General features: G+C 35.4%; 7 protein-coding genes and 8 pseudogenes across 7 annotated transcripts; 8 read left to right on the forward strand and 7 right to left on the reverse strand.

Moving 5' to 3' along the window:
- Positions 1 to 37,457: 37,457 nt before the first annotated feature.
- Positions 37,458 to 38,372, reverse strand: LOC139040722 (olfactory receptor 4C46-like). The gene has a single exon (XM_070487484.1). The coding sequence runs from the start codon at positions 38,370 to 38,372 to the stop codon at positions 37,458 to 37,460; it is 915 nt and encodes a 304-aa protein (XP_070343585.1).
- A 21,523-nt stretch (positions 38,373 to 59,895) lies between these two features.
- Positions 59,896 to 68,899, forward strand: LOC139040597 (olfactory receptor 4P4-like). The gene is made up of 2 exons (XM_070487354.1): positions 59,896 to 60,678; positions 68,669 to 68,899. Exons 1-2 carry the CDS (start codon positions 59,896 to 59,898, stop codon positions 68,897 to 68,899), a joined length of 1,014 nt encoding a protein of 337 aa, XP_070343455.1.
- A 3,284-nt stretch (positions 68,900 to 72,183) lies between these two features.
- LOC139040598 (olfactory receptor 4P4-like) lies at positions 72,184 to 73,134 on the reverse strand. The gene has a single exon (XM_070487355.1). The coding sequence runs from the start codon at positions 73,132 to 73,134 to the stop codon at positions 72,184 to 72,186; it is 951 nt and encodes a 316-aa protein (XP_070343456.1).
- A 12,255-nt stretch (positions 73,135 to 85,389) lies between these two features.
- On the reverse strand, positions 85,390 to 86,149 carry LOC139040599 (olfactory receptor 4P4-like; annotated as a pseudogene).
- Positions 86,150 to 89,089: 2,940 nt separating this feature from the next.
- LOC139040600 (olfactory receptor 5D13-like) lies at positions 89,090 to 148,452 on the forward strand (annotated as a pseudogene).
- A 150-nt stretch (positions 148,453 to 148,602) lies between these two features.
- LOC139040601 (olfactory receptor 5D18-like) lies at positions 148,603 to 149,408 on the forward strand (annotated as a pseudogene).
- A 7,877-nt stretch (positions 149,409 to 157,285) lies between these two features.
- On the forward strand, positions 157,286 to 158,214 carry LOC139040461 (olfactory receptor 5L2-like; annotated as a pseudogene).
- Positions 158,215 to 158,248: 34 nt separating this feature from the next.
- Positions 158,249 to 159,793, forward strand: LOC139039743 (olfactory receptor 5L1-like; annotated as a pseudogene).
- A 7,621-nt stretch (positions 159,794 to 167,414) lies between these two features.
- Positions 167,415 to 168,347, forward strand: LOC106835415 (olfactory receptor 5I1-like). The gene has a single exon (XM_014847753.3). It carries the CDS (start codon positions 167,415 to 167,417, stop codon positions 168,345 to 168,347), a length of 933 nt encoding a protein of 310 aa, XP_014703239.2.
- Positions 168,348 to 169,699: 1,352 nt separating this feature from the next.
- Positions 169,700 to 174,087, reverse strand: LOC139040602 (olfactory receptor 5W2-like; annotated as a pseudogene).
- Positions 174,088 to 180,464: 6,377 nt separating this feature from the next.
- Positions 180,465 to 181,463, reverse strand: LOC139040603 (olfactory receptor-like protein OLF2). Its single transcript, XM_070487356.1, has one exon. It carries the CDS (start codon positions 181,461 to 181,463, stop codon positions 180,465 to 180,467), a length of 999 nt encoding a protein of 332 aa, XP_070343457.1.
- Positions 181,464 to 212,978: 31,515 nt separating this feature from the next.
- Positions 212,979 to 213,917, reverse strand: LOC139040604 (olfactory receptor-like protein OLF2). Its single transcript, XM_070487357.1, has one exon. The coding sequence runs from the start codon at positions 213,915 to 213,917 to the stop codon at positions 212,979 to 212,981; it is 939 nt and encodes a 312-aa protein (XP_070343458.1).
- Positions 213,918 to 224,243: 10,326 nt separating this feature from the next.
- Positions 224,244 to 225,184, reverse strand: LOC139040605 (olfactory receptor 10AG1-like; annotated as a pseudogene).
- A 37,262-nt stretch (positions 225,185 to 262,446) lies between these two features.
- On the forward strand, positions 262,447 to 263,369 carry LOC106835414 (olfactory receptor 8J2-like; annotated as a pseudogene).
- Positions 263,370 to 272,955: 9,586 nt separating this feature from the next.
- Positions 272,956 to 273,882, forward strand: LOC106835399 (olfactory receptor 8K3-like). The gene has a single exon (XM_014847749.3). The coding sequence runs from the start codon at positions 272,956 to 272,958 to the stop codon at positions 273,880 to 273,882; it is 927 nt and encodes a 308-aa protein (XP_014703235.3).
- The last annotated feature ends 14,476 nt before the right edge of the window (positions 273,883 to 288,358 follow it).

Here is a 288,358-nt window from a genome sequence, read left to right on the forward strand (position 1 = left end):
TTTGTTGAAAACATTTTTATCTTGACTTCTCCCTCAGATACAGTTCACCCTTTTCCAATCCCCCTGCAGACATGGGCGCTCAGACTCCTGCAAAATATTGAAAATGACTACCACAGTGGTTAAGTGTTTTGGTTTAAGAATCAGAAAGAACAGACCAGAATCCTAATTCTTCCACTTACAGCTTCTTTTATCTGGGGTACATTTTTTTGGCACCTTACCTTCATGTTTCCTAACCTATAAAGCAAGAATAACAATATCCACTTCTTGGATTTTTATGAGAATAAATAAGGAAACATACATGAACATATTCTCTTCACACAGCTGTAGACACACATAAGCCTTTCATCTATTTTTATGACTCTGTATGCACAGATAAGAAGAATTGACATTTTGAGCCATAATACAGAGAAATATTTAACCATAAGTAAGCTCGGCAAGAATCATCTCTAATTTTACTGTTAGAGAAGCCACAGAGACTCATATTGTCTATAGCAACTGATCCCAGGAAGGAGGCTCCATGTTCGTGCTTGGAGTAAACAGTTGATATTTTATGACATTCAAATTTGTTATTTATGTAACACCTTTGAGAATTGTATTTAAATTTCATTTCATTGTCCTACTTAGTGTTGATTGCTAAAGGAGATGTCTTATGGCAAAAGCATGGTGGCTGGTGTCAGAGAGCTGGTCCTACTATCTGCTTAATCTTTATGACCCTCAAATTTTGTACCTGTCCAATTAGTTTACCGATATTTACCAACTATCTTTTGAAGAGTGTGTCGAGGATGAAATGCTCTGTTACTATATTTAAAAAGTGTTGAAACATATGATTACTATATATGGAAAGTAACAATCTTTGATAAGTATCATCACTGTTTAAAAACTTACCTTATAGCGTTAGATGATCTTAATAATATTTAGGGGTGTTCAAAACATTCCCATATTCAAAGTGACTTCCTCTTGTAATAAGTCCTCTTTCAATATGAAACAGAGGACATACTAAGAACGAGACTTTTCAGAAAATACAATATCAAATAAACAGTTGTTATAAAAGTTTTTATAATTGCAAATTTTTCCATCTTGGTTAAACCCTCAAAGAATTTTCACATGAAATCTGGGACTGAATTTAGAATGGATTCATTTTAAAATTATGGGGAATTAGTCATCTATAGCTGGCTCTGGTCACGTAGGCAAGAGGCAGAAAGTGTGGAGGAAACATATTCAAACAGGTCAATCCACACATGATGAATCTTGCTGTGGAGATGTAAACAACAAGACACTTTCCCCTTACACTGCATGGATATTAAAAGAGGTTCCCATGAAGGTTCATTGACCTATTCTTGTATCTGCTATTTTCTCTCCTAGGAGTTAATTATCTCCTTTGATGGAAAGGTTTTGTCTTAGAAGCAGGTATTCTGGAGAGACATGTTTGAGAAACATCCACTCATGAATGGGGAATTTGATTCCCTGCCCTTGGGAACCAAACATGTGAAAGTCCTCTTTCTCTATCCAAATCTTGATTTCTAAGAAAGCTGAATGCCATGTGGAATAGCAAAGTGGCATAATTCCAGTGTGGGGATGTGTGATATAGTTTCCTTGTTGACTCTTGTAAGAGACAGGACTTTTGTCTTCTCATCAACATTAAACATTTTCTGGAAAACCACTCTTGATTGCTTGAGAATTAGAGCAGTGAAAGCATAAAATTAATGGCATCTAATTTAAAGTACTTGACTCTAAAAGCCATTTTTGACATTCCTCAGAGGGGTATGGAAGTAGACAGAGACTCTGAAAGATTCCTGATTAGTTATCTCTGGGACTTGTGATGGCCAGTATGGAATAACAGGCAGCATTAAAATGAGGAGAGATATCTAAACACAAGAAGAGTGTTCAGTTGTTCCACATCTTTGTTACTTTGTATAGTTACTTATTTTCTTTTTCGCCATTCTAAGATCTATGTAGTGATAAATTATTGTGGTTTTAATTTACTTGCCCTGATCACTAGTGATCTTGTTTTTTAAAATTTCCTTGTTAATATTGGCCTTTTATATATCTTCCTTTGTGAAATTCCGGTTCAGGTCCTTTGTACAATTTAAAAATAGTCTGGAGTTTCCTTTTTTTTTTTTAGGAAGATTAGCCCTGAGCTAACCTCTGTTGCCAATCCTCCTCTTTTTGCTGAGGAAGACTGGCCCTGAGCTAACATCCGTGCCCATCTTCCTCCACTTTATATGTGGGACACGTACCACAGCATGGTTTGGCAAGTGGTGCCATGTCCTCACCCGTGATCCCAACCGGCGAACCTGGGCCACCGAAGCGGAAGGTGCGAACTTAACCACTTCGCCACCGGGCTGGCCCCTGGAGTTTCTTATTACTAAGTTGTAAATGTTCTTAAAATATTATAGATATAAGTCTTTCATCATATCTATATAAATATCTATAATATATTTCATACATAATTTTTATATAATGTACATTTTATGTATACAAATATATAAATTTGCTATATACTTTAAAATTTTATATGTAAAATTTCTCGTAGTCCATGAAATATATTTTAACTTAAAAATTGTGACATCTGAGGAGTAGAAGTTTTAAAAATTCGAAAATGTACGATTTATTATTTTCATTGTTCATACTAAATATGTCATATCAAATGAATAGTGATCTATACCAAGGTCCAAAAAAGTTTCCTCTAGAATTTTTGTAGATTTAGCTTTAACATGTAGATTTTTAAGTCTCTTACTCATTTTGAGTTAATTTTTTTATATGATGTGATATAGTTAGTGGTTGAGGTTCACTTTTTTCTCACATGCATAGTCAATGGAGCCAGCATGATTTGTTGAAAAGTCTATTCTTTAGCCACTGAATTATCTTAACATCTTTGTATAAACTTCATATATTGAGATCTTTCTGGGTGTTCTATTATTTCTCAGCAATCTATATGTTTATCCTTATGTCAATGAGTAAAGCATTGATTACGGAAGCTTTATAGTAAATCTTAAATTTAGGTAGAATAAGTCCTCAAGCTGTGTTCTTTTTTTGAGAGTGATTTCCTTCTCCAGCTTCCTTTAAATCTGTATATTAATTTCAGAATATGATTGTCTATTTCTCCAAATATCCCATTGGGATTTTTGTTGGAATTGAATTGAAATTGTAAAATTGAAATGGTAAAATATTGTCATTTAATCCATCAACATGCATATCTCTCCATTTCTTTATATTTTTAATTTATCTCACCAATGCTTTTTGGCTTCATATATAGGCTGTTAACTGGTTTTTGAAATGTATCCTTCAAATTTCATTATTAGTATTTTAAATAGCATTATTTTCTATTTTCAATTTCCACTTGTTGCTCTTATAGGCATACATTTGACTTTTTTGTAGTGACAGTGTCTCCTGTAACCTTGCTAAATTCAATGATTAGTTCTATTAGATTTTTTGTAGAGCACTTAACATTTTCTACCAACACACTCATGCTATCTGCATACACATATATTTTTACAATTTTTCTTTTTCCTTTGTAGTCTGTATTTCTCTTATTTTTTTTTCTTAACTTATTGAAATGTCTACAAGCTAGGGTACAATGCAGAACATAAATGGTGAGTGGACAGCCCTGTCTCATTTCCAATCATTGAGAGAGATTATTTACTATTAAGCATGATGATACTTTTAGGTTTTATACAGATGTTCTTTATTGGGTTGAGAAAGTTCCTTTATTTTCACCATTTGCTGAAAGATTTTTCTAAAATATCATAGGTCTAAATTAAATCTTATAGATTTTTATGCATCTCTTGACATGATTGTGTGATTCTTCTCCTTTATTTTGTTAATTTATTGAATTACGTTGATTTTTGAATGGTAAACCAGCCTTTTTTTTTCCTGGAATAAACTGGAAATGGTCATGGTGAGTTATTTTTTAAAAATGAATGAGATTTCATTTACTTGTATCTTGTTTAATATCTTTATACCTATGTCCATAAGGGATATTTGTCATTTTCTTCCTTATAATGTGACTTAGCCTTTAGGCAATGCTGGCTTCAAATAATGAATGGGGTAGTGTCCTCTCCTCTCGTTTCTGAAAAAAGTTGTATAATTTATTTTTAAAGTATTTTGTGGAATTCAAAAGTAAATTAATTGGACCTGGAGTTATTTTGGGGAAGGATTTAACTACAAATTTAATTTCTTTAACTGATATAAAACTATTCTGGTTTTCTTTTCTCTTTCTGTCAGGTTTTAAATATTTTTACAAACAATTGGTTTGTAAGTTGCAAAATTTGTTGGCTTGAATTTGTTCATAATATTTCTTACTGTCCTGGTAATGTATAGAATCTGTAATGCTGTAGGCTCTTTCATTCTTTTTTTTTTTTTTTTGAGGAAGATTAGCCCTGAGCTAACTACTGCCAGTCCCCTTTTTGCTGAGGAAGCCTGGCTCTGAGCTAACATCTGTGCCCATCTTCCTCTACTTTATATGTGGGACGCCTACCACAGCATGGCATGCCAAGCGGTGCCATTTCCGCACCCAGGATCCGAACCGGCGAACCCCGGGCCGCTAAGAAGCGGAAAGTACGAACTTAACTGCTGCACCACCGGGCCGACCCCTTCACCAGTGATTTTATTACCTGGTTTTTAAATATTTTGTGTGATAATTTTCTTATCCCTGTTTGTGGACTCCTCTTTCCCACCTAAATAAATCCCTTCAGCATTTCTTGTAGAACTGGTTTTTTTGTGATAAATTTCTTTAATTTTTGCTTGTCTAGGAAGCTTGTTGTCTCTCCCTCTATTTTCAATGATAACCTTGCTGTATAGAGTATTCTTGACTGTAGGTTTTTTCCTTTCAGCACTTTAAATATGTCATACCACTCTCTTCCAGCCTATAGGGTTTCAGCTGAGAAGTCCACCAATAGGCTTATGGGTTTTCCTCTATATGTCACTTGTTGCAGTTCTCTTTCCACTTCTAGGATTTTCTCTTTATCTTCCACTGTGGACATTTTAACTTTAATGTGTCTTAGTGTGGGCCTCTTGGTGTTCACCTTGTTTCATGCTCTCTGTGCTTCTTGTACTTGGATGCCTGTTTCCTTCCTTAGTTAGGAAAGTTTTCAGCTATTATTTCTTTAAATAGATTCGCTGCTCCTCTGTCTTTCCCTTCTTCTTCTGGGACCCCTATGATATGAATTTTAGTGCACTTGATATTGACCCAGAGTTCCCTTAGACTGTTTCTCATTCTGTCTAATTCTTTTGTCTTTTATCTGTTCAGCTTGGGTGATTTCCTCTGGTCTTTCTTCCAGCTTGCTGATCCATTCTTCTATATCATCTAAACTGCTATTGAGTCCCTCTAGTGAATTTTTCATTTTCAGTATTGTATTCTTCATTTCTGATTGATACATTTTTATATTTTCAAATTCTTTGTTGATGTTCTCACTGCATTCATCATGTCTTCTCCCAATATTTGTGAGCATCCTTATGAGTTTTTTTACTCTTTGTCAGATAAATTGCTTATTTCTGTTTCATTTAGTTCTTTTTCTGGGTTTTTTTTTTTCCTGTTCCTTTGCTTGGGATGTATTTCTTTGACTGCTCATTATGCCTCTTTCTCTGTGCTTGTACCTATGTATTAAGTGAGTCAGCTATGTCTTCTGATCTTGGAGAAGTGACCTTATGTAAGAGATGCCTTTTGATGCTCAGCAGTTTGCTTCCCTCTCATCACCAGGCCAAATGATCCAGGAGTGACCCCTGTTTGGGCCACCTGTGTCCTTCTGCTGTGGCAGGGTTGCTCTTATCAGAGGTATTGAGGAAGTCTAGTCTTTCTTTCCCTGGACAGCTGTTTGTAGACTGGGTTTGGGGTGCCCAGCACCATTGGCTGCAAGGTCTAATAGCACACTCCTCTTACTGTTTTCCTGTTAATTTAGTATGTACCCAGTGTAGCTGGTTGCTAGGCTGAGGGGCTTACAGTTGCTGTAGGTCTCAGGCCTGCAAGGCTGTTGTCAGCTCTCTTAGGATTGCAGCTGAGTGGGGCTGGCCTTCTCACAGAAGCACCCAATTGTTTCAGGCTTTGGAAGGTGGGGCTGATCATTTTTGGGTTTGATTGTAAATCACAGGTTCTGCTGCTGATAAGCCCCAACTCTTACAGGTCCAGACACACAGTCAACACAATCCTGGTCCCTGCAAAATTACCGACCCCTTGGAGTATACCCAGTTGCCCCACTGCAGAGGTTCCCACCTCTCCAATAATGTCCCCCACTGGCCCTGCCCCACAGAGGTGGGCATACCCACCTGCCTGTAGAGGATCAAGGCATCTAGTGTATGCAGGCCAACAAGTAGCCTTAGGGCTTGATGTTGGATGTGGCCAGTCTCTAGGGTGGGCTTCCTGCCCTGACTGAACTGGATTAAATCTGTGCTCTAGAGGGTGTGGCAGACCCCTGGGCTATCAGGCCAAGGGAAGAACTTCAATGGTGTCTGCCAGCATCTGTGTCAGCATGCCTGTACTAGGTCACAACAATGGCCATCACCAAAGTTTCAGTCTCTGGAGTGGTCTCACTTCTCACTGAGATGCACCAAGAGCCTACCAGGTGAGTCTCTTTTCACCAAATGACAGTGCAGCTGTCTTTTTGGTGATTTTAGATTGCATTCTGAGACAGGTTAATTTGTGCATGGGCCCTTTAAAGGCCAAGCTTTTTCGACTTTCCTCTGATGGCTTTTCTGGGGCCATTCCATGTTGCATTTAATAGCCAGTGAAGCTAGACAGTAGGACACTCATCTCAGTTGTCCTGAGTCTGAAGGATGCTTATAGCAGTAATGTGCCCCCTGCTATGGTCCCTACTTCTCCAGGGAGGGCTGTGTATCTTAGAATGGCTCCCACCTAGCCAGCTGTGAAGTTCTGCTACTCATGATGTTGGCTTTTTTCACTCCAGAACTAATTTCTGCCTCTTCTGCCTCAGTCAGGACTGTCCCTTGTTGTGTGGGTTCTTTTTATCCAGTTTTCACTTTTCTCTCTAGGGTAATTTTTCCAAGAATAATTGTAACCTGTTTGTGTTTGTGGGTGAAGGTGAGTTCAGAATCTACCTAAGTCGCCATCTTGATGAGATCCACAGTTGATTTTTTTGTGTCAACATTGTATCCTGTGACCCTGCTAAATTAATGATTTTTTTCTATGAGATTTTATGTAGAGCACTTATATTTTCTACCTATATTATCACACCATATGCACATAAATATAGTTTTAGAATTTGGCTTCTTCTTTTCCAATGTTGTATGTCTTTTATTTCTTTTTCTTACCTTATTTCAATGGCTAGAACCTAGGGTACAGTACAGAACGGAAATGGGGAGTATGCATCCTTGTCTTGTTGGTCCAATCTTAGAAGGAAAATATTAACCTTTAAATAATATGGCAGTCGTAGGTTTTATATGGATCCAATTTATCTTTGAGCAAGTTCTTTTCTAGTCTTCATTTGTTAAAGAATTTTTGTAATGCAAATTGAAATAAATTCTACATCATCCTGGCAAATTATTATTAAAAGAACAATAATGGGGGCCAGCTCAGTGGTGCAGCATTTAAATTTGCACATTCCACTTTGGCAGCTGGTGGTTCACCAGTTCAGATCCCAAGTGCAGACCTAGGCACTGCTTATCAAGCCATGCTGTGACAGGCATCCCACATATAAAGCAGAGGAAGATGAGTATGGATGTTAGCTCAGGGCCAGTCTTCCTCAAAAAAAGAGGAGGATTGGCTGCAGATGTTAGCTCAGGGCTAATCTTCCTCAAAAAAGAAAAAGAGATGGATTTGCTTACCAGTATTTTATTTAGTATCTTTGTGCATATATTCATAAAGGATAGTTGTCATTTTCTTTATTGTAATGTGATTTGGCATTTAGGCAATGCTGGCTTCATAATTAAATGTATATATAGTGATCTTCTACTTTCTGAAAGAATTTGTGTAGAATTTGCATTATTTTTTAAATATTTTGTGAAATTCAAATTGAAATAATTGGCTACGCAGCAATTTTTGAGAATGGTACTAACTACAAATTTAATTTCTTTAACTGATATAGGGCAATTCTGGTTTTCTATTTCTTCTTGTATCAGATTTCATAATATTTTTTAGAAATCCTTTTTAAGTTGTCAAATTTATTTAATTTGTTCATAATATTTCCTGCTATTTGTTAATGTCTATAGAACTTGAAATGCTGTATGCTCTTTCATTCTTGGCATGAGTAATTACCTCTTTTCTTTCTCTCTTGTTCTTTCTCACCTTTCCTCCCTCCTTATCCCCCTTCTCAATATTCTAAAAAATCTGATAAGCTTTATCAGTTTTATTAATCTTTTCAAAGAATCAGTGTTTTGTTTCATTGTTTCTAGTTTTTAAATCACTGAATTTTTTATTATCCTTATTATTTCCTGTCTTCTATTTACTTTGTGTTTAATTTCTTTTCATTTTTCTAGCTGTATAAGTCAAATCTTTTATAATTGGTTTTAGATATTGCTTCTTTTTCTAATATGTATATTCAAGTTTTCCTCTAGGGTCTTTAATGACATCCCAGAAATTCAGATATGTCATGAATTAAATTTCATTCATTTAAAATGTTGTATTTCTTGTTGTTTTCTTTTTTTTAATTCAGGTAAATTCACATGACATTATATTCACCATTTTAACCAGTTAAAATATAAAATACATTGGCTTTTGGTGTATTCAACAATGTTGTGCAATCATTGCAACTATCTGACTTCAGTAAATTTTCATCACCCTTCTTCAATTAATCAGTCAATTACCATTTTCCCCTTCACTTAGCATCTGGAAACCACTAATCTATTTTCTATTTCTATGGATTTGCTTATTCTGAACAATTCACAAACATAGAACCATAAGTGTATGGCCTTACATGTCTTTTTTCACCTAACATGTTTTCAAGGTTCATCCATATTGTAGCATCTATCAGTACTTCATTCCTTTCTATGGCGGAATAATGTTCTATTGTATGAGTATACCACAATTGGTTATCCATTCATCAGTTGACAAAAATTTGGGTTGTTTTGGCTATTATGAATAGTACTGCTAGGACCATTTGTATACAAGCTCATCTGAACATCTAAAATCCTACATCAAGAAATTTCTTGAGTCACTTTTGGTAACAAATTTTTCTAGATGTATTTTTTTTGGTCTGTGTTTTCAAAATTGTTGGCATTTAGTTGCTGATAACATTTTATAGTTTTATTTTGATTTCGTCTTTTATAAATAGTTATGTCCTTCATTAATATGAGTAGTAGTTTTTCTTTTATGTTGATCCATTTTACTGAAAGTTTCTTTATGTTGATGGTGTTTTCCTAAGACATAACTTTTGAATTTGTGGCTCTTTCTTTTTTATTCTCTTTCATTAATTTTCACTATCATTTTTGTTGTATTTTTTCTTTTTATTTCTCTATAATCTGTCTTCTAAAGACAGAGTTCTTTTCAGCTTTTCTTTTCTTCTAATGTAAATATTAAGGTTATGTATATTTTTAAAGTGCCACAATTCCTGCATCTTATAAAGTTTGATAAGTATTATCTTCCTTAAAGTTCAATTATAGGTAGTTTAAAAATTTTCCAGTATGATTTTTTTTAACAACTTACTTATTTTGCCAGGTATAGTTTTGTTTTGTTTTTTGAGGAAGATTAGCCCTGAGCTAACTACTGCCAATCCTCCTCTTTTTGCTGAGGAAGACTGGCTCTGAGCTAACATACATACCCGTCTTCCTCTACTTTATGCATGGGATGCCTACCACAGCATGGCTTTTGCCAACCAGTGCCATGTTCACACCCGGGATCTGAACCGGCAAACTCCAGGCCACTGAGAAGCAGAACGTGTGCACTTAACCACTGTGCCACTGGGCCAGCCCCAAGCAAGGTATAGTTTTATGGGTATATTGTTATATATATATAGTTTTATATCTAGAGATAGATTTAGATAAATAATTTTTTGTTCTCAGATCTCTGAGTATAACCACTTCTTTAATATATCTTGAGCCTTCTTTTCAGATATAACGTTTAATTTTGCAAATATCCCATGTATGCATACAAAGAATATGTGTTCTTTGGTAAATAATTTTATACATGCCTCTACGTATATTTAAAATGTTTTGTCCAGATATTTTATATTCTTCCCGACTTATTGCCTGCCTTACTCATCAATAATGAAAAAGAGCATTAAAATCTTCCATTGTGAACGAAGATTGATAGTTTTCTTTGTGTGGATTTATTTACCTTTGTTTCAAGTCTTTTGAGGCAATATTTTTAAGTGCATGTATAAGCCAGGGTAATGGAGGAAGGAGAAGCTGAGTCAAATGCCATAACTTAATGGGAACATTGTAAAATATTATTTTCAATATCTGGACAGCTGTAGGAAAACCACTAGGTGTACAAAACTCTGGGGCTAGTAAGACTTGAATATATCAGAATACAGTGGATGTCTAGAGGAGTAAACAGAGTGGGAATAAGCAAATAAAAGAGCATAAAAATATTATAAAGTAAAAGAAACTTTGGAGATACATTGCATGGACCCATGAAGATCATTTGCTATGAACTAAGGACTATAATTTACACAAACTGTTACCTTTAGGTTCTCCTGGCACTCCTCTCCCTGTCTCATGCCAGTAGGGGAAAAAAACAAAACAAAGCTAGTCAAAGGCAAACTAAAATACAGGGGAAAATATGCATTGTGGCATTTCCTAATTCTAACCAATATCTTAATATTATATGATATCTAGTAACATAAAACAGTGTACATGGCTTCTATGTTTCCAATGGGTATAATTAAATATTAAGAAATTATTTCCAGGAGGAAGAGCCAAGATGGCACCATGAGTAGTCCTCTTTGTCTCTCGCCCTTCGAGTCTACAATTATTTGGACACTTATCGCTTGACAAAGGATATCCAGACAGCATCTCAGGACGTCTGAGACACCCACGCGACTATACATCGGAAGGCGGATGGACTTTCCTCCGGAAGGATGTGGAAATAGGTGAAAAATCTCCGACCCCGACGGGAAGCCTAGTACCCGCAAGCGGCTTTCTTCCAACGGACGCCCCCAGAGGATCCACACACATCTAGGGCAGGAGCGAGAACACAACAGAGGAGCGACGGTGGAAACAGGTGACCAGAACCCTACCTAAACCCCCTGCAATAACTCCTAAACGCAGAGGGAAACTTTGGAGTTGCACACCTGAGCCCGCGGGGAGAGTCTCTCCCCGCCATTGGCGGGGAGACCCAGCCTGGTGCTCGGGGCACCTGGAGGGTCCCAGAGAGAGACACAGAGGGCACAGAGATCTCCCAGCTGCCGTTGCCCGCCCCATGGGACTAGGGATTGCCGGAGATCTCGGAGAGGACCGGGGCCGGGGGAACTTTCAAAGGCCGGTTCTGCGACCCGGAGGGGAAGCGCCGGAGCTCTGCCCGGGCAGCAGACAAGGCTCTCTGTCTGCCGTTAGCAGAGGGGCCACGCTGAGCATTCACGGCTCCGGGAGAGGCCCGGAGAGAATCCCAGAGGGCGGGGCGACCCCCAGCTGCCGTTGCCCACCCCGTGGGGCTAGGGATTGCCAGAGATCTCGGAGAGGACCGGGGCGGGGGGAACTTTCAAAGGCCGGTCCTGCGACCTGGAGGGGAAGCGCCAGAGCTCTGCCAGGCAGCAGACAAAACTCTCTGTCTGCCATTAGCAGAGGGGCTATGCCCAGCATTCATGGCTGCGGGAGAGGCCCGGAGAGAATCCAAGAGGGCGGGGCGACCCCCAGCTGCCGTTGCCCACCCCGTGAGGCTAGGGATTGCCGGAGATCTCAGAGAGGACTGGGGCTGGAAAGAGTTCCAGAGACCCAGCTTAGTAGCCTAGGGGGAAACCCTACAGGCTCACAGCAGCCTTAGGGAAAGCCTCTGCACAGCACCAGTAGAAGGCACCCAGCCGCCAGCCACAAGGCTGGAAGACCCCAGGGCAAAAGCAGCATAGCTAGGTGTACTAACCACAGACTGTAGAAGATGCCAATAGCTCTCCTGCGACCCATAGAGGACAAGTGAGATTTGGTGGGTGCCGACAGCAACGGAGCGACAAATATAAGTGATCCCACCCCTGGCCGCTGGAAAAGCCCATAACACCGTTGCAGACCCCAAGGAGAGAGCACATCTAGGTGGGCTGCAACAGTAGGCACCTGCAGCCTGAAGCCCCCCTGTGATGGCCCCCACGGCAGAGGAGGGAATCCAAAGGGCCACTGTGGCTACGAAGAGGGGCCCAGGCCCAGTTAGCAACTACAGACAGGGTTCCTGGTTGGTGAAGTATAAACAGCTGCTCCCCCACCGCAGCAGCTGAAACAAGTGAAAGGAGCAACTAAACTCTATCTCCATGCGGAGGCACAAATCAACAACATCAAGCAATATGAAAAAATACATTAAATCTCCAGAACAGAAAGAAAGCAACAAATACACAGAAAACAATCCCAAAGAAAATGAGATATATAACCTAAATGATGATGACTTCAAAACAGCCATCATTAAGATTCTCAATGAGTTAAGAGAGAATTCTGACCGACAACTCAACGAGTTCAGGAGCTATGTCACAAAAGAGTTTGATACGATAAAGAAGAACCAAACAGAAATATTGGAAATGAAGAACACAATAGAGGAGATAAGAAAAATCTAGATGCTCTGAACAGTAGGGCCGATAATATGGAGGAAAAATTAGCAATTTGGAAGATGGCAATATAGAATTGTTGCAGGCAGAGGAGGAGAGAGAAGCAAGACTTAAAAGATATGAAGAAACTCTCCAAGAATTATCAGACACAATTAGGAGATGCAACGTAAGGATTATAGGTATACCAGAGGGAGAAGAGAAGGAGAAAGGGGCAGAAAACCTATTCAAAGAAATAATGGCTGAGAACTTCCCAAATCTGGTGAGGGAGATGGATCTTCAGGTGACAGAAGCCAATAGATCTCCAAACTTTATCAATGCAAGAAGACCAACTCCACGGCATATAGTAGTGAAGCTAGCAAAAGTCAACGACAAGGAGAAAATATTAAGGACAGCCAGGCAAAAGAAACTAACCTACAAAGGAACCCACATCAGGCTATCAGCAGATTTCTCAGCAGAAACTTTACAGGCTAGAAGAGAGTGGAATGATATATTCATAAATCTGAAGGACAAAAATCTACAGCCGAGAATTCTCTACCCAGCGAAAATATCCTTCAAATACAATGGAGAAATAAAAACTTTCCCAGATAAACAAAAATTAAGGGAGTTCATTGCCACAAAACCTCCTCTTCAGGAAATCCTCAGGAAAACCCTCATTCCTGAAAAATCCAAAAAAGGAAAGGGGCTACAAAACCAAGAGCAGAGGAGATAAGTAGAAGGACAACAACAGAGAGTAGCAGCTCTACATCAGAACAGATTAAACCATGGGACGAGAAACAAAGGAAACTGAAGAAAACCGGAAAACAAGACACAAAATGGGAGTGGTAGGCCCCCACGTCTCAACAATCACTCTAAATGTAAATGGACTGAACTCCCCAATCAAAAGACACAGAGTGGCAGGATGGATCAAAGAACAAGATCCAACAATATGCTGCCTCCAGGAAACACACCTCAGCCCCAAAGACAAACACAGACTCAGAGTGAAGGGATGGAGAACAATACTCCAAGCTAATAATGAACAAAAGAAAGCAGGTGTCGCTATACTAATATCAGACAAGGTAGATTTCAAAGCAAAACAGATAAAGAAAGATAAAGAGGGACAGTATATAATGATAAAAGGGACTCTCCACCAAGAAGACATAACACTTATAAATATATACGCACCCAACACAGGAGCACCAAAATTTGTAAAGCAACTCTTAATAGAACTAAAAGAAGACATCAACAACAATACAATAATACTAGGGGACCTCAACACACCATTAACACCAATGGACAGAACATCCAGACAGAAAATCAACAAGGAAATAATAGAATTAAATGAAAAATTAGACCAGATGGACTTAATAGATATATATAGAACACTTCATCCAAAAACAGCAGGTTACACATTCTTCTCAAGTGCACATGGAACATTCTCAAGGATTGACCATATTTTGGGAACCAAAGCAAACATCAATAAATACAAGAGAGTTGAAATAATATCAAGCATCTTTTCTGATCATAACGCTATTAAACTAGAAATCAACTACAAGAAAAAAGCAGAGAAAGGTGCAAAAATGTGGAGACTAAACAACACGCTTCTCAACAAACAATGGATCATTGAAGAAATTAAAGAAGAAATCAAATATTATCTGGAGACAAATGAAAATGAGAACACGACATACCAAATCATTTGGGATGCAGCAAAAGCAGTCCTAAGAGGGAAATTCATCGCAATACAGGCTCACCTCACTAAACAAGAAAAAGCTCATGTAAGCAACCTCAAACGACACCTAACGGAACTAGAAAAAGAAGAACAAACAAAGCCCAGAGTCAGTAGAAGGAGGGAAATAATAAAAATAAGAGCAGAAATAAACGATATTGAAACAAAAAAGACAATAGAAAGGATCAATGAAACAAAGAGTTGGTTCTTCGAAAGAATTAACAAAATTGACAAACCCCTAGCCAGACTCACCAAGAAAAGAAGAGAGAAAGCACAAATTAATAAAATCAGGAATGACAGAGGAGAAATCACAACAGATACCAATGAAATACAAGAGATCATAAGAGAATACTATGAAAAACTATATGCCAACAAATTGAACAACTTGGAAGAAATGGACAAATTCCTAGACTCCTACAATCTCCCCAAACTGAATCAGGAAGAAATGGAGAATCTGAATAGACCAATCACAAGTAAGGAAATAGAAACGGTAATCAAAAACCTCCCCAAAAACAAGAGTCCAGGACCAGACGGCTTCTCTGGAGAATTCTACCAAACATTCAAAGAAGACTTAATACCTATTCTCCTCAAACTGTTCCAGAAAATTGAGAAAGATGGAGAACTCCCTAACACATTCTATGAAGCCAACATCACTCTGATCCCCAAACCTGACAAGGACAACACAAAGAAGGAGAACTACAGGCCGATATCACTGATGAACATAGATGCAAAAATCCTCAACAAAATTCTGGCAAACCGATTACAGCAATACATCAAAAAGATTATACACCAGGATCAAGTGGGATTTATACCAGGGACACAGGGATGGTTCAACATCCGCAAGTCAATCAACGTGATACACTACATCAACAAAATGAAAAACAAAAACCACATGATCATCTCAATAGACGCAGAGAAAGCATTCGACAAGATCCAACACCCATTTATGATAAAAACCCTCAGTAAAATGGGTATAGAAGGAAAGTACCTCAACATAATAAAGGCCATATATGATAGACCCACAGCCAACATCATACTCAATGGACAAAAGCTGAAAACCATCCCTCTGAGGACAGGAACAAGACAAGGGTGCCCACTTTCACCACTCCTATTCAACATAGTACTGGAGGTGCTGGCCAGAGCAATTCGGCAGGAAAAAAAAATAAAAGGAATCCAAATAGGTAACGAAGAAATAAAACTCGCGTTGTTTGCAGACGACATGATCTTATACATAGAAAACCCCAAAGAATCCACAGAAAAACTATTAGAAATAATCAACAACTACAGCAAAGTAGCAGGGTATAAAATTAACGTGCATAAATCAGTAGCATTTCTATACACTAACAATAAACCAACAGAAAAAGAACTCAAGAACTCTATCCCATTCACAATCGCAACGAAAAGAATAAAATACCTTGGGATAAACTTAACCAAGGAAGTGAAGGATCTATACAATGAAAACTACAAGACTTTCTTGAAAGAAATAGGCGATGACATAAAGAGATGGAAAAACATTCCTTGCACATGGATTGGAAGAATAAACATAGTTAAAATGTCCATACTACCTAAAGCAATCTACAGATTCAATGCTATCCCAATCAGAATCCCAAGAACATTCTTCACAGAAATTGAACAAACAATCCTAAAATTCATATGGGGGAACAAAAGACCACGAATTGCTAAAGCAATCCTGAGCAAGAAAAACAAAGCCGGTGGAATCACAATCCCCGATTTCAAAACATACTACAAAGCTATAATGATCAAAACAGCATGGTACTGGTACAAAAACAGGTCCACAGATCAATGGAACAGAATTGAAAGCCCAGAGATAAAACCACACATCTATGGACAGCTAATCTTCGACAAAGGAGCAGAGGGCCTACAATGGAGAAAAGAAAGTCTCTTCAACAAATGGTGCTGGGAAAACTGGACAGCCACATGCAAAAGATTGAAAATTGACCATTCTTTTTCACCACACACCAAAATAAACTCAAAATGGATCAAAGACCTAAAGATTAGGCCTGAGACAATAAGTCTTTTGGAAGAGAATATAGGCAGTACACTCTTTGACATCAGTTTCAAAAGAATCTTTTCGGACACTGTAATTCCTCAGTTGAGGGAAACAATAGAAAGAATAAACAAATGGGACTTCATCAGACTAAAGAGCTTCTTCAAGGCAAGGGAAAACAGAATTGAAACAAAAAAACAGCTCACTAATTGGGAAAAAATATTTACAAGCCACTTATCCGACAAAGGGTTAATCTCCATAATATACAAAGAACTCACACTGCTTAACAACAAAAAAACAACCCGATCAAAAAATGGGCAGAGGACATGAACAGACATTTCTCAAAAGAAGATATGAATATGGCCAATAGACACATGAAAAGATGTTCATCATCGCTAATCATCAGGGAAATGCAAATCAAAACTACACTAAGATATCACCTTACCCCCGTTAGATTGGCAAAAACATCCAAAACCAAGAACGACAAATGTTGGAGAGGTTGTGGAGAAAGAGGAACCCTCATACACTGTTGGTGGGAATGCAAACTGGTACAGCCACTATGGAAAACAGTATGGAGATTTCTCAAAAAGTTAAAAATAGAAATACCCTATGACCCAGCCATCCCATTACTGGGTATCTATCCTAAGAACCTGATATCAGATATCTCAAGAGTCCGTTGCACCCCTATGTTCATCGCAGCATTATTTACAATAGCCAAGACGTGGAACCAGCCTACATGCCCAGAAACTGATGATTGGATAAAGAAGATGTGGTATATATACACAATGGAATACTACTCAGCCATAAAAAAAGACGAAATTGGCCCATTCACAACAATGTGGATGGACCTCGAGGGCATTATGTTAAGCGAAATAAGTCAGTCAGAGAAAGACGAACTCTATATGACTCCACTCATAGGTGGAAATTAGTATATTGAGAAGGAGATCTGATCGGTGGTTACCAGGGAAAAGGGTGGGTGGGGGGAGGGTACGGAGGGGGAAGTGGTGTACCCACAACATGACTAACAAAAATGTACAACTGAAATTTCACAAGCTTGTAATCCATCATAACATTAATAAAAAAAAAAAAAAAAAAGAAATTATTTCCAGGAGACTGCCCCATGGCTGAGTGGTCAAAGTTCCACGGGTTCTGCTTCAGTGGCTCCAGGTTAGTGGGTTCAGATCCCAGGTATAGACCTGCTCCACTCAGTCATGCTATGGAGGTATCTCACATACAAAGTAGAAGAAGATTGGCACAGATGTTAGCTCAGGGCTAATCTTCCTTAAGCAAGAAAAAAAGAGGAGCACTGGCAATGGATGTTTGATCAGGGCAAATTTTTCTCCAAAAAAAAATTTCCAAATCTCCATCCTAATGGTGATGTTCTATGTGGGTGAGAGAATTATTATTTCGGTTCTGATGTTCTCTTATATTTGCTTAATTGGATGGTAAAGAATTCAATATCATACATATAAATATACACACATGCACATATAAAACCATGGTAAACATCAGGAACTTCAGACTTTGAGAAATTATTATTATTCTGGGACAATAGAGACATAAAACAAATATTCAGAATATTTCATCAGTGTCTAACATTACAGAAGTATTGAATCATTCCTGTGGTAACCCTCCAAAGATAAATAGTAGAAGTAAGCCTCAAGACCCTGAATATGACCGTTATAATAGTATTAGCTTTATTTCCACAGTTATAACCACACTCATATTGGCTGTTGTAAAATTCTTGTGGGAGTTTTTCCCTCTGGTCCTTCTTATGCCTTTTAATTTAAGGTACTGCCAGCAATGCTTTCCTAAATGGTTCTTTTGAATGAAAGACTCATGAGAGAGTCAGAGATGTTCCACATCTATTTGTGGTTTCATAGCAGTCTCTGAAAAATAAAAAGAATGATCCTGAAGCATTTCCTTGACATTCCAAAGAAATGTAAAATCTTTCAGCAGTAAGCATTATGATTTGTATATATATGGAAAAAATAATCGGGATTTTGAAAATCTCTATTTTATATAACAATTTGATCTTATTAATTCTAATTTTTAAGTCTAAATTTTTGTGGAATAATGTTGTTGGTGCCTATTTCAGGGGAAGGCATTCAGGAAAATCTGGATGATAATTTGAGGGTAAATTGAGGGTTTTAAGCCTTTATTTATATATGTGACAAGTCATTTAAGCATAATGAAAAAAGTATGATCTTCCAACTCATACAGAATAGGTTTAGATATAGACTTTCCTCTAGTACTTGTGTAGCTTTGGCTTCTACTTTCCTTATTTGCAAAACAGGAAAATCATACAATAATTATATCCTATCAGGTCATACTGAAGATTAAATCATTGGTAAATGAAAAGTATTTGGTAGTGTGCCTGGAACATATTATACTTAGCATATGGTATCTAAGCATTTTATTCTAAATAAATACAATAATAAACTCATATCTTTCAGTTTCACAATTTTTCTTTATTATACATGTGATAAATAATTAAAGAAATGGAAAAATTACATCAAATTCCCTTCCTAATAACCATTTAATTTTGTTTCCCTTTCAAACTGTAGTTGTCATGTGTTTGCAAACAACTCTTCACAGAGAATTTACTTAAGGAATTTAAACCTTAAGAGACTGATTTTGATGAGACACTCTTTTACTGAAAGTTATGTGATAAGTTGGACTCAAATTCTTCACTCTAAAAACTCTGCATATCTAAACCTGTATATGGTGGGGTGTGAGAGTGTGTACGTGTGTATGAGAGAGAGACAGAGACAGAGAGAGAGAGAGAGAGAGAGAGAGAGGAAAAGGAAACAGTCACAGGGAGATTTTATGGTTTAAAAGAAGACTGGAAGGAAAATGATCTGAGGATGTGACTGGGGGCTATTTCTGCATGAGGTAGCTTACTAGTAGAGACTCTATGGGCACTGCTTTGAAAGATCTTTTTTCACATTGATCTATACGTTCCCAAGTGATGTTCAATCATCGTAAGCAGCACTAGCCCAAATGTTAATAGCTGCTGATGCTTGCATCAAAGTTCAGGAACATTCTAAACCAATAATTCCACATTCTATGGTTTTGATTCTCTAGTCTTTCTACAATTTTAATGAAAAGTTTTCATTAGATTCATATATGTGCTTTAAACTGATCAGATTCTTCCAAATAACAAAGACTAGGTATGGATAATCTCAATTTATACAAAGAAAAGTACTTTGCTAAGCTCTATTTAGAACCTGGAATAAACTTATACCAATATCTATGTTTCTTCTTTATACATAATGTATGTATAATATGAATTCTTCAACTCATTTCCCTGTGGCAGAACACAAAATCCACAGGTAAAACCAATTAACCAATGAAAATGTTGGTATCTATTTTCTTTTACAACAGTTTTTTCCTCTCCAAACATTTTGGGGAGTCCTGTTATACAATTTTGAGAAGTTAGAATAATAAGTTCTTTATACTGTATATTCTTTACAGGAATTTGATGTCTTTTGCTCTTGGTATAGGGCAAATAGATCCATACTATTAGTTTCACTCACCAGCTGAAGAAGAAAGATCAGAGAGAATGAATTTCTCAGTGCTAACAACAAAAAACTCACAGGACATATGAGACTGGATGCTCATCTTTAAGATCATTAGGGATCTGTCCATATATCATATTGTTCCCTCACTTATATCACTAAAAAAACAATTCATTGAAATTTACAGTCTTTTAGGAAGACCATAATTTTGCTGTGGAGGACATTTGGTTATGGGTAAAATATTCACTCTCTACCCCCAGGTATATTACATCAAAATGGCAGCACTGTTTTAAATGTGTCTAAATAAAGAGGTCATTCTTCAATCACGTCGGATTCATCAATGTTTCAACAGAAAACAACGAGCTCCTAAAAGTGTCTCTAACATTTCAACAGCCTCTAAAATTTATCCTTATAATTATTAAGAAAAATGTGAAGCTTTTATTTAATAACAACTTGTCTTTCTATATTCAGATGTCCAACCTTCTACTTCCAGTTGCCTTTTTCCGGCCTCTCCATGTTCTGAATCTTGACTAAATCTACCGAGGAGGAGAGTCACTGAAACTACTATTAACAAGTTAAGGTAATTTCTCCACTACAGTTTTGAGGCTTTGTTTTGTTTTTCAGGAATAAAAGTTTAGTTCCACTGGATATATAGAATATTGGTATGTGATTGGGATTTTATCATCAATTGTATGTAGCACAGAAAGGAGGGACTTGCTTAAAGTTATATAGTTAATGGCAGGAATGGAAAATGACCTCATATTTTAAGGAGGAGAAAACAGCTGGAATTTCATTTGTCAGTGAATTATGTGGCCTACTCTGAAACAATGGAATATAGAATCATATAAAAGTTCCTATCTGAGGTTATTACTAAATATCTTAATGATTTGGTATAATTAAGTAAATCCACATCATTTTCTGTTTCCCCATATGTAAAATGAGCACCAGAATAGTACCTATGGGTTCTTATGTGTTAAGTGCATGTTAATGTTTATGAAAGTTCCAGACATAAAATATGCTCCCATTAAATATCATTTGAAATATAATGATACACCAAATCATAAAAGGATTTAAAATGCTAAGTGTAATAAATCCTATATGACCTATGTCTTTTTAAATGTTTAAATCACTTCCCAACTTAGAAAGTGCTATCAAAGATATATTATGTTCTGTAATATTTCAGATGAATTAAGTTTCTGTTGTGTACTGAACTCGACTCAACATCGTGGAAAAACAGAACAAAGTCACAGAATTTATTTTTATGGGATTGCGGGGAAATAAGCAAATTGAACTACTGTTCTGTTTCTTGTTACTGCTCTGTTACCTGGCAGTCTTAATGGAAAACTTTATCTTACGCGTGATCACCTGTATCCAACAACCAATGTATACTTTCTCCACCGCCTTTTTTTCATGGACCTCTGCTAAACCTCCACTGTGATCCCATGGCTAATAAGAGACTTCTCTGCAGCAAAAAAAAAAAAAATATTTCCTGTAACAACCATATGGCTCAGCTCTTCACTGCACACAGGCTGGCTGCTGTGGAAATATTCATCTTAGTGTCCATGGCTTTTGATTTCTATGTTGCCATTGTAAAGCCCCTGTACTACACGGTCATCATGAATCGCCGGAGGTGTAACATGTTGATCATCATGGACTAGGGCATGGGTTTTTGGCACTCAATTTCTCCATTGCTCATGGTACTCAGTTTACCTTTCTGTGGTTCTAATCAGATAGATCTCTACATATGTGATGTGAAGACTTTTATGAAACTAATGTGCAAAGATATTCATGTTATTGATATCTGAATGATTGCACATTCAGGGATGGTGGTGGCTGTCATTATTTTTGTCTTAGTAGCTTCTTACATACTCATATAATCTTAGGACACTCCGCTGCAGGGTGGCACAAAGCTCTCTCAACATGTAGCTCTCACATAATGGTTGTAGTTTTATTCTTTGTGCCCTGTATCTATACTTATGTTATGTCTTCAGCAAATGAAAACAAAGATAAGGATATCTACGTGTTTTACACTGTGATTGCCATCATGCTGAATCCTCTCATCCATACTCTGAGAAATGCGAAGATGAAAATCACCATGGGGAAGGTATAGTCTCAAATGGCACATTCAGATTTCAAGTAAAGAAGGTAATATTCAGTGCATTTCTTTTTTTTAAGTAATTTTATTGGGATTATAATGGCATATAACATTGTGTAATTCCAGGTATACAGTATTGTTTATCAATTCCTGAATACATGTCATCGTGCTTATCCCCAGTAGTCTGATTTTTCTCTATCACCATACGTATGTACCTCTTTGTCACTTTTGCTCACCCCACAACTCTTTGTTCTGTTTATCCATATATTTGTCTTCTTCAACATATGAGTGAAATCATGCAGTGTTTATCTTTCTCTGTCTGGCATATTTTGCTTAACGTCAAAAATTAAAAATAGAGGGGCCAGCCCAGTGGCGGAGCAGCTAAATTCGCACTTTCTGCTTCAGCGGTCCAGGGTTCGCTGGTCCCGATCCCTGGAGTGGATCTATGCACCGTTTGTCAAGCCATGCTGTGGCAGACATCCCACATATAAAGCAGAGGAAGATGGGCATAGATGTTAGCTCAGGGCTAACTCTCCTCAGCAAAAAGAGGAAGATTGGCAGCAGTTAGCTCAGGGCTAATCTTCCTCAAAAAAAAAAAATTAAAAATAGAAATATCATGTGAGTCAGCTATCCCACTACTGGGTATTTATCGAAAGAACTTAAATTCAATGCACTTCTGATCCTGTGTCCCCAGGTCATTTTTTGTTTGAGATGTTATAGAAAGAATAGCTTTCTTTGGGGAGTTGGAATAAATGACCTGACACTATATGAACCAAAGACAAATGTTACTGTGATTTAGATTGCAATCTGCAGTTTAAAAAGTTCAGCTAGCTCCAGATGTGACCACATGGATTGGAGGAATGCAAGAAATGTCCTTCTAAAGCACGTCTCTCATTATATTACCATCTTCTCTGAAAATTGATATGGAACCCTATTTTCTTTGGAAGAAAATCCAACTCTCACTTGTTTATCAGAGTCTTCCTCTCTGACTCTCTGGTCTTAGAAGTCACTGCACTGGAAGAAAGTATAGTGTTTCAGTGATAGGCTTTGGGTCAGAGAGACCTAGGTGGCTACTGATTCTGTGAGTTTTTATCTCTGTGTCTTGGCAATTTGCTTTAATTCTATGAGTCTCTGTTTTTAAAATATCTAACAAAGGAGGTAATATTATACTTCATAAAGATGTAACATTACTTTGGCAAACACATGAAGTTTTAGCACAATGTATGGCATACAGGAAACTCACGTTAGGTCATTTTTCTCTAGCCCTACTTTTCTTCCTATGTTTCTCTTTGTTTGGATGCTTTCATCCATCTACACTGGGTCCTTTTACATTCTCCAAACATTCTCTTAAATCTCTCACCTCTATGGTTGTATTTCTGCTTTCTCCTCTGCTTACAACACCCCCATCCTTATGCTTTAGGATCCATGTCATACATTCAATTCACACTCGTGATGTTTTCTTATTAGGAAGATCTTACAGATCTCTCAGCTGACTCAAAATATTTCTGATTTTTGTCCTGCTCTTTTATTTCTATTCAGCTATACATTTACTCTATTTCAAATAGTCTTATGCCCTATAGCAGTGTTTTTTCTTATGAATTGTGTCTTTCCAGTTTGACTGAGCCAGAAGATTATGTGCTATCTTTACTTTTCTTTGTATCTCTCTTTTTTCTAGCAATAAAACTGGCACAAATTAATGTGTAAACAAAGTTATGAATTACATTCAAAGATATTACCTTTTCTTTTTATTTGACTGTATACATTGTTTTCATATATCTAGAATTCCCCCTTATATTATTAACCACCTGTGCTTTAATATAAAATATATACAATGCAAGAATGGTAAAAATTTAATGTAAGTCCTATGTGCCTATCTGGCGTAAAATGAAATTCGGAAGACTCTTAGCCTCCTGCAGTCGTCTTACGTATTTATTTTTTGCCTTAAGGAAGTATTATTATTTTAATTATTGTTTACTCCCATGTCCATTGAGTCACGTGACCTCTCAGCTCTGTGCTTTGATTCCCATGTGTCTAGGCATTTCTCTCTGACCAGGCTCTTGTTTCTCATCAGAATGATTGCAGTGTTCCACACAGAGTTTCCTTGATTGAGTTACTCCTTTCCCACAGGCAAATGCAAAATACAGGAAAAAACATAGACGCAGTAGTGTTTGTCTTTAGGACAAGACATCCTTCTTTTCATGTTTCAACTTTTAAAACCTTTCACACATCTAATAACTTTTTTTGCTCTCCTGGATCCATGCAAACCTCTGGTATATAATGGGGAAACATTCTGTCCATTCCATAGGAAATTAACTTTGACAAATTGTTAATAGTTCTGTTTGATCTGGTTTAATGTTGAATTTTTCTAAAGAGTATATGGATTTTTCTAAAGTATAGAAACATGGTGTGTATATGCATGTCTGTGTATGTATGATGATTGTGTCTGTGTATTTATGTCATGTGGGGTGTTGTAGATCTTATGGATGGGTCAGAGGAAATTCGCATGCCATCAGAAAAATACTATGCAACAAAACTAAAAAATATTTTATTATCATTTGTTTCTTTTCTCAAGTGTCTTCAAGATTTTTGTCACAAATTTAATGATATAATACAATAAGTTCACCAAAAAAATATATTTAACTAAGATTAGTTATCTACTTGCTAGATGCTATTTCTAAGATTCACTTTTCCAGCCTGTAGCACAGTATCTAATATCTTAAAACTTTTTTTCAAGTTGATGCAAATAAGAATTTGATAAAATATTTTTCTCAGCATGTGAGTGTAAGCAGAATGCTTAAGAAATATCTCTGGTAGTAAATGTGTAATAAATCCTATTTTTATGGGAATTTATGGCTAATTTAAAAATCCACCTTTACTAAATGTTATTAAAGGAATACCTTGGTCAGTTAACGCACACTCACATTACACAGGCCCATTATTTAAGCTCCATGATTGTCAGAAAACAGGCCAGAAAAAGCTTAGAAGTCTTTGATGAGTCTGATGGAAGGATTGGAGGCCTTAAGTAGCTGAGAGTGCTGTAGTCCTTTGTGACGTCCTGTATCACTCACACTCCCTGTCCTTCACTCTTTCCTCAGCCCTAGACCTACCTCTGAGCATCCATTGAGAAGGATTATTTAGACACTTCTAGGCTATTCTAGTATTCTCTTCAACACCAGAGAGAAACCTATGATTATGGTGTCACATATCCTAGCTATTTCAAAGCAATCTTAGTTTCAAATAGTTCTTCCCTTTCTCTGTACCTAAATCATAAACTTTCCCAGAGCATTTTGATTTTTCTAAATATCTCTTAGGCCAGCTACTTTATCTGAAACTGCACAAAATACTCTTATTTTAATTCAAGTTCTGATATTTGTACTGTACAATGAGCCATAATGTGAATTGGGTTCACCACAAAGAAAAGTGGTCCAGCAGCTAAATATATCAGAGAAGGACCGAGGGCCTTTCTTAAGCATTGGGCCTCCTCATTTCTGTCCAGTTTATATATTAGAGCCACAGTGATTCGAATGTGTTCTCACATGTGGGTGGTTCTGAGGGGATGTGATGTGCCAAGTGCATGACAGTGGCCAGGAATCTCAGCTCTCCTGTCAGTAAGGCCTGTTTATGATAGGCTAGCTGGGTGACTTTGAGCAGAGTTCACCCACAGTTCCTAGTTTAATCTTTGGTATATAGTAAGCATTCTATGTGTGCTTGTAGTAGTTGCTCTTGTTATCAAGATTTTAGAGAATTTAAGTCCCTTGTGTCTCTTAACCAGTGTGGCTAGTAAGAGGTTCTATCCAGGCTCTCTGAGTTTGAAATTTGAATTTTTCAAAAACTGTGCTGCCCACCTGTCCAGTAGCAGGAGCAAAGGTCTGTTCTTAATTGTGAGTTCATAAAAGAAGCACTGAAGTTTGGTTCTTCCCTCTGCTGAGGCCATCTATTGATGAGGAAAAGAAGGAGGGGTTGGTGATTTCCTCTCTGAAGGTAACTATGAGCTTGCATGGATCTTCTTTCCAGAGGAGCAAGGGTGTGTCCTAACTTCACTTTTTCCTTGGAAGAAAGAAAGAACCTTGGAAGCCCTTGATTACCCTGCCCACTGTCCTAACTTGATTCACTGAATATCCTCAAAGTCAGTCAGTGCCCGCTCACACACACCTTCATGTGTGTAAGTTCTTGCTGATTGAATTCTCAAGCACTGTTGGTATTTTATGCTCCCCAAATTCTTTAACTTCAATGTTTTGCTTTCAAAAATCTTATGTAGTTCTACCCCCAAAATATTGTAAATTATATAATAAATTTATGAGATGACATAGATATAATAATTTCACAATGCAACAATTAATCTAAAATATGAGGATGGGCAGGACATCATATATTTTCCTTAAATATATTTTTCTTCCCACTGCAAAAGCTTTGTTACTGTATCAAGACTTTCTTGAGGGCTCCTTATTGCTTACAGTTAGCGCTTTTTCAAGCTGCTTCTTATTTCCCATGCAAATATACTTTCCTCAGGCTGTCTGTTCAATTTATCCAAACTACCAAGCTGTAATTGAATGCACTTCTGAATCCAGCTTGAAGGGTTTTACTCACGAGTCTTTAGGCCCATTGCAAGTAGGCTTCTGACACATTATATTCTCCTAAATCCTGACCTGTCCAGTTTGTTGAAACTTTTGCCCCCTGTGCCTCCTCTAAGTGGGTACATGTTGCAAGAAGACTTGCTTTGGAGTTTTTGGATTCTGATGCAGAAATGGCTATTAAATCTCACTTTAAGTCCAAAGATAACATTTATTTCAAAGAGCTTAATTTGAGCATCTGTTCTTTGATATTTATTACAGAAAACATCTGGGTGCTCTAAGTGTGAGTCATATGCTCATTCAATGCATTATTTCTCTAAGACCAGGTTTAATTCCATGTCTAATGATATCATATCTACATCTAATTGATGAAATCTGACTGATAGTCATGCAATTTTATGGTATTGTAAATAAATACCTAGAAGTAGAATTGCTGGAAAATAGCATATGCTACCTTGAGTAGATATTGTTAACCTCTATTTCAAAGTTTTTGTACAAATTTACACTACTATCAGCAATAAATGAGTTCCTGTCCTCATTTTGGTAATTTGAGTTTTTCTTTCTTTCTCTTCTCTCTTGATTGTTCTTGATAGAGCTTTCTAAGTTTATGCATCTTTTCAGAGAGCCGTCCTTCAGCTTTTTTTCTATTCACTGTTTAGAACTGTTTCTTATGTCAGTGATTTCTTTCTTTAATTTGTTATATCATATCTCCATATTGTTTGGATTTATTTTTTTTTATTTTCCTAGAACTTGATTCCTGGGATGCTTATAGACAATTGATTACTAAACATAGTTGGTTTTAATGATAGAGGTGATATTGTTACACATTATACAGATTTTAAAAAATAATAAAGGTTATAATGGTTATATTAAGGTCAATAAATTCGATACCTTAGATAGAAGGGATAAATTCTTTGAATGACATAAACTACCAAAGCTCATTACAAAATAAATATAGATATTTTCAATAGTCCTTTATATCTTAAACAAATTTAATTTATTGTTTTGTCTCTTCACTCCCTGTCTAGATAGCTTAAGTGGTGAATTCCACCAAAAATTAAAGAAAAAAATAATACTTATTCTACATGAACTCTTATTAAAAGAGAAGAGAAATGAATACATATGAACTAAATCTAATAGTCTAGCCATTCTCTAATGCTGATAAATTATGCTGGCTTATTATACAGTCCTTAGAATTTTCTATATAACAATTTTTTAATTATGAAAACAGACAGTTTTAGTAACTATATTCGAGTTGAGTGACTTTCATTTTAATGTGAGTTTAGCATGGTTGTGGGACATAAGATGAATAAATAAAACTCTATTGCAAAGGCTGGCTCACTAGTGTAGTGATTAAGTTTGTGTGGCCTGTTTCAGCGGCCCAGGTTTCACCAGTTTGGATCCCGTGCATGGACCTATGCACTGCTCATTAAGCCATGCTGTGGTGGCATCCTACATACAAAATAGAGAAATATTGGCACAGATGTTAGCTCAAGGACAATCTTTCTCATACACACAAAAAGTCAGCTGCATAGTTTGTACTAGACACTCACAGATATTGGATTTTTAAAATTCCCTTTATAATAGCATCAAAAATATAAAATACTTGAGGATAAATGTGGCAAGATATGAGCAATATATGTGCTGAAAACTAAAAACCATGTTGAGAGAGTATAAATGCTTCAATTTATAGAAAAACAATATTGTGTTTATGGGCTAGATGACTCACCATTATTATGATGTGAATTCTCCACAAATTAATCTCTAGATTGAAGTAATCCCAAACAAAATGTGAACAAACATGTATTTAGAATTTGCAAACTGAACTTAAATTTATATGAAATGCAAAGGACTCAAATTAATTCCCAAAACACTAAAATATAACCAAGTTGGAGAACTTACACTATCTGATTTCAAGGTATATTATTTCAAATTTGCTGTGTACTAAACTGTGTGATGTTTCCATAAAGATATACAAGTATATCAATGGACCAGATTACAGAGTCCAGGAGAAGTAGATCTGCACATATTGGTCAACTAATTCTCAACAAAGGTCTGGCAATTTAGTGGACAAAATGGTTTTTGCAAGAAATGTCTAGTGGCAGTGTTGGACATCCATATGTACAAAGAGCAACACAAAACACCTTTCATCTGTACATCACACCACGTAAACATTTAATTCAGAGTGTATTTCAGACCTATATATAAAATACAAATGTGTAACACTTTTAGGATAAAACATAAGAAAAGATCTTTGTGACTTTGGATTAGACAAATATTTTTTAAATACAGTACAACAGTGTGGTTCTTAAAAATATAAAAATAAAAATAAAATGTGCTTCATCAAAATTAAAACATTTGCAGCATAATAATTATATGTCCCCGGGTGAATTCAAGATTTGAGGATGTAAATGCAATACTTATATATCTCTCTAAGGGGGCTCCTAGTGTGTGCTTATTGGAGAAGCATGTTAGAGATACGACCAACTGTCTTCTTCTGTGGATTGATACCGGCCAGCTTGAGTGTAGTTTGGTCAACACTGGGCATAATGCTGAAGAGGACAACCAGTAAAACACTGGGTTTTGACATCTTCTATGATGAAGTATTAGGGTCTTTATCTACTTGTGGTTATTAAGCTTTCAAAGTCTGGAAGCAATCACTAAACTTAGAATAACGTATTTGCTTGCTTCTGCTGCTTACTGGATATTTGAACTAGTTATTTAGCCTGTAGAACCTTCCGTGTTCTTCTATGCATAATAGAGGTAATATATTAGAGGTAATATAATAGAGGTGTGTATGTCAAAATATGCATTATGAGTATTAAATAACATAATAAACACCAATCAATAATCTCTCAATAAATTATTGTTATTCTTATCATTTTGCTAAGTAGTGTGAACCAAATTAGATTAGATACTGATGTGAATTAAGGTTGCCCCAGCTAGAGAAGCCCAAGGTGACCTGGCCTACCTGCCAAACTATACGACCCAGTGGACTTTTTTTATGGTATGAATTAGGACTGCCCCAGGGAGAGAAGCCCAGGGCATCCTCACCTACATGCCGATCTATATGGCCAGATTCGTATCTAAAGTTATATGACCGCACAATAACCAGACCCCATCTGCACTGAAATCATTTAATGACTTTTACATCATCTTTTCTTTTTTCCAGTAAAAATAAGTCACGTACCCATGCCTTATAAAATTAGCCCTAACCCTCAACTCAGGGCAGCAGCAGGAGCTCTGACTGCCCATGGGTCCTGTCCCCATGCAGCAGCAGCAGCAGGAGCTCTGACTGCCCGTGGGTCTTGTCCCCACGCACCAGCTCTGCCTGCCCATGGGTCCTGTCCCCATGCCAGCGGGGGCAGCAGCAGCTGCTCTGCCTGCCCATGGGCCCTGTCCCCATGCCAGCGGGGGCAGCAGAAGCGGTGGCAGCAGAAGCTCTGACTGCCCATGGGTCCTGTCCCCATGCTATTCCACACTATTCTCTAAATAAAAGAGCACTACTGCCAGATCTTGAGAGTCTAAGAAATCTTTCTTTCGAGTCCTCAGCTCACCGATCCCGCATCAATACCATAAAATTGGATTTAATAATGTTTTAAATGCAAGAGGAAATGTGATGTATGGATTTGTACTTGGTAGAGACTAGCCGAACTGCAGTGTGTGCCGATGAGGCTGAGCCTTAGCAACTTGTGACTATTCAGTGACAGGAGAGGGAACCAAACGGCAAACACAATAAAAGCTTTGTTGTACTTTGAGTGCTTTCTTCTCTGATTTTTCCATATATTTTTACTTTTCCTACTTGCCAAGCTTATGGGGAAAAGAATGTTTATTCTTTGATCTTTCTTTTTTTTTTTTCTCTCCCATCCTTCAGCCATCTATTCCATCAACATTAGTCCTTAACAGTGAGTAACTTTGTACAAATTATGATATCACAGGCCATTGATTTTGTTCATCTATCTGCTTTAAACATTTAAAGTCTTGATAATGGTCCTTTCTTGGACTGAAAATGCCCATATTTAGTCCTCTTTGTCCTATCTCATGTGAGATTGTGCTGAAACCTAAGCACATACTATTGTGGGCTACATCAGTTTTGTCCTGTTCTTCAGTAATCTGGAAGAACAGAGAGCAGTCAGAGTTTCCTGAGCTGCTCGGACTATAGACTTTTAGGCCTCTGGGGAAATAGTGCCAGTTTTTTCCAGATAGGAAAAAGTGGAAATTAGCTATCCAGGAGCATCAAGCACATTATTGTCAACCTGGGCTGAGCAACATTTGGATGGAGCTATTCGGAAATGCTTTTGGGAATATAATTACTTAGAGCTTTCAAAGACCTATGAATTCTTGCGTTGCCACAAGTTTAAATTCTGTTCTTCTGAACCAAATTTTCTTCAGGCATAGGCATAAAATAGAAATTCCTAGGACTTAAATACTTGTGTTAGCTTTTGCAGGAATTTAAAAATACTTTTGTTTATCTTTTAGTTTGAGCTTTTATTAAGAGTGTTAATTGGAGTTCAAAATTCCTAGCCTGCTTTCCTGAGGAATAAAGATTCACTTCTTGCATTGTTGATAATTTTATTGAATGTTTGAAGTCTACTTCTGGTGTAAATCTGTAGGAGTTTTAAAGCATGTTGAGATTTTTAAAATATTTACACAGAATTAATCTGGATGTGTTTGAATTACTGGTTTGTAATTCTCTGCATTTTATTCCAGATTTTGGTACTGGAGGTGTATTGGCAGAGTGAGTATCTGAGGGTGGAATGCTTCCTGATGTAGCCTAAAATTAACCTGAAAGATGCTCACATCTGGTAGTTAGTGCATTATCCATGTCACCTTCTTTTGGGAAGGGTCCCATCAATCATGCGCTTGGCTAACTATAGGATTTTAATATTTGTTCTATATATTTTCATTTAACAGGCTGTAACTTCTTTTGTAGCCTATGGTAATTTGATTATTATAAAAATGTTTTAGCATACCTTAGTTTCAATTATGCATTAATTATAAGCAAAATTCCTGTTAAGAAAAATAGAGTTAAAGTTAAAATATTTTCAAGTTAGCAGTGAATTTCATGTGTCCCATTCTTGTGCTTGTATGCAATCTTCCATATTGCTATTAAGAAATAGCCCAGTTAATGATGCTTCAATATCTAAAAATATGAGGAATTTCAAATATTTCAAAACACCTGCCATACTAAAATAGACTAATTTCATCTGAGTCAACTAAGGTAAGTTTATACCATGCTGCATGTTGACACATTAAGAGAAAGTTTGAATATGCAGTGGAAAGTTTAATTTAAATATAAGAGCTTCTATTGTTATGCTAATAGCTGAATCAAAAGAGCTTTCAGAACTTTCCTTCAGTACTATCAAAGAAGAAAAGTAATTGTTTACACCATTATAGTGCAAAAATTTTGGCTAGTTTTAGTGTTAAAAAATTTCCTCAGAGAACCAATCTATCGTCAAACTAACTTAAACATTTTCACTAATAGATGCTGATGTTAAAGTTTACCTGATCAGTTATTAAACTCATGTTGTAAATGTTTTTCTTTATTTTTCCATTTTACGTGATTGTATATTTGTCCATGACGATTTCTGTGATTCTAAACTACTCACTCAAAGAAGAAAGACTGTAAAAGGAAAATGACCACCTATTTTAACCGCGTATGTCACTGGGGTATTTCACATTACCTCATGTATTCTTCATTAAACTTCTGAATTATGTAATGACATCTTAATTGTATAGATTAGGAAAAAGAGGCTTAAAGAGATTAAACAATGAGCTAACAATTAGATTAAACAATTAGATTAAACAATAGCTAACACTGGTCAGTTTAACTAGCATTTCTCAATGTTTCTACCTCTTTCTGTGTCGCCAACTGTTCTAACTTTTCGGTTTGGTGGTTGCCTGATATTCTTTATTTCACCAGTTGAGACATCAGTTCTTATACAGGAGGTTTCGTTTATATCACTGTGTTGTTTTATGACAATAGTTTTCCTCAACTGACTTTTCTCTTTTCCCTTTTACATCTGCTAACAGCAGTGATGATACAGCAAATTCCCTCAGATTAAAAGATAGGATATTAAGAGCTATTGTAGATTAAATATCAATGATGATCTAGAAATCAAGCAAGAATACTGATTTAAGCAAGTTATATTTTGGTAAAACTGAAGGAAAATTATTTCAACATGATTTAGAATTGGAGACTTGCAGCATGCACATTTGTACTAAATATTCCACTACTCTTTATGTGTGTAAGTACTCAGAAGCGCAGACTGGGTGTCTGGTAACCCATCATCTTACGTATTCTTTTCTCCTCAGATGAGGATTCAAAATAGTCTTTTCATTAGTGTGTTTCATGACACCCTTCTGCCATCTACCTCAGCTTTCACACATTAAATGTAGCCCTAGATTGAGGGAGAATCAGGAATTTTGTCTTCTAACACTCACAGTATATTCTTTTCCAATCCACAGAAATGCTTAGATTCTCTTGATCTGAGTCCCTTCTATTTAAAATCAGAGATATGGATGAGTCTTGTGTTTTAATTGTTCAAAGTCTATATATGAAATATTTCTGTCTAAATCAATATGTTTTGGTTAAACCAACATATTTGAAAAATTAGCATAATTTCACCTCATAAACAAAGAATAGGTATTAGTTGCAATAAGTAGAAGATAGATCAATGATCCCCACTCCCCTAATTTTTTTCAATATGTTTTAGTTACTGTTAACTGGGGAACACTCTGTGAATGATAATTATTCTCAAAATTAAAAAAGAATACACTGAAAATTTATCCTTGTAAAGTTAGATAAACGAATAATAATTTAAAATACGATTGCTGTCCTATAGTAATTTTTTTTTTGAGGAAGATTAGCCCTGAGTTAACATCTGCGGCCAATCCTCTTCTTTTTGCTGAGGAAGACTGGCCGTGAGCTAACTTCCATGCCCATCTTCCTTTACTTTATATATGGGACACCTGCCACAGGATGGCTTGCCAAGAGGTGCCATGTCCACACCCAGGATCCGAACCAGCAAACCCCAGGCCGCCGAAGCAGAACATGCAAACTTAACCACTGTGCCACCAGGCTGGCCCCTACAGTACATTTTTAACTGCTAACTATCGGGCATCTATAATAGCCTCCAAGACTATAAACAACATAGTGATTTTAAGGATCATTGAGGTGGACGTTTTTAAATAACCTTGCTGTAAAACCATTCTTTATTTTTAAAATGGACATCTAGGGGCCCAGATATGACTGTCACATCAGATCCAGACAAAGGTAGAAGGTGTACTAACTTTTGCACAGCAAATGTCAGTTAATTCCTCATCAATAAGCTCAATAACTCCCAGAAGTGCATTCCCTCTACATATAAAACATGAAATTTCTAGCAAGAGGCATAATATATGCACAATTCAAATATTTTTGGGCTATCGAATGATTTTTATCTATCTTTTAAAGATGACTATTACAAACTTCCATGATGATATATATTGTTTTTAATTGTATTTAACACATGGAATGTAAATATGAGAAATGAATGAACTTGCTGATTTTCCACAGTTTCAGTCATTAGCTGACGTTCTTTTGCTACATAGTTTTCCACCATTCTTTGCTTTTGAATACAACAGCAATTACATTGGTTTAGCATGATCCATTGAAAATGCTTGATCACATGGCAAGGAATAATATGCTTTAGACAAATTAATATTCAGCATTTCAGCCTAGAATGTTTGCACTTTCTGAGGATTTATTTCCAGACAACTCAGGGTATTTGGACAGATAATGGCAGAAAAAGGAAAGTTGACCTATGAATAAGGCACGCACATTTAAAATATAAGCAAAAAAATCTCTTTTTACTTAGGTCAATTTTAAAAAAATCTTTGTTATATAAGTAACGCAATTAATGGTAATAAATAGCTTTTAATATTTAAAATATCGAATATTTAAAGCATTACCAATAAAATACATAATTATTCCCGTTATCCCCACTGTAAAATTATTCCATTATAGAGTTATCAAATAAGACAATAAAAATTAAATTACTAGTAAATTCCTATAAAAATTGTTAGGATTTATTAAATTACACATTTACTACCAGAAATATTTCTTAAGTGTTCTGTTTACACTCACAGGCCGAGAAAAATATTTTATCACATTCTTATTTGCATCAACTTGAAAAAAAATGTTTTAAGATATTAGATAGTGTGCTACAGGCTGGAAAAGTGAATCTTAGAAACAGCACCTAGCAAGTAGATAACTAATCTTAGTTCAATATTATTTTTGGTGACCTTATTGTATTATACCATTAAATTTTTGACAAAAGTTAGTTACTCTAACTGACTGTTCAAAAGGCCATTTCAACATTCGATCAGGCCAGCTGCTTCAGGCAGGTGGGGAATAGGGTAAGACTAGTGAAAACCATGAGCATGAGTCCATTGCTGCACCTTATTTGCTGTGAGGTGAGTTCCTTGTTGAGAAGTAATAGTGTATTCAATACCACGATGGTGGATAAGGTAGTCTGTTAGTCCGTTGATGGTAGTTTTGAAAGAAGTATTGTACGCACTTAAGGCAAATCTATGTCTATGCCGTTGAAGACAAAATGCTGCTCCTTCATAATGAAAGAAGTCCAATGTAATCCCCCTGCCACCAGGCTGATAACCCCAAGGAATGATACCATACTGGGACTCAGTATTTGATCCCCACGCAAATTTATTTCTCATCGTCCTGGTGAAAGGTATGTCTACTGGACCCTCCAAAGGAGGATGAAGAAGTACTAAACAACATATCCACTCTAACATTCCAATTTCCCTAAGTGCTTGAATCCCTTCCTCTACATTAAACCAGGGCAGGTCTGTCATTTCTAATTCACACACTCTGGGCCACCTTTTGGTTGTTCATGTTTCAGGCAAGCTGTTGGGCCTTTTCTAACATGATAAGCTCTGGAGTTAAATGTAGAATCTCTCCTTAGTGAAATTCAATATATTTAGACTGAAAAACTTTACGTACCTTCAACTACTATCCCATATCTTAATTTCTATTCTCACAAATATTCTCCAGATTCCTGTTTCTATAAATTAGAAAACTCAAATAGTTCTTTTGGAGTGCAGTGCACTTCCCCATGTGTTACACTTTGTACCTCACCTTTAGGGTTCTGTTGAAAATTGTGTTTAGTTTTAAGTCTAGAAGCAAAGAGAGTGGTGGGGGTGAGTCCTGAGAAGAATCAGTTTTGTCTTTCATAGCAATAACCTCAGGGGAGGCCATTGCATTGTCCTCAGTTTGAGTGGGGTTAATCCTCCACACTAGAAGGGAGAAGCTACTTCCACAATGATCCAGAGGTCTCTTGCACTAAACAAAGATGACTCATCTTCTCTTTGTTCCATCTTCTCAGTTTCCTCACCCATCCAGTGATCTAAGCCAGAATCTAGGTTTCATCCATAATTCTTCTGTTTCTAATCTTCATATATTATCAAGTTCTTTTTCATAACTTCTAAATATTTCTTGTACATTCCTCTATCTCTCCATGTTATTTTTGGTTCCATAGCTGCAGACCATGAGTTGAATATTTTTATTAAAGTGATTTATACTGAAAAGAGGATGAGAGAATCTAACTATGGTAGCGGAAAGAAGGATGTGGTACTGGTGAAAGTCTGGCTTCAGCCTGGAGCCAAGGGAGCTCTGGAGTATACACTGTACTACAGAACTGGTTCTACCTTGAGGTAAGGGGACCAGTATTTTTCCCCAATGCCAGTCAGTCATTGATCACTGCTGGGCCCTGGGATGATTGGCATAATACCCCAGGTGAGACAGCGTTCATTTTCTTAGGCATTATTGTCAAGAGCAGGGTGGAGCTGTGAGCTGTTAGCTGCCTAGACACACAGCAGCTGGAGCCTGGGTGTACTGGCCCAGGGAAGGGGATTTGAGCTGAATGCAACAATGTCCACCACATTCTGCATCCTTACTGGCACCACAATAGTTCAGTCCTCCATCTCTTCATGCCCAAATCATTACAATGACCTCCTAACTAATGTTAGCACACAGACAAGCACTTTATGGAGTATAACTGCTTATTTAATAAGTAGAAATTTCTGCCTAACATTAAATTGTTCTTTTATTTGAGTCATCACTCTTTCTGATGGGTTAGTAGCCTAGAATGGTGACATGAGCTATCCCAAAAGGTTATAAAGCCTACAAGGAAATTTGGAAACATAGTGCAATCTTTGTTACTTACCCCTCAGAGGTTCAATGGCCTATTACTTTTTATAGCCCTAAAGTAGTTAGATACCATATTGTTACAGAGACCATATTACCATCAACTATGATAAATAAAAATGAGCAGGATTATTAATGAAAAATTGTTCGAATTTAGTTACAGATAGTGAACTAATATACAGTGTACACAACACAGTCTGGGCCCAATAAGTACTAACTAGTTTAATTGTCTTACCTTTCAATCATCATTGCCGGACAGTGTATCATAGCACTTACAGAATGGTCTGAGAAATCAGTTAGATTCTAGCTCCTGGCTCTCCAATGTATCTGTTTTGCTGACTTCTTTCTGTCACTTTCCTGACATGTAAAACAGGGATAATAGCGGTGTCTACCTCTTTGGAATGTTGAGGAGATTACTGCTCAAAACCAATATGTCTTATTATTTCTTATATTTTTATTGGAAGGAAAGCCTATGAATCCATATACATGGATGAAACTAGTAAAGCTAAGCCCCAATATGGTAAATTTTTCCAAATGTGCAAAGAGTGGTTTTGGGTTAATTCTTCTCATTTTCTTGAACCCATTTCTGCTCCCCTCAATGCAGAATCTATGAGTCATAGCAGTTAATCTAGGTCTTTATTCCATAAGTATTCCTTGCTGAGGTCATCCAAAAAATCCATTTGACCCTTTCCTCGGTTGAATCAATCTTGGTCTCCAGGGACATTTATTTCTCACCTGGAATAGCTTTCTGACTACACAATTTCCTAATGGCATTTTTCATCTGGGCATTTCTCAAAGTGTAGATTAAGGGATTTAACATGGGAGTTATCATAGTATAGAATACAGCAATTGTTTTGTCAATCGATAAAGTAGCTGCAGATCTCATGTACACAAATATGCAGGGCATAAAGAATAAGATAACCACTGTGATGTGGGAGACACAGGTGGAGAGGGCTTTGCGCCTTGCCTCTAAGCTGTGAGTCCTTAGGGAATGCAGAATAACCACATAAGAGACCAACAAGAGGAGGAAGTTTAACATACAGATGAAACCACTGTTGGCTGAAACGAAGAGTCCTAGAGTGCGGGTATCAGAGCAGACAAGATTGAGCAAAGGATTCAGATCACACATAAAGTGATCTATGATGTTAGGGCTACAGAAGGCTAATTGGAAGATGAAGAGGATCTGTATGGTTGCATGAAGAAAGCCTCCCACCAGCAGGCCACACACCCTGCAGTTCATGATGGTTGTATAGTGCAAGGGCTTGCAGATGGCTACATAGCGGTCATAGGCCATCACTGTGAGAAGGATGATTTCAGCACCTCCAAAAAGATGTCTTCCGAATATTTGGGTCATACACTCATTGAACACAATGGTCTTCTTTTCACAGAGTGAATCTATGATCAGTTTGGGAGTACTGACAGAGGAATAGCAGGCATCAATAAAAGAAAGATACACCAGGAAAAAGTACATAGGGGACCCCAATAATGGGCTGGCAGTGATGGTGACCACGATGAGCACATTTCCTACAATAGAAACTATGTAAATGACAAAAAACACAGTGGATATGATTTTCTGCATTTTTGGATCCTCTGTGAGACCCAGTAGAACAAACTCTGTCACATTGCTCATATTCTCCATGTGTTTCTTATGATGGTTAATTGCATTACCTGAAAAGAAAACAATTTTTATTAATGTAAACTTGAATTCATTAAACTTATCTATTCTAATAAATATTAAATGTGTGTGAATTCTATTGAGTTGTGAATTCTTATGAGATTTCTCTTGAGATAGAAAAAGAGGTTTCAAGTTCTTGTAGGTAACTCAAATTGCCTTCCTGATAAAGATCCTACTAAAAGTATAGACAGGAGAAACTATTGTAAACAAACAGATAGGAGACCATGTGTGATGACTGAGAGCCTGATGTGAAGTAGTAGATCACAGACAGATTGGCAACTAAGCAAGAAAAGGGAGGTACAACATGGATGTAAATGATGCAAATGTAAAGCTAATGGATTTTCCCTTTATTCTTAGGAAATGAAGAACCATGGAAGGCGATTGAGAATGTGAGTGGAATGATGGAGAGGAATTTGAGCAAGGGGGAACCATTTATATTGCCCTAGTAAAGATCATTGTGGTCTTGGATAAAGTGGGCTGAGGTTCAGTAGGGGATGGAAGCCTGAGACAGGAATTCCAGTTTGGACATTATATATAATAGGTGACATAAGGACTAACAGGGCATTGGTGAAGGGAGTGTGAAGAAAGTATCCAAGAGGTACCATAAAAGAATTCATTTGCTTGTTGTCTAAATGCAACAACCATATAATAGGTAATAATACATACTTTTTAATGATTGATGGCTATATGTATGGCATAGAAGCAAGTGCATTGTACATATGATCTCATTTATTACTGATAAATGAGATCCGATAAATAACAACCTGTGTGGTTAGTATTACTTCATCCATTTTGCAGATCAGGAAACAATCTCAGAGACATATTGATAATAAAAACAATGATATTATTAAATAAAAGTGAACATTTAGTGTGCTCTAAGGGTTTTTGCAGACACTCAGTCATTTCATCCTTACTACAAACCTATGATACGATTACCACTTTGATTTTTAAACTTAGTTTGTATATTAGGGAAAAGAAGCACAGAGAAGCTAAGGATCGTGCCCAAGGTCAAGCAGCTAATAAAGGGCAGAGGCAAGATTAGGTCAAGTTATACTTGTTAACTCTTTTTATCATATAAACTCTCAAACTTTGCCTTATATTGTTATAATTAGCAATGCTAAACTAGCAATCTATCTTTACATCACCATAATAATTATGATTACTTTAATCCTTTTTCACATGCAAGTGTATATAAAGCAATTTCATCAGCAGACACACACACATGCATATACACACGCAATGCCATGACTGAACTCCCAAATATCAAGTAAAATGTGGTATTGAACTCATTGGAAGTATTTTTACTTTTACTTTTCCCTCAGACACAATTGTCCCTTCTCCCTACCCCACCAATTGCCCACAGCATGGGCCCTCAGAATCTTCTGCAAAATGTTGAAAATGACTACCATAGTGATAAAGTGTATTCATTTGAAAATCAGAAAGACCAGACTACAATGCCAATTTCTCCACTTACCATGTCTTTTATCAGAGGTACATTTCTTAGCACCTAACTTATTTATTTCCTCCCCTATAAAGAGGGAATAGTAATGTCCACCTCACAAGTTCTTATGGTAATTGATTAAGGGTACATATATGAACATATCCGACATAGTGCTATAGACATACATAGGATATCCATCTATTTTTGTGACTTTGTAAGCACTTAGGAGATAAGAAGAATTGGCATTATGAGCAATAAAATAAAGAAACATTTAAGCATACAATAAGCTCAAGAGGAATCATCTCCAATTTTGCTTTTAAAGAAGCCACAGAGACTCATTATCTATAGCAGTCAATCCCAGAAAGGGTCCTCCGTGTTTGTGCTTAGACTAACAGCTGATAATTTATGTCACTTAACATTCATATTTATGTCTTCTGTGTGTGAAGTATATTTAAAATTTGGTTTGCATTTTCATGATGAGTCAATTACTAAAGGAGATATCTCATTGCAAAAGCATGGTGTCTGGTGTCAGAGAGCTGGATCTTACTATCTGCTTAATCTCTATGCATTTCAAATTTTTCATCTGTCAAATTGGGTTAATGATATTTACCAACCATCTTTTGAAGAATTGGAGTGACTGTAAACTATTTGATTACTATATTTCAAAAGTGTTGAAACATAATGATAATTATATATGGAAAGTAACAACCTTTAATAAGCATCAGCGTTATTGAAAAACTTACCTTATAGTCTTATATGACATTAACGATATTTGAGGATGTGCAGAAACAATTCTGTCTTCCAATTGACCTCGTCTTGGGATCAGTAACTGTCAATATGAAATACATGACACATTCAGAAAGAGGTTATTCTGATAATTCAATATCAAATGAACTGTCGATAAGTGTTTTTGTTAGTCTAATTCTTTCCTTCTAGCCTAAATCCTCAAAACATTTTCACCCCAAACCTGGGATTTGAATTTAGAATGGATTCATTTGAAACACTTTGGAGAAATAATCTTCCATAGATGACTCTGGTCCAATGGCAAGATGTAGAAGTGTAGAGGAAACATATTCAAATGGGTCACTCCACCCGTGATGAATCTTGCTCTGGAGATGTAAACAGCAAAAGATATTTTCACCTTGCACTGCATGGATATTTAAAGAGCTTTCCATAAAGGTTCAGACACCTTGTCTTGTATCTGCTACTTTCTCTCCCAGGAGTTAATTATCTCCTTTGATGGAAAGGCTTTGTCTTAGAAGTAGGTATTCTGGAGAGACGTGTGAGAGGAACACCAATTCATGAATGGGGAATTGTATTCCCTGCACTTGGAACCTAAACATGTGCGTGTCCCCTTTCTCTGTCAGAACCTGGGTTTCTAAGAAAGCTGAATGCCATGTGAATAGCAAGTTGGCGTAAATCCAGTGTGGGGACCTGTGATATAGTTTCCCTATTGACTCATGTCAGAGACGGAACTTCTGTTTTCTTATTAATATTAAACCTTTTCTGGAACCCACTATTGTCTGCTTCAGAGCTAGAACAGTGAGGGTATAAAACTAATAGCATTGGTTTTAAAGTGCTTGACTCCAATAGCTGTTTTTCACATTCCTCAGAGGGCTATAGAAGTAGACAGAAACTCTAAAAGACTCCTGGTAAGTTATCTCTAGGTCTCGTGTGATGGCCAGTATGGAATTTCTGGCCACATTAAAATGTGGAGATGGGCCGGCCCAGTGGCGCAGCGGTTAAGTGCTCACCTTCCCATTCAGCGGCCCAGGGTTTGCCGGTTCTAAACACCATGTGGATATGGCACTGTTTGGCAAAAGCTATGCTGTGGTAGGCGTCCCACGTATAAAGGAGAGGAAGATGGGCATGGATGTCACCTCAGGGCCAGTCTTCCTCAGCAAAAAGAGGAAGATTGGCAGCTAGCTCAGGGCTAATCTTTCTTAAAAAAAAAAAAAACGTAAAATGTGGAGAGATGACAAAACACAAGAACAGAGTTCCAATTGTTCCAAATCCTTGTCACTTGATATTGTTCATTATTATTCTTTAGCCATACTTGGAAGTATGTAGTGGTAAGTTACTGTGGTTTTAATTTGCTTTGGTTGGTGACTAATGATGTTGAGCACTCTAAAAATTTTCATGTTATTATTGGCAATTTGCATATCTTACTTTTTGAAGTTTCTGTTCAAGTCCTTTGCACAATTTAACACTAAGGACTCTAGATTTATTATTACTAAGTTTCAAGTATTCTTTACATATTCTAGATACATATCTTTTGTCATATGTATGTGTTATGTATACAATTACAAAATACATGTTTACTTAAAAATTTTATGTATAAATTTGTACATATTTCTATTTAAAAAAGATTATACATGCAAAATATACACATGCATTACTTTGATCATTTTATTTATATATAAATATATGTTTATATATATAATTTACTATTTATAATATTATATTTATAATTTTTTATTAGCCTGTGGATTGCTTTTTCCATTCTTAAATGGTGACATCTGATGAGCAGAAAATTTAAAATTTTGACCAGATCGATTTGTTTATTTTTTCTTATAGTTCTTGCTTTTTGTGTCCTATCTATGAAATATTGATATACATCAGGGCAAAACTATTTCTTCTAGAATATTTATAGATTTAACTTTAATATGTAGGATTTTAGGTCTCTAACTCGTTTGGAGTTAATTTTTGTGTATGATGTGAGGTAATGGTTAATGTTCATTTGTTTCTCTTATGCATATCCAATTCATGCTGTATGATTTGTTGAAAAGTCTATTCTTTCCCCACTGAAATATCTAGAATCTTTGTAAAAATTCACATATCAAGTCCTTTTCTGGATGGTCTCATGTTTCAATGATCTATAGGCTTATCCTTATGTCAATAACACCAGCATTGACTATGGGAGCTTTCTAGTGAGTCTTGAATTCAGGTAAAATAAGTACTCAAATCATGTTCTTTTTATTTTTAAGAATAATTTGCTATTCCAGTTTCCTTTAAAGTTTGTACATTTCTATAAATATCAGTATTGTCAAATTCTCCAAAAATCCTGTTTTATTTTTATTGGATTCCATTGAAATTAAAAAAGTGGTATGCTGGCTGGCCCAGTGGCATTGTAGTTAAATTCTATGCACTCCACTTTGGTAGCCTGGGTTTGTGGGTTCGGATCCTGGGTGCAGACATACATGACTTGTCAAGCCATGCTGTGGCAGTGACACACATATAAAATAGAGGAAGGTTCTCACAGATGTTAGCTCAGGGCCAATTTTCCTCGAGCAAAAAAAAATAAGAATATGGTAAAAATATTGTCTTTTAATCCACAACATAATATACTCTCTAATTATTTATGTATTTAGTTTTTCTCAGCAAATTTTTCTGGTTTTTATCTATGGGTTAAGCACTGTACAAATATGTACTTTTAAAATATATTTAAAAAATTTTTCCCTCATATTTTGTTTTTAACTGGCATGTTGCATAAAATTTTGTTTCTAATTTCAATTTCTAATTGTTACTATTATAGAAATACATTTGATTTTTGTATTGATATTATATCCTGTGAACTTGCTAAATTTATGATAGGATTTTTTGTAGAAGCACTTAATATTTTCTACTTATACAGCTCTCAAATGATGCTATTTGCACATAAATATATTTTTATAATTTTGCTTCTTCCTTTCTAATCTATATGCGTTTCATTTCTTTTTCTTACCTTGTTGCAATGGTAGAATGTAGGCTACAATACAGAACAGAAGTGGTGAGTAATCAGCCTTGTACTGTTGCCAGTCTTAGAGAGTATTCACCATTATGTATGATGGTAGTTGTAAGTTTTATACAGATGCCTTTTATCAGGTTGAGCAATTTCTTTTATATTCTTAATTTTTTGTAGTTTTAAACAATATATCTCTAAATTGAAATTTATCAATTTTATTCATTTATTGAAATGATCCTGTGATTCTTCTGTTTGTTGTGTTAACTTACTGCATTACATTGATTGATTTTTGAATATTAAACATCTTTTGGACTATAATTAGATTTTGGGTGGGGAACATGATGTAATCTACATAGAATTTGAAATATATTACCATGTACATCTGAAAGCTATATATTGTTATAATCCAATGTTACTGCAATTAAAAAAATTAAAAATTAAAAATAATAACACTTTTATTCCTGGAATAAACTCCACATGGCATGGAGAATTATTATTTTTTTAAAAATTGACGGATTTTATTTACTAGTATTTCTAGTATTTTGTTTAATGTCTTGATGCATATATTCATGAGGAATATTTGTCATGTTCTTTCTTGTACTGTGACTTGGCATTTAAGCAATGCTGGCTTCATAGACTGAATTGCACAATGTTCTCTTTTTTCTGAAATAATTTGTGTAGAATTTGTATTATTATTATTTTTTAATGTTTTGTGGAACTTCCAAACTGAATTAATCAGCCCAAAAGTTATTTTTGAGAAAGATTTTAACTCAAAATTTAATTTCTTTAATTGATAAAAGATTACAGGTTTTCAATTTCTTTTTCATTTGATTTAGTAATGTGTTTAGAAAATGTTGGCTGCTTTTTTGGGAGTGCCACAGAGAAGATTGGCCCTTAGCTAACAGCACTTGCCAATCTTCATCTTTTTGCCTGAAGAAGATTGTCATTGAGCTAACATTTTGCCAATCTTCCTCTATTTTGTGTGTGGGATCCCAACACAGCATGGATTGATGAAAGGTTTGTAGTTCCACACCCAGGATCTGAACCTGCAAACCCCATGTTCCAGAAGCAGCGCATGCAAACTTCACCACCACACCACCAGGCCAGCCCCTGATTGTTTTTGTTTGTTTGTTTTCTTTTTATTTTATATTCGCTCCCATCCTATATTGCTTTATTTTTCCTTAACTTTTTTTTTAAGTTATTCTGTTGAGGTTATGTTGGCTTATAACATTCTGTACATTAAAGGTGTACATTATTATATTTCAGCATCATGTTCACAACTAGTGCACCAGTTTTATTCTGTCACAATACATGTGTACCCCTTCACCTCTTTCACCCTCCCCTCATCCCATCTCCTTTGATAACCACCAATCTGTTCTCCTTATCTAAGTGTTTGTTTGTTTATCCTCCACATATGAAAGAAATCATACAGTATTTGCCTTTCTCTGTCTGACATTTTGCTTAGCATAATACCTCAAGGTCCATCTATGTTGTTACAATGACAGAATTTTGACTTTTATTATGGCTGAGTAGTATTCCGTTGCATATATAGACTGCATCTTTATCCATTCAGCCACTGCTGGGTCCTTGAATTGCCTGCACATCTTGGCTATTATAAATAATGCAGCAATGAACATGGGGTACATATATCTTTTGGAATTATTGATTTCATGTCCTTTGGATAAATACTTAGTAGTGCAATAGCTGGATCTTACAGTATTTCTATTTTTAAATTGTGGGAAATCTCTATACTGTTTTCTACACCAGTTTGCAATATCACCAGCTGTGTATGAGGGTTCCATTTTCTCCACAATCTCTCCAACACTTGTCATTTCTTGTCTTGTTAATTATAGCCATTAGAACAAGTGTGAGGTCATATCTCATTGTAGTTTTGATTTTCATTTCCCTAATAACTAATGATGTTAAACATCTCTTCATGTGCCAGTTGGTCATATGTATACCTTCTTTGGAAAAATATCTGTTCATATCTTCTGCCCATTTTTTGATCAGGTTTATCATTTTTTTATTGTTGAGTTGTGTGAGTTCTTTATATATTTTGGAAATTAACCCTTTATCAGATATATCATTTGCAAATATTTTATCCCCGTTTGTGGGTTGTGTTTTCATTTTATTGTTTTCCTTTGCTATGCATAAGCTTTTTAATCTGATATAGTCCTGCTTGTTTATTTTTTCTTTTCTTTCCCTTGACTGAGATGTGGTATTAAAAAAGATACTGCTAAGACTGATATCAAGAAGTGTACTGCCCATATTTTATTCTAGAAGTTTTATAGTTTCAGGTCTTACATACAAGTGTTTAATACATTTTGAGTTAATTTTGTGTATAGTGTAAGATAATCATTTACTTTCATTCTTTTGCACATGGCTTTCGAAGTTTCCCCAACACCATTTATTGAAGAGATATTTCTTTCTCCTTTGTATGTTCTGGCTTTTTTGGCAAAGATTAGTTGTCCATAGATCTGTGGTTTTATTTCTGGGCTCTTGATTCTGTTCCATTGATCCGTGTGTCTGATTTTGTGCTGGCACCATGCTGTTTTGATTACTGTAGCTTTCTAGTATATTTTGAAGTCAGTGATTGTGATGCCTCCAGCTTGTTCTTTTTTCTCAAGGTGGCATTGGCTATTCAGGGGTCTTTTGAGTTTCATATAAATTTTAGGATTCTTTGTTCTGTTTCTGGAAAGAATGTCCTTGGGATTCTGGTTAGAATTGCATTGAATCTATAGATTGCTTTAGGTAATATGGACATTTTAACTCTGTTCATTCTTCCAATCCAAGAGCATAGAATATCTTTCTATTTCTATGTGTCTTCTTCAATTTCTTTCAATAACGTCTTATAGTTTACAGTATATAGGTCTTTCAACTTGGTTAAACTTACTTTTAGGTATTTTATTTATTTTGTTTCAGTCATGAGAAAGAGATTGGTTTCTATTTCCTAGTTCATTATTAGTGTACAGAAATGCAACTGATTTTTGTGTGTTGATTTTGTACAGTGCAACTTTACTGTTTTTGTTAATTATTTCTAAGAGTTTTTGGTGGATTCTTTAGGGCTTTCTACATATAGAATCATGTCATCTGCAAATAGTGATGGTTGTATTTTTCTGGTCCAATCTAGATCCATTTTATTTCTTTTCCTTGCCTAATTGCTCTAGCCAAAACTTCCACTACTATCTTGAATAAGAGTGGTGAGAATGGGCATCCTTGTATTGTTCCTGTTCTCAGAGGAAGAACTTTTAGTTTTTCACCATTGAGTAAGATGTTAACTGTGGATTTGTTATATATGGCCTGTATTATGTTATTATGTTGAAATGCTTTCCTTCTATACCCATTTTATTGAGAGTTTTTAGCGTAAATGGATGTTCAATGTTGTCAAATGCTTTCTCTGCACCTATTGAGAACATCAGGTGATTTTTATTCTTCATATTGTTAATGTGGTGTATCATATTGATTGATTTATGGATGTTGAACGATCTCAGCATCCCTGAAATAAATCCCACTTCACTGTGGTGTATGATCCTTTTAAAGTATTATAGTGTTTGGTTCGGTATTTTGTTTAAGATTTTTGCATCTATGTTCATTGGTGATATTGGCCTGTAATTTTCTTTTTTTATGTTGTCCTTCCCTGGTTTTGGTATCATGGTAATGTTTGCCTTGTAAAATGAATTAGGAAGCATCCCTTTTCTTCAATTTTTTGTAATAATTTGTGAAGGATAGGAAATAAATCTTCTTTTAATGTTTGATAGAATTCATAAGAGAAAGCATCTGGCCTTGGACTTTTGTTTTTTGGAAGTTTTTGATTATCGTTTCAATCTCTTGTTTTTGATTGATCTATTCAGATTCTCTATTTGTTCTTCCTTCTGTTTGGGGAGGTTGTATGATTCTAAGAATTTGCCCATTTCTTATACCTTACCAAGTTTTTTGGTGTATAGTTTTTCATAGTATTCTCTTATAATCCTTTGTATTTCTGTGGTGTCTGTTGTAATTTCTCCTCTTTCATTTCTGATTTTATTTGAGTCTTCTCTTTTTTTTTGAGTGAATGTGGTTAATGGTTTGTCAATTTTTTTTTAATCTCCTTAAAGAACCAGCTCTTAGGTCCACTGATCCTTTCTATTGTTTTCTTAGTTTCTGTTTCATTTATTTCTGCTCAAAGCAGAAGTATTTATTTCCTTGCTCAAAACTTTGTAAACCTTTGCCTTTTTGGTTCAGATGTGACGACTTCCTTTCAACATTTCTTATAAGGCAGGCCTAGTGTTAACTAACTTCCTTAGTTTTGTTCATCTGGGAAAGCTTTTATTTCTCTCTCATAACTGAAGGATAATTTTGCTGTATAGAGTATTCCTGGCTGATAGTTTTTGTCTTTCAGTATTTTTCATTTATCATTCCACTCTCCCATAGCCTGCAGTGGAATCTGCTGAGAAATCCACTGAAAGCTCGATGAGGGTTCCTTTGGAGGTTATCTTTTTCACTTTGCCTTCCCTTAATATTCTTTCTTTGTCATTGACTTTTGATAGTTTTAACATCAGGTGTCTTGGAGAAGGTCTTTTTGCACTGAGGTAATTAGGATTCCTATTAGCTTCATGTACTTGCATGTCTAGATTCTTCCTCAGGTTTGTGAAGTCCTTTGCTTTTATTTCTTTTTTTTAATAATCTCTCTGATCTTTTCTCCCTTTCTTCTCCTTCAGGGGTATCTATTATCCTTATGTTACGTCTCCTACTTGATTTACATATTTCTCATAGAATTTCTTCATTTTTTAAAAATCTTAGTTCTCTCTCCTCCATGTGAATCATTTCTTGATTTCTATCTTCATGCTCACTAATTCTCCCTTCTATATGGTCTGCTCTATTGTTAATATTTTATACTTTATTTTTCTTCTCATTGTTTTCTTCATCTTTAGTATTTCTTTTTGTTTTTTGTTCTTTAGTTTCAATGTCTGGTGAAGGACTCCTGTTTATTAATTTTATTTCTGAGCTCAGTGAACTGCCATTCTGAGTATCCCTATTATTCATGAGTTTCTTCATAATAGCTATTTTGAATTCTCTGTCAGATTGTTATCTTCTGTGACTTCAAGTTTGTTTCTGGAGAGTTGTCATTCTCCATCTGTTCTGCCATGTTACTACAGTTCTTCATGGTATTTGGTGAATTGATCCTCTGCTGGTGCATTTACAGTAGTAACCACCTTTCTTATTTGGTTATGGCTTTAGCTACTTTGGTTCTGCACTGCTTCAGGTTGTATTTGAGAGCCTGCACTTTCCACCACCCATTGCCTCTCCTACAGGTGTCATCAGTGCTCTCTTTGTGCTGCTTGTGCCTCTGAGGATGCTGGTGCTTTGCCTGCTTTTTATTTCACTGCAGTCTCAGCTGTTGCCACCAACTTCACCAGGCTGTGAGCACTTCTGCTGCTTCTTGGGTTGCCTGAGCCTCATGTTTCCCCATTTTCTCTCTTTCTGCTCTCCATGGGTTCACGTAATGTTGCTCTGCACCAATTGTGCTGCTCCTGGGTTATCTGGGTTCAGATGTCACTGTTGTATTCAAGGATCTAGGTTCTTGTAAATAGCCCATGGTGCTGGTAGAGCAAGTGTCATTCATGTCACTACGGGAAGCTAGGTCTCAGGCTCTGTGGTGGTTCCTGAAGCCTCCAGTTTCAGGGGCCACCTGCCATTTATTGGGGAGTAAATGGGCTAATCCATAAGTGTTGTTGATGCTCCTGTAGTCTATGGTGACTGGTGTGAGCCAGTGTGCTTTTTGAGACTTCAGGTAAGGGTACACTTCTACTGCTGGTGAAATCCACATTTTGTTTGCTGTCTGCACTGCTGGAGAGACCAGTGCAGCTACCAGGGAAGGAGGACGGGGCTAGTTCACTGCTATCGCTGTGTGTTCTGAAACTTCAGGATTTGTGTGTCACCCACCACCGCTGGGGAAGCAGGAGCCACAGACTCTGGTCACTGGTCCTGGCATGTGCTGGTGGTCTGCTCTGAAAACTCAGATCGGGGCACCCTGCCCCCACTAGGGAAATTCATATCTTGAATGTTGTTCCCGCTCCTGGAAAGACTGGTGTCACTGAGTCACTAATGGGGGCTGGGTCACTTACACCACTCTATGTCCTGAAGCCTTAGGATGTATGTGCCACTTGACGCTACTGGGAGTGAGGCAGGGGCCAATCCATGAGTGTAGTGGTTGACCTTGCAACCTGTGGTCAATGGTTGCAGTGTGCCAGTTTAAGGGTCTGCATTTTTGGATCATCACTACAGATCTCCCCCAGTTCCATTGCCTCCCAGAGGTCCAGTCCACCCCCTTCAGATGTATAGAAGCACGGAACACTCAGTTGTTCTGGTGTGCTGTGCAGGTAGTCCTTTCTGGTCACTGGATGTCTGGTTGCAGCCTAGAGGAGAGAGACAAATGGAATGACTCACTCTGCCATGATGCTGATGTCACTCCTGAAAATATTGGTTTTTAAGTTGTTAAATTTATCTGCTTTAATGTCTTCATAATATTTCCCACTGTCCTGTTAATGCCTGTAGAATCTGTAATGCTGTATGATATTTCATTCTTGGTATGAATAATTTGCCTATTTTTCTCCCTGGTTCCCTTCTCCTATATTTCCTCTCTCTCTCCCTCCTCATTATTTTAGCTAAGACTTTATCAGCTTTTTGATCTTTTCAAAGAATCAACTTCTTGTTTCATTGATTTCTCTATATTTTTGTTTTCTAATTCACTGATTTCTTTTCTTATCTTTGTTATTTCCTGTCTTTTATTTACTTTCTTCTTAATTTCCTTTTATTTTTCTATCTCTATAAGTAAAAACCTTTGGTAATTGATTTTAAATATTTTCTTTTTATATACATATATCCAAAATTCCATATGAGGACTTTTATTGCTTCCCAAAAATTCAGATATTTTGAATATTCAATTTCATTGATTTAAAAAAATTTTTAATTTTTTTTCTGAATTCTTTAATTGAGGTAACATACAAATACTGTAAAATTTATCTTTTTAACAATTTAAAATGTACAGTCTATTGGCTTTGAGAACTTTTACAATGTTGTGAAATCATTGTAACTATCTAACTACAGAACATTTTCATCACCCCACTCCAATGAAGCAGTCAATTATGATTTCCCCCTACCCCTAGCATCTGGAAACCACTAATCTGTTTTCAGTTTATATGGATTTGTTTATTCTGAACAATTTCATATACATATTACCATACAATTCCTTGTCTTCTGTGTCTTCTTTCACTAAGTGTCTTTTCAAGGTTCATCCATGTTGTAACATATGTAATCACTTCATTCTTTTTTATGATGGAATAATAGTCTACTGTATGGGTGTACAACAATTTAGCTATCCATTTGTCAGTGGACAGACATTTGTGTTATTTTGGCTATTGTGAATACTGCTGCCAGGAATATTTATATACAAGTTTCTTTGAACATTTATTTATATCTTTTAGATATATATCCTTGAGAAGAATTGCTGGGTCATGCGATGATACTATGCTTAACTTTTTGGGGAACTCCAACTGTTTACTCACAGATCTACACCATTTTACACACCCATCACCAATATACAAATTTTCAAATTACTCCTTATGGAGTAATTTGTCGGTTTCTTTCTTTTTTTCATTATGGCCATACAGTGGATGTGAAGTGGTTTCTCATTTTTATTTTGATTTTCATTTCTCTGGGGACTACTGACGTTAGATATATTTTCATATGCTTGTAAGTTATTTGTGCATTTTATTTGCAGCAATGTGTATTCAAATCCTTACACATTTTTTTAATTGAACTGTTTTTCTTTTTGTTGTTGAGTTGTGAGTGTTCTATATATGTTCTCAGTACAACCCTTATTGAATATATGATTTGCAAATATTTTACCCCATTCTGTGGGTTTTCTTTCAGTTTCTTGATGTTTTTCTTTGATGCACAAGAGTTTTTAATTCTGTTAGGGTCCAATTTATCTTTTTTCTTTCTTATGCTTTTGTTGACATGTTAAAGAAACCATAGCCTAATCCAAAGTCACGGATTTTCCTATATGTTTTCTTCTAAGAAACTCTGCCTTAGCCTTCACTTCCCACTTTCACAGAGCCTGAAGGTCAGTGGCTGTTGAAAATTTAGTGTCCTGAAATTTTTTTAAAACGTATCCAACCCTGATGATATGCAAAGTATTCTAGATTCCCTATTATACACAGGACTTTTTCAATGCCTTTTTTCTCACATTTATCACCTTTCTCACCTACATTCTTTCAAGGTTTTCAATCTTTCTACTGAATTTCTTGTTTTATCATTTGCATCAGGCACTTGTGGCCAGTATGTTTGCATTTTGATGATTTTGACAAAAACTTCCCTGGAGGTCATTCCAGCAGGGAAATTTCCAAGACACGTGAAGCAAAGTCAAACCAGTGAGGCAATTCTTCAGGGAGACACCACAAAATTCAAAACACACAATCATAATTCTTTGAGATGAAATTCTGTATTGTTCACTCTGCCAAGGGACATAAGGAATGTATGCCACCATCCCCATTGCTCCCACTGAGCTGGGAATTAGGAAATGGTAATTAAGTTAAAATGCCAAAATGTTCTCTTTCCAAAATTTATTAGCCTCTTTCTTCCCTGGCCACTTTAACTTCTTGATTGTGTTCCATAATCCTGAATCTTTGGAAAAAAGTTTAGCAGTAATTTAAATAGCTGAACATACACCTCTGATATGACCCAGATATTCCATTTTTAGGTATTTACCAAAAAATAATAAAAGCTTATGTATATACAAAGACTTGTACATGAATATTAAAAACGGCTTTATTTGTTACAGCCAAAATCTGTAAAAAATCCAAAAATCTACCAATGGGTAAATGAGTAAGCAAATTGTGGCATAGCCAAACAATGGAATACTATGCAGAAAATTGTAGAAATATTTTACTTGCATGATAGTCTATTATCTAACAATATTGTAACTTTTGTCTATTTTAATTGTATTACTTACAATACAATATGGACATGTAATTGAATTTTATATATTGGTCTTATAGCAGACATTATGCTGCTCTACTATTTCTAATAATATCTATAAAATCCTTAGATTTTCTGCATGAATGATCATTTCACCTGTGAATAATATGTATTTCCTCCTTTGCACTTCCTATATATTAGATGTTTGCCTTATTGTGCTGATTATGACCTGCATCATAATGTTGAATGAAAGTGGTGACAGGAATGAACATCTTTTTCTCATTTTTGATTTTAGACAGAATGTGTCTAACTTAATCTCTTTTAGCTAATGTTTTATGTAGGATTTTTAATAAATGCTATGTTTTAGTGTTATGCAGTTTCCTTTATAATGTTAATTTACTTTAGAGTTTAAATAAGATAAACATTTAATATGATTAATATTATCATTATCATATGATTAATATAATATTAATATTATTACATTAATAATAGAGCTTATTAAATACTTTATATTAAACTTATTACATACTTAAACTTATTACATACTTTATATTAAAATAATTACTTAATTTTCCTTTTAATTTCTAATTTGATAGATATATCTATCAAGATTGTAATAATGAACAATTCTAGAATATCTAGGATAAATCTGACTTGGTAATGGAACATTCATTTTTATATAAAATTAGAGTAGCTTTGTTAATATTTTGTTAAGGTTTTGTACAGTCTCAATTTTAGAGGAAAATGGGCCAACAATTAATTGTATTTCCTTGTAGGGATAGTCTTGCAACAGGAAGTAATGACAGTTTGCTTTTTACTCTTCAATGGAAGATTTTGTATAAGAGTAGGATTATTTATTTTGGAAAATATAATAAAATCTTGTAAATCCTTTTAGGTCTGGTATTTCTCTAATGGAATTATTTTTAATTAACTATATTTCTTACTAAAGTCTAGATAGGTTTTGTAATTCTTCTTGAGTCACTTTTCGTAATAATTTTTTCGAGAAACAACTCTGTTTCTACATTTTCAAAATTATTGGCATTCAATTGTTAATAGTTTATAGTTTTTAATACTCTTTTAAATAAGTAGTTATGTCCTTCCTCATAAGTATGATTTATTTGCATTTCCTCTCTCTTTTTGATGCATATTTCTTAAGGTCAACTATTTTGATAAGGTTTTTTCCAAAGATGAAAATTTTGTTGCTCTTTCTTTTGTACATTTTTTAATCCATTAAAGTCCATTATATTTTTCCTAATGGATTTTCTTCTTGGTTCTCTAAACTATTTTGTCTTCTAAACATAGAATCCTTTTAATTTTTCCTTTTTCCTAATGTAAAGTTTATATATATATATTTTACAGCACCACTATTGTTGCATTTTATAATATTTGATAAGTAGTATGTTCCTTTTAGTTCAATTACAGGTAGTGTTAAAAGTTTCCATAATGATTTATTTCTTAATAAATTAGATATTTACCAGGGTATAGTTTTTATTTCCAAATATTGTATATGTGTGTGCATCTACTTTATATCTATCTATATCTATTTGTAGATCTAGATCTATCATTTATTGCACTCAGAATTTTGTGTAATGTCACTTCTTTAAAATATGTTGACCTAAAGCAATCCTGAGAAAAAGGGACAAAACTGGAGGCATCACATTCCCTGATTTTAAAGTATACTACAAAGCTGTAGTAATCAAAACAGCATGTTGCTGGCAGAAGAGCAGACACATGGATCACTGGAACAGAATTGAGAAGCCAGAACTAAACCCAAACATTAAAACTCTTTTCAATAAATGGGATTGAGAAAATTGGAAAGCCAGATGCAAAAGAATGAAAGTAGACCATTATCTTACACCATACACAAAAATTAACCTAAAATGGATTAAAGACTTGCATGTAAGACCTGAAATCATAAAACTCCCAGAAGAAATCAGTCAGTATGCTCTTTGATATTGGTCTTAGACAGAAAACCATCAAAAAAATGAAAAGACAGCTTGCCAATTGGGAGAAGATATTTGTAAATCATGTATCTAATAGGAGATTAATATTCAAAATGTATAATGAACTCATATAATTCAACAATAATAAAACAAACAACTCAGTTAAAAGATGGGTAGAGAATCTGAACAGACATTTTTTCCAAGAAGATATACAGACAGCTAACAGGCACATAAAAAGACATTCTACATCACTAATTATTAGAGAAATGCAAATCAAAACCACAACGAACTATCACTTCATGCCTGTCAGAATGGCTAGTGTTAAAATGATGAGAAATGAAGTGTTGGAGAGGATGTGGAGAAAAGTGAACACTCATACACTGATGGTGGGAAAGTAAACTGGTGCAAATTATAAAAAATTATTGAGATTCCTAAAAAAATTAAAAATAAAACTACCATATGATCCAGCTATTTAACTTCTGGGTATTTATACAAAGAATGTGAGAATGCTAATTATATGCCATTATGTTCATTGCAGTACCATTCACAGTAGCCAAAACTTGGAAACAACCTAAGTGCTTATCAACAGATAAATAGATAAGATATGGTATATGTGTGTATGTGTGTGTATATATATATATATATACACACACACACACAAACTGGACTACTACTCAGCCATAAAAAATATGAAATCTTGCCATTTACAACAAGATTGATGGACTTTGAGGATATTATGCTAAGCAAAATAAGTCGATGGAGAAAACTAAATACCATATGATTTCACTCATTTGTGGAAGATAACACAACAACAATAACAAACAAATCATATAGGTACAGAGAATACATTGATGGCTACCAGAAGAGAAGAGGGGCTCAAGCTGGGTGAAAGGGATAAAATGGCATATATGCACAGCAATGGATGGCACCTAGACTTTTGGTGATGAACATAATGTGGTCTATACTGAATTTAAAATATAATGACGTACATTTTAAATTTATGTAATCTTATAAAACAATATTACCACAATTGAAAATAAGGTAAATAGTTAAAATAAAATATGTTGAGGCTTCTTATGATCTAATAATTAGTTTTGTAAATATTCTACTTATGCATCAAAAAACATATTCTTTGTTGGATGTATAACTTTATATACGAGTCTATAAACTTTTAAATTTTGTTATGCAGATATTTTATATCCTTTTTGACTGTTGTCTAATTTACTCATCAATATTTGAAAAAGAAACATAGTAATATTCAACTATGAAGAATTTTTATGATTCTTCATGTAGATTCATTTAATTTTGTTTCAAGCATTTTAAGTCTATATTATTAACTTCATGTTAGGATGAATGTTGAGTCAGGATCATGAAGCAAGGAGAAGACTGAGTCAAATTCCATATATAAAGAGGAGTACTGTAAGACAACAGTTTCAAGATGTGAAGATCTGTAGGAAAACCACAAGTGTGCAATACCCTGGGGCCAGTAAGTGTTGAATAAGTTAGAGTACAATGGATGTCCAGCAAGGCAAAGGGAATGAACGGAAATGAATAATTAAAAGAGGAAAAATATAAAATAAAGTAAACTTTGGAGAGTCCTTGTGTTGACCTTGAGGATCATCTGCTATGAACTAAGGATTAGGATTTACTCGACCTATTCCTTTTGGGTTCTGCCTCTCATCCAAGGAGAGAAAAAAAAGACAAAATAAAGCAAAACAAATACAAGCTAAAATAAGAAAGGAAGATGATTATCCATTGTGACATTTCCCAGTTCTAACCAATACTCAAATTCTAGATGATACTGAGTAACACAATAATGGTGTACACAGCTTCTAAGATTCCAGTGAGTGCAATTAAAAATTAAGAAATTACTTCCAGATCACCATCATAATGCCATTGATGTTAGGTTGATGTGGAAAATATTATTAGTCTTCTGATGCTTTCAGCATATTTGATAATGTGATAATAAAGATTTAAATATTTATCAAATATATATTATGTACTTCAGTCTTTGAGGAAATTATTCTAGGAGAGGAGAGAGACAGAAAAACAAATATCTATAATATTGCATCAGTGTTATAATATTACAGAATACTGAATCATTCTTGTGATAAACCTCAAGAGATTAAATGAAAGAAATGTCTCAAATCCATCTGTATGTGCACTATAATAGTATTGTCTTTATTTTTACATTACAACCACATACACTGGCTGATGTAAAATGCCTGTGGGACTTTTTCCCGCTGTTCCCCTTGTCCTTTTAATTCAAAGTATTCCCAGCAATATTTTCCTAAAGATTTCTTTTGGATGAAAGACTCATGGTGAAGTCAGAGGTGTTCCATATTTATATGCTGTTTCATAGCACAATCTCAGAAAAATAAAAAGAACCAGCCTGAAGGATCACCTGAAATTCCAAAGAAACATAAAATCTTGCGTGAGTAAGCATTATAATTACTTATAAGTATATATGTATAAAATAGTTGAAATTTTGAGCAACTATTTTATATAAATTTTTGTTTTGGTAACTCAAAGTTTTAGGTTTAGATTTTTCTAAGTTAGTTTTCTTGGTGGTTATTTTCAAGAGAGGGCATTCAGGAAAATCTAGATAATAATTTGATGGCAAATCGAGGGTTTTAAGGCTTTATTTGTATGTGTGAGGAGACATTTAAGCATAATGAAAAATGTATGAGCTTCCAAAACCTAGAGAAATGGCTTAGATAGACTTCCCCTTAGCACTTGTGTAACCTTGGGTTCTACTTTCCTTATTTGACAAACAGAGACAATAATACAATAATATATACTTCATCAGGTCATTGTGGAGATGAAATGGTTAGTAATTGAAAAAGTATTAATGTAATGCCTAGAACGTATAATTATTTGTATATGATATCTAAACATTTTACTCTAAATACATCAAGTAATGAAGCTCATGATTTTCAATTTCACAATTTTTCTTTAACATATATTTGATAGTTAAAAAATCAGAAAAACCATTTCAAATTGCCCTCAGTGGATATTTACACTATCCATATACCCTCATACACTTAGCCATAAATCCTACTTCCCAAGAATCTTATTTCAGTGATTTTTTTCCTTTCAAGCTATGGTTGACTTGCCTTTGCAAAAAATTCCTCACAGAGATTTTTCTCAAAGAATATAAAGTTTAAAGGAAAGATTTTTGTGAGGCAGTCTTCAACTGAAAGGTATGTGAATAGGTGGACTTCATATTCCTCACTCCAACAACCCTGTGTATCTAAACATATATGTGGGTATGGTTTGTGTGTATGCCTACGTGTGTGTGTGAAAGAGACAGGACAGGGAGCAAGAGAGAGAATGGGGGGAGAGAAAGAAAGGAAAGAGCCTCAGGGAGATTTTTGTAGATTAAAAGAAGACTAGAAGCAAAATAATCTGGTGGCTACGTCAGCATGAGGTAGTTTGTTCAGAGGGTTTCTAGTAAAGAGTCTATGGACATTGCTTTGAAGGATATTTTCCATTTTAGTCTGTATTTTCCAAACTTATGTTCAATCATTGTAATTTAGGCAGGACTGGCCCAAATGTCAAGAGATGCTGAGGCTCATACCAATGCTCAGGAAATATTCTAAACTAAAAGCTGCACTTTCTAAATTCAATTCTGTATACAATTTGATTCTCTAGTTTTTCTACAGTTTTGTACCATGATTTTAAAGTTATCTTTAGATTTCTTTACATCTTTGATCAGGTACTTCCACATAAATAAAAACCATGTTTGGATATTCTCAATATATACATAAAAAAGTGCTTTGCTATACTCTGCTTTGAACCCAGTGCAACCTTACACCAACACTCACATTGTTTCCTTAAACCTAATGTAGTCTAATGGGTCATTCAATTGATCTTCTTCAGCAAATTTCAAAAATACACAGGTAAAACCAATTAACTGATAAAAATGCCGATCTCTATTTTCTAGTACAACAGTGTCTTGCTCTGCAAACATTTGTGGGAGTACCATTCCATGGGGTTGACAAGTTAGATTCATAAGCTCTTTATATTGAATGTTCTTTGCGTGGGCTTCATTTATTCCACTCTTGGCGTAAGACAAATAGATCCAGTATTATTAATTCCACTTACGAGTTGAAGAAAAGGCTCAGAGAGGAGGAATGGCTCAGTGCTAACAAGAAAAAACTAACAGAACATCTGAGACTGGATGTTCATCTTCATGATCGTGAGATGAGGGATCTGTCCACTACATCATATTTTGCTCCATTGATACAATTGAAATTATCAGTCTTTCAGTCAAAAAAATGTGATTTTTCTGTGGAGAATATTCTGTCCTTGGTTATGGGTAAAAGGTGATAACTTCAAAATATTCACTCTCTATTCCTAGGTATACTTCATCAAAATGGCAGCACTGTTCTAAATATGAGTTAAAATAAGCAGGTAATTCTTCAATCACACTGAGTTCTTCAACATGTTAACAGAAAACAACTAACTCTCTAAAATGTTTCTGGCATTTCAATAGTGACCTCTAACATGTGTCTTTAGAATAATTAGCAAAAAAGTGATGCTTTTCTTTAACAACCTCTGTTCCTATATTCAGATGCCTAGCTTTGTGCCTCCAGTTCCCTATTTCCAGCCTCTCCATGTTCTGAATCTTGGACAAACATGTCAAGGAGGAGAGTCACTGAAACAATTTTCAATTAATTCAGCTATGTTTTTCTATGTTTGAGAACCTTTATTATTATTTCAAGGTAAATTATTTAGTTTAGGATATGGATTGTTTGCGTGTGATTAAAACTTTGTACATAAATTCCGTGTAGCATAGAGAAGAAGAGGAACTTGCTTATATTTATACAGGTAGTTAATAGCAAGGATAAATATATCTTTTATAGAGGTGGACAAGAGCTGGAATCTTATTTGGTCAGCAGATAATATTACATAGCTCCCAAGAGCGTAGAATCTGGCATCAGACAGTTTCCTCTTAGGTTGCTACTTGATATATTAATGAATTTGTGTAGTTAACTGAACCTTCCGATTTTTTGTTTCCCTATATCTGAAATGAGTATCAAATGTTATGAGTTAAATTCATTCAAAATGTTTACAAAAGTTCTACACATACTATGTATTTTCATTTAATATCATTTGATATATAATGATGCCCTTAATCTAAAAAATATTGAAAAGATTGTCTGTAGTAAATCCTGTATGACCTACATCTTTTTTAATGTATAAATCTCCCCCAAAACTTAAAAAGTCATACTAAAGATGTATTATATTCTGTCCATTTCAGGTGAATTTAGTTTGTTCTGTGTCCTGTGAATTCAACTCCACCTCATGGAAAATCAGAACAATGTCACAGAATTTGTTTTCATGGGGTTGTGGGGAAATAAGCAAATAGAGCTGCTGTTCTTTTTCTTGTTCCTGCTCTGTTACCTGACAGTCTTAATGGGGAACTTCATTATCTTACTCACAATCACCTGCAGCCATCTAATCCAACAACCAATGTACTACTTTCTCTGCCACCTTTCCCTCATGGACCTCTGCTACACCTCCACTGTGGTCCCCCGGCTAATCAGGGACTTAGCTGCAGCAAAAAAAAATATTTCCTATAACAACTGTATGACCCAGCTCTTCACTGCCCACTTACTGGCAGGTGTGGAAATATTTATCTTGGTATCCATGGCCTTTGACCGTTATGTTGCCATTGTCAAGCCTCTGCACTATATGGTCATAATGAACCGGCAGAGGTGTAACATGCTGATTGTTATGGCCTGGGTGGTGGGTTTTTGGCACTCTGTTGCTCTACTGCTCATGGTACTCAATTTACCTTTCTGTGGTCCTAATCAGATAGAGCACTACATATGTGATGTGAAGCCTCTTTTGAAACTTGTGTGCAAAGATATTCATGTTGTTAGTATCTTAGTGATTGCTAATTCAGGGATGGTGGTGGTTGCCATTTTTTTTGTCCTAGTAGCTTCTTATATACTCATATTATATAATCTTAGGACACACTCCTCTGCAGGACGACGCAAAGCTCTCTCAACCTGTAGCTCTCACATAACGGTTGTAGTTTTATTCTTTGTGCCCTGTATCTATACTTATGTTCTACCTGCAGGGAGTGAGAACAAGGATAAGGAAATCTCTGTGTTTTACACTGTGATTGCCCCCATGCTGAATCCTCTCATCTATACCCTGAGAAATGTGGAGATGAAAATCACCATGTGGAAGGTATGGTCTCAAATGGCACATTCAAATTTAAAGTTCCTAAGGTGATATTCATTGTAATTTCAGTCCTGTGTCCCAAGATAATTTATTCTTTGAGATGTTATAGAAAGCGTATAAACTTTCTTTGTGGAGTTGAACTAAATGACATCTGGCGTTATATGAACCAAATAAGCAAGCTACTGTGATTCAGAATGGAATCTGCACTTTAAAGGGTCTGACTAGTTCCAGGTGTGACTACTTCAATTTAAGGAATGCAAGACATGTCCTTCAAAAGCACATCTCTGGTAATATCACCAGCTTCTCCAAAAATTGATATTGAACCCTGGTTTCCTTGATATAAAATCCAACTTTCTCAGTTGTCTATCAGAATTTTTCAAAATTGGTCTGAGTATAACTAGTTAGTCTCAGAAATCACTAAACTGGAAGAAAGTATGGTGTTATGATGATAGGCTTTGGGGTCAGGGACAAATTGGTGAACTGACTCTGTAAGTTTGTATCTCTGTACCTTTGCAATTTGCTTTAATTATTTGAAATTTTTTTAACAATTTTTTAAATTTTTAAAAAATTTTTTAAAATTTTTAAATTTTTTAAAATATTTTTAAAATATCTATTATATAGGGTAAAAGTATACTTCATAAAGTTGTAATATTACTTCGGCTAATGCGTGTGAAGTTTTAGCATGGTACATGGCATACAGGAAACTCATCTTGGTCATTTTCCTCTTTCCTTACCCTTCATCCTATGTTTCCCTTTTCTTGGGTGCTTTCACTGGACCCCTCTACATTCTCCACACGTTCTCTAAAATATCTCACCGCTATGGTTTTATTTCTGCTATCCCTTCTGCTTACGACACCTCCACCTTTATGCTTTAGGGTCCATGTCTTACATACAATTTGTACTCCTGATGTTTTCTTCTTTGGGAAGATTTTACAGATCCATCAACAGACCCAAAATATTTCTGATACCTACCCTGTTTTTTCATTGGCATTCAACTGTACATTTACTTTATTTCAAATAATCCTTTGCTCTATAGTAGTGTTTATTCTTATGAACTGCGTTTTACCAGTTTGACTGAGCCAGGTGATTATGTGTTGCATCTTTACTTTTCTTTGTATCTTTTTTCCAGCAATAAAGCTGGTACAAATTAAGATGTAAATAAACAGTTACTGAATTACATTGAAAAATATTATCTTCTCTTATTTGACTGTATACATTGTTCTCACGCATCTAGAACTTTTCCTTTTGTCTTTGACAATCATGCACTAATAATAAAATATGAAATGTTAGATAGGCTAAAAATTTAACATAAAGCTCATCTGTCTATCAGGGAGAGAATGAAATTCAGCAGACTCCTACCACCTGTAATGTCTTTTAACTTATTTATTTTCTGAACTAAGGAGGTACTAGTCTTCTAATTTTTGTTTATTCCCTTGTCCATTGAGAGACATAACCCAATCTCAGCACTGTGCTTTGGTTCCCATTTGTCTCAGCATTTCTCTCTGCCCAGGCACTTGTCTTATCAGCAGAATGATTTCATTGCTTCTACATCACTTGTTAATAAAGACAGTTTATGTCTCCTTTTCCAATCTTGATGACTCTTTTTTTTGTTAACATGTGTTCAGCAAAATTTCAGTATAATATCAATGTATAAAAAATTGTTTCTATTAGAACCAATCAGAAGATACTGTTTATAATGTCATATGTAGTAGCATCAAAAATATGACACAAGAATAAATATCACAAAATATGTGTAAAAAATGTACATGAAAATTATCGAACTTAGTTGAGAGAAATTAAAGTAGACAATGATAGAGAATGATAGACAGCAATCCATGCTCATAGATCAGATGACATGACCACATTGAGGTCTATTCTATACCCCTTAAATTAATCTCAAATAAACCCACCACAAAAATTAAAGCAGGCATTGTTTTGCAATATAAACAATTACTTTAGTGTTGAAAATGAAAGGATATACATTAGCCCACACAACTTTGTAAAAGAAGAAAACTTGTAGAACTTACACTACCTGATTTAAAAGTATATTATAAAGTTATGGTAATCAAAGTAGTTTCTTATTTTCAAAAGGTAGACAAGTAGATCAGTGGAACAGCCTAGAGAGTCCAGATGTATACTTGCACATTTATGGTCAACTAATTGTCAACAGAGATCTGTAGGCAATTCAGTGAAGAAAAGAGTCTTTCCAACAAATACTGATGGAATAATTGGACATCTATAGGCAGAAAAAGTAAACCTCTACCTATATATCACAACTTGTATAAAATTTAGTTCAGAATAGATCCAGATCTAAATGTAAAATACAAGTGTATAAATTTGTTACAATGAAATATGGGAGGGAATCATCATGATTTTGAATTAGACAAAGAGTTCTTAGACAGGATGCTAAAAGTATGTCCTATGAAGGAAAAGAGTGATAAACTGGACTTCATCTAAATGAAAACTTTTGCCATAAGAATGAGACAGCTAATAGGGTGAGCAAGCAAGTTACATGCTGGAAAAAATATTTTAAAATTATATAATTACTAAAGAACTACTATTCAGAATATATAGAAGTCTTTCAAAACTCAGTAAGATGAAAATGAACAACCCAATAAAAGTATGGGTTAAAATGTTGAACAGATATTTCATCAAGGAAAACATACCCATTGCATAAGTACAAGAAAATACACTAAACATCATTAATCATTTGGTAAATGTAAATTAAAAAACTAAATGATATGGCTACATACCCATTTGAACGGCTAATTACTGAGTGTTTGCAAGTATGTAGAACAAGCAGGACTTACAACCCCCACAACTGGGCATATAAAATTGTACAACTACACTGGGAAACAGTTTGGAAATTTCTTTACAAATTACATACAAACTTCCTATATGACCAGACTTTCTAGTCCTTCACATTTTCCCATTTTGTACATAAAAAAAATTGTACATGAATTACTATAGCAGCTAATTAATGGTAGCCCAAATTTGGATGCAACTAAGATGCCTAAAATTGAGGAAAGAGATAAACAAATTGTGGAATTTTCATACAGTGGAATGACCTTAGAAGTAAAAAGGAATGCACATTGATATATAAAAAAACACAAGTGAATCTCAGAATATATAAGTTGAGTGAAATAAACCAGATACTCCCCTCCAAAAAGCAACCCATACAATATGCTTCCATTTTTATAAAATTCTAGAAAATGCAAATTAATCTACTGTTGCAGAAACAGATCAGTGTTTTGTTGGGCATGAGAATGGAGTGGGAGGATAGAATTACAAAGGGGCATGAGAAAACTTTGGGGAACTATTGATATGTTCATTATCTTGGTTTAAGCAATGGTTTTATAGGTATACACATAGGTCAACATTTTCATATCATATATGTTAATTCTGTATTGTATTTCAATTATACTTCAATATATACTTGAAAAATATATATTCTTGTAATTGATCCTGTTACTTTTCCTCTGGCCATTCTGGGACTTCTAGATTTAGAAGGGAATTCAATGACACTTCTCAAATTATCTGTTCAAAAATGCATGTAAACCTTGTAGATCCTTCATGTGCTTAATACTTAGGTGCAATTTTACCACTTTTCATTATTTGGAAAGTTATAAAGAAATATAAATTTTGGAAATAAGTCAATATAACCCTTGAAACCAAAGGTATTGACAGGGGATTCTAGAAAAGAAGGGTGAAAAGAACAAAATCAACTCTTAGCAGAGAAAGTTAAGATCATCTGAAATGAATTCAGGAATTGGGATCGTAAATGAGGTATTTCTACACATCTCTAAGGAGTATCGTGGTATGTTTGTGTGTGTTATTGGTAGAGATATGACCAGTTATCTTCTCCTTCATATTGACACAGGCCAAGTTGAAGAAATTTTGCCAACATCAGACATTCTGTTGAAAGAGAAAACCAGTAAAACACAAGATTCTGATATCTTTCATTCAGAAGTTCTAGAATCTCTCATTTCCTCAGGGTTGCTACACTTTCAAAGCCTAGAGGTAGGTCATAAACATAGAAAAACCTGTTTCTTTCACTCACAGAAAGAAGTGTCTTTTTTTTGTTTTCTTTAGTAGCTGTTTGAGCTAGTCATTTAACCTCTAGAGGCTTGTGTTGTTATCTGCACAGTAGAGGTAACACTACTTATGTCAAAATATGCATTATTGTGAAGAAGAAATGATATAATGAACTTAAAGCAAGAAATAACTTCTCAATACATTATTGTTATTATTAATGTTTTGTATCAGATAAGATACTATAAAAATTGATTTCCTGAAGTTTTAGTGTCTGAAGGAAACTTTTAATATATGGATTTGTGTCTGAGAGAGGGGAATTGGTTAACTGAACTTGAGTGTGTGCGACCTGCAGAAATGACATGGCATAGGAGAGAGGAGACAAATGGTAAATAGAATATATATTTTGTGTGTGTGTGTGTGAAGGGAGATCGGCCTTGACCTAACATCTGTTCCCAACTTCCTCTTTTTGCTTCAGGAAGATTGCCCCTAAGCTAACATCTGTGCAAGTCTTCCCCTATTTTGTATGTGGGATGCCGCCACAGCATGGCTTGATGAGGTGTGTAGGTTTGTACCCAGGATCCCAACCCATAAACCCTGGGCTGCTGAAACAAAGCACATGAACTTAACCAATACGTCACTCGGCTGGCCCCAGAATAAAAGTTTTGCTGTATATTGAGTGCTGACTTCCTCTGATATTTTCATTATATCCTCACTTAATGATACACCATTTGTATCCTGATATGTGTATGGGGAGTAGAATGTCTATTCTTTTATCTTTTCTTTCCTCCCGTCTTCCATTCTCTAGCCAACTATTCCATCCGTGTTAGGCCCTGGAAACAAATAACCTGGTTCCAGTCCTGATCTTTCAGGTCACTGATTTTATTGATCTATCTAATCTGTGCATGTAGGTTACTCTTGATAATGATCCACATTTGAATGACAGCTGTCTGTCTTTGGTTTTCTTTGTCCTTTCTTAATTCATACTTTCTGGAAGCTAACTTAATACTATTCTATGCTACATTATTTGTCCTCTTTTTCATCAGAAAGTGAGATCCGCAAAAGCCAGGCAGAGTTTCTCTGACTAGAATATTTTAGTGTCTCCAGAGAAACAGTGCCCGAGCCAGGCTAACACAAAGAATTAAAGTTATTCCAGAAAATGCCAGAGACACCAGGGTCATTATCATGGACAGTGGCTCAGAGGCATTTGGTGAAGATCTGTTTAGAAATGCCTCTGGGATTATAATTTCTTAGAGGTTTCAAAGGCCTATTAATTTTGTGTTGTCATATCACTTTATATTCTGCATTCTGAACCAAACTTATTTTAAGCATAAACATAAAATAAATTACTCCTAGGACGTAAAATAGATGTTTGGTTTTGTAAGAATTTTGAAATACTTGTTTTTAAGTCTGACGATCCATTCTTGCATTCCTGATGGTTAGTGTATATTTAACTTCCACTTCTCTTACAAATGTATACAATATTCCAAGACACGTTGAGATTTTAAAAATAATTTTACACAATTCACCTAAATCTGTTTAAATAATTGTTTGTAAATCTCTGCATTCAGATTTAGATACTGGAAAAAAAAACTAGAGTGAATATCTTAAGAGGAAGTTCTTTACTCAATCTAAAACTCATTTTACAGATCAGATAAGTCAATGAATTAATTATGCCACTCTTCTTGGAGAATGTTCCACTGTGCTTTAGGATGATTATACACTAGTTAAATGTATTCTATTTAATTTCATTCTTAAGACCATACTTTCTCTGTAGCATAAGATAATTTTCTTACTATAAAGATATTTTAAGTGTTCACCAACCTGCTTATCTAACAGTTAACTTTAAAAAAATTTGTTTTAGGTAAATAAATTTATCTGTGAAATAAAGAATAGTCCATCTCCTAAACAAAGAATCAGCATTAACTATAATAAAGATAAAATTGATCAAAGACCCCAAAATTTATTACACTCTATTTAAGTACTGTTAACTGTTGAAAACTATGAGTATTTTTGCTTTGTTAAAAAATATATATATAGTTAGGAACCCTTAAAGCAATATTAAATTCATAGTAGGGACAAATTGAGTTTTTCTCCTTGATAACATTAGAATTTAATAATAATTTAAAGTAGAATCGGTTTCTCATAGTATGGATCATTTTTTAATGCTATATCAGTTACCTATTCACCATTTAAAATGATCTTAAAGACACAGGTTTTATATTTGTGAATCACTGTGTTTGATGGCTTCTAAATTAGGTGTGAGTTAATTCATCAACACTGGATAAAACAGTTCCCATAGAGCATTCTTTGCATTCCACCCACTCTATTTCCATTTGTATAAATAATATCACATTATAAGTAACTGTACAAAATATGCAAATGTATTAATCTTTCATCCATTGATTAACGAAACAAGTAGTCACTGAGTGCTGACAACAAATCTCTCTTAGAGCTACATCCTGTATCATCTTCTTTTATTGACTCTAATTGCCTATATTACATGTAAAAACATGAAATTTCTAGTAAAAGTCATAAGAAATAAACAATTCAAAATGGGCAATTACATTTTTTGACTCTATGGACAAGGCAAGTATATTTTAAAATGTGCAAAAATTTTTATTTTGTTAATTATGTAAATTAAACTTTTATTGTTATCTAAATAATGTAATTAACAGTAATAACATGGTTTCTTTAAAATCAATCTAACATTTAAAATAATCTTTAATTACATTGATGGTAATGTTGAAAAATGATATCATTATACTCTTTTCACATTAGATTTCACAACTGATTTATAAAATAAGACACAGGGGCTGGCCCCAGGGCCTAGTGGTTAAGTTTGCGCACTCAGCTTCCATGGCCTAGGATTTTAGTAGTTGGGATCCGGGGTGTGGACATGGCACTGCTCATCAAGCCATGTTGAGGCTGCGTCCCACCATAGCACTCACAACTGGAATATACTACTATGTACTGGGGGGCTTTGAGGAGAAGAGAAAAAAAGAAAATATTGGCAACAGATTTTAGCCCAAGTGCCAATCTTAAAAAAAAAAAAAAGACAGAGCCGGCCCGGTGGCACAGCGGTTAAGTGCACACCTTCTGCTTCTCGGCAGCCCAGGATTCGCTGGTTCGGGTCCCGGGTGCGGACGTGGCACTGCTTGGCAAAAGCCATGCTGTGGTAGGCGTCCCATGTATAAAGTAGAGGAGATGGGCGTGGAATTAGCTCAGGGCCCGTCTTCCTCAGCAAAAAGAGGGTCGGCAGTAGTTAGCTCAGGACTAATCTTCCTAAAATAAACCCCCCAAAAGACAAAAAATATACTGAATTCTATACATCAGGAATAACTAATATTAACATTCGATGCATGTCAATCCATTTGTGGCAAATCCTATATTGTTATTATCATGCTACTAATTTTTATACAGATTAATGTTTTCTTTCTTTTCAGATATTCACAAACTAAAATATATAGAGAGACAGAGAAATGTTTCAGAATTCATCCTTTTGGGATTTTCTTAAAATAAGAACATACAAATATTTTTCTTTGTGCTCCTTTTTTTTTGTGTGAGGAAAATTAGCTCTGAGCCAACACCCATAACAATCTTCCTCTACTTTTTGTGTGGGACATCTCCACAGCATGGCTGATGGGCAGAGTGGAGCTGGCCACATCTGGGACCCAAACCATGAACCCTGGGCCACCAAAGCAGCATGCAGAACCTTACGCACTCGGCCACAGGACTGGCCCCTTGCTTTGTACTCTTCTTATTCTGTTATGTTGCCCTGTTTATAGGAAACCTCCTGATCGTTTTCTCCATTTGATGCAGCCCACTTTTTAATCAACCAGGTTATTTCCTCAACCAGGTATCCCTTATGAACATCTGCTATACCTCCTGTGTGACACCCAAACTCATTGGTGACCTACTACTGAGAAGAAATACCATTTCTTATAGTAATTTCATATTACAGGTCTTTACCATACACTTCTTTGGAAGTGTTAATGTCTTCATCATTATAGTCATGGCCTTTGATCGTTGCTTTGCCATCTGCAAACCTCTCCATTCCATGACTATCATGAACAAGACAAGATACAGTCTCCTAGTCTTGGCTGCTTGGGCTAGTGGGGCTGTCCATTCCTTTCCTCAATTTTCAATGGCAATCAAGTCGCCCTTCTGTGATCCTAATGAAATTGATCACTAATTTTGTGATATATTTTCCTTTGCTGAAAGTTGCCTGTACTGATAGCTACATCACTGGTACCCTTGTAGCTGCCAATTCAGGAATGGTCACCTCAGTGATGTGGGGGACTGGAATTGGCCTCTCCAAGATATGTCTCTTTGTTATGAGGAAGCCTTTTGCTCTAAGAAAAGGATTAATTGGAGAAAGGGTTTCCTACATCTGGGAATAGAATAGATGATTGGCTGGCAAGGGAATAAACTAGTTTTAAAGGAGAAAAAGAAGAAGAGAAGGTTATAAGAAGATAAAATTTTTGTGATAATGAAGCAAGCTATCCATTAAAGCCAGTACCAAGTATAGAGGGAAGATTTCCAAGAAGAGAAACTCCATGTTTCTCAGTGACCAATCCCTGAAAAAATGTATAGAGTTAAGCTGTTGTAAAATATATAGTGCAAAAAAGCAATTGCTTTGGCTGGCGAAAAGTGAATGAAAGTTATGATCATCAGTGTTGAGGAAAGTTGATAAATATGTCACTGTAAACATTCCCTTTGTAAAAGAATACTTTTATTTTTTGAGGAAGATTAGCCCTGAGCTAACATGCCTGCCACAGCTGGATTGATAAGCCTGCGGATCTGCTCCTGGGATCTGAACCTGTGAACCCTAGGCCACCAAAGAGGAGTGCGTGATCTTAACTGCTATGGCCCCAGGCCAGGCCCAAGAATACCTTTTTAATAATTAAGCCTCAATTTCCTCTCTGTTGAAGGATATTGGCAAATATTATTTTAAAACTTGAATTTAAAAAGTCAAAAAACCATTTATTTTGAGAGATTTATATTTTCTTCCTTTTTTTTAGCAAAACCAGTTGTGGTTTACTCCTTGATCATGTATAGGTAATGTCAAACCAGTTAAACTATAATGAATCCAGCCTCCATGACTTATCAAGCAGGATGATATAGTCATCTCAGAGGCATACTGAACTTTGAGGCATCAAATATATATCTTCTGAAAAATAGTGGATAAAGTAGATAAAGGGGAAAATAATTTAAAGAGTAAGGGAGGTTCTGCCCTGCCCAATATTGCAACCAACGTTAGAGTGTGCATAGGATGTGAGATGCTATTCTGATCCTTTTTTTGGTGGTTTTCAGCTGTTACGTACCTCTAATAGTAAATGTATCTTGCAGAGATGAATGATTGGATCCCACTTTTACCATTTACTAGCTGTGTGACATTGGATAATTGTAACCACACTCAATATACACCTCATATCTTGACTTTTCAACCCAATGTGTATAAGATGAGACGTTATACTTTTATTACTATTAATAATGGCAATATATGAAAGATGCACACACACATATAAAAATAAATATCTGAAAATTACTGGATTTTCTGTATACTAACTGTAACTAGTGAGAATGAGAAGATCTAATGGAAAAATATATTGCCTTCTCAATAACAACAAAAGAGATGAAATATCTAGGAATAACTTAATAAGAAATATGAGATTTATTTGAGTAAATGGCAAGATTTTATTGCAAGTTATAAAAGAAGATTTCAATAAATAGAGCTATAACATGCTTTTGGATGAGAGAACTGAATATTATAAAGATATCAATTCCTATCAAATTAATTTATAGTTATTACTCTAACCCAAATCCCAATAGTGTCATTTTTGGAATATGACAAACCATTCTAAAGTGCATTTGGAAGACAAACAAGCAATCATAACTAATATATCTTGAGGGGGATAAAAGGAGTGATTAGCTTTCCCAGAAAGTAAAACACAACAGAAAATAACAATAATATTATCAATTTGTTTCTACTGCTAGTGTAGTTTAGTAGAAAAAAATACATATGCCAGAAATAACCTAGGGAATATATAATATGATGCAGATAAAGATGGCATGACAAAGAAGGAAGGAAGGGGAGAATTTTTCCATAAATTGTGCTAGATATTAGTGTGGGGTAGGAGAGGGTTGAAAGAGAGAATGGAGAGAAATTGTTTTCCTGAGTGTTTTTTTCTATGTACAGGGGTTTCAGCTTCAGTCACACTACAGACTTCTCTCTCAAGCCCTCACTTTCTCCCTCCCAGAGTAGGAGGAAGGAAATATCTAATAAATGAGTTTAGAAGAAAGTGCATGTGGCTCAGGACCCGCCTCTCCCTTTTGGATGTGCCTGCCTGTGGAGAGGCTGGGTGCTGTTCTGCTCTATGCTCTGTGATCCTGTAAAGAGGCAGTTCTTGCCCCCACCCCTCCCCTTAGGGGATTCAGTGAGGATCTAGCATGCCTTGCAATTGGGGGTGTGAGACAGCTAAATCTAGGGGTGAAGTGTTACCAAAAAACTTAGCAAAAAACTTAGCTGTTTATCTAAAATTACGTGTTCTAATTGGCTTTAATTAGTAATAAAGAAGACACTGCTCTCCCCTCAGAATAGAGTGACTTTACTATATATATATATAAAACAATGTAGAGATTTATGTTATGGAATCATTATAAAATGGTTGACATAGGAGGTTTTAAAATAAAAATTTAAAAGTACAAAGGCATATGCACTGTCAGTGTCTTTTGCCTCCATACAACCTTTTTCAGCACTACCAAAAGACTAATGGAAAAAAGAGAATTTTGGTAAGAAGTGTTAATTTACAGTGCATGTTTGTGTGTGTGATTTGAGTATTTTTATACAAATCAGCTATTTTTGTTATAAGAACAGACTTTATGAGTAAGAAATTTATCACATACTCAAACTTTGTTGGAAAATTGGAAAATAGATATGAATAAGCCTAAAATAATTGACCCAATACTGTACTATGTTTCCTAATTTCTAGGTGTCTCAGCTGGCTAACTGGACCCAGAGTGGAATCTTTCCTTGTCTACAGATATAGCAATATGAAGACAAAATATATTAAAGTAGAGAAATAACTGAAGGGAGTATATATTAGCAAAACTGTGGCATTTAATGTTTAAATGGGTCACTCAACCAAGAAAATGCCTCCTATAAGGGATAAGAAGCAAAGCTGTATGCCAAGATATTCGTATATTCCTTCATTAAATATTTATTGGGCTCCTAATATGTGCTATACACTTTGCCTATTACTAGGAAATTTGCAGTGAAATAAATATGACAAAACACCTACTTTCATGGAACTTAGAGTTTACTGAAGAATGAAAACAAGGGAAGCACATCAGGGAAGGAATATGAAAGAGAACCACTGATGGAAGCTGTTAAGACTTGGCTTTTACACGTTCAGACTGATTTTCCCATCAACAGGAGGGAATTAAAGAAAGGGAGTGTAATGTAAAGATGTCAATTCACATCAAAAGATGAATAGCCTTCAACTCATTGGCTTTCCTTTCATTGCACCAAACTTTCCTTATGGCATTTTTCATCTCCACATTTCTAGGTGTGTAGATAAGAGGGTTGAGCATGGGGACAATAATTGTGTAGAAGAGTGTAAACACTTTATCTTCTGGTAAAGTTGTAGCAGGTCTAATATAAACAAAGATGACAGGTGCAAAAAACAGGATTACAACTGTGATGTGGGAACTGCAAGTAGAAAGTGCTTTGTGGCGGCTTTCTGCAGAATATGCTTTCACATTATATAAGATCATAAAGTAGGAGGCCATCAAAACCAAGAAGATCACCAGTCCCATCAGACCAGAATTGGCAATGACTAAGAAACCAATTTTGTGTGTATCAGTGCAGGCCAGTTTCAACAAAGGATATATGTCACAGAAATAGTGATCTATTTCATTGTGGCCACAGAAAGATAAAAAAATAGTAAGCAGAAACAGTCCAAGGAAATGCAGAAGCCCCCCAACACATGATGCTATGAGAATTGAGTTACACCTTTGCCTATTCATGATGATGGCATAGTGAAGGGGTTTGCAGATGGCCACAAAGCGGTCATAGGCCATTCCTGTGATGATGAAGACCTCAATCCCCCCAAAGAAGTGTGTGGTAAAAAGCTGAGTCATGCAATTTTTATAGGAAATGACATTCCTTTCTGTCAGTAAGTTAGTCATAAGTTTGGGTGTCACAGTGGAGGTGTAGAAGAGGTCTGAGACTGCAAGATAATTAAGAAAGAAGTACATGGGCTGGTTAATTAGCTGACTGCATGTGATAGAAATCATGATGATCAAATTCCCCAACCAAATTGCTAGATAACAGAGTAAGAAAAATAAAAAGCAGAGGATTTGTACTTTCTTGTTCTTAGAAAGTCCCAAGAGAATAAATTCAGTAAGATTATTGCTATTTTCCATGGTCTGATGCTCAAGAAAGTTATCTGAAATAACAAAAGTAAAAAAAAAAATCACTCATGAGAAAATGAAGATGTAATATGTAATTAAAGAGGCACTAATGCATTTTTCAAAACCTCAGCCATTTTGAGATCCATTGAATCACTGATTCATTTAAAAAAAGACTTTTGAATATCTAGAGCCAATATCCTTCTAAGAACTGAGGATACAATGGTGAATTAAAGTTCCAGCTTTTGTGTAATTTAAATTCTTTTGTGAGAAATCAAGAAGGTATACTCATCAAGAATAAAAAAAGAGGTAATCCGAAGAGTGTTAAGTAGGGTGAACACATTAATGTATCACTGTAGGATATAAAATGGAGGCTACCATAGAACTTACCTGATTAGACAGCTTCTAATGAGAGCACAAAAGTGGTGGAGGGTGTGTGGATGATTTATACAGTGCTTGGCATATAGTCAATGATAAATAAATATTAACTAAAGAAAAATTTGGGAAGTAAACAATGTTCTATAATCTTTAAGGAATAATATGTCATTAGAAATAAGCTGTCATCCATTAGTCAGGTAGTTCATGATGAAACTGAAGAACAAATTATTTTTCTGAATTGACTTGTAGTCCATTTTGGACTTATAAGAGGAAATAACGTAGAAATTACTGCATGAAACTTTTATATTTCTTAAAAGTTATTTGTAGCTTCTATGGGATAATGGAGCCACAACTCTGCTTTTCCTGTTTATTTCTCTTGCAGGATTATAGTAAAAACAAAATTAGTTTTAAAAAGTCATTCTTGGTTCAACCATTTTTAAACAAATTACAACACATGTTTGGGGGTTGGCTCAGTGGCAGAGTGGTTAAGTTTGTGTGCTCCACTTCAGTGGCCCGGGGTTCAAGGCTTTGGATCCTGGGTGCGGACCTACACACTACTCATCAATCCTTGCTGGAGTCACATCCTACATAAAAAATAGAGGAATATTGGCACAGATGTTAGCTTGGGCCAATATTCCTCATCAAAAACAAACAAAAACACATATGTTTACGCATCATTGATGCCTTCTGCTTTTTATATCAAATTGAATGCATTCTACTCTAAGCAAGTTAAACTTAATGCTAATGAAGAGATAAGTAGTTGAAAAATATTTTTTAACTTTAGAATTACTTAAGAATGAGTGATGATTCTTTATGAGAAATATATATCCAAATTTCAAAAATTTTTCTGTTTATGTTTAGTTACATTATATCCAAGAGAAATCAATTTAAGTAAATTGTTAACAGTGGCTATCTGATGATGGTTAGACTATAGAGATTTTAATTTCCCAATTTATCTTTTCTTTATTTTCCAAAATTTTTACCATAAATGTATTTACTTTTAGAAAAAAATGAATATTTTATAAACAAAAGTGTATTTTACATCACTAATGATTATGACTTCAGTTAATTTGAAAATATCTTTATAAATATGATTGTACATTTATGGTTCAAATGTAGTTTAAAATATTTAAGAAATGTGTTCACTGCAGTCTGGAAGTCCACTTAGATTTTTACATAAAACTAGGACCAGGAATTCACACTGATAACCATTTATCCCTAAGTGATAATTTCATGAGAAACAAAAATGCCTGGATTTTTGTCATGTTTCTTTTATTTGAATGATTGATGAGACATGCGACTTCTGTTCAAATTTGCCAAATAAATAGGAATATTTCAATTCTCTGTGTCAATAATACCAAAGGTTTTGAAATGTCAGACAAATGAATTAGGACTCACAAAATTCCAAATCATAAACTAATTTTGAATACTGTTGTCACAAGACTGTGACTCTGGGTGTGGAGTGAAGAAATTATTTGAAGATCAACATGCATTTATTTTTTAAACTTTTTTCCTTTTTAGCTCGTCATCTACTCTTTCGAAATAAGTAAATTTTCAGAACTTACTTGATGACATCATATAAGGTAACCAATTATGGTTGCCTAGGTTTGAAATATAATACAGAGAAGTAGATTTCTTTAATTTCAAAATAGTTCCCTCAAACACAATACAATAAAAATGATGCAGCCTGCTTTTCTCGATCATGTTCTCCCTTTGCTTCTTAGAGAATACACCCACACAAGCAGCACAATTCCATAAAATAATCTCTTCATAGTCTCTCAAATAGAAGCCGTTATATTTGCATTCCAAGTAATCATCTGGTAAATGTACTCTATCATTAGACAAAATTCCTAGTTTCTCTCCCATCCTTCTGTTTAATTGTTCGTTCCCTAGGATTTCAGGCTCTCATCCATACAATAAAGGAGTTGGATTAGATAATCTCTGAAGATCTCCCCAGATTCTGATAGTGTGTGACTGCTGATTCTCCATTAGTCTGGGGAAAACACCTGTCTGCTTCCTTCTTGCCTCCCTTACTCCCCTGGATGTATTGAGACTATGGAAAATATAATATCAATGAGTGACAATTTTATTACCATTTCCGTGCCTCAGTTTCCTTCTCTGTAAACTGAGATAATGATAATACCTCCACGCGGGGTGATTTTTTTTTTTTTAGTTAAAAAAGTTAAATGAGAAATTTCTTAGAACAGCGCTTGGAAATTATTACACATTCAATAATTATTAGCCACCTTCTACAATTACAAAATGTAAGATCAAGGCACTAGGGAAATTGTAAGCATACCAGGTTGAGTTATATCTTGTAGTATCCCTCTCTTCACAATATTGGAAATATCAGAAACTTTGGAGATAGACACTAGTTTGGAACACAGCTCTGAAATTTAAATGTAAGATTCTTCAACTCCTTGAGTATTTTTTCCCTTCATCCATAAAATGAGCATCACAGTGCCTAACTTACAGGATTGCTGTGGAAATCAAATTAAACTATACATATGAAGCTCAATGCTGCAAAACATACTAATGCCCCCTATTTCCTCTTTGGAACCCCCATACTGTCACAAATTTAGGAGGTACTCAAGATATTCAAGTAGCAGCAGATGCTAGCAATTATGAAGATACATTCTTGAGCTATATAAAATCAGGTGGGGTCCTGGCTTTAAAATTCACCTGGAGCATGATCTTAGGCAAAATACATAACCTCAACTTCCTCATTTATAAAATGAGTAGTCCTATAATTGACTTTGAGTCTGTTGTAAGGACTTGATGAATTAATTTATGTAAAAGCTTAGGACAGAATCTGGTATATATTAAGATTAAAGATTTAATAAATATTTTTATCATTGATATTACACACTTTTGTCATATTGGAGAGCATAAGCTTAAATTTAGAATAGTATGTCATCTTGTTATTATTCTTGCACATTTTGAAGAGCTTATTAAGAATATATTATATTTCAACATGGATAAATGAAGGTAGGTAGAGAAGACATAGCATAGTTCCCCTTCCATGAACAATCTATTATTTCTCATCTGAAGGCTGGGGTTCTCACACTGGTTGAATGTTCTCTCATTAAACCAAATTTTTACCTTCTGTTCACAGTTGAGCTAACCTTACCCCCACAAACCCGAAGTTAAACTTCTTGCTTGTTCTAACCATTTAATGCTTTCTTTCCCCTTTCCTTTGGATTCATTAACCTTACCCAAATTAGGTGGATGTTTATAAGCCTCTTTGACAATTTTTCTTCATCTCAAAAAAAAGTCTCTGTTAAACTTTGAAAAAAGAAACATACCCTATAGATATTATGCATTGAAGTAGGTGACTGAAAAATTTGCCATACATTTTTGCTTCTGCATAGTCTTAGAATTGTACCGGTATTTTGCCTTTTAATCATTTTTTATTGATTTCCTTCACTGACATTCTGTCCACTGACCAGCTGGGCTGGTACATCTTTCTTTATATTCAACTTTCTCCCATTATGGAATATGGAGGGCTAATGATGTGATTAAATTTTAAAATAAAACAAGTAAATCTAGTAATATTTTGACAGCTGCTGTGGGATGTGGCACCAATACCTCAAAGAGCTGACGCACTAATCTAAATTCATTACAGCTTGGTTTGTTACAGTTGGAAAGTAAAGCAGAACTTTTCCAAAAATAGTAAAAATAGCATTTTTTAACGATTATGGCTTTTTTCTATCCAAAGGTTTATTAGAGGGATTAAATACTAAATACAATCAGAATGATTCAAATATTCTTTTAAGGAAAATTACCAGTACATATATGCACTGAATTTAACTTACCAGCTGCTCAATTCACCAGACAGATTTCATGTAAGCTGAGGTTTCCACCTAAGCTAAATTCAGAATTAAAAAAAAAATTGCTGTACAATAAATAATAAATCTAAATTATATAAAGTCTTATTAGAGAACTCTTGTGAATTCCATCAAAAGAGACACATTTGGGAAATTGAACCAAATTTGAGATTTTTTTCAGCAAACTATTTTTCCATTTCTAAAAAAAGAAAGTAGTGTCTCTCTGATATTTACCTTTGCCTCTGTGGAAAATTTATATATATAAAATTCTTCCTATATATATAAAATTGAATATATATGTTCATTTTGATATCAAGTTGGCATCTAAATTGAATTCTGAGAAAACACACTATGTAAAACAGCTCTCAATATCTCTGAGGGTTTAGAAATTTCCTATTAGTATACTTTGCCAAAGTTTAAACTGTAGCTTAAATTTCTCCCTAGTAAGTAGTTATGCCAAAGTCAATAATTATATTTGCCTATTGCATCAGGATCCAAAGCACCAAGATTAGACATGAGACACGGGAATTATAAGAATATGTTACACAGTGCTCATATGTCAGGACAGGTGGACCACCAGGTGGCTAAAAGAGGCTGAGGGGAGCTGAAATGGGAAATACCAGAGAACTATATAGTCATGATTAAAAATACAAAGCAAACCAAGAATTTAAGATTTAACTTTTCCTAGAAAAGCAAGATTGCTGGAATGCTGGAATTTCTAATTGATGCCTGGAAAACACTCCTTTTCTTTACAACTGTTGTTTCCGGAAGCCCATCTGCTCCCATGGCTTCTCCTGCCAGCTCTTCAGATAGCTTACAAATTTCTCTCTCTCTGGCAAACTCCTTTCCAAAAATATATTATTTGTTCTGATTAAAATCACACAGGCGTATATTTTAGAAAATATAGAAAACTATAACAAAATAAAAGGGTCTCATTAATGTATTCATTGAAAAGTATTTACTGTTACCTAAATCTAAAAAAAGTCTGAGTTGGATAAAACTCAGTGTAGAGCATGCATATACTGGTGGATAAAACAGACATAGTCTTTGCCCTCAATGATGATAGACAATAAACAAGAAAACAAAGAAATGTACAACTACAAATAGTATATTCAAAAGAAAAGAGCACAGTGCTGTTAATCTTTTTCTTTTAAATTTATTGAAGTTTTATTAAATAGAAAATCTTTGACTCTTTTATGTCATACAAATATTTGTTACTTGATTGTCTCTTGAATTTGTCTTTAAGTAATCCTACAAGATAATTGTATTTTCTCATCCTTTTTTATACCTAAAAAAATATTGTCTTTATATTTGATCTAAAGTTGGATCATGTGATTGAATTAACATTTTAAAAATTTACTTTGTCTTTGTTGTCGGCCTGACAGTTTGTCTGATCTTTTCATTTATCATGGAAATTGTTTTAAACAGCTGTTGTCTATGAATAGATCTATTTTTATGTTTATTTTTAATTCAGCAATGTTTTAAGGCTAATTCTGCATGCTTAAATTTTTAATTTTTAAGTTTTAGTTCCTATTTCAAGAAAGTTATCTTTAATGGGAATTTCTTTTGATCAATCTGTTTTCAGAATGTAATGATAGGAAGACTTACAATTCTTATAGTATATCAATTTATTTCTCTGAAATATCAACTGTAATGTCCTTTACTGATTTTATCTATTTTTTTATGTTCTTCACCATATCAAGAAATCTTCTCAAGTCTTCACTATTTGATTGTAGCACTTTATATTTTGTTTCTTAATACCTTCAGATTTGATTTTAGCTTTTCTGTTTAGCTTTATTTTCCCCTGTAATTCTTCCTAGTCTAAATATTTCTCTTTTCACATCCATTTCCTTTTTAATATCAATTTTTTCTCCTTAAAACATTTTACTTTAGTTTTTTAGACATCCTCTTGCAACCTATTGAAGATAGCAAAATTTTTTTCTTTCTTGTTCTCACAGGAAATAATTTTAAGAGTTATGTTCTTTCTCTAAGCTTTCTGGTAATATTTCCCTTTTCGTTTTTTCTGCAATATTCTTTCACTATCTTTTATGGGGGTTTTTTTCTATTCTTGGTGAGATAAAATATCTTCAGAACAAGTGTTTGCCAACTGACATGTTATTTGCATTATCCTCCATTAATTCTGTATCCTCCTGGGTAAAGCTGAAGTCTATCCTTTGATCTACAGCAGTAACAAGTGGATATGCCTAACTCCTTGACCACGTTACTTTATCAACCTGGTTTTGATGATGAAATTTTGGTCCAGATGTTTGTCTGCCTCTGTACTCTTAAGTCCAAGCATGCTTGGTATAGTCTAATTGTTCACATCTTTTTATTCCATGTAATTTAGATTAAAAAAACTCACTCAGGTTCTTCGTTGCATCAAAAGAATCCACAAGATGTGTCTGGAAATGCATTAATAGCTAACATCCAACGTCAATCATAATTGAATGATTACTGTGCCAAGTAGTGTTCTAATTTGTTGCTCATTTCATACTTGCTAATCCTATGGTTAGCTACCATTATTATTCCCCCTTTACAGCTGAGAAGACTGAGATACAAAGTTGAGAAGCTCTCCCTAGGCAATAGATGTGTGTGTGATTGAGGGGGCTCTAAACCCAGACAGCTTGGTTTCAGAGTCCGCATGGTCTACTGGTTCCAGGAGACTCTACTATAGGCTTAAAGCAATAACAGGGTTTTACATCATAGTAAAATATTTTTAAACTCTATAGTATTTAGGTTTTTCTTACAAGTACCTAATCTTTACCATTTTGCTCTATTTTCCTCAGTATCTACTTCCTTCAATTAACATTTTGCCCTCTACTCTTCCCTGAGTCTACCTTTAATCACTAAATTAAGTTTCATCAATTCTAGCCTCTCTATTCTGAATATAAAGCAATTTGGAAAGCTTTGAATTTCAATCTCCTAACTCTTGGAAGAGAGAATTGAATATCATTTATTCATTTTAAATAACATTTTTTTTTCATTTTTTGTCTATGTTTTTGAAATAGTGGATATTTAGGAGACCTGATTCAGAGACTGCTAAACATAGACTATATTTATATTATCTCAGACCCTATTTTCTAAGTTTCTTGACTATAGCATTAAATTCTCAGTTTCTTCAAGTTTAGCTCAATACTCTAACACTACCACTTACTACATTGTTAAAACTCCTTCCCTATTTCCCAATTTAGCATGTGCTCTTTTCTTTTAAGCTAAAATTCCCCTTCCTATATTAGATGGATTATTTATTTATGAAGCGTGAAAGCATATGTAAAATGTTCTATGCTTCATAAATAAATAATGCAGGCAATATAATCAGAATATTATGCTTTTAGCCTAGAAACAGCTTGTCTCAGATGTCTCTCTCTTTAAATCAACCATTGGCTGCAATGGTTTAGTGGAGCATGCCCTGAGCTAGGAGTTAGAGACACATTTTTTGGTATCAATTACATGAGAAAGACACTAAAATTCTGTGATATTTTATTCATCTGTAAAATGGGCTAGATTCTAAACATATGAAAACAAAAAACAATAGGCAAAATATGTAGAATTAATAAGAAAGTTGGTAAGGTAGCTTGATCTAAGATATATATAAACAAAATTAATAGTTTGCATCTAATCTAGGAATAAAACTTAGAAAAGGAGAAAAGAAGTTCTACTTACAATAGTAAGAAACCAATCAGTTATTTGCAAATAAATTTTAATAACAGAAAATCTGGATCAATAGGAAGAAAACCATATGAGCTTATTTAAAGCCATAAAATCACTGACAGAATTATAAATTAAAGTTTAGGTGAGGAGATAATATCATAAAGACAATAATTTCCAGAATTAATATATAAATTAAATTTCTTTAAAAATCGGGATACTTTTTGTTTTTCTTTTTAATAAAATGATCCTAAAGTTTATGCAGAAGAATGTGCTCAAGAAGAAGCAAAAGAAAAAAATGTATCTCTTAGTTGGGATTGCTGTTAGTTACATTTATTTGAAAACAATTTAGGAACGTCAACAAGTAATTTTTTTAATATCACAATAAATCTGTAAGAACACAGTCGATATGCACATAGGGTTTATTTACAACCATGACATTGTTAACTGAATCACATAGTTGCTGATGTGGTTGCTTGAATAATTCATCCAGAACAAAATCCTTCTAGATTCTTGCTCCATCACATTTATCATGAAGTATTTTCCCTTATGGCTGCAAAATGCTACACTACCTAAAGTCTTATGTTCATGTCTCAGGAAGGAATAAAGAACAGCAAAAGGAAAGAAAAAACATTTATCAGGAAACAAAACTGTCCCAGAATTCCAGAGTAAACTCCCAGCTAAGTTTCATTGGTGTCAGCTGTGTAAATAACTAACCTAGTTACAAAAGAGGACTGAAGAATTGCTAGCAAAAGCCATCTCAGAGGTTTGATAGTAATAAAAAAGAAGGAGAAATTTGGGTAGGCTTCTGGCAACATCTGAAATAGTATGCAAATAAGATTTCTGAAGGAGGAATTGCCTTCTCAGATACCAGGTCAATAAGGAACTGATTTTGGAATGGACGCATATTTTTTTGGAAGAGAATTTGGACCCCAGAAAGATTTCTAAATATATGTAAAGAATGTAACATATGATAAATATATGGTTCTATCAATATGCCCCCCATGTTTAAGACTATATTCTCTGTCATTAGGAAATTTTCTCATATATTTATTTAGCAGGTATTCAATCAACAAATATTTATTCACTATTTATTAATGCCATCCATTATTCTAAGAACACAGTGAAATAACCACAGATACCCCTGCTTTAATTTTAATTGAGATATTCAGTAAATAGAGCAATTACATAATGCATAAATGCATACCTAGGACTTAGACTTAGAGTTTGAATGATATTGCTCAGTTGAGAATAAAAGTCGGGGTCAAGTGCAGCAGAAATGAGACAAGAATGGGGGCTGTTACAATTATTCAGCCAGGAATGATGGGTATGTGAGTTCAAGGGAAAGGTCTGAGTAGGAAGATAAAAAATTTGGACTCATCTGCACATAGAGAGTATTTAAAACCATTAAATTATATGAAATAACCAAGATTGGGGGAAAAAAAAAGATCAAGGCCTGAGCTCCATGACTGTCCAATATAGAGAGGTGAGCAAGAAAAGCAAGAGCCAGAAAAAAACCTGAGATATAATTTTTAGACATGAAAGGAAAACCAGCAGAGTATGGTGGCCCCAAATCCAAGTCAAAATGTCATGAAGTAAAAAGACCAATCAACTCTGTGAAATCCTGGAGATATTGATAGGGGAGTGATTGACAACCTTGATATAAGCAGCTTCAGTGAAGTAGTCGAGGTGAAAATATGATTTGAGAGCTTACAATAAACCTGGGGAGAGGGAATCAGATACAGAGAGCATAGGAAGAAGAGAAATCAGAACTGGGGAAATTGGGAAGGGAAAGCAGGGACAAAAGAGGTTTCTGTTTGGTTTTATTATAGATTAGAGAATTAACAGTTTAGTATGTTAAAGGATAAATTTTAAAAGAAGATATAATTGTGATTTTCATCCAGATAATGAATGAACATGTCAAAGATTTTATCTAACTTGGTATTTAATGCAGAAACAAATAAAGATATTACCGTTGGTTCAGTCAAGAACAAAGTGCACCACACGTTTATAGTCTGCTAAATCAATCTATAAGTGAATGCAAAAGTAGCAAAATATCCACAAGGCTACGATCAATTGTATTTCACTGTACACAATTTGTATTTCTATTGGCAGGCATTATTGGTGTTGCTATCATTTCCTATGAGTCGACTTCTCTAGCTATAGAGTTGTAAAATATCCTAGTCAAAGACAATAAAATGTGGATAACCTGAATGGCAGAACTAGTAAGGTCACTCACTGCATTGCAAAGAATCTCGTCATGTTTCCCTGCAGTGGTATGCTGATACTGCTGATCCAACTGGAGAGAGAAAAATTGCTGATGTGGAGAAAGACCTGAGAATTAGTCATTAATTACTTAAGTGATGATGAAATGATGCTCTTGAGAAGGTGAGAAGGGAGGAGATCCAGTGCAAGAGTGAAGGAGGCAAATGAGGAATTCCCTGCTTAGTGGTTGGTGTTACCGATGTCTTTTGCTCCATATTCTCCAATAATCCCTGTTCAAAACTTTTATTCCAAAAATAAAAATAAAAGAGAAACGTTTGTATTAATTTTTGAAGTTTTACTTTTCAATAATGCAAGTCTGGCTGGTTGGAAGATAGAGCTTATGAAACAGAGGCAGACTTTAAGGCCTTGCTGGTCTTCTTACCAGAAATCCTGCTAATTGTACACCAGAAAGTGATCTTTCACGTTTGTGCTGTGATGCTGTTCTCTGACACGTGCACTGTTCAAGCCCACTCAGGAGCTTCGGAATAACCGTCGAGAACTAGAGAAAGAACAACCAGGAAATTATATTAGGATATTTTTCAAGACTGTGTAGCAGGTGATATTTGAAGTTTTATTTCTGGTCATTTTAAACTGTGTCACAGCATTATGCTATTTTTCTCCTTATATTCTTCACCCATTTTGGGAACCCTCAGCAACAATAACTCATTTTAGTTAGTATGCCTTCTATACTAACCTGAAAACAGTTTCTTATGCAAGTGTGTCATGTCATTGCAGTTTCTAAATACCTTTGAGATCCTCCTCTGTCCTAATGAATTATCCAGTGGCTTGATTTTGCTCCTAGCCATTTCTGACATTGAGCAAATTTCCTCCAATTCCTACTGAAAAAACTGCCTTTAGCTTTTTTTTTAAAAAAAAGATTGGCACCTGAGCTAACAACTGTTGCCAATCTTCTCTTTTTTTTTTTCTGTTTTTTCTCCACAAATCCCCCCAGTCCATAGTTGCATATTTTAGTTGTGGGTCCTTCTAGTTGTGGCATGTGGACTGCAGCCTCAGCATAGCCTGAGGAGTAGTGCCATGTCCGTACCCAGGATTCGAACCGGGGAAACCCTGGGTCACCTAAGCGGAGCATGTTAACTTAACCACTTGGCCATGGGGCCGGCCCCCCTGCCTTTAAGTTTTAGAATGAAAAAAAAAACTTACCCATTGAGTTTAAACGATATTCTCCACTTACCCACTATGAGAATAATTTGATTTCACCAGTAAGAGGAGCATGACTGTAATGTAAGCATTCCTTAACCTTTTTCCATCCTCATACCCGCACTGCTCCAGAGGAAAGTCATCATCAGCATGAGTACTTTTCTGAGGCATAACAGGGGATTGGGCCATAAAAACAGCTCATGCTTATTGAGCACTTGCTGTGTGACAAGCAGTGTTTTAACCCTTCACACATAATCTTCACTAGACTCTGAGTGTGTATTACTATTGCTTCCATTTATAGATGCTTTCTTGGGCATACGTCCTCAGAGTAAGTAATTCTGGGTCTGGAACTCATGCACATAACTGATACACTGTAAGGTGCTAAAATTAGCCAGAGAGAAGGGGTTGATTTATATATGCAGAGAGTTGGGAAAGAAAGTAAGTTAGAACAAAAGAAAAACATGCTAATGTGGGTCTTGGGAAAGAGTACTGGTGTTGGGCACGTGAGAAACTCCAGAACGCCACTGGGTACAAAATTATCAGAGTAGAAGGTGAAATTTTTGAGAAATATTGTTGCGGAAAATAAATTAGATCTTTTAGAATATTCTCTAAGTGATGCAAGTGAAAAGTAGGAATCATTTTTTTATCACTGTTTGGTGGCTGGAATTGGTTCACTGAATAGACTCATACACGAGAATGAGCTGTATGGGCTCACAGTGTTGACTTGTACTGCACACTGCCTTTGATGGTCTGCTGCTAAATATCTAAATTAGTTACACAGCCAAAGGATCGATAGGGCAAGGAAATATAAATCAGAAAACTAGGAAAGAAAGCACAACAGAGAGGAGGCCTGGGTAAATCAAGGAAATCGTATACTTTTGCACATATTTGTGCCTATGCCTGTTGCTAGATACAAGAAACATAAGCATGCATCATATATTTTAAACATTTCAAGGTAGGAAAGTTATATATTCAACCAGCTCTGTAGCGAAAGTCAGGGAGCCTTTCCATTTATTTCCTTACTTCCTGTGATATGGCACCATAGTTTCTTTATAGGTTTTTCATCGTTTCTTAGTGTATATATCAGAGGGTTGAGCATGGAGGCAATGATAGTGTAAAAGAGAGCAAACACTTTGTCTTCTGGTAAAGTAGTTGCCAGTTGAATATAAATAAAGACTCGAAGGGCAAAAAAAATGACCACTGCAGTGATGAGAGAACTGCATATGGAAAGAGCTTTGTGACAAGTAGCACCTGACAGAATACAAGATCACAGTATAAGACATCAACAAGACCACAAAAGTCACCAGACCCAGCCGGCCCAAATTGGCAATACCCAGGAAACTGATTCTGCTTGTGTCAGTGCAGGCCAGTTTCAGTAAAGAATACACATTGTATTGTGTATTGTAGTGATCTATTTCATTGGGACCACAGTAGGATAGAAAGATGATAGGGAGAAACTGATCAACACAATGTAGAAATCCCCCAGCACAAGAAGCAATGGTCATGGCATCACACTTCTGCCTGCTCATGATGACAGTGCAGTACAGGGGCTTGCAAATGGCCATGTCGCGGTCATAGGCCATCCCTGTGAGGAGGATGACCCAAATTCCCCCAAAGAAGTGCATCATAAAAAGCTGTGTCATGCAGCCATTGTAGGAAATGGTCTTCCTCTTTTTTTTTTTTTTAAGGTATGCTGGTTTTTTGCTGAGGAAAATTGGCCCTGAGCTAACATCTGTTGCCAATCTTCCTTTCATGTTGGGTTTTTCCTCTCCAAAAATCCCAGTACATAGCTGTATATCCTAGTTGTAAGTCCTTGTAGTTCGTCCACGTGGGATGCCACCACAGCATGGCTTGATGAGCGGTGTGTAAGTCTGTGCCTAGCATCCGAACTGGCAAACCCCAGGCCATGGAGGCAGAGCAAGCGAATTTAACCACTATGCCACTGGGCCGGCCCCAGGAAATGGTCTTCTTTTCTGCCAGTAAGTCAGGGATTAAGTTGACTGGCATGGGGGTAGGTGAAGCAAAGATCGGAGAGGGAGAGGTGACTCAGGATGAAATACATAAGCTGGTTAATAAGTTGACTGCAGGTGATAGAAATCAAGGCAACCAAGTTTCCAATCAAAATTGCAATGTAACAAAGTAAGAACAGTAAAAAGCAGAGAACTTCTATTTCCTTTTTCTGAGAAAGTACTAAGAGAATAAATTCTGTGATGTTAATCTTATTTTCCGTGATCCCAAGCAGTTTGTAGTCGCCTGAAATAGATAGATTATGAATTCTTATGATATCTATTTAAATATAGTGATGCGTATTCTTTGGCATGGGACAAATTATAATGGAGAGAGTCCAAAGTTTGAAGAAAATAGAAATTTAATTTCTATTTAGAAAGGCTTTCCTGCAGGTCTTTTTTGTTCTTTCCTTGAAAATATTAATTACTGGTAAACGTCTTAGGTACCTGAGATAAGGACTAGCAGTGTAAAATGCAGTGTATTTACGTAACAATTCTATAAACATGTATTATCAAACATAACTGGATATTATGCCCAGATGGAACTACAGAAATGGTACTTTTGGAGAAACAAAGAAAAAATCAGCTATCTCTTCGCTGTTCTCAGTTTTTATTATTGAGAAAATACACAGATAAATGAAACATGGAGTGAAGATACAAAAATGCAAATACATGAAGTATAATATGTGGATAAGGTTATATGGGAGAAATGTCCTGCCATATGTCCTATGTAGAAAGGTGATAAATAGAAAAATAAACAAATGTATTTGGAATCATGAGGCATTCATCTACAGCCACAATTAGTTATATTTCTCTTGTGCTTAATTTACAAATATCCTTAAGTCACAAAATAAGAGTTACATTTCATTCAACCACATGGATAACAAGGGAAGTATGATTACTTCTATTTTTCAAAGTATTATCATCTCAAATGTATTTGACATTCATCAAGGCAGTTGAGGATAATAATAGTAGATGCAGCTTGGATTTTAGAGTCTCGTGCATTGCCTTATTCACTTGCATGTATTGGCCTCTTTTGAACTGATGTACACAAATTATTCAACACTTCCTAATCAGCCATTCTGAAAACGCAAACACGTCCTCCTTTCAGTTTCCATATTACAAGTCTTAGTACCTCAGGCTGACTTTCGTTTCTTTCAGTCTCATTATTTTTACTTCCTCCTCCTTGTGACTGTTGTAATGTAGAACCAACTGTAATACCGTCTTTATGAAAAACTGTTAAACCTTAGGAGAAATAAATAGCTTCCTACTGGTAGAATTTCAAGCATCATAGATGGACTAAGGAAGAACTTTTGAGAAACGTTCCACTAAATCTTTCAACCATTCCACTAAATCACACCGTCTCTTCTCTACTTCAGTTGTATAAAACTTTGAACCACAGTATTTAAAATATGTTACGTCAATTAATTGCAACTTTGGCACCAATATATTTAGAACTTATTGTCAAAACCATAATACTTTCCTCCTCCTTTTTCCTTTCATTGGAATTACCATTCAAATTTGTGTACATTAAGCAGAGTTTTGAGTAGAGTTAATTAACATCAATTGCCACAAAATGACATTTTGATGTCCTCTATACTGAATAATGAAGAGAAGATTTTCATAGTGGTCAAATAAGCCAACTTATTCAATTAACAATTGCACTTTAGCATTTTAAAATTACTCATGATAATTTAAAAGAATTTATTGCTCTACTCTAATGTGGAGCAAAAGTTACCTTCTTGTGATTTAATGAAAAGAGGTATGACAAATTTTAATTACAGTTGAGTCTTTACTTCACATTTAACTTGTTGCATGAGCTGATCAGTCAGGTTTTCTTGCCTTTTTTCCTCACAATTAGCCTGAAACTCCTACTTGATCTAACCCATAGTGCCTCTGTGAGATTCTTTATCAAATACCAGATCAAATCATGTTTGAAAAAAGACAATGTAAATGCCATTCTGTCGAGTGTGTTTTCAGACTGAAAGTCAAAAATAAATGGAATGATTAGAAATTATCAGGAAAATAGGAACATTTTTAATGCAGATTACTTTGTTTTACAAATACTTAGCTATTTTAGACAAAAATACAAAATTTTTAAAAGAATTGTAATCACATAAATTTACCCAATCTAGTTTATCAGAAAAGAGGAATGGAAGATGTGAAAAGACCTTTCATTTATAGTTTTGGGTTTTTTTTTAGGAAGATTGGCCCTGAGCTAACATCGATGCCCATATTCCTTTATTTTTTATGTGAGTCATCTGCTGCAGCATGACTTGACAAGCAGTGCATAGGTCCACACCCAGGATTCAAACCAGTGAGTCCTGGGCTGCCAAAGCAGAATGTGTGAACTTAACCACTGCACCACTGGACCAACCCCTAATTTACTTTTTAAAACACAAAATCTATATAGTACATGACTCGAAAACTATAATCTACATTCTTGAATCACTTGAAAGTATTATTTCCCCTACTTTCAAGTATTTCTTTAGAAAGCTAAGAAGATACAAGTATATGTGTACAAGAACCATTTCATACTTTATTTTTAAAACATAGATAACATCAACTTATCAATAGCTACCCTTTAAAATACTGCACTACTTATGATGCGGAGTCAAAAGAAAGATTTCTTGGACTCTCAAGGTCTGGCAGTGGTGCTCTTTTATTTAGAGAATACTGTGGAGTAGCATGGGGACAGGACCCATGGGCAGTAAAGAGCTGCTGCATGGGGATAAGACCCATGGTCAGTGAAGAGCTGTAGACATGGGGACAGGACCCAGGGGCAGTGAAGAGCTGTAGGCATGAGGACAGGACCCATGGGCAGTGAAGAGCTGCTGCTGCTGCTGCATGGGGACAGGACAGGGGCTTCTCTCCCTGGGGCAGCCCTAATTCATACCATAAAAAAAATCACCGGGTCATATAGTTTGGCATGTAGGCCAGGTCACCTTGGGCTTCTCTAGCTGGGGCAGCCTTAATTCACATCACTTGGAAAACAAGAAAAAACGTTATCGCCTGTATCTGGCTCTAGTACTTCTTAACTCAATTAGTTTTAGTATGCCGCATCTCTTTTATGTATTCCAGTTTAACCATAAGCAAACTGTGCGAGTTGAACTAGATCTTTAAGAACCTCTTCTGTGCCTGACCTATCCCTGATATTGGCATAACTTAAGAATAATCAGCAGCTGAGTATTAATAATTGTTTACCTTTTTTCCAAACACATCAGAATAAATCCACAACTACTGCTTCCGGTTGTTGTCTTTCTTCTCTCCTTTAAGGTCAACTGATCTAACCACACAGTCACAACAAAGTGGTCTTTTTCCCAGAAAGAAGCAGACCCTCCAGGCTCTCTCCATTTCTTTGGATCCTTCATAGCCTGCTAATTTAAACTCCTTAAACATTGTTTCCTTTATGCAATCCAGGCAGAAATCTCCAGTGTCCATAGTTAAATGTAAGTGTTCTTCTCCAGGATTCCTAATTACTCTTAGCAGCAGCGGAGCTGGACATTTTGCCATTCCCAATCAGGCCTGTTCACTCCTATTAGAGTCAGTTCAGTTCCAGATAGATTTCCCTGACCACTGCAGCCCACCGTGCAACCTTTACTCAAACATCTTTTCTTTTGGCACTTGGAACTACTTTGCTTCATGTTGTTTATTTACTGTTGCCAGGATGTTAAATATTTTAGCTTAAGTCTCTAAAGGAATCTTATCTTGGTGAGAGTTAAGGCCAGGCCCTCATCTTCTCCCTACCCTGAACAGAATGGAAATACAAAATTAAACAAAATTTTATGCCTTTCAGATCTGCGTTGAATGGTGGGCGTCTGATTTTTGGACAAGTTGTGTGAACTGGCTGAACTTCACTTTTTATCTGTCAAGTATGGAAAATAGAATTCATCTGTTGATTTAGGAAAAGTTGAGTTGTAATTAATGCCAACTCTGTACTAGGTGATGCGGGGTTGGTGAGCTGAGGAGTCAAAAGAAAGATTTCTTAGACTCTCAAGATCTGGCAGTAGTGCTCTTTAATTTAGAGAATAGTGTGGAATAGCATGGGGACAGGACCCATGGGCAGTCAGAGCTGGTGTGTGGGGACAAGACCCATGGGCAGTCAGAGCTCCTGCTGCTGCCCTGAGTTGAGGGTTAGGGCTAATTTTATGAGGCATGGGTACGTGACTTATTTTTACTGGAAAAAAAGAAAAGATGATGTAAAAAGTCATTAAATGATTTCAGTGCAGATGGGGTCTGGTTATTGTGCGGTCATATAACTTTAGATACGAATCTGGCCATATAGATCGGCATGCAGGTGAGGATGCCCCGGGCTTCTCTCCCTGGGGCAGTCCTAATTCATACCATAAAAAAAGTCCACTGGGTCATATAGTTTGGCATGTTGGCCAGGTCACCTTGGGCTTCTCTAGCTGGGGCAGCCTTAATCCACATCATAACCCCCCCCGAACCCATTTGGCCCCGAAATCTTTTGGGGATATGGACGACGGTCAGTCTTCTGTAACTACTTCTGGCTGTACAAGGTCGTAGAGCTGTCCCTAAATGGGGCCATAGGTATAGGTAGGAGGTTCAGTGGACCGGAAGACTGCACCCGTGGAGTCCAAGGCTGACAAGGCATCCAGAGCCTCTGGGGACGAGAGAATCATTTGACGAGAGGTGGTCCAGGAGGTGAAACTTTGTTGACATGCGGAAGACAAACAACGAAACAGACAACAAATTATGATAAGAAATACAATCAGTATGATTAACCCAATGAATAAGGTTTTGATAGCAGTCCAGAAACCTGGACCTGACCAAGAGTTCAACCAGTCATTTAGAGATAGGGGAGGGTCAGACATGGACTTAATTTGGTGGCTCATATCAGACAGGAAGCCGGAGATATTTTGATGGTAGTCAGGAATATAGACACAACATTCAGTTTTTATAATGGCACAGGTGCCCCCCTGTGCTGCTGTCAAGACATCCAGTGCCATTTGGTTTTGGAGGACTGCCTTACGCATTTGGGACACTTCTAAATCGAGCAGCGAAAGGCTATGTTGTGTATCATTTAATGCCTTCATAGTAAATTTGTTTAGGACTTCCATGTGCAAGATGACACTTTCAATTCCTAATTGGGGAAGGAAAATTGAGGAAAGATGGTCATACCAGTGGAAGACAGAGCGGGTCCAGCGCTGTTGCAGGTTGGGTAGGTTATCAGGGGGAGATATACTAAATGTAGTTCTACCTTGCATCCAGACGAAACTTAGGGTGCATCGTCCAATCCATCCAGGTGGCAGCCATGGACATAAGTTGGAGCCACATAACCACTGAGCGCCATTAGGGGCTAACCAACGTGTGCTTGGTCGTCTATCCCAGTCAGTCCCAAACCAATCAGTATTTTTTAAGCTTATGATATGAGAACACATATGACGGGGAATTTGTCCCATAGGTCGGGTGCTATTAGGCCACATATCACAAGGTGTGATTGGTTTGTTCCCAACATATAGTGGCCTTTTGACTGAGTTGACCACTAGTAGGAGTGAGCCAAATATATTCGTCCCAAATTTGATATAGTCCATCCTGTGTGTATCAATAAATTGGGGACTTTACCTTTGGAACTTGTCGTTTATGATCCACCTGTGACAAGGCAAATCTAGTTAGTGTTTGGGCAGTAGTATTGAAGGAAAAGGTTTGATTGTGGCCTGGGAACTCCCAGGGATCAGAGATAGATGGCCACAAGGAAACATTATGATTAGTAACAGATGAATCTTGCAGAAGAGAAGAGCTAGAATCTAATATCCATGAATGTGTACTATACCTTCTACTGAAACATAATTTTTTCTCTCTAAAATCACCCTCATTTTTATAAAAGATAGCCAAATTAAGATTAACTGGTCTGCCAATTATTTACATAAGTGCAGCAAGAATAGCAATTGATTATACAGGCTTTTTTAAATCTGCTTTGCTGGAATTTTTTTTTTTATGAGGAATCTCAGATTGAACTGTAAAGGCCTCTTGAGGCCAGAAAAGCCAAGCCAAGGACTTGCCATCAGATTTTGCCTGCAGTACCTCCAGATTTGGGTGGACTTCTCTCTTCTCGAGGTCCCCCAAAACATTTTGAGGTTCCTTGCACCTGCCAGACAAGCAAGCTTCCTTACTTACCGGGTAAGATTGCCAGAATCTCTGTAAACAAGGTACCAGGCCCATGTTTCCAAGTCGCTGTATTCCAGAAATCCAATCTTTATTCCTGAAAAGCTGTCTTGTCATATCTGAGCCTGTAGATTTCTCTGAAATATGACATTCCAGTCAAAGCCTTAGTAAGATAACCAATGTGTCCTGTTATAAGGAGACCAAATTCTTATTGAACTTATGCAAATAACTATATTGCCACGAAATAACCATACTCACAAAGAGTCTCCAAATTCTGGAGGGATCAGGTAGGGAGAAAAAGACAAATGTTTCAGTTTGCTCACAAAGGTATAATTTCACGAAATTGCTGTAAGTCATAGTTAGCATAACAGAAAAGAGAGAAAGATTTCCTTAAATATGAGAAAACAAAACAAACATCAAAACTCAGCAATATTTCAAACAGAAGTCATAAAAAATTATAATCATCCTCATCAATTCACACAGTCCTGTATAATTGATTATTGAGTTTAACCTTCTATTAGCAGATCTATGAGCTCAGTTTCTGTTAGAATTTTGTAATTTCTTACCCAGTTCAGTTTTACACTCTGAAAGTTTATCAGAAACCTGTAGTTTAGAATCTTGTGTCATAATCCTTTCCAGGAATTTCTCTGAAGATGAAACATATTTGCAAAAGCAAAAAGCATCAGTAAAACAGCAACTATCTGTGAATGGACAAAAGACTCAAAGGGGCAATTGGCAAAGAAACTTTACTTCTGTGACATACAACACTTCAAGATAACAATTGGAATTACAACCGATAACCAGGACAGATCAAAATTTTAGGAATGCTATATAATTTTAAGACGCCTATATTAATAGCATTTACCCACATAATAACACCTGAGAAAGTTTATCATCACTTATTTGACAGTGCTTCCCATGTAATTTAATATTTTCAAAAGAAACCCTTTTATTCAGGACTTGAATATTTTTGACGAGAAGCTTGTCAAAAATACCAAAAGACTTTGAAACACTTGTTCAAACAACGCTCACTGTGAAACAATGCTCAGGTATCTATTCAAAGTGATAGCAGAAAGAGTCAAAAATCTTAAGAGTGACCTCAGTCATTATTTTAACAAAACAGATTTGTCTTTAAGGTAGAGTTAGAGCAGGCCAAAAGTTCAAGAAAATTATCGTTTGAGAGAAAACCAAATTTTAATTTCTGTACCAGCTTATTTTTAACATTAAAACTCATTCACTTAATTGAATTTACTTTAATCTTAGTCTACTTGACCAGGGATAAAACTCCTTTCAAAATTTCTCCTTCACAAACCTTCTACAACTTTCTTTTTGCCTTCAGAATTTGTCCCAAAGTATTTCTTATTCCTTTCTAGTACTTTAGGACAAATTTATCTTTCTTAACCCATCAAACAAAATATTTCCATTCTTTGTACCTTCTTTATTGAAAACATACATTTTACTTTCCTTGAATACAGAACTGTTTTCCTTATTAATTTCCAGGAGCTTTAATTATATAGGTTAATAAGAACTTTTAACCCTTAACAGACCCTAGTAAACGCTAAAAGGTAAGCAATTACGAATTGTCTTTTATACCAGCATTCTAAACACTTCATAATTTCTAGAAACATGCCACTTCACAATAAAACAGCTGAAGACTTTTAGCCTCTCTGCAATAAGAAGCCAAAAGTAGATAGATACGTTTAGCAATAAGGTTTGTGTTCTATCCAATCCAAAAATGACCCAGATGCTCAGATTTTTATCATTTAACTTAACTTGGCAAAACTCAAGATTGTTATCAAAACAATTTGGAAGCTGTTTTTTTTTTTCAAGTATACAGACCATAAAACAGTTATTGTACCCACAAAAACTTCATGAGACATTAGACAAAAGTGGTCATCATTTAAAGTTATTATTTTGCTGATGAATTTAACAGACAACATGAACTTATTTGACTAGGAAACCCAGGCTGCAAGCCTGCATCGTATGAAAATACCGACAACTCTGGCAACAAGACTATTTTCAATCAAACCAACAAACTTAAACAAGCTTTCATTTACCAAAGGTTAATTCACATCACGTTAACTTGAAAGACATTGGATTAATTTCTACTACATTTAGAATTTATGTAAGCGCTTACTTTAAGCCAATTAAACCGAGCTCTTAATTTGGCCATACCATCAGGAGGTAAAAATGTCACACATATAACATACATAAGACATATGTACACAGAGACTGCACAGCTATTGTTTTTTTTACCAATATTTGTGGAGGAGACACTCAAGATGCTAGATTTTTGGCAAGGGCACGCTTATGGCTGTTTTTCCTCTCCCCTCCTCTTTCTTTCTTTCTTTCTTTTTTTTTTCCATCAGTCTTAGGAATTAGTGATGGGCTAGATAGTAGTTCCTGGAGAGGGGAGATGAAAATCCTTTCCGTGATAAAGGAAGTAGGTGGAATCTGAACTGCCTCTAGAGCTGTATTTCCAGTCTTGCAAGGATTTTCTAAGGACAGTTGCTCTTGATTTCCCAGAAACTGGATTGTAACTCAAATTACATTCCAGGTTGATCTACCTGTCCAACTGCATCACAAAGGCACAGAGAAACCCCTCAAATTTTCTCCCAGATGGAGTTAGAACGCATCCACAGGGTGGGTCTCTGGGGATGCTTAGGAGCCTTCCCCGTGGCGGTAAAGCCAGTGTCTGACTGACAGCAGCTGGAGAAAGGGTGCAGAGGCCGATTGCGGGTGTGCAGAGGCCGACTGCGGGTGTTGACATAGTTATAAGATTTAGTCAAGTCCCGCTCAGCCTGGGCACTTTGTCTCTGAGCCAGCAAAGTTGAGGTAGGGAAGCAGGAGGCAAAGGCCTGGAACTGGCTGGAGGCTGGGGCTCCCAGAACCAGGTTGGAGAGTTAAATCCCTGGCAAAAGGCTTATTTTTCCAATTTTACAGAAGGTCAAGGTTCTGCTCAGGTCTAGCCTGAACTTAACCTCGACTTGGTGACAACAGAAGAGATGATGAGCAAAACAGACAAAGAAAGGAAAAGAAGAGATCAGACCTCACCCTCATGACCTCTTCCAGAGGGTTATCAAGATAAGAGTCACACAACAGTTCCTGTGCTGGGGCACACTACGCTAGCACGACAGTTCACAGAATAAATCACAGGTCTCCTACCCTCATAACCGACTCAGTAGGTGACTAAAGTACTCAATGAGTCAACTGTCAAGAGAGGGCACGCCCACTTAGGGTTGCTGGGGTGATCAGGCCCAGAAACCCAAAGTTGGGGCTCCCAGGGGTGGAGCCTTTTACGCTTTAAAGATTTCTTTGTTTCCCAGTCGCAAAGCTCAAAAGGAGATGAAAATGGCCATTGCAACTCCAAGAGAGACAAAAGAAACGGGTCCATTACCTTGAAAAATCCCCCCTGAACCTAGGGCAGCGTCCTACCCATTGTTCGTACTGTGGGGTTCCTATAGCAAGGGGTGATGGGGGCGTCCCCCGGCATTGCATCCCTTGTATACCTTCCCTGTTATGCCTGGCAGTAACAGGTGCCTGGTGGACATCTTTCCTATTCTGCCTGGCAGCATAGGCCTGGTGAATGGTCCCCGAGAGAAAAGGAGAAAGAAAAGGAGCCATTACCTTGAAAATCCCCCCATTGGGGTTCCTGTAGCAAGGGATGATGGGGGCATCCCTTGCATATCTTCCCATTCTTCCTGGCAGGAATAGGTGCCTGGTGAATGGTCCCAGAGAAAGGGAGCCATTACCTCGAAAATCCCCCCAATGGAGTTCCTGTAGCAAGGGATAATGGGGGCATCCCTTGAACATCTTCCCTATTCTGCCTGGCAGTAATAGGTGCCTGGTGAATGGTCCCCAGGATAAAAGGACAAAGACAGTGAGAAAGAGAAAGACAGTGAGGAATTTTCCGCCAGTCTGGGGGACATTCTACCCAATTGCATCCTGGAGCCATTCTCCCAAGAAGGGGTTCCCATACTCCACCAAAGGTTAGACTTTGGTACTTTCCTTGAACTGGAGCCCCGAGTGGGAATTTCCTCGCAGTTCAGAGCGTGGTCAGGTGCCAGAGGGAGGGATCCCAATCCAGCCTTAGGAAAAGAAACCTTCCACGGGAGTCTTGGAGATTGGCGGCCGTCCTAATGACTTAAGTGGCCGACCCGCGCCCACGTAAAATTTGTCTATTAGAGATAGAGTCAGGAAGGAATGGATTAATTCATTCTCCATCACCCTGAGGCTTAAGGTACTGATTCTCTTCAAGCTGAATGCCACGATTTGCCCCATAGAGTAGCCATGGGCAGCAAACGTGGATTCATACAGCTGTCCGAGAAAGTTCCCGATGGAGCAGTGAATCTAGATCCATCCTTGAAAAAGAGCAGGAAGGAATGGATTAATTCATTTTCCATCACCCTCAGGCTTAAGGTACTGATTCTCTTCAGGCTGAATGCCACAATTTGCCCCATAGAGTAGCCATGGGCAGCAAACATGGATTCATACAGCCATCGAAGAAAGTTCCCGATGAGAAGTGAATTTAGATCCATCCTTGAAAAAGAGAAAGGCACAAGGAAGAAAAGGGCACTTACCAGAACTCGAGCTCACAAGACGATGAAGCAATTCCCCGTATGGGTCACCAGAAATGATGCAGGATCAGTGAGCCGAGGAGTCGAAAGAAAGATTTCTTAGACTCTCAAGATCTGGCAGTAGTGCTCTTTTATTTAGAGAATAGTGTGGAATAGCATGGGGACAGGACCCATGGGCAGTCAGAGCTTCTGCTGCCACCGCTTCTGCTGCCCCCGCTGGCATGGGGACAGGACCCATGGGCAGGCAGAGCTGGTGTGTGGGGACAAGACCCACGGGTAGTCAGAGCTCCTGCTGCTGCCCCCGCTGGCATGGGGACAGGACCCATGGGCAGGCAGAGCTGGTGTGTGGGGACAAGACCCACGGGCAGTCAGAGCTCCTGCTGCTGCCCTGAGTTGAGGGTTAGGGCTAATTTTATGAGACATGGGTACGTGACTTATTTTTACTGGAAAAAAAGAAAAGATGATGTAAAAAGTCATTAAATGATTTCAGTGCAGATGGGGTCTGGTTATTGTGCGGTCATATAACTTTAGATACGAATCTGGCCATATAGATCGGCATGCAGGTGAGGATGCCCCGGGCTTCTCTCCCTGGGGCAGTCCTAATTCATACCATAAAAAAAGTCCACTGGGTCATATAGTTTGGCATGTTGGCCAGGTCACCTTGGGCTTCTCTAGCTGGGGCAGCCTTAATCCACATCACTAGGTATTTTGCTAGATGGGCAAAAGCCTGAGATGACCAAAGCTTCACGGAAATTCTCATTTAGTTGGATAGTTACCTGGTTCTCCCACAGCAAGATTGTGACTAGATGATTAAATCTCAAACAGTGAATGATTAGATGAATCAGATAATACATTCATAATTTAATCAATCAGATGACATCTGATATCAAGCATTAAAACATTAATTCCATTTTCTTCTCTATAGGCCACACCAAATTTTGATCATTTTAAGTAATCAGTATGTATTTGCCAAATTAATCACTAAATTTACTTTCAATGTTTGAAAGAATGAAATGGAAGATCATTTTAATTAAATATCATTATCATTATAATTGCTTTTCCAGGTATTGAAAAGATATAAAAATTTTTATAGTCAGATTTACTTCAGAATTATAGAGATACAGAGAGAGTCATTTAGAATGGTCCTGATTTCTCCCAGTGCCCTGTTTGTTAGCAAAAATCATTCAGGGGTTGTCACATAAACCCCAACCCTTAACCTTCCCCCATTTCTTCATCCATTGGTTTAACTGTGGAGATGTAACCCAAAGTTCGGTCTCTGAACCCGATGCCAATCCAAACAACGAGAACAGAGTCTTGAGTGGAAGAGGAAAGATTTTCACTATGCCAGGCACAGGGAGGAAAGCAAGGGCTCATGCCTCAAAAATTGCTAGCTTCCTGATGAGGAATGGGTAGGGATTTTTATTTGGGGTTTTGGGTAGGGGAGAGGGAACATGTAGCTTGTGCAGCTGGGTGCTTTTCCATCAGCCTGCATTTGGCCTTGAGAGGCTGCTTGCAGCTGGGCAGGGGGGATGGTGAGATAGGAGGATGGCAGGTGGGAGCCCTTCACCTTTGTCTCCTCTTCCTCTTTGAGGCGGGTGCCAGCGCCAGGAGTGGAGGAGTTGAGGTCTGGGAAGCCCCAGCTCCTTGATATTCTTGAGACAGAGTCTTTCCTGGCAAACTTCAAGGACACATGGTTAGCTAAACTTTAGAGTGCCTCCAACTCCAGGCCACCTGGGCTTTTAACAATTTGTAACTCCCATTTAGTTGTAAAGCTCAAGGAGTCCAAATTTAAAGAAACAGGTATTCACATATGAGTGGAGCTAGAGAAGCAGAAAAGGGGGTTGAGGGTTTTAGTTTTAACCCCATATATGCTGGGTTCAATGTAGGGGAACTGATATCAGAGCTGATGTTAAGAGCCTGTAACAGAGACAACAATTTTGAGAATGATCTTGTTAAAATTCAGGTCACTTTCCTCAACACCCTGGTAGTCTCTTCCCTTGGTGGCCCCCAAAATGTGCAGAAATAAACCCGACTGTACTTTATTCTCTATCTTTTCACCCATCCTGGAAGGAAATTTAGATAATTGTCATTAATTTCCTATTTTAACAGAGAGCCAAGGTTTAAATGAACTGTAATAGAAAGGTAATGTTTAAATACAGAAATAAGAAACATAAATTATGACACATTCAGACAATTAACATGACGTAAGAACAGAGTCATTTGACACACTCTGTATTTCCTGTTTTCCTCATCAGATTTTCTCTAAATCTTTCAATGAAATAAAAATCATTAACTTTCTGCTTTATTTATTTCCCCTAAACCTTCCTCAAGTCATGAAAAAACAATTGTCAGTCTCATGCTTTGAATTCCTTTATGCAATTGACACACAAAGGGTAAATTATCGTATACGGATTTTACAGAAAATGTGTAACCACAAGAGATACTCTACATTACCAGGTAGATGGAACAATAGTTTCAACAGGTTACTGTATGCAACTTATGGCTAAAGTTTTCCAATAAGCAGGAGTCAAGGCAAGAATAATCATTAAATTGACATTTTAATCGTATATTCTAACATGATATTTTTGTTGACCTATAAACAGTGATTAATTGTGGGTTGCTTAAATAAAACAATATGTGTCCAACTCACCAGATAGTTGGCTTTTGCATCTAAGGTACATGCAGTGATGCATGACTGCCATACTCAGAATCAACCTAATATATTCAACAAATATATATTAGTAAATCACTGTGCAAATAGTTGTGAGAAATCCTGAAGATAGAAGTTACCTTCTCTGTAAGGTAAGGTGTCCAGCTATTTTTTACAGCAAGTTCATAACTCTTTTACCACTTTTATTGCAATATTCAAAAGAAGAAACTGGTATCTTCACCATTTCTGTTGGCAACTCTTATTCCTCTGTCCTCAAATGGCACATTTATCACATTCTCAGGGAAAAATGAAAACAGGGACAATATGTGGTTCCTGTCGATTTCCAAACAGCTTTACCTGGGAGATAGTTAACTTGCAGAAATTTATTGTAGTATCTCTGTGAGTTTGGGAATTCCCATTGGGATAATTTGACCAAGGTGAAGCTGACCTTTTTTTCCTTAAACTTTATTTAAAGACCTGAAAATGATTTTATAGATCAAGTCATATTTTTCTTGTGTGTATATGGAAAGTAAGATCAGATCAGCTTCCATTTTAATATGGAAATAGTTGTGGGGAAACTCTGGTGACCTAGAAAGAAAGGTCACAATACTCACACCTCAGAAAGAAGTAGAAAGAGAAGAAATTTTAGTTGCAGGTAAAAGAAAAGCATTCATGTTGTCTCAATTTACAGTTTGTGGAGGATGCTGAATATTCCATCTTGCATCTCCTATTATCTACTAAAAACTTTTTAAAAAGTGAACACAATCTGTCGTCCTTTCCTTCTCAGTGTCCTTTACTCTTGATTTTTCTATCAATAATTCATCTCATCATAAGCAATCTCCTGATACACTTTGTCCCTGTGATGGAAGATATTCCTACACCTTTTTTGTGATTACTTCTTTTTATATTGTAACCAATTTCTTAGTAACATAATCTTCTCTGATAGCATTTTCTTCAAGCTCCATAGACCACATTCTTCAAAATTGCTCATATACAAAACTTGGAATTTTATCAACTTTGAGTGCATAATTCAGTGGCATTAATTACCTGTACAATATTGTGCAACCATCACCACTATAAATTTCCGAAATCTTTTCATCACCCCAACCATAAATTCTGTACCTATTAAGGAATAACTTTCCATCCCCACTTCCCTCTGCCACCGATATCCTATAATCTACTCTGTCTCTATAATTTTGCCTATTCTAGATTTTGAATAGAAGTGGGATCACAATATTTATTCTTTTGTGTATGGCTAATTTCACTTAACATAATATTTTTAAGTTTGATCCATGTGTCAGAGTTTCACTTATTTTTATTGATGAAAAGTATTCCATTGTATGTATATATGACATTTTGTTTATCCATTGTCTTTTGATGGACACTAGGGTTGTTTGCATCTTTTGGCTATTGGGAATGAAGCTGCCAAGAACATTGGTGTTCAAATATCTATTTGAATCCATGATTTCAATCATCTTATGTCTATAACTAGTAGGGGTACATGATAATTGTATGCATATATTTTTGAGAAACTGCCAAATTCTATTCTATGGTGGCTGACCAGTTTACATTCCCACCAGCACTGTACACATTTCCAAACTCTAGACATCCCGGCTAATACTTGTTATTTTCCATTATTGATATTATTATTATTAGCATCCTAGTGAGTGTGAAGTGGTTTCTCATTGTGGTTTTCATCTGCATTTCCCTAATGAATAATGATGGTGATCATTGTTACACGTGCTTATTGACCATTTATATATCTTCTTTGGAGAAATGTTGAGTAAAATTTTTTACCCATTTTTCAATTGGGTTGTTTGTCTTTCTATTGTTGAGTTATAGGAGTTCTTTACATATTCTAGATATCAATCACCTATCAGACCTATCAGATACGCAATTACAAATATTTTTAACAATTCTGTAGATTGTCTTTTTACTGTCTCTTGACAGAGAGAAGTTTTTAATTTTTATGGAATCCAACTGGTTTTCTTTTTTTCTTTTGCTGCTCATGCTTTTTTTTATCCAAGAATCCATTGCCAAACACAAGACCATGAAGATTTACCCTTCTGTTTTCTTCTAAGATTTTTACAGTTTTAGCTTTTGTATTTAGGCCATTGATCCATGTCTTTTGCATTACTGTACATAGTGTGATATAAAGATACAACCTCATTCTTTTTCGTGTGGAAATACAGTTGTCCCAGTATTGGTTTTGAAGAGACTCGTCTTTCCTTATTGAATTCATCTGCTACCCTTGTTATTAATAGATCATAGATTTATGGAATTATTTCAGGTCTCAAATTTCTACTCCACTCGTCCATATATCTAACCTTATGTCATATCACACTGTTTTGATTACTATAGATTTATAGTAAGTTTTTAACTTAAGGAATGTGAGTCCTCAAGCTTTGATTCTTTTTCAAGATTGCTTTAGTTATTTGAGGCCCCTTGGAATTTACCACAAAATTGAAGATCAGTTTGACTATTTCTGAAAAAAAAAAAAGCTGTTGGAATTTTGATAGAGATTGCTTTATAATTGTAGATCCATGGGTAGCATTGCCATTCTATAACTATCAAGTCTTCCAATTCTTGAACAGTGGAATAAGTGGATACCTTTCCACTTATTTAAAGATTTCCTAATTTTTTTTCAGCAATGTTTTGTAGTTTTCAGTGTACAAGTCTTTCACCTCCTTGGTGAAATTTATCCCTAGGAATTTTATTTTTTTAGATACTATTGTATATCACTTTGTTACATTTTTTGGATTGCTTTCTCCTGGTGTAGACAAACACAAATGATTTTTGTGCTGATCTTGTACTTTGCAGAATGTGTTTATTAGCTCTGGTAACTTTCTTTCAGATACTTTGGGATTTTCTATGTATAGGAGCATGCTATCATTGAATGAAGAAGTTTTAATTCTTCATTTTTAATTTGAATGCTTTTTTTCTTCCTTTTTCTTATCTAATTGTTCTGGGGAGAACCTCCAGCACAATGTGGAATAGCAGTTGTGAATGTGGGCATCCTTATCTTCTTCCTGATTTTAGGTGGAACACTTTCAGTCATTCACCGTTTAGTATGATGTTAGCATTGGGCTTTCTATAAATGCCTTGTACCATGTTGCTTAACTTCCCTTCTGTATCCGGTTTTCTAATTTTTTTTTAATGATAAACGTTATGATTCTGGACTTTCCTTTGTTGAGAGGTTTTGATTACTAATTCAATCTTTTCACTTGTCATAGGTATACTTAAATTTTCTAAGTCGTCTTGAGTCAGTTGACTTCTTTCCTTCTAGTAGCTTTGAATTTAGCTTGCTGTATTTCTTTGTTTTTTTTAGTTCCTCAAGGCTTAAACTTAGATTATTGACTTGAGATCATTTTTTATTCTATTTATTTACTTATTTTTTTTGCTGAGGAAGATTCGTCCTGAACTATCATTGGCTGCCAATCTTCCACTTTTTTTTTGTATGTGAGCTACTGCCACAGCATGGTCATTGACAGATGATTGATGCAGGTTTGCATTCAGGAAACAAACCCAGGGTGCTGATGCAGAGCACACTAAGCTTAAACACTAGGCCACTGCGGCTGGACTGAGATTCTTTTTATTCTTCAACGTGAACTTTTACTGCTATGCATTTCCCTCTGAGCACTCCCTTTACTATGTCCTACAAGTTTTGATGTGTCATGTTGTTTTCATCTGTCTCTAAGAATTTTCTGATTTCTCTTGTGATTTCTTTTTGGCCCTTTGGTTGATTAAGAATGTACTGTTTAATTTCAACTTATGAGTAAATTTTCTAGTTTTCCTTCTGTTAGTGATTTCTAGCTTCATTTTGTTGTGGTTGGATAAGATATTTCATATGGTTTTAACCTTTTTAAGTATTTTGAGACTTGTTCTGTGGTCTAACACATGGTCTATCCTGGATAATGTTCCTTGTGTACTGGGTAAGAATGTGTATTCTGCTTCTGTTGGGTGGAATGTTGTGTATATATATATATATATATATATATATATATATATATATATTAGCTCTAATTATTTTAAGTATTGTTTAAGGCCTCTATTTCATTACTGATCTTCTCTCTAGATGTTTAACTCATTACTGAAAGTGGCATACTGAATTCTCCGGATATTATTGTATAACTATCTGTGTCTCTCTTCAATTCTGTCAAGTTTTCCTTCATATACTTTGAGGCTGTCAAAAACAAGAGAACATGCCAAAAATGGAGTCACTTGGGCTAAGCCCCATGTCAGCAAACCAAGACTTAACTTAATTATATTTTATGCTCACCCAAAAATGGAATCTTAAACCAGCTAATCAGGAATCATCTGATCAGCACTAGTTAGGTAGTTTGCATGATAGATCCCTGCCATTTTCTAAAGGAAAGTAACCTTGCAGGAACCAATCTGCTTTTATGTCTACTATAACTTCTTTGTTTCTGATCCCTTCTGTCAATAAAAGTCTTTCATTTTGTATAGCTCCTCAGAGCTCCTTTGTACTGCTAGATTGGATGCTGCCTGATTAATGAATCATTGAATAGAGTCACTAAGATCTTAAAAATTTGCACAGTTGAATTTTTTAATAGGGCTTTGTTATTTGATGTGTGTTTGTATATATTATATAATATAATATCAATATATTATATATTATATATATTATTGTTATAGCTTCTTGACAAACTGACCCTTTTATCAATGTGTAATTTCCTTCTTTGTCTCTTGTAGCCATTTTGGGCTTGAAGTCTGTCTGATGGTACTACTTCCACACTTGCTGTCTTTTGCTTACAATCTGCAGTGTATAACTTTTTCCATCATTTCACTTTCAACCTATTTGTTTCTGGGGATCTAAAGTGAGTCTCTTGTAGACAGTATAAACTTATCTTCCAGTCATTGCAGATTGGCTAAATGCTGGGACACTCTTTCAACAGTCAGCCAGGCTTATACTGAACCTAGGGATCTGCCCAAGATGAAAGCTTAGGATCTTCTCAAGTTCTTTCTGAGCACCTATCTTGCCCTGAACATAACTGTATCTTCCAAATTCCCTCATTTGCAGGGGTGCTTTTGAATGTCCTAATTGCCCAAATAAACTGTACTCTGCTTTCTGCTCTGGAGCTGAGACATCAGTGGATTGTTATTCATCCTGCAGTGTTTTCAAGCAGTGCCGATGTTCTTCCCACATGAGATTTCTATGTTAGATGAAACAGAGATGTGCACTTTGCATCAGTCTTTCATGTAGTTTCCAGATAGATTAGTATGCACATACAAAATAATTTGCGAATATGATTGTTTCTGCTCCCTCCAGAACTAGAGTTCAGAATCTCACATTGGGGATACAGGCTAAATTTCAATACTGCAACCACACCAGGGAAGGAGCAGCCAAGGGCAAGTAAAAATGCCACAAAACTTCCCTATTACTTTTAAGTTACTTTTTATTTTGTTTTAGCATCACCTTGGTTGCTGTATATCTTTGGTGTTTTCCAGTTTTCTGAGAAAGTTTGTTCTGATAGTATTTGCTTTTTTTGGTGATTCTATGGGTGGGAGACAGCTTGGGGTGCTGAATTTGCCATTTTAATATATCAAGATACTCACTATAAGAAATAGAAAACTTGATTTGAGGTATTTATTTATTCCATTTTCATGAACAGAATGATAATTAGCTTCTCTTCCTACTTTACCCTACAACAAGGATGGAGAGTGGGATTTTATTAAATATTGGGGCCTGAGTGATCTAAAATGAATTCTATAAAAGTGTTATTTTTCCAGAATATAGGAAAATATTGAAATATTCAGATCTCATTCTGAGTTTCAAATTTTAAAGAAAATGATTTAAAAATTTTGATTAATTTCTCTCATGAGCAGATATGCAAAAATATGAAATAAAATATTGTCAATTGAAATCACTAAGGCTTTAAAAGTAGTATATTTGAAAATAAATGTATGAGACAGTATCAGAAATGTTTTCATTTTATTTCACATATTTGTTACATTGGTCTGGCATAATAAGAAATGTCCCAGCAAATCTAAAGACTCAAAGATAAATTTGAGATATAGGACAAAATGACAAATTTATTTATAATATTTGTTTATTATCTTTCTAATATCTATAAGCTATCCTTTTAAAATGTTGGTATTGGTAGTGTTCGTGATTTTTCTTTTGATACATCAAGCTAGGCATTTACCAATTGTAGTGCTCTATCCAAAGAACCAAATTTAATTTCATTGATTTTATTCTATTATTTTTTCTTCAATTTCTTTATTGATATCAATCAACTTTTTTTGGTATAATCTTTTTTCCGTTTATGTTGTTTAAAAATTTTTATTCAAGACATATTTTTAATATTTGCAAATTATTGTTTAAAGATATTTAGTTCAATTAAAATGTTATGGTAGAGTTTCCTCCTGCTTATTTTGTGTCATACTATTTTGGGGACATTTTTATTATTTGGACTCATTTTATGTCTCACCCCGATACTTATAGTAGCATTCTGTGGATATAGACATTTTATTAACTTTGTGGACTAAGTTGAGGGTTTTTTTTTGGTTTACAAGATTTCTGGTTTAAGATTGCTTTATTGTTTTCTTTTGACAGTATAGTGAAATGAAGTGTGTGTGTGTGTGGTTTATAAACAACATATATACATAAATATATATATACTTCCTCTTTCTCATATCCATTGCAACTCTAAAGGATACTGTCCTCTTTATCCTTCCCTCTTTTCCATTAGAAATATTTTTCCCTGATTTTTTCACCTCAAATCCTATATGGTTACTAGCCTTTTTCCTATAGCCAATGCTGTTTTCTCTCAGGCTTTGTACATGTTTTCAATTATTGGTTACGTAAGAGGAATTTTGTCATTGATTTTATCTGTTTTATTTCACTAGTAGGATCTCCACCTCCCTTTGCTATTTTCTAAACTATTTCTTCAGATTTCCTCACTGGTCACACAGAGAATTATGGTAATTTGAGGGCCAGAGATAATTTTTTTCACCTTTGTTAAATATTTCTCTACTTACAGGCATCTTCCACTTGATAGGATTAACGTCCTCAGAGTGATGCAAAAAGTGTGTGAGATTTATTTGCCCTCTCTGGTCTGATTGGTTTTGGGGAGAATAAGTGAGAGGATTAAATTTTAGGTGGTGTTATTATCTTAAGGTCTTTTTCTAGGACTTTGGAATGTTTATTTATTTTCATTTTATGTTATCAGTACATATTTCCATAAAATTTCTTCTGATAATTACCTTAAATATATCTCATATAGTAATTTTGGAGTTCTGGTCTATATTATTCCTTTGTTATTTTATAATGTCATGCTTTTACATTTTCAAATGACATGCCTTGTTGCTTGATAAACATTGTCATTAATTTATACTTGTACTTATTAGTATTCAGGGCATACTATTTATATTTTTATCTTTTTTGTTGGATTTATTGTGGTTTTACTCATGGGTTAAAATATAGTCAGCTTTTATGACTGCTTATTTGTAGTTGAAAAAATATTGTATTTTCTATTACTGGAGTTCCATGATATATATGTGATTGTATTATTTGGGGTTATAGCCTTAGCACTAAATGTCTTTTTTATTTTTCTTTTGTCTTGAATTGAGTCTCTGTTATTTCTCCTCTCATTTCTTATAGTTTCTGGTTTATGGAATTATTGCTTTGTCATTGGGTATATAAATATTAATAATTGCTATCTCTTCATTATGGATTCTAGCTTTTGTAACATGGTGTTTGTTTCTTTAAATACATTTTAAGTTTTATGGTTTGCATTTTCCTTTGTCACATGTCATGATTTTGGAATCATTTTATTTGCTTTCATCTAATATCTTTACCAAATTTTTATTTTTTTCTTTGGTTTTAATGTGTATACAAAGATGTGCATGAACTGCACCATAAGTTTCTACAAAACAAGCCCATCTCTGTAACCAGCATGAAGATCAAGAAGCAGGACTTTAACCAAACTCAGAAGCACACTTGATCATGTTCATTTACCAACTTTGTCTCATTCAAATAAAACAAATATTTAAATTTATAACACAAATATTTTATCTATTTTTAACTTTACATAAATACAACTATCCAGAATATCACTTTTTTGTGTCTAGTTTCTTTTGATTGGCGCTATATTTATAATGTTTATTCACCTTGTTTACAAAGTTCTTTGAATATACCCCAAATTTTAAAAGCAAAAATGTTGATAGCTTTTTAAGTTTTTTACCCCTCAGGTATTACAAATTGTGGCATTATGAAGAATCTTGTTATATTGTTTGGTGAACATAAATATTTCTGTGAGGTATAGACCTGGGTATATTTCTGGGTAGTAAGTTGTGCATGTGTTTTCTTTAAATATTATAAAACTAGACACAAAGCTAAGTCTATTTGAGGAAAGCCCATGCAGCTATAATAATATAAGACACAGTACATTTTAAGTAAAATAAAATTACTAAACATAAAGAAGATCATTTCATAATGATATAGAGCTCTACCTACTAAGAAGAGCTTACACTTCAAATATCCATACACTTGATAATAGACCTTCAAAATAGGTAAAGAAAAAATCCAGAGCTATAAGATGAAATAGATAAGTCTTTCATCACCATGGGAGAATTCAGCATACTTTCTCCAATTGAGTAACAAACAAGCAATACAATGTCTAAGGATATAGAAGTTCTAAATGATCTAATTGGCATATTTGACCTAGTTAATTTTCATAGAATGACTACCAACAAAAACAGCATACACTCTTGTCAGTGCACATAGAAAATTTACCACAATTGATCATTTTCTGGATCATAAAGCAAGCCACAGCAAGGGTCTAAGGACTCAACCATTGAGAATATTTTCTGTGACAATGAAATTAATTCAGGAATCACTAGCATTCTTTAATTTTAATGTTACTGAATTTCCTCGTGTATTAATTTCTCATATAGTACAGTGTTGAATTTAAATTTGTCATTAAATCTATCAAGATAATCAATATGTTGTTTCAGTTCTGTACTATTTGGTTGTGCATATGGTATTTTACATCATACCGTGCATGCATATGTATATGGATATGTGACACTCATATGTGTATATATAACTAGATAAATGACTTTTTGACATTTAGTGTGTTTTGTTGCTCTTTGCTTTTAGGAAGGTTTGTATTTTTGTAAAGATGTTTATCTGTAAACTAATATCTGTATATATTATTGATCCCCTTTTTATTTGTATATTTACTTATTATAAATGAATTGAGTTGAAGTGTTAATGTTCTTTATTACTCAAACTGTGTGATCGTGTAAGTGACCAATAACCAACATAATACTCCACTTTTAAAATTAATAAATGGAAAGCAAGATAAAAATAAAAGCTGAATTGATGCTTGAACTGGGTCAAGTAATTTGTCACCTTTGCACATGTATTTCCTTATCCCTGAAGGGAAAAAGGAAGGAATAAATTATGTTTAACGTATAGTCATACTATGACCATACTGTTTTCTATTTCTTTAGCAATTACTCTCTTTATAGCAATTAATACACTGAGATTTTAGTGTCTTGATTTAAACTATGATGTCACTCTGCCATCTAGTGGTTTTTCTACTTGTGTCACTTGTAAGGGAAAGACATATTCATACCCTCTCCTGATATTTTGCAGAAGGATTCTGTACTACCAGACCTACCTTATGAAAAAAATTCTACCAGTTCTTATATAGTTTGGTTGAGAATGGAACCACAAATAGATGAGAACTGAACTTGCAGTGCTGGGGGCAAGGAAAACCAATATTTTTTTCTCATTGTGTCAAATTAGAATAAACTTAAGAAAAATATAGTCCCTTGTGTAATAAGAAATAATACTAAATTGAGATTTAAGAGATTTATTATCAGGTTTACCTTAACTCTTTTATATTTGCTGAAATATGTGCTCGATTGGAGGCTCAGCTTATATCAGAGAAAGATGAAAACAATTGCCAGCAATCACATTAATTGAGAGTTATCTTACACACAGAGCACTAGTCATGGGCATACACTTCATGCTTTCCATTCTCAAAGGTATATCTATCTATATATCTGTCTAAATCTATACTTATATCTGTATATCTTGTCGGGGACTGGAATTGGCCAGACCAAGATATGTCTCTTTGGCAGGAGGGTTATTTTGGGATGGTTACTTTTAATAACTGCAGACATGAGAGACATTCTGAAAAGTAGAAATTACCCTTTGTTAAGAGATATTTACATTTGTAAAGGAAATTTCCATCTGTAAAGGTGTTTCCCTCTCTATACCAGGAAGAGAGGGAGATGACCTTATCTCTAGAAACTCTTATCAATGCAGAAGGCAAGGACTTAAATCTGCTTAATAACCTTACTCTTCTTTACTGTGCTTTTCTGGTAATCTCTCATAACTGACTCCCCCCACCCCATACGTGAGGATGGTATTTAAGGTGAGAGCTTCCACCATTTTGGTGAGTTACTCAGTTTTTCTGGGTCTCTCCCATGTATACATGTTATAAAGTTTTGTTTAAATTTCTCCTGTTATTCTGTCTCATGTGAATTTAATTAGTTGTCTGGCCAGAAGGACCTAGAGTGGGTAGAGGAAATGTCTTCCTCCCCTACAATCTCTATCTCTAGCTATATATGTATATATCATACTGGATTTGGGAGGCTATTCTAAATTGAATTTCTTATTTCCTATTGTATGCTATATTTACATACTTATATATGCTTGCCTGAAAGGTCTCATTTGCAGGAAAGAATTAGTAAATCTTACATTGAACCAAATCCTTATTGGTTAGGAAGGTTAGAGTATGCCACTTAATTACTATAATAGTTACTTTTATTGGAAGGGTGGTTAAACCAATCCATTAGATATGTATAAGTTCTCAGATTTGAGAAAGATAAAAATAATTTAAAAACAATAGGATAGGGGCCAGCCCAATGACGCAGTGGTTAAGTTCATAATTCTGGTTCTCGGTGGCCCAGGGTTTGCCAGTTCAGATTCTGGATGTGGACATGGCACCGCTTGGCACGCCAGGCTGTGGTAGGCGTCCCACATATAAAGTAGAGGAAGATGGGCACGGATGTTAGCTTAGGGCCAGGCATCCTCAGCCAAAAGAGGAGGACTGGTAGTAGTTACCTCAGGACTAATCTTCCTCAAAAAAAAAAAAAAGGATATTTCGGGAACAACAAAGTGATCTTAGAGCTCTCTACCAATATGAGGATTAGTCACAGAATATGGCAAATGAATAGAGACATCATGAAGTTTTCTTGTTTTGTCTACATTCTTCCTCAGGAGTCACCCACTTCCTTTTACTTACATTAAAGTTTATCTTTATAGCCCCTTCTTATATCCTAATAGTGAAATTGAGCAACCCAGGGATGCTAAGAGTCCTTCATACTATTCTATTTTTGGACACTAGGGAGAGAAATTGATTTTACTGTGGTTATTAATTTAATGGCATTAATTCTCTCTCTTGAAAACACAGAAAACAAGGTCAGTTATTTTTTCACATTTTAGCTTTGAAACATTTGAAGACATTGGTCCGAATCTCCTTTTGTTTTTCTTCCATATTCCAGACATCTTCAGGACCTTGACTGAGTAATCAGATGCTCCAGTTACATATATACTTCTCACTGTTAGTTACTTGACATTGCAAGTTACCTGTACAACTATTAATAGTTATTGGAAACCATTGGCTTACACAATGAGATGCTATCCATAACATAATGCTCCCTTCCAAACTAAAATGAAAATGCTTCCAAAAGTTTGCCTCTTTCTGTCTACAGAACCTATTTGTGCAGTCAAATGGAATGCCTTGACGTAATATTAGAACTGAATCAATTTCATTCACAATACCTATGTCTTTTTACAACCACAACCTCTTCATTATTCCATCCTTGTCCTGTTGGCATAGAACCCTATTACAGTGTTCAACAGCACACACTGATGCCAATTGTATTTTGTACACAATTTGGCTCATCTGATCCTCCAACCTTATCTTGCACCACTACCTGCATAAACTCTACCTGTAATTGATAGGAATATGAACATCCTAATTTCTACATTGGCTCAGATTATCTTCTGCTTAAAAAGTCTTTTGTTTTCCTTTCTTGTCCTTACAATTCTATCTTAACATTATAGTTCAGCCCAAAGTTCAAAATCTTATTGTGATTCTCCCAATCAGGAAAAATATTGGATGTAATTCATTTATCTCAACTCCTGAAGAGTACCATTAATGTTCTTGGCAAAAGTTTAAAGCAAAAAAAAAAAAAATTAGTAAAACAAAAACTTTGTGCATAAGGACTGTGCAAAAATTGCAGTATCTTTTTAAAACAAATTATTGTTTTTCACGCTATATTATAAGTACCTTAAAATAATCACAGCAGTATGAATCACAAGTTGAAAGCTAGGCTAGGTCCATGTATCACTACTCAGGACATCTGCTTACTGATCTGGAAATAATTTTGGACCTTGCACAATCAATAAATAAATTTCTATTGCATGGGATGAGAAATTATGACCCACAAACCAAATCTGGTCCACTTCCTTTTCATAAATAAAATTTTATTGGGACAGAGCCAGGCCTATTGATTTGTGTATTGCCTATGGCTGCATCCATGCTACAACATGTAAGACTGAACAGCTGGGATTGAGACTATACAACCCACAAAGGCTGAAATACTATATGGTTCTTTACAGAAAAAGTTTTCTGACGTCTGTTCTAGTAAACAAGCCAGTGAGATTGAGATGTTTAAATATTAAGATATGGCAGCTTCTTAAATAATCAAGTTATTATCCTTCCTATAAACACAGATTATAACCTGAAAAATAAAGTATGATCTTTTTTCAATTTCAACAATAAATGTAAGAATTAAATGGCATTGTGCTCATATTTTGAAGAGTAACGCAAATTGTATTATCTTAAGAAAATTAATGGTTTTCTCAGAAAATGAAGCTTATAATACACTTTTAAATTAAAAAAGGATAATAATTTATCTATAATATTATACTTAGAATATAAGTTTGATATTCAGATACACACAGATAAATATCTATCCATATATAGAGAGAAAATCAGAAATAAGACAAAGATTAAGAATACTTGTCTCTGGATTATTGTCCAATAGCTGATTTTCTTTTGTACATTTCTGTACTTCATTGGTATTTAAAGACAAAATATAGTGTATGGTTCAACATTTTTAAAAGATCGATGGATTAAAGTTCATGATGAAATTATTCCCCAAGATTTAGAAGTAATTATTTACAAACAAAATATCACATGGATCATTATCTCATCTAATTGCTCTATCTCTGGTCTCCAAGGCAACACTTCAGTGATGTTCTCCAGGGTTAACATTCCTAAGGTCCTGGGGGCATATATGTGTGACACAATTTAGTTTGGTGTTAGGATTCAGATTTTAGCTCTCCTTTTCTCTCTGAGATCTCTGAGTTTATTTTTGATAGTTTAGAGGAAAAAGTCATTTCCCTGAACTATTCACTGTGATATAATGTAGACTTCCATTACTATTTTTTCAGGTTTGTTACTCTATCAAAGAAACTTGAATTCTCAGCCAGATCTTTCCAGAAGTCCACTAATCTTAGCAAAGAAGCTCCACTAACTGAATAAGTCAGATTCTTCAGCATTCAGGCGAGTTGATTCAATGCATATTTTATTTATGTTTAAAAGGAAAATAATGTGTCCTAATAATATTTGGAAGAGGCAAACACCTGTGTAAACTTAGTTGCCATGATACCCGCTTAGTCCAGCCAACTAGAAGTATCTGATTCCTTACCTTTTACTACGCTTATTATTATTTGCTGACTTACATTACAAGGAAATATTTTGTTTTTCTCAATCACAATATTCTTATCCTTCTGTTTATGCACACAAAATTTAATTTAATACCAAGGAAGAATTATATGTTGTAATGTATCATTTGTAATAATATGCATTATTCCTCAGGATAATTCTCATAAGAAAAGAATTTTGAGGATGAAGTTCATATTTAATAATTTTGTGTTTTCTAAAGTGCTGAGTACATAGTGGATATGCAATGGGAAAGTCATTCCAGGATGGATGTCACTGGAAAGGAAGGAAGGAGTGTACACAGCACAGGCACTCTCAGTCATCTGAGCAGGATTGAAATTTCTGAGGCTAACTGAGAGATAGTGAACTTTTCCCCAAATCTGTCGATATAGATACAGAGTGCAGGAGGTGGAGTGAAAAGCTACGTATGTCGAAAAGATGTGTGCGTAAGAATGAACTGAATATATATCAGGAATTATATTTCTCTTTGATAGTCATGCTTTCCCTTTCAATCCTGGGCTGTTCAGACTTTGTTACAACAGCCATAGAAAATGTATACAGATTTTGGAAAAAGTATGATCCGTTATGGAATTTGCACCCAATGAGTTTTATATTAATTTGAAAAGTACTTTCAGGAAATAATAATAAATGTAGTGGAAGATTAAAACACAAATATAAAATCAAAGAATCTAAACAAGAAATTGACAAAGAAAAAGATCAGGGATACGTGAATGCTATCTTTATATATATGCAGGAAACCTTTGAGTGCTGTATAAGACTACATCTTGAAGGATAAAGTCATAATCACAGAGGGAAAACTATAGCATATTTAATTTGAGCTCCTAATAAGACATCAAATTTGTACAGAATTCCATGTGAAATGGCCTTCCCTTTGTATCTCATTCCATTTTAGGTTTCATTAAGCAGTTAAATAGTGGCTTTGAGAATAATCGATTATAATGGCAGAAAAAGGCAGTTGAGGCATTTTGGAGGAACACAGGACATTTTTAAAAAAGAATTCAATGCATTCCCCCTGCCAGTATCCTTATTTTGTGCTAATTCAGGAAGCTTAGTTTCCATGGGATTTCACTACAGCTACTTGTTTTGCAGGGCTCAAGACGTGTCTCGATGCATTGTGAGTTTACAGTGTGCTGCTGATTTTATAGGAAAGTTTAACTTCCTTAGAATTATTGTAAACTTTTACCACTATGCATGTATATTGTATGCCTAGAGTTCAATCATTCATATATTCATTTATTTCATAAATGCTATTGAGTGCTTACTCTGTTCTAGTACCCATCTTTGCTTTGATGAATTTTATTTTACTGTAGAACATACAATGTTAAAATGGTAAATGATAAAAAATAAGTACAATACGTATGATGCTACAGATGTGGATGAAATTGGTATTTTTGAGGTTTTATAATTATTGATAAAGGCATAGTTAAGACTATGACCATGGTAAATGAGGAATTAGTCAACTAGAGGTAAAATGATTGGAAGATCAACAAACTAAGAAAACAGGGCATTGGAAGGATTATCTTTATGTCTACTGAAACCAACTCAATGAGAAAAAACCCCTAACCAAATAAAAAAAATGAAACATAACACCTCAGAAGCAGTGGCCATCTTTGGAGATGTTGAGGTACACTAAACTGACTTTCCAATGATGATATTATAGAATGATCTCCAAGATAATAAAAACAGTCTGGACATATTATGATTAAGTTTATTTCTACCACAAATCTCTCTAAATACCTGATATTACAATACAGCAAGAAAAGGTAACAGAGTTTTACAATTTTCAGTAATTACATAAATGTGGTTGATCAACTGCTTTAGTCTTCTGCAGGAAATATTTAAAATATCAGGGGAGAAATGTATGACTGAGTGTAGGAAGTTTACTGGAGAGGGAAACTCAGAAATACTTATAGCAACAATAGTAAACAAAATCTGTAACTTGACCATTTTGCTGGGTCATTATTTACTTATTTTTGAGTTCTAAAGTTCTCATAGTGAAACAAGTTAGGCAGGGAAGAAATTGTAGAAACTTATGCTATGTATTTCTCCCAAGACAAGTATTTTAACTAAACTCAGGTTCATGCAAAAACTAGACTGGTATTCTCATGAAGTCAACTGCCTGTGAACATACTGAGTCTGATCACTTGAAATATAAAAGTGCCAATTCTATTTTCACTCTTTCTCTGTCAATTGCATTCTTTTATTTTTGCATTTGCACAGATATGTGACATTAGTAAATTCTAGCCTTTCAAATAATGTAAAGGTTGAAACTAAGTATTTTCAACAACACTATTTATAGATAATCACTAAGTCTCTCAACATTTCCTCATTTTAACCTGTCATATCCAAATTTTGCACTTCATTTCTCTGAATCAACTCTCCTATTTTGCCCACGGGAACCAAGAAAATGAGAGTGCAGAAGTCACTTTCGTTCTCTTGGTCTCTTCAGAATATCCAGAACTCCAGTTGCCCCTGTTCCTGTTATTCTTAACCATCCACAGTCACTGTGCTGGGGAACCTGGGCATGATCATGGTTATCAAGATCAATCCCAAACTCCACAACCTCATGTCCTTCTTTCTAAGTCACTTATCCTTTGTTGATTTCTGTTATTCTACCATAGTTATACCCAAACTATTAGAAAACTTGGTTGTGGTAGACAGAACCATCTCCTTCACAGGATGTATCATGCAATTCTTTGCATGCATATTTGTGGTAACAGAAAAGTTCATGTTGGCAGTGATGGCATATGACTGATTTGTGGCAGTTTGTAACTCTCCACTTTACACAGTTGTAATATCCCAGAAGCTTCGTTCCTTGTTGGTGGCTGCATCATCCTCTTGTGGTGCAGTCTGTTCTCCGACCCTTACCTACTTTCTATGGGCATTATCCTTCACAGGAAATAATATCATAAATAACTTTGTGTGTGAGTGTGCTGCCATTGTCTCTATGTCTTGCTCTGACCCCTATGTTAGCCAGAAGATTATTTAGTCTCTGACACATTCAATGAAATAAGGAACCTGATGATCATTCTCACTTACTATGTTTTTATTTTTACCACTGTCACAAAAATGCCTTCAAGTGAGGGGCACCACAAAGCCTTCTCCACATGTGCCTCCCACCTGACTGCCATTACCTTTTTCCATGGGACCATCTTATTTCTCTACTTTGTTCCTAATTCCGAAAGTTCATGGCTCATGGTCAAGGTGGCCTGTGTCTTTTACACAGTGGTCATCCCCATGCTGAACCCACTGATCTACAGCCTCAGGAACAAATACACGAAGGAGATTGTTAGGAAGTTAATCAAGACCAAATTATAATGTCATGAATGTAAGATGGTAAGATTTACTTATTCATTTTCTACAGTATTCTTGAGAATCGTCCAAATGGTGTCACATTTTAATACTTCAAGTGCCTTTTTTCAAAAAGTAAAGCAGAACATATGTTTAATGCAACTCCTCAGTAGACAGATCATTCAACATCTGTTCAATTGAAATTTTAGTAAATGAGCTATAAAATAATAAAAACACAGTAATTAAAGTTCAGACCACTTAAATGAAGTCTCTACACATGGAGTTTGTCATGTAAAGATTTATGAGTTAGCACACATTACCATATGGCTGCCCTGTAAATCTTTGATTCTTTTTCTTAAGTCATCACAGAAGGGGTTTATAGATTTTCTCTAAAAATTATAGCTTCCCATCAGGGAGGATACATCAAATGCAGCCTAGTAAACTAAGAGTTATTCAGCACTCAGACTTTAAACTTAAAAGAAAGTTTTTTAAATCCACACAGGAAGCATTGGTACATTGTAAGTGCAAAGAAGGCATATCTCTGCCCTGACACAGTTCAGAATATTGTTTGGTTAAATTGTATTTCTTAATATAAATTTTATTTGCTCTTTGTATACAAACCATCAAAAAGTAAAAGTTAAAAACTGTGTACTTCAGAAGTAGTTATTGCTAAATCTAAAATTGTCATTCACGCCAATCTTGAATTGTATAATATAACTATTGGTGCTAATAATGAACATAAAATTCAGTGATAGATAACACTAGGCAATTTTTATATTTTATTGGGGGATTTATTGGAGCAGCCCTGCTAATATCAGCTGCAGCATCTTGGTTAATGTGATATAATTTTGCCTAATTAGCAAAATCACTTCAAGGCTGTAGATCTGCATGGTGATTGGATAGCTATGCTCTGTGTACAAATGAGCTGGTTCTAGTATTTTCTTGCATTGTCTACAACTGAGTCACAAGACAGAATGCGCTATAACAAAAGCTAGTTGAAGCTCCCATTTGTGTCATGTCAGTTAACATTCTATTAGTCAATGCAAATTGTACAGCTGAGCATAAAGCCAATCCTTGAGAAAGTATATCTGCCTTTTGTAAAACTGAAAAGTTACATGACAATGAGCATGGATACAGAGAGGAATGGAGAATTAGGCCCAATATTTCAAAATATCTGATGTCTACATTCAACTTTACATAATGGGAAATATTCTTCTTGTATATTTCAGATAAAATTAAGTGTTGTAGTTTGACAGACTTTTCCATAACTTGATGGGTCATTTGATTACCTTCACTAGGTGTCTATCTTTGCTGATTGTTGCTGATCATGTTTGATGTCTCTCAGGACAGAAAAAGTTTTAGTAACTTTCCAAGTATCATGGTTTCAGTCTGACTGCAGACTATGAATTATGTTACTGGCTTCACTGAAATCATGAGATTTTTATCTCCAAATAAAAAATTCTAGGGGCTGGCCTGGTGGCGGAGTGGTTAAGTTTGCAAGCTCCATTTCAGTTGCCTGAGGTTCAAGGGTTCAGATTCCAGGTGTGGACCTACACACTGCTTATCAAGCCATTCTGTAGCAATGGCCGACATACAAAATAGAGGAAGATTGGCACAGATGTTAGCTCAGGGTCAGTATTCCTCACATACATACAAAAAATCTAGTTTCCATTACACTGAATATTGCTATCAAACTTTGTAACCTAACTATTTATTTGATTGTTTATCAATATATAACAACAATTTAAATTATCTAGGATATATAATTATAGAACTACATGATTTATTTAACTTTTAACTCTCTGTCAATCAGATGTCATACACACTCAACTAAGTGTTCCAGTCAGCAATACTTTAATAGGGGTTATGCGTGTTATAAAATATTTTAATGACAGAAAAAATGTATGTATATGATTTTGAACAGAGTATCGAGTGAACTATATTTGACATATGCTATGGCACTTGTATTTAAGAAGCTAATCTTAAAAAAAATAGATAAAGAAAATAAGTAAATTATAATTTTGAAACTATAATTAGCTTTCTGTTTTACAGGAAAAAACAAAGCAGATCACAAATTAAAAAAAACTTCTGAATAGTTGCAAACTTCTTTAGATAGATTGTTTGTTATACTGGAAAATGTTTTTGCATGGGCATTTATTTACACAAATATAACACAAATATTCCCCCAGAATTTCAAAATTATAACTTTAATCTGAATGTACACTTTTTAAATGATGAAATGAGTGTATGTTTGTTAATATAAGTGATTTCATTAAGGGTTCTACAAAGTGCTAGCAATGGGCTCTTCATTTCCATGTATGAATTATACTCTTCTTTAAATTCTTATTAGTGGTTTGGATAGATGTAGTGGTTTTGTTTCATTTCTGTGGAACTGTGTCAAGATTTTTGGTGAAGGTATTCACAAGATTAAAGGAAGAATGTACAGAACTAATAGTCATTAATGGAGAAAATTTTGTAAGTTGAATGTGAACTACAGTATATAAATATTAAGTTTCATATAATGTTTAGTAACAAATAAGCCAAGAAAATTTGCAGTGCTGGACAATTTTCTTATTATATGAATATTCCAGGGGTGGTAATGTGGTATTTTTGCCACATTACTGATCTTCCCTACCATTCATCATCTTAGAAAAAGATTGACCCTGAAAAAGGAAAAGGAAATTTAGATGGACAGTTAGGGGAAGGATTGTGGAGCTCCTACATAAATGCTCTGTCTTTCCTGAATATTGCTGCATAGACAAATGGTTCATTCAAGCTCAATGACAGGCTTATTGATGAAAAAAGTTATATTCTGAGCAATTGGTACTTATTTCCCTACTGCTATCATCAAAATTCCAGGAAAGCCTTATAAAAACTTATAGCCTTATCCCCAATGTAGATGACACATTAGAAAAGATGTAATTCCAATCTTACATAAACTTACACCAACAACAGAATAAGTAGAGAACACTTTCCAGTTCATTTTACGAAGCCAGTGTTACTAGATAGATAAGTTACATAGCAATATATCATAAATATATATTGACAAGTACTTAAAATATCAAATCAATTTGTTGAAATATAAAATAGATAGCACATTACATTCAAGAGGGATTTAATCCAATAATGCAAATTTAGCATATCATTTCTAATCCATCAAGGTGATCCCTCACATTAACAAAATAAAACAGAAGAACACATAGTCACCTCAACAGATGTAAAGAATATTTAATAAAATTACTCAACTACTCATGATGAAAATACTCAGCAAACTAAGAATACAAGGGACGGTGTGTTAAAACAAAAAACTCATTTACTTCCTTCTTTCTAGATAATGAATTATCAACAGTATGGAAGACTGAAGCAATAGAATTTTGGTTAGGAGAAGGACAAACTTTTTACCTTTGACAAATTTGAATCAGTCACTGCAGAGACTGAGGCTGAGACAAAAAATAGGATCAAATCTCATTCCCTTTCCATAGCTGGTTTTTTGGTTGAAGTGAAATTCTCACAATATTAATCATTTTAAAGTAAAAAATTCAATGGCATTAAAACTTTCACCATATTGTTCAAACACACCTCTACCTAGTTACAAAATACTTTCATCATCACAAAAAATGTCATGCCCATTAAGCAGTTTGCCCAACTTTCCCCCCCTCCCAGGTCCTAATAAGGAGCAATCTGCTTTCTGCATCTATGTATTTACACATACTATTTATTTTATATAAACAGAATCATGCAATATGTGACCTTTGTCCCTGACTTCTTTCATTTGGCATACTGTTTTCAAGGTTCATCCACATTATCACATGTATCAGCACTTTGTTCCTTTTTAAGGTTAAATAATATTCCATCACATGCAAATACTGCATGTAGTGTATCAATTTATTGAAGGACATTTGGGTTAGTTGACCTTTTGTCTCTTGTGAATAGTGCTGCTAGGAATGTTCATGTGTGACTGTGTGAGTGCCTGTTATCAATTCTGTTTGGTATTGTAGGGATCTGAAATTGGCCACCCCAAGATATGTCTCTTTGGCATCAGGATGATTTGAGGCTGATTGCTTTTTGATAAAGTGAGACAGGGAAGGAGGCTCTGAGTAATGGAACTTGCCCTTTGTTAGGACACATTTACATTTGTAAGGTAAATCTCTATCTGTAAAATGTGCCTCCCTCTCTGTACCAGGAAGAAGAAAGGAGATGACCTTCTCTCTAGAAACTCTTAATCCATACCAAAAGCAAGGACTTAAATCTGCATTTTATTGTGCTTGTCTGGTAACCTCCTGTAAGTGACTTCCCTCCCCCTCCCAACGTTGACATCTCCTTAAAGATTAAGCATCTTTCCTTAGGCTAGGAACTGATTGCTGTGCTCACCTGTGACCACCCAGCTCCAGACAATAGACTTGCCTCCGGCTACGCCCACCGAGATAGCAGACCACTACCTGCTGTGTCCATCAAGCACTGTGCTGACAGAGCAGCCTCGTGACTATTGTAAAAGGGACATTTCAATCCTATGTGAAACACCCTGTTTGTGGGTATATAACCACTCTGTGTACCCCACTTCTTCGGTGCCCTTTCTTCCTTTGGGAAGAAAGGCCCTGGGCCATGTTTCCTCATAAAGCTTTAATTTTCTCTTGCTAGTCTGTCTCATATGAATTTAATTCATTCTCCTGCCAGATGAACCCACATTTGGGAAGAGGAAATGTCTTTTTCCCCTACAGTTTATACCTAAGAATGGAATTGCTGGGTACTTAGAGTTAGCCAAACTGTGAGGTTTGGGGGCAAAACGTCTAGTACTGCACTCACTTCTGACATAAATTGCGAGTCTGAGGAATTCCCAAAACCACTCTTGGGTACACTAATTTCCTAGAAATTTCAAACAACTAACTGAAAACTTTACTCAGAGTTATGGTTTATCACAGGATAAAGATAAAGATCAATAACTCAAAGGAAGAGACGTGTTGGGCAGAGTCTAGGAGGGGTCCACAAGAGAAACTCCATTGTGCTCAGGATATGTTATTATCTCAGCATTATTATTATATAATACACGAGTTATTCCCAAACATGGAGGTTCACACAAGTCTGTGTTCAGTTTTTATTAGGACTCTATTGCATAGGCTTGATTGATCGATTGCCCTAATGGTTGATCTCAGCCTCCAGGTTGACTGATAATCCATATCTGAAAGCCTCTACCTTAAATCACAAGTTAATCTTTCTGGTATGGGCAATCTCTACCTTAAGGTTGTCTAATATGACCAGCCCCACCTTGATATCGGGGGTGGCCAGCTGCTCTCCCTAAACAGACACTACTATCAGGTAAGATATAGATTACCTCCCAGAAACTGAGGGCAAAGGCCAACTTCTCCTTGTTTGAGGCAAAATTTTTTACTATGCATTGGGTAAAGAAGAATTCTATGTTTATCTACATGAGGAACCACCAAACTGATTTCCACAGTGTCTGAGCCATTTTGGACTCCCAATAAGAATGCATGACAGTTCCAGTTCCTCTAAATCCTTGTCAACACTTGCTATTATGTTTTTTTTAATTGGAGTTATCCCAGTGGGTGTGAAGTGATATCTCATTATGGTATTGATTTGCATTTTCCCCAAATCTAAAGATGTTGAGCATCTTTTTGTGTGCCTGTTAGACATTTGCAAACCTTCTTATATATCTTATTTGACTTTTTGTTGTTGAATTGTAAGAGTCCTATATAAATTCTGGATGCTAGACTAGTATCAGATATTTGATTTGTAAAGTTTTTCTCCTATTCTGTAGGACGCTTTATTCACCTTATTAATAGTTTTTTTTGAGTAATATTAGCCCTGAGATAACATCCATGTCCACCTTCCTCTATTTTATTTATGGCACACCTGCCACAACATGGCTTAATAAGTGGTGCATAGGTCCATGCACAGGATCTGAACTGGTGAACCCAGGGCCGCCAAAGCAGAGCATGCAAACTTAACCAGTATGCCACTGGGCTGGCCACTTGATAATGTTTTTTGACGCACAAATATTTTAAATTTCATAGAGTCCAATTTATCTATTTTTTCTTTTGTTGCTTATACTTTTGTTCTCATATCTAGAAATCCATTGCCAAATCCCAGGCCATGAAAATTTACCCCTGTTTTTCTTCTAAGAGTTTTATAGTTTTTGCTCTTACATATGGGGATTTCTTCTGTCAGTGCAATTTGCCACTAATCATTCTATAGATAGGAGATGACAAATAAAAATGGCAAGCAATAGGATATATTGGAGTATATGAGGAAGCCATTTGGTATAAAGCTAATTCAGCCTGACTTTGTTTTTCCAAAAGGGCCTGACTGTGGCCATTGAGCATGCATTGTATATCTGCTTAGACATTTTGAGATAAATGTGCAACTTCCCTCCCCCTCCCAATGTTGGGATCTCCTTAAAGATTAAGCATCTTTCTTTAGGCTTGGAACTGATTGCAGCACTCATCTGTGACCACCCAGCTCGAGGCAACAGACCTGCCACCCTGCGGGGTTCACTGATATAGCAGGCCTAGCTGCTGTTTCCATTGCTGTGCTGACAGAGCAGCCTCGTGACTATTGTAAAAGGGACATTTCAATCATATGTGAAACATACTCTTTGAGGGTATATAACCACCCTGTATACCCCCACTTCTTTGGAGTGCTCTGTTCCTTTGTGGAAAGACTCTCCCGGGTTATAATCCTCAGATTTAAGCTCGGAATAAACCCACCCAAATTTTCATTTATAGATTGGTTATGGATTATTTTCATCGACAGAGAGATAAGGTGAGATTTTCTTTGAGCTAAGCTGAAGATTATAACCTGGGAAGGCAGTCTCCACGAAGGAAGAAATCATTCCAGAGAAGCATGGTTTTTAGTACAGTTTTAAACCTTTTTAGAACAAAGAACATACATTAAACATGTCCAGGATACATATTCATCAAATTTTCAAATATGTATTCAGTTGCAAATTAGCAGGACAGCATGACTCTGATGTCCAGGAAAGGGAACATACCCTGAGGAGTACTGATAAAGGTGTTACCCATACTCATGTTGTAGGAGGGCAAGTATGTATTCTTACCTTCGAAGAGTGCATTATTTTACTTTAGTTATTAAAGCAGATGTACAATATATGTTTAATAGGCCTAAGTCAGGCTTCTATAGTTCAAACTGAATCAGTTTTAAATCAGAATAGCTACCGTATATAACTCAATATGTGAAAATTTCTTGTCTGTCAATTTTGAGTTAATTGTTGTATGTGGTATGTTGTAGGTGTCAAACCTCATTATTTTATATGTTAATATCCAGTTTTCCTGGCACCACTTATTGAAGAAATATTCTTTCCCCATTGAATGTCCTAGGCACACTGTTGAAAACCAATGGTCCATAGATATATAGGTTTATTTCTGGATTCTGAATTCTATTCCCTTAGTTTATATATTTATCCTTTTCCTAGTACTACTCTGTAGTGTTGTGGTTAAGTTGTGAAATCAGGAATTCAGAATCCACCAAATTTATTCTCTTTCAAGTTTGTTCCAGCTATTCAGGATCCTTGGAATTCCTTATGAATTTGAGGATCAATTTCCACTTCCACATAATTACCTTTGGAATTTTGATAAGGATTGCATACCACCAATTGTGGTAGTATGGTCAACTTAACAATATTAAGTCTTACAAGCTATTGTAGGTCAGACAAAACTTTACTGCTATTCATTTTAATTTTTCAGTTGGGGCTTTTAAACAAAAAGACAGATTAGCAAGAGAAAACCAAAGAGATAATTAATGCATACAGTGCTCATTACATGGGAGGAACCTCAATATAGAGAAACTCAAAGAGAGACTTTAGAACTGTGGTTTAGGTAGCATCTTCAACAAAGAAGAATAAATTTAGAGAGAAATGACAGGACCGAGGAAAGAAGTTTTTGGCTTCGTAGGGCAGCAAAATGTGGGAAGGTAAACAGAGGGATGGAAATCTAAGGAGTAAGGTTTGTTTGCAGATTCCTTTGGTGCATTTGAGCTGATAAGAATCTGCTTCGGGTGAAAGGAGAACTTACATCCTGCTTTTTGGCAGACAAAGGGAGAGTAGAGAGAGCTTTTCCTGTGTCTGCTGCTTCCTACTTGCCTTCAGCTCAAATAATTTTTTATGTCTAAAGGGCATATTTTAGGATAACATAGTCTGGTTTCCTTCACTAGGAACACAGAATATCTTTTCATTTATTTAGATGTTCTTTCATTGTTTCAGCAATGTTTTGTAGTTTTAAGTGTACAAGTCTTTCACCTCCTTGTTAAATGTATTTCTAGGTATTTCATTCTGTTAGATGATACTTAAATGGAGTTATTTTCTTAATTTCTTTGAAGATTGCTCATCTCTGCCTTCTAGAAACACCGCTGATTTTTTCCTGTTTATTTTGTACCATGCAACTTTGCTGAATTTGTTTATTAGTGCTAGTCATTTTTTGTTGTTAATTCTTTGAGAGTCATAGATATAGATTAAGATATACATATAGATAGATACATATAGATATAAATATAGATATAGATATTGATGTATCCCTTGAATAGAGACAGTTTAACTTTTTTCAAAATTAGATGACTTTTTCTATTTTTAGCCTAAGTACACTGGCTAGAACTTCCAGTGCAAAAGAGCCAGCAGTGGTGAAACCGCACCCTTGTCCTCTTGATGCAGGGTCAGTGAGCCAAGGAGTTGAAAGAAAGATTTCTTTAACGCTCAAGGTCTGGCAGTAGTGCAATTTTATTTAGAGAATAGTGTGGAATAGCATGGGGATGGGACCCATGGGCAGTAAAGATCTGCTACAAACATGGGGACAGGACCCATGGGCAGTCAGAGCTGCTGCTACTGCTACATGGGTTGAGAGTAGGGCTAAATTTAAGGCATAGTTATATGAGTTATCTCTTTACAAGACAAAGAAAAGAATATGTAAAATAGTTGTTAAAATGGTATCAGTGCAGGTGGGGTCTGGTTATTGGGTGGTCTTATAACTTTTAGACAAGAATCAAACTGGATTAAGTAAATGGCAGAAGCCACCACCTTAAATGTTATCTTCAGCTACAGACAAAGGAGGATGTTGGTGGTGGGACGAGGCAGCTACATGAGGTTACCAGGCAAGCACAATAAACAAGACTTAAGTCCTTGCCATCACCATTAAGAGTTTCTGGAGATCAGGTCACCCTCCCTTCCTCCTGGTGCAGAGAGGGAGACACCCCCCACAGATGGAGACTTCCTTCGCAAATGCAAATGTCACTCATCAAAGGGCAAGCAAATTCCACTCCTCAGAGCCTCCTTCTCATCTGCAGTTTTTAACAGTAACCAGCCTAAAATAATCCTCATCACTCTTACAAATCTTAGTAGACAACTTTCGATCTTTAACTGTTATGCTACTGATGGATTTTTCATAAATGGCCTTTATTAGTTTCATAATAGCATTTGTTAGGTTGATAAAGTACCCTACTAATCCTAGTTTTCTGAATATTTTTTTTTTTATCATGAAAGAGTGTTTGTATCTGTCAAATGCTTTTTCTGTGTCAATTGAGGCGATCATGTGGTTTTATTCCTCTGTTCTATTAATGTTGGATAATGCACTGATTGGTTATGTTGAACCAGACTTGTATTCCTGGAAAAATCTCACCAGGTCGTATTGTATAATCCTTTTAGTATGCTGTTGTATTCAGTTTTCTAGTCTTTTGTTGAGGATTCTACCAAACATTTAAAGAAGCATTAACATCAGTCCTTCTTAAACTCTTCCAAAAAGTAGAGGTAAAACTTCCAAACTAATTTTATGAGCCCAGCATTACACTGATACCAAAACTGGAAGAAAAATCACAATAAAAGTATAGGCCAATATCTCTGATGAACATAGATTCATGCTTTTTATCTGTAGTTCCTCAAGTGTAGTGTTTCTGAGACTGCTGATTATATCTTGAGCTTGTTTTCCCTCTGTGCTGTGTGAGGTCAGCTTCAATGACATCAAGCTTTTCTAAAGAGGTATTTACAGGGTAGTTTTGTGACTGCCTCTTCTTCATTTACAAAAGGGAACCATCACCTCAGAAACACCATAATGATGGTGAACCCTAAGCAGGAAGAAACCTGAGCCCCTATAATATTATAAGCAGCAGAGCTGTCAATGTCTAGGAATGCATTTTTGGCCTTGCTTTGGTGAGAAATAATCATGTAGTGCATCAAGCCACTGGTAAATTTGATTTGTCTTTAAAAGCGTGATGGCTAGAGTTACCAAAATTAGTGAATATATCATCCTTTTCAGAAACTGATATTTTTAGAAAAGATATAATCCAGAATTGTTTCCCAGGTTCAGTAGCAAATATGGACATCTGAGAGCACTTTACTTACATTTAAAAGGCCACCGCAAATTGTTTTCTATTAATACAACCAGTATAAATGAATAGTGTCAATAGAAAATCATGTTTACAATGTATTACTAATTAACAAAGAAAAAATATACAGTGTGACATTGTTTAGGCATCTCCTTACTTAGAAATATAGGAACATAAATATACCTTCATGAGAAAATAGAAAAATAAATTTGACATGAATTAATAATTGATCTCTCTAGCTATTGTTTTATAGATACTTTTTTCACCTTGCACATTTCTGCTTTTTATATTCATGTAAAGATATATAAAGTCTTGTTTATTTTTCTTAAGATTAATTTAGCAAACTTATAATATGCCTAGTAAAGTTATCACATTAAAAAATAATAATAGTGGAGCTGGCCCTGTGGTGTAGTGATTAAGTTAATGCACTCTACTTTGGTGGCCCAGGGTTCAGAGGTTCAGATCCTGGGCATGGACCTAGCACCATTAGTCAAGCCATGGTGTGGCAGCATCATACATAAAAAAATAGAAGATTTGCACAGATGTTAACTCAGTGACAATCTTCCTCAAGCAAAAAAGAGGTAGATTGGCAACAGATATTAGCTCAGGGCCAATCTTCCTCACAAAAAAAGAAAGAAAGTTAAAAGATAATGATCAAGAATCTAGATGAATATGTTGAGAACATCAGTGACACTAAGTGAGAAAAAACTTTAGTAGGAAAGAAAACACAGGAAGGAGAGAACAACACGTCACAAATGAAACTTCCTCATTTGATCAGGTTGCTATATTGTTTTTAAAACACTAAGCTAATTATCGTAGCATCAGGATAAAATCAATGTAAAGCCTGAAGATATACATGGCTATATTCCCTTTAACATTCATATTTGTTTCCAAAACTGAAAAGTTCTTGTGCAGACTCATAAATGCTGCCTTTGTTATGGTCCTCAATTTGAACATTGTAAGTATAGAAATATAGGTCTAATGCTTTACTTCTTATCCTTCCTTTATAAATATTTGTGCCAAATTTATAATTGTTATATTAGTGCTATTAGAAAGCACAGATCTTCAGAATGATAGAACTGTGAAAGACATACGTTTTCTACAACAATGTGGAATAATTTTCCATCTAACCCTGAGCTTAATTCAAATCTGGCATTCAGGAATAACTTCAAAATCCAACTCATCACTAACAAACTGTGAAACCTCTAACCAGTTCCATAATATATATATATGCCTCAGTTTCCTTATGTAAAATATGGGGCTACTTGTTTCACAATTCATAGTGGTATTTGAGGATCTAAATTAATATATTTTAATGTTTTAGCCCAAGGCCTGCCACATGGTAAATGTCATATAAATGTACTATCATCATTATCATTGTTACTATTTTTATCATTTTAGATTTTCTCCAACAATAATCATGTTGTTAGCTCAAGGAAATCAGAATGTTGGAGCCACATTCAGCCTCTTGGGCTTCTCAGAATATCCAGACCTCTGGGTGCCACTGCTCCTGGCATTCTTCACCATCTACACAGTCACTGTGGTGGGGAACCTGGGCATGATCGCGATCATGAGGATCAGTCCTAAACTCCACAGCCCTGTGTATTTTTTTCTCAGCCACTTGTCCTTTCTTGATTTCTGTTATTTTACTACAGTTACACCCTAAGTGTTGGAGAAGTTGGTTGTGGAAGACAGAATGATCTCTTTGATAGGATGCATCATGCAATTCTTCTTGGCTTGTATATTTGCAGTGGCAGAAACATTCATGTTTGCAGTGATGGCCTCTGACTGATTTGTGGCAATTTGCCTCTCTCTTTACAGTAATCGTGTCCCAAAAGCTCTGTACATCATTAGTGACTGGGCCCTACACATGGAGTATAGTCTCTTCTCTGACACTCACATATTTTCCTCTGGCACTATCTTTCTGTAGGTCTAACATCATAAATAATTTTGGCTATGAGGACTCAGTCATTGTTTCTGTTTCCTGCTTTGATCTCTACATAGCGAGGTGCTCTGTTTTGTCATTTTCATATTCAATGAGATGAGCAGCCTGGTAGTTATCCTCACTGCTAATATTTTCATTTTTGTCACTGTCATGAAAATACCTTCTTCTGGTGGATGCTGAAAAGCCTTCTCCACTTCCCACGTGACCACCATCACCATTTTCCATGGGGCTATCTTGTTCATTTATTGTGTACCAAACTCCAAAAACTCATGGTTCATAGTCAAAGTAGGTTCTGATGAATCTTCTGACCTATAGTCTCAGGAACAATGATGTGAAGGAAAGTGTCAGGAAAATAATGAATCATTCAATACAATTTTGTTGAAGATTTGTATTTCCAAAGGAATTTGATTTATTATATTAAGGATAGTTCAATGCTTCTAGTAGAGATAATGATTCAAATTATCTACTCAATTTACCAGATTTTTAAATCCACTGTAATAAACTAGCTATTGTATCATTTGTTTTCTATTAAGTTCGATATTTAATAAAATATCTGTGAACCATACATCAAGTAACATAATTGTTGTGGGTTGAAGTGTCCCCAAAATATCTACATCTATCAAGAAGCTCAGAATGGGAGGTTATTTGGAAATAGGATCTTTGCAGATGTAATAAAGGTAAGGATCAAGGAGAGATCAAAATGGATTATAGTGGGCCCTAAATCCATTGAGTATGTCCTTGCAAGAGACAGTAAAGGACACATAGAGAAAGAAGGCTTTGTGAAGATGGAGGCAGAGATTGGCATTTGCTGCTACCAACAAGGGAACTCTAGGAGCCACCAGAATCTGGAGGACACAAGAAAGGATTCTCCTCTGGCATCTTCAGAGGGGGCATGGTCCTGCCAGTACGTTGGTTTCAGGCTTCTGGTCTTAAGAATTGTGAGGCAAAAAATTTCCATTGTTTTAAGCCACCAAGTTTGTCTTAATTTATTGCAGCGACCCTAGGAAGTTTACTTAACAGTAATATCAGGCCATAAAATCCAAATCTGTTGACTAATATATCGGCATGGTAAATCATTTTTTAAAATATTCTTCAATTCCGTTTAACCACTGAGAATGTCAGACTTACAGCAGAATTCTGAAAAGCTGTAGCTGACTAGGAGTGTGAATATGGAGGAATTAGCAATGAGAGCCTGGAAACCTTATAAGATCTGCCTAATTTATTTGATACTTTTTCCCCAAGGATTTCTTGTACTTGTATTAGAGTATAGGAAGTGTTGTTAAACATGATGACTCTGAATATCAAATAAAAATGTTTTTATGTGAATTTCTGGAAGGATTACCAAGGGGACTGAAATGAAAACTTATAATTATTAGTCTCACATATCTCACAATCTGACCTGTCAAACTTGATTTTGTAAGTTCTATTTACTAAGACGGTGGATATCATAATGCATTTCAAAAATAGTTTGTATAATCCTTGTTTTGCTTTTAAAGGTTAATGTATCTTTAATTACACATTTTACCTACATGGTATAGGTTCATCTGTCAGACAAATATGGCCTGTTTGCAACCATTTTGATTGAAATGTCCTCTTTACTCATCATTCATTTGTTAATATTAACCCTGTGACTGACTGAGTTAGGAAGAAAAATCAAAACGTTATCTCTGTTTATCTCTTTCTAATCATGATTTGTATCACAAAAAGTTCTCCAGAGTATGCACTGTGCAGATACCCAATACTCTTGATCCATGTCACTTTAGTGATTAAATAATAATTGCATCTTCCAAACAAATGTGTTGGCCTAAAATAAAACTTTTTAATTTCACCTTGTACTACAAAGGTATACCACAAAACCTTGTCTTATGTGTCTAAGTACCCAATTATAAAACATAAAATAAACAGACATTTTACTCTTAATTTTCCTTAGTTATAAAACAGAGATTCCAAATAACTTTACCATAATATTCTGACCAATTATTAATATACACTGGGTTTGTATATGGAGAAAGGTTAAATTCTCTTTGGACTTCCTTTGGAAGGAAGATGATAAAAGGCAACATAGAAAAAGACAGAAAAAATATTTGAGTATGTTCATTTATTTCTTCTTAATTTAGTGGAATATCTTGCCAAATCACAAGAATTTCTGTCAAAGCAAAGGTAATCCAACCCAGAGATTTTCAAACTTCATTATTCATGCAAATCATCTCAGGGTGCTATAAAATGCAGATTTGGGTGCAGCGCAGGCCATGATTCTGCATTGTAACAGACTTCCAAGGGATGCTGGTGTTACCAGCCATTGCACCAGACTCTGAGTAGCAAGAATCTAAACAAACATTTTCATTTTGGGACAAAATTCAGCTGGTGTAGACTCATGTCTAGTTGTGTTTGGAGTCACTAAAGAGCCTGTAAAGTGAATTCCTTATTTCTCCTTTCTTCCATTGGCAACAATTCAAATAATAATGAAAATAATCTTAATTTTCATTAAAATAAAAATAATTTTAATTATGAAACTTTAATAATTGCACAAATTTTATAACAAACACAGTTTTTTAAAAACATATAAACCATTTAAATTAGAGAAATAAAGTCTTGATAATACTTGTGGTCCTAGTATACTCGTCATTTCTTTCAATTGTTTAAACTTTTGCAGAAAAGTTTCTGCAAGAGTGAGCCAAGTGGAAAGCAGTAGGACAGGAAGGCTGAAAGGCAGGGGACATGATCAGCCAGAGCTTTTAGCACTTTTTAAGATCTTTGGCCGTTACTTCAACTGAAATGGGGAAACACTGCAGGGTTTTAGAAGAGTGATATGATCTAAGTTAAATTTTAAAAGAAAAACCCTGGCTGATGTTCAGGTTAACCCATGAGAGACCAGAAAGGGTAGAAATTGGAAACTTGTTTAGGGCCCTCTATAGTTTACAAAAGATGATGACTTCTGTTGTTCTCTCTTTCCTGTTAAACCACAGGCAATTCTTTCAGGAAAAAAAAAAATCTGATTCTTAGCAGTGCTGTTCTGTAACCACTTCCTAACTGTTTGTATAATCACTTCCTTTGTTTTACAGGGTTGCCATGTCTCCATCTAGAAGCTGTGCTCCATCCTTCTTGCTGGATGCTACACCTGGACATAGTCTGTAACCTTATTCTCATTCTCTCTTTGTATCTCCTATGGTGAGTTCAACAGTTAATATATTTTGTATGAATACTTTGTTTCCCTTTGGGGTCCTCTTCATTTCATATAGATAGATTTTTTTTAATTTAGCCAATTTTGATGAGATAAGAATACTCATAGTCATCACTTCCTGGGTTTAATTTTCATCACTGCCCTAAAAATACTTTTTACCTGTGGTCATCACGGAATCTTCTCCACACCCGCCTTCCACCTCACCATCATCCTTTCTCTCTACAGTGTTCCCAACTCCAAAAGCTCATGAGTAGTTGTTCAAGTAGGGTCTGTGTTTTATACCATGCTAATCCCTATGCTGAACTCAATGACTTATAGCTTGAGGTACAAAAGTGTGAAAGAGCCTGTGAGTAAGCTAATAGACTCCAAAGTATTTTAGCATTCAATCTAATCTTAATAAATCTATTCCTGTGAATTATTTATGTGACTATTCTAATATCAGCTTCCCAGAGAGTTTTTTCCTGAAAACCTAATATAAATAGACAGTCACTCCTTAACCCCTTACCCTGATTTATGACTTTTCATAGCAATGGATGATATTTTAAATATATGAACTCATTTATTTGTTTGCTGTTTGTTTCTCCCAGTAGAATATAAACTTCAAGAGGGCAGAAATTTCTTGCATTATTTTTGTATCTTGTATCTCTAATGCCTAGAAAAGTGCCTAGAAACACATCAGGCCTTCAATGAATACTTACTGGGGGAATAAAAGAAGCAAAGAAAGAAAAAGTTCCAACTAAATTGGTAATATTTAACATTATGTTCTGTTTATCTAGGTAAAACTTTGGGTGATAAATCCTCAATGAATAAGGCTCGCATTTGAGATCAAAAAGCCCACAGTGCAGGAATAATATACTCAAATATGACCATGTTTATTTATATAAATGTTTCTACTACTGATTATTATACAGGGGAAAATAATTATTTGTCTTAAGTGTTTGGTTTTAGCTGGATATTCTATAGCCACCTACTTATCTAACAGTTGTCAGAACCACAAAATGATACTTCCGTCATCAACAATATCTCTTATAATTGGGCATGAGATTAATTTTTGAAAACTCGTCATGTTCAACTTAGAGTCTTTCTCTTTCAGAGTTTAATTCAAATTTAAGAAAAATTAAAGAGTTTATTCAATATTATAGTTAATATTTCAGGCAATTTTAGCTCATTTGGATTACCTAGACTCAGAAACTCAAACCTGTAGGGTTCTGGATATAATTGATAAACAACAACCCCAGATTGAATGATCCTGGCTCACCATAATGGGAGAAATTTGTTACAATTAAGTGTCAGAATACTTCTAGATCATTCCACATATTTCTGGCTAAATTATTTTTGGGCACCAGCAAAGTGATGAGTTTTGCTTATTGGAATGATTGAAATAGTATATATCACCAGCATTACTCTTCAAGTATCGCACCTCAAAAATGCTTAGGTTTTAGGAATTATGCACAATTATTATGCACAATTCCCAATAAAAAAGTACTTGAAATATATAAATACACTGCAATATACTGAAATATATACATACACTGCCAAATATCTGTGGAACTATCTCTGTAAACAATGTATATTACATTAATATTTCTGTTAAGAATTCTTATAAAAGTTGGCCTCTCAAGACAAAGGAGAATTTCTTTATGATTTCAGAGTAGGCAAACATTCAGAAAGCAAAATAAATGTTACTAAATTAAAATTAAAGTGTATTTTACTGAAACCCATGGAAATATTGAAAAGAGAATCCTCAGAATGAGCGAAAAATTTTGCCACATATTTAGAAGTCTAAAGATTGATATTCACAATACAGAAATATCTATGAGAAATTAATGGGAAAAGACAGTCAATAAAATAGTGATAAAATTGGAAAAATATATAAAACAAATCATCTTCAGTTTATCCTGTGAATCCCTCACATATTATTTTCTGGGTATATCATGACTCGAAAAATTGTGGCAAATCACTAATCTGGAGAAACTCAAGCACATATGCACATAAAGAGATGTACAAAAATGTTCAGTTGCATATTGCCTGTAATCACAAAAATGGAAATAGTCTAAATATACATAAAAGAATGGTTATAATCATACAATTTAACAAGTTAAAATGATTGTACTTAAAAATATACCAGTTATAAATCTCAGTAGTATTGTTCAATATTATTTTTATAGGTCAAGACTGCAATGAACAATATATATTGATTATGGATATTCACATATAATAAATAACATCATGAGAATGAGAATCACCAAATTAAAGATGAAAGTTATCACTGAGGAAGGAGAACAGAATGATATGGCAGAATGTTATGAAAGTTTATTTAATCCACTCTATAATGTAATGTTCCAAAAACAAATTGGCAAATGTTCATTATTTTTCAATTCAGTCTCTAAGTGCTTTAAAGTTGAAAGTGTAGCTTGGAGCATATTTCATTTGCCTTTTGCTGAGGAAAACATGCCCAGAACTTAGTGGCTAAAACAATTTGTTATTTTTCACCATTCTGTGAGCTGACTGACTGCATGATTCTTCTGCCAGTCCCACTTGAGCTCATCACATGGCTGCAATCATTTGGGAGCTCTGTTGGGACTAAAATGATGCCCAATATGGTGTCACCATCTTGTCAGGTGACTTATTGCTGGCTGTTGGATGGAGTGCCTCAATATTGTCCCCCCGAGTCTCTCATTTGCTGGTAGTTTACACTGTTTCCTTATGTGGTGACCTCAGAACAGTGTTGGAAGAGACTGGAAGTAGAAGCTCTAAGGCATCTTCGTTCCTATACTCCAGAATCTATTTAATATCACTACCACCACTTTTTTTTTGTCAAATAAGTCAAAATTCTGGCTTGACATATCTATCACTATATTCCCTAGTGGAAGCATCACTCCTCTAGACTATGAAATCTCTTAGTTTCACTTATGGGAAGCAGAGGTGTAGCTGATGGATCATTAAGGATAACAGGTGGAAGATCCACTCCTATTTCCACCGTGGGCCCATAAATTCTGGGTCTCATAAATTACTGGAGAAAGAACAATGTATACTGGTTTCAGATTTAGAGCATATGGCACATTCTGGAGGTGATTATTCCATCCCTCTAAAGTATTACCAACAGAGCTTTTCCCATAACTGAGTTTTAAAAAGCCCATTCCAATGTTCCAGGCACACTTTTTGAATTTCTGAATACTAGATGAATTTTCCGTTGCCACTGTCTTTCAGGAACACGCTAAGGCAGTATTGTAATGCTACAAATGTCCACTTTTGTGTAGTGCCAGCATTTCATGCAGAATAGTCTGAAAATAAATCCCAAAAGCTTTCTCACGTATTCAGGTTTTCATAGGGAATACCTCATGACAAGTTCAGGCTTTGAAGAATCAAGTTGTTATAGGTAATACCTCATAACAAGTGCAGACTTGGGAGGAGAAAGGATTACAACAAGAGTATGGACTATGGGCATCTGAACGACTTGCTCATACAATTTACTTCCGTCTTCAGGAACAGGAATGCTGTTGACTGCTGTGCATGCCTAATGTTATTGATTAATGAGATAGCACCCAGTTTATGATGAGAAGTGTAGGTTGCATAGGAACTTAGTAACCTATTGTCACTCAGTCTCTATTAGGGTCCCTTAAAAAGTCAGAAGCTTTTCCTCAAAAGATTAATAGGTACATGCAGAGTAATTTATTGTTTTGCCTTAAAATCCTAAAAGTCTGATACGTAATTCACTATGGGGGTTATCCAAAGTTCTATACACCCCTCATCTGCAAATACACTTTAAGGAAAATCATATACACTGGGTCTTATGGCCCAAATAGCACAGTAGTCAGCATGTCAGACAGCAAATGTTAGAGTTTTCTCTTGTTTTGGGATCCACTCAAAATGGACAACCTTCTGGGTCAGTTTATAAATATTTTGGACTAACTTGCCTGAAACTGGTATATGCTGCCCACAAAATTGAATTTTGTTGTAGATGAGACAGGATTTGAGAAATACTGACTTGCCTTAGTTTTATTAATTCCAGAAAGCATTTTAATTATGTGCAGACAAGGCCTGGTAGTGAGTTTCAAGATGCAATTTTTCTGTGTAATTTCAAGGAAATTCCAGTCATTAAAAATGGCACAAAGGATCTGGCCTTTGCCTTAATTACTTGTTTTGATGCATGTGAGGAATAAGTTACCAGCGATTTTCCAGAGTTTGTGTCCCCAGGGCTACAGAGATGGATGGAAGAGCCTCAGAGCCCCAGTGAAACTCAGATTTCAGAGGAATGGGAGGGGGGTGGTCTGTTTCTCTGTATCAGGTAAGTTTATTCAAGTTTTCTATGTGTCTGACTGCACACCCAGTTGGGTGAGCAGTTTGGGATAGGTTGTGGAGAGACCAAAGAAAAGACCCGGAGACTGCAAACAAGACATAAATGTTTATTGCTAGTTACTTACAGCGAGGTCCAATGGGGGCTTGCTGGACAGCAACATGCACCTACAACCACAGGCAGGGAGGGAGTTTTTATATATGCAGAGGGCACAAAGATTATACGCTTGACAAGAGGCTGTCCTCGGTACGACTGGCGTTCCCAGGAACAGTAGCGCACACGGAGGAGCTCTGTGTCCCTTTAAGACATGATGTTCCTTAAGTGAGATAAGGTAGAATCCAGGCTGGCCAGTCCCTGGATTGTTACAAATCTCAACAGCTGGGCATCTTGCCCAGAAGAGAGCCAGAAGGACACATGGTTGTGCCGGTTTGTGGGCTTTTGCTGAGCAAGCAAGGCCTCACACTATGAAACAGGTAAGATATTATTTTCCTAATATGGTAACTGAGATCTTCTTTTATTTTTCTTTTTATGTTAAGTCATTGTAAATGCTACCCAGTTCTGACTCCAATAATATTAAAGGAAGAAGTTAACACCCATAGAAGTATTTGGCTTCAAGTCCATTGACAACCATTTCACAAAGAATAGACTAAACTCTGCACCTGGAAATGGATATTTATCCACATCGTCTTTGTGGATATACCTTAAATTGGTATATAAACTTTCACAAGATGGAGAATTAATTAGTTCTGAGGGAATTTTTACCTGATAAACCTTGAGACCCTTAAGAGATATCTATTTGATGTCTGGGCTGTAATAAAAGTTAACTCTTAGAACATAAACTCTAATAAAGTGTACACTATACTCAGAAGCCTTCCTCAACCCCTCATTAGCTAACCTATTCAACAAGAGAAGTAGCCTTTACTGAACAAAAGGTGCTATAATGGGATTGATATATTCTTTCCTAGGTTTCTCTAATATTTTACTTTGTCCTTATAATAGAAACATATTTTCTTGAAGATTTTAATTTATTTGTGTATACAGGCAATATACAGTAGAAATACAAAGTCTATGTTCTTTAGGCAAACACTTCATATTTTTTCACAGATGGTTTCACTAGTTTAAGCATTTATGCAAACATTTCCTATCATGTTATGCTACTAACTACTGTGCGGATATACACACCACAATATGCTATTGCTTATGGAAACACAAATTGCAATGGAAATGTAAAGACATTTCAGAGACGCAGCTTGGTTTGGAAATTCAAGACAGTTGTCTTCATGAGACATGTTCTATATGGAAGAAACTAGGACCAATAACTCTTTCCTCTCATTTTCTTTTGTCTACCATAAAAGGTCATGACATGTTTGTTTGCTGACCTCCATAAGATCTATCCTAGAGAATGTTCCAGGTGCACTTGAGAAGAATGTGTATTCAGCTCTTTCAGGGTGGAGTGATCTATGTATGTCTATTAAGTCCAATTGTTTTAGTTTTTCATTCAGCTCCACTATTTCCTTGTTGATTTTCTGTCTGGATGATCTGTCCATTGATGTGAGTGAGGTGTTGAGGTCCCCTACTATTATTGTGTTGTTTTTAACATCTTCCTTTAGGTCTGTTAATAGTTGCTTTATGAATCTTGGTGCTCCTGTGTTGGGTGCATAGTTATTTATAAGCGTTATTTTTTCTTGATGAAGTGTCCCTTTGATCATTATATATTGTCCCTCTGTGTCTCTCTTTACCTGTCTTATTTTGAAATCCACTTGGTCTGATATGAGAATTGCAACACCTGCCTTTTTTTCCTTGCTATTTGCTTGAAGTATTGTCCTCCACCCCTTCACCCTGAGTCTGTGTTTGTCCTTGGGGCTGAGGTGTGTTTCCTGGAGGCAACAAATTGTTGGATCGTGTTCTTTAATCCATTTTGCCACTCTATGTCTTTTTATTGGAGAGTTCAATCCGTTCACATTGAGAGTGATTATTGATGTATGTGGACTTAATGCTGTCAATCTGTCGCTCATTATCTTGTTTTCCTGTGTTTCTTTTCCTGTGTGTTTTAGACTACCCATTTAGTACTGCAATTTCTTATGCTGGGTTTCTTAGATTTTTCCTTATTTATGATTTGTGACTCTGTTCTGTACTTTATTTTAGTGTCTACCTTGAAGTTTGTATTTAGAATCTCGTGTATAATATAGTCTATTCTCTGGTGGTCTCTTACCTACTTGACCAATACTGATTTAGATCCTTTGCTCTTCCCCTCCTAAATAATTATTTTCATTTTTTATTCCAATTCGTCTTATTAATTTGTAGTTAGAGTGCTAAGATCGTCCTTGTTTTGGTAGTTTCCTTACCTTTACCCTAATGCTATAATTGAATATTTGCTATCCTGTTCTGGTTCTATCCTTCAGTCTCCCTAGTCTGTGGATTGTGTCCCCTTTCTCCCTTTTTTCTTTTTTCAATTATGAGAGCCTTCTTGAGGGTTTCTTGTAATGGAGGGCTTTTAGTTACAAATTCCCTTAACTTTTGTTTGTCTGGAAAAGATTTAATTTCTCCCTCATATCTGAAGGAAATTCTTGCTGGATAGAGTATTCTTGGCCGAAGGTTTTTATCCTTTAAAGCTTTGAATATATCACTCCATTCTCTCCTAGCTTGTAGGGCTTCTGTAGAGAAATCCGCTGACAGTCTGATAGGGGCTCCTTTATAGGTTAGTCTCCTTTTTTTTCCTTACTTCCCTGAGTATTCTCTCCTTATCATTCCTATTTGCCAACTTTACTGCTATGTGCCTTGCAGTAGGTCTTTTTACATTGACAAATCTAGGAGATCTAAAACCCTCCTCTACACACATTTCTCCGTTGATCCCTAGATTTGGGAAGTTCTCTTCAATAATTTCGTTAAGCACACTTTCTGCTCCATTTTCCTTTTCCATATTCTTGGGAATTCCTATAATCCTTATGTTCTTACTCCTCATTGAATCCATTATCTCTCGGAGATTTTCCTCATTTTTTTTAATTCTTAGTTCTCTTTCTTCCTCTGTCGGGCGCCATTCAGCCTGTCTGTCCTCGATTATGCTAATTTTCTCCTCTATGTTGTCTACATGGGCATTCAGGGAACCCGTATTCTGTTTTATCTGGTCCATTGTGTTTTTCATCTCAAGTAATTCTTTATGATTTCAATCTCTTTTGTGAAGTAACTCCAGAACTCGGCTTGTTTCTCTATCTTTCTCTCTACCTCATTGAGTTTTTTGATTATAGCTGCTCTGAATTCATTATCACTTAGTTTACCTAATTCCAAGTCCTCAGGACTTAATTCTGTGTTTTTATTGTGTTCCCTCTTGTCTGGGGCTTTTATAAATTGCTGGATGGTAGAGGAGCGGTTTTTTCTCACGGTGGTAGAATTCAGTTGCAGTTACAGCCTGTCACCACTAGATGGGGGTCAAGAGCGGCGTGTTATGAGCTCTCCACCTTGGGGCAAGATGGCTGCGCCCACTGGCTTCACTGGGGGGGAGGGGCTGTTACTCACATGCGCCGGTCTGGGTTCAGATCAATTCTGTTCTCTGGTCTCCCAAGGCCCTTGATTTATAGGGTCCCTGCGGACGGAAGCTTCCCCCCCCCCCGTCAGCGGGTCTCCACTGAATCAGCGGCAGGAGTCCTGGATGATCCCCTGGTAGCACGGCCCCTCCCCCGCTCCTTCCCGACCCGTGCCGCAGCCATCGCAGACTCTAGGGGAGGGAGCGATGTTCTCTCCTACTGTCCAGTGCCTCCGAAGGTGTAAAGCAAGGTTTATGATCTCTGCCTTCTTGGTATTGTAGGTCTCTAACGAGCTGGCATTATGTTTATTCTCTGAAATTCAGTTCTTCCAATCTTTTGTTGTATTTTGGAGGGGAGAGAATCCCTGGTCAGCTCACCCCACCATTTTGCTCTGCCCCCTCTCCCTAAAGGACTTTAAAAACAGCTTTTTGAGTGTGCCTCCTCATTAGGCAATGTTTATTTTAATATAAAGGATATAAGCAATTATTGAAATATTAAACTAAAATTGCAATCATAAAAGAAGAGTTATATTTCTAAAGTAAAAGAAAGTAAGCAAAACCTTTTCATCTTAGTTTGAAATAGAAATTTAGTTTGAAACAATATTTTTCTCTAAAAATAGTACCACTCGTAAGGATGAGATATTAGCAGTGAACCTTCCTATTCTCAAAATTTTCGGTGAAAGTACATTTTTACTCTCTAAACAGAACCAGAACTTTCTGGAGAAATAGCTGTTTTGAAGTCTGAGGTAGAAATGTAATGAGCCTTGAGCAACTTAATTTCCAGAAGGCTAGAATGCTATTAACGTCTTTTTGGATCATTTCAAAGAGACACAGGAGGCAATTTGAAATGGCTCCCACTGGCTTATGATTAACATTAAAAATGAATATTGCTTTCCATTTTGTTCATGGTTTCCTTTGCTCTACAGAAGGTTTTTAGTCTGATGTAGTCCCATTTGTTAACCTTTTCTTTTGTTTCCCTTGCCCAAGTAGACATGGTATTCAAAAAGATGTTGCTAAGACCAATGTCAAAAAATAGGCAGAGGAAATGAACAGACATTTTTCTAAGGAAGATGTACAGATGGCCAACAGACACATGAACTGGTGCTCAGCATCACTAATTATTAAGGAAATGCAAATCAAACTACAATGAGATATCACCTTACACCAGTTAGTGGCTACAATTACCAAGAAAAAAAACAACAAATGTTGGAGAGGATGTGGAGAAAAGGGAACACTCATACACTGCTGATGGGAATGCAAATGGAGAAGAGTATGGAGATTTCTCAAAAAATTAAAAATAGAAATACCACATGATCCAGCTATCCCACTACTGGATATTTATCCAAAGAATGTGAAATCAATGATCCAAAGAGATTTATGCACCCCGATGTTCATTGCAGCACAATTCACATTAGCTGGGATGTGGAAACAACCCAAGTGCCCTTCTACAGATGAATGGATAAAGAAGATGTGGTATATATACACAATGGAATACTACTCAGCCATAAAAAAGACAAAATTGCCCCATTTGCAACAACATGGGTGGACCTGGAGAGTGTGATAATAAGCAAAATAAGCCAGACAGAGAAAGATAAATACTGCATGATTTCACTCATATGTGGAAGATAAGAAATACATGGATAAATAGAACAGATTAGTGGTTACTAGAGGGAAAGAGGGTGGGAAGGGTGGGCTAAAAGGACAAAGAGGCACATATGTATGGTGGTGGATAAAAATTAGATTACTGGTGGTGAGCATGATGAAGTGCATTCAGGAATTAATAAACAATAACGTACACCCTAAATTACACAATATTATAAACTATTATAATCCCGATAAAATTATTTTAAAAAAACGAATACTGCTTGCAATTAATTTAAAAGCATCATATATGTTTAAATGTCAAAATTTAAATATAGATAATAGGAAATAACGTCATTGGTTATGATTAAAGGTTACTGGAGGTATCAAGCTATTACTCTGAAAAATGGTAAATAAGGAGATAAATATTCTGTCTTTCCTTTATGAATTGCATATCAGGGTTATCAGTTTATGATAGGAAATTCAGAAGAAATAAGAACAGAAAAAAATGATGAAATTAGAAAATCACAATTTTAGAACTCCTAATAAAAAAATGGATCAAGGTGATGATTTCAATAGCTATTAAAGTTACTAAGTGAAAAGTTGATGGGGAATGCTAAAAGTGTGTCATCAAGATGACACTGTCTGAATCCATAGATCAGACTAAGCAGCATTGAAAGTCAGACTACTAGTTAACATGTACCTCATAATTTGATGTGACTGGCAGTAGTCAAAACACCTATGACATATTCTTTCCCACAAGAAACTAAAAGAGAGAATTTGAATTAATAAAGTTTATTAATGTGAGTCTGACTTTAAAGGAACTGGTGCAGGAACAAGTCAAATTACACCAAATAAAGCAATATGCCAAATACCGAACATATGGCATTCTACAAATGGTCGAATTTTCCAAAAAATTACCTGAACATACATGTGTGTATACACACTCTCACAAACACACAAGGTATTGTTATACAGTACACAGAATGTAATGTTACATAATACATGGAACTGTTACATTTTAAAGAAAACAGTTATACCAACCAAACTTGTTTGATTCTTGACTCAAACTAACTGTAAAAATATGTCTTCCAGGCAATTGGGGAAATTTAAATTTGGACTTGGTATTAAATTATGTAAGAATATCTTATTTTTGGTAAGTGCAATTTTGGCATGAGTATTTAACCATGTTTCTTTTACTGATGGTTACATTTTTTATAAACTCCTATTAAGGACTTATTTAACAAGTGGATTTATAGAGAAATATAATATCCTACAAATATAATTACATTTTAAATAGCTCAATTTTATGAGATTGGAAGTCAGGGATTCACTGTCCCTACAATGTGTTGACCATTCAGGATGAAGAGCACCACACATAGTCTTGTTTTCCAGGCTGCACACAGCACTTTTGGCCAAAAATATATGTGGGATAGAAAGAATTCAGTGTAGCAAGCAGTTACTGTAGTTCTTTGTTTTGAGGCCTGTAGCATTGGCTGAACTACTTTTTGTTTTCCTCAGTATCTTCAAAACTCTTGGTTTAAAAGTTACATTGGTAAACCTTTTTCAGTTTTATCATGACTGATTATTTTGCAGACCTGAAATTATTTAACAGTAAATTATTAATGAAAATGTACTGCAAAAGTACTCCACTAATGTCATTCCATATTTTGTCATTATTCTAAGAAATATCAACATAGTGGCATAAATACAGCTTTAAAGAACACCAATCAATATACCCAGATAGGCTCCCCTCTTTTTCATTCTGCCATAGTGTCATCCTGAAATATTCAAGTTAGATTTTTACAAAACAGATTTAAAAAGCATGAAACATCACAAACTGCAGAATTATTGAGAAGCATAAAAAAAAACCTGTCTGTTTGAAACTCAATTGTATTTGCTGTTCCCTTTGCCCCAAATCAGCACCCTCCCCCCATTTATTTGCATACTTTGCTTTCTCACTTTATAATGGTCCATGCTCAAATAGCACCTTACTATTGTCAACGAAAATAATCCATAACCAATCTATAAATGAAAATTTGGGACAGTTTATTCTGAACTAAAATGTGAGGACCATGGCCTGGGACCTTTCTTCCTGAAGGAAGAGGGAACCAAAAAAGTGAGGTACACAGAGTGGTTATATACCCCCAAACAGGATGTTTCACATATGACTGAAATGTCCCTCCCACAATAGTCACAAGACTGCTTTGTCGGCACAGCGATTGATGGAAACAGCAGGTAGGTCTGCTGTCTAGGTGAACACAGCAGGGTGGCAGGTCTGTTGTCTAGAGCTGGGTGATCACAGGTGAGCTGGGTGGTCAAAGGTGAGTGCAGCAATCAGTTCCTAGCCTAAGGAAAGATGCTTATCCCTAAGGAAATGCTAATGTGGGGGGAAGTTGCACATTTATCTTAAAGCCATTTGTTCTTACCATAGTAAATGTTTAAAGCAGAGATACAATGCATGCTCAGCTGCCATGGTCAGGTCCTTTTGGAAAAAACAAAGTCAGGCCGAATTAGGTTTACACCAAATGGCTTCCTCATATACTCTAATATATCCTATTGCTTGCCATTTCTATTTGTCACTATGGTCTTCTCTGATCTCCCTATTTAAAATGACAGTTCAATTTTATGTTTTGTCATTTATAATTACTGTAAAATTATTATGTATTTATTTGTTTTTCTGTATCCTCTATTAAATATGAATTTATTGACAAAGGAACATTCTTTTTCTTTTTCCCCAATACTTAGGATAGTGCCTAGCGCAGAGTAAATCCGTAATAAATATTTAATGAATGAATGAATGAATGAAAAAATGAGTGATTATATGTCTTCATTATGTACTCAACCTTCTTTCCCTGGTTTCTGACTAGAGAGAGAAAATTCAGCAGAGTGGACATTTGCTTTGGTTTGTTTTTCTTTTGTTTCATTTTGACTGCACAGTTTCAATAATCACTTCTAATACATGCTTATTGTTCTTTGTGAGCTGTCTCCTCTCTACACTCAAATTCCTCATAGTTCCAGCAGGTTTGGCTCTACTGCCAGTTCCTTGGAAGGTCATATGGATCATTCAATAAAAATTCATGGTACACTTGCTTTATGCTCATCACTGATCTAGTAGCTTAGAATGTATCAGTGAATATATTCTTTGCTTTCCTGAAACTTTTATTCTAGCAGAGGGGAACAAGCAGTATGAAGGAATGCAATAAAGATTAAAAATATATTTGAACCATGTTAAGTACTTGAAACACTAAGCTGGGTAATGGAGTAGTCCCTGCAGTATAATAGTGTAGGGGAGGAAGACATTTCCTCTTCCCAAATGTGGGTTCATCTGGCCGGAGAATGAATTAAATTCACATGAGACAGAATAGCAAGAGAAAATTAAACAAAGCTTTATGAGGAACCACGGCCCGGGGCCTTTCTTCCCGAAGGAAGAAAGGGCACTGAAGAAGTGGGGTGCACATGGTGGTTATATACCCCCAAACAGGGTGTTTCACATGTGACTGAAAAGTCCCTCCCACAATAGTCACAAGATTGCCCTGTCAGCACATTGCTTGATGGACACAGCAGGTAATGGTCTGTTATCTCGGTGGGTGTCACAGGAGGCAAGTCTATTGTCTCGAGCTGGGCGGTCACAGGTGAGCACAGCAATCAGTTCCTTCCCTAAGGAAAGATGCTTAATCCTTAAAGAAATGCCAACGTTGGGAGGGGGAGGGAAGTCACTTACAGGAGGTTACCAGACAAGCACAATAAAATGCAGATTTAAGTCCTTGCATTTGGTATGGATTAAGAGTTTCTAGAGAGAAGGTCATCTCCTTTCTTCTTCCTGGTACAGAGAGGGAGGCACCTTTTACAGATAGAGATTTACCTTACAAATGTAAATGTGTCCTAACAAAGGGCAAGTTCCATTACTCAGAGCCTCCTTCCCTGTCTCACTTTATCAAAAAGCAATCAGCCTCAAATCATCCTGACGCCAAAGAGACATATCTTGGGGTGGCCAATTTCAGGTCCCCACAATAGCATGTTCATGGACGCTTTCACTGGAAAAGTACATTTGAGCAAAAACTTTAAGGGAAAGCATTCCAGAGTAGAGAAAAAAGTGGTAGATAAGACCTTAAGGAAGGAGTGTGCAATATTTTTTGAGAAACAAAAAGCAAGAAGGAAAAGCAAGGAGGTCAGAGTAGCAGGAGAAAGCAGAGGGAAGAAAGAATAATAGAATAGGACAGAGATTTACAGGGCCTAGATAATTTTCACAACTTAATATTTAACATTGTAAATATTTCTGCTTTAATTCTCAGTGGATCTTCACACTTCTCCAATATGGTGAGAGTGGATGGTATGGAGGAAGAGGGTTATGCCCTGAATACAGTAGTCACTCAATTAATACTTGATAATGACTTTTATAATTACATAATTTTGATAATTGTAGGAAGATATTGGAGTGATCAGGGGGCTGGGGGAAGTGACTTTATAACTTTTCATATGAAATGCCCCTCATGCTGCCCCAGGTTTTCTAGTACACAAGAATTACACGAGAGACAGATGATTAATGTTAGTTGTTTAATTAATGACCTCAAGAGAATGGGGCCATAGGTGGCCTCTAGGGTTCGTGTCTCAAAGGTAGTGACTACAGCTGTAAGAACACATGCATCACTCCCAAGCCAGATATGTCCTCCCTTTGACATCAGCAGGTTTAGGATTCTAAAGACAGATTGAAATTAATCTCAATGAGGGGTGTGTAGAAAATAATATGAGGAGGGGAATTTACTCTTTGGATCCAGATAGTTCTCGAGAAATATTTAGTCACTGCAAAAGTTACATATCTGAACATGCAAGGAAGAGGATAAGCCCTTATTCTACAGAGCTTTCTATCAGAGAGCCTGACTCAGCTGAGCTGCTCATTAACAGCCACGAACAACAGGTACTGTGGTGGTTGAGAGAGAAGAGCTCTGAGAATTTGAGGGAACGTGCCTTGTCTTGCTTCTATACATTTTTGGAAGGAAAGTCGAGGCAGAATAGACAAATATTTAAATAAAATGAAACAATCAGAAATTAAATGGACCCTCTATTGAAAAAACTTAAAAGGGGTGAGATTTAATTAAGATTATAAGGCAGGAAACATGTGTCCCCTGAGTGCAAAAATTACAACAAAATCGGGAAAAGAATTATAGGAAAGAAGATTTCAGCTGTTATATTTTCTATAAGGCATTTGGGACACAAGAGTCATTATATTAAATATAACGCTGCTTTAAAAATTTTTAAATGCCTTAGCTCAATTAAATGTTGTATTAAGAAAAAAGTCTGATAATTCAAATATCTGACTTTGTGATGGATTGTCTTTTGAGGGTGTCTTTAATACCCAGATTTATGAGTACAGGAACAGATAGGGACCTTGTGTGTCTCAGTTCTGCATATGATCTGACGTATTTATTGATGAGCCGTCTAAAGTCCATTTCTGTGGGACCAGAGATAATCTTACCAGAAATGATAAAGAGTTTTCTGGAATGGTAGGATGTTAGAAGTGTTGGCAACCATTTAGAGAAATATAATTCTTTTGTATTACTGTTTTCTCATGAAATGTATGTATAGTGCAGAAGTACCTCAAATTTACAATCCCTCTCCCTCACAGGTAATAAATGATAGAATGAATATGTGCCTTATATGTCTTAAAGAAGGAGTATAAAGAGAGAAAGAGAGAGAGAGAGACCTAGGAACAGGAAGTTTTTAAGTCAGAGTCTTTACTATAGTTAGTTATTCAGGGGAGAGAAAGTGTCCCTAAATTCCATTCTCATTTTATCTTGATGCTGCTTTCTAGTATAATTCTGTGGCACATACACTGTCATTGGACTTTTTCCCATAGTTCTAGTGTCTCTAGTTTGTCAATTAAAAGTGTGATGATTTAATAACGGAAATATGTTAGTAACTAGGCTAGAAAATGGGTCAGAGTCTGGTGTAATAAAATGAGTCCAGGGCTAGGAGTCTGGGGATCTGGGATCCAGTCACAGAAGTGTAGATTAGTTCTTATTTGAATGTCATTAGGAAAACCAAAGTTCTCCAGCTTCTGCTTTGTCACCTCTAGAAGTAGACTGGATTATCTTTATCATCTGTTGCAATTTTATTATGCCTCAAGCAGTGAGGAAGGATTGACATTTAGGACTCCCTGAGCTGAGGAGCATACTCTCTGAAAAAAATTAAGATTAATTTTGATAATAGATTTACTGGGTCAGAGTGGAAAACAAAGATTAAAGTGCTGCATGGAATTGCCAATAAAGACACAAAAGTAAAGTGTTAGGGGTGTTCATTCTTAATGTCACAGTATGAATATATGATGCAAAAATCAATTTGTTCAGAAATTTGTCATTTTTGTTACTGATTATAGGGCTGACATAATCAGTAACCATATTGTTCTAGGTTTCTCTTTTATAAACTTATAATATCCAAGGAGAGCTGAAAGCGTTATGGGAGGATTAGATTTAAAATAACCATGAATCCCTTGATTTCATATTTTTATTTGTAAATATTAAAAGAGAACTAAAAAATAATTCAATAATTGTATTGGTTTTACTTAGCAAAAATTTTTAAATAGTTATCATGTTTTAAAATTTTAGACATTTAGCATATCTTGCCTAAAAGTTACAGAGGGAAATTCTGAAAGAGATATTTTTCTTGTCTTCCAGTCTTGGGAAGGGATAGCTAACCAAGCTTCTTTATATTCTCACTCTCCTTAATATTTTTGTTTTCAGGACTGATTCAGATTGGCAAACAGAACCATGTCAGAGAGAAACAAAAGTGGGGCTACCTTCACTCTCTTGGGCTTCTCAGATTTCCCAGAACTGTAAATACCCTTCTTCTTGACTTTTCTGGCCATCTACAGTGTCACTGTTGTAGGGAATACTGGGATGATTATAATAATCAAAATTAACCCCAAACTGCACACCCCTATGTACTTTTTCCTCAGCCACCTCTCACTTGTGGATTTCTGCTATTTCCCCATCATTGTTCCCAAGACCTTGATGAACCTACTTATAGAAGACAGAATCATTTCATTTACAGGATGTGTAGTACAATTCTTTTTCTTTTCTACGTTTGCAGTAACTGAATCTTGTTTATTAGGTGGGATGGCCTATGACCACTTTGTGGCCATTCGTAACCCTCTGCTGTACACAGTTGGCATGTCCCAGAAACTCTGTGCTGTGCTCGTGGTTGGATCATATGCATGGGGAGTAGCTTGTGCCTTGATACTCACATGTTCTGCTATCAAATTATCATTTCGGGGTTTCAATACAATTAATCATTTCTTCTGTGAATTCTCCTCATTACTGTCCCTCTCTTGCTCTGATACTTATGTCAACCAGTTGCTGCTTTTCATTTTGCCACCTTTAATGTGGTCAGCACACTACTCACCATTCTCATGTCTTACCTATTTATCATTGTTACCATTCTCAAGATGTGTTCAGCCAGTGGATGTCGCAAAGCCTTCTCCACCTGTGCCTCCCACCTGACCACCATCGCCATCTTCCATGGCACCATCCTCTTCCTCTATTGTGTGCCCAACTCCAAAAACTCTAGGCATACAGTTAAAGTGGCCTCTGTGTTTTACACTGTGGTGATCCCCATGTTGAATCCTCTGATATACAGTCTGAGAAATAAAGATGTCAAGGATACAGTTAGTAAAATAATGGACACTAAAGTCTTTTCTTATTGAGCATATTGTTTTAGTAGAGTTTGTCCCAGAAATGTCAATAAATTATGTCCATAAATTTTGACTTTAAAGATACTTTGAAAGTTATGAAGAGTTAATGTTGTACAATGGAAAGTCATGGACTTTGGTTCAAAGAGACTAAACTTGGTGCTGTGTCTTACTGGGAAATGAAACAGCAATCTCTCTCATCTTTAATTTTTCATGTACAAAATTGAGATAACATAAACTAGCTCCTAATCTGATTGTGAACATTAAGAGACTATATAGATGTCATGTGTAAAACCTTGTATAAACTCAATAAACAATTTCATCTCGTTTCTTATAACACACCTGGTGTAGACTAGACTTTCAATCAACACAAAAATTTCTGTTATAAAAGCGCTAAGAGCAGTTAAATTAACTGGTCTTCATCCTTCAAGGAATGAAAAATCCAGTGTTGACAGCACGGCAGTAAAAAGGTGCCCATTGTATAAGGTAGAAAATAATAAATATCATAGAGGATTTGAGAGGAAAAAAAAGTTCAAATCCATGTAGAGACTTCAGAGAGATGCCTTCATAATATAAGTGTTGTTTGAGCGTTTCCTTAGATAAGAGAATTGACAGAATTTTAGGAGATTCATATCAACAAGGAGTTTTATTCCAGAGACAAAAGCATGGCAAAATCAAGGAGGTCAGAATGTAATATTGAGTCAATGAGCCAACAAAATTTTTGTTGAGCAAATACTATATTACATGTATGTGTGGGCGTTTGCATATGTGTGTGGGTAGGTGTGTTTTGTTGTGTATACACGTTATGTGGCATGAATGAAAGGTGGATAAGACAGTCTATATCCTGAGTGTATTTTCAAAGGAACTCCAGTGTGGCAGTATAAACTATACAGCCTCCACCAAAGGCTTAGAAATGCTAGATCAGATCTCAGCCTGTCTTATATGCCAAAAGTAAGCATGTGTCTACTCAACCAGTATTTCATGCTATCATTCCGCCTATAAAGATGTCAAAACTTGACCAATTCTTTGTGTTTTTTCTGAAAATAAATATAATTTATGAATCCTTTTCAACTGAACTCCTTTAAAAAAGTTTTTGAAGTTGCTGTAAGTGTTGAAAACTAATTGCCTATATAACCTTAATCAAAATAAAATTAAAACCAGTCAGTTATTAACATCAAGACATATCTAATCTGGCAAATTTAAAATAACAGATCTCTCCAACATTAATAACTCACTTTTGCTTGAAAAATTTGTATACCCTTTTCCTTCACTTTACTTTGTATTTCTATATAACATTCCAAACAAATCATTAACATAATAGAAGAAATAAATTTCCAAGTGTTTTGGTATGGGAGAAAAAACCAACCTGGGGAAAAAATTTTATTTGGGCTCAGTAAAGTTATCTGGATTGTTCATATTATTTTGAATTTACTGTCATTATTAAAGTGTTTCATTTATATATATATATATTACTTGATAAGGATCAATTAAACAAGCATTGTATGTATAAGGATTAAAATATGTAAGAAAAAAGTGTCTTAGATATTGGATCTCCCACGAGGGATTGATATTTCTTCTATTGACTTACTTTTCTCTGGGTGTTCACAAATTTACCTTTCACTACACAACTGGCAATTATACAATTTCTAATTTTCTTTGAAATTAGGAAATTATTTATATTAATGTTAAATTGAATCAATTAGAGGTAATGCCTCCTTATAGAGATTTTGTTTTACTTCTGCCCAGCTTGGACCAAGGATGATCATGTTTTGTGGTAGAACTAACACAACCCATTTAGCTTTTCCTTTGAGGAAACCAAGGTTCATAACATTTAAGTGACCTGGCCAATGCTTTAAAAGTCATTGTTGACAAATTTGACTCGTATTAGTAGTTTTCACATTTTTGGTCATATGCTTCTTAATTTTGAAGAGGTATATAACTCAAGAATTTAATTTTACATATAAAATATTTCATCATTGTTTTAAATAGCAGCAAAAAATGTAATTTCCTTTGCATAGCATAGTTCATTTAAAGTACGTAAATAAGAACATCTGTAATAGTCAGATTTGTGCCTTTCCTTTGCCTTAACTTATATTCCATTCTACTCCCTCCGTTGAACATTATAACTTTATTATTCACATATGTACTTTTTATTTCTTATGATCATAATGCTTTTGGTAAAATCAAAAGTTTTTCTTTCTGGATCAAGTTAACCTTGTAATGATGTAATAATAATTAAACCACTAATTAAAAATATAATTGCATTGTAAATTTGGATAAAACATAATTAATCAAAATTTAAAAAATTGTTTTTGGAAATATTTCTTTTTATGAGAAATATTATGAGTAGGTGTTTGGATTTTTTGTTTCAATTAATTACTGTATCCATCTAAAGACATCACTTAATGTTAGAAAGCAAGAGGGTTGAGAATCATTTCTATTTCTGCTTTTTAATAGATGACAATCTATTTTCACCTGACACTATTTGGTCATATTAAAGGTAAACGGGAGCAGAAACTTTGTCAGAAATTGTGCTGTAATAGTAATGTCAATCAACTCTTTCAAATCCAACCAGGTTATGTGCTAATTTCTTACAATGATTTTTCATCAAATTTTATTTTTTAGATAATAATGCATTAAATAAAATTAGATTGCCTTCCAATTTTGTTGAAGTCCAAAATTTTGGAAATCATATCTTTCAAAAGAATTTATTACCCAGTGTGGTAGATGGCAAATGTAGTTCAGATTCTCCAGTCCTCCCCATATCCTTGACTGTTTGCAACTTTTCTGATCAAATGGTAGAAGCAGCTTCTTCACTCCTGGAATGTAGGCTGCTCTCATGACTAGCTTTGGCTAACAGAAAGTAGCTGAAGCGACATTGTGTCAGTTTCAAGCCTCTTGAGAGTCCTTGTGACTTTTTCACAATCTTTTGGAATTTTCACAGTCTCAGAAAAACTGTTACGTGAACAACCACAGACTGGAATATTGGATAATAAGAAACAGAGCCCACACCCCCATCACAAGTGCTGGCATTTAGCCAAACCGTCAGACTTGAATCTAACCTGCGAAGCTAAGATCGTATGCATAGCAAACCAAAACAAGATCATCCATGTCAGGATTAGATCAGCAGTACTAAGTTACTGACTCTTGCAATAGTGACCAGTAAAATAAGTAGTTGTTGTTTTTAACTAATATATTTTGGAATGGTTTGTTATGCAATCGTTAGAACCACTCACTTTCTTAATTTCTGAAAATGTTACCACAAAGACCTTCCAAGCCTTATCATATAATAATTAAGCATATCTGTTATTCTTCCACCTAGAAGCATTTGATTACAAAATTGAATTAAAAAGTTACAAAATTTAACATACCGTTGATTTCATTGAACCTTGCCAATACAACATTTTACTAGAATGGTATTTTCGTATGTGTTTTAAAGACATTTAATCAAAAACTTAGAGCTTCAGGGGCCGGCACGGTGGTGCAGCAGTTAATTTCCAACATTCCTCTTCAGTGGTTTGTGGTCCACCGATTAGGATCCTGGGTAGGGACCTATGCATCAGTTGTTAAGCCATACCGTGGCAGGTGTCCCATATATAAAGTAGAGGAAGATGGGCATGAATATTAGCTCAGGGCTAATATTCCTCAAAAAAAAAAAAAGAACTTCATATTAATGTTATTAAATTTATGGATGATGACCATGAAATCAATTTCAATACAATTTTTACACTTAAATTTTGTGTGTTTGGGAGGAAGATTGGCCCTGAGCTAACATCAGTTGCCAATCCTCCTCTTTTTGCTTGAAGAAGATTGTCGCTGAGCTAAAATCTGTACCAATCTTTCTGTATATTATGTGGGATGTGGCCAGAGATTGGTTTGTGCCTGGAATCTGAACCTGTGAAGCCCAGGCCAGTGAAACACAATGTGCAAATTCAACCACTGTACCACCATGCTAGGCCCTTTAAATTAATTTTTAAAAACACCTGCATGTCTTTAAGTCTAAGACGAATAGATAAGCAATGTAGCTTTCCTTTGAGTGAGTTGCCCAGATGATATAAAACATGACTGTCAATGATACTCTTTATAGATAGTCTTTTAGTTTTTCAGTCATGGGACTGTCTCCTTCAGGAGGATTCAATTTGTGACAATAGTTTCAGGGTGCATTAATAACAGAAAGAATAGATGTTAAAAAAATATTGTCATCAATTTACTATATATCTGATTTCAAAACATCACTGTGTTGGCTAAAATACATGTCTAATGCCATCATTTTCCATTAAAAGAAATGTGTACTATATGCCAGAGTCATGACAAAAAGGTATACCATGAGTTTGAAGTGTCTTGATTAAAAGAAAAGCTTCACGTTTCATGAAAACAATATTTCAAAGTGTTCTTATATTTTAGGTTTTGGAAGGTTGCTTTTATTTTTCTAATTGGGGTAATTCACACAGCAAATATGTGAATGGATAAGAGGAATCCTCACTTTCAAAAAATGACAGAATGGTGTCATGAGAGTGCTAAGTGGAAAGGAGACCCAGAAACACTCTTCAAACTCAGAAAATTATCAGATGGATCGATTTTAATAAAATTTATATAGGTTGTTGAGAATTTGGAAACTTTTTACCTATAACTAATCATATCTGTGGAATTCTTGAAATGTTTGGTCTATCCAAGGGCACAAACCACAGATGGCACAAACCACAGATAGTGGTTTGAACACTGTTATTCATGGAAGCATTATATGGTGAGAAAATGAGCAGATTTGGGAGAGTTCCCTGAGGTGATGCTGTTTAATGGTCTCTGGCATTGAGTAAGTATGCCATCCCAGCCCTGTTCAGTAGCTCTGTTCTCCTCATAGGGTCATATGTGTGGCCCAACCCGAAGAGCAGCATATGGTCTCATTCTATCAGTGATTCTGTGTGTGACTTTGGACAAGTTGGACCTAACTGTGCCTCAGTCACCTCATTCATAAGGTTACATAACTGTACCGATCTCATTTATTTTTATAAAGATGAAATATCTTATTAGTTGTATTCAGAATAGTACCTAGCATACAGGATTTGATCAATAAATGTGAGCAATTATTATTATTCTCAGTAAAAGAAGTTCATTATCCTCACCTCTTTCTGGTATTAGGAAGAACTCTGTTGTGACTTCAGACTTTATGCCCTCCAGGAAGGAGCTTTTGACTATAAAACAAGTAAAGTTTATAAGAATATTCATATATTTCACAATGGTAATGTGATCCTTCGCTAACAGAGCAATGATTAGATGCAGCATACAATGCTCTAATATTCATCATCAACTCTGGAAGGAATAATGCTGAATTATAATAAAATGTACCATGTTGTGATAATATTTCCTCCTGGTTATATCTCATAGAAGTCATTAACTGTTTGAGTCTCAAGGTAGTGCTGTTTTGTTGATATCTTGTTGATGTCTCACAGAGATCACAAAATCATAAAACCTGAAACGTTTTCCATCTTGGCATCTTCAGAAACAGGGGAAACAATGTCTCTCCCCCAGATTGGCTTATTGGACTACACTCTGGTTTTTGGGAATGGATATGAATGGTATTTCCTGGGATCTGGATGCTTGCTTTTTGTTGTTGTTGTTGTTTTCCTCATGTGAGTATTTGTTATAACCATGTGTAAGAGAAGGAGAAATTGTAAATGAGGGCAGTGGTATTAGAAATATTTTTAAATACCTGTGTTTAGCCTTCTCTTAATTAGAGAGTGTTTTAAGAAGTGCCATGTTCTAAGCACTCCTTTATGAAAATATTTTCCCTTTTTTTAATTCAAAAACAAGCTCAATGTGAAATGGGAAGAATTTAATCTGCAGAATCAGGTATCTTGTAACAGCTAATAGTGTGAAAGGGAAAAGAGTGTAAGCGAACTGGGAAGAATGCTTGATTTCTCTCTTCTCTCTTCCTCCTTTCTCACACTAACTCAATCTATGGAATCTTATAAAGACCGCATGGAAATTCTCCTGACAGTCACTCTGATGCTGAGAGTGGCAGTAAGGGGTCCTCAGGATTGCTCATGTGGGGAAACAGACATGGAAACCACCTCTGGAGCAGAAACGAGAGGAATTATTTTGGCCTTGTGCAAAACACCTTGAAAAGTTTCTTGACCTTGCTACTATTGACAATTTGGGCCAGATCATATTTTGGTGTTTGCATTGTGCTGTTGATATGTGTGTATGTGTGGGGGGACTGTCACGTGCATCGTAGAGTGTTTAGTAGCATCCCTAGTCTCTACCCACTACATATCAGTAGCAGCCCTCCCTATTGTGACAACTAAAAATGTCCCCAGACTTTGCCAAATGTCCCATTGGCATCAAAACAACTCCTGGTTAAGAACCACTGCTCTACAAGTAATCAATAGCTTGATTTTTCATCTTTAGACTTGAAAACAGGAAAAGGTTTTTAAAATTACGTCCTACTGAACTCAGAAAAAGACAAATAACTCACTTTTACTGGCTGTTGAAGAGAGAAAAAAACATATCATCAGAATAATTATTTGGTTTCAAACTGGGATTTCTTAATGCACATATCTTTCACCTCTTTGAAATCATTTGAAGAATTAGGAAAATGCCTGACTGCATTGGGTTTTAGTCCAGATTCTCTATCTTCCAGGAGTAACCAACCAGTACCTCTAGAGTCTCATACATATCTACTCAGAGTCAAGATGGACAGGATAAATGAGAATGTTTTCCCCCTTTGTGGGCATTTTCTGTATGTCAAAGGTCTTGAATGAATCCTTCCCTTATTAAAAAAAATCACACCCTCCTTCCCCACTCTATTCCATAAACCTTATGTTTTGTGAGAATTCAGGCAAGTTTCTACATTGCTTTAAAAAAATGATAGGAGTAAGATATCTATGTGTCATGGACGTTGTGAGGATTATATATACAATTCAACTTGCGTAAACATGTATAATATTATGTCTGTGCAATCTGGCTTACTATTTCTTAACTTGCCATTTTATCATAGTCATTTTGTAGGTCATTAAAAGTTCTTCAAAAATATCACTTTAGCTGCATGATTTTCCATAATATATATGAACCATAACTTTAACCTTTTTCCTATTTGACACTTTATTTCTAAGTTTCACTATCATAAATAATGCTGCAATGCAGCAGCAAGCATTTGTATTAATAATTTCATATTCACATCTTTGATTACTTCTACAAATAGATTTAAAGCAGTGGATTCATTTGTCAAATAGGTCCTTGTAAGCCTTCAGGGTCATAGTTACAGAGGTTTGAATCCCAGTATCAATTCCATGAACAATGGTTGACATTGAATTTCATAATTAGTAAAATCACCATGCTAATTTTATAGAAAAATGCTAATACAGAGTACAAAAGCTGCTTTCTCCATCTAAAACATATTGAAAAAAATTAACACTTGGTTAACACTTAAATAAGCATATTTTTTATCATTTCAGTGGAAAACAGGAAAGGGTACTATGTATTATAAAAAAAAATTATTTCCTGGAATCCCAATGTTTCTAGTACTGATTAAAGGGAAAAAGAGACTTGAACTTCATAAAATAATATAGCTAATTAAACAATATGTTCTGTCTTTCTAATGATTCAGTTTCAAGCTCTCAGTTGTATAGGACTAGTTTAAGGAATAATACAGGCTCTTAAGGATGTGAATGCTTTTGTGTGGTCTGTGAATTACTGTGAGCTCTATACATTTGTATGCGACAATGTCTGAACTTTTCCTAAACTTCACAAAAGTAATATCCTATTTCTTTGCTGCAAAAAGTTAACTATCCTACTTATTGTCATGTCTTTTTTAAGAGACAGTCAAAACTGAATTTGGGATCATATAATGGAGGATAACTACTAATATTTTTCTCCAATCCCAATAAAGTGGGGACATGGGCAAGGAGAATTGCACTGCTGTGGCAGAGTTCATTCTCCTTGGATTAGTAGATGTCCCTGAATTGGGGGTCTTCCTCTTCCTGGTGTTTCTTCTCAGAGATGATGTCACAGTTTTGTGTAACCTGGACATGATTGCACTGATTCAGGTCAACTCTCGACTTCACACTCCCATGTACTTTATCCTCAGGCACTTGTCCTTTGTGGATTTCTGTTACCCCACAATCATTGTGCTAAAGATGCTAGCTAATGTCTTAAATGAAGACAAAGCCATTTCCTTCCTGGGATATCCTGTACAATTCTACTTGTTTTGTACATGTGTGGTAACTGAGGTCATCCTGCTGGCTGTGATGGTCTATGACCATTTTGTGGCCATCTGTAGCCTACTGCTGTACATGATCACCATGTCCCGGAATCTCTATGTGGAGCTGATGTCTTGCTGCTATCTCTGAGGGACTGTATTTTCTCTGATTCACTTGTGTTTGGCTCTTGAGACCCTGTCTTATAGGTCAAATGTGATTAACCACTTCTTTTGCGATCTACTCCCTCTCTTATTTCTTGCTTGTTCTCATGTCACTATGAGTGAACTGCTGCTATACATTGTGGCCACTTTCAATGGAATCATCGCCATCATGATCATCCTCACCTCCTACTTGTTTATTCTCATCACCATCCTGAAGACACGCTCTACAGAGGGAAGATGCAAAGCCTTTTTCACCTGTGCCTCCCAGCCGTTGCTGTCTTCCATGGAACAATCATTTTTGCTTATTGCTGGTCCAGTTCTGGCAACAGTGTGGATACTGACAAAGTAGACATGGTATTCCACACCGTAGTGATTCTCATGCTGAATCCTCTGATGTATAGCTCGAAAAACAAGGATGTGCAAGAAGCTCTCAGAAAAGTGATGGGTGCCAAAATATTTTCCTAGAGGACATTTTCTTAACAGAACTCAGAGTCTCAGAATGGAGGCTGGTGAAAGGGTACATTGATGGGCTTCAGTGTTTAAGTGGAAATAACAGTCAAGCGGTAGGCAGTTGTGGGTGAGTTTTTTGATTCAATTCTCTTTCTGCCTCTTCCACGTACAAGGGTAGGATTTAGCATATTAAAGTTTGCAGCCTACTTCCTTGCTTTTATTTACTCTAAAACGATTTAAATGAGTACATGATTACGGTTAATGGACTGTTAAAACACACATTTAGTTTACTGTAAAACGTTCATAAGTTTAATGAAGAAATCACGTCACATTTTATTTCAGCTTCCGTTATGGAAAATATGATTCAGTTCCAAATTGAATTCTTGTTATTTTACAATGAAGAACACACCATTCTCATTCTATACACAGAATGAGATTCCCATATGTATACATATCCTATTTGTTATTTATTTCTTGCTTTCTTTATGATTTTTTTTTGTTATAGCTATGCCCAGTGTTTTTGGAACTTCAGATAGTATCATCTGAAAAATGGAGACATTGGTAATAATTATTTCGCAGAAATCTTGGAAAAATTAAATTACACGTTGTGCACAAAGGGCTTAGAATAATCCTTGAGTATAATTAGTTCTCTGTCTCTGCATCTCTGTCTGCGTCTCTCTCTGCATCACTGTCTCTCTCATATAATATGTTTTATTACATATAGTATATTTATATATATTTGCAATCAGTTAATAACCAGTGGTATGAGTAGCAGCATTTCTGACTTACACCTCCTTTTTTACTTTATCTTTCAGTTCCTATCTTCATGCTTATTTTACAATATTGTGGATCAAGCTGGGCATGATTGCACTGAGCCAAATCATCTCTCGACTTCACACTCCCATGTAATTTTCTTCAGCCACTTGTCCTTTGGATTTTTGCTATTCCATGATCATCATGCCAAAGATGCTGTCCAATACCTTAAACAAGAAAAAAGCCATTTCCCTCCTGGGATGCATGGTGCAATTCTACTTGTTTTGCACATGTGTAGTCATTGAGATCTTCCTGCTGGCTGTGATGGTTTATGACCACTTCTTGGCCATCTGTAGCCCACTGCTGTACATGATCTGCATGTCCCGGAAACTTTATATGGTGCTTCTTTCTGGCTGCTGCCTCGGTGGAACTGTGTGTTCTCTGGTTCACTTGTGTTTGGCTCTTGAAATCCCATCCTATATGCTGAAGGTAGTTAACTGCTTCTTTTGTGATTTACCCCCTCTCTTTACTCTTACTTGCTATGAGATCTCTATTAATGAACTCACGGTGTTCACTGTGCTCACTTTCAATGAGATTGTCACCATCATGATCATCCTCACCTCCTACTTTTTATTCTCATGACCATCCTGAGGATAAGCTCTGCAGAGGGAAGGTGTAAATCCGTTTCACCTGTGCCTCCCACCTCACAGCCCTTACTGTCTTGCAGGGAACAATCTTTTTCATTAAATGCCAGCCCAGTTTTGGCAACAGTATGGATACTGCGAAAGCAGTCACAGTGTTCTATACTGTAGTGACTCTCATGCTGAAAGCCCTGATCTAACTGAGGAAGAAGGATGTGAAAGAAGATCTCAAGAAAGTGTTGAGATCCAAATTGCCTCTTGAAAAGCTATTTTGTTAGCTAGACTCGGGGTTTTATTAGAGATCTTTAATGAGGGACTTGTTTTGGGTGGATGTGAACAAAAAGTATTAATGAGGGACTTGTTTTGGGTGGATGTGAACAAAAAGTAAAATAAGGAAGTATTTTTTGAGCTAGGGGACAATGCATGCTTTTTTGTTTTCAGTTGCCTATCTTATTAAGAGAAATCTTATCCCATTTATTGAAGAGTTCAAATGCATCTGCTACCTTTACCGCTCTTCTCCAATCTCTAACTGCCTTGAATGGGTTTTTGGCGTGATATTGCTAGACTCCATTTCTTGGTGTGAGATAACATCAATATATTTCTCACAAAGTGCACATAAAGAGATATATCTTTTCCTTATCCTTAATGCATGCAACCATTCTTATTAAATTGACATCATTTTTTCTACGTGGAATGAGTATACATTTGTCTCATATTCTCTGATTTTTCTTGAAAATTTGAAGTTAATTTCATATATGTTTATGCATATTTCCGAGTATTATTTTTTAGTTTTTTGGTTAATTTCTCTTTTATTACTTTTCCAATTGCAAAGTAATAATTTTAGAACTTTTAAAATCTTCTCTTATGCAAAATAGTTATAATAGTATTCTAATTTTATAATACAACTCTTGTGAAAATTAAATGAACATCTTAAGTTCTTAGCACTATATATGGTATATTATAGCTGGTTAATAAATTTTCTGCTGTTATTGCTGTTGTTGTTTTTACTTTTATCCTTTGTCCTCTATTTTACCTTAAGTCTTGATTAAATAAGTAGATCATCTATTTGATGCCATACCTTTTTACGTTTCCATGCTCTTGTTAATTTTTTTTGCTCTATCTAATACTATTGTAAGCATTCACTATATTTTCTAAACCTCTTATATTTTAAACCAATAGCTTTAGTTTCCCATGGTTCCTGAAAAAAAAATTACTAAAAGTTTAGTGGCTTAAAACAATAGACTTTTATTCTCTTAAAGTTCTTGAGGTCAGAGGTTTGAAATCTATATCAATGGGCCAAAATCAAGATGGGGGTCAATATGTTTTTCTCCTTCTCTAACTAGTAGCATCTCAACTTTCTGGTGGGGACCCAGCTTTTCCTATTGTTCTCGGTCTCTGTCTTTGCACCTAATGGGAACTGGGGAAGTGTTCATGGCTAATCATCAAGAGACCCAGTGATTGGTTTCTGGGTGGACACTAGAAAGCCAATGACTTAACTATGAGATTTTGCTGGAATTATTGAAAAAGAAGTGTTTCTTTCTGCTGAGATTAATCCTCTGCACAGATAGAAGCTCATAACTTCTCATATCACCCTTTGCCAGGGTGATATATATATATATATACACACACAAACATAGACACGTATATGTATTTCAAGTATTATCTTTCTTCATTAGGCAACATATTCTCTATAAATCTCATTCCCAGGTCTCCAATCATGCCATGAACTTTCCAAGCTCCATGTAATTGCTCATGCTGTTTCCTCTACCATCTCTCATTCATTATTCTATACTTGACAAAATTCTTAGAGTCGAGTCTAAGTTATCCCACTTTTCCCTGTTTTTTACCTAGAACACTACCTGGCACAACATATTTACAGAGCAAATGTATTTACCGCATGAAAACTCTCTGATCTATTCTGGCCTTGAATGGCCAGAATTTCATTTGAAAATAAATGCACATATAGCACTTATCAGAGTCATTAACTTCATTCATAATTGGCATTCAATCTACATGTCGATTTTCAAGATCTTCTAATTCTCAATAGCTAGATAGATACATTTTTGCCTTTTCCAATTTATTCCATGATCCTATCCTGTAGAACAATTTGATAGTTGTTTGATAAATTGCTTTGATCTAGCTAAATCAAATTAAATAGCAAATATCATTATCCAGTTTTATATATAATAATCTACCATTTTGAAAGCCAAATATATTTTTCTTTGAGACATTCTTGGAATCTAGAAAAACACATTACATCATTTCCTTTTTTAAAATTCAGTGGAGCTGCTTAATTGCTCAAGTGTCTTTTCCCACTGGGATTTGGATGTCAGGGTGTGTGTGTTCTGGGATCTAATGTGAGATCAAAAACTAATCTCAAAAACCTCAAAGCAAAATATAAAACATCTCGCATTATCCTTAGGAACCACAGCCTTCCTAAGGGAGGCACAAATTTCTTCTATGAAGACAGAAAGCCTGCCTAAATGGATTATGGAAAATATTGCAATGGGTCAGTGTTTTTTTAATCTTTAACTGCCAAAATTGATTTTTCCAATGAATATGAAATGATGCTAACAACAGTGTAGTAAGAAAGTGAGTGAAAGAAAGATAGTGATCTGGGAAGCGTTCTTAATATAATCTGAGGATATTAGAGCCGGATGGGATTTTAAGTGCTCATCTTATAGTCGCTAATTTTACACCTAGGAAATTGGTGTTTTGAGAATAAATATGCCTAGAATAACACTTTTTAAGTTCTCAAGGTATTTCCAACAAAAACAACAGAAATAACAACAACAAAAACACAATTGACACATGATATTCTTAAGACAATCCTCAGCATTACTGGACTCTGATTCAGAATATAAATATAAACACAATTCTCATTATCTATTATTTCTTTTTAAAAGCTGAGTAGGCTTAGATATAAATTAAATCTGACTCAATCTGTATATTATGTTATTTATTCTCACCTATACTAACGCATTAGAATCAACAGTTGTCAATATGAGCGTAAAATGTCTGGAGTGAGGCTGGGGGTTGGGATTTAAGGGAATAGAAAACAAGTTTACAAAAGGCCTAACCAGGGCTCAATATAGGGAACTTACTGCAGGAATAATGTTTGCTGAACTCTTTCAGAAATCTCCATTTTCATTTTCACCCGTCAATTGCATAGAAGTACAAATGATTTGTCTCACCTTATACTCCTCTTGATTTTTTGTTTCTTGTATTCTTTTATCCTTCCATTGTTCCATCTAGCTTTTATATTTTATCTTTGAATTCTGCAAGCTTCTTTCATTATTGAAGCATGTAACATCCTTGAAAGATGATTACAGGTAAATATTTTCTATATAAATTGATTTCTTCATTACTTTTAATTCTGTGATTGAAAATAAGGGGTTTAATAGAAAACAACTTCAGCAAAGAAGTGATTATTCCCCATGGCTCATAACCCAAGCTTATTTAAGCATTGTCCCTAAAGATAAGGCTCTTTCTTTGATACCTACTTTCTAATAGTCATTCTTCATAATTACCGAAAGAGACGATGGCACAACAAAGAAACATTTCCACCCACCCTTCCCTTACTATCCACTGGATATAACTTTATTTTTCCCTTGCCTTCACAGCAGCTGTCATTGCTTCACTCCTAGGGCAATTGACACACTTGTCTCTCATGTTTGCAGACAGGTATAGATGGGCTGTCACTCAATGAAGGTTGACATTTTCTAATGAGAAAACCACACCTATTTCGGGAAAAGGAAACTCTGAAGAATTGACTAGTAGCTCAATGATGCTTTTTTTTCTCCACTTTGTCCTTTGTTTAGAGCAAAAGGGGAATCCTCATTGGTAATAAAATAATGAATATTAATATCTAATGAAGTTCCAACTTGCCTCAATGGTTGAATATAAATAGCTAATATTTATTAATGTTTGCTATGTGAAAAACACTCTTCAAAATACTTTACATGAGGGGCTGGCCAGGTGGCGCAGCGGTTAAGTTCGCACATTCTGCTTCTCAGGGGCCCGGAGTTTGCTGGTTTGGATCCCAGGTGCTGACATGGCACCACTTGATAAGCCATGCTGTGGTAGGCATCACACATATAAAGTAGAGGAAGATGGGCACAGATGTTAGCTCAGAGCCAGGCTTCCTCAGCTAAAAGAGGAGGACTGGCAGTAGTTAACTCAGGGCTCATCTTCCTCAAAAAAAAAAAAAATACTTTACATGTAATAGCTCATTTACTCCTCACCTTTACCCTGAAGACAAGTGTTCCTATAATATGCAACTTACATATCAGAAAATCAAACCATAGAGCTACTAAAATTTTGCCAAAGTCCTAAAAACATTAAGTGGTAGAGCTGGGTTTAAAGCCAGGCAGTCTGGCTCCAGGGTCCATGCTTTTAATCACCACAACATACTGTCTCTGTTAGTGTGTCAAAAGAAGCAGACCTGCCTATTCTACCACATACTCTAAATGAAATTTTAAGTTAGTTTTAAACTAATATCTCTATATCAAATTTAGCACATTAAGTTTTTGGAAAATAGTGTTTGCTCCAATCTCCTTCCTAAATTCCACCGTATCTGACACATTTCCATCTCTGGGAAGGTAATGTTTATTGGAGAGTGCTCTAATGCAATGATACGGAATCTCCAATCTCTGGTCCTGGCACTTTGATTGCAGTGCTTTGCATCTATGGACTGGTTAATTGGCCTGAAATCATCAGATCCTTTTCAACATGATTGAGAGACAATAAATTCCTAACATGTTTTAAAAATCTGAGAGAACTAAATTAGATGTTAAAGTACTTTGAAAATTACAAGAGGAAAGTATGTTAATGCCCTATATGCACATCTACCCCAAATTACCTAATTTAGCTGGAAGTAGAATAAAGGTAGAAAATAAACTTTCAGTAATAATCTGAAATCCACAATCATTATTGTATCTATATTTCATTCTCTGTGCCAGGGAGTAACTTCCCGGATAGTTACATTCTGCTCATTAACTCTAAATGTACACAAAGTTTTACTAGAGACATTTAGTTTTATTAAAAACCTGGATGAAACTGAGGAAAGAGTGGGAAGGTAAGATTTTGGTGATGCAGTTAGATCAGGTTCCAAGTGGAGGATGTGAGATAAAAATGGAAATATATGCCAGATCTGAAGGTATCTAAATGTTGAGTTTGTAGAGGACAGGGAATCATTTAAGGGTTTAAGCAAGAGGGAAACATAACACAAAATCTCCTTTATACAGGTAACTCTCACAGAAGTTTATGGACATATTTTGTAGCATATTTGAAAGTAGAGTTGGAATTGACTTGAGCCAATGAGGACAATTAAGAGGTTCAATTGAGGAAAAAGATGGATGGTATTAAATATTGAAATGTCAGTAATGATAAAGAGGAAGTGCTGCGTATCTGCTCCATTTCCAAGATTGAATCAGTGGTTCTTGGTTTGTTTTTAGGCAAGAGAGGTTTCTTATTTGGACCATCAATGTAAGTGGCAGAGACATATACCAAGTTAGGGATCACAGAATAGGCTTAATTGTAGGAATCGATACTAATTAAATTTTGTTTTAGGCATGCTGAAACATACATGTGGCTGTTTGATAGATAATTTTGAGCTTGGACAGATGGTTTCAGAATGGGTATAAGAAAGTTATCACTGTATAGATGGTACTTAAAAAAATACATAGAATCATGTAGGAAGAGTGTATAAGGTAAGGAAAGAAGTAGGTCAAGAACAAAGCTTAAGGAAAATGCCATTGCATGTGAAGGAAGCTGGCTAGGGGCATATTGAGATTAGGAGTAAAGTCAGGAGAGGTGTCTAGAAGCCAACAAAGGAGGGGATTGTAAGAAAAAAGAAGTCGTCAAAGCCATCATCTGGAGTAGAGAAATAAAGTTTATTACATATTAAAAAACCTTTGGATTTTACAGCTAGGATGTAAAAAAAAAAACCTTTGGATTTTACAGCTAGGATGTAATTTGGAATGTGGAACAAAAATGGTTCACCCCTTTGTTGGGACAAAAGTCTATCTCGGTAGGCTGAAGTGAAAAAATGGAAACCAGTGTAGATGCCTGTAAGAAAATATGGCAATGAAACGAAGGAAAACAAATGGAAGTAAATACAGGGTAATATTTTTAAAGAAGAAATCGATTTGAACTTTGTTATGTGCTGTACGTTTATGAAAGAAAGATTAGCAGTAATACTATAAGTATCTTAATTGACACAGATGGAATTGAGTGCACAGTCAAAGGGATTAACCTCAGAGAGAATGGGCACATTTTTCCCAGAAAAGGAAAATGGAGAGAGAGGGAGTCACTGAGGAATCCAAATGCTTATATTATGACTCAGTGACGTAGTTTAGGATATACTTATTTTCTATTCTATATTTTTCTTCACAAAATAAAAATCATTTTCTGGCAGTAAGAAGAAGCTCATAGAATGAAACCTAAAAATAAATATGAAGATTTGCAAGAGCTATTAAATGAAGGAAATAGCTGTGTGTAATATAAAATATATATATATAAAACATATGTACATATGTATATAATTTTAAATTGTAACTTTTGTAGAACTATAAAATGAACATGTGTCAAAGATTTTATTTAATCAATTAATTGATGAAGCTGTTATAAATGGTATAAAAGATAATTCAAAGACTAATAGATCAGGTATTCACAAATAAATATACAAATATATATAAAACACTTTTTCCACAGGGTAATCAATTGTCTGTACATTGGACAAAATGTGCATGTCTATGGACAAGTATCACTTGCATTGCTATCAGGTATCTACACGACATAGATTTGTAAAAAAGGGCAAGGACAATAAAAAGCAGAGATAACTCAGGCAAGTAGGTAGGTGAGCCTTTTTCAACATCTTTTACAATTTTTCACTACAGAGGGCATGGAAACATTCCTAGATATCATTATCATATTGCCTGCATTGAATTTAATAAATTGTAAACATGAGGATTCCTCTAGTTGTATTCCATAGCTTGGATTCTAGATAAAATAGATTTCTGGATTGACTCAGAATTGCTATGTTGCCAAGCTTAAAACAGCGAAGGAACAAGATTATGTGGATATTGAGGCTGCAGAAGGAAATTCATGAACGCTTTTAATCTGATGAAAAAGGTAGTTTCATTCTCACATTATAGGTGATGAAACTGAAACTCAGAGATTAATTAGCCTGTCCAAGGTTTCACAATTACTTAGTAGCATAGCTAGGATTCAATCACTTATATAACTAAATCAGAATCTTTCTTCTTTCTATTTTATCAGTGAATTTCAAACACCTCTAATGAGTTCCTTGTTCCTCAGAAGCAAGATGAGAAATTCAGAACTTCTCCTCCTCTATCTATACAAGACTTCACCTGGAACAACAATGCTTTTATCTGTTGTGTAAATAAAACCAATACAAATGGGAACAGAGGCTATTAAGAGTTTGCTATTTAGCACTGTGGTTAACTACAATCACTTGACATTGAGGGGAGATGAGAGAGTTGAAGAAAGTAAGAGTGAAGCTCAGGCTTAGAGTTCAGCAATTGATTTGATGGTGGTGCCATTTAAGGTGAAAAACAATAGCTTTAAGGAATAGAAGTGGAGAGTTATCAATTCAATGAAAAAGTGAAAACCTATGCCTTATACTGCACTAACCATAGATATGCCTAGGTGCTAACAGGATGCCCAAGTGGATTTAAATGTAATGTTTTACTTATTTAGAGCATTTTCTTTTTTATTTTTCTGTTAATGTTGAGGTTATTATTAACATTGCCACCTTTACTCTGTCACAACTTTAGAAATCCAGGAGCACTGCAGAGAATGGAGGTGAAGAATGGCACTGTGAAGGCTGAGTTCTTTCTCTTGGGATTTAGTGACCATCCAGAACTTCAGAGTGTTCTTTTTGCTGTGTTTTTTTTCATCTATTCTGTTACCCTGACCTGGAACCTTGGGATGGTTTTATTAATCACAATCAGTTCCCACTTGCACATCCCTATGTACTTTTTCCTCTGCATATTGTCCTTTATAGATGCATGCTCCTCTTCTGTCATTGCCCCCAAATTACTTGTGGACTTGGTTTCCAATAAGAAGACCATTTCTTACAATGGCTGTGCTGCACAGTTATATTTTTTCTGCTCTTTGATTGACACGGAATCTTTCCTCTTGGCTGCCATGGCTTATGACCGGTACATAGCAATCTGCAACCCACTGCTTTATACTATTATTATGTCCAAGAGGATTTGCTGTCAGCTTGCAATTGGAGCATTTTTGGGGGGCACCATGAGCTCAATTATTCACACCACTAATACCTTCCATCTGTCTTTCTGCTCCAAAGAAATTAACCATTTCTTTTGTGATGTCTCCCCACTCTTCTCTCTGTCCTGCACTGACACTTACAAGCATGACATTGTTCTGGTGATCTTTGCTAGTTTGGTGGAGGCTATCTGCCTTCTAACAGTTCTTCTCTCTTATGTCTGCATCATAGCAGCTATTCTTAAAACAGGTTCTGCTGAGGGAAGAAGAAAAGGGTTCTCCACTTGTGCTTCCCACCTGACTGTGGTCACCATTTACCATGGTACTCTGATCTTCATTTATCTGTGCCCCAGGACTGACCATTCCCTGAATATGGACAAAGTGGCCTCTGTGTTCTATACATTGATTGAACCTATGTTGAACCCCCTAATTTACAGTCTAAGGAACAAAGAAGTCAAAAATGCCTTTAGGAAAGTGATTAGCCAAAAATTGTTTGCTTAAGAAAAGATAAAACTGATTTTGACAATATTTCAACTTGTCTGAACAATACCACTCACGATGACCACTATTAAAATTTTGTTTAGAATATAGTTCCAGTTTATTTCACAGAGACGCAGAGAATCAATACAAATCATTACAGACAGAAGTCTAATAAAATACTGCTTTTCATTTTTTCCCCCAAGGAACACGTGTTTATATCAATAATTTATTTACATAAATAACTCTTCCTTTACAACTTAAACTGTATCAATAGGGCATTTCAGTGTTTTGTTTTTTTAAATTTGTATAATGCTTTGAACACATCAGGGAATTGGAGTCCTTTTTTTCAGTGGCTTTTGGAGAAGTTTCAAGTCCTTTATCCCCAACTTCCATTCATTCAGTTTCTGTACCATTGTCAATAGCAAGATATCTGTTCTACAGGGTGATAGCGAGAAGGGAAATCCACAGTTGGAAGTGAAAACTGCGGGGTGCAACATAAATTTAGAACTGCTGATCCTGGGGATGTCTGCTGATATAATTGAGGCAGAATGTTGAGGAATAGTCTGAGAATATTTTTACATCACATAATCCCTGCCCCAGATTCTCATTTCAGCCTAGGCCAAAAGACAATGATTGCAGATGAGTTTCATCTAAAATGAATATACTTAAATAAATTAAAGAAGAGAGCTCCTTTTGGGTACATTTACATAGGTGCTTCTCTGCATCAGTTTTTCAGGATACACTCATTTGTTAATTCAATAAATAGTTTTGAATGGCATTCTGGAGCTGAGCACTGTAAATAGCAATGCAAAATAAATGGTACACAAGACAGCCAAGGGCTGTGTCTTTATGGAACGTTTAGTTTAGGGAAGGGGCTTTCTTTTACTCCTATTTATTCATGTACTAATTTTCGACTTCTAAGTATTATGATGGAACATTTTTAGGTTGATACTAGTACAGAGGGAAGATACAAACAAACCTAAATTAACCCACTAACACTCCCTTCTGGCTAAGCAAGTTTATTCAACTCTTTGTTTAAAAAAAATTGGGGCCTTAAGGAGGGTAAGTTGAATTGACATGAGGGTTGTGGTTCTATGCCCATTCTGTCTCATTAGGGCATATCCATGAACATAGAAGGGAAATATAAAAGGACCCTCTTTGCAAAACAGCAAAGTGAACTTATTTGCACCATTCCTTAGTTCTGAGAAAAGATTAAGATAAATAACTACTGCTCCCTACACTCAATTTAGGAACAATGATAACTAAGAATAATATCTAGAGTGTATTGGTGAGATCACAGGAATGTATGTTGAAGTACCTGAACTTTAGCTCTCAAAATCTTTAAATAAACACTTTTGGATGAAAACACGATTTCACCCAGAACATACTTTAATGTCAATTGCTTTTGTCAGGGCACCTGTCACATCTTTGCTCCTTAAGCTGTAGATCAGTTGGTTTAACGTAGAAAGTAGAAAACAGAGGCCATTTTTTCTATGTCCATGGAGTAGCTTGCACTAGGTCGGAAATGCATGAACAGGAATGTGCCATGAAATACAGCCACAGCAGCTAAGTGGGAGGCACATGTAGACGAGCCTTTTTGTCTCTCTTCAGCTGATTTCATTCTAAGGATGGTAGTTATGATGTAGCTGTAGGACAGGAGGACAGTGACAATGCTGGACACCACAGCACAGCCAATGAAAGTGAACGTCATTATCTTATTGATGGATATATCTGAGGTGGACAGGGCTAGTAAGGGTGGGATGTCACAGAAAAAGTGCTTGATGATATTGGAGTTGCAGAATAACAATTGAAATTAGCAGCAGGTGTGGATTGCTGAATCTACCAAGCCAACAATGTAGGCAATAACCACTAGCTGGATACAGATTCTCCTGGGCATAGTAATTGTATGAAGAAGTGGATTGCAAATGGCTACATAATGGACATATGCCATGACAGCCAACATGAGACATTCCACATCTGCAAAGGCCCCAAGAGAATATATCTGAATGGCAAAAAAGCTATACGGAATTCTCTTTTGCTCAGATAAGAAATCAGCCAGCATCTTTGGAGAGACAGTGGAGTAGCAGACATCACAGAATGACAGATTGCTCTGGAAATAATACATGGCCTTGTGGAGTTTAGAGTCCATCTTGATCAGCAGGATCATGCCTAGACTGGCAATCAGAGTTATGCCATAGACCAGCAGAAAGAGCACAAGGGGCCCCTGTTGCACATCCTGTCTGTCAGAAAGTCCTGGGGTATATGAAGTCACTACACACACTGCAGTTCTCAACAGTCATCACTCAGGTCTGGAAATCCCTGGTTGTAGAAGGAGAAAATGGAATTGGAGGGTAACATCTTCCTAGCTTAATAGTTAAACTTCTGGTCCTTTCTATTTTTCAGTAACTAGAAAAAGAGATAAACAATGCTAAGTTTGCTTTAGGTAAACTGACTCTCCTGGAAATATATCCAATTTAATATGTCAATAAAATGATAGTGATGATAATATTGCCTACATCTGTATACCACTGTAGAAAGTTTGTAGGACCATTTCATGAAAATTAAATCATGTTATTTCCATACCAACCTAAGTAGTATTTATTATCATTTTTGCTACTTATATCTAGTATGTTATATCTAATACCAAGGTTTGATGTCCTCAGAGTCAGGCAATAGTTCTTGCTATTAGTCAGTCCAGATAGCCCCCATCTTCTGACAAGTTTGTTTGTTTTTTCAGTGTTGTAGGAATGTTGTTATTTTCTGTAATAGTGAAACATATTTAAGTGAGAGGTGCAGGTAGTTAACATATTCCTTTGCTATTCCCTCATAATCCAATACTGTAGAGTAGGCAGAGCTACGGTAGTTTCCTGGATATGGATATGCCTCCATTTCTCTATTAACCACTCAGGTCTTATCCAGTCTCAATAAACAAGGGATAGAGATACTCTGTGATCAAGGACTCAGCGGATCTATTCACCAAAAAGTCCTCGTGTGCATAGTCCCATCATATCAGAGTGAGTCATGTCAGAACTGTGCCCCCATCCCAATATCCAGAAATTAAAATTTTGTTTTATTGTTTTCTTTAATCCTGTTTCTCTTGAGGATCTCTGAAATCTGCCTTCCCTTGATTTAAAAGAGATACTGGTCCTTGGGTGGCCAATTGAATTCTATGTTCCACTGCTGTTTTTTACCCAAACTGGTTATCTTATATATAGTGTCGCATATGACCTCCTCTTTTCTGTGAGGATATAAGTAAAGTGGAGTTGAGGGTAGATGAAAAACAGAAAAAGAAAATATGAATAATGATCTAGTGATCAATGTGCAGGTCTCCAAACATTTGGCCTAAACTCACTTAAATACCTGTGCCCAGAGAAACAGCATTAAAAAAAATGTTCCTTTAGAACTAAAAATATTTGTAAAAATATCTAAAAGTGCAAGATTTAAAATAAGAAAACATATCCAACTACCTGCAGAAACCATCCTTGCATTTTATTATCTTCCCTCATCTCTGTGTTTATGAGTTTAAAACAAATAGATCAAGAAAAGTAATTAAAATAAATGTACAATATTTCATGCCCTCTTTTCCTTTTATAACATGCTTACAGTCAAAGAAGGGTAAAAGAACTAAAGAACTATAAAATATACATCAGAGAAACAACAAAAAATATTAGTGCCTGGACCAGAAATACTCTTTTGTTGCCTGCCGTTCTGTGTATGGGAGGGTTCAGCACTGTCTCCTGCCTGACCTGGGTTATGAACCATCTTTGATCGGTCCCTGGGTGTTGAACACTTTGTCTGTCAGGAATAAGTGTCAGATGTAATAATATAACATCATTTGATCTATCATACAGTTAGGGTATCATGAAAGACATACAGAACACTTAAAAAATTTTTTCTTCTGTCCTTCTCTACCAAAAACGTCCAACATTGTGCTTATTTTCCAATAGTAAACTTATTCCAGTCAATGATACAATTTATTTCCAGTTCACCAACTCCTTTATAAGCATTTTGTTTTGATTCCATAAGTTACAAAAGAAATACACACCCACTCATGTTCATAGACTTACAGACACACACGCACAAACACTCTCCTTTAAACACAAAATACAGATTTTTGTAAATAAAATTTACACTGTAAATAATTTTTTTACAAAAATAAATACTTTTATAAAAACAGCAAAAAACCATATTCACCCTGCCTGGAGATGACTCAGTTTTCTCCCATATTATTTGATTTTTAATTTTTAAATAAGAATGATTCCAGAAAAAAATATATTCTCTACTAATGGCCACTTGATTTATATAGAATTCTTCATATCATAAAAATTCTGGTATATGTCTAATTCTACCTAAGTAATTTATCATAGCCAGGTATTTATTTAAAGTGAATTCTAACAAAAGGCCTTTCAGAACAAAGATTTGACTTTAAATAAAGGCATTTTTGACCTTTTTCCCATTCTCAGTTGTTTTATATTATCTATCACCACACAGTATCATATGTTTTATATATTATCACATGTGTTCTGAGGTGTCTCTAACAACCTTATACTATGAAACCGAAGTTGGAATGCAGTATGATAAATAAACTTCTACAGTCTGGTAAAGTTTCCTTGAATCCATTCCAATTGCCCACAACAGGTTCCTGAATACAGTGCAATGAAACAATTTATCTTAAAAGACAACTCTCTTAAATACTCTCATGCAGTGTTCAAGTGTGTTTATGTTAAAGTGACATATGAAAATTAACAAAATTAGTGACTCATGAGCTCCTAGATTTCTGCAAGATTTGAGAGAGCACTCAATTGCCACTTCTAAATCAAGCATCTCAAGTGATTGACGGTCAAAGAGTTGTGACGTTGGGAGTTAACCTATTTTATTTTTTTCAGCTGGACATTTGAAAATAATGTTGGTATGAAAAAGTGAAGAGGGCAGCTGCATTGCACATTTCCAGAAACCAAATAGAAAATACTGAAATTGGTGCCCTTTTCTGTCTTGCAACCTGACAGCTTTGGGGATAATCTCTGTATTGTGCGTTTTTTGAGTAATATTTTATCCCGTTTGTGAATCGTTGCTCTACTGTTACCAGCATAGGTTGGATGTGTTCTTTAAGTGCCTACAGTTGATATTCCAGGAAAATGTATAATAATCATGTACATTAAGCCGTACAACTTGAGTCTCAATGCAGTTAATTTATTAGTACAAAATCCATAAATACAAAATTTGTGTAAAAAAAACAACAAAAGAAAGATGTGCAAGGCATGTAACAGGGTGTGTATTTAAACGTTTCAGTTGCTTCCTTTTTCTTCTCAAACCTCAGGTGGCATAGATACACACATAGATTTTGCAGTTATTTTTGTCTCCAAATAATGTGTTTGCCTAATTTGTTGTTATCGAGTTTCCCCACGCTCTCTATAAAGCTGGATTACTCTTCAGGCAAAATCCAATGAAATTCATATATTTTTAATTTTGGGAAAAGTGATTTTAGGGATAATTGTTAATGTCTTTTCATAACGTGTTGCTGCTATTTGTGTGATTATTCCAATACTAAAATACCAAATGTAATCCTGTGGGAGATATTGTTGATGCAAATCTCAAAACACCTAAGCAATTGCCAGTAATTTTCCATCAGGTAAACAAAAGAAAATGATAGATTCATCGTACCTAAGAGCTTTACTGCCATTCTCTGCTTCTCTGGTGCATATTTGGAGAAGGAGGCAGAGTCATCTTTGGTCACCTTCTTCTGATTGCTTTCCACACGCATTTTCCCTCAGGTCTTCCCTGTCTCCAGGGATGCCAAATTTCCTCAGGCTACAGACTGTGTAGGCAGTATCCAGACTTTATTTTCATAAACATGGCTTCACCTCCAGACCATGTGGTCTAACTCCCACTCCCCGTGAAATCTGGAGCATGAGTAGCGATATACTGATGAAAAGTGGATAATCCAAATTACTTCCCAAAGGGCTTCTGCGTTAATAGAGAACAGCTGGTGTCACTGGTGCCTCTAAACAGAATAGCACATAGGCAACTATCTATGTATAAACTCTTTCTTTCGGAAAATAGTTGTAAAACCCTGAGTTATGAACCATTATGAATAACTTCAGGGCATGATAATGGTTCCAAAGAAAACCAGGTTCAAAAAATCTGCTTATTCCTGGAAACAATGTTAGAAGTGCATAAGACGTCTTTGCTTTGGAAAAAAAAAAAGGCAGCAAGGTTTAATAAAAAAAGAGATAAATATTCTATGATACATTCTATGAAAGTTGCACCATTTGTTTTACAAAAGTATGCTGAACTTTAATATGAGGCATTACTAGAGATAAAAATTTATAATTATAAAGATCTGAAGTTTCTTATAAACTAATAGTGTATACATTTTGCTTTTGGAAAACAATATATAATGCACATATAGAGAATACTTAAATAAGTATGCAGCTAGATAAATTTTCAAAAAAAAAAAAAATAACACTGTAACCAGGACCCAGACCAAGAAAGAGAACATTACCACAATCATCAAAGCCTTTTACATGATCTCTCTTGTCACTAATCTCTTACCCTCAAGAAGCAATTACTTTTTTGACTTTTAACATGATATGTTAGCTTCTATTTTTTTAAGCACACATAAGTGGATGCCTACAGTATGCACTGTTTCATTTCACAACATACTTGTGCAATCCATCCAGGTTGGATGGATGCAATTGCAGCAGATTCGATCTCATTGCTGTTTAGTATTGTTTTGTACAAATATATTGTTATTTATTTATCTACTTTCATGCTGATAGGCAGTTGTTTTTCCTTTTTCTATTACCAATAATATTAATGTAAGCATTCTTGTGCATGTCTTTTGGTAGAAATAGACACTCGTTTATCTTGCATATAAAATCAGAAGCTGAAATTATTTGTGAGTGTCAGTGTATACAAAATTTAGATTTAGTAAACATTGTCATACAGTTTTCTGTGAAGTATGCCAATCTACACTTCCATTATCAAATTTTCAGTGTGTGAGTCTTTTGTCTTTTAAACATCCTCGCCAATACTTAATGTTGTCTTTCATTTTAATTTTAGCCATTATGTAGAGTATTTTATTTCCCTGATGACTGATAAAGCTGGATATCCACTTTTATGAGGTGTTTCTTAATGTCAAAATGCAGAATAGAAAGGAAGTTAAATGGGTTAAGTTTGATGGTGTTGAGGGTCCTGCAACTCACGCTATCAATCTGTCATCATTGACAACTCCATTTGGGGTCAAATGGCATAGAGATGTAATGTTTTCCATTGATATGAATATATTCACTCCCATATGCTATTTTTTAATCACCCCAAATAGAAATGACTAAATGCATTGATACATTTATACTAATATAGATATAAAATGCGATAGCTGGATTTTTAATATAGAATATTCATTTTAAGCCCCTGTTTTGACAAAGTGGAAACTGAGGCCCAAAGAGGAAAAGAGATTTGTTGAAGGCCACAGTTATAGTGAGTTGAGAGTAGCGATTCAGATCCACTCTGTTGTCATCACCTGTTGACAGCACTTTTCTACAGAAGATTTCAAACTAGGTTAAATTTACTGCTACATAAGAAACAGCCACATGCTTATTCATATAGTGGGAATTGTTACTGTTTTATTTTAAAAATTTTGCCAACCAGCCTTCATCAGTATGGAGCTAGTTGTTTGTATCATTATACATAGACCCTAATTGTCATCACTGGTTGCGTTTATGTTTAGGGATACCAAGGCCTGAGCAGAAATAAGGAACTATGGTAAAAAATTGATCTATAGCACTGACCCATTACACAAATTACTGAAGGAAACGATGTACTTGGAGCCAGAGATGGGAAATGGAACCTACAAAAGGTGGGATGATAGTTTGGTCAGTGGCTGGGGCCTTACCCATGAGGAATATATGGCTGTAAAGTCTGGAGAAACTGCCAAATCTGAATGAAGGTGAGGTTGAGTCATGAGACAGGATAAACTAGTGAGGAAGACCTTCCAATAGCAAAATTATATGCTGGATTATAAATTGAAATCACAGCTCCATTTACTGCAGTGAAAACTATCTTTAAAGGAGAGTTTTGTCCATACAGATCAGCGGTGATGTAGGGCTCTGGCGGATGTAGGCTTTCAATAGGGAAGAATGGAATGGCAGCCTGAGGGTAACGAGACCAAATGTTTCTTCCCAAATACTGAGCAAGTAATGTTCTCCAAAGTGCACGGGTTCATCACAACACATAGATATTTGTTCCTCTGTAGCTAAGTGTGCCATTTCAGCCATGGCCTTGCGATAGGGACACACAGAATAAAATAAAGTGGGATACTTTGGGATTCATTATCTAAACTCATCTTTTGGCAATGTGGGTTATGGGACTTAGATCAGTAGAGCAGTTTCAGGCATCTGGCTTGGACACGAGAATGGTGTGGCCGGCATGGGTGGCTGTGAAGAAACCTCTAGTCAACTCTAACCAAGAGTGAAGGCAGGGTCAGGAAAAATAAGTCCTAAGGTGGCTGGGCAGAGAGCTCCTAACATGACCTGAGGCTAGGATCTGCCACTGGAATCTGACAGACTGGGTGAGCGGACGCTAAAGTCAATAAAGATTGATCCTGGAGACTCGTTTTCATGACATGATGCCATGAACAATACTATTTTTTTTCAGCACTAAGGATTTTGCGCCTGATGGGGAATAGGCTTTGCATGATCTTAAAGCTTTCTTTACCAACTTCATATATATACTCATAATGCACATATATAATGCATATGGATCCTTATAATGCATATGTTAAACCCATGTTAAAGAAATGAGGAAACAGGTTTAACAAGATTTAGTAATCTAAGTTCACCTAGCTAACAAGTAAATGCTAGTGCATGTTTCCCCTGCTATCCAAAAGTGCACTTTAGGCCAATTTGCTTTTATGAAAGACCTACATTAGCACCTGTTTTCACAAACTGGAAGGAAATTGAAGGAGATTTTTGCTTTAATGAAAAAAGGCAAAAAGCAAAAACAGCGTCAGCACTTGATTTGCAGGGAGCCCTTATGGAGGCAGCAGGCACCCAGAGCAGCGAGAGTGGCACCGCCAAGCTCCTTCCCCAGGAACTACGCTCAGCATGTCAGCATCAAGCACAATCGCTTTGAATTGTGTCTGTGAGCATCTGGGCTTTATCTCGATTTATTTTGTTGGGTTATTTTTGGAGTGTGGGAACGTTCAAAAAATTTTCCCATATATGTTAATGATAATTACTTGTTCTATTTATACCATTTCAGCTTACAAAAATTTTATAGGGACACTCCAGATCACAGTGGAAACGTATACGGATTTGGACTGAAGTCTGTCTGACTTTGAAGTCAAGTTCTTATTTTCTTGATCATTTTCTTAAACAAAAACAAAAGAGAAGCAAAAACAAAAATATCCTGCTGTTATGACCTAGTTAAAGGCTATTAAGTCCATGTTTTTAAAGGAAAAGCTATAGAAAAAACAGTGAGATATCTTTTTCCTTAAACATATACATGAAAGACGGCCAGTGAATCCAATTTTACATAACATGAATAGGTATAATTTTATAGATATGAATATATTTAGTATATTTTAATAAAGTAGCTTAAGTGTGGAAGGGGTTTGAACAATGACATAGAGGCCCTAATGTATGAAATATTTTATGAACAACAAATTATTTGAGATTATAAAAAAAGTTATCTAAGGGTAATAAATATTTTTATTTGTCTTAAAACTGTTCAATTATTAATTGAAGATATTTAACTTGCTGAAAATTGCATTTTTTTTACGGGGTTGAAAGAATTTTCAGTTTATCTTTTACACAAATAATAAAAAGTAGTTAAATAGAACAATAATCATTTGTAAAATACACTAGTATAGATAAAAATTCCTCAAATGTTGGTATATTAATGTGATATTAAGGTAAAATAAATAGTCTGCAAAAACTAAACAGTGTACTTTCTGTATTTGACTCTTTAATACTGCAGTGAGAGTGAGTTTATATGCAGAAAACAGAGGCAATCAGTGGGGAACCCCACAAAGATACATTCTCCTATGTAGATAAGTTGAAAATCTTCAAGTGCTATGCCCCTTTTGATTGACTATGTCCCGATGTCTCTTTTACATCTATAAGCTTCACCTGTGACTCACATAAGGAAGTGATGAAAGGTTAATTGTGTAGATTGGAGCTGGGCTTCATTGATTTCTCTGACACCACTGATTTCTTGTTTTCCCCAACTTCCCCTTCTCTCTATAGCCCCTCCAGAAAAGTCTCTATCAGCTGTTAAGTATTAACCCACAAAAACCCCGAAAGCTGGGAGAGCGTGTGTTTACTCATGCTAATTAAAATATGACATTGATCATTCACCTGCAATCCAACTAATTGAATAGATATCATTTCTGTCCATGGTTTTGGAGAGATAGCATGCAATAATATTTCCTCTGAAATAAGACAATTCCACTTTGAAATTAAACCATCTAATTGTGGTGAAAGTCTTCGGTAGTGTTCAGAAGCTGGAGCCAGAAGTCACTTCACATTGGCTTATTATGAGCTGTGACAACTCCAAATGGGCAGAAATCAAGATGAGAGTAGAAGCACGCACACCCCGCCCTAGGTAGTTTTTATTCTGTTTCATTCTTATGATGTTTGATGTACATAACACAGCACATTTTATACATGAGAGCAATATATAAAATTACAGAAGAGGATCTAAATGAAAAACCTATATAACACATTACTCTCTCCTCCCAGAACCAAAAAGAGCGACTCCATGTTCTTTTCTTGACAAGAACCTAAAATAAAATGAATAACTTGACAACCTGAAATAATGTTATGTGTTTCATATTTAGATTACTTGTTAGTTGATTACAGTGAGAAAAATATAAGCAATTAAGTCATTGGAACAAATACTAAGATAATCTAACATCCAGATACTCAGCAAAGACCACTGTTAAAATTGTTTTAGAATAGGATTACAGTGAATTTCACAGATACAGAGAGCGAACATAAATAATTGCATGGAATACTAATATAAGTACAACTTTATTCTTTTGTTTTTATTAAACACATATATAAGTTAATAACTGTTCCTTTCAACTTAAATTGTATCAATTGACCATTACAGTTTTTTTTTTAAAATTTTAACCAGTATAATGCTAGGAACACTCCAAGGGAGATACAGTCCTCTTCTCCAGTGCCTTTTGAGAAAGAAGGTCCAGATACGTACCCCTAACTTCCATTCATGAAGTTTCTGTACAGTTGTCAATTGCACCATTTCTGTTCTCTGGTGTGAGGGCAAGAAGGAAATCTACAACATCATGTGAAGTCTGTAAGGTGTAATATATATCTAGAGTGGCTGATCCTGGGGATGTCCACTGATATAAGTGGGGCAGAATGATGAGGAATAGAGGATCCAAGAAGTTCCCTACGTTAAATGATCCCTGTTGCTGATACTTATCCAGCCTGGCCAAAAGACAGGAAGCACAGATGGATATCATCAAAGATGAACACGCTAGAATAAAATATAAGGAGGCTTTTTTATTTTTTAGTAAATTTACAAAGGGCTTTTTGCATAAATTTTGTAAGCGACGCTCATTCATTTAGTCAATACTTTGAATGGCATCCTGGAGTCAAGCATTGTAACTAACAAAGTAAAAACATGAGTGAACAAGACAGACAAGGGCCTTGCATTTGTGGATCTTTGAGTTAAGGCAGGAGTTTTTCATTTATTTACATGTATTAGTTTACTACTTGTATACTTCTTAGTGTTATGATGGAACATTCATAGGGTGATATTAATACTTAGGAAGGATACAAACAAACCTAGCTTAATCCACTAATGCTCCCTTCTGTATGAGAAAGTTTATTAAACTCATTGTTAAAAAAAAAATTGGAACTTTAGGAGGGTAAGTTGAATTGACATGGATGGTGGGATTGCTCTGCCAATGATATCTCACTGGGGTACAACCGTGAACAGAGAAGGGAGGTATAAAAAGATCCTCTTTGCAAGTTAATGTATTACTACTCTTCCTTAGCTTGGAGAGAAGATTAAGATGAGAAATGACTGCTCCCCACACTCAATTTAAGCACAAAGATAATTAATGCAAAATATCTGAAAGACACATTGGTGACACTACAGGAATCTATGTCAAAGTAACTGAATTTTAGCTCTCAGTGTCTTTAAAAAATATTTTTTGTCAAAGACAATTTCGCCCAGAAGATGATTTAGTGCTAATTGCTTTTTCAGGGCACTTTTCACATCATTATTCCTTAAGCTGTAGATCAGTGGGTTTAACATAGGGATAACAACTGTGTAGAAAACAGAGGCCATTTTGTCTGTGTCCATGGAGTAACTTGAGCTGGGTCGCAAATATGTGAACAGGAGTGTAAGATGAAATATAGCCACAGTGGTTAAGTGGGAGGTGCATGTAGAGAAAGCTTTGTGTCTTCCCTCAGCTGAGTTCATTCTAAGGATGGTAGTTATGATGTAGCTGTAGGACGGAAGGACAGTGATGATGCTGCATCCTAGAACACAGCTACCAAAAGTGAACAACACAATCTCATTGATGGTTGTGTCTGAGGTGGACAGGGCTAGTAAGGGTGGGATGTCACAGAAAAAGTGATTAATGACATTGGAATTGCAGAATGACAATTGAAATGTGCAACAGGTATGGATTACTGAATCGACCAAACCTTCAATGTACACAATGGCCACTAGCTGGGTACAAACTCTCCTGGACATGGTAATTGTATAAAGAAGTGGATTACAAATGGCTACATAACGGTCATATGCCATGACAGCCAACATGAGACATTCCACATCTGCAAATGCCCCAAAGAAATACATCTGAATGGCACATAAATTATATGGAATTGTCTTTTGCTTAGATAAGAAATCAGCCAGCATCTTGGGAGTGATAGTAGAGGAGTAGCCAACATCACAGAATGACAGATTGCTTAGGAGATAATACATAGGCGTGTGGAGTCTGGAGTCCATCTTGATCAGCAGGATCATGCCTAGATTGGCAACCACACTTATGCCATAGACCAGCAGAAAGAGCACAAAGAGCCCCTGCTGCACATCCTTTCTGTCAGAAAGTCCTAGGAATATGAAGTCAGTAAACATAGTGCAGTTCTCAATAGCCATCACTCAGGTCTGGAAATCCCTGGTTAAGAAAGAAATGAAAGTGGAGGGTAACATCACCTTAATTTCTTAAGAGTTAAACTGCCAGTCCTTTCTATTTTTCAGTAATTAGAAAAAGAGATAGACAATGCTAAGTCTGCTTCAGGTAAACTGATCTCCTGGAAATATACAGTTACATATAAACTGATAAAATAATAAGGATAACAATACCACTTACATTTGTATAGCATTGTAAAAAGTTTGTAGACACTTTCATCCAAATTAAACATGTTATTTCTACACCAACCTATGTAGTATTTATGATAAGTTTTGCTAAATCTATCTTATAAATTAAGAACTCGAATTCCTCAGAGTCATGGCGATAGTTCAATTAGTTGGTCTAGATAGCCCACATCTTATGACATGACAGTGTTTGTTTTCAAAGATCTAGAAATGTTTTTATATCCTGTAACAGAGAAGCATAGTTAAGTGACAGAGGGAGGTAATGAAATATTTCTTTGTTTTTCCCTCATCATCCAAAATCATGGAGCAGCAGAGTTATGAAAGGTTCCTGGATAAAACACACCCACCCTTCCCCATTAATCCCTCTGGTCCTATCCAGCCTCAATTAACAAGAGACAGAGATAATCTGTGATCCAGGGCCCACTGGAGTAAAGAGGGTGGTGGTTGCTGGAGAAGAGGGTGGAAGCGTCTCCGTGAGTGAGGCACTAGAGTGCACAGACCTGAATGTGGCAGGGCTAACCAGCCTCCCTCTGCCAGCTGCTGTCACTCAGGGGAGATTATGAAGAATGTTTGAGACCTAACTGTAGGGATGCTGGTGGCACAGATGACAGAGAGGCAAGAAGGGAGTATGGTTACTGTGTGAGTCCTGCTGCCCTAATCTAGTGGAATCCACATGATTTATTCACCAGCAGGTCGGATGTGTAAGACAGGTGATAAAAGTCCTCCTGTGTCCACAGTCCCATGACATCAGAGAGAGTCTGCACGGTGCACCGTCCTAACTCTAAAAATCGTAGTAATGTTTTACTGTTTTCTGAGATCGCTATTTCTTTTGAATATCTCTGAAATCTGTTTCCTTTGTTTTAAATGAGTTTGTTGTCCTTGCGGAGCTAATTGAATTTTGTCCTACTGTTATATTTTACACAAACCAGTTACATTATATATAATGTCACTCATGACCTCCTCTGTTCTGTGAGAATATAAGAAAAGTGGATTTGAAGGGAGATGAAGGACAGAAAAAGAACATCTGAATATTGATCTAGTGATCAACGTTCGGGTCTCCAAAAACCTGGTCTGAGCTCATTAAAATATCAGTCCTTGTAGATACATCTTTAAACAAATATTTTCCTTAAAAAATAAAAATATTTCTAAAGTAATAAAAGTACAGGTAAGAATCTTAAAACTTTCCAATCACCTCCACAATCCATGATTGCAAATTATTGTAAGCCCTGCCTATGTATATATATTTTAAAAATAAATAAATGGATCAATGGAAGTAATTTAAATAAAAGCTTGTATTATATTTCATATCTTCCTTTGGTTTTATAATATGCTTTCAGTCAAAAAAGGAGAAAAGGACTGAAGAAATCTAAAATATAAATCAGAGGAACCACAAAAAATATTGGTACCTGACCCAGAACTGCTGAATTCTTTGTTACATGCAGTTCCATCCGCAGGAGGGTTCAGCGTTGTCTCCCGACTGACCTGGATTATGTATCTCTGTGTCAGGTCCTTGGGTGTTGAACGTTTGTTCTCTGAGGAATAAGTGACAGATGTAATAATGTGGTTTATCATCTGATATTTCACACAGGCAGGGTGAATGAGAAAAATACAGACCTTTTTAAAAATTTTCCTGTTATTACTATCTACCTTTCCACCCAATATTGTACCTATTCACCCATGGTAACAAATCCAGTCCAATGAATCCAGTCAAAGAGTATTCTTATTTCCAGTTCAGCAATTCTCATATAGGCATTAGGTTTCATTTCTATTATCTATAAAATAAAGACACTCACTCACTTATACAGATTAACATACACAAACGCTAACCCATTAAACATATTTACAAACAATGATTTTTGTAAAGACAGGAAAAACTAGTGATAATCACATTGCATAGGGATAATTGTTTAATTTTTAAACAAAAAATATGTCGGAGTACACATACTTTATATATATAAATAAGAGGTATGACTCCTATCTATTAATGTATATTAATTGATTCAATCTATACTCTGCTAGTGGCCATTTGGTTTATATACAATTCTTTGCATCATATAGGCTCTAATAGAAGCAAATTTATTTTTAACGATTGGCACCTGAGCTAACGTGTTGCCAATCTTCTTCTTTTTTTCTCTAGAAGTAAAATTTTACATACATGGGGCCGGCCCCGTGGCCGAGTGGTTAAGTTCTCGTGCTCCGCTTCTGCAGCCCAGGGTTTCACCAGTTCGGATCCTGTGCGCGGACATGGCACCACTTGCCAGGCCACCTTCAGGCGGCGTCCCACATGCTACAACTAGAAGGACCCACAACTAAAATATACAACTATGTACTGGGGGGACTCAGGGAGAAAAAAAGCAGAAAAAAAAGAGATTGGCAACAGTTGTTAGCTCAGGTGCCAATCTTTAAAAAATAAAAAAAAATAAGAAAAAATTTACATATGTGATTTTCCATAGCCAGGGTTTTCTTTAAAATAAATTCCAAGAAATGGCCTTGAAGATCAAAGAGATTTAACTTTAAATAAGGTCAATTTGGCATTTTTATCAGAGTCAGATTTCATATTATCTAATTATCACCACATATTATCATATATTTCATATATTATCACATATGTCCTGATTTTTCTCTAATAACCTCACACTATTATACAGAAACTGAAAACCAGTGGTGATAAGTAAACTTGTACAGTCCCATAGACACTGTTTCATTGAATCCATAGAAATTTCTCACAATAGATTCCTGAATATAGTGCAATGAAACAAATTTGTCTGAAAAGATAATTCTCTCAAATACCCTTATGGAATGTTATGGTGAGTTCATGTTAAAGTGGCATTTGAAAATTCCCATAGACCCCTGTATTTCTGAGACACCACTCAAGTCCCACTTCTAAACCATGGCAGGACCTCAACAGTGACTTAGGGCAGAAGGGAGCAAATAATTGGAAAAGTTGCTACATTGGGAAGTAATCTGTTTTATTTATATCAGCTGGGCACTTGAACCTTATAAAGTTGATGTTAAGTGAGAGTGATGCACCATTCGAGGAATCAAACAGAAAATAAAGAAATTAGTGCCCCTGACATTGTGCAACCCGGCAGCTTAGGGGGACAGTCTCTGTATTACCCATTTATTGAGTAGTATTTTATCATGTGTGAGAATCATTGCTGCACGGGCATAGGTTGTTGTGTGTTCTTTAAATGCCTACAGTTGATTAATGTTCGAAAAAATGTGCAATAATCGCTTACCTTAGCTGTACATCTTGAGTCTTAATGCAATTAATTTAATTTCTACAAATATGTAAGTGAAAAATTTGTGTAAACAGACAACAATAACAGTAAGATAGGCAAGGCATGTACCACATTATACATCCTAACAGCTCAGGTAGTTTTGCATTTCTTCTGAACCATCACCTGGAGTAAAGAAAAGCATAGGTTTGCAGTTATTTTTGTTTACTTATTTGTTTTGTTTATTGTTATGGAGTTTATCCCTGCTTTTAAGAAAGCTGGAATACTCTTCAGGCAAATTTCATTTAAATGAGTATTTTTATAAGGTTTGGTAAACTGATTTTAGTCACAATTTTTAATGCCTTTTCATAGTGTTTTGCTATTCTCTATGTGATGATGCAAACACAAAATACGAAGTGGACTCCTGTGGGAGACAGTGTTGATGTGATTCTCAAACCATCTAAGTAATTGCTAGTAATTTCCCACCAGGTAACCTCAAGAAAATTCTATATTTGTGGTACCTACGAACTTTACTACCATTCTCTACTTCTCTGGTGCATATTTGGAGGAGGAGGAGTCTTCCTTGGTCACCTTCTTCTGATTCCTTTCCATACTCATTATCCCTCAGGTCCTTCCTGTCTCTTGGGATGCCAAATTCCTCAGGCTACACTCTGTTTACACAGGATCCAAACTTAATCTTCATAAATAATGGCTTCCCCCTAGACCATATAGTCTAATTCCCACTCCCCATTAAAGTCAGTGCACAGGTAACAATATGTAGTATTGAGGGCAGAAGGTTGTCATACTGGGAGGGAATCTGTTTTATTAATATTACCTGTGCAGTGGAACATAATTAATGTTGGTGTGAAGAGAAAATGATGTGGAGAGCGGTTATATTGCACAGTATCAGGAAGTAAATAGAAAATAAAGAAATCGGTGTCCTTTGATGTTGTGCAATCTGACAGTTTAGGGGGATGGTCTCTGTATTATTCATTTATTGAGTAAAATTTTATCATGTCAGTGAGTCATTGCTGCACAGTCACAAGCATAGGCTGCTGTGTCTTCTTTAAATGCCTAAAGTTGAGTAATGATCTAAAAACTGTACGATAATCTCGTATATTTTCTGTACATCTTGAGTCTTAATGCAGCTAATTTGCTTGTCACAAACCCATAGATGAAAGATTTTTGTAAACAACCAAGCAAAAACTAAGATATGCGGGGCATGTATCAGTTTATGCATTCTAGCACTTCAGGCATTTCTTCTGAAACACTTCATATTTCTTCTGAAAAATCACCTTGATCAACAGAAACATAGGTTTTACAGTTAGTTTTGTTTACTTATTTGTCTTTGCTTTTATGGAGTTTGTCCTTGCTTTCTATACAGCTAGAATACTCTTCAGCTAAATTCATTTAAATTACTATCTTTTCAATTTTTGGCAAAGATTTGAGTGATAATTTTTAATCACTTTTCAAAATGCATTGTTGTTCTTTGTGTAATGATCCCAACACTAAAACACCAAATCGACTCCTGTGGGAGATATTGTTGAGGTAAATCTCAAAGCATCTAAGTAATTGCTAGTAATTTTCCATCGAGTGAACATAAGAAAATGATATATTTATGATACCTAAGAGCTTTACTACCATTGTTTACTTCTCTAGTGCACATTTGAAGGAGGCAGAGTCACCTTTGGTCACCTTCTTCTGATTCCTTTTCATACTCACTTTCCCTCAGGTCTTTCCTGTCTCCAAAGGTGCATATTTCCTCAGGCTACAGTCTGGTTAGGCAGCTTCCAGAGTTTATCTTCATAAACATGGCATCCCCTCCAGACCATGAACTATAACTCACACACCGCATTAAATCTGGAGCATGGTTAACAATATCTTGCTGAAAATTTGAATAATCTACATTACTTCCCCAAGGGTTTGTGCGTTACTAGAGAATGGCCTTCTTTAACGTTGGGGTGAAGGGACTTAAAGTAGAATTTAAGACATCAAAGACAGATAAGTAAGAAAAAATCTGTATTTACATTGCTTTTCTGGTATCACTTATGCCCATAAACATAATACTATGTAGACAACTGTCTACTTCTAAACTCCTTCCAGAAAATGGTTGTCTGGCCCTATGGCACGCCGTTATAAATTCAGTGCAGGATCATGCGACCAGCAAAACCACCTTCACTAAGTCTGCACTTCAGGAAACACAAAAAGCAGTGCCTGTGGGTTATTAACATCTTTGTTTTGTAAGTAAGGCAGCACTTTTTAGGAGTACAAAGGATAATCATTTAAACAAGTATTCTACGAAAGTTGTATGCTTTATTAATTTTACAAGAATATCTTGAAAATATATTGTATACAAGAAACTGCTAAAGATTTAAAATAAATAAAATCCTGCAGCTGCCTGCAAACTGACAGCCTTTATTTTTTAAAAAAATCTTTAAAATTTTATACATGTATATAATTTTTTAAAGCAAATGAATTTTTGAAACCTACCAAAAAACAAAACACAATGAGCATTGCAGAGACTGCCCATGGGCCCTAACACAAACTGATGTCCATCATGATAGATTGCTCTGTGTGTTTTTAAAAACTATGTGGAGGTGAAATCATCCCGTTTTTGTCCGTTTGATGAATAAATTGCAAGCAATAGGATCCACTGGAGTATTTGAGGAAGCCACTTGGTTTAACTAATTTGGCCTGACTGTTTTTTTACAGAAAAGCCTCATGTGGCTTGTTGAGCATGCTTTATATATCTGCTTTAAACATTTACAATGTCCCAAATGCAAGAATGATTACCTTAAAGAAGGGATGTAGCTTCCCCCAAGATTGGCACTTCTCCAGGGGTAAGCATCTCTTCCCAGAAGCTAAGGATTAATTACTAACTTGCTTTAAATCATCTTGTGACCACAGACCTGCTGTGCTAGCAAAGCTTCTTGTGACAGTAGTAGATATTTGTGAATATGTGATTTGTGTTCTCTTTTCTAAGGCGGTATATTACCATTCTGTACACTCTTCTTCAGAGAACTTCCTTCTTTGTTGAAAAAGTTGTCCCTGGTTACAGTGCTCAAATTGGGTCACAATAAACTCACCCCAATTTGGCTTATAAATTGATTATGGATTATTTTCATCAACATTTTTATGTCTGGATTCTTTCACTCAATATTCTATATAAGAAATCCATCCATGCCATTGCATATGGTGATAATTCATTCATTCTATTTGCTGCGTAGTGTCCTAATTAACAAGCATACAATAATTTGTCAAATTCCAGATAATGCTACACTTTTGCACAAGCTTTGGGTGTGCATACTCACCATTTCTATTGGATATAAAACTAGAAATGGAATTTTAGGGCCATCTGTAATAGATACTGCCATATAGTTTTACAAAGTTGAACACCAATTCTGACTTCTATGACAGTGTGTGAGAGCTGCATTTGTTCCACATTCACACAAGTACTCCGTATTAATATTGTAAATCTTCTTCATTTTAGCTACTCTTTAGATGTGCAATGGTGTAGCATTTTGATTTTAATTTCTTTTTACCTGAATGTTAATAAAGTGTATGATGATTTCTCTGAAGTGTCTGTTAAAAAGTCTTATTGCAGATGGGGGGCCAGTTAGAGGAGCTGTGTTTAAAAGCATTTCATCTTTCACAGCTCACAACCTGTGTCTAATATCATTATTGATGTGGGGTCGGTGAGCCGAGGAGTCAAAAGATTTCTTAGACTCAAGATCTGGCAGTAGTGCCCTTTTATTTAGAGAGTAGAATAGCATGGGGACAGGACCCATGGGCAGTCAGAGTTTCTGCTGCTGCCGCTTCTGCTGCCCCCGCTGGCATGGGGACAGGGCCCATGGGCAGGCAGAGCCACTGCTGCTGCCCCCTCTGGCATGGGGACAGGACCCACGGGCAGTCAGAGCTCCTGCTGCTGCCCCGAGTTGAGGGTTAGGGCTAAATTTAAGGCATGGGTATGTGAGTCATCTCTTTACAAGACAAAGAAAAAAAAGTTAAAATGGTACCAGTGCCGGTATGTAGGCCCTACCATTGGGCGGTCCCACAACTTTTAGATAAGAATCAAACTGGATTGAGTAAATGGCAGAAGTCACTGCTCAAATATTATCTTCAACTAAAGACAAAGGAGGATTTTGGGGTGGGGGGTCAGTTACATGAGGTTGCCAGACAGTAAACAACTTAAGTTCTTGCCTTCCCCATTAAGAGTTTCCAGAGATAAGGCCATCCCCACTTCCTCCTGACACAGAGAGGGAGGCATGGAGATTTCCTTCACAAGTGCAACTGTCTCTGATCAAAGGGAAAACAAATTCCACTCCTCGGAGCCTGCTTTTTATCTGTAGTTTTAAAAGTAACCAGCCTAAAAATCCTCATCATAAACCGTTTTAAAATTAAGCAGCCTAAAAATCCTCATCAATTATTACCATTCAGATCAAATGAGCCTAGAGATACAATGCGATTCTTTCGTATGAAGATGAAGTCACTCTTTGTTTTGTTTGTTTGTTTTTAAATATCTCCAATAGTGGGGATAAGTTTACACAGGAGTAGAATCACAGATGTAAAGATGGATTTGGGCAACTGGAAAGAAACTTAAGAGACACTGTAGTGTGAGGTCTTCCTTTACAAAGAGGGGACTGAGGTCTATCAAGGAAGAGTGATTTGTGAAACAACACAGTATTTACACTTGCATAGGGTACCTGGTTCATAGCATATTTCTAGACAGGAATTTCCAGAGAGGTTAAAAGTTACTGCCTCTGGATTCAACATGCAGCCTCCCATATAGTAGGTTATTGAGTTTACTACTGCTGTATTCTAACGAATGTAGTTATACAGCCTACCACCAGGATGCATCTATCTGTCCACAGTATTACATGATGTTATATTTGGGTGTATGAACCTAGTGTATCATCACTATGTCATTATTATCTTTAAAGACAGATTTCAGTGCCAAGTCTTAAAGAAAGCAGTCCAGATATAGAAACATGCATATTCTATCAACCCACTTCATACATTCATTGGTAATGTTCTATTTGGACAATAATAGTTTCCCTCAGTCCCTAATGGAAGTGTGAGAATGGTATGACATAATGATGCAGAGAGTGGATGAAAATGGTTGGAATTGAAGTAGATGAGATAGAATAGACCAAAGGTTTTGATATTCTATTTTCCCTATTTCTTTTGTGGGGGAGGAAGACATTTCCTCTACCCTCTATGGGTTCTTCTGGCCAGAGAACAAATTAAATTAACATGAGACAGAATAACAGGAGAAAATTAAACAAAGCTTTATAAGATGTATACATGGGAGAGGCTCAGGCAACCTGAGCAACTTGCCAAAATGGCTGAAGCCACCACCTTAAATACCATCTTCAGCTAATGACAAAGGAGGATGTTGGGGGTGAGGGGAGTCAGTTACAGGAAGTTACCAGACAAGTACAGTAAACAGGAATAAGATTATTATGCAGATTTAAGTCCTTGCCTTCTGCATTGATAAGAGTTTCTAGAGATAAGTTCATCCTCCTTCTTCCTGGTACAGAGAGGGAGACACCTTTGCAGATGGAGATTTCCTTTACAATGTAAATGTTTCTTAACAAAGGGTAAGTAAACTCTGTCTTTCAGAGCTCCTTTCGTGTCTTCAGTTTATTAAAAGTAACCAGGCCCAAACAATCCTCATGCCAAAGAGACATATCTTGGGGTGGCCAATTCCAGTCCCCCACACTGTAGAATCCCAACATGGAAAGGTTAGTTCAGCCCATTGGTCCCAAGTTTCTCTTTAATCATGAATGAGGGGGAGTAGAATACATGACCCCAAAACATGTCACTTTGGAGTGTGGATTATTTCAACCTGAAGACAAGCAAGTCTCGACACACTAGGAAGTGCTGTTTACCTTCCCTTTAGCTGCCTAAAAGAATCTAGATAGAGGGCCTGCACCAAGAAAGAGCTAATTCCAAAGATAACATTTTATCAGAGAGACTTCTCTGAATGGCATGGCAAATATTAGTTTACAAAGCACTTGCTCTTCCCATTTTCCTGTGAATTGTCCTCCTCCCCTTTGAAGCCCAAGGCACCTACCCACTTCTCCTTATCTCAGGGTGGCATCTCAATTGCCTGACTGTCTTTGGGGCTTCAGTAGGTATGAGATTTGTTTTTCTCCAGTTAATCTGTTTTATGTCAATTTAATTGTTACGTCAGCCAAAGAGCCTAGAATGGAAGAAGGGAAGAGTTTTTTGTCACTCCATGAATCTACTATGCAACATGCCAATAAGTGACTTTTCACCCTCTAACTGCATAAATTCAGGGAGATAAAGCCTGCAATTAATCAAATTGCTTTTTCCTGTTTTATTGAGCTTTTGCTACCACATTTATTGATTTTAAAATTTACTTCTTGTTTGTTTGAACTCATTATATATGATTAAAGGGGCAAATAAGCAGATCAAATCCATCTTTACATGATACAATTGTCATCCATCATATGAATCAAAGATGTTGTGTATATAGCTTCTGAATCAGTGGCAGTCCACTGACCTTTTGTTTGGACTTTAGTATATTTCAAACAACGTTTTCTACCATGTTGCTGCTATTAAGAAAGATTCACAAAAATGTATCAGTCAATTGAAAAAGCATGGCCTAGGTAGAAACCCTTACAACATGTTTTACATAAAAGCATTAACTATAAATTTTTCAACAACTATGTTTTCCCCGAATCTGTCACTGTATCACACAAATGCCACCTTGAATCCTTGAATAGCAGAGGAGCTTCTTGGTCTTTACTTCCATTTTGAAGTGCTTTCACATAGGACATTTAGATTTCTTTAAGGGGTGCAATTCTGATAGATAATTACAAATGCCATTGTCTTGTGTGATCCTTCAGATAGATAGCTATATTTTCTTCACAAGCTTCCTTCAGTTCTTTGACATCAGAAAACTTGAGGAAAGACAGATGAAGCAGAGCATATCAAGAAGTAGGCAGATGAATGCTTTTTACTTCCTGGGTAATTAAAATGTCTTTATAGATTTATTACTTTAGCATCCACAACTATTTTGGGTACTTTCTTAAAGGCTATAAACTATGTATACAGGACACATATCATATGCTTATCTAATTTGTTTTGAATGATATCTAATAACCACTCAAAAATGTTTTTTGGTATGTAACTTTTATTATCTGTTTTTCCATTTTGTGTTCCAGATACATTGTGGTTAGTGGATTAACAGGAATGATTCACTCAACCTTGAGCAAAGAATGCTCACAGTCTCATATTGGAGTCAATGCTCTAATCAACAGAATGAGAGAAACAATGATACTTTGAGGTAAGTATTACTAAGAAACCACAAAGAGAACATTTCAGCAGGACTGAGGAGGGGGAAGAGGGAAGGAAAGCTGAGTGGAAGTGACTGAGTTGAGAGTTTCAGCTCAAGGATGCATTTCACCAGGACCATCCCCTTTGCTCTCTATCCTTCCTATGGTGGACTGCACATGCTCTAAAAAGGCGTTGTCTGCCCACCTCAGGATCTCTGATTCCCAGCCTCTCTGTCTAGAATCCTTTCTTCCCCCAGCATCCATTGTGTTTTTATACATTGTTTAGATCTGAAACTGAATTTCAAAGACTCTTTCCTTCTCTGCACCCTAGATTGAGATATTTTGCTTGATCTTAGAGTATCTTGCCTTTTTACTTCTGGGTCATGCATAGTTTATTGTAAATTATTTATAAGATTAAATAATTAATGTTTTCCAGTTCCACTGTATTATAATATTATTAGTAAAAAAGATTACTAGATTCACCATCAAATGCAGATCACCTAGTAGCATAACAGGTGCATTCTAAATTCTAATAGCTCTTATATAATTAATGCATAAAATAAGCATCAAACAAATACAAAATTGGCACACTAAAATGAAAATTGGAAAGTTTTCCAAAAATAGCACCTTATTTAAATTGAAGGCATATGATAAATTATAGCATATTTAGGAATCTCCAAAATATTGGTATCACTATGGCTTAGTAAAATACTTATTGTATTTATTAAGGTATTTGAAACAAAGTTATAGTATAACAAATTATTTAAAAAACACAAGAACATGTTTGTATATCTATATGTATATAAACAGATGTTTATTAATAGTATACACCTATTTACTTAAAAAACAAACTTTATATTATAGTTTTCCTAGGAACTCTTTCACATCCTTGTTCTGTAGATTATAAATCAATGTATTTAACATGAGAATCACAAGAGTGTGAAACAATGAGGTCATTTTGTACTGATCTAGGGGGAAGGAAGAACACAGTTTTCTGGAAAATTACAACAGCAGTTAAGTGGGATTTGCAGGTGGAGAAAGCTTTGAATCTTCCATTAACAGAGTGGATCTTAAAGACTGATAGGTTAGTATATCAATAAGAGACAAGAACTCCTAAAATGGTACTCAGTTCAATGAAGCCAAGAAAGTTAATTCATTGACCTGTGTATCTGAGCAAGAGAGCAATAGGAGATGATGGATATAACGGAAGAAACAGTTAATCTCGTTTGACCCACAAAAACATAAGTAGAATGTTAATGTTTGTGTTTATCAAGGTATCTGCCATTCCACCAGATAAATCCCAGCTGTGAACAGGGAGCACAATCTGCTGAACATGTTCACTATACAGAGTGAGTTGTTGCTAATCACCTTGTACCTATTAAATGCCATTATTGCCAGGAGTAGACACTCAGAATCTGCAAAGACACAGAAGATGGAGAATTGCAGAGAACAGCCAATGATGGGAATTGATTTTCTTGTCAAATAGGTCCACCAGCTTGGTGGGGCCCAATTGCTGTGGAATAGTAGATGTCACACAAAGAGAGGTGGCTGAGGAAAAAGTACACAGATGTGCGTAGCTGACAACTCATTCTAGTTAAAATGGCCAGACCAAGTTTTACTCAGAGATTAATGAAATAAACAACCAGAAACCTGGAAAATAGGGTCACTTTGATACGAAGGTTATTGGTAATTCCCAAGAGAGGGAATTCAGTCAAGGAGGAGCGATTTCTCTTGGCCGTTCTTCTTTGTTTCTGTTCTAAAATGCTACAAAAATGACCCGGGAAGTGATAGATCAAAGAAATTTCTGTAATGCAGAACCTGATCTGTTTCTGTAAATTGTCTTTCTTACCATCAGAAAATACAACATGTCACTCTAAAGAGGTATTGTCTTATGAAAAAAGCAAAAGTGTCTGGGATAGAGTGTTGATAATCTTTGATTCTAACTATATATGTCATTCCTGAAACATGTGTTTCATCTTGGCATCTGTCACTCAATGTCAAGTAGTAGATTTGAATAAAGTGAAAGCTCATTTTAGATCCAAAGTAATATATAAGAAAAAAGAAAGTTAGTTAGAAATGGCTGCCGGGGTCCCGCCCCGGCGGAGTCCAGGTTCCTGAGGGATGGACGGCGTCGGCGCGATGAGGGAGGGGGAAAATAAGGGGGACGTGAGACTTGGGTTGGTGTTAGCAAGTCCGACTTTACTGTGCACAAGTGTCGTTTATATATTTTTCAGGATTAGTACCGAAATAGTTCTACAAATATTCTCAGAGAGATAAGGAAATAAAAAACGAGCACAAGAATATTTATTAGCATTCTATTCTATAGAGCATAAGGTTAATGGTAGTCTTCTCCGCAATTAACTAGTGTTCGTTGTCTCTAAGCTAAAGGAGATAGGTACCTAGGCATCTGTTGTAATTCCTGGTAAAGTTAAATCAAAGAGAGAAGGTCCAGGCCTTGGGACAGGACAGCAGTCTGTCTGGTTACATCCTGGTGGAGCCATCCCTGCCTCCCTCAATCATTTACGTCATTAGTGTAGATGGTTAATGGGAACAAAAGGCGACTCCAGGGTGTCTTATCCCCAGGGCTATCTGCATTCTCAGTGGGCAGTTAAACATCTTTACTTTTGCGCGCCCTTTAGGGGGTGGAAGCATTCCTTTGTCTTTTAGATTGTAGAGCTAACAGTCCCTTAAGTACACTGCTGGAGAAAGTATCACTTTGTTAGTAAAGGGCTGAAAAGCTAAGCTAAACTGTATATCTTCAAGAATAAAAAACAGAAATAAGTATAGACATAACCTTGATAGAAAGCATGCATATAATCCAGAAAATATCAGGGGTGTCAGCCGGCCATTCTTCACCGAGGGGCATCCCTGCACCCCTCAGCCCTTCTACTCATCAATTATTTATTTATTGCTTTTAGGAGAAAACCTCTATAACATTTTAACAGAAAGCTGAAGGTCAAGAATAATATATAAATACTTCTTGATCATCCAATTAACCAGCAAACTTAGAAGGATGATGCATATATGTATTTAGACAAAGAACTGGAGGGAGAAGGAAACATTAACCAGACGGAGGCCATAAACCTAATTCGACATCTTATCTGGGCAGGATTCCTTTCTGCTTGTCTCAAATGGGACTGTGTGCTCCTCCAATAATGAACTGAAAAATATCTTGAAAGTTACCTGCAGGTGGTCACATTCTCTTACTATATCTAATTTTCCCAGGAGGTAGTGCCTCCCAAGCAGCCACCCAAAGGAGTGAAAACTGGAGGTTAAGAAAGGAAAAGGAATGAAGGGCAATTAGAAGCAGCACAGGTTTCAGAACTATGTGAGGGGCTGGCCGGTTATTCTTCACCAAGGGGCGACCCTGCACCCCTCGGCGTTAATCGGCTGGACCCTGTCAAACAGCCGATCAAATGATGTAGCCACGGCTCCCAGCAAATGGCCAGAAGATACTGGGCAATATATGTTTGACTAAAAAGATAACATTTGTTGCATTGCTCAGGAAATAGAATTGCTTTTATCACTGACAATGATATTGAATGTGAGTTAACAAATTAAAATTTTTTTTGGTATTGTTTCTGGTGCATGGCATCTTTAGTGTTTACGCAGACATGAAAGACATTTTATCAAACTATTCTATCACTCTTCCCCAGCTGTTTGCTAGAGCATTTATAACCCATTTGTATGACTGACCTTTGCCAAAAGACAAATCCTTTGACAAGTCAAAGAGAAGTGATAAAAAGAAGTGGAAACAACAGACTATAATGCATAAATTTGCATCTCTTTGGATTTTAAGTTGACCTTTCCATTAAAATAATAATGGGAAGAGGAAAAATAAATGTTCCTTATAAGTAGGGTTCCATCTTTTATTTATGTATGCATTATGTTAGTGTGTGTGTATGTTGATATATGAAAATCTGAGTGTAGATGGTGATTTGATTTTTTTTCTAGACTTAAATATTATGGCTTGTAGTCCATATGGACCTGGATTTACATGTACTAGTTTTCAAAATGTGTTTTCTCCATTATTATTTGAAAAAGAAAAGAACAAATCTTAAATTTACATATACAATATCACTTGCACAGTGTTACACGATAACGATTTCCTTATAAATCTTAACTAAAATATTAATAAGAAAAATTTTTATCCTTATCAAATGATAAACGAGGTCAGTAAATTTCATGCAGGTCTAAAAAATATTATTGATTGGCTGTTCAATTACAGAGTTTATTTAGCAGAGTAAGCAGGTATAAAATGTTTCATTTCCAAATTCTTTAATACTTATTTACTCATTTTTCCAAAAAATAAGGCTTTCCGTCCATATTCTTTAAATTTATCCATTTGGAAACTTACCTGAAATGAGTAAGACTTTCTGTTCTTATCTCTGGTAAATGAACAATAGGCAGATTGCATTTTATTTCTACCTAATGATGGTTGAGACTTAAATCTTTAAACCCCCTGCCTTCACTCTTCTGTGTTAGGAGAGTATCATCAGTTAGATTTCTTGTTCTGTATTTTCTCCTGTGAACAGTGCAAAAAATTAGAAAAGATTGAACTTTTACTTCTTCATTTTTGTCAGCAAATTGATCAATGTCAGAAATTTATCAGGATTTATTATAATTCTGTGAAAGAGGAAATGAGTGGAACCATATTAGAATAAAGCCTGAGCAGGAATTTCAGAGGAATTGCCTTGTACATTTTATATTCTTTATCTTCAAAACTGGAACAATTTCCTAACATTCCAAGAAGTCAGTAAGGGCAAAAATATTCTGCTTGTCACTACTGATCAAATTGGATTTTGCTGATGACCAAATTGCTAACCAATCAATGACATACAAGTCTAGCCTCACTCATCTAGCTCCAAGGAACTCTTCTTTAACACACCTTACTTCATCTTCTTCCCTTCTTCCCATAAAAACGCTGAACACATATCCTGTAATCAGAGCATTATTTGAGTTTCTACCTGAATCTGTACTCCTTGAATTGCAATTTTTTTATTCCAAAGTAAATGCCTCTCTGCTTCTCATTTGGCTCTTTATTTTCAGGTTAACAATGCAATATTTCATGCCTACCACAAGTCTACACCCTCCACCAGTAAAACTAGATGTCTAATGATAATCAAAGATCCTATATTTATATGATGTTCATCCCCTTTTGTTTGTCATACTGTTTCTTCCATTTCTGAAACAGTTTCCTTCATCACCCATTAAGAAATATGGTAAACTTATGTATTACTTCTTTCATTAGTAATTGTCTGATTCTTTTCCTTCAAGTATATGTCCATCACCCTCATTTCAATGATTTCTTTTTACTGTATTATGTGGGGGACTGGAATTGGCCCCCTAAAGATATGTCTCTGTGGCATGAGGATTATTTAGGGCTGGTTTCTTTTAAAAAGTGCAGACAGGAAAGAAACTCTGAAAAGTACAATTTCCTTACCCTTTGTTAAGAGACATTTACGTTGTAAAGGAAATCTCCATCTGCAAAGATGTCTCCTTCTCTGTACAGGTAGAAGGGGGATGACCTTATCTCTAGAAACTCTTATCAACGCAGAAGGCAAGAACTTAAATGTGCATAATAACCCAACCCTTGTTTACTGTACTTGTCCGGTAATCTCCCGTAACTGACTCCCCTCACCCCCAATATCCTCCTTTGTCTTTAGCTGAAGATAATATTTAAGGTGGTGTCTTCAGCCATTTTGTCAAGTTGCTCAGGTTGCCTGAGCCTCTCCTGTGTATACATGTTATAAAGCTTTGTTTAATTTTCTCCTGTTATTCTGTCTCATGTGAATTTAATTCATTCTGTGGCCAGAAGAACCCAGAGTGGGTAGAGGAAATATCTTCCTCCTCTACAATTACATCCACTACACTTCATACACTCTTTATTGAATTATGCCTTTTATTTATGTATGTATGTGACTCTACATTCCCACAATTCTTAGTATAAATATTTACATGAGTTATGACTCAGTACATTTGTGTTGGTAAATACTTGCCCATTGTTAAACTGATGGATGTTCAACAAAGAGTAGTAAACACTCTTTGAAGGCTGTTTCTACTAATACAGTAATATGTACAAAAGTGATCTTTTATTAAAAACATGTGATGAGATTATGCTTTAAAGAAAAAAGGCAAAGTTTCTTTAGTTCCAAAATAACTTTTGTGTGTTATAATTAGTGGTAGTACTTCAAAAATTGGAAGGTACTGAAAGGGTGCATTTTGCCTTTGCTGAAATGCCTCCCATACAGCTACCAAGAAAATACTCCACCCTTCTGGAATATTGGTCAACCATGTTGGTCCCTGACATGATTGTACTCCTTCACTGGGACAGGAATTTAGATCCTGTCTTCCCATCATTCTGCCTATAAAATGCTCTCTGTCTATAAATGTGTATTTTAAGCACTTCTTTTTTCAGCACTAGATTTGTGAGGGCATTGTGGAGTTCAACCAAATATCTTTTCTTTTTCTTACATTATTTAACTTGACTCCATATATATCATAACATATTTCTAATATTGTCTTGTGTTTTCTAAACCTTCTCTAGCAACTTCATTATAGAGATATTAAAGGTGAGATCAAAGTAAGCATTAAACTTCTGGAGTTTCATAGGCATTATGTTTTGCTGACTCCAAAGATCTTGCTCTTAACAGGTTCCGTCTAGAGTGGAATGACCTTGAGGACATTATGCTAAGTGAGATAAGTCAGGCAGAGAAAGACCGATATGAATGGAGATATAGTCCTCTTTTCCAGTGGCCTTTGAGGATATCCAAGCCCTTTACCCCCAAAATTCCATTCATGAAGTTTCTATGCAGTTTTCAATAACACATCATCTGTCCTCCAGGGTGAGGGCAAGAAGGGAAATCCATAAGCTGATGTGAAGTTTGAGAGTTGCAGTACGAATCTAGAGCCGCTTATCCTGTGAAGCTCGGCTAATATAATTGGGACAGAATGATAGAATGATGAGGAATAGAGGATTCGAGAAGTTCTGTACATCAAATGATCCCTGTCTCTGATACTTATTCAGCCTATATGAGATTGCTCCTCTCTGTTGCATGTGAAGATAATTCATTCTTTTTCTTTGCTGTATAGTATCCCAACGAACAAACATACTATAGATTATTTGTCAAATTCCAAATAATAATACATTGATGATTTTTTGCACAAGCTTTGGGTGTACATACTCACTCATTTCTATGGTATATGAAACTAAGAATTTAATTTTAGAACCAGCCATAATAGATACTGCCATACAGTTTTCCAAAGCTGAATGTCAATTCTGACTTTTACTGTCAATATGTGAGAGCTGTGGTTGTTCCACATCCACACAAGTACTTGATATTAACATTGCGAATCATTTTCATTTTAGCTGCACTTTAGGTGAGTCATAGTACTGGGCTGTGATTTTAATTTTAATTTTCCTGAACCCTAATAAACTGTATAACCATTTCTGTGTAGTGTCTGTTAAAATCTGAATGCAGAATGGATGACCAGTTAAAAGAGCTGTGTTTAAAAGTATTTGAAATTCCACAATTCACACTCTAGCTGCTATCAGTATTGCCATTGAGGTCAAATCAGCCTAGAGATACAATTCAGTTCTTTGTATGAAGATGAAGCCACTCTTTGTTTTGTTTTGTTTGTTTGTTTGTAAATATCTCCAATAAAATGGGGATAGGTTTACACAGCATTAGAACCACAGATATATAGAGATGGATTGCGGCAACTGGAAAAAACCTACATACGCTGTAGTGTGCAACTCTCCTTTACAGAGAGGAGGGGACTGAGGCCTAGTGAGGAAGAGTGTTTGTGAAACACAAAAGTCTTTACAGTTGCATTGGGTGCCTGGTTCAGCACATATTTCTGCAGATGAATTTCCAGAGAGGTTAAATTTTCTGCCTCTACCTTTAACACAACTTCCCATACACTGGGTTATATAGCTTGCTGCTGCTGTATTCTAATAAATGTAGTTATATAGCCTGTCACCAGTATGTATCTATCCGTTCACTATGTCACATGCTGTTATATTTAGGCATATGGCCCTAATCTCCCATCACCATGTCATTATTATCTTTAGAGATTTCAGTGCCAAGCCAATAGGAAGGGAGTCCAGATACAGAAATACGCTTAAACATTACCCACTTTACACAGTCTTTGGTAATATCCTATTTGAACAAAAATATTTTCCATCCATCCCTGGTGGATGTGTGATAACAGTGTTATTAATGACGCAGACGGTGGAAGGTATGGGTATGGATTGAAGTAGATGAGTTAGGGTAGACCAAAGATTTACTCTATTTCTGTAGAATATCAACATGGAAGTGTTAGTTTAGGCCATTGACCGCAAGTTTCTATTTACTCATGAATGAGGGGGAATGGAATATGTGACCCCAAAATACACCACTTTGCAGTGCGGATTATTTCCACCTGATGACAAGCAAGGCCCAACACACTCAGGAAGAGCTGTTGACCTTCCACTTAACTGCCTAAAAGAATTTATGCACCACGAGAGAGCTAATACCAAAGATATTGATCAGAAAGGCTTCTCTGTATGGCATGGCAAACGTTCATTTACTAAACATTTCCTCTTCTCATCTCCCTGTAAATTGTCTTCTTCCCCTTTGAAGCCCCAGACTCCTACCCCTTCTCTCTTTTTTTTAAAGATTTTATCTTTTTCCTTTTTTTCTCCCCAAAGCCCCCCAGTACATAGTTGTATATTCTTCGTTGTGGGTCCTTCTAGTTGTGGCATGTAGGATGCTGCTTCAGCATGGCTTGATGATCAGTGCCATGTCCGCGCCCAGGATTCGAACCAACGAAACACTGGGCCGCCTGCAGTGGAGTGCACAAACTTAACCACTCAGCCACGGGGCCAGCCCCCCTACCCCTTCTCTTTAGTTCTGGATCACATATAGATAATTGCCTCTCTTTGGGTCTTGCATTTTTGGGCTTCCCATACAAATGAAATTTCTTTTTCTCCTGTTAATCTGTCTTATGTCAATTAAATTATTAGAAGTGCCAAAGAACTTAGAAGGAATAAAAGGAATTATTTTGCCCCTCCATGAAACTACCATACAATATTCCTAGTAAATGATTTTTCAAACTCAAATTGCATAAATTCAGGGAGATGAAGTGAACAATTGATCAATTAAGTTTCTTCCATTTTTAGACACATTAATTGAGCTTAAGATACCTCATTTATTAGAATAAAATTCCCTTGGTACTTTTCACTCTTTATATACGATTAAAGGAGCTAATATACAGATAAAAACAATCTTTAAATGATATTAGTGTCATATGTCACATAGAAAGAAGATGGCATGTGTATAACTTCTGAATAGTGGCAACCCACTGACTCTGATTGATTGGATTTTAATATATTTCAATGTTTTCTGCTATATTGCTGTTGTCAAGAAAGATTAACAAAAGAATATGGGTAAGTTGAGAAAATATGATAAAAGGGAAAACCCTTAAAACTTTTCCTCAAAAAAGCATTAATCATAGATCCTTTTTTCCATCATCACATTTTTTGCTAATCTGTAACTGGGTCTCACAAATGCCACCTTCTCTAGCAAAGGAGCCTCTGAGTTTTTACTTCCATTCTGAAATTCTTTCACATAAGATATTTACAATTACTTAAAGGGTACAATTGCAGTGGATAATTAAGAATGCCAATGAATCTTGCATGGTCCTTCAAATATATAGCCATATCCAAGTTTTCTCAACAAGCTTCACCAGTGTTTAACACCAGAAAGTTTGAGCAAAGCCAGATGATCTAGTGTACATCAAGAAAGTACACAGATGGGGCCGGCTCCGTGGCCGAGTGATTAAGTTCGCGTGCTCTGCTGTGGTGGCCCAGGGTTCAGATCCTGGGCGCGGACATGACACCGCTCGTCAGGCCACGTTGAGGCGGCATCCCACATCCCACAACTAGAAGGACCTGCAACTAAGATACAGAACTATGTACTGGGGGGTTTGGGAAATAAAGCATAAAAAAAAAATTGGTAACAGTTGTTAGCCCAAGTGCCAATCCTTAAAAAAATAAAAAAAGGAAGATTGGAAACAGTTGTTAGCCCAGGTGCCAATCTTAAAAAAAAAAAAAAAGTACACAGATGATTGCTTTTCACTTCCTGTGTAATTAATATGAATGTCTTTGCAGCTTAATTAACTTAGTACCCACAATCATTCTATGCACTTCCTTAAAAGTTATAAAATATATATACAAGGCACATATCATATCCTCATTTAATTTATTTTGACCAATGTCTAAGAAACACTCAAAAGTGTTATTGAGTATGTTGATTTTTATTATTTGTTTTTCTTTTTTGTGTCCCAGAAACAACACATGTCCTGGAATGATAGGGATAGAACACGCAGTCCTTGAGTAAAGAATGCTCACGGGGCTGGCCCAGTGGTGCAACGGTAAAGCACGCACGTTCTGCTTGGTGGCCCAGGGTTCGCAGGTTTGGATCCCAGGTGTGGACACGGCACCAATTGGCACGCCATGCTGTGCTAGGCGTCCCACATACAAAGTAGAGGAAGGTGGGCATGGATGTTAGCTCAGGGCCAGTCTTCTTCAGCAAAAAGAGGAGGACTAGCAGCAGTTAGCTCAGGGCTAATCTTCCTCAAAAAAAAAAAAATGCTCACAGTCTCATATTAGAGTTAACAGTTTAATCAACAGAGTGACAGATAAAATGATGTCTTGAGTAAAGTATTATTAGCAAACCACAAAGATGGAATTCAACCAGGACTGAGAAGAGGGAAGAAGAGAAGAACTGATTGGAAGTGACTGGGTTGAGAATTTCAGAGCAAGGATGTACTTTACCAGAACCTTCCTCCTTGTTCTCTGTCCTTCCCATGTTGAACTTCATATCCTCTAAGAATGCATTGTCTGCCCACCTCAGGATCTCTAATTCCAAGCCTTTCGGTCTAGAATCCTTTCCTCTCCCCTCCATCTTTTGTATCTCTATTCATTGTTTATTTTTGAAACTGAATTCCAAAGGATCTTTTCTTCTCTGCACTCTAGATTGAGAAATTTTGCTTGAACTTAGAGTATCTTGCACTTTTACTTCAAGGCGATATATAATTTATGACAAGTTATTTGTAGGATTAGCTAATTAATGTTTCTGATTTCCACTTCTTTATAGGATTCATGAGTAAAGAAACTACTTGCTTCACCATTAAATGCAAAACAGCTAGAAACACAAAAGGTACATTCTAAACACTAATAACTTTTAGGATAATTAAACTAATACATAAAAGAAACATCGAGCAAGTGAAAAGTTGGTACACTAAGATGGAAATCAGAAAGAAGGATCACAGTCATTGTTTCCTTAAAGAAAAAGAATTGATTTTATCACTGACATGATATTGTGTACAAGTTAAATGGAAATTATCATAGTACTGCTTTTTGCATATAGCGTCTTTAGTGTTGACTGAGACACAAAGCACGTTTTATAGAACTCTTCTATCACTCTTCCTCATTGGTTTGCTATAGTGTTTATAATCTGTTTGTTTGACTGATCTTTGCCAAATGACAGTTCCCTCCACAAGCCAAACACAGTGATGAAAATAAGTGGAAACAGCAGACTGTAAGTTGTAAATTTGCATATTTTAGGATTATAAATGGACTTCGCCATTAAAATGAAAATAGGAAGAGGAAATATAAGTGCTCCCAAGAGATATAGGCTCCTGTCTTGTATTTATATATGTATTATGTATGTGTGTGTGTCTGTTGATACAAGAAAATTTGTGCGTGGTAGTCTGATTTTTATTTTTTCTAGACTTAAGTATTGTGGTATGTGGTCCATATGCACTTGGATTTACATATATTGATGTTTATAGTGTGTTATCTATATTATTATTCAAAGAAGATAAAAGAAAATATTAAAGTGTAATATGATATTTGCACAATGATAAAAAAGTAATGATTTACTTATCAGTCTTAATTAAAATGTTAATAAGTAAAAATATTTACTATCCTTATACAAACAGCAAATGAGGTCAGTCGAATTCACACAGGTCTAGTAAAGAAATATCATGTCTGGGCCTTATATTACAGAGTTTATTTAACTGAATAATTAAGTGCAAAATGATTCATTTACAAACTCCTCAGTACTTGATTTCCCATTTTCCAAACGTGTAAAGTTTTTCCTCATTACATTCTTTAAATGTAACCATTTAGAGACCTACTTGAATAGAGCAAGTCATTCTGTCCTTATCTCTGGTACAGGAACAACAGGCAGATTCCATTTTATTTTGGCTGAGTGACTGTTGGGAATGAAGTCTCTAAAGTTTCTGTCTTCTGTGTTATGAGAACATGATTAATTAGCTTTCTAATTCTGTATTTTCCACTGTGAATGTTACAACAACTTTAACAAAGCCTACACTTCTAATTCTTCGGTCTATTCGCCAAATTGATAAATGTCAGAAATTTACCAGGATTTATTTAATGCTATTTTCCATGGCGACCATGAGTCAATACCCTCTTCAAGTGAACCAGATATCTAATGAAATTCAGATAGATCCTCTACTTAATGATTTCCATCTCTTTTTCACGATTTATACCGTTTCTTCCATTTGTGAAGCATCTCCTTTGCTTTCCATTTAGAAATAAGGTAATCTTATATGTTGAGTTTTCATTAGTCATTGTCTGATTTTTTCCCCAGGTACATGTCAATTACCCTCATTTCTATAATTTGTTGGCTATGTAGGGGCAGAAAACTTTTGCCTTCTTCCCTTTAGATTTTTTGACTGCCTTAATAATTAAACTGATTTAATAATCAGACAGATTAACAGGAGAAAAATTTAATTTCATTTGTACAGGAGGCCCATCAAAAAATATGAAACTCAAAGTAGTGACCAAAGCAGGCAACTGTTATACCTTTTAGACAAAGAGACAGTAAATTTGTCAAGAATTGACCAGAGTAAGGGGTTTTGGCTTGGGATAATACATTAGCGTAGGAGAAACAAGGCTTGTTTATGTAGCCTTCTTCGCCAAATTCCCTACCTCTGGTGATAAAGATTCCTGATATCTCCTGGTACTGCAGGCATAACTTTCACATGAGAGGTTTATTTCCTGCTTTTAGAGGGACAAAGGAGGTTCAGAGTACCTTCTTGCATTGACTGTTTCTTAAGTAACTTTAATTCAAAATAATCAATATGCCAAAATTGCTTATTTTAAGGTGGCATATTCTGCTCTCCCTCAACTGTATAATATCTACTACACCTACTACATTCTTTTTTTCTTTTTAAAGATTTTATTTTTTTCCTTTTTCTCCCCAAAGTCCCCTGGTACATAGTTGTGTATTCTTCATTGTGGGTCCTTCTAGTTGTGGCATGTGGGACGCCGCCTCAGCATGGTCTGATGAGCAGTGCCACGTCCGCGCCCAGGATTCGAACCAACGAAACACTGGGCCGCCTGCAGTGGAGCACGCGAACCCAACCACTCAGCCATGGGGCCAGCTCCACTACATTCTTTATGGAATTATGTATTCATCTATTTATATATGAGTCTTTCTACATTCCCCCATCATTAGCATAGGATATACATGAGTAATGGCTCAGTAAACGTGTATCTTTAAATATTTTCCTGTTGTTAGGCTGGTGGATGTTGAACAAGTGGTAGAAATAAACAGCTTTTGAAGCCTTTTTCTACTAATATAGTTCATATGGTCAAGAATGATCTTTTATTTAAAAAAATGTGTTTTGGGATAATGCTTTCAAAAGAAAAAAGCCAAGATCTGCTTATTGCCAAAGTACGTTTTGTGTGCTTTTATTCATTGTAGTACTTTGAAATTGGGAGGAACTGGAAATGTGAATTTTGTGTCTACCTATGTCCCTCCTGTAAAGCTACAAGTATAATGCTCCACCTCCCTGAATCTTGGTCAACCACATTCGTCCCCGCCTTGATTGCATTCCTTCATTGGGACAGAGAGATAAATCCTGTGTTCTCATTATTCTGCCCCATAAAATATCTCCACTTTCTCATCTATAAATATGCATTTTCAGAACTTCTTCATTCAGCACTAGATTTGTGAGGCAAAAGGTAGGGATTTGGATATAGACCATTGCAGGTATCTTACCCATTGTTTTATGTTTTTCCTATATTATTTAACTTTCTTCCATATATATCATCATACATTTCAAATATTATCTTGTGTTTCCTGAGCTGTCTCTAGCAAACTCATTATACAGATAGTGAAAGTGAGATCCAGAAGTAATCAGTAAACTTCTGGAGTTTCATAGGCATTATGGTTTTATGACTCAAAGTACTTGCTCTTAATAGGTTCCTACTATAGTGTAAGCAACATCAGAGAATTATGCTAAGTGAGATAAGTAAGACAAAGAAAGACAAATACTGTATGAGCTCACCTATAGGTGGAATCTAAAGAAGTTGACTTACAGAAACAGAGTGTAGAATGGTGGTTACCTGGGGCTCAGGGTGGGGGAGTTGGGGAAATGTTGGTTGAAGGTTATAAACTTGCAGCTATAAGAGGACTAAGTTCTGGAGATCTAATGCACAGCACTGTGATTATAGTTACAATAATGTATTATATACTTCAAAGTTGCTAACAAAATAGATCTTAAATGTTCTCACCCCAAAAGTGAAATACTAATTATCTGATGTGGAGCAGGTGCTAGCTGATGATATGGTGGTAACAATATTCTAATATATAAATGTTTCAATTAAAGACTGTATTGCACAATTCCTAGAAGCACAAGAAAATAAGTAGAACGGTGCCCTTGAAGTAGTGCAGCATGGCAGCCTTGGGGATAATCTCTGTATTGGCCATGTTCTGAGTGACATTTTAAAATGCATGAATCATTTCAGGATGCTGACAAGCACAAATTTCCATGTGTTCACTGAATCTTACTGCTGATTGTAAGTACAATAATGTACACCTGTTGTACACTCTGCCTCATGGTGGTTAACGTTTCTTTACCATAACACAAGTAAATACAACACTTGTGTGTACACAAAGTAATTTACTGAATGATAAGTATGAACCAGAGTATACATACAAATATTCCAGGTAATTCATTTCTTCTGAAACCACACTGTAAACTAGACAGAGACATAGTTTTTTCAGGGTCCTATAAAGCTAGAACACACTTTAGGCTAAAATTGTTAAAATATTCTTGATTTGGGGTAAGAGACACCTTAGAGATATATTTCAATGTCTTTATGCATTTTACTGTAATTATTTGTGTGATGATGTTCATGCAAACATACTTTACTGTTGCATGAGATAGTAAGGAGACAAAGCTCAAACTAAGTAATTGTAATAATTTGCCACCTATTCAACTGAAGACACTAATGCATTTGTGCTACTCAAGAGCTTTCCTACCATCATCTACTTCTCTGATACATCTTTGAAGGAATGGGAATTGTCCTTGGTCATTTTATTCTTATTCCTTTCTAAACTCTTTTTCCCATCAGGGGCTTCTCTGTCTCCAGGGTTGGCAAATCTCTGAAGATTTCACTTTGTCAAGGCAAGACCAAAATTTAGCTTCCTAAACATGACTTCCCCTGAAGACAATTTGGTATAACATCCCTCCAACACTTTCCTTAAAACCTGAGCCTCAGTGGCTCCATTATTATTAAAAATTTGATAATTAATATCCCAAAGTAATTTGTATTTAATTGAAGCTGACTTTCTTTTATCATGGAAGAAAATGACTTAGTTAGAATTTAAGACATCAGAAAAAAGCAAGTGAGAAAAAAAATCTGTGTCTGATAACTTCCCTTGTGCCACACTGAATCTAAATGTAATACTACATAAGCAACTGTTTACTTATAAACTCTTTCTTTTAGAAAATAGTTGGAAGGCCCTGAGCCTTGGTTCATTATGAGTAATTTCAGTGCGTAATAATGGTGCCAAGGAAAACAAGTCTCCTTGTTGCTGGAAACAATATTAAGAGTGGTCATGGATTGAATAAGCCATCTTTGCTTTTTTTTTTTTTTTTTTTAAAGATTTTATTTTTTCCTTTTTCTCCCCAAAGCCCCCCGGTACATAGTTGTGTATTCTTCGTTGTGGGTTCTTCTAGTTGTGGCATGTGGGACGCTGCCTCAGCGTGGTCTGATGAGCAGTGCCATGTCCGCGCCCAGGATTCGAACTAACGAAGCACTGGGCCGCCTGCAGCGGAGCGCGCGAACTTAACCACTCGGCCACGGGGCCAGCCCCCATCTTTGCTTTTTTAATAGCAAAACAAATAATTGTTCACTGAAATATTCTATGAAAGTTGCACAATTTATTTTATAAAAATATGCTGGACTTTATTGTGTATAATGAATTTCTAGGGATAAAAACTTATAATAATAGAATTCTGAAGTTTCTTATAATCTAGTTTCTTACAATCTACTTTTGGAAAATACTCTTGATGTGAAAAGAAAAAGAAAAGAACATGTCTCTATATATGAATATATAGAAAGAATATTTATGATAATTGTACAAATAGATAAATTCAAAAATTACCCCTGTAACCAGGACTCAGACCAAGAAATAGAGCATTACCAGCATCAACAAAGCCTTTTGTATGATCCCTTCTAGGTCACTAAAGTTTTACCTTCGTGGAGTGAATACTTTGAGTTTTTATCATGATAGATTACTTTTATACTTTTTGAACCATATGTAACGGGATGCCTAGAGTATGCACTGTTTCATGTAAAAACATGCTTCTGAAATCCATCCATATTGTCGCAAGCAGTTGCAATACATTCATTCTCATTGTTGTATAGTAGTCTTTGTATAAATATATCATTAATAATTTATCTACTTTACCACTGATAAGAAGTTGAGTCATTTTATTATTTTTCTATTATCAATAATGTTAAACGGACATTCCAGTACATGTTTTTTGGTAGAGATATACACTCATTTATCTTGCATATAAAACCAGGAGTTGAAAATGTGTGTGCACACATGTGTATACAATTTAGATTTAGTAAATATTGGCATAAAGTTTTCTACAATGTATGCCCATCCACAGTTCCACTGCCACAGTTTCAGTGTGTGAGTCCTCTGGGTGTTTCACATCCTCATCAATACTTAATGTTGTCTTTCATTTTAATTTAGCCATTATGCAAAATATGTGATTTCCCTGATGACTAAGAAAGTTTAATATCCACTTTTAAGAAGGGTCTCAAATCAAAATGCACAGCATAAGGTCAGTTAAATTGGTTCAGCTTGATGGTATTCAGTGTCCTGCAACCTGTGCTATCTTTCATCATTACCACTTCCATTTCAGATCAAATTGACCTCAAACTGTAATGTGGTTTTTTGATATGAATATATTCCCACCCATCTGCCATTCTTTTTTAATCTCCACAAATATAAAAGTAGGTTTGTGCATTACTCATTGATAGGATTGAATAAATATAGACCCAAAAATGTGGTAGCTGGAATATGCAACAAAGATTATCCAGGTCAAACTCTTCTTTTGGCAGAGTGGAAATGAAAGCTCAAAGAGGGAAAGTGATGTGATGAAGGTAGGAATTATTGTGAGTTGAGAGTAGATTCAGACGCAATTTTGTTGTCATTGTTTCTCCAGTTTATTGCACATTTCTAGAGATAATATCAACCTGGGTTAAATTTGTTACCTCCAAAGAAAGAGCCACACACTAACCAAAGCAGTGAGAATTAGCACTGTTTGTTTTAACATATTTTGCTAACCAGCTTTTTGCCAGTTGTAGTTAATTTCTTGTATAATTCTACATATAGCTTAATCTGGCATCTCTAGTTGTGATTATGTTTGGAATGCCAGGACCTGGGCAGAAATAAGGAACTATGATGAAGGAATTGACCTACAATATTGACTCATTATAGAGACATTGATAATGTCTTATTTGACAATTATATTTGCCACCGATTATTGATGAGTATACTATAACAAACATAACAGAGAAATAGAGAGTGAAGAAAATGGTTAGGATTGAATTAGATTAAGTAAAATAGATTAAAGTATTTCAATACCAAATTTCCATGGCTATCTTTGGAAAACCAAGACAGAAATCTCTTGCAGGTCATAGTCCAAGCCCCTAGTTGAATGATGAATTTCCCAATGTTTCCATTAAGTGATTATTCCTCCTTTGCTTTAACAAATTTAGGCACATGATCTCACAAATTATAAAAATCAGTCAATTTCATTTGTAGACATCCTGTTATTGAGCTTAAAATACATAATTTAATAGACAATGTTTCCTTGTCTTAGTTCATACATTAGAATTAGATTTGCTTATAGGAGCTAATATGCAGATGAAACGAATTTAAGTATGCTATGGTTGTCTTACGAGAGAGCAATATGCTAGTTGGATGGCATCTTCATTCTTCTGAGAGTGACGCCCAACTTTGCTTGGTCTGTAGTGATTCAATCCCACTTCTGCCATGCTGCTTTTCAAGATAGAATCTAGTACATAGGGAAAATTTCAAGAGTATAACCCAAATTTAAAATGAGTTGATTGAGGAGATTTTATGACTAAAAGGAGCATCCCCTCTGTACTTCTGCCTCTGTACTTCTCCCTACCATGTCTCAAAATCCCGTAAAAACTACCACCCTGGAGGGGCTGGCCCCGTGGCTGAGTGGTTAAGTTCGTGCACTCCACAGCAGGCGGCCCAGTGTTTCGTTAGTTCGAATCCTGGGCGCGGACATGGCACTGCTCATCTGACCACGCTGAGGCAGCGTCCCACATGCCACAACTAGAAGAACCCACAACGAAGAATACACAACTATGTACCGGGGGGCTTTGGGGAGAAAAAGGAAAAAATAAAATCTTTAAAAAAAAAAAAAAACTACCACCCTGGAGAGCAAAGGAGTCTCATTGACCTACTTGGGCTATACTGTCCATCTGAAATGTTTTCACACAAAGGCAGTTTACAAGGGAACCTAGATAGCCTTACATATTGATGACTTTTAGCTTATATAATTGTAACAAAAGTATGAGAGCCCTTGGTTATTGCATGGTCTTTCAGATGCATGTCCTTGCCCTGTTTCTAAACAAGCCACTTCCACTGATTAAATCATCAGCAAACTAGAGCAGACCCATGTGAAGTTGTCAAATATGTTGTAAATACCCAGATAAGAGTTATTTGGTTTGATTATTTTCCAAATAGTTTATTTGTATGTCTTTAACTTTCCAATACCTTTAGCATACACAATCACTTTATGTTCTTACTTATAATATACAAAAATGAATTCAAGGCACATACTAGACCCTCAGTGATTGTTTTGCACTTATATGTAATAAACATTCAATACAAATTAACTTTTTTTAATGTCTTTCTTTCAGATGCTGTGCTGTTGCTTGGGCAAATAAATGAATTGCATATTCCTAAATCTCAGTATTCAAAACTCCACAATGAAGTTAATAATTTAGGAAATAGAGACATATAGTCAAGGCACAGGGTGGTGTGTTTGGCAGACTGGAATTGGCCACCCCAAGATATGTCTCTTTAGCATGAGGATTGTTTGGGGCTGGTTACTTTTAAAAAACTTCGGACAGGAAAGAAACTCTGAAAAGTACAATTTACTTACCCTTTGTTAAGAGACATTTACATTTGTAAAGGAAATCTCCATCTGTAAAGGCATCTCCCTCTCTGTGCCTGGAAGAAGGGAGGATGACCTTATCTTTATAAACTCTTAATCAATGCAGAAGGCAAGGACTTAAATGTGCATGACAATCTTACTCTTGTTTATAGTACTTGTCTGGTACCCTCCCATAACTGATTTCCTCTACCTCCAACATCCTTCTTTGTCTTTAGCTGAAGATGATATTTAAGGAGGCTCAGGTTGCCTGAGCCTCTCCCATGTATACAAGTTATAAAGCTTTGTTTAATTTTCTCCTGTTATTCTGTCTCATGTGAATTTAATTCATTTTCTAGCCAGAAGGACCCAGAGCAGGTAGAGGAAATGTCTTCCTCCTCTACGTGTGTGAACCAAACTGAGAGCACTGGAAGAAAGGAAAGGATTCTGGAGGAAGTGACTGAGTTGTAGTTTGCAACACATGGGTTGAGTCATCAGGCCAGTCCCCTTCGCTCTCTATAGCCTAGCCACACTCATCTCCTTTGAATTCCACAGAAATGGCACATTTCTGCCCACATCAAGCCCTCTCTAACTGTTGATTCGTCTACCTAGACTTCTTTCTCTATCAGCTCTCAGTTAATTCCTACCTATCTTGTAGATCCCAGATTGACTCCATTTCCAAGAAGCACTTTTTAACTTTGTTCACTGTACTTGAACAATTACTTTTGGGTTCAGAATGACTAGTCTTTCTACATTATGGCATAATTATAGTTTATTATAAATAATTTAAATGATTATTTAATTAATATTTGTCACTTCAATTAGGTAAGATTCATTAGTATAAAAACTGCTGGAATCACCATGAAACACAAAGAACATAGAAGTGCAACAGACACTTAGGAAACTCTCAATAACTTTTAGACAATTAAGTTAATGCAAAAATATAAGTTTGAGAAAATAAAAATTTGGGAAAATAGGAGTTCAGAATTTTCTGCAAATAGGGATTACCAAATAATCAAGACATAAAATGAAGCATGGTGTATTTAGGGAATGCCACATATTAGTATGGCTGGAACCTTGTATAAATACTTATTGGATTGCCCCATAGTAATCAAAACAATTTTGATTTTCATGTATTATACTGTAAGATTGAGAGAAAATATATACATATATTTACCTTTTCAGTGGAACTACTTTTTATTTTTAAACATTTTTATGTATTATAGTGTAAGATTGAGAGAAAAGCATATACATATAACTTATAAATGGGACCACTTTTTATTTTTAAGTTTTTTCAGAGCGTCCTTCACATCTTTGTTCCGTAGGCTATAAATCAGAGGATTTAACATGGGACACACAAGGGAGTAAAACAATGAGGTCATTTTGTCCTGATCTAGGGAGTAAGAAGAACTGGGCCTGAAATACATGAATAGTAGAGCTCCCTGGAAAATTGCAACAACAGATATGTGAGAGGTGCAGGTGGAGAAAGTTTTGAACCTCCCCTCAGCAGATTGGATCTTTATCACCGCTAGGATGATATAACAATAAGACACAAAAAGACCTGAAAGAGTAACCAGTTCAATCAAGCCAAAAATGGTAAATATCACTAACTCATTGACCTGTGTATCTGAACAAGATAGCAAAAGAAGAGGAGGGATATCACAGAAAAAATGGTTAATCTCATTTGACCCACAGAAACATAAGCGGAACGTTAATATTGTGTTTATCAAAGCATCCATAATTCCTGTCATGTAAACCACAACCATGAGCAGGGAGCAAACTCTGCTGGACATGTTGACTGTATAGAGCAAGGGGTTGCTAATGGCCTTGTACCAATCAAAGGCCATCACCACCAGCAGTAGACACTCAGAATCTACAAAAGTACAAAAGATCAACCACTGCAGAGCACAGCCATAGAAGGAAATTGACTTCTTCTTGGCAATGAAGCCTACTAGCATCCTGGGTCCAATTGCCGTGGAATAGCAGAGGTCACTGAAGTAGAGATGGCTGAGGAAGAAATACACTGGTGTGTGCAGCTGGGAATCTATTCTAATTAAAATGATCATCCCAAGATTTGCAACAAGAATAGTGAGATAAACAATCAGAAATGTGGTAAATAGGGTCACTTTCATTCCTGGGTTATCGCTAATTCCCAGGAGAAGGAATTCATTCAAGGAAGAGCAATTTTCGCCATCCATTCTTCTTTATTCTTCTAAAATGCTACAGAAATGAACAAAAAAGGTAGACGAAAGTTTTAACTCTTCTTGACACAAATATAAAAATATAATCTATAAGTCAGAAAATTTATTTCAGTACATTATATTCTTTATTATCAAAAAAGATAGTCCAAATAAGTTTTATTGTTATGGTGTTGACAAAAGTGAAAGTGGGATTTTGAGAAAGTCTGATTCACAGTTTGGATGTCATCCACGAGGTAGGTGGCTTGCGTGAAACTTCACTGCTCTATCTCAGCAGTCAGTCATGAACAGAGAGCTCATTACAGGTCAAATATAATATGAAAGCAACACCTAAATTAAAGACAAAGCTGGAATACACAGCCTTATATTTTAAAAATAAATATCCAATTGAGTGTCAAAGTGATTGCACTGAGTTCTTCAAGAATCATGATTTGACTGTATTAAATTCAGTAATGAAGAATATTATGCTACTCTTCTTATTCTATGTTGTTTTACTATTTATTGAGACTTTAGATATGCTTTAATAAACTTGTCTCTAGAAATATATTACTGTTTTGATACGTCATTGTTACATGCAGGAGTGTTTGGATGTCTCTTGACGAGTGTAGGGGAGGAAGACATTTCCTCTTCCCAAATGGGGGTTTGTCTGGCTGGAGAATGAATTAAATTCACATGAGACAGAATAGCAAGAGAAAAATTAAACAAAGCTTTATGAGGAACCATGGCCAGGGGCCTTTCTTCCCGAAGGAAGAAAGTGCACCGAAGAAGTGGGGTACACAGAGTGGTTATATACCCCCAAAAAGGATGTTTCACATATGATTGAAATGTCCCTTTTACAATAGTCACAAGGCTGCTTTGTCAGCACAGCTCTTGATGGAAATGGCAGATAGGTCTGCTGTCTCAGTGAATGCCTCAGGGTGGCAGATGTGTTACCTCGGGCTGGGTGATCACAGATGAGCGCTGCAATCAGTTCCCATCCTAAAGAAAGATGCTTAATCTTTAAGGAGATGTCAACGTTGGGAGGGGGAGGGAAGTCAGTTACAGGAGGTTACCAGTGAAGCACAATAAAATGCAGATTTAACTCCTTGCATTTGGTATTGATTAAGAGTTTCTAGAGAGAAGGTCATCTCCTTTCTTCTTCTTGGTACAGAGAGGGAGTCACCTTTACAGATAGAGATTTACCTTACAAATGTAAATGTGTCCTAACAAAGGGCAAGTACCATTCCTCAGAGCCTCCTTCCCTGTCCCAGTTTATCAAAAGCAATCAGCCTCAAATAATCCTGATGCCAAAGAGACATATCTTGGGGTGGCCAATTTCAGGTCCCTACACTAGCAAAAAGAAATGCTAGAAACAAGTGGAAACAACAGAATTTAACACATTTGTGTCCATTTCTTAAATTTTAAACCTGCTTTTTCATTAACAACAGAGAAGGAAACAGAAATGATAAATATATATTAGCTATATAATCTTCTGTGTGTGTGTGTGTGTGTGTGCATGTACCCATGTCGCTCTCTCTGTATATATGAGAATTGGAAAGTAAGTGATGATCTGATTTTATTTTAGACTTCAGTAAATATGGTATGAGGTCATATGAGGTTGAATTTACACAAATTAGTATTTGTATTGTGATATCTCAATTATTACTAATAAAAATAGAAAAAACTCAAATTTGCATATGTTCTCTCACAGTGATTAAAAAACTCAGTTTTTTTTAAATTTTAATTGAGATAGAAGTAAGCAAAACTGTTCATTTACTAAATAAAATAAATCTGATTCAGCCTGCTTTAATAAGAAATATCACGTTTTGTAATTAGATTGTTGACTATTAACCAAAGGAAATAATTTAAAACTAATTCATTTACGTTTTTCTAAATATTTGACTTCTCATTTTTCAAAATGTAAGGTTTTTTTTTCATTCTTTAAATTTGGTGACCCAGAAGCCTACCTGTGATGAGCAGGTCTCTCTGTGCTTGCCTCTGATTCCTGAACAATATGGACACATCACATTTTATTTTTACTTAGTGACATTTGGGACTTAAATCTCTAAAGCCTCTTCCATTACATGTCTGTGTTATGCAAACAAGTGATTAATTAAATTTCTAGTTCTGTATTTTCCCCTGTGAATGTTCCAATATGTTCAGCACAACCTAACTGATGAGTGATGCGGGGTCGGTGAGCCGAGGAGTCAAAAGAAAGATTTCTTAGACTCTCAAGATCTGGCAGTAGTGCTCTTTAATTTAGAGAATAGTGTGGAATAGCATGGGGACAGGACCCATGGGCAGGCAGAGCTGGTGTGTGGGGACAAGACCCACGGGCAGTCAGAGCTCCTGCTGCTGCCCTGAGTTGAGGGTTAGGGCTAATTTTATGAGGCATGGGTACGTGACTTATTTTTACTGGAAAAAAAGAAAAGATGATGTAAAAAGTCATTAAATGATTTCAGTGCAGATGGGGTCTGGTTATTGTGCAGTCATATAACTTTAGATACGAATCTGGCCATATAGATCGGCATGCAGGTGAGGATACCCCAGGCTTCTCTCCCTGGGGCAGTCCTAATTCATACCATAAAAAAAGCCCACTGGGTCATATAGTTTGGCATGTAGGCCACGTCACCCTGGGCTTCTCTGGCTGGGGCAGCCTTAATCCACATCAATGAGGATTTTAGGCTGGTTACTTTTAAAACTGCAGATGAGATGCAAGCTCAGAGGACTGGAATTTGCTTGCTCTTTGAGAGATATTTGCATTTGTGAAGGAAGGGGGGATGACCTTGTAGGGCCCTGAAATTGGCCACCCCAGGATATGTGTCTTTGGCATCTGGATTGTTTGGGGCTGATTGCTTTTGATAAACTGGGACAGGGAGGGAGGCTCTGGGGAATGGAACTTGCCCTTGTTGGAACACATTTACATTTGTAAGGTAAATCTCTATCTGTAAAAGGTGCCTCCCTCTCTGTACCAGGAAGAAGAAGAGAGACGACCTTGTCCCTAGAAACTCTTAATGGGGAAGGCAAGAACTTAAGTTGGTTGCTGTCTGGCAATCTCATGTAACTGATTTAGGGTGGTGGCTTCTGACCCTTACTTAATCCGATTTGATTCTTGTCTAAAAGTCATGGGATCACCAAATGACCAGACCCCACCTGCACTGATACCATTTTAACTTTTTTTTGCATGTTCTTTCCTTTGTCTTGTAAAGAGATAACTCACATACCCATGCCTTATAAAATTAGCCCTAACCCTCAACTCAGGGCAGCAGCAGCAGCTCTGCCTGCCCATGGGCCCTGTCCCCACGCAGCAGCCTGACTGCCCATGGGTCCTGTCCCCATGCTATTCCACACTATTCTCTAAACAAAAGAGCACTACTGCCAGATCTTGAGAGTCCAAGAAATCTTTCTTTCGACTCCTCGGCTCACCGACCCCACATCACTAACTTTTAATTCTTCACACTTGCACCTAATTGATCAATGTCAGGAAGGTAAAATGATTTTCACACGTGATTCATTGTTACCTTGAGTCCACGACCATCTCCCTCCAGTCAAATCACACATCTATTGAAACTCAAGGAGACCCTCTACTTAGTTATTTTAACTAATTATTATTTATCCTGTTAAATTAATTAAGTTAATAATTGTATTATATAGCATGATTAATTTATGCCTTTATTATTTCTCTTTAATTACTTTTATCTTATATCTTTTATTTCAAAAACAATCCCCTCCACGTTTCCAGTTAGAAATATAATAACTCTTCAAAGTTTCTATTAAATACTTTTTATTTTCATTAAAAATCTGTGATCCTATTCCTCCAGTCATGTCATCCAACACGATTTCAAATATTTCATGACTGTATAACATCTACCATACATAGTACACTTTTTCTTGAATTATATTTTTTCATTCATATATGTCTTTTACTACATTGTGAGCCCCATAAAAATAATAGCAGCTTTTGACTAATTTCTATGTATACTGCAACCTTAGCACCAAGACTTGCAAAATAATGGCTAATATAATATTTGTTCCTAAATATTTTAAGTGGATAGACTGGTGGAAGCTAGACAAATAGCAGAAATACAGAGGGCTTTGGGGACTACTTCAATTGACATACAGCACACATGCACGTGTGCATGGACGAGTCTTTAATAAAAACTAGGATTCTATTTGTTTCTAAAATAATTTAGTTTGCTTGTATTTGGTGCAATTTTTAAAAGTTGAAAAGTATTGGAGTATAATTTTACCTCCTTTCCAAATCCTTCCCAACAGCTATTATGTAATACTCTATGATCCCTGAACCTTTGTCTGCCTTTCTGGTCCCTGGCTTCACTGAACTCCATCAGCAGGAACCAGAGCTAATCAACAATTCGCACAGACCTGACTAGTAACAACTTTCATCTGCTCTCCTTTTTGCCATTGAATTTTACCTTCTCTATCATTGTTTTTTGCTCTCTGGATGTACGCAAAGAATAAGAAAAATTCACAGGCAAACATTTATATATTTAATTTGTATACAGACAGTTCCCGACTTATGATGTTTCAACTTAAAACAATTTTTTGATTTTAGAATGGTGTGAAAGCTATATGCATTCAGTAGAAATGATACTTTGAATTTTGATCTCTTTCCAGGCTAGCAATATGTGATACCATGCTCTCTCATGATGCTGGGCAGCGACAGGGAGCAACAGCTCCCAGTCCTACACATGATCATAGAGTAATCAACCCATGCTCTACAGTGTTCAAGTGTGTTCAAGGTGTACAACGTAATGATTTAATATATGTATATTGCAAAACTTATTATTACCACAATAAATTTAGTTAACATCCATCCTCAAACGCAGTTACAAATATTTGTGCATATGATGAAACTTTTAAGATCTGTCTCAGTAGCTTTCAAATATAATACAGTATTGTTAACTATAGTTACCATGTGGAACATTACATCATGAGAACTTATTTATCTTATAACTGGAAGTTTGTATGTTTTGAGCAGATTCACACATTTCCCCAACTCCTCACTCCCATCTCTGACAACCCCAATCTGTTCTGTTTCTATGAATTTAAGTTTTTTTAGATTCAACATATAAGAGAGATCATGCAGTATTTGTTTATTTGTCTTTCTCTGTCTAATTTATTTCACTTAGCATAAGGCAGTCAAGATCTACCCATGTTGTTGCAAATAGCGGAATTTCCTTATTTTTTATAGCAAAGTAATATTGCATTTTGCATGTGTGTTATATACATATAAACACTTTCTTTATTCATTCACCTGTTGATGGAGACTTAGGTTGTTTCCATATCTTGGCTATTGTAAATCATGCTGCAATGAACACATGAGTGGAGGTATCTTTGATTTCCTGTTCCCATTTCCTTTGCATATAGACTGAAAAGTGGGATTGTTGGATCATATGATAGTTCTATTTTTAATTTTTTGAGGAACCTCCGTACTGTTTTCCATACTGTCTTTACCCATTTACATTCCCACCAACAGTGCACCAAGATTCTCTTTTCTCTACAACCTTGCCAACACTTGTTATCGCTTGTCTTTTTAAGGATAGTCATTCTAACAGGTGTGAGGTGATATCTCGTTGTGCTTTGGATTTGCATTTCCCTGATGATTAGTGATGTTTAGCACTTTTCCATGTGTTTTTTGGCCATTTTAATATCTTTCTGGAAAAATGTCTATTCAGTTACTTGGTCCATTTTTTAAGAGGGTTTTTTTTTTTTTTTTTGCTATTGAGTTGTGAGTTCTTTATATATCTTAGATATTAACATTTTATCTTATATTGCAAATATTTTATCCTATTCCATGTGTTGCCTTTTCATTTCATTAATAGTTTCCTTTGCTGTGCAGAAGATTTTTAGTTTGGTGTAGTTCAATTTGTTTATTTCTGCTTTTGTTGTCAACTTCCAAAAATACTTGCCAAGCCCAATGTCAAGAAACTTACCATCTAAGGTTAGGAGTTTTATGGTTTCAGGTTTTACATTCAAGTCTTTAATTCATTTTGAGTTGATTTTTGTGTATAGTGTAAGATAGGAATAAAGTTTCATTCTTTTGCATGTGGCTGTCTAGATTTCCCAGCACCATTTATTTGAGATTGTATTTCCTTATTGTATATTCCAGGGTCTACAGTCATAAATTCATTGAGTGGATATATATGAGTGGATTTATTTCTGGGTTATCTATTATGTTCTATTGATCTGTGCGTCTGTTTTTATGCCAATATCATACTCTTTTGCTTACTATTGCTATGTAATATAGTTTGAAATAGGGAAGTGGGATACCTTCAGTTTTGTTCTGCTTTTTCAAGATTGTTTGACTATTAGGAGTCATTTTTAGTTACATACAAATTTTAGGATTGTTTTTCCTATTTCTGTAAAAAAAGCCACTGGAACAATGATAGGGATTGTGCTGAATATGTAGATTGCTTTGGGTAGTACAGACATTGTAACAATATTAATTCTTCCAATGCATGAGTATGAAATATCTTTCCATTTATTTGCATCTTCTTCAATTTCTTTCATCAATATTTTATAGATTTCACTGTATACATTTCTCACTGCCTTGGATAAATTTATCCCTAAGTAAATGGTAAATGGAAATTTTTCTTAATTTTTCATCCCAATAAATCATTATTAGTGTATAGAAATGCAAATAATTTTTGTACTTTGATTTTGTATCCAGAACTTTATTGAAATTTTTTTATTAGTTCTAATTTCTTTTAGTGGAGTCTTTAGGGTTTTCTATCTATAATATCATGTCATCTGCATATAGGGACTGTTTCGCTTCTTTCTTCCCCATTTGGATGCCTTTTAAGTATTTTCTTGCCTAATTGTTCTGGCTAGAACTTTCAGTATAATATTGAATAAAAGTAGAAAGTGTAGGCATCCCTCACTTATTCCTCATCTTGGAGGAAAAGATTTCACCTTTTCACTGTTGAATATGATGTTGGCTGTGGGCTTGTCATATATGACTTTTACTGATATTGAGGTAAGTTCCCTGTATACCTAGTTTGCTTAAAGTTTTATCATGAAAGCATGTTGAATTTTGTGACTTGTTTTTTCTGTGATGATCACATGATTTTTTCTTTCATTTTTTTCATGTGGTGAATACACTAATTGATTTGTGGATGTTGAACTATCCCTGCATCCTTGGAATAAATCACACAATCATGGTGTACTATCCATTTAATGCATCGCTGAATTTGGTTTACAAACATTTTGTTGAAAATTTTTGCATCTATGGTCATGAAGAATATTGACCTTTCATTTTCTTTCCTTGTAGTGTCTTTCCCTGGTTTTAGTCTCAAGATTATGATGGACTCATAAAATGAGCTAGGAAATATTGTCTCCTCTTCTATATTTTGGAAGAGTTTGAGAAGGATTGATGTTAATTCTCTAAATGTTTGATAGAATTAATCAATGAAGTCATCAGGGCCAGGACTTTTCTGGAAGTTTTGATTTCTGATTCAATCTCCTTACTACTAATTGGTTTATTCAATTTTTCTATTTTTTTCATAATTCACTCTTGGTAGGTTGTATATTATAGGAATTTATCAATTTCTTCTAAGTTACACAATTTTCAACGTGTAATTGTTCATAGGAGTCTCTTATGATCCTTCATATTTGTATTCGTGATGTCCCTTCTTTCATTTATAATATTATTCATTTGAGATCCTTCTCTTTTTTTCTTGGTAGCTCTAGTTAAAGATTTTTCTATTTTATTTATCTTTTCAAAGAATAAGCTCTTAATTTATCTTTTCCATTGTTGTTTTAGTCTCTATTTCATTTATTTCAGCTCTGATCTTTGTTATTTCCTCCCTTCTACTAAATTTTGGCTTACTTTGTTCCTCTTTTTCTATTTCCTTGTGGTACAAAGTTGTCTCTTTTTTTTTTTTCTTAATGTACACACTTTTCATTATAAGCTTCCCTCTTAGAACTGCTTTTCCTGCATCCCCTAAATTTGGTATGTCATGTTTCTATTTTTATTTATCTCGAGGTATTTTTTGAATTCTCTCTTAATTTCTTCTGCTACCATTGGTTGTTTAGGAGCATGTTGTTTAATCTCCACATATTTGTGAATTTTTCAGTTTTCTCCTTCTAATTTATTTCTAGCTTCATATCATTGTGATGGTTGACATGATTACAATCTTCTGTGTCATTCCTGAATGTAAATCCTGTTGGCTATCAGAGTCAGGTGATTTGGCGATATTTTCCTCAGGTGGTAGCCACAAAAACTGGAGTGCAAACATGTTTACAACCTCCTTCCAAGGAGATATTGGTGACTTGGGGTGGGCAGGAGTGAGAGAGTGGGTGAGACATCTGCAGACTTTCCTCGTCTCCAGGTACCATCCCAGTCTGCCCCTAGATGAGTGCTAAATTTGAAGCCTCACTTTCAGGCAGCAGCTTTTAAACTATGCAAATAGAAAGCTTACAGAAAAAGACAAAGAGATGGGCTTGTCTGCCCTCTATCTCTGCTGTAAGCCCTAGCGTATTAACTACAGCTAGTGTTGGCTTTCCTTAATAACTAATTTTTTGCTTGCTACACTCTCGTGGTTCTCATGGGTGCAATATCCATTGGCTTTCAGAGTTAGTGAATTTGGAGGCCTGTCACTCTGGTGGGAATCTTAAAAGATAGGGCACTAGATGTGGGGTTAAAACCCTCCACTCCTGAGGGAGAAGCTGGGAGCTAAGTGTTCTTTCCCAATTGTATGTCACTGTGCTGTGGGGTGGGAGTTATGGCAAAAGTATGTCTGAGGCTTCCTTATAGCTGTTCATTTGATATGTTCATGGGAGAAGAAGCATTCAGGAGTCTCCTATGTCACCATATTTAAAGACTGTCCATTGACTCTGAAAATATTGTATTTGAAAAATAATGTTTGGCATCAGTCATTGGGGATATAAGAGAAGATGTGATGTAGAGTGACTAAAAATGGAAGGGAATGAGGAGAATTTAAGTAGACACACTGGAATACACGAAGACTTTTGATATGTTGTTTCCTATATATGTAGAACATCAATAAAGTCATTCTAGGCTATCTGCCCAAGCTTCTACTTGAGTTTTGATTCCCTAAAAATTATTCCCCATCATCTATTATTCAACCTCACAACTTTAAGGAGCAAAGGCCCAATATTAATTTAATCAGTTAATTCTATTTTGAGAATTTCATTTATAGGGCTTAAAATTTCCTTCTCTTTAGTTCACCCTCACTAGATCTGATAAAACAGCCAATGCGTAGATCAAATCAAACATTTTTGCATCCTCTAAATTAGCAGCCAAACCTGACACCCCATTTTTCTTGGAAAACATATTTCAAACAACGTTTTCTGCCATACTGGTCCTTGTAACATTTCCAAAAGAGTATTTGTTAATTGTGAAAATATGGCACAGGTGGAAACGTTTGAAGCCTTTTATTTAAAAAAATTCTCCAAAGTAGTTTTTAGCTTGATACTGTGAGAAAGGTCACAGAGTCCCACAAATGTCCCTTTGAAAACCAAAGAATCGTCTTGGGCTTTACTTCCATTCTGAAATGTTTTCACACAAAGGCATTTTACAATGGTAGCTGGAAAATCTTTTAACTTCTGCAATTGTAATGCATACTGAAGAGGGTCCTTTAGTCTTACACAGTCCCATAAATATCCACGTTGTTTCAACAGCCTGATTCAGTGCTTTAATCATCAAAAATTAGAGCAGACACAAATGAAAGAGACAAATATCAAGAATGTAGAAGCAAAGGGTAAAAGATTCTTTACCATACCACCATTTCTAAGTATCATTATGTGGAGTTTCTATTTTTAATCTTTCCTTAGTGGTCTCTAAATCATAAAGAGGCAAACTCAGTTTGCTGAATGGTAAAATTTCTAAAATTATAATCACATATAAGTTTAACAAATATTCTCCAAATGCTTACCATATATGATACATACCTGTTAGTATCTAATAACTTTATGAACATAAAAAGCAATAAATAAAAGTTACACAAAGGGAAAAGTATCAAAAATATTTACTGTGGGTTTTAGGGGGAAAAAAGCATATGATGCCAATTATTAGATAATAAATACTAAATTTTTCCATAAAAAGTCCCAAATCACTAGTAAACTTCTGGGAGAAATAGACTGATACACTGAATATGATATTGCCTGGATATTTAGTTTCTTATCTGCAAGACAGCCCTATGGATATAATTCTGATACCAGAAATGTCCAGCATAAAACAACAAGCTCAGGGATGAGTAAAGGTAATCAATCTGTAATAAGGTAGCAACGCAAGCTAAATATTAATTTTCAATTATGCAATGATAGGATTAAATAGGAAAACAGAAAATGAATTCAAATTAGCAGCTAATACATTAAACATGAAGGCAGTAATTTTCTCAAGATCATCCTGACTTCCTTATTTCTCAGAGTTTATATCATGGGATTAAACATTAAGATGACAGTGGTATAGAAAAAATCATCTGTTTTGGAAGACCGTTTGGATTTGGGTCATAAATATGTAATGATTCCAGATCCAAAGGATAAAGCCACAACTATGATCTGAAAAGAGCAGGTGGAGAAGGCTTTGTCTCGTCCTGTTGCAGATGGCAAATTCAGGATGGCAGAAATGATTTTACTTTAGGAGTCATGTATCAATAAAAAAGGGATCATAGGAAACAGCATAGCAGTGGTAAAGACCAATATCTCATTCAGAAAAGTTTCCCCGCAGGCCAGCTTGAGTATTGGTGACATGTCACAGAAGTGATTAATTTGGTTGGATCTACAAAAGGACAGAGAGAAAATCTGGCATCTCTGCCCTATTTCAACTGGAACTCCAGTGATCCAGGAGGCAGCCACCAGCTGGACACAGATCTTGTGGTTCATGACTAAAGGATAGTGCAGACGGTTGCAAATGGCCATGTAATGGATATAGGCCATCATTGTAAGAAGGAGGCACTCCATATTTCCAGACATAAGGACAAAACTCATTTGTGTTGCACAGGCACACAAAGAAATGTTTATTTCTTAGTCCAAATGTTTATGAACATTTTAGGAAGAGTGACATATATATAAGAGATTTCCAAGAAGGAAAAGTTACAGAGGAAAAAATACATAGGAGTCCAGAGAGCCTGGTCAACCCTGATTATGACAATAATGATGCCATTTCCCAGCACAAAGATTACATAAACAAAGAAAAATACCACAAAAAGAACCATTTGGAGATTGGGAATGTAAGAAAATCCCAAAAAAACAAGTCTCATCATTGAAGTGAGATTTACGCATGCTGGGTTTTTCAGGTGTTCCATCTGTGAAAATAGCGTAGTTCACCATTTATATTTTTTGACCTGTTTTCCAATGCATAGACTAAAAAGATTTAAGGGAATTAGCACATAAGTTTTCTGTTCTCCATTAATTTCTAGCATTTTATATCCTGAGCTCAAAGAACATAACTGAAGTCTAATGGAGAATGTATCCTAAATTCTAAATTATTAACATATTTAATATCTAATACTAGGTTTGATTTTGAATTTAAGTGGTGTATTTGAGAATTATTCATTTTTATTTTTTGTCTGTGTGCCGAGCAAAGTTAGTCCATTTTACTCCTCATACTAACAAACAAAATCCTGAGGCAGAAACATTTATATCACATTTTCTCAGTGGTTGGTCACCACCAAATTTTGACCTGTATTTTTACCTAATTTCTCAACTCTTCCATGAAGCATTTCACAAGTAGAAAGTATGTATGGCCCCCCTTTCATATGGCACAGCTATAGCTCTTACTATTTGTGCATGTGCTTTTTCAAATCCATTCTAGTTGTAATTATCTATCAAAATGAAATAAACATCATTGTTATCAGGCTTTATAATGCAACATCTTTTATTTATCTTATACAAACATGTAGCAGATGTTTGTTATATGTTTTCTGACATATTGGTTATTTAATTAGTAATGAAAAAGTTGTAGGAATTACATTGATGATATGATTTCTGAAACTCTGCCTAGTAAGTCTCTCCTCAAGTTTCTTGCTACCTGCCATTGGTGGTTTTCTTTAAAAACAATATTATTTAATAAATCTGAGATTAAACACGTGATAATAAATATTGAAAACTATGAATTATTATTAAATATGCTTATCAGGCAGTTGTCAAAAATACCAAAAGCAGAGAATATATATTTTAGCTAGAGAGTATGTCAGCAAGTATAGTTTGGTTGTGATAATTAATGAGATCTACAGAGAATCATAATTTTCTCATGTATTGAGATATAGTTGGAATATATTGGAATTTAAACAAGAAAGGCAATTAATATATTATAACATTAAATACTTCTGGGAAAACAGAAGATAAAAATGATTTTAACTGAGCTGCCATTGTATTAGTCAGTAACAATTTCTCATCTACACTGAAATAATCTTCTTGAACTATGTTAATGCCCTCATATTATATTATGAAAGAAAAAACAGAGACTCACATATTTGCATGACAAAACTAAAAAAACATGTTCTAATTGTGTTCCAAGATTTATCAACATTCTATGTAGGTTTACTGATACATAACAGGTTTCCGAGAAGGAAAAATTGCCAGGTAAAAAATACGTGGGGATCTGGAGAGTAGAGTCCAGTTTTGTAAATAAAAATATGGTGCCATTGACCATCAAGATAATGATAACAACAATCCAAATAGAAAGGACCGGAGATAGGGAACATCAGCAATATCCAAGAGAACAAATTCCATTCACTTAGCCAGATTTTCTTCTGTGGAAAGAGTAAGTTTATCACATGCTATTCACTTTACCTTCTTTGACACTGCCTAGTCTCCAAATTATATCAGGATGTCCAGACTGGCTTTCATAATCACTGCAGTTCTATTTAATTCAAGAATGCTACTATTTATACATTTCCCACTTTCTCAGTTTAGATCCTATGGGTCTAAACTGCAAAAGCAAAAGAAATTTCCTTTAAGGCTATTCCATTATACTTTCTGAACATAGCCCAGGATAAACAAACTATACTATACTCAGCACAGGCTCTATAACACTGGCAAGTGTGGAGACAGACCCAGAGCTTTATCCAATGATCTTACATTTAATTAACTGCACCTCTTGACAATCATATTGTACTTCTGAATGCATTTTCTCATTCAGTAGCACTATATCATAAAGAGTCTTTTCACATACATTTTCGACTACCTATTTCAATACTTCATTCCTGTGTCATTGCTTGTTGATCTTGAGCATAAACGTCTTTATTATTAACTTCACATTATTAGACAATTAAAAAAATGTTAGGATTGTTATTGTGTACATAGGAGTTAAGCAAATATCTTTTGGTAAGATACTAAGCGGAAAACATAAGAGGGTATTATCCAGAAAAATTGAGAACTCTGATTCAGATAGAAACACTAAATGAGGTTAAGCCTGGGAAAACAGGGACAGCCTGGAGTGTGTTCATTACCTATGTGCAGGTGTGCGGGCAGAGGGAGAGAAGATGTCAGCTGTTTCGTTTTACCCTCTGTTCTGTGTGCACCCCCACCATCTTTGTTGTTTTTCAAAAAACTACTTTCAGTAACCATTTCTAGCCTCCCTATTATTTAGAGATAAAGGTATTGAAACTCACTAAAGGTGGATCATTTGACCAACTGATCGTAGGTTTGTGATTGCAAGCCAGTGCCTTTTTTGTTTTTTTAGGTTTGAATCCCTTTTCCTTGATGTATTATTCCTGTGACATTAAGTAAACATATAAACTTTCTCACTTTTACTTCATTTATGATAATTGAATGATATGTTATTAATAAAATTATCGCCTATCAAATTTAGACTGATTACTTGTTAGTTCGGATTATATAGCTGTAATTATGTTCTTTTGACTCTCCAGGGTTATAGCACATTGCCTAGCAAAATTGTATTTAACAGAGTTATTGAGTCCCCTTGTTAGTAATCACTTTTTTCCATTCTCCTCTTTGATCAAGGCCAGGACTAGAGAGAGGATAGTGAGACCCTTAGAGAGTAAAATTTGAGGCACTCATTCATGTTCAGGTCTGATCCTGTACTTGTACAGATCTGCATGTGAGCACCTCCTTGGATATTTCACTCTGGGCATCTCTTGGCTGACAACTAGTGCCAGCCTGTCTTTCATCTCTCTATCCTGGTGGGATTGAACATTGTCCACAAAACTTAGCGTTGACATAAAATCATGGGTAAGGAGCACAGTCCTCCCCAGGTGTATGGAATTGAATTATTGCCCCACCACCTGCTAGTTGTGTGACCTCATGTGGGTTACTCAATCCTGAGTACCAAATTGCTCTCAGCCAAAAGTGGGCCAGCTTTTGTTCCAATGCTTTGCGTTATTACATGAATTAACTAATTTAATATATGTAAAACAACTAGAAGAAGCCCTGTCATTTATAAAAGTCTATGTAAGTGCCAGTTATTATTATTATTGTTATTATTATTAAAAACTGTTTTATTCCTCTGAATTTTACTGAGTTCTACACAACTTGAAAAAATACTCTGAGAGTAACTTTTCTTTGTGTCACATGATTATTACAGAAAAGGACTGAGATTTTAAAGCAATTATTAAATGTTATAAAATCCCAAACAATTCTACTCTCAAGTTGCAAATTCTCCATGAAGTCTCTGTCAATGTTGTTCTTTTGTACTATTACCTTTATCCTGTGGGCTCTACCACCTACATTATATATCACAGTTTAGGTCTTTGTGCTGCAATTGGCCAATTCCTTTTGTCTTTTTCTTTTACTGACACAAATTGATCTGCAAAGTAGGCGCTGTAACTATTTTTCTTCCTTGGGATCAAAGTAGATCCAAAAGATTACAGTGCACCTAATATGCTGCTTGGTATTTGATTCTGCAATGAACTAAAGCAGTAGACAAATTCTAAATGAAATCATTACTCTTAAAAGTCATAGAAGAATCAACACAGGAGAGAACAAAAAGAATCAAAGTTTTATGTATCACTTTTAACAATGGCAACATGTAATTTAAGTAAGTTCGCTCATTATTTGAATATAATGACTTCCACTGTTAAGTAAAATACAATGTCTATTGATAAAACCCCAACTTTTTGAAATAAATTTTCATATGTAACATGAAACATGGAAGACATGTGCAGTATTCTAAATAGATAAGCAAGTAGAAAGAGCAAATATTTACTCTGTGTGCTTTCACAAAATTATCTACATTACTCTCCTTTCTTCTAAATGTTTAAGTACTTATTAATCAAGGAAAATAAAACAATTTTCTAATATTGCTATTTTAAAACTCAAGCTTCTGTTCCCTGGAAAATTCTAAATGATTAGGAGAATTTGTGCCAATATTCTGAATGAATTTGATATTGGTCATATCATCATCTCTACCTACTTCAGTTATGTTTGTATATTTAATATTAATTAGTAACATAAACCCTGTAGGTAATTATGAAAATACTATCGAACTCTTTGACATCAGCAACATGGCAGAGTGAGCTGTTCCCTATGTCTCTTCCTCTTTGAACTACAACTAAATGGACATTCACTGAGAAATAGAGGAAGCCCACGCAGCACAACAGGATGCCTGAGAGACACATGCAGCTATACACTTGAGGGTGGATGGACTGGCCCTCTGGGAAGTGAGAGAAATACATGAGCATTCCCTGATCTCCCCCAGCAGCCCTCTGCATACACATGAATGATTTCCAGCCTGGCGTGCAAACATCCTGAAGGTGGGAACATGCACCAGGGTGCCTGTAGGAGGAGTCAGTGATAACCCTTGCACTCGCTCGTGATCACTGTTGCTCTCCTGGTGAGGAGGTGGAACCCACCATTCCCCTGTGCCACCAAGAAGTGGTTCTAGTTGGGGTCCCAGAGAGGAAGCCCAGTCCACCAAGCACACTGGCCCCATGGTCCATAAACAGAGACCGCAGGAGATCTACGCACTGGGGAAAACACATCCCAGGCCTGAGCATCACTCATAGGGATGCTGAGCCTCAAAAGAAGGAATGTGTCTGGGCAGCTGTAGGAAAAGGTGTGGGAGCTTCCATCTTCCTCAGGTTCACCTTCCTGGTGGGATGGGGGAGTCCATAGGGCCCCTGTGGCAACAAGGAGCAGCCCTACCCAATTCTCAGCAAGGCAGTTCTGCCAGCCAAGCAGAGCAGTCCCACAGACCTCAAGCACAGACTGTATAGCAAATCTACACACTGGGACAAAGACAGCCCAGGCCCTGCGTGCCTGAGCTCTGATAGTGCTGCTGAGCTCCCAAAGAGGAAACGTGTACTATGATTGTGGGAAGAGGGAGTGGCAGCTTATAGCCCACTGGTGATTGTTTTCCTGGCAGGAAGGGGGAGTTCATAGTGCAGCTGAGGCACCAAAGTATGGCCTTAGATCTGTCCTGAAGGGAAGACTTGTCCACCAAGCAAGTTCCACATACGCACCTGAACACCCCCCAGGCTGGGGCCAGCACCTATAATACCCTCACAGCCTCCAATAGACAGGGTAGGTTCATAAACAGTGCTCCTGATTCTGCCTAGAGGAAACAGGTGGAATCTGCATCCTAAGAATACCACAAATGCCCTGGCAAAAGAGTTGCTTGTTAAACACCATGAGAAACTGCAGCAACAATTCAGACCAGACAGAAAGTGACAAATCTCCAGAAGTCAACCCTGAAGACACAGAAATTTACAAAATGACAGAGAATTCAAAATAGCCATCATAAGGATACTCAACAACTTACAAGAAAATATAGAAAGACAATATAAGGAGCTCAGCAATAAAATGAATCTCTTCACCAAAGAGATTGAAACTATAAAAAAAAAATCAAGCAGAAATTCTGGATATGAAAAACAGAATTAATGAAATAAAGATTAATCTATAATCATTCAAAAATAGAATGGTTCTTATGGAGGAAAGAATTCATCTTCTAGAGAATTAAAATGTAGACATTATACAGTTGGAGGAGGAGACCAGAACTAAGATTTAATAAAAAAAAAATAAGAAGGAATTCTTTGAGAAATATCCCACTGAATTAAGAAAAGCATCTTAGGGATTATAGGTATTGCAGAGGGAGAAGGGAGGGAGAAAGAAGCAGAGAGCTTGCTCTAAGAAATAATTGCCGAGATTGTCCCAAACCTGGGGATGGTTCAGGGTTTACAGATAAATAAAGCTAATAGAATACCCAACCTCATCAATGCTAAAAGACCTTCTCCAAGGCATATACCAGTAAAAATGGCAAAGGTTAATGATAAAGAAAAAATATTAGGAGCAGCAAGGCAGATGAAAATAACCTACAAAGGAAACCCTATCAGGCTTTCAGCGTATTTCTTGGCAAAAACCCCACAGGCTAGGAGAGAATGGAATGATATATTCAAACTACTAAAAGCCAAAAACTTTCAGCCAAGAATCCTCTATCCAGAGAGATTTTCCTTCAGATATGAGGGAGAAATAAAAGCTTTCCCAGATAAACAAAAGCTGAAGGAGTTCATCACAACTAGACCTCCGCTACAAGAAATAATTAAAGATGGCCTCACACCAGTAACAAAAAGGTGAAGGTCTGCGAAAGTCTGAGCAAGGGGATAAATAAACATGATCGGAAACCTGCAGCTCTCTACCAGAATAGGAAGACAAAGACTCAAGTACAACTTAATAGATAAAGGTAAAGAAAGCAACAAAAGTAATGATAAACACTTCAACTTAGCCACAAACTCACAAAATTAAAAACAGAACAATTTGTAGTTGCAATTACTGAGAAGGTCAGAGGAAAGGGAAGGAACCTACTTAGTTTAGTGGAGATCAGAGGTTTTGAGAAAATGGACGATCTCATCTCCAATATCTTTCCTATAATCCTCATGGTAACTGCTAAGCAAAAAATCAGATGATAGCCACAATTCACAAAAAGAGAGAAAACTGAGAATTCTCCCTCAGAAAACCACCAAAATGAAATGGCAGTAAGAAATACAAATGAAAAGAAAAAATGTAAAAATAGAAAAACCAGAAAAACAAGACATAAAATGGCAGTATTAAGCCCTCATATATCCATATCACTCTAAATGTATATGAGCTGAATTCTCAACTTTAAATGTAACCTCTTAATTCCACCGCCCCTATTCTGACAGTTGTCTTTCATCAAGGAAATTAAAGTAAACTTCTAATTTATAGCTCTATTGAACAAAATATGTCGAGTCCTTACTATTTTCCCCACTATGCTTTCTGAAAGGCATAAGATTCAATTTTTAATAGAACTTTGAGTTAACTAGAATCTTCTCTATTAAATATAAACAGTAAGGCATTTATTCCAGTTTCAAATTCAAGGGTATAGTCTCTAAAGTACTTTTTAAGCTATTAAAAAATTTTCCTTTTACAAATGAAAAGGAATTGTTCACACAATTAAGATATTCTATGCATAGTATGCATTTGTATTCTGATACCAGCTTCTTGAGTTTTAAAGTTGTAATGATGCTCCAAGAGGAAAACATACTAAGTCTTTTCTGGAACAGAAAAGTATCAAGATGATTTTTTTTCGTAGTAAACAATTGAATGGTTCTGAATAGTAAATTACATGATGAAAATTATTATATGAATGCACTTTGGCCCATGGTTAAAAAATGATCTCTCAGTGGAAAAGAAATATAATAATACAGGACATATTCCAAGATCTGATACGAAATAGCTATATGCCATTAGATTGATGATTTAAATTCTCTAAAATTCAGATTCCTCTTCCTGGGAATATAACCTTTTTAATTATCTGAAAATTGTGTAAACATGAACATAGTGAAATGTAATATGAATGCATAACCTACAACAGAATTTATAACCCTTTAATAAATATCACCATGCTTTTACAAGTTTAAAATGTTACGCTTCTAAGTGGTAAGAGAAATAGATTTACACTCATTGAGAGTTTAATAGGGGAAATAAGATATGAATACATGAATAGGAACCATTGACAGGACAGATGGGACAGTATGCAGATAACTGTATTATTCTGTATAACAGAACATTACAATTTCAGAGGATTGGTAGAGGAAAAGATCAAAAATTTTGAATTGCATAGGGTCTTGTCTTGGGGATCCCATATACTAATCAATAGACTAATACCTGGATATGCACATAAGAAAGTCTTGTAAAAATCATGGAGAATACATGGAGGCCTAGGCTCCACACTCAGAAATTGCAAGTTAGTTCTGAAGTGAAACGTACACTGACCACATTACTCTGCAATCTGACTTTGTTGTTTACCCAAGAGAAGTGAAAACATAGGTGTACCCAAAGGCCTGGATTCCAATATTCCCAAAGTGAAAACAATCCAAATGCTCATCAAGAAGAGAATGGATAAACTAACTGTGTTACATCCTTAGAATGCAATACCACTTAGCAATTAATAGGAACAATACTATTGACATATTCATGTACATGGATGGATCTCACATATATCATGCTGAGTGGAAGAAGCCAAATTCAAAATGTTGCAGACAATGTGATTCCACTTACATCATGTTCTGATTAAAGCAAAAATATAAAAATGGCGAACATACCTGTGGTTGGCAAAACTGTATGGTCAAGGCAGGTAATTGACTACAAAGTGCTATGATCAGACTTTTTAGAATGATGAAAATGTTCTGTAACTTGATTGCAGTTATACAATTGTCTGGGTTTGACAAAATTCATACAACTGGCGCCTAAACTTTTATTACATTATATTTAAATCTAATAAGTCTAACTTTAAAAATTAGCTATTACATAAATAAGTCTCTGCTTCAGAATAGAAATTTTCTTTGTGGGGAGACAGAGATGAGAAGACAGTGTAAGAGAAGCATCTGAGGTACTGGCAATATTCTACTTCTTAGTCTTAGTCTTATTTATAGCATTATGTTCAGACTGTGAAAATTCATCAAGCTGAATGCCTATGATATAAGTGCTTTTCTATATGTATAGTTTCCTCAATCAAAATTAAAAAGGAAACAAACCTTTATTTTGTAGTACGTTTTATAGTAAACTCAGTAAGCCCCTGATGCTTAAGCACTCTTTGAATGTCTTTTTACTGATTCTTCGATTACTGAGAAAGCAAATAATTTTTTGCAATAATCATTTTATATTAGTATTAATCACGTTAACATTTTAAAAATCATAGCTTAGCATTTATCTGTCAGTTTCTCTCAAACTCAATTATCTTTATTTCAAATTGATTTTTCTTCATCTCTCTCCTTTCTCTCATCTCTTTCCTTTAACTGCACTTTGAACAGATACCACTCGCTCTTGTATTTTACTAACTTTTTGTTTATAATTCTTCGTTTCATTTCTAGTTAATTTCTGTATTCTCTTAATCACTTTTTCAAATCCTTATGTCTAGCCATCTCATTTTTAATATATCAATATGCTTTATGATTTTGATAAAATTTTAACTGTTCTTTTAAATTTTCATTAATATTATTTAAAGATATTAAATTACCATATTTGTTTGCTTGCTATAAGTCTTTACTTTATCTGATTTTAGTAACTTTTGAAATGTTTTTGTTTATTTTTATTCATTTGCAATATACATACTATTAGAATACATTAACCCTTTTATTTTGTTTTCATATAGTGCTAAAACTTTCTTTTATGTTTTTTTTTAGGAAAGATTGGCCCTGACATAACGTGTGTTGCCCATCTTCCTCTTTTTTTTTTAGTTCCCCAAAGCCCCAGTACATAGTTGTATATCCTAGTTGTAGGTCCTTCTAGTTCTTCTGTGTGGGATGCTGCCTCAGCATGGCTTGGTGAGCAGTGCGAGGTCTGCGCCCAGGATCTGAACCAGTGAACTGTGAGCCAACAAAGTGGGGCATGAAAACTTAACCACTTGGCCACGGGGCAGGGTCTACATTAACACTTATATCCAGCCCCTGCATTTTTAAATGCAATGGGCATTTTGAATTTCATAAAGAGGTAAATATGTAGGTTAGAGATACGTCAAGGTAGTGTTTCCAAGTTCATGCTCAAAGAATCACTCACATGGTTTCAAACCCTTAAAAATATTGTCTTTTTATATAACTTCTTAGACTCTCAGAGCTAAGCCTAACTCGTAAGCTCTTCTTTCTGCCTGAGTTCCTTGAGTCTCATAACTAGATAGACTTTAACTTCCAAAGTGGTATTCTGCACTTTGGATGTTAAATGTTGCCAAGACCTACATCTTCCAGAACACCTCTTCCTTTTTTCAAACTTTATTTCCCAGTGTTTCTTCCCTATTCATTGACATTCATCTCTTAGCATTTTCTTCCTCAAGGTGAAGACCTTTTGGAAGGGAGTATGTACTGCATCTTTCTGAGATATTCAGTGACCCAGTGCATCAACAATTTTGGTCTCCTACAGTTCCTTTGTGAATCTCTAATTGAGTCTGGTTGTGTGTATGTTGGGGGGGGGGGGTGGCAGGTAGTCATTCACCTGCCACTTGGATTATGTAAGGGCTTTTCCGCTTTCCCAGCTTGACTGAGCTAAGATTCCCACTCTGTAAATTGTCCTCTCTTTGTAGTGGTGAGTTTTTAAAATTCCTAGGTCCCGAGTAACGTAGATCCTGTTAATACTTCCCTTTCCATGTTAATCCAGTGTTTGTTGAGAAAGTGTTGATTCTAACAAGATTCTGCTGCTTTTGGGTGGCTTGACAGCTCAAAACTCTTTACCAGGAGTTGAAAGGTCTTCTGTGATATAATTTTGTCGAAATTGTCATCTATTTATTTTCATTTCTCTTTTTTCCTTGCTCATTTTTTTATTTGTTTGTTGTTGTTTTAAGTATTATATTAGGAAGTATTTGGGGGAAATTTTGGACTCATTAATGAGAAGTTTCTATAATTTTCTTCTGCCTCTCTTGTCTCAGTTTTACTTAATTTTTCTTTTCTATTCAAGACTTTGTTTTCTTTAGAGAGGTTTTCGGTTCACAGCAAAATTAAGAGGAAGGTATAGAGATTTCTCATATACCCCTTGTTCCCATACCTGCATACCCTTCTGCATTATTAATTCCCCACCAGAGTTGTATTCTTTTTACAATTGACAAGCCTACATTGACACAGCATAATCACCCAAAGTCTATCAGCTACCTTAGGGTTCACTTTTGATGTTGTATATTATATGAGTTTGGAAAAAATGTCTAATGGCATGAATCCATCATTATAGTATTACACAGAGTATTTTTTTTGCCACCCAAATCCTCTGTGCTCTGCCTCATTATGCTCTCATCCCCAAAACCATGGCAACCAGTGATGATTTTACTGTCTCCATAGTTTTGCCTTTTCCAGAATGTCATATAGTTGAAATCACATTGTAGTTAGCCATTTAGATTGGCTTCTTTCACTTAGTAATATGCATTTATTTCCTTCTCTTTTCTTTTCATGACTTGATAGCTCATCTTTTTTTCTAGCACTGCATAATAAACCATCGTCTGGATGTACCACAGTTTATTTATCCATTCACCTACTGAAGGACATCTGGTTGATTCCAAATTTGAAAATTATGAATAAAGCTGCTATAAATATTCATGTGCATGTTCTTGTATGTATATATGTTTTCAGCTCCTCTGAGTAAATACCAACGAATGCAATTGCTGGACTATATAGCAAGGTTACGTTAGTTTTGTAATTCCTTCCTCCTCTTTTATCACTCTGCTTATTCATTTCACTTATATTTAAGCATACACAAGCATGTATATACATAATATATATACATAAGCACATACAATCAAATATTTTGTTCCTATACTCTTATATTTCACTTGACTCTCTTCTTGCTTGAATGTTTTCTGAGGAACAGTTGGATGCAATTCTTGTTTTTGTTCGTCTTTGGTGAAGTGCTATTTTCCTCTAGCTTCTTTCAGGTCTTTTTCTTCATCTTTGATTTTCTAGAGTTTGAACACGATATTCCTAGGTATAGTTTTTATTTGGCATTTATCCTGCTTGGTGTTCTCTGAGCTTTCTGGACCTGGATCTGTGGTTTGGTGCCTGCCAGCAATTTGGGAAAATTTTAAGTTATTATTATTTCAAATATGTCTTCTTTCCTTTTCTCACAGTCCTTTGATATTCTGTTATGATATTTGTCAATCTTTGTTCCCTTTGCTTTTCAGTTTTTGAAGTTTTTATTGATATATCCTCAGGTTCAGAGATTCTTTCCTCTGCCATCTCTAGTCTACTAGTAAACCTACTAAAGGCATTCTTCCTTACATTTACAATGTTTTTGGCTTCTGGCATTTCCTTTTGGTTCTTTCTTAGAATTTCCATCTCTCTTCTTATATTGCCCATCTGTTCTTGCACATTAACTACTTTAATCATTAGAATCCTTAACATATTAATCATAGTTGTTTAACATTCCTGGTCTGATAATTACTTCCTACAACCCTGCCATGTCTGATTATGAAACTTATTCTGTGTCTTCAAACTATGTTTTTTGCCTTTTAGTATGAATTGTCATTTTTTTTTCTGGGCAGATGAACTGGATAAAAGCACTGCTGTAAATAGGCCTTTTGTAATGGTGTGGTGAGGTGTGGGAGCTGTGGAAGTATTCTAAAGTCTTATAATTAGGTCTCTGTATTTTACTAAAATTACTAAGCCTATGTCTCTGGACTATGAACTTCAGAAGTGCTTCTTAGGCATTTTCTTCCGTCTTAGGTGAAACTGGATGGCTAGAATGAGCTGGAGTTGGGTATGTCCATTCTCCCAGGTTAGTTAGGCTCTGATAATACCCACAGAAGGCTAGGCTTTGGTTTACCAGTCTCTCCCAAGGGAAGGCTTCCTTAAGAACAGAATGTTCTGCATATTTCAAAACGTTTTCTTTTGCCTCCTGCTGAAAGCATAAGGAATATTTCTTTGATATTTACTGTGGGACCTGGTCAAACTCCTGAAGGTAAATCTCACAATATTTGGGGAGCACCCTATAACTGGGTTTCCCTAAAATTTTCAGCTCTCAGAATTGTCCACACCAAGCCTCAAGCAATTTGTTACAATTCAGGTTTCCTACGCAGGCACCGGTTCTCATGGTGGTTTCTGCTCCTGAGTCTCTTCTCTCCTTGAGTGAGTCCCTGTATTCACCTTTCCATCTCTGCAATGAAAGTTCACTGTTTAAGAATTAAACAAGATTTGTTGATTTTTCAGTCTGTGCAGCTTTTTACTTGTTGGTGACAGACTGGAAACTTCCAAGCTCCTTACATGTGGAGTTGGAAACTGGATGTCTCCAAGTTTCATTTTAGATGTTTAGATGTTTCTTTTGTTCTCTTCTTCATTAGAAGAAAGTTTACTCAAATGTCTGGTAATATATGTGTGCCCATCTTTACAAATGGGTCACTGAAAGGAATTCTAATGTCATGTTACATCACTTCAGATTTATTTCTGTTGTTGTGTCATCATAGAGATATATATTGTACCACCTCTAAAATACATCCAATCCATACTACAACATTCTACTTTATCACCTTTCTCAGCTGTGCTTCTATTAATGGTGTTTATAGTCCCTGACATTATTTCTCTGTTTCTCCCCAACCTAGAAGGCTCTCAAAACTATTTTTTTGAGTATTTTTTTTCTTTTCTTCTCTTTTTCCTTTTTCAGGAAGATTAGCCCTGAGCTAACATTTACCACCAATCCTCCTCTTTTTGCTGAGGAAGACTGGCCTTGGCTAACATGCTTGCCCATCTTCCTCTACTTTATATGTGGGATGCCTACCACAGCATGGCCTGCCAAGTGGTGCCATGTCCGCACCCGGGATCCGAACCGGAGAACCCTGGGCCACCGAAGTGGAATGTGCACACTTAACAGCTGCGCCATCAGGCCAGCCCTCAAAACTACTTTTGAACAGATAAATATATGAATGATTATCAGATCATTTTACTACCCCAAAGTTCAATTTGTCTATCAATAAAAAGAGAAGTTGTTCACTAGACCTATTGTTTCTAACCCCACTGCCCATCAGGAACATCTGGAGAATTGAACAAAAGTTAGCATTTTGATGGGTCTCTTTTGTCTTTCAATGTTAAGTTTTTCTTTTTAAGATTGGCACCTGAGCTAACATCAGTTGCAACTCTTTTTTTGTTTTTTGTTTTTTGTATTCTTCTTCCCAAAGCCCTCCAGTACATAGTTGTATATTCTTGTTGCTTCTAGTTGCAGTTACTTCTAGTTGTGCTATGTGGGATGCCACATCAGCATGGCCTGATGAGCGGGGCTGCCAACGCGGAGCATGAAAACTTAACCACTCTGCCATGGGGCCGGTCCTTCAATGTTAAATTTTTGTATTCAGGTCCTAGGGGTGTGTGTGTGTGTGAGTGTGTATAGATAAAGATACAGATATTACCATGTCTCTTGAATATGCTATAGATTAGCATTCAGGAGTCATAATCTCACAGGGCTTCTGAAGTCTTACAGAGCATTAAGTGTTTCATGTCTCCTATGCCACATGCTTATGGCATTTTGTACTTTTCTCATCATTTGAATAGTAACTATTTCAATAAGTTCAAAATGTATATCTTTTCCTTTTCAAACATAGCATTAAATAATTTTGAAGACAGTATAAGTATAATGAATTTGGATGACTGTAAATCCATGTGCTGTATCCAGCAAGGAATACAATGTAAATTTACATTTTATAGTTCACCATGTAAACTGACGTGTTGTCATATAAATAAGTTATGTTGTCAGTACTAGCCTTAGAAAAGTTAAGTGCTAACCCATTATCAGAGATATAATATAAGATTATGTTTCATGTCTTAAGAGTTCTTATCTATTTGGTTAAATTTGTTCCTAGGTATTTTATTCTTTTCTGTTGCCATTGTAAATGGGATTGTATTCTTTCATTTTTTTATTTTATTGAGGTCATTATAGATTATAATATTGTGAAATTTTAATTGTACATTATTATTTGTCAGTCACCATATATATATGTGCCCCTTTTACCTCTTATGCTTAACTCCCTCCCCCTCTGGTAACCGCTGATCTTTTCTCTTTGCCCATCTATTTGTTTATTTTCCACATATGACTACAATCAGGCAGTGATTGTATTTCTCTGTGTGGCTTATTTCACTTAACATAATACCCCAAGGTCCATCCACATTGTTGCAAGTGGGAATGCTTTGTCTTTTTCATGGCTGAGTAGTATCCCATTGTATATCTATATATACATTGTATCTTCTTTATCCATTCATCATTTGATGCACACTCAGTTTGCTTCAACATCTTGGCTATTGTGAATAATGCTGCAATGAACATAGGCGTGCATAAATTTATTTGAATTGTTGAGTTCAAGTTCTTTGGATAAATATCCAGTAGCTGGATCATATGATATTCCTATTTTAAATTTTTTGAGAAATCTCCATAATTTTCTATAATGGCTGCACCAGTTTGCATTCCCACTAGCAGTGTAGGAGGGTTCTCTTTTCTCCATATCCTCTCCAACATTTGTTATTTTTTGTCTTTGTAATTATAGCCATTCTAACAGGTATAAAGTGACATCTCGTTGTAGTTTTGATCTGCATTTCCCAGATGGTTAGTGATGTTGAACATCTTTCCATGTACCTATTGGCTATCTGTATATCTTCTTTGGAAAATGTCTGTTCATATCCTCTGCCCATATTTTGATATGGTTCTTTGTTTACTTGTTGCTGAGTTGTGTGGGTCCTTTTTTTTTTCTTAAAGATAGGCACCTGAGCTAACAACTGTTGCCAATCTTCCCTTGTTTTCTTAAAGATAGGCACCTGAGCTAACAACTGTTGCCAATCTTCCCTTGTTTTCTTAAAGATAGGCACCTGAGCTAACAATTGTTGCCAATCTTCCCTTTTTTTCCTTCTTCTTTTTCTTCTCCCCAAAGCCCCACAGTACATATTTGTATATTCTAGTCGCCTTCTAGTGGTGCAATCCCACTATGCAATCCCAGAGTGCACAGATTTAACAACTCAGCCACAGGGCCAACCCTGTGGGTGAGTTCTCTATGTATTTTAGACATTAACCCTTTGTCAGATATATGATTTGCAAATATTTTCTCCCAGTTGGTGTATTGTCTTTTGTTTTGTCCCTGGTTTCTTTTGCCTTGCAGAAGCTCTTTAGTCTTATCTAGTTCCATTTGTTTATTTTTCTTTTGTTTCCCTTGCCCAAGTAGACATGGTATTTGAAAAGATGTTTCTACGACTAATGTCAAAGAGTGTACTACATATATTTTCTTCTAGTTTTCTGGTTTCACATTTTACCTTCAAATCTTTAATCGATTTTGAGTTAATTTTTGTGTATGGCAAAAGACAGTGTTCTATTTTTATTCTTCTGCACGTGGCTGTCCACTTTTCCCCATATCATTTATTGAAAAGACTTTCTGTTCTCTGTTGTATGTTCTTGACTGCTTTGTCTAAGATCAGCTGTCTATAGATTTCTGGTTTTATTTCTGGGCTTTCAATTCTGATCCATTGATCTGTGTTTCTGTTTCTGTACCAGTACCAGTCTGTTTTGATTACTATAGTGCTATAGTATATTTTGAAGTCAGCGGTTGTGATGTCTCCAGCTTTGCTCTTTTTTCTAAAGATTGCTTTAGCTACTTGTGGTCTTTTATTGCCCCATATGAATTTTAAGATTCTTTGTCATGTTTCTGTGAAGAATATCTTTGGGATTATGGTTGGGATTGCATTGAATCTGGAGATTGCTTTACATTTTAACTATCTTTATTCTTCCAATACATGTGCATGGAACATGATTTAATTTCTTTATGTTATTGATTTCTTTCAATAATGTCTTATAGTTTTCATCTTATAGGTATTTTACTTCCTTGGTTAAGTTTACTCCTAGATATTTTATTCTTTTTTTGTTGCAGTTGTAAATGAGATTGTATTTTTGAGTCCTCTTTCTGATAGTTCATTATTAGAGTCTGGAAATGAAACTGATTTTTGTAAGTTGATTTTGTACCCTGCAACTTTCCTGTAGTTAGTTGTTCTTTCTAATAGGTTTCTGATGGATTCTTTAGGGTTTTCTATATATAGAAGCATGTCATCTGCAAATATCAAGAGTTTCATTTCTTCATTACAAATTTGGATACTTTTCTATTCCTTTTTCTTGACTTATTGCTCTGGCCAAAACCTCCAGTAGTAGGTTGAATAAGGGTGGCAGAGTTGGCACCCTTGTCTTGTTACTGCTCTCAGAAGGAGGGCTTTCAGTTTTTCACCATTGAGTATGATGTTGGCTGTGGTTTTGTCATATATGATCTTTATTATGTTGAGGTACTTTCTTTCTATACCCATTTTTTCAGAGTTTTTATCATAAGTGGATGTTGTCAAATGCTTTCTTGCATTTATTGATATGATCATGTGGTTTTTATTCCTCATTTTGTTAATGTAGTATATCACATTGATTGATTTGCAGGTGTTGAACCATCCCTGCATCCCTGGTATAAATTCCACTTGATCATGATGTATGATTCTTTTAATGTATTACTGTATTCGATTTGCCAATATTCTGCTTAGGATGTTCGCATCTGTGTTCATCAGCAATATTGGCCTATAATTTTCCTTCTTTGTGTTGTCCTTGTCTGGCTTTGGAATGAGGTTGATGCTGGACTCAAAAAATGGGTTAAAAAGTGTTCCATCTCTTCCATCGTTTTGGAATAATTTGAGAAGGATAGACATTAAATTTTCTTTGAATTATTTATAGAATTCTCCAGAGAAGCACTCTGGTCCTGGACTTTTTTGGGGGGGCAGGTTTTTGATTACTGTGTCAATCTCTTTACTTGCAATCAGATTCTCTATTTCTTCTTGACTCAGTTTTGGGAGGTTGTATGAATCTAGGAGTTTATCCTTGTCTTCTGGATTCTCCACTTTGTTGAGATATAGTTTTTCGTAGTATCCTCTTATATTCCTTTGCATTTCTGTGGTACCTATTGTAATTTTTCTTCCCTCATTTCTAATTTTATTTATTTGATTCTTCTCTCTTTTTTTCTTAGTGAGTTGGCTAAGAGTGTGTCAAATATGTTTATCATCTGAAATAACCAGCATGTAGTTTCATTGATACTTTCTATTGTTTTTTTTTGTTCATTTCAATTTTATTTCTGCTGTAGTTTTTTATTATTTCCCTCCTTTTGCTGGCTTTAGTCTTTGTTTGTTCTTCTTTTTCTAGTTCTATTAGGTATAGTTTAAGATTACTCATTTGAGCTTTTTCTTTTCTGTTAATGGAGGCCTGTATTGTTATGAATTTCCCTCTTAGAACTGCTTTTGCTGCATCACATATGATTTGGTATGGTGTATTTTCATTCTCATGTCTATCTAGATTTTTAAAATTTCTTTTCTAATTTCTTCATTGATCCATTGTTTGTTCAGTAGCATGTTGTTTAGTCTCCACATATTTGTGACTTTCCAGCTTTTTTCTTGTTGTTGATTTCTAGTTTCATAAAATTATGGTCTGGGAAGATGCTTCATATGATTTCCATCTTTTAATTTAATAAGGCTTTCCTTGTTTACAAACATGTGGTTTATCTTTGAGAATGTTCCATGTACACATGAGAATAGTGTGCATTCTGCTCATTATGGGTGGAGTGTTCTCTTTTGTACCCTGCAACCTTACTCCATTCATTTATTATTTCTTATAGTTTTGTGGTGGATTCTTTAGGGTTTTTAATATACAAAATCATGTCATCTGCAAATACTGACAATTTTTCTTCTTCCTTTCCAATTTGGATGCCTTTTATTTCTTTTTCTTGCCTGATGCCTCTGGCTAGAACTTACAACAATGTTAAATAAGAGTAGTGAAACTCAGCATCCTTGTCTTTTTTCCTGTCTTTAAGGGGATAGCTTTCTGTTTTTCACTGTTTAGTATGATGTTAGCTGTGGGTTTGTCATATATGGCCTTTATTATGTTGAGGTATTTTCCTTATATACTCAATTATTCAGAGTTTTTATAATAAATCAATTCTGAATCTTGTCAAATGCTTTCTCTGCATCTATTGAGATGATCATGTAATTTTTATTCTTCATTTTGTTAATGTGGTGCATCACATTGATTAATTTCTGCATGTTGAATCATCCTCACATCCCTGGAATAGATCCCACGTGATCATGATGGATAATTTTTTAATGTTATGTTATATTTTATTTGCTATTCTTCTCTTGAGGAATTTTGCATGATTTTCGTCTGTGTTATTGGACTGTAATTTGTGTGTGTGTGTGTGTGTTGTTCTTCTCTGTTTTTGGTATTAGTGTAATACAGGCATCATAAAATAAGTTAGGAAGCATCCCCTTCTCTTCAAATTTTGGAATAGTTTGAGAAGGATAAGTTTCAAGTTTTCTTTGAATGTTTTTTAGAATTCACCAGAAAAGCCATCTAGTCCTGGAATTCTGTTTTTTAGTAAGTTTTCAATTACTGTTTTGATCTTCTTGCTAGCTATTTGTTTATTGAGATTCTCTATTTCTTCTTGATCCAGTTTGGAAAGGCTGCATGTTTCTAAGAATTTATTCACTTCTTCTAGGTTATCCAATTTGTTGGCATATAGCTTTTCATAGTATATGCTTACAATCCTTTGTATTTCTGTGGTGTCCATTGTGATTTTTCCTTTCATTTCTGATTTTATTTATTTGAGCCTTCTACGTTTTATTCTTGGTCAGTCTAAATAAAGATTTGTCATTTTTATTTACCATCTGAAACAACCAGCTCTGAGTTTCATTGATGTTTTTCTATTTTTTAATATATATTTCATTTATTTCCACTCCAGTTTTTATTATTTCCTTCCTGCTACTGATTTTGGGCATTGTTTGTTCTTCTTTTTCCATTAGATAAACTGTTATATTGCTTATTTGAAATCTTTCTTGTTTTATGAGGTAGGCCTGTATTATTATATACTTCCCTCTTAGTACTGCTTTTTCTGGTTCCCTAAAGTTTGTCATGTCTTATTTTTGCTTTCTTTTGTCTCCAGGTATTTTTTGATTTCTCATTTTATTTCTTTACTGACCCAATAGTTGTTCAGTAGCATCTTGTTTAATGTTCATAAATGTGGATTTTCCAGTTTTCTTCTTGTAGCTGATTTCTAGTTTCGTACTCTTGTGGTCAAAGATGCTTGATAGGATTTCAGTTTTCTTAAATTTACTGAGACTTGTTTTGTGGCCTAATTTGTGATCTATTGTAGAAAGTGTTCCATGTCCATTTGAAAAGAATGTGCATTATGCAGTTCTTGAATGGAGTGTTCTGTATATAATTACTAGCTTCATCTGGTCTAATGTGTCATTTAAAGCTAATGTTTTCATATTGATCTTCTGTTTGGATTAACTATTCATTCATGTAAGTGGAGATTTAAAATCCCCTACTAATATTGCGTTACTGTCAATTTCTCCTTTTACATCTGTTAATAATTGCTTTATATATTTAGATGCTCTTATATTGGGTGCATAGATATTTAAAAGTGTTATGTCCTCTTTTTGGATTGTTTCCCTCATCATTATGTAGTCCCCTTCTTTATTTCTTGTTACAGTTTTTGTTTTAAAGTTTATTTTGTCTGATGTAAGTATTGCTATCCCAGCTGTCTTTGCATTCCCATTTAGACAGAGTATCTTTTTTCATCCCTTCAGTTTCAGTTTGTGAATGTCTTTAGATATGCAGTGTGTCTCTTGTATGCATCATATGTATGGTTGTTGTTTTTAAATCCATTCAGCCACTCTATGTCTTTTGATTCAAGCATTTAGCCCATTGACATTTAAAGTAACTATTGAAAATATGTACTTATTTCCATTTTGTCACTGTTTTTCTGGATGTTTTAGTGGTTCTTTTATGTTCCTTTCTCTTCTCTTGCTCTTTTCCCTTGTGATTTGATGGCTTTCTTTAGTCTTATGGTTGTGTTTCAATTTCTTTATATTTCATGTACTTATTATGGTTTTCTGGCTTGTGATTACCATAAGGTTCATATATAATAACCTATGAAAATTTCAACCCCTATTAAGTAGATAGTCTCTTAAGTTTGACCTCTTATTAACAGCCCTACACTTTTACTTCCCTCCCACCACAGTTTATGTTTTTGATATCATGTTTAACCTCTTTGTGTGTGTGTACTTTTCCTAATCTTTTTGATGGAGATATACATTTTTAGCACTTTTGACATTCATACTAGCTTTATAGGTGTTTGATTCACTAAATTTACTGTATATTTGCTTTTATTAGTGATTTTTTTCCACAAGATTTTTCCTATTTTTGTGGTCTTTTATTTTCTACTTAAATCAACTTCTTTAAACAAAGAGCTGAAAAGCTCGTTTGCTGAAAATTATAAAATTATACAACATTGTTGAAAGAAAGTGAGGAAGATATGAAGAAGTGGAAAGATATTCTGTGCTGATGGATTGAAAGAATTAACATGGTTAAATTGTTCATACTTCCTAAATCAATCTACAGATTCAATGCAATCCCTACCAAAGTTCCAAAGTCATTTTTTGACAGAAATAGAGCAAAGAATCCTAAAATGTTTATAGAATAACAAAAGACTCCAAATAGCCAAAGTGATCCTGAGAAAAAACAACAAAGCTGGAGATGTCACATTCCCTAATTTCAAATTATACTACAAAGCTATAGTAATCAAAACAGCATGGTACCTACACAAAAACAGGCAGTAGGATCTTTGACATCCTTCTTAGCAATATATTTTTAAATACCACATCTCACCAGGCATGGGAAACAAAAGAAAATATAAACAAATAGAACTACATCACACTATAAATGTTCTGAACAGCAAAGGAAACAATTACCAAATCGCAGAAACAACCTAACATATGGGCAAAGGTATTTTCAATTCATATATCTGATAAAAATGCATTAATATCCAAAATATATAAAGAACTCATACAACTTATCAATAAAAAATACAATATAGTTAAAAAATGGGCAGAGGACCTGAACAGACATTTTTCCAAACAAAATATACAGGTGGCCAACAAACACATTAAAAGATGTTCAACATTACTAATTACTAGGGAAATGCAAAAGAAAACTACAATGAGATATTACCTCATGCCTGTCAGAATGACTATAATTAACAAGAAAAGAAATAAAAAGTGTTGGAGAAGTTGTAGAGAAAAGGGAAGCCTCATACACTGCTGATGGTAAGCAGCCACTATGGAAAACAGTGGGGAGATTCCTAAAAATATTAAGAATAAAATTATTACAGTATGCAGGTATTCCATTTCTGGATTTTATCCAAAGAACATAAAAACATGAATGCAAAAATATATTTGCACCACTATTTTACTTAAAACATTGTTCAAACAGCTAAGACTTGGAAACAAAGTTCCAATCAACAGATGAATGAATAAAGAAGATGTGGTATATATAGACAATAGAATACTACTCAGTTATAAAATCTTGCCATTTGCAACAACATGGATGGACCTTGATAGTATTATGCTAAGTGGAATAAGTCAAATTAAGAAAGTCAAGTATGGTATGATTTAAGTGGAACATAAAAACAACAAGAAACACATAGATATAGAGATTAGATCGGTGGCTACCAGAGGAGAAAGAGGATAGCAAAATGGGTAATAGGGCACATGCATATGATGTTGGATGGCAATTAACAAAAAAGAGCTCCTATCTAGTGTTAAATATATATATATATTTATATATATATGTACTACCAATTTATTGAGGTATAATTTATATGTAAGATAGATACCTCATATAAGTGGACTTCTGCAATGATTATCCTTCTGTTGTTGGCTTATTTCATTTAGCATAATGTTCTACAGATTCATCCATGTTGTAGCATATGGTAAGATTTCCTTCTTTCATAAAGCTGAATAATATATACATATATATATAAGATTGCCTTTATTCATCTTTCAATTGACATTTAGGTTGCTTCTGTATCTTAATTATTATGAGTACTGCTGCCAATAAATGGGTGTACATATATGTCCTTGAATTCCAGATACCAGTTCTTTTGGAAATATACCCTGAAATGGGATTGCTGGATTATACAGTAATTAAATTTTAAATATTTTGAGGAATCTCCATAGTTTTCAATGATTAATGCACCCTTTTACATTCCCACCAAGAATGCAAAAGTGTTTCAGTTCATCCAGATACTCACCAATGCTTGTTATCCTATGTTTTTAATAAGAGCCATCCTAACAGGTATGAAGTGATATCCAATTCTGGTTTTACTCTGTGATTGTTAAAATGCTTGTTCTACCCAATGTGATCTAAATGTTCAATGCAATCCTTACCAAAAAACCAATGGTATTTTTTTCACAGAAATAGAAAACTCATGTGATACTACAGAATACCTCAAATGTCCAAAGAAATCTTGAGCAAGACGAACAAAGCTGGAGTCATCACACTTCCTGATTTCAAAATATATTGCAAAGCTGTAGTAATTTAACAGTATGATATTGGGATAAAATTAGACGTACAGACCAATGGAACAGAACAAAGGGGCCTGAAATAACCTCACACATATATGGCTAATTGGTCTTCAACAAGGATATCGATAGTACACAGTGAGGAAGGTGGAGTCACTTCAGCAAATTGTGTTTGGAAAATGGAATATTCATATGCAAAACCGTGAAATTCCATCCTTACACCATGGACAAAAGTCAACCTAAGACTTAAACATAACACCTGAAACTGTAAAATTCCTAGAAGACAACATAAGGGAAAAGCTTCATGGCATTGGGCTTGGCAATGCCGATGAATATAACACCATAAGCACAGACAACAAAAGCAAAAAAACACATCAGAATAAAAATCTTATTCACAGCAAAAGAAACAACCAAGTGAAAATACAACATATACAATGGAAGAAAATGTTTCCAAACCACTTGGATAGGCATTTCTCCAATGAAGACATACAAATGGCCAACAGGCCAATATGAAAAAACAATTAACACCACAAATCATTAGGAGCATGCAAATTTATAGCACCATTATAACTCAGAGGATAAATGACTCGACTTATTCATAAATATCAACATATAGTGAATTATTCCAGAAGAATTTTCTTCTTTATTATTGAGTAAATTCTCATGTTGCTGTTTTTAACTGGAAGGTAATTGGAGCATATTCCCCTTGGGACACTTCCTGTGGCCTTCATCAGCAGTTGAGTAACTAGATATAAATAATTTAAATTAACCATATCCAGAGTCTATTTAAATCTGCTTTTGCTGTTCCACAGGTAAGAGAAACTTTCAGGTCATTTACAGAATATTTTAGGAGATAGAACTTAAAATATCAAGGTCAAGTATGTTATGAAATCCCCATTACTAAACCTTCAATTGATGCTTATTGCATAGATGAGTAAATACAAAGAAAATAGAAACTGTTGAATTTATGTTTGTAGAATTAAATGAGATTTCTCCAAATTGATTGTATGCTTTGATTTTCTTGATGGAAGAAGACAAAGGAGATTAAAGGAAGAACAATAAGAAAAAATATTAATATTAATAGAGGGCAAGAAAACAGTTGAGCATTTAACTATCTGGGGGCTTATATTTTGCTCTAATGATAATTGCTATAATTATTCTTTTGCTAATTTTCTGATTTAGAAGACACTGCAGATTACTACTATTTCATAATGTGTCTCTAGTCTCAATGTTTAAAGAATATCTAAATATGTATAAAAAATCATGCTTTATTTTACTGGAGGTGCAAAGTGGCAAGTCAGTTACTCAAGTCAGTTACGGTATTATAGGAAGCCGTGTAAAATGGTGAAAAGTGCATGCTGCATGAGGGAGACCTGATACTGATTTTTGACTCTGGTACTTGTTAGCTGTGAGAGTTGCTATAAAGGTGAAACAATGTGCGAAATAGTCTATTCCTGCTTCTTGTCCTCAATACATGGCCACTATTATTTTTCTCCACCTTTGCAAATAGTGTTTCAATGTTGAGCCAAAGATATTTGGAATTCTCTGCCTTCAGTTAAAATTGTATTTTTAGAAGTGGCTTTACATTAACTTAAAAAGTTGATGCTATACTATAAAATTCTTCAAGAATCACAATAATTTTCCCCTTACAACTCTGAGTCCTTTCAATGTATTCTAATATTGGCTTATCTATGCCAAGTACAAGTTTTACTTTGGGATCTAGTAGAATACCTGTTTCAAAAGAAATTTAGTCGAAGTACTTAACATTGTAGTCTTTCACCATCTTATTTACTTTGATATTACTTGTGATGCTAAATATTAATATCATATAATATTTAATTGTATGGTCATCTTAAATTTTTACCTAAAAATGGGCATATTTAAAGGAAATTGCCTTATATATTTATGGCTTTATACATTTAATTAGTCTATCAGGCTGTATAAGTATATGTTTTGTAGTTATTCAAATATGTTGCTATTTAATGAAGAGTAAACTTTGGAGAGAGAGTCTAATATCACACATGGATTCTATTCATGAACTTGGCCGTTGAACACATACTTTCAGATTCTAAATCCTATGTTATTTGTCTTGAACAAAGCATATCATTGAACTGATGCCAAGAATTTGATTGAGGCTGATCATTTTTTGTGTCTCCTGGCCACATTTAAGAAAAATAGATTTCATCATATTCATCAAAGTTTGTATTTTATTTCTTTCAATTTGCCTTTACCTCACATCCCTAATTACTTTCACCCTTGTGTAAATAGTTGTCTCAACCTCTGTTCAGTTAATATTCCTGTCATCCTTCCCATGGCTCTTTAACATAAGAAAAAAACCACACATATTTAGATGCTTTCTAATCAAATTAACATATTTGAAATTAAATAGTACATTTAAAAGCATCCTATACTATTAGAGTCATTCAACAATATTCAATTAATTAGAGTAAGTGGTTTGAGTGCCGTAATTTGTTTTGTTGTAAATTTATTTTCAAAATGTAGGATTCAACCTAAATTCTGCCTTCTCTGATGTCTCATATGAGTATTCCTTGATTTCTCTGCCTTTTTCCTTTCCAATAATTCTGTGAAAATATGTTCTGTTGATCCTGGTAATTCTTCTAGGGAATAATGATTTTGTCTTTCCTAGAAGAAGGTTGGTCTGTTCTTTCTTCTTCTATCACTATTCCTAATCCAAATGGCTCTTTCTCTTATTGGGGGCATCCTTGTCAATGTATTGAAGCTGGGGACTGACTTGAAATTTGAATTTAAATAAGGTACAGGTTCTTATTTGCACTAGATTATGTGCCCTCAAGACTGACTCAAATTTCCTGGGGGTCATTATATAAAAAACTAAAATAATAATAATAATAATAACTTGAATAAAATATGCCCTTTACCTCATGCTATATTATGAGCTGATAATTGAAAATTTGGATTCAAGTTTAGACTTGACACCTAATTTGTTTAAAAAAGGTATTTTCCAGGAAAGATTTCTTGTATTCCTTCTTTAATTTATTTCTTCTTTTTGCTCTTAAATATTCAATTGCATGTCTTGGTGTAAGTCTTGTTTATTTTTGCTGTATTTTAATTACTGTTTTTCATGAATGACTTTAATTGTGACTCAAATAATACTTATCTAGTTGTTATCTCACTGACTCCACAATAAACAATACCTAAACAAGTAGAATACCCTGAAAAATCATATATTTTTCATAATAATTTTTCTTTTTCATCACAGTTTTTGAGGGATTTGAAAAGCATATAGAATCTAGATATAAAAAAGTAATAAATAAGACCATTTATTTAGTCAACAAAAACGTAATGTAATTCTTAGTATTTGAGAGATAAACTTGACTGAAATATAAGTAGCCATATAATTGCTTAATCAATCATGGCCTATCTTCCTGAAAAAATATTGATTAATTCTTTCAGATACTCCCAAGAAGATCTAGTAGAGTTAGACAATGCTTAGGGATTAGTTTATAAAATGTTACAATCAAGGAGGAGGCTGCTACTCTGTAGAACCGACTTAATTCAAAACATTTTACATTTAACATAATCGTAAATTTCAATTTCACTAACACATTTTATCTTTTAATATTTACTCCAATATTTTAACATAATTATTAATGGTTGTATTCTAAAGGTGAGTAGATTATAGCAAATCAGTTTACACAATTCATGGAAGGTCTAGAATGCTGATATTCTATTCCAGTGTTCTGTACACTGATATATTATCTCACATGTTTGGATATCAGAAGGAAATTATTTTTTAGCCAATCACTTGGTGTTTTAATTTCATTTAACATGAAAACAGCTAATAGAATAGAGTAATAAACTAACCATTTTACCTGGTAGTATTAAAAATTGCGTTAATTCAGCCAGTGAGTGAACACCCATATTTTCCATTTAATTCTGCAATGAGTGGCATGAACACTTGACCCACCGTCTTGTCACTGTTTCCTGATCCACAACTTGGAAATTATACATGCCAGAAAATAAATACTAGGCATAGCTCACCATCTCTTGAATCACAATATTGAGTCACACTATTATTTATTCTTTTTTTAGTAAATGAGTTATAATTTTATGAATAGTTTCAAGTTTGTTCCACGAAGTATCAATATGAAAAATGTCACTGAAGTTTCTGTATTAGTACTGAAGGGCTCCACAGACAATTTTGAACTACAGATCATTTTATTCTTCTTGTTTCTAGCAATATACCTGCTTACTCTGATAGGAAATTTGGGACTAATTGCATTGGTTATTGGGGATCCCTGGCTCCACAACCCCATGTATGATTTTCTCAGTGTCTTATCATCTGTGGATGCCTGCTTTTCCTCAATAATTACTCCAAATATGTTAGTAGATTTTATGTCAAAGAAACATTTTCAATCCACTGGGGGATGTGGAAAAGTTCCAACCATTTTGGGAAACAATTTTGAAATGTGTAATAAGTTCACATACCCAGGAAAATCAGAGAACAATGTATCACTAAGTGAAATATCATGAGCAAGACCAAAATCATACATCTGAGTAAAAAACTTTACGGAACAAGATATGAGTGCATCATATAAAGTACTTAAAATGTCTACAAAGTTACAGTGTTTTATTAATGAGTATGTAAATATATAGTTAAGCAATTAAAACTTACAAATGAATGACAAATTGAACATAGAGTTTACCTCTGGTAAATATGGTAACTTGATAGGATCAGGACCAGGATTAATAGGAAGAGGAATGAGTGTACAAAGAGTTTCAGTTTTATAAGAAAATAAAATTTTACAGCAAAAATAAATGAAAGACTGTCTAATGTGAATAAAGTCAGTTTTATTCCTACTTAATACTCATTATGAAAAACAAGTATTTTTTAATTTAGGAAAATGTATATTTTCATTGTCAATATTAAAGTTAATGGCATAGTTAATAGAATCCCCTTAGGTAACTAAATTTTTTTAAAGTTGGGTAATTTGAAAATCCACAAACTAATGTGACTAAATCAAATTTGAAACTTCTATTTAACAAAAGATATTATAAGTTTAAATGGCAATTATCTTATTTTATATAATAGACAAAATTTATTATCAAGAATACATACAAAATATATGGAAAAATATAAAATTAGCAACTTCACTAAAAAAGCCACACAAATTGCAATTAAACATGTGAAATTATATCAAAATCTGTACTTACTTTGTGGAAGTAAAATTCGTATACCATAATGTTAACCATGTTAAGGGGAATGATTCAGTAGCAGTTATCATGTTCACAGCATTGTGCAACCACACCTCTATCCAGTTCCAAAATATTTCCATCACTCCAAAGTATGCATCAAGTAATTTCTTCCCATTCCTCCCTCCCCTCCAGCCCCTGGCTACCACCAATCTCCATTCTCTCTCTTTGAATGTATCTATTCTGGATATTTCATGTAAATGATATCCTAATAAATGTGAACTCTAGTGTCTGGCTTTTTCACTTAGCATAATGTATTCAAGACTCATACCTGTTGTAGCATGCATCAGTACTTCATTCTTTTTTTTATTCTGGTAAGAACACTTAACATGAGATCTACTCTCTCAACAAATATTTAAATATACAATAAAGTATCGTTAACTGTAGGTATAATGCTGTATAACAGATCTCTAGAACTATTTATCTTGCATAATTGAAACTTTATGCCCATTGATAAGCAAATCCTAATTTCCTCCCTTTCCACAGTCCCTGGCAACCACGATTCTATTTCTAATTATAAGAATTTGACTATTTTAGATAAGTCATATAAATGGAATCTCCAGTATTTGTACTGTGACTGGCTTATTTTACATAGCATAACGCCCTCTAGATTCATCCATGTGGTAACATATGGCAGGGTTCCCATCTTTTTCAATGCTGAATATTATTCTGTTGTATGTATATATCCATTATCTTTATCTATTCATCCACTAATGGACCTTTTTCGTTCTTTCCACATCGTGGCTATTGTAAATAGTACTGCAATGAACATGGGACTGCAAATAGCCCTTCAAGTTCCTGATTTTAGTTATTTTGCATAAATACTCAGAAGTGGGATTGCTGGTGTTACCATGCAAAGGGCTCAATCTGCTTGCTGCAAGAGGAAGCTGAGTTGTTGAGAGGCAAGCTGGTGGTAGAGAAAGGACTTTATTAAATGGTGAGCTAGCTGATAGGAAGATGGTAGACTAGGATCCAAAAAAAAAAAAACTTAAGACGGCACAGAATCTTGAAGCAGTCATATAGGATCACTGGGCTATAGAGCAAGGGGTCAGGAATGTTGACCATCTAGCACTGCAGACTAGGAGCCATCACACCAGTCCTTTCAGCTGTCATTGATGATACATACCAGCATAGTTTCTGCCCAAAGGTTATTACATTCCTAAGGAACGCAAAGGAACAAAGTTATCTCCTTTTTGTAGCAGAAAGGTTTATAGTAAACAGAGGTCAAGAAACCTCCAGAGCATGCATATTTCCCAGAAGATGGTCATCAATTCATCTAGACTATATGCAGACTCAAGTATTCCCTATGGAGGAAGAGAAGCAAAGGTTATGGAGAGTTATAAGATGGCTTCCCTTAGGCCAAGTCTGGTTTGGCTGATAACAATGGCTTACATGCTAATTCTATTTTTATTTTTTTTTGAGGACTCTCCACACCGTTTTTCATAGCAGCTGTACCATTTTGCATTCCCACCAACAGTGTATGAAGTTTCCAATTTCTTCACGTCCTCATCAATACTTGTCTTTTTTATTTTTATAATAGTCATCTTAACAGGTATGAGGTGATATCTCATTGTGGTTTTGATTTGCATTTTCCTAACAATTAGTGATTTTGAACACATATTCATATACTCATTGGTCATTTATATGTCTTCTTTGGAAAAATGTCTATTCAAGCCTTTAGCCTATTTCTAAATAGGGTTGTTAGGATTATTTTGCTATTGAACAGTGAGATTTCTTTGTGTATATTGGAAAATAACCCTTTATGTGATATATGATTTACATACATCTTCTCTCGTTTCACAACTTGCCTTTTAATTTTGTTGATTGTTTCCTTTACTGTGCAGAAGTTTTTAAATTAGATGTAGTCTCACTTATCTATTCTTGTTTTGTTGCCTGTGCTTTTGGTGTCATATCCATGAAATCATTCTGAAACCCAATGTCATGAAACTTTTCCCCTGTCTAGAAGTTTTATAGTTTCAGGTCTTATGTTTAAGTCTTTAACCCATTTTGAGTTGAGTTTTTGTTTATGGTGTAGGATAGGTTCCAGTTTCCTTCCTTTGAATGTGACTTTCCAGTTTTCATTACAATTTATTGAAGAAAATGTCCTATCCATATTGTATAATCTTGTCTCCTTTAAAAAAAATTAATTAAACATACATGTGGGTGTTTTCCCTGGAGTCCCTATTTTGTTCCATTGCTCTCTGTGTCTCTTTATGTTCCAATACTGCATCATTTTGATTACTAGAGCTTTGTAACATATTTTGAAATAAGGAAGTGTGATGCCTCCAGCTTTATTCTTCTTGTTCAAGATTGCTCTGGCTATGCATGGTCTTTTGTGGTTTTATATGCATTTTAGAATTGTTTTTTCTAATACTTTAAAAAACACCATTGGATTTTGAAAGGGATTGCATTGAATCTATAGATCGCTTTGTATAATATGGACATTTTAACGATATTAATTCTTTCAATCTATGAATGGATGTCTTTGCATTCATTTGTTTGTGACTTCTTTAATTACTTTCATCAATGTTTTGTAGTTTTTAAGTTTACAAATGTTTCATCTCCTTAGTTAAGTTTATTCCTAAGTGCTTAATTCTTTTTTGTGTTATGTTTCATTTCGTTTTATGGATTGATAATATCCCATTGTGTGCATCTACTGCAACTTGTTTAGCCATTTATATGTTGATGACCACTTGACATCATTCTATGTTTTGGCTATTGTGAATAGTACTGCATGTAAATATCCTTGTTTGATTACTTGTTTTCAGTTCTTTTGAGCATTTATCTAATTTAGCATTGTAGGGACATATGGAAAATCCATGTTTAACTTTTGAGGAACTGCCAAACTGTTTCCCATAGCAGCTGAACTATTTTATATTTCGTTTTACATTTTCACCAGTAATTAACACATAAATCAATTTCTCCACATCCTCTCCAACGTTTGCTTTTTTCTTTTTCCCATCCTGTTTGGTGTCAGGTGGTATCTCAATGTGGTTTTGATTCACATTTCCTTTATGATTAATGATGTTGAGCATCTTTCCAGGTGCTTATTGGTCACTTGAATATCTCTTTGGAGAAATTTCTATTCAAGTCTTCTGCCCATTTTTTAATTGTTTTATGTGGCTGTCTGTTGTTGAATTGTAGGAGGTTATTTTGTTGTTGTTTTGTTTTGGGGGAGGAAGATTGGCCCTGAGCTAACATCTGTGCCAATCTTCCTCTATTTTGTATATGGAATGCTACCACAGCATGGCTTGATGAGCAGTGTATAGGTCCACACCCAGGATCCAAAGCCAAAAACCCCAGACCACCAAAGTGGAGTGTGCACACTTAATCACTACATTACCAGGCCAGCCTGTGTAGGAGTTTTTTATATATTCTAGATATTCAACTCTTATGAAATATATTTGCAAATATTTTATTATATTCTTTAGATTGTCTGTTTACTTTCTTGATAATGTCCTTTGATGCACAAAATATTTTATTTTGCTGTTGTCCAAATTATCAATTTTTTCTTTCCTGCTTGTGATTTTGGTCACATTTGTAAGAATCCATTGCCAAATCCAGTGTCGTGAAGATGTACCCTCCTATTTTTTCTAAGCATTTGATAGTTTTAGCTCTTATATTTAGTCCGTTGATTCATTTTGAGTTCATTTTTGTATATGGTATAAGTTACGAATCTGATATAAATTGGTAGAATCAGTTTAAAGACATCTTTGTTGTGTCCACTAGATTTGAAAATATTTATACCTGATGATGTAATAATTTTCAAGTATTATCCAAGTATATAGACTAGATATATCATAAATATGTGAGCAAAGTGCAGAATGAAAATACATGAACTGCATTATTGTTCATAACAAAGAAGACTCAGAAGCAACCAAAATGCCTGTATAGTTTAAATGCATGAAGAAAATCCATAACAATCAAGATTTCAAAATCTTATATGAGCAAAATATAGATATATATACAAGCCAACCACAAAATGATGTAAACATAATAAATTGACTTATACAAAGCTTATATAAAATTTAAAACCACATAACTAGCAACAGTGTTTATGATTTATGTATCTAAGAACATAACATTAAATTCATTTTATTTACAAAAAAGACAATATGGATGAAACTTGAGCACATTAAATCAAGTGAAATAAGCTAGTCACAGAAGGACACTTTCCGCATAATACCATTTATGTGTGGTATATAAAACAGTGAAACACATAGAAGCAGAGAGTAGAATGGTGATGGTCAGGGACTGGGGGAAGGGGAAAATGAGAGATGCTATGCAATAGGTACACAGTTTCAATTCTGCAAGATGATTAAGTTCTAGAGATCTGTTATACAACATTGTACCTACTGTTAACATTGCTGTATTGTATAGTTAAAAAATTGTTAAGTGTGTAGATCTCTTGTTAAATGTTCTTATCACAATAAAAAAATCAAAAGATTCGGAAAAACGGAAAAAGATTGCAATAATTAATAGTTGTTGCCTCTAAGACGGGGTTGAGGGAATGGGAATGGGAGAGTTTGTATCAATGCAAATTTAGCTTACATGTAATTATATACTATTTTAAAATAATGAATTCTGTAAGGTAAAACTAGTGTTTAATGTGGATGATGGAAATATGGTCTCTAAATGTCATTTTTCTGCATATATATGCATGCATATACGTGTATGTGTGTAGACATGTGTGTGTGTATTTCTTACAAATATTTTGAAAGGTGAAATTTTGTGATCCATTGATGACCCCTTGTCTTAGAAATTTCTCTGCTTTACCAAAGTGAGCTCATTAAATAGCATGCTGAAACTTACAATGTGAGGAATACCTTTTGTACAATAAATAATAAACTTCAAATGAGAGATCAAGCTGTAATATAAAGCATCAATAAAAATGAAAAGTGTAAAAGCAATAGTTTTAAAAAAATGTTGACAATGTAATGGTAATTCTAAATAGATAAGGAAACTGGCAGAGCTGATGAAGGAATTGAAATATTGTTAACTTAGCATGGTACAGACTGCCTTTGGTCACGTAAGAGAATTTACAAAGGAAATGACAGAGGAAGCAATAACATAAACTTCATGTGGATATTTGGACTCTGGAAATAACTTCAAGGATTTATATCCATTGTAATGAGTAACAAAGTTGGTAAAAAATCTTTGCAATTTCCTCTGTATTGTCCACAATTTTCTGTTGCTTCATTAATTTCAGAGCCTAGAATGTACCACCACCTTATAGATATTAGGAACATCAAGATAAAGAAGGAAAAGTTGTATTCTTCCATAAAATATTGAATATCCTAGAGAGTGATGTTCAAGTTGTCACTGTTTCTTTATCAAAGTTAAAATCGTGTTAAAGACAGATTATAGTACCAAGAATGAAAACCTCGTATTTTATTTCAGAATTTTAGGATGGATATTGTATTCATAGATTCACTCATTCATCATTCATTCCATCAGTCAGTCAGTCATATCTTTTGAGCATCTACTTTTTCCTGCATATTATTTTAGAAGCTGTTAATAGAAAGGCAAACTATTTAGGCATACGCTTTTCATTTATAAAGCTTATACACCATAAAATGCCACAAAAAGTAAAATAAAAGTGTTATCAGTTTTTAATTACTTTATTTGTATGCTTGAGTTAGGACCACAGGACTATAGGAGAAAATATATTTCCATCCAAATAATTTTAATTAAAAACTAAAAATATGACCAGGTATATGATGGCTGCTTTATGAAATTCAATTAAAAATTGATATTCAATCTTTACAACCATTCACATTTTGAGTTTATGTTATGTATCATCTGGGGTTTATGGCAAATAGACGAGGGCCTGTTCCTGACACAAGAATGGAGGGTTTGCATTCAATTTTATTGCCCATATTCACATTAAAATTGAACATTAGGGCCAGAATCCTGTGATTTCTAACTGCTGGACTTTCTTCCATCTGGGGCCAGCAACAACACTTCCCAGCAAATGTCAGGGTACAATTCAAAACAAACAAAAGCTGGAGTCATTGTGTGTGATTGTTAGTCAATATGATCATCTAAGAGAGTCCCTGATCTATCTCCATGTTTTCATTCTTTGGATGAAATTTTGATTGGAGTCTTGACTAATGAGCATTAAATTTGTCTTTCTTTCCCTAGGAAATTAGACTTTTACCTGGAAATTCTAGTTTTCCTGTTCATAGACTGGGGCCATAAACAAACATATTTCAGTGAGAAGGTCTTCAAGGACTTCAGACACTTGTAAACCTCTTTCACATGCTTCATGCAGCAACCCTAGGAGTGGGTCTCGGCAGATTTCTGTGTACAGGTAGGTTAATTTACTTGTTAACTAGTTTTGGATTTGAAGACCAAGTACCTTGGAAGCTTTATTAATTCAAAACAGACTCAAGACTGAAATGATATCTGCTCTGCTGTCTTTTCCTAGACTCAAATCTCTGTCCACTGATTGCTAAGTGGAAGTGATGTTGATATGAGTTAAATAATAGCCTCCATTATCCTTATCGATAATTTAGACTGATTGAGTATTTATACGGAACAAGGAATAGTCATTACAGAGAGTATATTTCACCTTAGTATAAAAAGGAATATTTTCTGCTTTCAATACGGAAAGAATTGATGTATGTTTTAGAGCAGATAAGAAGTTTCTTAAGTGTTTTTAAAATATAAGATTCTATGTCTCCAAGAAAGACCTCATAAATCACTTAACATGAATAAAAAACGTTTTTATTTTCTCCAGGGTGATAAATCCTAAGATAGAAAGAGTCCTGCTGTCAACAGTCATTGTCTATGTCGCTGATGGGCACCAAGAGCTCATGTCGAAATGCAGTTTGTACCTAACACAACCCAGGTTCAGATAAGTTTGAGGCAAATTCTAAAGTTAAAGACTAAAGGAAAATATTCTTGAAACAACTTCAGAAACTATTTAAAAATTAACTTGCAATGTTATTTCTCATCTGTCTTTTAATATAAAATGATGCAAATTAGTTAATAGTTACAGTTTTATTTACTGAGAATTTATTATTTTGGTAGACCTACACAATATTTCTTTTCAAAAACACACTCGAAAAAAATTATGTGTAAAAAAATGAAAATAACTCATAACAGGATCAAATGCAAAATCAAGAAAGATTCTGAAGAAATGGGAGAAAATTGGAACTGTTCTACAGAAATTTTATTTCAGTGTCATATACGTACTGAAATAAAAAGAAGCAACCCTAGATTTGCCATCAGTTATATTTTAGTAGAAGAGGGAATTAATAACAGGCAAGGATATATGCAAATAGACCTAGCCCTGGTGGTATAGTGGTTAAGATTCGGTGCTCTCATTGCTGCGGCCTGAGTTACTTTCCCAGTCAGAGAACCACACCACCTGTCTGTTGGTTTTCATACTGTGAATGCCAGTATAGTTCTCTTTAGATGCAGTGGTTGGAACCAAGAGATATGGGATGACTAGGGTAACACCATGAAATCAGCTCAAGATACACATTTGATGTACGGAATAAAGCATCTTTAAATTAAAATAAACAAACACGACAGATTTAAGAGGGAATCAGGTTGTGGGAAAGTACAACGTGATTTGTTTGTTAAATGTATAGCTAGATATCATGTGTCTCAGATTTCTGAATATGCAAAATTATAATTCACTTGCTGTTTCTGTTTCAACTCTAAAAGCCCTCAGATAGGTAAAATGAGTTATTAGGACTGAAATAAGAAAGCATATTAAAAAATCATTCAATATATGCTGATAACAATAACTACTGATACCAATTACTTTGCATTCATTGTTACCAGGCTCTGTGATAACTAACCTATACATATGCATTATCTCACTTCATGCACACAACACAAGAACACGAACACTTGATAGGAATCACACAACTAGTAATTGATGGACTAATAACCAACAAACCAACTAACCAACCAAACAAAACCATAAAATCATACCATTAACCAACATCCTTTGAATAACTTCATCAAATTGAGTCTCATTTGTTTCATCAGACATAGAAGTAGTTATATCCATCTTCTAGGACATTCCTGCAGAATAATGAGATGATTATTTCAAAGTGCCCAGCATAGTTCTGAGAGAAGACAACACTAAATAATTAAAACTTTCTCCACTCCTTTCTGGTATCCAAGTAAAACAAAATAATCAAACTTTTACAAATAAAAACTATAAGTAATAAATTTAAAAAATCAAAACAGGCATTAAGCAATTTAAAAGAAAGAGGTAAAATCTGGGAAGGAAAGCAAAGGATGCCAGAACAAAATAATAGGGAACACCCTGAGCAAGTAGAAGTCAGAATGATAGGACAGGACTGGCTTATTTGGCAGATGAAAGGCAATATGCTTAAATAAAGAGGATTCAGAGTTTCTGAACGATACTAAGAAGGAACAGTATTGAGGTGTTGTAGGTTTGTGGGCAGCTGAAGCAGACTGATGTGGTAGAAACTGAAAAGGAAAAACCTAAGGTACTAAAAGTATTTCCCAAAGAAAAACTGAAATTCTGAAGGATGACAACAAGTTATGGGCTGGAGAGAAAGCCTGTGACAGCTAAGGAAAAAAATACTAGAAGTCATTCTGACTCATCAATTTCTTATAGGCAGCTCTCTTTTATCATTGGAAACACACACAAAGGCATGTGTGTACATATGTAAATGTATACATATACATATATACACATATTATATATTCAAGCAATACCATATATTAATAAAAGGATCAATGCATATAATAATATAAAACATGGATGCATATTCATCCAATGTAAAATGTATCCAGCAGTGGATAAAGAAAATAGTATCTTGTCAAACAGTTCTAAGAGTCTGAAATTGGTCTCTGGAGAGTTTGTATTTCCGAATTTTATGAAAGGATGGAGAGAAAAGCAACTATGATCTGAAATTTTTAAGTGTTTTTGAACAAAAAGTAACTGATTTTAAAAGAAACATTTAACAATCTAGTACCTAACAGAAAAGCAATTTTACCACCTAATAATCTCTTTCTATTTTCCCCATTAAAAGATGAAAGCAATAATATAAATGGCCCCAGGGAATCTCAGCCAGGTGACTGAGTTCATCCTCATGGGAGTCTCAGACCATCCAGACCTCCAGATTCTGCTCTTCTTTGTTTTCCTGGTCATCTATGGGCTGACTGTGGCACCGAGCCTGGGCATCGTCACTCTCACAAGTGTTGAGTCTCGACTTCAAACTCCTATGCACTTTTTCCTCCAGCACTTGGCTGTCATCAATCTTGGCATTTCTACTGTCTTTGCCCCTAAAATGCTGGTAAACTTCTTGGTTTCAAAGAGAACCATATCCTACTATGAATGTGTAGCCCAAGTGGGTGGATTCTTAGCTTTTACCGTGGCTGAGATTTTCATGCTGGCTGCAATGGGCTATAACCGCTACGTGGCTGTTTGCGACCTCCTGCTCTACATGCTGGCGGTGTCTCCATATGTCTGCCTTCTGCTGGTATCCCTCACATACATCTCCAGTCTGACCACAGCACTGTTTCTTCCTGTGTCTTCTCTGTCATATTGCTCTTTCAATATAATCAACCGTTTTTACTGTGATAACACCCCTTTGTTAGCATTATCCTATTCTGATACCTCCATTCCAGAAACAGCTGCATTTGCCTTTTCAGGGACCAATTTGTTTTTCTCTATGATTATTGTTCTAATATCCTACTTCAATACCATTCTTGCCATTTTGAGGACATATTCCTCAGAGGCATGACAAAAAACCTTTTCTACCTGTGCTGTCACTGTATTCGGGACTCTTCTCTTCATGTATTTGCAACCAAGGACCAATCACTCATTAGATACTGATGAAATGGTCTCTCTATTCTACACCCTGGTGACACCAATGTTGAATCCCCTCATTTACAGCCTAAGGAATAAGGATGTGAAGGACGCATTGAAGAGATTCCTCATAATCCATGTCAATCACTCAAACTAATGTAAATTTAAAACTACAACTATCTTCACTTGAAGGTTCTCATTTGCCCCTGAAAATCCTACTGTTAAGTGAAGAGGAAGCAAATAGTTAAAAATTCCATTAATTTCAATGAGGGAAGATTTTAATCCTTTTTATCTCAACTTCTAAAACCCAAATTTCCCTATAGAAAAACGCATTAATGGGCCAAAGATAACACACTTATATAATTAACAAACAATAATTTGAAAATAATCACATTTTAAAATAAAACATAAGTTACCAAAGGGTTTTCCTGATTTCTGAACAAGAAGAGAAAGCCTGCTGGCTGGTGGTGGACATATACGAGAATCACTGTTTGGAAGGTGCTCAAGAGTTAGATCATCTTCCTGGCCATGGATAGCTTTTGCTCAACTTATTAAAAGTTTTATTATTTTCTGCAGCATTTTATCCATCAATTTCTCAACTATTTTGGACCAATTTTATCTTGCAATTGAAAAAAATGTATATCACAGAAAAAATAAGCCTTTAGGGAAAAATAAAAACTAAGCAAAAAATGCTTAGATATACATGGAAATAAGACGTGGCAACATAGACTTAAAAAATACATAAAAGGCGATTCTTTTTATCCCTCTTATTTGGTGCACGTACATAAAAAATCATAATATTTATCAAATATCATATATAATTAATTTTTCCACATGATATTCTCATCCTAAGAAGTGTTGTGTAGAGTTGTCTTTGTTATGAAGTCATAAGAGCAATTACTTCTTTCAGAATTTTTATTTAGTGTTTTTTTAGAATGAAAAGTTATTAGACAAAAAAAAATGTCATTGTCCTCAAAGTGACACCAATTCTCAAGGACACTCAAGGCCAAAAAAAGGTAACAGTCATTGTATAACGTATCTCTGACTGTACATGTAAAACACTACTAACATACAGTGGAGTGAGGGAGAGTGGGCATAACATGCAAAATAAAGATAACAGCAATTGGAATGATTTCAGAATTTTTTTAATTCAAAAGTAAAATAAGAAATCTTGAGGTTTCCAGTGGAGATTTTTCTTGTTCCTTAAGATCTAGATAAGTTTAGTTTGAGCAAATAATGCCTTCTCCTTGGAAGTCCACAGACATTCACTCCAGTTGTGTACGTTGTCATGGGTCATACCTGTCATCTTTGCTTTCTGAAGGAAGATTTCTTCAAGCCACCTCCATGGAAATCAAAATGTTCTTTCAAATAAATCATTCAAAATGAAGTAAACTTCACTGCAGATAAAGGTGGAAGGAGGCAAAATATAGGCAAAATATATGTCATAGTATCAGGCCTCCTTATTCTTAGAGTATCTTAATTCTGTGCCACTAAAGAGTTTCTCACATGCCCTTCTTATATATTCCCCCAGCCTTAAACCATTATACTAGGTCTTCTCTCTAACCCCTTCTTTCCTCTCCTTTCTTTCCTCTCTGCATATCAGCTAACAGCTATAAAATTTTTCTTTCCTTTTATTAAACAAAGTTATTAGATTATGAAGCTTAAGATCCTTTCATAAATCATGCCCCCAGTTGTCACCTTCTATTCCAATCTTCTGTCCAGGATTGGTTATGCCCTTTCAACACTTACATAGGCAATTTTATAAACAAGCGTTTTCTGGGTTGGAGCAATTTTGTTGACAAAAACAGCTGAGATAACAAACTCTATACCTCATATCACAAAATGTACATGAATCTGGGTTAACTAAAATATCAAACTAGATATTATAATATATCATCTATAGTTATAACTAAATATCAAAATATCTTCTTTATTTTTGAGGAAGATGAGCCCTAAGCTAACATCTGCAGCCAATCCTACCCTTTTTGCTGAGGAAGATTGGCCCTGAGCTAACATCCGTGCCCATATTCCTCTATTTTTTTATATGTGGGATGTCTGCCACAAGATAGCTTGATAAGCTGTGTGTAGGTCTTCACCCGGGATCTGAACCCTGGGCAGCCAAAGCAGAGTGTGTGAACTCAACCGCTGTGCCACCAGGCCAGCCCCTAAAATATCTACTTCTTGACAAGCAATTATAACTACAAAAACTGTTCGAGATATAATGGTCAGAAGAGGTTACTAATGGTTTAAACAAACAAAAAACACTTCTTAAACTGTATATTTCAAAGATCTAATAAATATATTACTGAATATTGAGGGTGGTTAATATTTACATAATACAGATTTATGAGATATTATATTAATTTAAAACGCTTTATGAAATATTTAAGTTAGAAACTTTCCTATTAAGATTTGGAGGCTTAAAATATTGCTTTTTGATCACTGAATAAGCAATATGGCTACAAACAGTTCCTTGATTGTGGTGGTGGCATCTTCATTTCTGTTGTAATCACTTTTCTTACTGTTTGCTTTCTGTATCATAATTTTTAACATGTTACCAACATTCTGTGGTTCAATAGCAGGAAACTACAAGCTCTAAAACAGAAAGGCTCTGTGGAAAGCTTTTCAGGACAAGCTCACAGCAGTGAGAAAATATCTTACAGAAAGAGGCTGTGATACCACCCCTAACTGCAGGAGGGTGAGAAATAGTCTCACCATGTGTGTGTCAGTCCACCTCTGCCACAGGGTGTGTGTCAATTTTTTGAGTCACTTCAGCAACTATTTCATCCATATTATTCAAAACTGTCAATCTTGTCACTATTATATACAATCAAATATTAAAACTGTGCTAAGATCATGAGTTTGTCTCTGTTATAAGCTCTGAAAGTTTTGGCTGTCATAGATTGTGTTTAGTGCTTCTTTTTATTTCAAATGCAAACCAATATTTGGACTATTTTAAAAAGAAATAATGTATTAAAGAAAATAAAACACTTTTAGCTCTATAATATTAAATCTGATTTAATTATTTATTACATTATCTTACATATGCATAAGGAGTACCTATTCATAAGTTGGATTTCCAGAGTAGGAAATTCTTGTGTTCTTATGGTGGAATATAAATAGATTAAAAATATCTAGATCCATACTTCTTTAAATAAATTAAGTGTGCTTATTTTTCCACATCAAGGTCCCACTCTCGGAGATATTTCACAGACAATTACATTCATGGATCAGTGGGGACCAAGAGTTAGTAATTAGCTAAATGCTTATTACTGTGGGAACAAACATTAAATGAAAGCAGACCCAGATTATAACAGAAGACAGCAAAATATTGATAGTAAAATGAACATACTTTAAAAACATTTAGTTGAGTGAGAACCTTTAGGTTTCAAAATGAATTGTATAACAACATGTGTGTACATTAAGGCATACATTATATTTAATTTATAAGATTGTGTTCCTTTTTAAGGGCATATATCAACTTTCTGGAGGAGGTACCCATGTGGGAAAGGGAAATTGAAGTGGGGATGTGGAATGAGGACTCCTGTTGATTCAGTTTAGTTCCTTAAGGCCCCAAAAGAAATAAAAATGAGTTATACACATATTCATAATTTTTATTCCTTTCAAATCTTTTAAAACACCATAGAACATGTTTAAAGAGTTTTGTCTTCATTGTCAGGCATAAAATTTGAGAAGAAGCCTTTGTGGAAAATGATGAATGTTGAAGTAATTTTGTGGGTGATTAAAGCACATACCCAACATTAATATACTTACATCTAGATATTTGAGTGGATGTAGTAAAAGTAATAACAGAGGAAAGCAGATGAATTGTACATAAAAGAACATTTCCTTAATGGGAAATTCAAAGTTAACCTGGACAATTAACAAAAATCAGTGGCATCATTTCCTTTTCTCAAGTGCTTTGGGAATAACCAAGAATCCAGAGGACACTCAAGCTCCCAAAGGAGTGTCTCAAAGGGGAGAGACACTCTTAAATTCTTCTGACTGCAGTTTGGTTATTAATGACATGAGGGAACCAGACTCATCAACATTTTAGGTGAGTAGATGACACTGATTATCACGATTACTAGATGACTATTTTTTTTTTTAATTTCATTTTTTTTTTTAAAGATTTTATTTTTTCCTTTTTCTCCCCAAAGCCCCCCGGTACATAGTTGTGTATTCTTCGTTGTGGGTTCTTCTAGTTGTGGCATGTGGGACGCTGCCTCAGCGTGGTCTGACGAGCAGTGCCATGTCCGCGCCCAGGATTCGAACCAACGAAACACTGGGCCGCCTGCAGCAGAGCGCGCGAACTTAACCACTCGGCCACGGGGCCAGCCCCTGTAGATGACTATTTTTGATGCCTGACTTCAATTTACATTGTTGATATAAGTATAGTCACCAACACCAGACTGAATATATTATACCATGCATATTAATAATCTGTTTTCATAACTATGTTTTCTGGAGTAATGATATGTTTTTACCATTATTATTCTGTTCTTTGAAGGTAGTAAGGGACCTTGTTTCCATTCCTTCTTATTTCTATAGTTATACTGGGATTCTAGACAGTAACCATTCTGAATGGGGGAATGAGCATTTTTTTTTTTTTAAAGATTTTATTTTTTCCTTTTTCTCCCCAAAGCCCCCAAGTACATAGTTGTGTATTCTTCGTTGTGGGTCCTTCTAGTTGTGGCATGTGGGACGCTGCCTCAGCGTGGTTTGATGAGCAGTGCCATGTCCGCGCCCAGGATTCGAACTAATGAAACACTGGGCCGCCTGCAGCGGAGCGCGCGAACTTAACCACTCGGCCACAGGGCCAGCCCCCCGGGAATGAGCATTTTTTGAAGGCTCCAGCAACCATGCTGTCTAAGCAAACATATTGTTCATCAGATCAGGGTAATTGATGCCTAGAGAGTGTCTGTGCCTCAGATAGTAATAGTTTCTCATAGTGCTTCCAGTTGCCCAGTCATATGATACTGTCATTATCTCTTATTGTCATGCATCCGTACAGTGTCATTTGTGCCATAGATATGTGCAGCCTCATTTTACTAATACCATACAGAGATGGGATTATCAGAGTGTAAATTCTCCCTAGACCTGACTCTGAGGCAAGGACTTGATGTTTATTTGGTAGATGTTTATTTGCTATATGATATTTATTTGGTAGATGATTTCTGGAAGAAAAAAATGAGGGAATAAGGAATGTGAGACCGAGAAGGGAGAAAGTTAGAGTGTGCAATAAAGTATAGATGATTGCTGTAAGCAGCCAAGGTTCCATCACTCAAGATACCTTGAAGTATCCTTCAGACCTCTTCTAAGAATTGTCCAAAAGAAAGCCAGGAAAGCTGGGTGTTTATTCATTGATTCCTGTCACTTACCAGTTAAGTACTGCTCTTTGACACATTAAATCTCAGGCATTTCCAAACTGCCTTGCATATGGTCTGAGCAAGCTCTTAAGACATTTGCCCTCAAAAAAATAAATAAAACACTTGAGCTGGGAAGCTGCCAGTATGCCAGAAAACGGCTACCATGGCTGTAGGCCAAGTCACAACTGGCCCAAAGTGACCAGGGGTGGGGAGACTGATATGTCTGACCCAGTGATATTTGCAATAGTAAGATGATGGCAAAGCCAAAGTAATATAAAATATACTTTTTGTCTTAGGCTAATAAGTCCATGACAGCACAATACTAAGATGTCTATGTCTCTAGTATCATTGTGTTAAATTTGTTTTCATTTGGATAGTGAGGCTAAAGACTTGGAAGTCTCTCTTAACATCTTTCCACTACGTAGGGACAAAACCAAGTTTAAAATCAGTGCAATTAAAGGGTCAAGGAAGATCAAGCCTTGGAAGAATTATTAGCCAGGTACATGTGTTTTGCTATCAGTGTTGGCGAACTTGCCATACCTTAAACACTTAATTGTTCAAGGCTTACATATTCTCTTTCCTCTCTCATAATGTGCCTAAATGGAGTAAGGGAAGTTTTTCTTCTTGATCTGTTGTTCTTCATGTTATAAATTGCACATGCCACAAGTGAACAGGGAAAATTATTTTTGAAGGATGGGAAGAGGAGGGTAGAAGTCCTTCCCATACCTCTGCACAGGTCCCAGTTATATGGCACAGGCATAACACAAACCATGTTACTCAGCACATAAAATTTGGTCCACATGTTTGAGACTCTAGCATAATGGGATATAATTATAATGAAGTGCAGTTTAAAAAAAATTTTAATGACAAGCCACATAGCAATGGTTTGGGAGTTGGCACTGAATCTTACAGCTAGTGAGCATAATTCTGCACATCTTAAGTTACAAAATTTTGGTATTCACCAAATAAGATTGTCCAAGTGGCACATTTTATCAGATTCCAAAGTTGTAATTAAAAAAGTTTTATATTGATTTTACATCCTCACTAATGTCACTTTATTGCAGAGTTGGTGTTCCCTTATGGAGATAATGCAGTGTATTTTACGAAATAAGGAATTGAAATATATATAAACACTAATGGCCTTATTAACAGTGTTGGATGAGAGAAGCATGGGTATTTGTCCTTTTTCTATAATCAAAAAAAAATGTGTACATAGTTCTGCAATGCTAACTCACTACAAAGACTGCTGAGCCTGACAAATTTTTAGAGCCATTCAAGAGTCTTTCTTTTAGTCTTTCTTTCTCTCTCACCTTGGAATGGGAAGACAATGTTCTCAATGTGACTAACAGATTTGTCTCAGTTGAGGCTATTTGCAAGACCTAATAGAATACTAAGTTGAGATTGGGTGTTGGCATTTGCATAGAAGGACATCCTTGGGCTTCAGATCTATTCCCCGAGTCCTGGTTCAGCTGTGGAGTTTGCACTTCCATCAGGTAAAAGATTAGTTGTTCAGTTTCCCTGTTTCTTTCCAGTCAGTGCTTGGGTAGGGGTGATGGGAGGAAGAGTACAAAAATGATCAACTCATTTGTGTTTCAGAAGAACTCAAGGAATTTGTAAAATCACAACACTGTGATGTTGGGATGAAGACGTTGGCCAAACTGTGCAACCTACTGTGGAATATTCCTTACTTTGCGTATAACTTTTGGTAGTTTAAGGCATTAGACTTTTCCATTCTCCTTGTTTGGTTGCTACTAATGAATTTTATTTTTACATTTTTTTTTTTTACAAATATTTTGTTAATATTGTGAATAGATTTTTGGATAAAGTGATTTTGTGGGGTAGATTTCATCTGCCAAATTGATCTTGAATTTTTCTTCTAATTTTCTTGAAATTTCTGCTTATTTAGAGACATCCAGAGGTTTTAATTTTTAAAGCTATACGAGTTTAAACATTTTCCTATAATGTTAGGTTCTTGATTAGTCTGTGATTGATTTTTATATGGATCAACTAGACATATAATTTCATCATCTTCTATAAGGATAATCGTTTTATCCAACTCCACTTACTGAATAGACCATTTTTGCGTCACTGTCCTGGCATGCCACCTCTGTCATACACAGCAGTTCTATACAATCATGGCTCTTTTTCTGACCCATGATTCTGTTTGACTATGTATTTGCCCATCTCTGTGCCAATTCCACATTGTCTCAATAACTGTGGCTTTATATGTTTTAATACCTGGTACCTCAGGTCTTTTCAAAAGTATGTTGCTTATTCTTTATAATTTGTATTTTCTAAGCACATTTTAAATCAGTGTAAAATTCTACAAAATCTCCTAGTGAAATTTTGAGTGGAAAGGCATTGAGTAAATAGATTAATTTGAGCAGAACTGGCATTTTTATAACACCGAATTGTGCAATCCAGGAACATAGTATTTCTACCAATTTATTTACAACTTTATGTTTCTCAGTTAAATTTTAATTATTCTCCTTTGAAAAGTAAGTTCATCTAACTTTTATAAAGTTTTCTGTCAAGTTATGGAATTTCCCTATTAATTTTTATTGTTTTTGTCCTATCTAAATGGTATTACTTCATCTCTTCAAATGCTTACATTTTTTTAGTTCCATCTGATAATGTGGTGAATTATATTTATAGATTTTCCAGAATTAAAACTATCAACCAAATGTGGGATCAACCCAGCTTGAATATAATGTACCGTAATTCTTATACATTTAAAGAATTGATATCAATAATATTTTAATATTGATTAGGATTTTTAGATTTACATAAGTGAAATGATAGACGTGAATACACTGTTTTCTATTATATACATATATATTTTTTAATCAGGATTTTGCTGACCTCCTAGGATGAATTGCAGTGTGGTCCACATTTTTTAAACTCTGAAAGAGTTTGTACTAAATATGAATGATTTTCTTCCGTGAAAGTTTGGAAGTGCCTGCGTTTACAACAATCTGAAGAGTAAAGGGGAAGCAGAGATAGACAAAATATAACCTTTACATTAAAATGTACTGATTAAAAATATTTGATGTATTCTTGATGGAAGATGAAATGAAGGTATAAGGATAACCTTCAGATTGAAATATAGTGCATATACTCCAATTCTATCAATGCCATATCTAATTGGATTTATGTGGATTGAATAATTATCTGTCTTGTTAAAGCACATTTAAACAGGTAAAATGTGAGTGAATTTCAAATGAAGCATGCAATATCTCATTGCCCTCGTTCCCTATCACTTTCTTTCTCTTTCGTCTTTAGACTTCATGCAATGGTATTGTTTCCCAGCACCTGAAGCATTTGAGACAGTGTTCTCTACTTGAGATTGATGTTTCTTTTTATACGGTAAGTATATTCATAGGAGTTTACCAGAAGATTTTAGGTGTTAATTAAAAAATATGTTTTAATAATTTTTTACTTGTCTTAAAATATGTTAGCAAAATATAACTACAGCATTAAATCCATCATTTCAGAGATACTAGTGCTAAGGTCGAAGCAAATGTGGGAATGCCTGCTAATTGTTCTTTTTCAGATTGAATAAATTATAGACACAGGCCTTACTTGATATGTAACATAGCAAAAATCAGAAACTTCAAAAATCAGCATGTGCTGAAAATCAGCATAAGTGCTGAAGTTTCAGATACACTGTTCTAGAAGAAATAAAGAAGAAGTTATTTATGTGCACTAGAGGGGTATGTTGGGGACTTCTGCAAGTTAGCTAAATTATTTTCTATCATTATAAAAAATCATTAAACAATGTTTAAAGTTCATAAAAGCATAGTGGGATGAGAATACAATTTTTTAAAAAATCAGTTGAACAGTGGAATGAGAATACAATTTGGACATGTGGAATCATATGGAGAGAAGTAAATCAAAGTCTATTAAATGAGTTAATTGTAGTTTTCTTTGTAGAGTGGGACTGAAGTTGTGGGGACAAGAAGCAGAGGACTATTACTTTTTATTACAATTAATTCTAAAATTTACTATGTTTAACTAATTCTGTATATTTTAAATGAAAAACATTTTGAAAACATATCAAGATTCCCACTCTTGGCCAAACTTTTCTAATGATAAGTTGTTGACAGAACCATAAAGGTACGGTATATACCTTGTAATGATAACCAATATGTGACACAAAGAATAAAATGACTACTATATATCTCAGGTTGTAACGGTTTCTAAATTGAGTCTAGATTTAATGACGAGGATGAGTCTTGTTCTAATCACTACATCTAAAAACGTTGGATTTATCTTATACATAATGGCTTTGCATACTAAAAGTTTAACAGATGATATTTCCTGAAACCCAATGACTCTTCTGATGGTTTTTCCCTCAGTTATTTTTCATAATGGCCTGGATGGACAAACAAAATATAACAGTGCTAAAAGAATTCATTTTCATGGGAGTCACAGATCATCCTGAGCTGCAAGCTCCATTATTTGGGCTCTTCCTCATCATCTATGTGATCTCAGTGGTGGGCAACTTGGGCATGGTCATCCTCACCAAGATGGACTCCAGGCTACAAATACCCATGTACTTCTTTCTCAGACATCTGGCTTTTGTTGATTTTGGTTATTCAACAGCTGTAGGACCCAAAATGTTGGTAAATTTTGTAGCTAATCACAATACAATCCCCTATAATTGGTGTGCTACACAGCTAGCTTTATTCATCTTGTTCATCATTAGTGAACTTTTCATTCTGTCAGCAATGGCCTATGACCGCTATGTGGCCATCTGTAACCCCCTTCTCTACACAGTCACCATGTCACAAAGGGTATGTTGGGTGCTGGTAGCAGTCCCCTATTTCTATAGTGCCTTTCTCTCTCTGATAACCACCATAAAGATTTTTATTTCATCCTTCTGTGGCTCTAATGTAATTAGTCATTTCTACTGTGACAGTCTTCCCTTGTTAACTTTGCTGTGCTCAAGCACACGTGAAATTGAATTGATAATATTGATCTTTTCAGCATTAAATTTGGTTTCATCTTTCCTGATAGTCCTTGTGTCCTACATACTGATCCTTGTGGCCATCCTTAAGATGAACTCTGCAGAGGGCAGGCACAAGGCTTTCTCCACCTGTGGATCTCACCTGACAGTGGTAGTTGTATTATATGTGACTCTATTCTTTATGTACTTGCAGCCCAAGTCCAGTCATTCCTTTGATACTGATAAAATGGCTTCAGTATTCTATACTTTGGTAATACCAATGCTGAATCCCATGATCTACAGTTTGAGGAACAAAGAGGTAAAAGGAGCCCTTCACAGGATATGGAAAAATCTGTGAAACTCCCTGTATAAAGTTCAGTAGGTAATGTATATAGAATAAATTAGGTTATAGATAACTGTTTATTATATATAATAAGCAGTTAGAAGCAGTAATGTATAAAAGGCATGAGAAACTAGAAATGTTTTTCTTATTTTCAACTTATAGCTGTTCAAGTGGTGATCATCATTCTGTTATTAACTTTGATTTGTTCTCAAGTTTCAGTGCAACAGCCTGAAATCTGGACCACTATTCTCACATTGCCAAGTGCTTGTGATATAATTAAAGGGAAGTCTTTCTTGATGCATCTCCCATTAGATAATCTTTATTTAAATATTTACTTTACTAAAATATTTGCATTGTGTCTCACACACCATGTAAATCCCAGTGCCCATAATACTAACATACTGACATATAGAACATGGTAGTCACTGTTCTATGTTCTGGACATATATACAGCCATGAAGAATACATCGAAATATCTGTCTTAGTGATATTTTAACTCTATCTCCCTTATTGTGGACGGAATCTCAAATTTCTGTTAAATTATGATATGTGAACATGCATATGCTTGGGGAAGCAGAAATAGAAGTCTAATTATTTTCAAGTGGTATATTGTGTATACGAAAAATCCAGAAGAATCTTCAAGCTAAAACATTGTGAATATTGAGTTTTGTGAAGGAGGTTGATATAAGGTCAGCATATAAAATATCAATAACTTTGCTATATAATACAAAAAACAGGTAAAAGTGAAACTTTAAGGTATTATGCAAAAAAAAATCTGTAAAATATTTAGGTGAAAATCTAATGAACAATTTGCATGATTTCATTGCTGTAAACTATAAAGACATTAATGAGTTATTAAAGAAGACATACAAGTAGCAATATATCATGCCAATTGGTTGAAGACAAGAATGTTGTGATGAGGTCAGTTCTCCATAATTGTCCTATAGATTTAATGCAATAACAATAAAAATTCCAACAGTAGTTTTTAATATGCAAGTTAATATCAAAATTTATGTGAAAATGCAAAGGATCAAGAATAGCCAGGGCAATATCTTAGAATAAGAAAAAATAGAGAAGACTTCCAATAACAAATATGAATTCCTTTAATAAAGCTATATTATTTAAAAAATTGTGCCATGAGGCTGACCCTATGACATAGTGGTTAAGTTTGGTATGCTCCACTTTGGTGGCCTGGTTTCATGTGTTTGGATTCTGGGCATGGACCCACACCACTTGTCAGCCATGCAGTGGCAGTGAACCACACACAAAATAAAGGAAGATAGGCAAAGATGTTAGCTCAGGGCTAATCTTCCTCAACAACAAAAAAAAAATTTAAAAAGGACAAGATTGGTGACAGATGTTAGGTCAGGGTGAATCTTCCTCAGCAAAAAAAAAAAAAAAAAATTGTCGTGAATACAAGTATCGACAGACCAATAAAAGAGGTAAAAATGAAGCCCCAAAACAGACTCACATGTGTAATTTCACTTGATCTTAAGCAAAAGCTCCGTTACAATGTAGTGAGGAAAGGAGAGTTTCTCAGAAAATTGACCTAGTTCAACTGGGTTTCATATGTAAAATATGTACCTAATCATTTGAATTATATGTAAAAATTAATTGAGATATATTATGAATATAAATATGAAAGCTAAAAACCACAAGGTTTCTTCACAAAAAGTAGAATAATATCTTCATGACTTGGAAAAGCAAAAAGTTCTTAAACAGTGCACAAAAAATAATAACATTAAAGTTGGATAACTAGCACTCAGCCAAAAAATACATGAATGTGTTAAAAAAAATCATTAATCATTAGATAAGTGCAAGTTAAGATTATACTCTGATATCTCTACTTAACCAACAGGATGGCTAAAAGTAACAAGCTTGTTTCAACAACAATTCCAAATTTTGATGAAAATGTGGAGAAACTAAAATTCTTTTCCTTTCTTGCAGGAGTGTACGTTGCTATAAAATAATGGGGGAAAAAAGGCATGGTAAATACTAAATTTTAGTATGTGTATCCTCTATGATGCAGCAATTCCATTCCTGAGTAATGATGCCCACCGGAGGATAAGTGACAGAATGTTCTTGGCAGATGTAGTCATGATAGATGTTAAATGCATATCAAAGGTAGAATGGGTAAATATATAAAGTAACTTTCAAAAAAATGTATTCTGCACAACCCTTTTAAAAAGAAGAGGGAGAGAAGGAGGAGGAGGGGTAAGAAGATGAATGGATATAATATTAAGTGAAAGTCATCAGGCTCTCTAAAATTACCACTATATGTACAAATACAAATGATCCTGAGTTGTACTCATCAGATCTGGGCATTTTATATGTTATATATTTTGTTTTAGCAAGTGTGATACAGTTAAAGAAGTACTTCATATAAGCAAGAATGCAAGGTTGATTTCATATTTGAAAAACAATTGCATAAATTAACATTGCTATAAGTTAAAAGAAAAAATAAAATAGGTTTATAATAAAATTTGACTCCACTTTGTAATCAACTATTTAGCAGAGCAGAATAGAAGAAAACAGTGTTATAAATGATATTTTAAAAATCCTAAATATGGGGGAGAGAATGAATAGTTTTACACAGAGGATTTTTAGGGCAGTGAAAATACTTTGTAAGGTATCATGATGATGGATACATATCATTACCTTTAAAAAACCTCTATAAAACTAGTAACGTAATGTTGAAAAATTGCAAACTTCCCCTCTGAGATTGGTCCCAAGACTAGGAGACCCAGTCTCACCATTTATATTCAGTATGTATTGGACTTGTAGCTGGTTTGCTATGATAGGATAATAAATAAAAGGTATAAAGATAGGAAATCACAAACTGCCATTTTTAAATAATTTTGGTATATGTTATGGTTAAATACATAGAGGAAAACCTATAAATAATTTATTATAAATAATAAGGGAATTTAGCAAATTTGCTGGATGCAAAATAAGTTCAGAAAAATCACGTTTATTTCTACATCCTACCCACGATTAGAAAATAAAATGGAAGGAAATACATAAAATTTATGAAACCATTAAAAAACAAACTCAATTTAGGACTATGTCTAATACAAAAATCTAGGTCTTCATTAATGATATGTATAACAAGGCATTTAAAACAAGGCATTTAAAACAGATAAATTGATAAAAATTTATACAAAATATGTTCATGCAATGGAAGACATGCTATTGCAACAATGTCCAATATCTTTAGATTGATCTATAGATTAACTATCATCCCAACATAAATCCTTTCTTTCTGCTTTCCTTCCACCCTCCTTCCCTCCCTCCCTCTTTTTTTCCACCCTTCCTTTTTTTAATGCCTTTCTTCTTCCTTTTGAAGTTTGGAAGCTGACTGTAAAATTTATTCAGAAAAGCAAAACACCAAAAATAGCAAAGATAATCCTGAAGAAAGAGAACAAAGTTGCAGGAGTTACACTACAGGTGCCATAGACTATTATAAAGATATAGTAATTAAGAAAACATTTTCCTGAGGACAGACAGCCTGATCAATGGAACAGAATAGTGACTCCAGAAACATTTACACATTAACTGATACCTAATTTATAATAGAGGTCTCACTATTTTACAAAAGATAAAGAATAATCTTTTCATTAACTGCTATCAGATAACTTGTATATTTATTTTGAGAAAAAAATAATCTAGACACCTACCCATACCTTATACAGAATCAATTCCACCTGGATTAAATATCTAAATGTTCAATGAAAACAATAAACATTTTAGAGGAAAACATAGCAGACATCTTTGTAATATAGGAATATGTACAAATTTTCAAACAGAACACACAAAGCAATAAATATATAAAATTTATAAAGATTGATCGAACAATTTCAAGAAATTCTGTTCATCAAAATTAATGGTGTGAAAAGGGAAACACTCAGAGCGAGAGAGGATATTTTTTTATCAGACCTGCATAATCAGACATAATCTGAAAGAGAACTCATATGCAAAATATAAAAATAACTTACAAATCCTTGAATAATTTACATGAAATACAATACAAAGATGACAAAAGACATGAGCACTTTTCAGAAGAAAATATCGTTAAACATATGAAAGTTTCTCAGTTTTATTCCATTTTTATGAATATACCACAATGTCATGTGGTTGATAGACATTTGGAGTTGTATGTTGTTCCTTTTATCTGTCTAATCACTGTGGTGGGCAGACTTTGAGCATTTACTTGAATCAGGACAATATCCAATATATTGTACACCTTTGGGGAGATGATTTTCACATCTGTATGAATAGCACCCTGTGGGGGACTGGACTTGGCCACCCCAAGATATGTCTCTTTGGCATGAGGATTATTTTGGGCTGGTTACTTTTAAAAACTGCAGACAAGAAAGAAACTCGGAAAAGTGGAATTTCTTTACCCTTTGTTAAGAGACGTTTACATTTGTAAATAAATCTCCATCTGTAAATGTGTCTCCCTCACTGCACCAGGAAGAAGGGGGGATGACCTTATCTCTAGAAACTCTTAATCAAGTCTTTGCAAGCAAGGACTTAAATCTGCATAATAACCTTATTCTTGTTTACTGTGCTTTTCTGTAATCTCCCATAACTGACTCCCCCTACACCCAACATCCTTTTTTGTCTTTAGCTGTGGGCGGTATTTAAGGTGAAAGCCTCTGCCATTTTGGCAAGTTGCTCAGTTTGCCTGAGCCTCTCTCCAGTATACCTGTTATAAATCTTTGTTTAATTTTCTCCTGTTACTCTGTCTCATATAAATTTAATTTCTTGTCTGGCCAGAAGGACCCAGAGCAGGTAGAGGAAATGTCTTCTTCCCCTACAACACCCTAAAATAACATGGTGCCCAACCTTGACAACTGCATTGGCACTGTGCCTTTCCCCATTGTATCACTTAGGAATGCTTTTCCCATGCATGTAATGGATCACTCAACAAATACCAGTTCAAGGAATGGGGTTTAATTTTTTAAAAGAATGATCAGATATTGGATCTTCATTACAGGTGGACAGATACGAGAGTTTGAAGACCACAGATGGTTTCTACTGACACTGCAGTGGTGGTGGCCTCATTACCACTGGGAAATGCCCTCACTTGACACCACTCTAGCAGACATGGGGAGGGGCACCTCAATACTGCCAAAGAGTTAACTTCCAGGCTCTATACTTGGTCTCCATTTACACCATATATTTGAGGTGACATATTCATTGCCAGAAGGAAGAAATGAAAGTCCTGGCTCTCTGCTTGACCTTCTCTGACATCATTCATTCCTATATTAGGGTTAGGACACTTCCTTACAGCTTTATGTGGGTGGAAGTCTAGGCTCCTCCTTTCACCTTTGCTTCTGTGATTGGGGATGTGGCAGCAGTTTTTGTGTGTGTGTGTGTGTGGTGTTTGGCTGGAATAGAGAGAATATTATCTAAACCTTTCCTGCCTTGCTAGTCTGCCCCTTTCCTGGTCCTCTATCTTGAGGAAGCTAGGTTTTTAGGGGTGCTTTTCTTTGTCTGCATCTGTTGGAATGTCTGTGTTTCTGGTTTCTTCAGCTTCAAGTCTGGGATATATATCATAAAAGAAAATGTAGGGATGTCACTACTGTGTTATTCCTTGAGTTTCAGAGTCCCTAGCATGTCTACCTTCTTCTTTCCACTTTTCAGTGTCTTATTAAGTTTGCTTTCTGTATTATGTCTAGGGTCTTTAGTGGTTGAATAGGGAAAAGTAAAGTTGCTTGATCTTCATGGAAGCAAAATTCTCTATTTCTGACCTTTTTTATAAGTTGTGTGAATGTCAAATGGTGACCAATAATTTTCACACATTTTTGTCCATTCCACTCATTTCCACTACTCATCTTAATGAAGTAATGCTCACGGAATACTCATTGAGTCCAGTATTTCAGTAACTTAGCAATAGGAGTCAGACACAGAATTGACAGTTTGAATTCCAATCTGAATTGTTCTACTTCTGAGTTGTTTGATTTCGAATATCATTTTTTGCATCCTATTTACTAAACTGCTTTGCTACCCATATAAATTCTCAAGATAAGTATTAGTAGCTCGCTTTAGATGTAAGAAAACTGAGACAAAATTAAGACAACTTAATGTATATGATCACATCATTCTGCGGTGAATTTTCTCCAGTCACATACACCACCGGAGGACTGAAATGTTAGCAACTCATATAAGGTATGCTCTGCTTGGTCAAGGAAGCCATGTAGTTGCCATGACTCCCAACATTATACTTACACCAAAATATTCATAAATATTGGTATCATAACTTATATGAAGTAAAACATAAGCATAAACCACTATAAGTACATATTGTTAAAAAGTCAAGTGATTTATTTAGGCCATTAACAGTATACACTGGGAAATTAATTACTGATGTCCCCATCATTAAAGCATCACTATAAGCACCAAGTGAGAAGATCAATGTAAAGAGCCTGGCCCAGAGTAGGTGTTCAACAAAAGTGTGCCTCACATCCAAATGAATGACCATCAACTTAATCACACAGAGAGTAGACAGCAGTTTATTGTTTGTTTTATAATATTTATATATAAATCACTTCTTCTTTCTTTGAGTGTTACTGAATATCTCTTGCTTTACAGAATAGATTTTTAATCACCCAGACGTGTATGAAACTTTTTCCTTTTGGATTCCTTTATACATATTTTACCCTTTTGTCAAACTATAGTTTACAGAATCAATGGTCCCTGGAAAAACTCATAGAATGCCCTTGTCTCTGTAATCTGATTTGATGAGGCATTCTTTTTTTAAAAAATTCAATCAAATCAGTAAAGTATTTACAAAGTGTGAAAGTATTGATTAAATGACCATATTTACTTAACTTAAATGGCAGGGATATCAACATATTAAAGAGCAGGGACATCAAGATATTTAGTAAGATGGTTCAGGAACCTACATTAATGACATTTAAAAATACCAAGCAGTCTGGCTTCTGTGACCATGGGAGACATTGCGTGGCAACATCTAATTTTGAAGCTCGTGAAGTAAAAGCTTGTTTCTTGCCCATATCTATTAAAAGTAGCTGGAATTTTTCCTTTGGGACAGCCTTCCCCAGGTTCATGGTGGGAGAGCAGCCCTAGAAGGTCACTAACTCTGACATTTTCTACCTTCAGAACTTCATTACTTCTGGAAAGAGAGAGAGTCCAATATCTTATATACCTTGATGGAGGCTTCTTGCATTTTCTGAGATCTGAAATAATTTTAGAAAATTAAATATTAATTCAGAATATGACTATATGTATATATACACACACACTCAGAAAATGCTCTGTGGCACTTCGTCACATTCCTTACCCTATAATAGACAGTATAGACAATTTAATGCTTCCTAAAAGTACAATTTCCATTGGGTGGTTGGATACCTATACTTTATATTCAAAGCTGTTCACATTTGTTTCAGAATTAACTGTCTTTCTCTTCTCTGTTAAAGTGTCATTTTAGAAATGATGAGAAACAAATGATGATTATTTTGGCTCATCTATAATTTATACCACTTATTTATTTTAATGAAAACATTTCAGTTGTTACAGTGGTGAGAAGGTAGGAGGAGTCCATTACTCCTGGGTCAAATTCTCTTGTTGACAATAACTAACTTTATTTCATTGGACAAGTTATTTAACTTCCTGGATCCAAAATATAATTGTGTTTGCTTTTTAAGATTGCTTAGAGTATTGAAGGAGATAATTCCAATAAAGTATTTAGGGTTCTTTGACTATAAATTAAACACAACAAATTAGATACATCGTTGCATAGCTAGATAGGACTCTGAAATACATTTAGTGTGTGATATCTTTTGGTTCACAGTGATCAATATTAAACTTTGAAAACTTTGTAATTGAACTGTTTCTATTTTGGAGCATTTCTGTCATGGTTATATAGTATTTATTTTTAATAATTTGTTTACTTTAGTAATCAAATGGACATCTCAAGTTTTCATTTACAAGCTAGCCTTGTTAAAAGTGAGACAAACAAAATAAATACCTATATATTTTTTTGATATCCCCCATGCTTTTCAGAGATTATCAGCAGATTTGACAATATTGAGAGCACTTTCAACAAATATTGTCTGAATATTTCAAAACTACACTTTTACAGATCTGTCTTATACTTGCTCTTTCTTCTGCTACTCTAAGAGAATTAATTGAAAATTTTCTCTTAATAAAAAGATCGCTTATAAATACAAAACATTGTAAAGTATAATTTTACTTTAAATTATGGAAACAGCATATTTAAGAATAGAGAGTAAATTAAATATTCAAATATAAAACTATATAACTTTAGTAGAAAAATTTGATGGCAATGTTGTAAATTGAATTACATAATAAGATACAGATTTTACTTACATGAACTTTAGGATTCAAAAGACTGATAGGATTCTATCATATTTGAAATTTTCAGTTATCTGCAGAATGAATGCTAAAATAAAAAATAAAAGAAATAGGAAGATACTAAAAGAAATTAATTTACCAAAAATGAAAAATGTTTAGTATATCAGTTTATTTAGAATACTCATATCCATCTCCATGGTTTTTTACCCTTTTCTTAGAAATGAAATCAGTTAAGATTTTTTCTGAAGTTCAGAATGACCAATATATTAATAGCAGATAACTGAAGATCCTTTTTAATGTAGTGAAGTTTACTTCGTGAAAGAGAGTTGATCTTAAGTGTTCTGATCTCAAAAAGGGAAAAAAAGATAACTATATAATGATTGAGATATTAATTAGCTTGATTTTGGTACTCTTTTCACAATACATACACATATCAAAGCATCATGTTGTACACCTTAAAGATATATAATTTTTATTTATCACTTGTAACCTAAAGAAAGCTGGAAAATTTTTTTTTAATTGCAGTAACATTGGATTATAACATTATATAGCTTTTGGATGAACATCATAAAATACTTCGAATTCTGTGCGGATCACACCATGTTTACCACCCAAAAACTAATTATAGTCCATCCCCTCACATGTGAGCCTAATCACCCCTTTTGCCCTCCCCCCTTCCCCTTGGTGACCACCAATACAATCTCCAATGCTATGTGTTTGTTTATCGTTTTTATCTTCTACTTATGAGTGAGATCATACGGTATTTGATTTTCTCCCTCTGACTTATGTCCCTCAGCATAATACCCTCAAGGTCCATCCATGTTGTCACAAATGGCCGGATTTCATCATTTCTTATGGCTAAGTAGTATTCTATCGGGTATGAATACCACATCTTCTGTATCCATTCATCCCTGGCTGGGCACCTAGGTTGCTTTCAAGTCTTGGCTATTGTGTACAATGCTGCAATGAGCATAGGGGTGCAAGTATCTTTATGCCTTTACATTTCCAATTGATTGGAAAATATTTAAATCAAAAAATAAAATAAAACATACATTGAACACAATAAAAAAATACAAAATTACATTCCCTAATCATATAAATTTGTTTACCACATTAGTATAATTTTCCCCAGATTCCATCATTTCTATTACTATTCACAAACCAGAAGTTAAGTTAAATAATATTAACAGCATTTTCCAATATTATCCATATAGAAAGGGCTTTAAAAAATCATAATACATCATCTTCCTGGTAACTTACTTTTCTTACATGAGAATTCACCATGAACATCTTTCTTAGCCAACAAACATTAAATATTGTTTTTAATATCAACATAAATGTCATTTTAAAAATACAGTTGAGCATAGATCAGTCACTTTGTATTTGGCCATCCTTTGGTTGATGAACATTTGATTGTTTGCAGCTTTTTAGTTCTTTTGCCACTATAGAAAATGCAGGAATGAATAGCCTTGTGATTATAACAAGATATACTATTGTTTTTTATGTCTGAAATGTATATATAAGATTTATTCCACATGCTAATGATGTGCTGTTGGTTCAACATTTTAAAAATATCTATAATAATGAAATAAAAAAGAAAACATTGAGAAAAATTTCTATGCTTTGTGATTTTTTACCAAGTGATATTTCCTGGTTTTTTTTCAAAGAAAGGATACTAACATTTGCTGACACATCATTTTCATTGTATGATGATAAAATTGCAAAATGCTGATACTAGGTGAGTAGCATCACTTATTTGATATCATAAATACAAAAAGAAGAGTTCTAAAACATTACCTTCTTTTCAACAGAAAGCTTATGGTATTCCCAACTTTACTGGATAGGGCCATTTTCCCTTATTGCCACAAAATACATTTTTTCATCATCATTGTATTGATGAATAGTTTAGAAATAATGCTGCCAACCTATGTGAAAATCCTTTAGTATTTGTACACTCTCAAATTCTTCCCAGAGCAAGAAACTTTAGTTTTCTTTTGATTACTTATTTTGACTCCATATCTAATTAATGGCTTGATATATCAAAAGCTTTTAGTTAGCAAATTGTAATATATTTGTATTAATTCTTAAATGGAAATGCTTGCAAAGCACTAATGACTCAAGTGCATAAACTCAACCTCTGATTATTTACACAAATCCTCAGTGTGGATTTCCTACATGGACTCTGCAATGATTTCCTCAATTCATATCCCATGACTTCCTTGTGAAGATAGCAAAATATATTCTTTCTTGAAGGGATTTTCTCAAAGACTTAAAATTTTCCACATGGAACAGGAGGCCTTCTGGCTTTAAGGTGATGGAGAGAGATTGCTTAAAAAAGAATTATCTCTTTTAATACCTTATCCTAAATTCCCAGGTTGCTCATCCCTTAATTTAACACCACAGTGTTGAGACCAAATTACAATTTTTAACAAGACTCAATGTTAAGTTCGAATCCATTTTTTTTCTTTTTCGATTTGAAACATACCTTTTTTTTTAGATAAAGTTAAAGTTTATTTTGTTTGAAGATGTTTCTGAGAATTTTGCAGCCTCCTTACAGATAAGTAGAAAACATTCATTTGCAAAACCAGGGTTAAGAGAGCTGCCTTTGAGACCTCCCAAAAGGATGGAATGTTGTTTGTTATGCAGCTGGCGGGTGTATGACAACTTGTGATTCAGTGGAGAGGGTGGTTGAGTATGCTAATTTTAGCACCTGCTTTTCTTCATAGACGAATTGTCTCTTCTTCCTGCCTATTATCCCTGCCAAATGACTAATCCACAAGGTGCTTTGGAACATTTAGGTTGGCGTGTTGTTAAAAAAAGAAAAAGATGACAAAAATGTTGATTGCCTTAATGTACATATGTGCTCAGCAGCATTTCTCAGTAGATGCACTTTTCCTGAGCTTATTTAAGTAGATCAAGCTGCTTCTAGCTGATACCTTTGCTGAGGTCTCAGGGTCATAACTTGATTGTCTTTTCTTTATATAGGGTAATAAATCCAGAGGCCTAAAGGAACATTCTGCCAGTCAGGATCTGGACAGCTCTGTGTCCAGCACTTTAAGTAACACCAGCAAAGTAAGCACAATTTTCTTTATATGACACCTTGAAGAAACCAGCAAATGGGTCTTGTTCGGTTCCTATTGTGGGGACCTGAAATTGGCCACCCCAAGATATGTCTCTTTGGCATCAGGATTATTTGAGGTTGATTGCTTTTGATAAACTGGGACAGGGAAGGAGGCTCTGAGAAATGGAACTTGCCCTTCCTTAGGACACATTTACATTTGTAAGGTAAATCTCTATCTGTAAAAGGTGCCTCCCTCTCTGTACCAGGAAGAAGAAAGGAGATGACCTTCTCTCTAAAAACTCTTAATCAATACCAAAGGCAAGGACTTAAATCTGCATTTTATTGTGGTAGTCTGGTAACCTCCTGTAACTGACTTCCCTCCCCCTCCCAACTTTGGCATTTCTTTAAGGATTAAGCATCTTTCTTTAGGCTGGGAACCGATTGCGGCGCTCATCTGTGACCCCCCCCCCAACCCGAGGCAACACACCTGCCACCCTGCGGCGCTCACTGAGACAGCAGACCTATCTGCCGTTTCCTTCAAGCGCTGTGCTGACAGAGCAGCCTCGTGACTATTGTAAAAGGGACTTTTCAATCACATGTGAAACACCCCGTTTGGGGGCTATATAACCACTCTGTGCACCCCACTTCTTCAGTGCCCTTTCTTCCTTCGGGAAGCAAGGCCCCAGGCCATGGTTCCTCATAAAGCTTTGTTTAATTTTCTCTTGCTATTCTGTCTCATGTGAATTTAATTCATTCTCCAGCCAGTCGAACCCCCATTTGGGGAGAGGAAATGTCCTCCTCCCCTACACTATCTATAGAGCTGATCAAAAAGAACAAAAGAAACCTTGTATCTCCAATCATGAAAAGTTTGGTGCTTCCAGACTTCTTGGTGCAGATGGAGGGCTGGTCTGCAGTTCTACTGTAACATAAAAGTTTTACATAACAAAGCAGATGGCCACTCCATAGGCAAAGAAACAAGACCATAATTTTAGACCACTAAGATCTAATTTATTGCAAGCAACCAATGGAATTTTTTTCACAAGTTGATTTTCCAACATTAAAAATAATTAAAATTGGGAAAATCTTAAAGGTGGGTTTGTGAGGGGCCGGCCCCGTGACCCAGCAGTTAATTTTGTGGGCTCCGCTGCAGCAGCCAAGAGTTTCGCTGGTTGAGATCCTGGGCGCGAACATGGCACTGCTCCTCAGGCCATGTTGAGGTGGCATCTCACATTCCACAAGAAGGACCCACAACTACAAAAATATATACCTATGGGCTGGGCGGATTTGGGGAGAAAAAGCAAAAAAAAAAAAAGGAAAGAAAAGTAGATTGGCAACAGTTGTTAGCTCAGTTGCCAATCTTTAAAAAAGGAAAGTGGGTTTGTGAGTTCTGAGAGGCACTCAACTTCCTGAAACTTACTTTATCCAGGAATCAAATTTTAATATTCAAATAATTTAGTAACAGACACCAAATGTGATTGTTCTTAGAGTAGACAGGTCTGGACCTAATCACATGAAATACAATTTTGGGGGCTCAGGGCAGACCACCCTAAAATATCTCACAATGTCATATCGATTATTTTGAATTAAAATTACTTGAGAAGCAGTCAGTGAAAAAAAAAAGAGGCATTTTGACCCTCTTCTCTCTCTTCTTCCTGAAAACAGGAAGTAATTCCCCCATGTGAAAGATAATTTCTCTACATTTTTTATCACCAAAGTGGGAAAGTGAGAGCTGAGAAGCCTAAATAAACAAACATTATTTCATTTCTAATTTGTTACCTCAAACCCAAACTCTGCTTAAATTCCTTAATAGTTAAACACTCAAGCCTACGTTTCTTCGTCCTCTCAAATCCTCACAAGTTTATTGTTACTTTGTGTAAAAAATATATATATTAGCTGCCTGCTTTGTTTACTCTCTGAGCATCATTTTTTATGCTCTCCCATGTACACATATTAAATTGTTTTCATTTTTTCCCATAGATGTAGTCTTGTGTCAATTTTGTTATTAGTCAAGCCATAAGAACTCAAGAGTGGTAGAGGGGGAAATTTCCCTTTCTAACACAAACAAGGTCTCCCATGTATGGCTTTACATCTGCTTCTGTACAGTAAAGAAAAGATCCAGAATAGCTAAAGCATTTTGAAAAAGAAGAAAGTTATAGAATTTATAATACTGTTTTCAAGACTAACCATAAATCTATAGTAATCAAGATAGAGTAATATGCTATAAAGATAGTAAATAGATCAATGGAAAAGAATGAAGAGACTAAAACGTGTGCATATATATGTTCAACTGATTATCAGCTAAGAGGCCAAAGTAATTCAATGGGATCCAACACCTATATAAATATTCTCTACAAATCAATAATGAAAAGGTGAACAACTTAATAAAAATGGAGGAAAAGAACTGAAATACATTTGTGTGACAGGAAATTTATAGACATGTTCAAATATAACAAAAGAGTTTCATTTTTAAATATTCTGTTTGGCTCTTCTCTAGTAGTTATATCCTATCTTTTTCACCTAAAATGCAATCATAAGGAAAAAAATAAAATAGTGTTTTCATTGCCTGAAAACAGTTTTTTAGATAACACATCCTCCTTTTAACATTCACTTTACCCCATTCCTTGAAATAATGACTATGTGAAATGCTGACCCTTTATTAACATATTTGATTGAAAAAATATATACTACTCATGAATTTATATTCCGAATCCTCACCAAATATGATTGAAATTATTTTATTCCAATTAATATAATTTATATGACTTTTTAATGAAAGACCCAGAGTACCAGCATAGAATATGCTTTCATGTTAGCTCATACACTTAGTGGATTTTCTAAAGATTTTCCTATCTCCCTACTATAATATCAGTCTCCCTTATTGTGCGCAATAAATATATTGTATTGTGATATCACTACACATTCAATGGACCATGCTTGTGAGAGTTCCTTATATCATTTGAGAACACATTTAATTGTTTTTATAATAGTCATTGTTCTATTTTCTGATAGTTTTTGAACAGAAATGTACTCTAAAATCTGTTGTACAATTTTGAATAGATAGAGGTGACCAGACTATATCTCAGACTT

Source organism: Equus asinus, chromosome 17, assembly GCF_041296235.1.
Source record: "Equus asinus isolate D_3611 breed Donkey chromosome 17, EquAss-T2T_v2, whole genome shotgun sequence".
Taxonomy (NCBI): Eukaryota; Metazoa; Chordata; class Mammalia; order Perissodactyla; family Equidae; genus Equus; species Equus asinus.

Bases quoted from the DNA above. Each gene is read 5' to 3' on its own strand.
- LOC139040604 (XM_070487357.1), bottom strand. From the start codon at position 213,917: ATGGATGGCGAAAATTGCTCTTCCTTGAATGAATTCCTTCTCCTGGGA.
- LOC139040597 (XM_070487354.1), top strand. From the start codon at position 59,896: ATGGGGAACTTCATTATCTTACTCACAATCACCTGCAGCCATCTAATC. The intron at 60,679-68,668 runs GTATGGTCTCAA...TTCATATTACAG, and splicing joins TGAAAATCACCATGTGGAAG to GTCTTTACCATACACTTCTT.
- LOC106835399 (XM_014847749.3), top strand. From the start codon at position 272,956: ATGGACAAACAAAATATAACAGTGCTAAAAGAATTCATTTTCATGGGA.
- LOC106835415 (XM_014847753.3), top strand. From the start codon at position 167,415: ATGGAGGTGAAGAATGGCACTGTGAAGGCTGAGTTCTTTCTCTTGGGA.
- LOC139040722 (XM_070487484.1), bottom strand. From the start codon at position 38,372: ATGGAGAATATGAGCAATGTGACAGAGTTTGTTCTACTGGGTCTCACA.
- LOC139040603 (XM_070487356.1), bottom strand. From the start codon at position 181,463: ATGGCTATTGAGAACTGCACTATGTTTACTGACTTCATATTCCTAGGA.
- LOC139040598 (XM_070487355.1), bottom strand. From the start codon at position 73,134: ATGGAAAATAGCAATAATCTTACTGAATTTATTCTCTTGGGACTTTCT.